The sequence below is a fragment of the Leucopleurus acutus genome, assembly GCF_964270905.1.
Source record: "Leucopleurus acutus genome assembly, chromosome: 10".
NCBI lineage: Eukaryota > Metazoa > Chordata > Mammalia > Artiodactyla > Delphinidae > Leucopleurus > Leucopleurus acutus.
In genome coordinates, this window is record NC_139153.1 from 99,973,951 (window position 1) to 100,229,413 (window position 255,463).

At 44.3% G+C, this 255,463-nt stretch overlaps 2 protein-coding genes across 4 annotated transcripts; both read right to left on the bottom strand.

Moving 5' to 3' along the window:
- Positions 1–12,820: 12,820 nt before the first annotated feature.
- On the bottom strand, positions 12,821–134,278 carry SNRNP48 (small nuclear ribonucleoprotein U11/U12 subunit 48). Its single transcript, XM_082848353.1, has 10 exons — positions 133,664–134,278; positions 130,780–130,893; positions 130,470–130,530; positions 129,035–129,109; positions 124,230–124,418; positions 123,649–123,770; positions 121,751–121,839; positions 121,276–121,440; positions 117,947–118,364; positions 12,821–12,995 (listed from the first exon to the last, which is right to left on the bottom strand). Exons 1-9 carry the CDS (start codon positions 133,817–133,819, stop codon positions 118,316–118,318), a joined length of 1,020 nt encoding a protein of 339 aa, XP_082704479.1. The 5' UTR covers positions 133,820–134,278; the 3' UTR covers positions 12,821–12,995; positions 117,947–118,315.
- A 3,251-nt stretch (positions 134,279–137,529) lies between these two features.
- DSP (desmoplakin) lies at positions 137,530–237,474 on the bottom strand. 3 transcript variants are annotated; one of them, XM_082848336.1, is made up of 24 exons: positions 237,385–237,474; positions 167,396–167,495; positions 165,896–166,044; positions 165,018–165,192; positions 161,896–162,024; positions 160,162–160,212; positions 159,104–159,265; positions 158,483–158,587; positions 156,525–156,620; positions 156,071–156,196; positions 155,377–155,529; positions 154,043–154,197; positions 153,113–153,239; positions 152,136–152,337; positions 151,656–151,882; positions 150,802–150,968; positions 149,980–150,118; positions 149,273–149,466; positions 148,032–148,194; positions 146,821–146,904; positions 146,153–146,260; positions 145,477–145,575; positions 142,415–144,709; positions 137,530–141,412 (listed from the first exon to the last, which is right to left on the bottom strand). In XM_082848336.1, the coding sequence occupies exons 2-24, from the start codon at positions 167,480–167,482 to the stop codon at positions 138,176–138,178; spliced, it is 8,430 nt and encodes a 2,809-aa protein (XP_082704462.1). In that variant the 5' UTR covers positions 167,483–167,495; positions 237,385–237,474; the 3' UTR covers positions 137,530–138,175. The 3 variants fall into 3 exon arrangements, with proteins under 3 accessions (XP_082704462.1, XP_082704463.1, XP_082704461.1); XM_082848337.1 differs by lacking the exon at positions 237,385–237,474 and adding an exon at positions 179,394–179,860 and having other exon boundaries at positions 144,212–144,709; XM_082848335.1 differs by lacking the exon at positions 237,385–237,474 and adding an exon at positions 179,394–179,860.
- Between the last annotated feature and the right edge of the window lie 17,989 nt (positions 237,475–255,463).

Consider the following 255,463-nt stretch of genomic DNA (forward strand, 5'->3'; position numbering starts at 1 on the left):
GTAAATTTTAAATACTGCTAAAATAAAAGGTTTATTTGAAAGAATGTTCCTATAGCTTTAATCTTAAAATATAATCATTAAAACTTGGCCACCTCCTCTGCTGTAGAAAGTAATACTATGAGCCTTTATTCCACATAGATGTATAATGGCATTGTTTCTAATCACTTTTATCCATCTCTTTCCTCTCTTTTTCAGATTGGGGGAACTCTGCTGGGTGTCCTGCTGCTCACCTATCCTTTGTTATCTCCACTCTACTAGAGCCCGTCTGGGGAGCTTTTTATCTCTGGGATTGTATTCTTTCCATTTGGTTCTTTTTCATATATGTATAACTTCTGTTTCTTTGCTGAGATGTTCTGCTTTTTCATGTGTTTCCAGGGAATTTGTAATTGACTGTTGAAGCGTTTTTAATGACAGCTGCTTTTACAACCTTGATTTGGGTGAGATGAGGTCATTGGACATCTGATTGGTCTTGGTAGTGGTGTCAGTGAACGGTCCTTTCTCATTTCAAGTTGGCATTTTCTTGATTCCTTGGAGGGTTTGGCGGGGGGTGTTGCTTTGCTTGTTTGTTTTGGTATGTTTTTACTTTGCTTTTGCATCTTGGGCATTCTATTATGTTATGAGTCTCTGGGTCCTACTTAAATCTTTTATCCGGCATCACCCTGCCTAGGTCTAGCTGGCAAGTCCTGGCCTCCTTTTGTTGGCCGTGGTTCCAATGGCAACTTAATTTTCAGGGGCTTTGTGGTATTATTATGGTCTGTGTGGTTTGTCCGGTACTGCTGGGGTTTCTGTCATCCCTGCTGGTGCTGCCTGAAGGGCCAGAGGGTCGTCCCCATATAGACCACCAGGTGTCTCTCCATGGGGCGGGGGAACTGCAGGGACGAGGAGGCTCTCTGGGAGTCAACTTTTAAGCACCCACATACTGACGATCTACAGCAAAATGCTGGTTCCAGGCCGGTTTCCACCAACGACTGCATAAGAGTCAGTTTTGTCGTTGTTGTTATGATATGGAGTCCATGATTTAACTGATTTTAACTTAAATTCCGTACAGTCACAAACACAAAGAGAGGTAACTTATTAAAATAGAGGTAATGGTTAAAGATAAAGAAGGAAACCAAATTATGAGGTTGAAACCAAATAACCATGAAGGTATCTAAAATCATAACAGAAATTAAGCATTGTATTTCGCTCTGAGGTTCCTAGGAGACAGACAAAAATGGAAATAGAGGGCTATACAGTGCTCATAGTTTAATAGAAAAAAACGCAATAGTATCTGGAGAAATTTTTCTTGCATTGAATCCTCAGAGGGTTTTTTTTTTAATATAGTTTCTTTTAGAAATAACTCCTTCTGCCTGTTGAGGACCACATGTTCACTTTTCCTTTGACTGAATAAGCAAGATCCACTCCGATAAGATTCATACAGTATATTCCGGAAGTAAGTAGATAGGGCCGTTTGGGATTTTATGTGGCATTATTTCTCCAAATCTCATGCAGAGTCTAGGGAATTTACCATATTGACAAGTGAACTAGGGTGGAGGGCAGAGCAAGTCATAACTAGCTAAGTCTTCAGTCATCCTCCAGATATGCAGTCTGTACACCTCACTTTTACCTGGCCAGAGATCGAGACTGCAAGCTCTTCTGTATTCCAGCCCTGGCCACAGTACCTGGCACATAGTAAGGTGCTAAATCAACATTTGTTTAATGATAGAATTTTATTGGTTAATGGCTTGGGTGGGAAGATAGAACAACGCACAGGACATTTTCCCATCACATACTTTCTCTACCATGAGAAGATCCCAAAACACAAAAAGTTATGTGCATTCATCAATAGTTAAACTAAATTGTAGCCCATGAAAATAAATAATAAATTGTTCACTAATAACCAAAGTGTCAGGGCTTTAAAACTACATTATTCTCTTCCTATACAGACATTAGCATGGGATCACCAAAACTAATTTGAGTAGTCACCTCTACTCCTTACATGTGTATAAATCACACTCATAAAAATGAGACTTTCATGCAGAAATAAAACTAAAATTTGCCAATACACCTCAGAGTAAAAATGTTATTTAAGGATTAGTAAAACATTTATTTTCCTAGCATGTGAATAGGACACTTCCTTCACGTCCCTCACCAGAACTGAATCTTCTGGCATCTGGAACAGAGTCTTTCAGATGCATACATACACCTGTTTCAAATTCAGACACCCCAGAATCAGTAAAAGAAAGCCCTTCCAGACATCAGTAGAGGAGGGCTCCTGTCAACAATGCACTTTGCTAAGGAAAGAAAGAGGTCTCTCCCTGCTAATAAGAAGGGAGCTGAAGGGAAATTTTGTAAATGTTGCTTATATGAAATTAATGAAATGATGTTAGTATCACTTACAGGTTTAGGGAAGTGTGTGCTTCATGGTAAGCCTTTTACCGTAATTACCTTAGTTCTAGGTCATTTGCCCTTACTTTTTTTTTTTTTTTTTTTCTCGATACGCGGGCCTCTCACTGTTGTGGCCTCTCCCGTTGCGGAGCACAGGCTCCGGACGCGCAGGCTCAGCGGCCATGGCTCACGGGCCCAGCCGCTCCGCGGCATGTGGGACCTTCCCGGACCGGGGCACGAACCCGTGTCCCCTGCATCGGCAGGCGGACTCTCAACCACTGAGCCACCAGGGAAGCCCTGCCCTTCCTTTTTATCAGAGGAACTCAAAGCACATTCTTTTCAAGACAGATGTGTTCTAGTTATGCAAGAATCAGTGTTAGAGAACCTGTGTACAACAGGGTGCCTCTGGTCAACCATACCCTACTGTGCACTTAAAAAGTCGTGAGGGCTTCCCTGGTGGCGCAGTGGTTGGGAGTCTGCCTGCCGATGCAGGGGACACGGGTTCGTGCCCCTGTCCGGGAAGATCCCACATGCCGCGGAGCGGCTGGGCCCGTGAGCCATGGCCGCTGAGCCTGCGCATCCGGAGCCTGTGCTCCGCAACGGGAGAGGCCACAACAGTGAGAGGCCCGCGTACCGCAAAAAAAGTTGTTGAGGGGACATCTCATGTTACGTGTTCTTACCCCCCAAAAAGGAGGAAGGACATATGGAAACTTTTGGAGGAGATGGAAATGTCTTTGACCTGGATTGTGGCGATGATTCCATAGGTGTCTGCGTATGTCCAAACTCATCAAATTGCTTACATTAAATATGTGCCGCCTGTTGGTGGGAATGTAAATTGATACAGCCACTATGGAGAACAGTATGGAGGTTCCTTAAAAAGCTAAAAATAGAACCACCATATGACCCAGCAATCCCACTGCTGGGTATGTACCCTGAGAAAACCATAATTCAAAAAGAGACATGGACATAGAGCTGTTCATTGCAGCTCTATTTACAATAGCCAGGACATGGAAGCAACCCAAGTGTCCATCGGCAGATGAATGGATAAAGAAGATGTGGCATATATATACAATGGAATGTTTCTCAGCCATAAAAAGAAACGAAATTGAGTTGTTATTTGTAATGAGGTGGATGGACCTAGAGTCTGTCATACAGAGTGAAGTAAGTCAGAAAGAGAAAAACAAATACTGTATGCTAACGCATATATATAGAATCTAAAAAAAAAAAAGGTTCTGAAGAACCTAGGGGCAGGACAGGAATAAAGACACAGACGTAGAGAGTGGACTTGAGGACAACAGGGAGGGGGAAGGGGAAGCTGGGATGAAGTGAGAGAGTAGCATTGACATATATACACTACCACACGTAAAATAGATAGCTAGTGGGAAGCAGCCGCATAGCACAGGGAGATCAGCTCTGTGCTTTGTGTCCACCTAGAGGGGTGGGATAGGGAGGATGCGAGGGAGATGCAAGAGGGAGGGGATATGGGGATATATGTATACGTACAGCTGATTCACTATGTTATACAGCAGAAACTAACACACCACTGTAAAGCAATTATACTCCAGTAAAGATGTTAAAAAAAATGTGCTGTTTTCTGTATATCAATTATACTTCAATAAAGCTGATTTTTAAAAGGTGATCTGAGGTGGAAAAGATAAGCAAGAGACATATCAGACAGGATCTTGAGAAGTTTAGACTTTCAAAGGATAAAGAGACAGCACCAAAGGGTTTTAATCAAGGGAAACACAGTCTGATAAAGTATTTTAAACCATTTAATGGGCTGCTTTGCAGAGCATAAAAGCAGGAAGGCCGGGAGGGGAACAATGTAGTAAGCGAGGGGACAGAAGATGGTGGCTTAGATTACGGTGGAGATAGTGGATGGCTTGGACATATATTTGAAGGTAGGAAAATTCTAGGACTTGGTGATAGATGGGAATGGAGGACTAGTGAAGAAGAGGAGTCAAGGATTTATACTTGAGCAAACAAAGTGGCTGATGGCTGCACTACTGAGATGGGGATTCTGGAAAAAAATGTGTTAGGGAGAAAGAAGTTGGAAAAAGAGAAGTTCTATTACAGAGGCTGTGTTTGAGACCCCACTGAGATTTCCAAATGGGGGTACCAAGTAAGCAGTTAGAGAAACCGCTGTATCATTCAGAGAAACCACTTGCTGAATAAATTAATTTCAGGTTCATCCGGATATAAGTGATATTTAAAACCCTGGGAATGGGGGAGGTTACTTATGGAAGGAGGGAGAGAAGGAAGACAGAAGTGAGCCTGGGGAATGTTTAGAGCACAAATAGGAGAAAAGCCAACAAGGAGAGTAGAGTGACTAGAGAAAACACGTCCCTGTGAACCATGGTGTCATGGAAATCAGGAAAGGAGGCGGGACTGGTCCACCGTGTTGAAGGTGGTCAGGGATAGAGGATGTCTCTTGGATGTTACAACATGGACATCACTGTTGACATTCACAAAAATAATTTCAATGGAGTGAGAGGGGCAGAGGCCTGATGGATTAGAGCCAATGAGTGAATGGGAACTGAGGTGTGGAGGGACCACAGAAACGCAACTTGTTCAAAAGTTTTTTGTAAAAGGGAGCAGAGTATCGAAGTGACAGCTGGCAGAGGACAAGAAGCCTAGCGGCCATTTTATTTGTGACAAGGGAGGGCAGGAAGAAGGGCAATTTGTCAGGGATAACAAGAGGAAAGAAGGGGAAAATGGCTGAAGATGAAGAAGGTGTGAGACGTAACTGACGGAAGATAAAAGACAACGTATCATCTGGTTCCTTAAAGAAGAGGAGGCCATTTCTTCAGGTGAGCGTGGGAGCTACAGTGGGCAGATGCTGCAGTGTGAGGATAAATGAGTTTGTAGAGGCCCCATACATGGCCCTCAGTGATCCTTGCCTTGTGGTCTTTGTGAACTTGTGGGATCTCCACCCCTTGAGTGGGGGCAGGACTCACTAACCTCTGACAAACTGAAAATGGCAGAAGTGTTGGGATGTCCCTTCTGAGATGAGGTATACAGGACTGTGGTTCCCTCTTGGACACTCACTCTGAAGGAAGCCAGGCGCCATGTTTCGAGCTGCACTGTGGGGAGGCCCACCTTCCAAGGAACGGAAGGCGGCTTCTGTCCAACAGCCAGGATGGACCGAGGCCCTCAGTCCAACAGCCGTGAGGATCTGAGTCCTGCCAACAGCCACATGCGTGAGCTTGCAAGGGGTCCTCCTTCAGTCAGTCCTCCGGAGGAGATGGCAGCCCCAACCAGCCCCAAACTCAGGAGAGTCTGAGACCCCCAGGCAAGCTGCACCCAAATTCCTGACCCACAGAAACTGTGAGAAAATCAATGTTGGTTGTTTTCAGTCGCTAAATTTTGAGGTGATCTGTAGCAACGGAAAACTGATATAGAGAAGAAAACAAGGAACTAAAATCTTGAACAAAAGAAAGAAAGTTAGAGAACTATGGTTAGGATTGACAGCGTCAAGTGACCAATTTATTAAGAAGCCTCAAACTCAACGGGGTCAAAATGTAAAACATCTTACATTTCTCCAGTCTAACGCATTCAGCTGTGCTCTCTCAAATCCCCATTGGCCCTTCCTTAAGGCAGATGGGGAAGATTTCATCATTTGTCACTCACTTTCAGTTGAAAAGCCCATACAGTGTAACACTTCAATGTCTTTACTAAAATGTTAGACTAAAATTTTCAAGGAGCATCCCCAGCCCATTGTTTCATCCACAGTTTGGATAACTGGTCCTCAGAACCTTATAATAATGTTTCACCAAATTTATGGTTACCAAAGGGGAAACGTGGGGGGAGGGATAAATTAGGAGGTTGGGATTAACATATACACACTACTATATATAAAATAGATAAACAACAAGGTCCTACTGTACAGCACAGGGAAATCTACTCAGTACTCTGTAATACACTGTATGGGAAAAGAATCTGAAAGAGAGTAGATATTGTATAACTAAATCACTTTGTTGTACACCTAAAACTAAGACCACATTGTAAATCAGCTATACTTCAATGTAAAATAAAAAAATTTTTAAAAAGTCATAGCAGGGACTTCCCTGGTGGTCCAGTGGCTAAGACTCCACGCTCCCATTGCAGGGGGTCTGGGTTCGATCCCTGGTCAGGGAACTAGATCCCACATGCCGCAACTAAGACCCAGTGCAGCCAAATAAATAAATAAATAAAATATTTTTTAAAAAGCCGTAGCAAAAAAAAGGTGTTTCACAAAGGGTATCCCACAGAAATGATAGCTTCTGAGCATATTCTTTAGAATCTGCCAAAACAAAATAAAATCTATACTGTTTTTATTTTCCCTAGAATTCATTTTAAGTATAACTGTAAGAAAAGTGTTTAACTGTATTATAAAAATCGTGCATTTCCTCATTCTTGATACTCTGCCTCTTAAAATGTCCCCCATTGGAAAATGGGCAGACGTTCACTGTGATTGCCCCATGCCTGAACAAACAGCTTCAATCTGCTTACTGATGGATATGAATGTCTTAATTTATTATTGGTTTGATGTTGTCTTGATTTGATGATCATTGATTTATATTCAGTATCTTATTTCAAGTGTCAACTTCTTTGATATCTTGTTCTTTTTCCTTTGACATCTCTAATGTTTAAATGGATATTAGTATGTTTGGAATGATTTCTTATAGGAGTTAATTCACCAGTGAGACAATAGTCCACAACGCTAGCCCAAGTTGCAAAATATCTTGGGTGCCCCAGCTGCTCTTGTGTCAATTTATAATTTAAATGTGTTCAGTATTTAAGAAAGCCTGAGATGGGCTGACCTATAGAAACTCTCAAGCACTGGAAGTGCTGTTTTTATTTCCAAAAGTATTTTCTTGACTTCTAAAACTCTGTGTGTGTGTGTGTTTGCGCGCGCGCACACACACACGCGCGCACGATTTAAAGCTGTTCTTCTCCCTCAATATCCTCCTTTATCAGTACCTCGAAGGGTGCGGTCAGGCTCTGACACAACTCTTCCCCCTCTCTTTCTGGGGCCTCGCTCCTCCAGGGATAAGGACTCGAAGAAACAAACAAGAAAGCAGAGGTTTTCCTAAACAATTGATGTCCACCTGGTGGTGGTAATGGGGAGCATCTTTGATCCACTCTGGTTCATCTGATGTTGCTGCCCTCTGCTGATATGGTGGCTTCTATACACCCAGTACATGTGTTTTGGGGGAGGGGTTGGTGTTCAGGTTTATCCCTGCCTTTGCCATCACTGACGATGTATCTTTTTGGCACCGACAGTGGTCCATGCCCTCAATCACCTCCCCACGTTGGGCATCCCCCTCGCTGGCCCAGATGCCTCCTGGAGGGCCCTCCTTCCTGCCTCTCATCTAACTTCCATGCTCCTTATTTTTCAGCCACGGAAGCCACTGAAGGCCTTTGCCATGTCCCCTGAAGGCCAAAGAGAACTACAGTGAGGCCCCCAACATCCATCTGCTTCACTCAGAGCATGTTAAGCCATGGTCCTTACTCACCCTACTGGCAAGAGTTAGACAGCCTCTCACATTAGAAATTTCAGGCAGAGGCGGCACCGGTTTCTATGGATACGTAGGCTCCTAACCTCCAGGGACACTTGTCAAGCTCCCCCACGAATCCCTTCACCACGCTCCCCTCTGCTCCTGTGCGACAACAGAGCAAAATAACAGGTTTCCAGCTTCCCGAGCACGAAGCCAAGGAGTGAGACCCAGCCTTCTCCTCTTGTGGTTCAGTTATCTCTACAATGATCCTCTCGATGCGCCCCAGGTACACTTGGCTTTGTCAGAAACAGCCCCGTCTCCCTGGTGAGGAAGTGAAAAAGCCACATGCTCCCCAACCAAGCCATTGGCTCCTGACTCCAGCGATTCCCCCTCTCTGCTCTCCTCGGGAGCATGAGGAGAAAGACAGGAGTCATGGCTGAAGGTTTCAGGGAACCTTCTGCAGCCTCTTTAATAATCCTTGATGGCGTGTCTGCCGCTAAATGTGGGCAGTTGCTAGAACTTATTGCTTCTCTGTCCTCCATTTTGGACCCCAGTTACTGAGCCAGGAAAACAGTAAATGTCTCACTTGGTGTGACAAACAATCATTGGAGGTTATCCCAGGGAAAGGGAAGAGCATAGACAAAGGCCAAGGAGCAAGAAAGATCACAGTTCCTGATGAGTAAATCCATATGTTTGATTTGCAAGGGCTCTAAAACCTGAGTCAAAAGCTGGGGCTAAAGGCGCAAAACGAGACCTAATTGTTAAGAGACCTGTATGCCCTTCTATAGAGTAAAAGTATGTACTATAGGTGATACAGAGTCATGGAAGAGCCTTTCGCAAAGGAGTGACAAGACTCAGTTTGCACATTAGAAGGGTGACTCTGCTGGCAATGTGACAGTTAGATTACGTTGATGTGTCCAGAAACAAGAGGAAAGGAAGGAAGGATGTTGCCATGACTCAGGCGAGAGAGGAGAAGGGCTTGAACTAGAGCAATGGCAGCTGTGACGGGGGAAGTGAACAGAGGTGAAAGCATTTAGGATACAGACAAGATCAGTCTTTGTGATTAACCAGAAGTACAGGAAGAAGGTGAAGGAGACATTTACAATGACCCATTGGTTCCTGACTTGAGGAACTTGGTGGATAGCAATGATATTTGCAAAGACAGGGTTCCTCAGAAGAAGAAGATGGGCTCCACTTTGGATGTATTTGGTCTGAGGCCCTCACAGGACATCCACATGGAGCTGCCTAGTTGGACATACAGGAATATTCCTCAGTATCACCTGCCTGGAGACATCAATTTGGAAGATGGAGCCATGAGTGTGAGTGGCATAAGTATAGAATGATAAGAGGACTCAGGACAGAGTTCTAGGGACCACTGACATTTTAGTAGTGCCACGAGGAAGAGGAAACCACCAAAGACACTAGGAATTTACCACTGAGGTAGGTGGGAAACTAGGAGAGAAGAGTGCCATATTATTCAATACGGAGGAGATTCCATGGTGAAAACGCTACAGGAGGTGTCAAGTAAGATGGCATTTGAAGTGTTTCCACTGGACGTAACCAACAGAACATCCTTTGAGAGCCTAGAGAGTGAACTGCAGAGGGATGGAAGCTGGTGTATAAGGCAAGTCAATGGAAAGTGAAGAAGAAGAGAAGACAGAAGGAGAAGGTCTCCGGGGAAGGAAAGACGAGACAACAAAGGCTGGAGGGGGATGCAGGGTCAAGAAAGGATGTGTGTGTGGGCAAGGGGGTATGCTGGTGGGTCTACTTAAGTTCAGAGAAGGGAGAGGAGAATGACCTTGAAGGCTTACTGCAGTTCTGCCCACTGAGATGACCGTGAAGTCTAGAGATGCATTCTTCTAAACTAATCATGGGGCTTACTAAACTTTATGTACCAGCCTCACGAAGTATGTAATACTCTAGTAGAGTTTAGTAGCCAGAAACTAAATTTCCAACATTTAATTCTTTGCCTAAATCTCTGCTTTTAATCCCAAGGAAAGAAATACAGAAGCCAGGAATACCACATCAGTGATGCTGAACACCTGTGAATTCAATCAGTCACTATGGCAGCATCATATTTACATCCAGCATTTTGATAAAAACTATAAGCACCTTTGAAAGCACACCTAACTGCAAATTATTAATCATCTGAATCAAACAATAACTCTTCCAGTATCCTCCCAAACCTAGATTAGCCCCAAACACTGCTGGAGAGAAATACCCAGTGTGGAGATTGTCATCAAGGTCATACTCATCAGTTTCCAAAGGACACTGCTAGTAGAGCTTTCTCTCCATCTCCACACAATGCCAAGTTCATACCTCTTCCACCTCCGGCTCCAACTCCCTTTTGCCCTTTGCTATGACCTTGCTTCCTGCCTCATAAAGGATGGGGGTGGGAAACCTATTGCAAAGAAATATCTTCATCTTCCTACCAAATCTACAAACCCTCTTCTCCTCCTCTCCCTTTTGTCACAACAAAGGAGGTGTCTCTCCTCCTATCCCAGAATCAGTGCAAAACGCTTCTCATGCACCCTGGTCATAGCCCCTTGTGACTCCCCAGGGACTTTGCTCCCTTGATTAGCCAACAGCGTGTGTCTATCTCACACACTCAGCAACATCACCACCAATCTCCCTCTCGATGACAGATGACTTTCCTTGCGCCCAAATACTTTAGAGTGTTCCACTCTCAAGACCTTCCCTTCGATCCCTGCCCAGCACACACCCTCTCCAGCTTCCTTCCCATCTTTCCCCTTCCTTAGACGGCTATGAAGCCGTCACTTCAACCCACCCCAGTTGGCTTCCACCCCCACCATGCAGGGTTACGACTGGCCTCCATATTGTCAAATCCAGACGTAACCTTGGAAGCTTCTCACAGACATTAATTGGACCTCTATCTTGTTCTTAGCTCACTTTCAGCTCTCGGCTTTTATGAAACCTTCCTCTCTTGGCTTTGTCCTTTCCCTCCGTCCAATCCATTCTCCTTGCAGGAACCATGTTGGTTTTACATGTAAACTGTACCCCAGCTCAAATCTTTCAATGGGCCCCCCAAATCCTGCTGACCTCTCCAGCCTCAAAACCTTGCCACTGCCTTCGACACTCACTGCCCCCTGCATCCTTCCATTTCCTGGGAGGTGCCTGTATCTCCCACCTCAGGGACTTGGCAAATTTTGTTCCCTCTATCAGGAATACTCTTCTCTTCCCTAACCCCGACACTTCCCCTGGCTAAATCCTACTTTAATGCTTAAACGTCACGTTCTCCCACTCTACACGTAGTCCCCCTGTAATCATCTCTCATAGTGCTCTCTAGGTTTTCTTTATAATATTTATCGTAGTTTTAACTATTTATCTATCTGTGCATAATTATTTAATCTAGAGTGTCTTTCTGACAACTCCGTCACCTCCTAGAAAGCAGAGCCCATGTGTGTTTTCCTCCCAGAAGCCAGCATCGTTGTAGATCCCAAGAGGTGTTAAACGAATACCTGATGAATAAAATGAATTATTATCTTGAAATAACTTTGTCCAACTTTAAAATAATCATATTCTCAGTATATTAGTTATATCATATCATATGCAAAGAAATTGTTTTTAGAAAAAATTTCTTCCCTTTCTTGTTACAAGATGGTGCAGTGCAGTGAAAAGAATGTAACACAGCTGAGGACACAGAGAGACAGCCCTGGCACTGCCTCTGAGTCACACTTTTCTCATTTGTAAAATAAGAATAAGAATCATACTTAACTGGTATTAACAGAAATTGTTGTGAGGACTGAAGAAGGGAAAAACTAGGAAAAGTGCTTTGTAAACTGTAAAGTGCTAAATAAAGTTATTAATATGATGCTACAGCTAGGTTGAATTCTTTAGAGAAGGCCTATTTCCTTATTAGTTTTCCTTACAAAGAAATAGGCCAGTTAATTGTTTTTTGTTTTGGGGTTTTGTTTTTGGCCACGACACGCAGCTTGTGCGATCTTAGTTCCCCGACCGGGGACTGAACCCATGTCCTCGGCAGCGAAAGCTCGGAGTCCTAACCACTGGACTACCAGGGAATTGCCAAGGGAGTTAATTGTTTAAGTATTGCAAAAATATATAGCTGTTGCCTTGTTCTAGATCACATCTATTTTTTCAATTCACCTAGAAATACACACCGCACATTCTGTTGAGAAGAATTCACGGAAAGTCTCTATTTTTTAAAAGGTGCATTTTTGGGGCCTTCTCTGGTGGCACAGTGGTTAAGAATCTGCCTGCCAGTGCAGGGGACATGGGTTCCATCCCTGGTCCGGGGAGATCCCACATGACTCAGAGCAATCCCACATGCCCATGTGCCACAACTACTGAGCCTGCGCTCTAGAGCCTGCGCGCCACAACTACCGAAGGCCGCGCGCATAGAGCCCGTGCTCCGTCACAAAAGAAGCCACCGCAATGAGAAGCCCGCGCAATGCAACGAAGAGTAGCCCCCCACTCACGACAATTAGAGAAAGCCCGCGCACAGCAATGAAGACCAAATGCAGCCAAAAAAAAAAGTGCATTTTTGGATTTATAAGTTGTATTAGCTTATTGCGATCAGCACGTTGGAATTCACCTACAATTTAACTTATGTTGAAAAAAGCAAGAAATAGGGCCATTAAAAGTCGAATGAGGGGCTTCCCTGGTGGCGCAGTGGTTGAGGGTCCGCCTGGTGATGCAGGGGACACGGGTTCGTGCCCTGGTCCGGGAAGATCCCACATGCTGCGGAGTGGCTGGGCCCGTGAGCCGTGACCGCTGAGCCTGTGCGTCCACAACGGGAGAGGCCACAACAGTGAGAGGCCCACGTACCGCAAAAAAAAAAAAAAAAAGTCGAATGAACAAAAATCTTAACTAAGAGGATTCCTTTGTATGGCTAAGCTAACAGAACATCTAGCTCCAAAGTGCAGTGTATTGGGGGAAAGAGGTAGGGCCTGTGTCCTTGCAGAAGTCTTGAGATTCTGTTCTTCTTCAATTTTTTTTTTTTTTCACGGTACGCGGGCCTCTCACCGTTGTGGCCTCTCCCGTTGTGGAGCACAGGCTCCGGATGCGCAGGCTCAGCGACCATGGCTCACGGGCCCAGCCGCTCCGCGGCATGTGGGATCTTCCCGGACCAGGGCACGAACCCGTGTCCCCTGCATCGGCAAGCGGACTCTCAACCACTGCGCCACCAGGGAAGCCCTCTTCTTAAATTTTGAAAGATGGCTACATAAATACGCATCAGCCTCTCTTGTAGAGGAGCTTATATATCAAAATGGTAAAAAGCCTAAATAAGTGAATTTTGTAGTTCAGTCACTGATAATCTCAAGAAAATTTCACGTGAGGAAGTCCTCTTACCCACCATTTCTGCTTTCTTTCTTTTAAATGGCTCACAGGACAACCAAAGGGTGTGGCAGTAGGGGAAGGGCGTGGGGAGGTAGGGGTATTTGGAAGTTAGACCATGATTTCTATTCTCATGTCAACTTTAAAGGGCATCAACTGTTTCTTTTAAAAATTACCTTCTGGGGCTTCCCTGGTGGCGCAGTGGTAGAGAGTCTGCCTGCCGATGCAGGGGACACGGGTTTGTGCCCCGGTCCGCGAAGATTCCCCATGCCGCGGAGCGGCTGGGCCCGTGAGTCATGGCCGCTGAACCTGCGCGTCAGGAGCCTGTGCTCCGCAACGGGAGAGGCCACAGTGGTGAGAGGCCCGCGTACCGCAAAAAAAAAAAAAATTACGTTCTGTATACATTAATACTAATATATTCTTTCCTAAAAAGGGTATTTACCTAAATCTGACTTTTCAAAATGAAAACTAATTTACTAATTTAGAAAGATTATTCTTCTCCACTATATATTTAGTCAGTTATGCTCAAAGTGCTTTCATAAAGCTGACAAATTAATTCAATAGACCAGCAGAATGGCTTATTCTTTTATTTTTTATAAATTTATAATAAATAAATTTATTTATTTATAATTTATTTTTGGCTGCGTTGGATCTTCGTTGCTGCGCGCGGGCTTCTTCTAGTTGACGTGAGCGGGGGCTACTCTTCGTTGAGATGCGCGGGCTTCTCACTGCGGTGGCTTCTCTTGTTGCGGAGCACGGGCTCTAGGCGCGTGAGCTTCAGTAGTTGTGGCTTGCGGGCTCTAGAGCGCAGGCTCAGTAGTTGTGGCGCACAGGCTTAGTTGCTCTGCGGCATCTTCCTGGACCAGGGCTCGAACCCGTGTCCCCTGAGTTGGCAGGCGGATGCTTAACCGCTGCGCCACCAGGGAAGTCCCATAATGGTTTATTTTTGCTGAATTCTTTTTTTCAGTTTTACAAGACTGTAGATATATAAGCCCTACCAACATCTGCATCTATCATCCTCATGTCTGAAGCGTGCTTTGTAACTGCGAAATATGTGATAAAACTGTCAAAAGTCTATGGAAGCAGCTGCATAAATTTTGAAACCAAAGTCAAAGTTCTATTTATTCTGCGACAGTGTAAGAGTTGCACATTTTACAGCATTTTGGAAAGTAAAACCCTCACCCTACCTTCTGTTGCTTTTTTTTTTTTTTTTACTTATGCTACAGGAATTTCTTTCATGGGCTGAGCATTTACTAAATTGTTCTGTTCCTAAGATGAAATGTTATATATATTTCTTTACTTTTTGTTGAAGTATAATCTACATTCAGAAAAGTGCATATGTCTTGATGCAAATTTGATGAGTTTTCACAGGCTGAGCCCACGTGTGTAACCAGCACCCAGTTCAAGAAACAACATGACCAGCCTTTAGACCCCCTTCCAGCAGCTACTCCTCCCAAAGATAACCACAGTCCTGCCTTCTAACAGTCTAAGTAGGTTTGCCTGGTTTTGGACTTCATATAAATGGAATCATGCAGGATGCTGACTTGTGTCTGGCCTGTTTTGCTCAACACTGTGGTTTAAACACCTTATTAATGTGTCTATAGTTGCAGGCTAACCTCCACAGCACTGTAGTTCTTATTCAACCATTCAACAAATATTTGTTGAGCTCCTCATGTGTGCCAGGAACAAATGAATCTTCGTTTCTATAGATAACATTTCAGTGCTCATTTGTTGATAGAAAGTCAGTAAAGAAAACTTTAGTTTCCTAACACGTCTTTCAAAGTGAATTGCTTTGCCAAACTGAATTTCAGCAACTTCCAAAATAATCTCAAAATCATGATACACATAAGGATACAGGCAATACTCTGTTTTTTTTCAATAGGCACAGTGTCCATTTGTATTAATATTCACCATGTTCACTTAATATTCTCAGTGTTTTCTCTTACGACATTTTGTGATCAAAATAATTTTTTTAAGATTTGTGAATCTGAATTCTTGGGAACAGTCAGTTCTCTGGACCAATTTGTTCTAAAGCAGGTGGTGTGATTCAAGGACATTCTGAACTTAGCTGCGAGTCCCAGTTTTACCACCAGTTAGCTGTGTAACTTTAGGCAAGTTCCTTAACCTCTTTGTGCTACTTTCTGCATCTGTAAATAAAATGATCAACCTACAGGATTTCTGCAGAATCTCCTAGTTCCATTTTCTGTAGGGTAAATACTTGAAGACAGTGTATAAAAAGGATTTATACATGTACCACATCCAAGGAATGTCACTGAAATATAATTTCTTTTAAGCTAACACCCTTGCTACTGGAAGAAAAGCTCCACAGTTATATTTCCACCTTTTAGACTGACATTCAAGTACATTCAAATGCAGAGCTGAGTCTGGTCTCAGTGACAGCGTGCCTAGCGTAGCATAGCTTTTGCCGTGGAGCATTTTCTAAGTGGCAGACCTGAGTGATGACAACAACAGAACAAAAAATCTGGGTCTATTTCCCAAAGAGAAAATAGATCAAATGTGTTGCCTTTTCCCTTGGTTCTGTAAAACATTCGATTAACGATCTCGCTCACAAATAACAACAACAAAAATAGCACCTTAACATGTTAGTCCTTAGAATGCTTAAGTTTAACCACAAAGCTCAAATTGCAGTAATTTCATAGATAAGGGACAAGTTCCGTCACTTCTTCTGCGTCCCCTTTCCTATGCATCCCCAAAGGGGAAAACCGGCGATGTTCTTCAGGTTTAAGTGGTGATCAATAAAACAAAGCCACACTTCTAAAGGATGTTGATAAACAGACTCATAAATTGTCTACTGGAGCCCATGCCTGTTTTGCTCTAAGTTCCTGGCCTCATGTAATTAACATACATGGAGGAAACAGCAAAACCCCAAACAGAACCAACTGATATGGGCTTTCTGTCACCTCCAGACGGGAAATTACCAACATTTAAATCAAACTCCTATCCTATTTTGGGTTTATTTGAGGGAGAAATATATCAACAAGGATTTTTTTTTTTACCTCTGAAAAAGTAAGTCATTACTTACGTAAAACAAACACCCCAGAAAGGAACGCTCCATCATCCTTCACCTGCAGTGGGATTTGGGGAAGTGCGCTGACGCAGCTCGGGATTTCATGTGCCAGACAACAGCTCAGCTCCTCTGTATGCAGTTGGTAAATGTGAAAGGTAAACTACGAGAAATGTGGCATAATGACACCGTAAGGGAAAAAAAGTCATTTCTGAGTCCGCTGTTCTTTAAACTCTTTGAATTCTTGCTTCAGCGGCTCTGTTGAGTCACAGCTGTGATCCGTGTTGGCACGAACCAAAAATAACACCACTGGCTGCAAAGGTTACAGGGTTTGGGCCAGCTTTTTATGGCCACACAGCAGTACCTTTCTGTTGAGTGGAAATGTAACATTTAGCTTGTAAGGGAAATCTTTCTCAAGCAGTTGTCTCAGGTCTGCCCGGAGTGCTGTTTCTGCTCTGCTGAAAGCAGACGGCTAACTTATAAAACGCACAGAATTAGAAGGACACACTTATCTTCAAGGGACTTCCTCTGAACCTCCAATGCCGGACAAGACCACTGATGGAGAAAGTGAAGTGTGTTCCTTAAGCGACACAAAATCAGTTCTACATCTGACTTTGATTAGAAAACATAAACCCTTTTCAGAATCTTTCCCCTTTCTTCCCCTCCTCCCCCCAAAATGGCACTGCCTCACTTTTTCCAATCATACAGTGATATTTGGAAAGTTCCCTGTGCTTCCATTAAGAAAAATACAGAGAAGGAAAAAAATACATAATAGCCATCTATCATTTTGTATGTGAGGCTTAGTTATAGGATTCTCAAAAAAAAAAAAAAAAAAAAACACAAACCCAACTGTGCGTTCTTTGAATAATTTAGGTCTGAGAGTGATAAGCCTATTTTGCTCTAAGAAATGATTTGTATATTCAAGGGAATGATTTGTTTTGTAATGTCTTTTTCTTAATTTATTTATTTTTATTTTTGGCTGTGTTGGGTCTTCGTTGCTGCACATGGGCTTTCTCTAGTTGTGGCGAGCGGGGGGCTGCTCTTCGTTGCGGTGCGCGGGCTCCTCGCTGCGGTGGCTTCTCTTGTTGCAGAGCACGGGCTCTATGCGTGCGGGCTTCAGTAGTTGTGGCTCATGGGCTCTAGAGCGCAGGCTCAGTAGTTGTGGCGCACGGGCTTAGCTGCTCCGTGGCATGTGGGATCTTCCTGGAACAGGGCTGGAACCCGTGTGCCCTGCACTGGCAGGCGGATTCTTAACCACTGCGCCACCAGGGAAGCCCTGTTTTGTAATCTCTTAACAAGGGTTTGTTTTGCCCTGATCTTCCTTTTATCCCTTTTATCATTTATTCAATACATATTTCTTAAACACCTATCATATTCTAGGCGTCCAGATACAGAGGTGAGTGATGTCAGCCCTTGTGACAGGGAATCTAGTAGGAAAGAGGGATGTGAATCAAAGAATCACAGAATAAGTTTGGCAAAACCATTGTGATCAGGGCTCTACAGGAGAACATCCTATTCTAGAGCATAACGTCAAGAGAGTTGAACCTAAGGAAGGAGGTCAAGAAAGGCATCACTAAGGAATAGTGGAGCAGAGATAGGAAGAGTGGAGTGGAGAAGGAGCAAAGAGCAGTCCAGGTGGAGGACCACTGTTCCCTGGACCATCTGAAGAACTAGAAGCAGGGCTGGGTGGAGCCCCAGAGGGAGTGGGCATCGAGGGATGGGGCTGGAGAGCCGGATAGGAAAGAGACCACAAAGGGACTAGTGGCCACTGGTAAACATTATAGTCATCCTCCTAAGACCAGCAGGAAGCCACTGAGGTAGAGTTGTGAGTAAGCAGTGCGTGACGTAAGCAGATTTCAGTTTTGTATTTGTCATACAAACTCGTGGTTGAGTAAAAAAATCAAACTCCAGGAGACGCAAAAATGAATCATTGCCTTAATTATTGCTCAGAATATCCCTAGCAACACAAGTTTAAGGATAAACTTGGCACATGCCAATTTCCTAGCAGCGACAGGCGACAATTCTTCTTTTCATGGTCATGAAAAGTTGACCCAAACCCTGGTAACCTGTGTCATGAGTCATATCAGTTTTGGCCAATCCCAACTCACCTACTTCCAAAACACTGGGGAGATGCTCTGGCAAGACAGGTCCAGTGCCCTCAACAGGCCAGTCTATCCAAGTAGCCTCAGTCCTTGGGCATCTCCAGATGGACCATCTGGAGGAAAATGCAAAGGCCAGGGGCAAATCCCAGGAGCTCAGAGTAGTGACTGCTTATCAGGATGGTAGAGCCTTAACTAGAGCTATCCTTCCAGAAGGGGTTTTTGTGTTTGGGTTTGTTTTGTGTGAAAGAGCCTCCAGACTTTCTGAAACTAGAAAGCAGTCCTGCTGCGGTGACCCTCCACGTTCTACCTTCCTAAGTGGCAACGCGCGGAAACCTACATGATCAACCCACTGCAGGTCCCATGACCCAGAGAAATCCACACCTTGGAAATCGGCTTCCCATGCCTGTCGCTCTCTTCCTTGCCCACCTCCTACTAGCTAAGCCTCCCCAGATTCACAACCACACACACACACACACACACACACACATCAGCAAAGTTCTTACAAGGAAAAATGTGCTTTTTAAGATTTTTCAAAATGTTTTCAAGAACGAGGAGGATGGGCTTCCCTGGTGGCGCGGTGGTTGAGAGTCCGCCTGCCGATGCAGGAGACACGGGTTCGTGCCCCGGTCCGGGAAGATCCCACATGCCGCGGAGTGGCTGGGCCCGTGAGCCATGGCCGCTGAGCCTGCGCGTCTGGAGCCTGTGCTCCGCAACGGGAGAGGCCACGACAGTGAGAGGCCCGCGTACCGCAAAAAAAAAAAAAAAGAACGAGGAGGATGAGATGATGATGAAGCATAGGCAAGGCCTTGCGCTCTCTCCAACCTCCTTGCACAAGTCAGTCCCTGAAGAATAGTCCAAGGCAGCTGTGAAAGTGATACGGACACATGAAGCTGAGCAGACCTGCAATAGCAATGACTAGAACGCCCTTAGCAGCCTTGGACTTGGATTGAAGGAGCCCACGTCACATGTCAGTAGTGGAACAGGGTTGAAGACTCCGGAAAGGGCTTCTCTTCACAGTAAATTCATATAATCAGGACACGTTATGACTCTCGTGGGCCTTAGGTATTTTTGCCTTCCTGGCCCCTTGGTATAAAGACACATATATTGATATTACATATTGGGCTTCCTTGTTGACGCAGTGGTTGAGAGTCCGCCTGCCGATGCAGGGGACACGGGTTCGTGCCCCGGTCTGGGAAGATCCCACATGCCGCGGAGCGGCTGGGCCCGTGAGCCATGGCCGCTGAGCCTGCGCGTCCGGCGCCTGTGCTCCGCAAAGGGAGAGGCCACAACAGTGAGAGGCCCGCGTACCGCAAAAACAAATAATAAAAAAACAAAATAAAACAAAAAATATATATATTAAGACAGATTTTTCAATCTAAAAGTTAATTTGTTTCTTCTGCCTTTAGAAGAAATAAGAACATTTTCATGGACCCCACTTTTCAGCCCTCACTGTGATCACTGTGCCCCACGGAGGTGCACTGACACTCACTGATGCTTCTGGGGCTCCATGTTCAGGTGACCCTGGCATGCAGGACACCCCTCCGTGCTCCTCTGTCCCAGTGTGATGGTGGCTCTCACGCGTGAGTCCCTGAGCTCTTTGAGGGCAGACGCGTATTTTGGGCAGGTCTTCCTCCGCACTGATCAAGGGCCCAGCATTTCACAGGGACTTGATGAACATTTAGTGAGTGAGTAAATGCACTGAGCTGCGGTTAGCGCTTGGCTGAGAGAGTAAACACAGCCACGCCTGCTGTGATAGGAAGAAGCGTGAGCCTGGCCTCAGGGCCTTGCAAGGACCCCCTGGCAGGTGGCTGAAAACACAGGCTCCAGGTTAGACCTCTGGTGGAGGCTCAGGCTGAACTTTACAGTGGAGCAGCTTTGGACACATTTCTTAGCATCCCCAAGACTCGGTTTCTCCACAATTAAAGTGGAGGATCGTGGGATTATGGTAAGAATCCAAGGAGATAATGGTGTGGGGAACTTAGAACAGAGCTGGACCTGTGTAAGGAACCAGTACAAGAGGGTGTGAAGGAAAAGGAACCCTCCTACATTGTTGATGGGAATGTAAATTGGTGTAGCCACTGTGGAGAACAGTATGGAGGTTCCTTAAAAAAACTAAAAATAGAATTACCATGTGACCCAGCAGTATATCCGAAGAAAACTCTAATTCGAAAAGATACATGCTCCCCAAAGTTCATAGCAGCACTATTCACAACAACTAAGACATGCAAGCAACCTAAGTGTCCATCAACAGATGAATGGATAAAGAAGATGTGGTACGTATATACAATGGAATATTAGCCATAAAAAAGAATGAAATAATGCCATTTGCAGCAACATGGATAGACCGAGAGGTTGTCATACTAAATGAAGAAAGTCAGAGAAAGACAAATATCATATGATATCACTTATATATGGAACCTAAAAAAATGACACAAATGAACTTATTTACAAAATAGAAATAAACTCACAGATATAGAAAACAAATTTATGGTTACCAAAGGGAATAGTGGGGGGGGGAGGGATAAATTAGGAGTTTGGGATTAACATATACACATTACTATATATAAAATAGGTAAACAGGACTTCCCTGGTGGTGCAGTGATTAAGAATCCACCTGCCAATGCAGGAGACATGGGTTTGAGCCCTGGCCTGGGAAGATCCCACATGCCATGGAGCAACTAAGCCCATGTGCCACAACTACTGAGCTTGTGTTCTAGAGCCCGTGAGCCACAACCACTGAGCCCGTGTGCCACAACTACTGAAGCCCGTGTGCCACAACTACTGAAGCCCGTGTGCCTAGAACCCGTGCTCCGCAACAAGAGAAGCCACCGCAATGAGAAGCCCGCGCACCACAACGAAGACCCAATGCAGCCAAAAATAAATAAATAATTTTTTTTAAAGGTAAACAACAAGGACCCATTGTATAGCACAGGGAACTATACTCAATATCTTGTGATAACCTATAATGGAAAAGAAGCTGAAAAAGAATATGTATGTGTGTATATATATGTATATGTATGTATATATATATATACCTATATATTTAACTGAATCACTGCTGTATACCTGAAACTAACACAACATTGTAAATTAACTATAGTTCAATTAAAAAGAAAACAAACAGTACATGTTAAATATTATTGTCATTTAGCCTGAATCTCTTCATCAGCATAATAGAAATGAATATATCTGTTATGGGGTCATTGTGAAAATAGAGTGCGATAACAAAGGCTGAAGAGCTTTCTAATTGCACTGTAGTGAGAAAGTATTCAGACAGTGGAATGCATTCAAGATCTGAATCTGCATCCCAGCTCCAAAACTTACGAGATAAAAGGCTTTCAGCAAAGTATTTACCTTACCGAGTCTCACTCTGTTCACCCTCATAATGGGGGTAATGCCCACCTCAGAATGTGGCTTTAGAGATGAAACTATATCACGAATGTGAGAAAAAAAAAAGAGCTTTGTAAAGTCCACGGTGCTATAAAAATACTTACTGCCCGGCTCTCCTGATTAGTAACAAGTATCCAAACCAATAAATCCACAGTTTAGGCTTAACAATGGCCGTCATTGATCTCAGCCGTTTTCCTCCTAATTCTTTCCGGTCCCCCTTCTTTTCCCCTCCTCTGCTTTCAGATTCCTTTGGGTTTTAGCGTTGCTTCCTTAATGAGATCTGCCTTGGAGTTTACTCATGTTCTTAACCCCTTAAACTTTGGCTAAAACCCATTGCCACCTTAAGGTCCGGCCAAGGATCTCTGAAATTTCTCACTTCTCAAGGGGAGCAACCGCAGTCTGTATTAAATGAGATAACAAGAGGCACCGTCTTCTATTCAATTCCTTTTCCCTGCAATAGACACAGATGGATCTCCTGCCCGTTTGTAAGGCTATTGTTCTAGGTTTAGGAGGAAGTTGTAAAACAATAAAACAGGAGAAAAAAGAAAAAAGCTCTCGGATAGGTTTATCCTCAAAGGTAAGGTCCAAACAGTCCCTCCCTGTAATAGTCAGATCTCAGCCCCAGAAGAGTCATGTCTGACTTTGCTCTCAGGCCTCAGACCTGCCACCCCAGCCGCTGACTCACGCTCCCAGAGGAAAGGGCAGGGCTGCCAAGAGCAAACAGAGAGCAGGATACCTACGTCTGAGGACCTTGGGATCATAGCATCTCGGGAAGGCGGCTGCCCAGCCTCCGCAGGGATTGTCAGGATGGAGAGGTGGTCTTGACGGAGATCCCTGAGGACCAGCTTGCATTAATGTTGCCAGTTTTTTGCTTCAAACACTAGAAGTTTGCCTGTGAGTCAGCAAAATACCTCCTTTCGGTTTTATGGTGAAAAGTAGAATTTCCTCAAATTTCTGAATTTATTTAGAAGAAAGGATTCTCCTTTCTTACCGGTGCCACTGCTTCTCCCCCCATCCCACACACACACCTCTACCTCCACGCTCCAGACCTGAGAATCCCGGGGGAGCGGAAGCAGGTTAACTGGGAGATGTCCCCCTCGTACGGGCATTTCCCCATCGACTGTATCCGCTACCAGGAGTGCCCTGGGGAACAAACATCATTCAGAGCTTAAAATCCCCCTTCTACTGGGGACTTCGGGGTGGCCCTCTTAGCCTGGCATCTCTAAGGACCATCGGCCCTGCCAGGCACCCCATCGCCCCTCACCCCACACAGGTGGGTCCAGGGGTCTTACCTGGACCAGTGCATCCTGCTTACCTCAGAACACATGCCTGACCCGAGCTTGCCAACATAGATCCTCCTAGGAATGAGGAACTGGAGATCAGAGGCTGCAAGTCGGTTTCTGTTTATGTGAGAAGATGGAGAAATATGAATACACCAGAGTTGAGAGAGAGCCATCTTCTGCCATCTGCACTGACGCACGGGACCTGACGGTCTATAAACAATAAAGCCCCGTGAGAAGATGAGCCTAAGAGAGGGTGGGAGAGAGAGAGAGACGAGAAGAGAAGAGAGGAAGTGACAGTTGTGGTGACTGATGGCTCCTGGTGCCTGACTCCCGTCCCCTCTGTCTCCACACCCCTCTGCTTCCCTGTCCCCAGGTTCCATGAGACACTCCTGTACCCATTAATTAACTCCCACCCTTTATTCAAGCTAGCTCGGGTTGACTTCTGCCGTTTGCAACTCCAATAGACCTCAGCGTTGCCTCCTTACACGCATTTTCATCTTCTTGGCAACTACGTCGGTTTGCTTTCTGTCACCTACATTTCCTCAGTGCCACATACATGCTTTTTTTTTTTTTTCCACATACATGCTTTAAGGGGCTGTGATCTCAGAACAATACATATGACACAGGCTTAAGTTAACCGACAGCTGCAGGTTTAGGAGTGAACCCAACAGCCATTGAGGCCAAGGAGAGGTGAGGGGTGGTCTTCTGGGGGCTTCCAGAATGACCCCCTCACTCACTTCTGTGGTTCTGACGAAGAAGTGGGCAGACCAGGGAGAGGCTGACAGCCGTGTTATAGCCACACAGAGGACACCACAGACGACTAAATGGAAAGATGGAAAAGAAGCCTTGTTTTAGACGACGTCACCGAGCTGCCAGTTCAGACCATTCCCAGCGTCTACCCTCTCTCAGACTATCTATTGACATGGTCCCATAAATCCCTTTAACTAAACATCTTAACTAGAATTCCCAAGAGTCTACTCAAATGTACATTCTTCCACTGCAATAATCCCAAACTCCCTCAGTATATTTTGGGAGAATAAAAAGGAAAACAGGAAAAGAGGGCTTGGCTGGAAAGTCAGAGTCTTCCAAGATACCAGCCGTCCTCTGCCCCCAATTACCAATGGAACCTTAGGCAACTGTGTACCTTCTTTGAGCCCAGGAACTCATCTGCAGAGTGAAAAGGATTAGACTTCCAACACTAAAATTCTATGATTTTAATTGTAGACCCTAAGCTCCAACTCACTGAGTCCTATGGGGTTAGTTTATAATTACAGATGTGAATCGCTCCACACTCTCAAATTCAGCAACTGACAACAACAACAGAACGTTTTATTTGCATTAAAACTCTCAGTGTGAAGCAAGAAACCCAGCGTTAGAATCCTACCATGGAGAGGTAGAAAGAGGAAATGAGGGAATACAATTGAAAAATCAGCTGGCTGAGCCCTGTTCACAAATGTCAACCCTTGGAGTAACCATAACCAAGGAAGCCATGGTGTGGTGGCCCTGCAGGTCACACCCAGCGGGGGGACATCCTTCACTTGAGCTGTGTGGTGTGGGTAACCTGCAACAATGGAAAGAGTGACTAGTCCATCAGGCTTTGTATGAAGGATCTAAGGGTGTAATATTTAATTTAGGCTTTGAATTAGTTGGAGAACACATTGAACTCTTAAAAGTTAGTATTTGTTAGTGATGTTATTTTTCAAGACCTTTTTTTTTTTTTTTTTTTTTTTTTTTTGGTCAGAGGTTGTTTTGTTTCTCCCTTTTGTGGCGTGGTTGCTGCTAAGAAAATAAAACCTGTCCCAACCCAGAAACTCAGAACTGATTCTCCAGGTTCTCTCACTGGAAAGAATAACAAAAACAAAACCAGTATAATTGACTTCCACCACCAAGGGCACATGCAAGATTGTGCGTGCATACACATACACTCACACAAATTGATAGAGAATCTTGGACCCAGTCGTGCAGGAATCAAGCTGGAACCAGACCTACCATATGGATTTACTTTTACTGGAGGTTTCCAAATATTCAATTTTAGAGCAGACCTCGGTACCATAGTTTTCAAGAAATCTCTTCTCCCCACAACTTTAAATATAGCTGTGCCAAAGTCAAGCATGATCTCAAAAGAACAAAGCAAGAAAAGTTCATAGATCATCTTTTGGTAAAGTACCAAGGAGGTATCATATGACAGGATCAGTATATCAGGCCAATTTTAAGACTGATGTCTACCCATACTAGGGAAAATAATACTGGAGAAAAATATAATTCTAGAGATCGTAAGAAACAATATGGTGTGCACTTCCCAAATGCCTTTAGATTCGCTTTTTAAAAAAAAAAAAAAAAGATGGTTAGTTTGTTTGGCCAAAAATGTATTTCAAACAAAAAAATATTTCACAATTTTCTCAACTCACAGACTCCAAATCTGAGAACTATAAGAAATCATAGTAATTTCCCAATCCAGTCTCCTCATTGTCAACTGGCCTATCTACACTTAGTTATGTTAAAAACTCATTTGGAATAAGAATAAGCCTATTAAGAGTGCAATATTCAATACAGCACAATTTTGTTTACGTGAAGTTCAAAAACAGGCAAAACTAATCTGTAGTGTTAGAAGTCAGAATATTGGTTCCTTCTGGGAAAGAGGAAGCGGGTAGAGGAGGGCCCTCTGGAGATGCTCTTTCCCTTGATCTGGGTGGTGGTTAGTTAAGTGCATGAGAGTTATGACATGTATAATCAAGCTGTATGTTTATAATTTGTGCATTTTTAGATGTATGTTATACATCAACCTAGAAGTTTATTTCCAATAAAAGATCCCGGGTAACCAAATCTAAGTCAAAAAACAAACAAAAAGATGTCATTTGCTTGTTGATGCAACAGTTAATTTAGAATTACCTTAGCTTTCTACTCACCTTTCTAATTGACGTACAAATTCCCTGTTTTTGGTGCACACTTCTATGAGTGGAACAAACGCATGAAGTCAGACCCCAATTTCAAGATACAGAACGGTTCTCTCACTCCCAAAGGACTCCCCAAGCTGCCCCTTTGTAGTCACCCCTCCCCACACGTTCAACTCCCAGCAGCCACTGATCTGTTCCTATAACTTCTGCATTTTCCAGCATGTCATATAATTAGAACCACACAAAATGTAGTCTTCTGAGTCTGGTTTCTTTCACTTAGCAAAAGGCGTTTGACATTCATCCACACTGTTACGTGAACCAGTAATTTGCTCCCTATTATTCCATTCTGAGTAATATTCCAGTACTTGGATGTACATGGTTTGTTTATCCATTCACCAGTCAAAAGACATTTGGGTTGTTTCCCGTCTTGGGCATTCATGGACAAGTTTTCATGTGAACAAAAGTTTCCAGTTCTCTTGGGTCAATACCTAGGAGTGGGATTGCTGGATTATATGGTAAGTATATGTTTAACTTTATAAAAAACTGTCAAATTGTTTTTCCCCAAAGTGCGAATGCAAGCAATTAATATTGTCTTTTTTAAGAAGCCATTCTAATTGGTGAAAAGGTCATCATCACAGAAAATACTTGCCCAAGATTCTGCTAATAGTACACACAGTAAGTGTAAAATTTAGGAAGAGATAGTATACATTAAAATAATTCTGCAGGCCAATTGAAAGTATTCTATGTTCTTAAAAATCATGATCTTTTCTATCTGAATTTCTTTAATATTTGATATTGAGGATCTTATATTCATTGGCCATTTATATTTCTTTCACGGGAATGGCCTGTTTAGGCAATTTGCTCATTTTTATGTTAGTATTTTAAAAGCTAATTTGAAAGAACGCTTTGTGTTTTATGGAAATCAGACTGTCAATTTTGTTGTAAATAAGTTTGTGCTTTCACTTTGTTTATGACGTTTGCTGCTACAAAAAGATTTTCTTAAGTTTAGAGTGAGACTTATAGAAAGCTCTTTTCCACTCAAAGATTATTTTTAAATCTTCACCAATGTTTTCTATGATTTGTTTCCTTCATTTTCTTCCGTGTAAAATCTGTCTAGAATTAATTTGGGGGTGGCAAGGATCTCAACCTACTGAGATTAAATTAAGTAAAAGAAATTAAAATCTGCCAGTAAAAGGTGGAAAAAAATTTCTTAAGATTAATAAACTTCTTTCCAGAAGTCATTTTTTTAAATTTAGGTTTCTTAGTCACTTTGGTTTGATGTCCCACTCCAGCTTTATAACCTTTTGAGATTTTTACTTTTTCAGCTTCCATTAAAACTGAATGTGGGGCTTCCCTGGTGGCGCAGTGGTTGAGAGTCCGCCTGCCGATGCAGGGGACACGGGTTCGTGCCCCGGTCTGGGAAGATCCCACGTGCCGTGGAGCGGCTGGGCCCGTGAGCCATGCCCGCTGAACCTGCGCGTCCGGAGCCTGTGCTCCGCAACGGGAGAGGCCACAACAGTGAGAGGCCCGCGTACCGCAAGAAAAAAAAAACAAAAAAACTGAATGTGATAGAGACTTCTTGGGGAAATGGGCTATCAAAATCTGCTCTTAACTTAAATATCTGGAATGTAAATGTAAATTTAAATGACATAACTTGATCTTGAATGGCTAAACAGGACAGTGGCCACCAGTTTTTTTAAAAACTTCATGGGAAAAATGTAAATTCAAATGGCAAGAGTTTGATCCCAGTAAATGTAAATTCAAATGCATCATGTTATCCTAAATAAGTAAGAATATTCCCATCACTATCTGTTAAGCAATGCCTATATCCCCTCCACTGACTTGAGATACCTCTTTTATTATATAATAAATTCTCATTTGTTCTTGGATTTATTTCTAGATTTCCCCATGATTTTTCCTAAGTCAGTCTATGAAATGAACACTTTTACAGTTTCATCATATTGTCTTTAAACATGAAAGAGACTAAACTTCAAAAATTTTTGTATTTTACTGTGAAAAGTAACAGATACAGAAAAGTACATAAAATAGGTAAAAACATTTAAACAAATAGTTATAAAGAGAACACCTGGGTAAACTCCACCCAGGTCAAGAAATAGAACTAAAATTTATTATTTTCACAGGGCTTCCCTGGTGGCACAGTTGTTAAGAATCTGCCTGCCAATGCAGGGGACACGGGTTTGAGCCCTGGTCCGGGAAGATCCCACATGCCGCGGAGCAACTAGGCCCGTGCGCCACAGCTACTGAGCCTGTGCTCTTGAGCCCGCGAGACACAACTACTGAGCCCGTGTGCCACAACTCCTAAAGCCCGTGCACCTAGAGCCCATGCTCCGCAAGAATCCACCACAATGAGAAGCCCGCGCACCACAACGAAGAGTAGCTCCCACTTGCCACAACTAGAGAAAGCCCGCGCACAGCAACGAAGACCCAATGCAGCCGAAAAGAAATAAATAAATAAAAATTTTTAAAATTTATTATTTTCAGTTGTCTCCCGCAAACTACGTATTTAAAATAAGAATTATCAGCTAGTTCTGATGGTTTGACAATCATATTTTCAAACATTTAGTAAATATTTGGATGTAAATTGATAGTGGAACTACCAAAGCCCCAGGAAATAAGAAATACTTGGTTAATTTTGTTATGTTTATAAGTAAATGGGGTTTAAACCTCCTTAAAATTTCATATTGTACAACACAATATTTTTTCCTTATTATATACAAAGATTTTTCTGAGTATATCAATTTTGTAAAAAAGAACATTTAAACTTAAGAAGGACCCCTTTTCTGACGTTCGGAAGCATTTGATAATTTATAAACAATTGGCCTGCATTGTCCAACATGGCAGCTACCAGCCACAGAGCTACTTAAACTTAAGTTGCTTAAGGTTAAATAAAATTAAAAACTCAGTGTTTCAGTCTCACCAGCTGCATTTCAAATGCTCAAGAGCCACATGTGGCTAGTGGGTACCCCAAGGGTTCAGCACAGATACAGAACATTTTCATCATCAGAGAATATTCTATTGGATGGCTCTGGTCTAGACCCTTCTTGGCTTCCACAAATGATCTGGGGGGTCTAAAACTCTAATTTGAATTATCTTTAAAACATACAAGATATACAGTCAAAATAAACATAGGAAACAGAGATCAGAAATTACAGAGAGAGAAAAAGAAATGTACTAGGAATGGGTGATATACAATGGAGCACTAAATCTTGTTCTAACTTTGTTTAGCCAAAGCTGAACAAATAAACAAAACATTCAATGAATTATATAGTTCTCATTCAGCAGAAGGAAGCATGTGCTTTTATTTGGCAAGACATACTGTTTCCTGGCGATAATATCTGGCGAGAAAATATTATGGGGAAACTTCCATCAGTGTAACCCACGGGTGGCTGGACTGTTTAGGTGGCTGGACTGTTCAGGTGGCCTCTGCCTACCCCACACACCTTGAAGTTGACTCATCACATCAAAAAAGTAGCAAAAATAATCAGTAGCAAAAATCATCCGTAAGTGGTGTCGATATTCCTGAAGATTTCACGAGCAGATGAAGGAAAGGATTATGTCACCTAGCACATGGCAAAGTCTCATCCAACTTTGTGCTAGCTCTCTCTGCCCTTGTCTGTCCCAAGGCCTCTTCTCTGGCCACCCTTCGGCTAAGTTTTCTTTTCCTCCCCTCCCTCCATTCCCCTACTCCTCACCCACAGCCTCTAAAAAATCATCTTTATTGGTCCCGGCAATTCAGCTCATGCCTTTCTGCGTATACCTTGCTCAGCAAAGCAAAAGCTCAGCGAGGACCCAAATGGTGACCCACAGTAACCCCTCCAAGCCCACTTCACAGGAGCTCTCCCTTTACCTTACCACACAGGAAATGCCAAGCCACCTTTTTAAATACCTTTAACAGCAATTTTGAAGGGGGAAAAAAAAAAGATCTGAGGCTGTGGCATTAAATTATAATTTAGTCAAAGCAGTTCTTTAGAGAATTAAATTAATTTGGTCCAGGTATTTTGGTTTCTGCTAAACTTTGTAGACTTCAAGGCAAAACAGAAAAACAAATAAACAGACATACATACAAGAAATACCATGTTTTCCTGGGGCAGAGGGAAGCGTACGAGTTCTTATTGGGAGGACATTCTCTCATTCTCTTTTCTAGTTCTACAGCTGGTGACAACGGGGACTCAGGGAAAATGACTTTTCCAATCACAGAGATCATTAAGAAAAAAATCTGAGATTCTAGCAGATGTCTGTCTAAACAATCCCATTACAGCGCCATGTCTCCCTCATGAACCACAACATGGGGTAGAGTAAGGGAAGCAAAAGGTCATCATGGTAGCCCCCAAATCTGGCCCTGTCTTAGGATCCAGTTAGCCAACGTTGGTCGCCATAATGAATTCCCCCAGAGTGGCAGCCCTCTGTTGACAACACACACTTCAGAAGAAGGAGTGTAAAAGATATGGTCCCTCTGCTTCCCACCCTTCTTTGCAGACAGAAATTAATCAGAAGTCTATTTAAACATTGAAATCATAGAATCATAGACCTGGGAAAGATTCCAGAGCAAGTCCTGTACACTTACTGCTCCATTATAGATGAGGTCACAGGGGTCCAGAGAAGTTAGGTGTTTTGTTTAAGATCACTAGCAAGTTAGGGGCAGAACCAGAAGAACACAAGGTTGCCTGTAGCTCCAATTATTTAAATCAGAGGCCACAAATCATTGGCCCATACTGTGCTCTTAATGTTTTGATTGTTTGCTAAAATTTTAAAGTTGGGAAATCGTTATCCTGTAAGTCTGCATTTCTGACTTGAAAAAAACATCAGATTTGCTAACACAGAATTATGGCTGCCTTCTTTAGGTGAGCTATGAGCCCCTCAGTTCACAACTGGCACATTCCCGCCGACCCCAAGCAGGCAGTAAGCTTCCCAGCTTCCAGATCCATGTCGGATGTATTTTTGTAACCCCAGTAAAAGGGTTCAGACTATGACTGGTACTTAAGTCACATTAACTTTTGAATGAGTGACGCATGGATGCTGGGTTGCCATTTCGGTATAGAGGGTCATGAGAAGAGGCACAGTCTTCTGGTTCACGGTTCTGCTCTCCATCCTGAGCTGCTAGCTTGCTGGGTGACATTGACACCCATGGAGACCACCTGGTAGCCTGCTCACCTCATGGGTCCCTGCCCACCTGAGCTCCAGCAATCTTCCACTCTACTTCCACACTCCCCATGGTCACATGCAGAACCTTGGAATTCCTTTGAAGCATGAAATAGCCAACGTCTCCTTTCTCTGACCAAACCTCCCATCTTGTTAGCTCTGTCACCCCCTTGCTTCCACCAAAACAGGGACACAGCCTCAGCTCTCTGTCGCTTTCTTGTCACCCAGCCTCCATGCTCCGTGCCACAGAATCTCAAAATGTTTTTCAGACTCAAAAGGAATATTGTGGTCTAATAATTTCAGAGCACTTTTCACAAACATTTTTAGGGCCCAAAATGTGTAATTCAGCAACTTTAAACAAATGCCCTACTTTGAGGAGGTTTTTGGTCTGCCTTTTATCTTTGTTTGGGTTTTTTTTTCCCTCCCTTGTGCATCGTAATTTCTTCTTTGTTGAGCATAAGGTCTGCATTGTGGTGTGTGTGCGTGTGTGTTTTAGTTGTCCACCAGATAAAGCAGTGTGTTAACTCTACTGAAAATGTTGGGTTTATCATTCCTAGGGCAACTGTTTAGCAGAATGTAACTACCAGAAACTGAGCTTTTTCCCTCCCACTGTAGGAGCATCACATTCAAACATACAGAAAAGTTAGAAAGTTGGCCTTAGAGGCAAAGATACCAACCACAGGGGGATAACATAGAATTCTGCCATATAGTGAATATGATATTTCCAAATGAGTAAAAGGCCACAAGTGGGAAAGAGAGCCAAAAAAAATCCAAATTTCATTAAAATAACGGTTGCCGACAAAGCTGAATTACCTTTGACAGTCACACTTGCAGGAAAACATCTGTTTTGACATGTGTGTCAGGAGATCCAAACATCTAAAACTGGAGAATGAATGAGCCATTGTTTAGTCTGCAAAAGGGCAGGATTGTGTAAATGAAGATACAATTGGGAAAAAATAAGGTACAGAAAAGAAAGTTTCCAATAGAAACCTTCTAATAAAAACACAAACACATGCACAGAAACTTCGCCAAAGACGAATGAGAGAGCAAAAATCTTGAGGAAGAAAGCAGTAAAATGAGAAAAGGCCTTTCAGTGGCTGAATGGTCTAAAACAAAATTGGAAGGAGGAGGGGGTCAGTTACACAGATACAGTTGGGAGGGAGGGGTCTTTGCAGGAGTGATCAGAGGTCGGCAGCCTCCAGATCCCCCCACTCAGTGTCCCAGCAGAGGCCACTCCCAGAGAGATGTCCAGTGAGACACAATGCAAGTCCTCAGCCCCTTTATCCAGGGTTGTTGCCCTCCGCCCTCGCGGTGTGAAATTTCCGGGGCTGCCACTTCAAGGAGGCATAGCAAACGCTAGGAGTTGCTTAAACAAACAATCCAAAAAGATGAGCAGGCAGGTTGAATAGAAGGAAAGAAAACAAGAGACGGGATGCCTCAGAGCGTCATCTTCCTGATGTAATAACAATGATCACTTAATCAGCGTGATTAAGATGAAGAGCTAAAAATAAAGATTTCCGCCTCATTTGTTTTGCCATCTCAGCCAGCCAAAAAACTTTAAAAGCAGTTAAGTCAACCATCGAAGCCAGAGGGACTCTGGTCCTGCCGTTTCCGACGCCGCCTTATGATGTGATGTATCCTTATGGGGAAAAGAAAGAACCAGCCACAGCCACTCCCTTCAGAGCTATTTCATCCAGACATGAACCAAACCACTGCGGAACAGCCTAAAAATATAGCAACAGGAGATCAGCCAGGAGGAAAGCCAAATTCCCCCACCGTGGGCCGCATCAAGTGCAGGCTGGGAAAGCTACGTTCAGGGGAGACCCTAGCAAAACAGGCAAGCGGCTTCAGAAGCACCAAGTCTGGGTACCAAAGACTGCCCACACCCACACTGATTCACCAGGGGCCATTCTTCACGACGCGTTCCGGTAGCTGCGGGTGACGGTGAGATGGCTCTGCTACCGCCAGCCATCCCCAAGGCCTCACCTCCTGAGCGGCTGCTGCCTCCACCCCTCCTCTCTGTTTTCTGATTTATCTGCCCCGTAACATCCTCTCGCGTCCTTGCTCAGAAATGTTTACAGTCAATTCAGCTCTGCATTCACGGCGCTCTGCAAATGGCCTACGCTTACCGTTTCTAGCTGACCTTGCTGTTTTTCTGTACATAACCCTGCAATTCCGCTCAAGAGACACGTGCTCTTTCCCGACCACTCTCTGAGTCTCCCTCCTCCGCGAAGCTCTCCCCCATCTCTGGTCATAATGTGAATTCACTACCCTTTGAGCCTCCATCCCTCTTTCCTTCTTTCAACACACCACGGCTTCCCTAGTTCTAAAACGTCCCCATCCCAAGAAGGAGGGCTTCCCTCAAGAGTTCTGGAACTTTCCAGTATTTACTTCCACCCTTTCTGCGGGTCTGTTCCTGACGTCAAGGGCAGGCTTTCATAGTCTCAGACTCATAGACCTCCAGCACCTAGTGTGGTGACTCACACATAGTGTGTACTTAATAAATATTTATTTGCATATTTATGGTTCAACTGGATGGAATTGTAAAATAAGGTTTATGTAGTTCAAGCTTTGGGTACCCAGAAGCTAGTTTCGTAGAATCAGAACTTTAATGCCAGAAAGAATCGAAAGACCATCTAGTCGACCCTACGGATGAGGAAACTGAGACCTGGGGAGATTTTGTAATTGCCCAAGGACACACAATCAAAAACAAAAACCTGAGACTGAGAACAAGCCCCCAGGACTTAATTCTGACAATCGCATGGGATAGTAAGTCACAATATTGGTTTAATTTTAGAACATTTCTTGAGGAAATCATCTGATCTCCCAGCCGCCTATCGAGAGCCTGTGCTAAAGCCCAAGCGCTGTGCTAAATATGCAGGGGAGGGGACCGTTGCCTTATAAGTATGTAAATGAAAATAGTTATTATTGTCTTTAGAAAGGCGGAAAGTAGACTGTCATTCAGCCGAGATCCCACACAGCAAGGCTACGTGGAACCAGAGAGACTCTGACTCCCTGTGTGTTTTAACTTATCATAGTTCCTCTGTACATGCAAATTTCGCTTCTGTTTCCCCATCTGTTCTCATCTGTGCCTTCCCAAAGACAAGCCTTCGTTTTAAGTCCACGCCGGTACTGCAGTCCCCTTTCCCTTTTATCTACTCGAGTATCACTCCTGGCTGCAGCTGCATTCACTGTAGCCTGTGTCTTTAATGCGGATGTTACATAAGGCTCAAATTTCTGACATTACGAGGTTTCTGATGGGTCATTTTAATCTAGGAGATACACACCACTTCCCAAGATTCCAAAGGAAGGAAAGAAAAAGAGGGTACGTACAATGATTTGAACGAGTTTAAGTCCTAATTTGGTCCTTCTTCTCCGCCGCCCCCCCCTGGGCATTTTAATCTTCCCTTTCCTTTTTAATCTTTTCAAACTCACTGTCTTCTAACGTAACACAGAAAAGCATGGCTGCTTCCTAAGATGTATCCTAGATAAGACATGGAAATTAGCCTCTGTTACATGCATTTCTTTACGGCTTCTCACTTCTGTTTCATTTTAATTCCTTCGACAGACATGAATGCTTTTAGACATGTCACCAGGTCTGCTCCCTAAGCAGCCTTACTTCTTTACAGGACCTCTTTCCTTCTGTTTTCCTTCTGTTTAGGAGCTAATACCTCACGCTATACAAATCACCTTCATAAAGCTGACATTTTATTCTTTGCATGAGCCTTCTGGTTCAAATACCCAACAATTCTGCAAGCACGGAACATCACACAGAGCGTCAGAACTCCAGCCAAGCCTGGGCGGAGAGGGGTAGGTCAGAGGAGTCTCCGTCATATTTTAAATTTTCATTTCTTCCATTGGCTTGTGTCCTAAATGCTATTTAACAGTAGTTAGTGCCAATTTCCTTTGTTTCCGGGAATGTATCTCATGTGTACCTAACATGAATGTAATTCCTTATCAGAGTTGAAAGAAGAGTTTGCACGAAGTATGAGCAATCCTCCACGCAGATTTAAGGGTGAACCGTCTTGGTTTCATCACTGGATTATGGGTTCTCCTGACTAAGAGTGTTTTGGCCGCTCTGCCCTCAAGCAGAGGATGCAGATGTGGGACCTGCTGTAAAGGATTTACAGAAAATAGGAGAAGTCTGAGGATGGCCACAGATAAATCAACAAGAAACATCAGATTCCTTCATCAACTGGGTTAGTGTCTCTCAAAGAACATTCTGTGGGTGTATAATCCCAAATATTTTAGATGCAAATTAGTAAATACTGTCTGTTTTCCTTTGCTCAGAAAATATATCTCTATTAGTCAGCGTTCTCCAGAGAAACAGAACCCATGGGGTATGTACACACACACACACACACACACACGCACACACGCACAGAGATTTATTTTAAGGAATTGGCTCATGCAACTCTGGGGGCTGGTAAGTCTGATATTTGCAGGGTAGGTCAGCAGGCTGGAGACCCAGGGAAGAGCTTGTTGGGGCAGCTTGAGTCTGATGGTCTCTGGAGGCATAATTCCTTTTTCCTCAGGGGACCACAGTCCTTTTCTTCTAAGGCCTTCAACTGATTGGATGAGGCCCACCCACATGATGGCGGGCATCTGCTTTATTCAGAGTCTACTGATTTAAATGGTGAACTCATCTGAAAAATACCTTCACCACAACATCTGGACTGGTGTTTGACCAAACATCTGGGTACCATGGCCTAGCCAAGTTGACACATAAAATTAACCATTGCACTGTCACATGTTCAGTCTGAGGTTTTCTACAAGAAAATTAAAACATTATGATACTTTGTGCAGTATCTTCTAGTTTTCCAAGTACTTTATCATTTTGGTCTTAAAGACATTATGCCATGAAAATTTTACAATTGGGACCACTTAAATATTAGAAAGAATAGGCCCTTTTTCAAAAGTGTAAGTCCTTTGTCTGGAATTTGTAATACAGCAATTGCAACAATTAATGTAAAAATGGTTTGATTTCACCTACTTAATCCATCATATGCCTGTAAAGTATACAACTGGTGGTTCTCTTTGGGGTACACCTCATCACCATTTGTAACACTGTGTCTATAGGAAAATACTTTCAAAACTGTAAATCAAAATACCAGTGATATCCTCCCTCCGGTGATGAACAGAAATGGGAAGAGTGATTATGTTCTTGGATCCCAATTACTTATTTTTTCTCCACATTTACATAATCATCAAAAACTATCACTCTACTTTTTTTTTTTTTAGTTATTTTTGGCTGTGTTGGGTCTTCGTTGCTGCGCGTGGGCTTTCTCTAGTTGCGTCGAGCGGAGGCTACTCTTCGCTGCGGTGTGTGGGCTTCTCATTGCAGTGGCTTCTCTTGTTGTGGAGCACCGGCTGTAGGTGCGCGGGCTCAGTAGTTGTGGCTCGCGGGCTCTAGAGCGCAGGCTCAGTAGTTGTGGCGCACGGGCTTAGTTGCTCCGCGGCATGTGGGATCTTCCCCGACCAGGGCTCGAACCCGTGCGCTCTGCATTGGCAGGCGGATTCTTAACCACTGCGCCACCAGGGAAGCCCCACTCTACATTTTTCTTAGCTGATATTCTCTAACCCAAACAATCCCTGGTACCCAGGTGATCATTCCAGAGAACAAAGAAAACGTGTTCGAGAGAGAGTCCCTTCTATACCTGGTCCCACACAAAGGTTGTTTATTAAGAGACGGCCAGCTCATCTAGATAAAAGTAGAAGTGTCGTTTTAAGGGCTCAGATAACAGCATTCAGTTGTGATGTGAAAATCAGAGTTAACTTTTTTTGTCTGTGAATATACAAAAGCACGGAAATAAGAGTAGAAAATCTGAACCGTGCAATGGGAAGAAAAAGCTCACGCATCCCACCTATGTGCTAACACAGTTACTGTGTTACTGAGATGCAGCCATAAATAAAAGCGCTCCCAAGCTGATAAGGGCAGCAGACACAATGCCATGCACTTACCAGATCTTGTTTTATTTTCCTCCTCCTGGCCCACGTCTCCCAGCCTCCTAGCAGTTGGGTGAGCTGTCGGAAGTTCGTGCCCGGTGATGACCCACCTGCCCTCACCCCCCAGCAGGACTGGCCACCATCTTGTCCCCTCTTCCGGCAGTCTCACAGACTCCACATTTCAGATTGCAGTGTCACAAGATCAAAGGATCCTGGAACCCTGAGACGGCTTGATAAGGAGCCACCCAAGGAAGCCATCTGACCAGCATGATGTGAGCAATAAAAAGCCTTGGTGATGTAAAGCCACTGACATCCGCGGTTTACTTATTAGACATCATGACCTACCCTAGCCCCATAGAATACGTTACCTAAGTCTTGCGCTCTGACAATGGAAAACAGCATTTCTTAAAGCAAGTAGCATATGCTAAAGAAGATTTGTCCTGTGGAACGCTATTCAGAGAACAAGAAATAGCGTAATGGATTATGTAAACTGCTCCAAGCCTGTTTTCTGCACGTGTAAACATTCAGCTGTTTCCTGTATTGGCCAAACTTCCTGCGTGGCATTCGAGTCCCTCCCATGGCCTGGCCATTTCCTCCTTTTCGAGTCTCATCTTCTGCTTGTTTTTCATCTTATTTCTGGAAATAACCAAGCCACCTGTGCTCCTTGCACAGCCTCTGCCGTTTCACGACGCTGCTCCTTCTTTTCCTCCTGCCGGGACCATTTTCCCAGACATCTTTAACTACCTACCTGTCAAGTTTCCACAGGAGAAACCACGGGAGTGACATAGAACGGGGGTTAGTCCCACAAACAACTGGCGGGAGCCTGTTACATGGTGTCCTCACGGCTGTTTCTGCATTCGGTGCTGAGGTTGAAGTCCGCAGGGCGGGCAGGTGGGAAGGAAAGGTGGGGTGCAGCGTGGCTTCCGTGGGAGCCCAGAAAACTGGGGGGGGGGCCAGGCCGGCCTCTCACGTCGATGGCACGGTGATGCCCTCGGGGAGGCTGGTGCCCTTCTTCACGGAGCTGAACACAGCCCCAGTCCAGGGGCCAGAGGGGCTGAAGGAGGCAGGCCAGTGGAACGGAAGTCCCTGCGAGCCTGGCTGCTGCCTCATCCCCGCAAGGTAAGTCCACAGACCTGCGACCGCAGGTGAGCTCCAGCTGGCCCTGCGTCGACGTCTGGACACAAACATGGCTGCGGCTCCTCTCCCACCTTCCAGACCCCCCGCAAGGGTCTCCTGTGGTCGGTCATAACCCAGGACCCTGCAGGAAAGGGGATTCTGGGGAGAGCAGTTCCAGCTTAGCCAAGTGGACCGGTGCGAGGTCACCACATGGGCTAAGTTCTACTCATTTTTTAAAAACTGAAGTATAGTTGATTTACAATATTACGTTAGTTTCAGGTGTACAGCAGAGTGATCCAGTTACACACACATATGTGTGTGTGTACATATATATATATACACACACACACACACATATATATATACACCTATCTATTCTTTTTCAGATTCTTTTCCATTATAGGTTATTACCAGATATTGGCTATAATTCCCTGTGCTCTACAGTAGGTCCTTGGTGTTTACCTGTTTTATATATAGTAGTGTGTATCTCTAATCCCAAACTCCAAATTTCTCCCTCCCCCTCCTTTCCCCTTTGGTAACCATAAATTTGTTTTCTTTGCCTGTGACTCTGTTTCTGTTTTGTAAAGAAGTGCATTTGTACCATGTTTTTTTAGATTCCACATGTAAGCGATATCATATGATATTTGTCTCTGTCTGACTTACTTCACTTAGTATGATAATCTCTAGGTCCATCCATGTTGCTGCAGGTGGCATTAATTCATCCTTTCTCAGGGCTGAGTAGTGTTCTGTTGTGTATATATATATTTATACCACATCTTCTTTATCCAGTCATCTGTTGATAAACACTTAGGTTGCTTTCATGTCTTGGCTATTGTAAACAGTGCTGCTATAAACACTGGGGTGCGTGTTTAACTTCTACTCCATTTTTTTTTTTTTTTTTTTTTTTTTTTTTTGCGGTACGCGGGCCTCTCACCGTTGTGGCCTCTCCCGTTGCGGAGCACAGGCTCCGGTCGCGCAGGCTCAGCGGCCATGGCTCACGAGCCCAGCCGCTCTGCGGCATGTGGGATCTTCCCGGACCGGGACACGAACCCGTGTCCCCTGCATCGGCAGGCGGACTCTCTACCACTGCACCACCAGGGAAGCCCCTACTCCATTTTTAAGACTCAACTGAGGCAGCAGCTTCCTGGGGAAGTCATCCTCGGCCCCCAGCTTTTGCTCGGTGTCCTGCCCTTCAGAGCATTCGGTGCCTCCCACTACCACAGCACCTCGCATATGTGGGTACTTAACTTACTATCTAATGTGCCTTTCTCTTCGGATGGGTTGTAAGGTCCCTAAGGGCAGGGGCCGTGCGTGCCATTGCTCTGTCCCGAGTGCGGTTTCTGGCACAGAGTTGGTCCTCCGTGACTGCGCTCCAGACCATTGCCGTTCCTGCTGCCAATAATTTATTACCACCCGTCCTCAAACTAGGATCCCAGTCAGAAACACAGGAGAAGGGCAGGAAAACTCCCTCCTGCCCAGGGCTCCGGTCTCAAGGCAGGTGTGCCCCAGCTCAGGCTGACCCAGGAGGGTCACACAAGGGGCAGCCCCCTAACTGGGGGCCGGGGCACGGGTGAGTCTAGAACAGGCAATAACAGTCCTCAGACATTTTTCAGGTGGCAGACATGACTCTAAACGCCTCACACGCTTGGACCCATTTTGATTTGAGTTCTGTAAGGTGGGCATGGTTACCCTCAAGGAGGATGCAGAGCTGGTAAGTGATCTGCCCACAGCTGGTCCAAATCACAGCTGGATTCGCCCAACTCCAAATGCAGCTTATTCCACTGCCCACACTGCGTTTCCTCCCCACCCCAGCTTGGGGACTGCAGGTGGCTGGAATGGCCCCACGTGACTCAGAGGGGCCTTAAACTAGAGGAGAAGGAAGTGGCACCATCGGCTGGTGCTGTAAAAGGGCCTGAGATGCCTATAAACGGTCCTCCCTGAACTGGTCTCACCCTCCTCCCCCTGCAGAGGCCCAAGGGCGGGCCGGGGCTGGAGTTCAACACCACCTCCCTGCCCCCACACGCCACCCCCCACACCCCGGGGCTGCTCCGGCCCCAGCCTTCCACCCGCTCCCCTTCAGCTTCTTCCTTCTGCCCACATCTTTTCCTGGCTCTGGCGATCTTGGTGGCCCTGCCGCTGAGGGCTGCCCAGGATAATTTTGTTTGAAATAGAGCCCTCCAGGGAGTAGGTCACAGGCTGGGGTTTACCCGAGATCCCCACCACCCCTCGGCTGGCCTGATTCTACTCCCAAGCTCTCCAACTGTGACCACACGGTGTTTCACATTACTTGGCTTTGGGAACAAAGCATGACCCCTTTGGGAGCATCACGGAGGGCAGCACGGTGAAGTGGCCTTTGGACTCAGACCAGCCTGAGTGCAAGTTCTGGTCATGTCCCTTTCTACATGATCTCAGGCAAGCTGCTTAGCCGGTCTGGGCCGCCCTTTCCTCATCTCCAAAGTGAAGACGGTGCCCACTCTTGGGTGGTTGGGATGGTCAATGCGTAGGAGGCCTGGGACCCACTCAGCACAGAGCCGGGCACACAGCAGTTGCAGTCATGGGGACTGTCCTATCGGGAGGCGTGGAAGGAAGCGGCCACACTTAGAGCGAGTTCATGGTTCTTTTCTTAATGTTTTTTTTAGTTGAAGTGTAGTTGATTTACAATGTTGTGCTAATTTCTGCTGTACAGCAAAGTGACTCAGCTATACACATACAGACATTATTATTATTTTTTAGTTTGGGGTTAGTAGATGCAAACTATTACATTTAGAATGGATAAACAACAATGTCTACTGTACAGCACAGGGAACTATATCCAATCTCCGGGGATAAACCATAATGGAAAAGAATATATATTAAAAACAAAGTTCATGGTTCTTGTAGCCCTCAACTGCTCAGCCCGCAGAGGACTCAGAACAATACAGCTCAGATAAAACCATTCCCATCTCTCCATGAAAAAAGCAAACACTGCTTCTCTCCTGGATCATTCCCTGGAATACCTACCGTGTGCCCACCCCCTGTGTCCCGAGCTGGATGTGAGGAGACATCGAAAAGACATCGAAGATGTATTTCCTGGCTTCAAGGAGCTTTCAATCTAAGTATTTCGTAAAAGGAAAACATTTGGATCATGTGAGTAAGGGGTTAATGGCGGCTCTCTCTGCCTTTATGCTGTTGCTACTCCGCAGCAGTAAATTCTCATCTGAACTGCACTTGACCCTGTGCACACAATCGTGTTATTCATATTCTTATAAACAGAGGGTACAGTATGTATAATTTCCTAGATTTCTGGGAGGAGATGTATCATAACTAAACTCCAACTTTTCCTTTGGAGAACCAGTCCCATTTGTTTCTGGTTAGCTTCAAAGCAGAAACTAATTTTCTCCTTTTATGTGTCAGTAACTTGAGTGAAATTTGTCACTTGTTTTTATGAAAAATTCTTTGCCCTTGCCTTCCTTGCTTTAAAAAAGCAAAACAAAACAAAACAAAACCACCCACAACAACTCACACTTCCTCCACGATACAAGGCACTTGAAACGCAGTGACAGAAGGCTGATGTCATTTCTAGTCATGGAAACTAACAGGAGTCCCACGGAATGGCCTGACCCCGTCTGTCCGACGAGAGTCTATTTTCAAGTGTCTACTGTGGAAGCAAGACCACTGGTGACATCTTGTTCTAATTTAAGCAAGGTTGAGCTGTGGGCCAGCGCCTTCAAATCATAACCAGCCCAGAAATTACCTCCTACCAAAAAACCACAAGGGTTAGACTCTGTAAGAATCAGTCCCGGAAAAGTTGGAACTCTCCAATCCGAGCATATTTCTGAAGCCATCTAGTCAAGAACAGGGTTTTCCTTTTCTTTAGTTGGGAGATGTCTTGTTTGTCCTGGGATGAATTACCAACGTGGCTGGGGGTGATGAAGAGTAGCTTTATTCTGCCTTAAAACAAACTGACTACTCTTTCACCACTTTGCTGTGAGCCAGAGCTATTTACAAGATGCTCAACCTATTTTTACCTTTCTATAGACCTATTTAATAGAGATACCATGTCATTAGCAAATTCTCAAAAAACATGAGCTGACACACCGTCTCAGAAATGACTCAAAGTCAACAGGATGTCTCTCTAGGAGCACAGCTCTCCCAGGGGAAAACTTCCGCTGGCCTGCATTTTCCATCCCAGGCATGCCTCAGTTCACCCAGAGGACCACAAACACTGTGACATTTTAGGTAGGTTCCCTGTCTGCATCCCCAACCCCAAACATTATTATACACACTGTAGCTTTGAACTCTCGGTTTATTTAATGCCTTTAAGTTCAAGTGACCAACGAGCAAGGGAAGAAATAGGAGTGGCCCTGAGATGATTCAAATAGGCGGGTGCGCCCAGGATAAATGAGCAGTCAGTTCAAATCTAGGATCCAGGGGCATAACACATGTGTCACCATGGAGATGATGAAAGGGACTGAGGAAGGAGAGAGAGCGCTGAGGGCGGGGGTCAGCAGTGGCCACCTGGACCGTTCTTGCAACGGAGATGGGCGATATTGGTTACAGGGAACCATCTGGCTGTACAGCCCAGTTGAGATGGTCACTGGGGTTACGACCTGAATTGTGTCCTGCTCCCACCCAAAGAACTTCATATGTTGAAGTTCTAACCCCCAGTACTTATGAATGAGACTGTGTTTGGAGGTAGGACCTTTAAAGATGTATTTAAGTTAAAATGAGGTCATGGACAGGTGTCCTTCTAAAAAGAGATTAGGACATAGACACAGGCACAGAGGGGAGACCAGGTGAGGACACACGCAGAAGATGGCCATCTACAAGCCAAGGAGAGAGGCCTGGAATCAATTTTTCCCTCACAGCCTCAGAAAGAACCAGCCCTGCCCGGAACAGCAGCCCTAGCAAACAAATACGACTATCGACTAGGATCTGTAAAATCAAATTATTCTGGTATTTCTGCCAAACTTCATATATTTTCAAATTTTTCTCAAATTAAGCAAATTCAGAAAAGCCTTTCTTTGGGATTTTAAAATTAGGAAAAGTAATAGCCTTTGAGAAGGGTTCATGACCACAGACTCGAATCTATTCCTCTTTTCCTCACTCTTTCCTTGTCAAATGCTGGGTGTCTCCCACCTCTCTCTCCCCAGGTCCTTTTACATCCCTGGTCACCTGGCTTCAACCCCCCATCACCAATAGCATGTCTAAGCCACTTAGTTTTTTTAAAGTGTTGACAGGATGTAGAACGATGGGAATTACATCCATTATTTTTTTTATTGAAGTAAAGTTGACTTCCAATACGGTGTTAGTTTCAGGCATACAGCACAGTGATTCAGTTATACATACATAGATATATTCTTTTTCAGATAGATAGGGGAATCACTGTGCTGTACGCCTGAAACTAACACCATACTGGAAATCAACTATACTTAAATTTATTTAATTAATTAATTTATCTATTATTTATTTATTTTGGCTGCGTTGGGTCTTCGTTGCTGTGCACGGGCTTTCTCTAGTTGCGGTGAGCGGAGGCTACTCTTCGTTGCGGTGCATAGGCTTCGCATTGCGGTGGCTTCTCTTGTTGCGGAGCACGGGCTCTAGGCACGCGGGCTCAGCAGTCGTGGCTCGCGGGCTCTAGGCATGCGAGCTCAGTAGTTATGACGCACGGGCTTAGTTGCTCCGCGACATGTGGGATCTTCCCGGACCAGGGATCAAACCCGTGTCCCTTCCAAGGGCAGGTGGATTCTTAACCACTGCGTCACCGGGGAAGTCCCTATTGTCACATTTCTAAAGGCTAGAAGTCCCAGATCAAGAGGGCAGCAGAGTTGCTTTCTTTTGAGGTCTCTTTTCTTGTATTATAACCTAAATTGCTTCCCCCCCCCCACCCCGCCCCGCAAAATTCATAGGTTGAAGCCTTAACTCCCAATGTGACTGTATTTGGAGATGGGACCTTTAGGGAGGTAATTAGGGTTTAGATGAAATTATAAGGGTGGGGCTCTAATCTGATAGGATTAGTGTCTTTGTAAGAAAAGGAAGAGACATCAGTGTCCCTCCCACCCCCCCACCCTCCCCCATCATGTGAAGGAAAGGCCATGTGAGGACACAGAGAGAAGGCAGACATCTGCAAACCAGGAAGAGAGCTCTCACCAGATACCAACACTGCTGGCACCCTAATCATGGATTTCTAGTCTCCAGAACTGTGAAAAAATAAATGTCTGTTGTTTAAGCCTCCTAGTCTGTGGTATTTTATTATGGCAGCCCAAGCAGACGAATACACTTTTGCTTGTAGATGGCCATCCTCTCTGTGGGTCTCAACGTGGTCTATCCTCTGTACAGACACAAATCTATGTGCTAGTCCCTCCTCTTATAAGGACACCAACACCAGTTAGATTAGATTAGGGCCCACCCCAATGACCTCACTTTAACTTAATTACATCTTTAAAGACCTTATGTCCAAATACAGTCCCATTCTGAGGTCCTGGGGGTTAATACTTCATTATATGAATTTAGGGGGACACAATTCAGCCCATCACAGGCAACATCTAAGAACCCACGGGAACTACCATGAGACAAGGTATACATCTGCTCCATGGAACTCTTTGCCGCTGAGGGTCCAGGCCATTCCCAACCATGGTCTCACATCCTTTAGATATTTTTAGGCATGAATCACACATCAGTCTACCAGGTCCCTTAAGCTCCAGGAGTTAAATATCTTCCTCCTTGAGGGGTCCCATTAAAGCCTCTCTTCCTTGGGCTGGAAGTGAAGGAAAGTGGGAAAGGCACCCCCATCACTTCCTCATGGGATGAGAGTAGAAATCACAGAACACTAACCACTCTCTCCAAAAACCTGTGATCTCAAACCTCCTGGATCCTTGCTTTTTATACTCTTGGATATATGAGGGACCAAAAGTTGCAAAACTGCTTTCTTGACAACTCTTTTTCAAGTCCTACACAAGTGATTTTTACTGTGGCTTGTGGGAGTAGCTGGCATCGATCACCATGGTGCATTAGGTGAATATGAAACAGAGCTCAACTTTAACATCCTTGTGTACCTGTTGTTGTAGATGATAAGGGACTGAGTTTTTCACATATAAAGTGCCCAAGTAGGGCAGCTCTAGGCCCATCAGGATGTCAGCCCAGTTCTCTGCAATTCTCTTAGCTCTGCCCTCTTCCGTGTGTTGGCTTCATGCTCAGACGGATAGGTAGCAAGGTGACTATAGCAAGCACAGACATCACCTACAGACAGGACAGAGGCTACGAATCTTTTTACACCAATGGCCCCTGGGAACATCTTGTCAAGTCCATGGACCAGAATCGGGATACATGTCCTCACTGAGACCAGTCAGCAGAAAGGGGAGTGTGTTTGCTATGAACATCTGAGTCTGCTCAGGATTTGTACCTCCTGAGTGTGTCCAGAGTGCAAAAGGGAGCACCTCTACCCGCGCCCATCACCGCCACCTGGATCCAAACCCAAGGAGAGTCCATGGCAGCCCACAGCAGCGCTAACCGAGTGAGATGCTTCCTGGCCTTATATCTTCTCACTCCCCCACTTCAAACCCTGAAGCAGCCAAAAGGGGGGGGGGAACACCAGCCAGTATTATTTTTAAGATATATAAATGGGAGTCTGGTAACAAAACAAATTGAGTTGGGAATTTGGAGTTGGATCACCTGCTGTCCAGCTGCCAATGGGGACCACATCATGGACAGGGCTGGAGCCCAGATCGCCCGAGGTAGGAGGTAGCAGGTAAATTACTGCAACTTGCATCTGAGGCGAACTTGGATGGTGTACCAGTGAAATCGAACACATCAGTGGGTGTGATATATCAGGTTTGTACTCAGCCTGCATATATGTATGTACATTTTTAACAGATGCTTTTCCTAGGAAAGTATAAATCGCAAAACCAACCCCAGAAGAGGGGGGGAAAGGGTAACAGTCTAATTACCATAGAAAGAATTAAGACATCTGTCAAGGAGCTAACGACGGCCCCCGAACACACACACACACACACACACACACACTCACCCTGAGAAAGCTCACATGGTCCCGCAGAGGCCTAAGCCTATAAGGGCTAAATGACCCCCAAATCTATTTAAACTCTTCTAGATCATAGACAAATAAGAAAACATCCCAATTCTTTTTTATGAAGCTGCCATACCTTCATACAAAAACCTGTCAAAGATAATAACAGAAGAAAACTCCAGCTCAATCACCCTTAGGAATAGTAAAGAAAAGACTGACATCGGGAAATCAATTAATATAAGCCACACAGGATATCACTACAAAACATAAGCAAATCAACTGAAAAGTATTGTACAAGAAAATGCAGTATAATGTGACTAGATACATATAAACAGTAGCCAGTCAGAAAAAGATGAAAAAAATTATATTTATAAAAGTACCATGAAATAGAGAAGAAATCCATTGCCTAACTCAAGTCCACAAGGATTTACTCTTTTCTTCTAAGAGATTTATAGTTTTAGCTCTGAGTTAGAGATGTAAAAGATCTTTATAAAATTTTTTTTACAAAGTAGGAGTTGAATAAATGATAAAATATATGCTGTTTTTAGATGGGAATCCTCAATTTTATTAAACAGCAATTCTCCCCAAATTAATCTATATATTTACCATAATCTGGGGGGGAAAATCAATAAGATTTCTTAAAAAAACAAGAAAAATTGAATTCTACATGATCTCCAGTTGGTTGTAATGCATTCGCTTTAATGTGCTGCTGGGTTCCTTTTGGTAATACTTTAGAATTTTCGCATTGATACTGATCAAGAAATATAGAGGAAATAGTGACTATGAGGACAAGGAAATTGGATGATTATTACCAAGTTTAACTGATATCGGGGGAAAAAAATAAAAAGCTGAGAATAATTAAAACTGGCCAATAAAAGTTAAGGGTGACCAGGACAATTAAACGGGGGAATGAACAGCTTTTTCAGGAACACTCTTACACTGTTGGTGGGAATGTAAACTGGTGCAGCCAGTATGGAGAGTAGTATGGAGGTTCCTTAAAAAACTAAAAATAGAGTCACCGTATGATCCAGCAATCCCACCCCTGGGTATATATTCAGAAAAGATGAAAACTCTAATTAGAAAAGATACATGCACCCCAATGTTCATAATACCACCATTTACAATAGCTAAGACATGGATGCAACCTAAGTGTCATTGACAGGTGAATGGATAAAGGAGATGTGGTGTATATACACAATGGACTATTACTCAGCCATAAAAAATAATGAAATGATGCCATTTGGAGCAACATGGATGGACCTAGAGATGATCAGACTAGGTGAAGTAAGTCAGAGAAAGATAAATATCATGTGATATCACTTATATGCGGAATCTAAAAAATAATACAGATGAACTTATTTACAAAACAGAAACAGACTCACAGACATAGAAAACAAACTTACGGTTACCAAAAGGAAAGGGGGGGAGGGATAAATTAGGAGTATGGGATTAACAGATACACACTACTGCATATAAAATAGATAAACAACAAGGACCTACTGTATAGCACAAGAAACTATATTCAGTATCTTGTAATAACCTATAATGGAAATGGATCTGAAAAAAATACATATATATATATATATAACTGAATCACTTTTCTGTACACCTGAAACTAACACAATATTGTAAATCAATTATACTTTCAATTAAAAAAATACATGCAGAAAAATAAAGTTGAACTCTGACTCCACACTATACACAAAAATTAACTCAGAATGGAACACAGACTTAAACATAAGACCTAAAACTAGGTGAACTTGACCTGTGATAAGACAGACCTGCCTCTTCATTTTCTCTTATATGTAACACTCATTATCCCTGCCCCCCACATGTCTTCTCTCAAGAAACTACAGGAAAGTGTGCTCCCCCTACACATGGGAGCAAATCCAGGAAGCAAGGGATCTAGCAAAGGAAAGAGATGAAAGGAAGCTCCACGGGACATTGCAAAGTGGGCCTGCAGAGTGACCAGTTCATTCTGGAGCTGGAGGATAGAGGTATCCAAGAGAGACATCTCCAGGAAAGAAAAAAAATATGGAATCAAACACCTGACATGTTTGAGTATCTTTAGAAAGTACTGGACTTTCACAACTGCAATAGGGGGTCGGAGCCACAGGTCCCCAGGAAACTAAGCCAATGAATAGATGACCAGATGAGACAATTAATAGCATCTGAGAAACCGAAACATTTCATAAGAAAGAAAATAGACTCTGAGTTCGCTCTTTGGCTGGGCTGTGAACAATATTTACCTGGTTCTCATGGTGCAAACACGGAATATTGATTTAACAAAAAAACCAAAGGTGTTGGGAAAATAGGGAAAGACACAAGTCTGGGTGTGGGGAGGGCGATGTAAGAGAGCTAACTCCTCACTTTCTTCAGTAGGAGGCCAAAGGGTGACATCTAAAATTGGAAAGTCAAAGAGAGAAATAGGATAAACAGATTATTTTGACATATGGAAATAAACACCATGCGAAAGAACTGAAAGTTAGAAGTCACACCCCTCTGGCAAGAGGAAAGCCAAGTAGGGAAGAGCAAAGAGCCACTGGTTCTTTCTGGTTGCAAATTGTGTAGAACTGTTTGACTTCTTAAAACTACGTGCATGTGTTACTTTAAAATAATAAATATTATTTTTTTCAAAGTAAGGGAACCCCATAAATCCTTGATTGATTGATTGATTGACAGATTGGTCCAACATAAGCCAATGGATTATTTGATTTTCAATAAAGAGTGCCAGGAATAAGGAGTGGATTCGAGCTATTAAATAAACTCAAAGCTTGTCTCATCCTGAGTTAACCACAATCTCCACTCCCCCTCACCCAGCTGAGATGCAGAAATAAGCCAAATTCAGGGCCATGTGTCATTGCTGAGACCCCGAAAGCTGCTGCACCCGAGCACGGGCACTTCGTTTATTTATTTAGAGAAGTCTCGAGTTCACCCCAATTCAGAAAAATGTTCTCTCTTTTTTTTTTTCAACTTTCATTTTATTCAAACATGCACAGGAGTGGAAAGCACTCCTATCTACCCATCTGCCACCTTCAACAATTACCAACATTCTATCTATTTATTTTATTTGCCCCACTCCCGCCCTGCCCCATTTATTTTGTCTGGAATATTTTAAAGCAAACCCCAGACTTTATGGTATTTTACTCGTAAACAATCCCGTATGCATCTCCAACTGACAGGACCTTTTTATTTCTTTTTCACATAGTCACCATGCTATTATCACACCTAATAAAATTAACAGTAATTCCTTGATATCATCTAGTAGGCTGACTATAATTAAAGTTTGCTGATTGCCTAAAGGGTGTGATTTTGCGGTGGTTTTGTTTGAATCAGGGTTCAAATAAGGTCCACACATTGCATTTGACTGCTATGCCTCTTAATGCTGTTTTATCCTCTAACAGCTCCTCTCTGTTTGTTTTTTGTTTTTTCTGTCTGTCTTGGTCACTGTTTTTTAGTTTTTTTTAATTTTTATTAGAGTATAGTTGATTTACAATGTTGCATTAGTTTCTGCTGTACAGCAAAATGTATCAGTCATACATACACATATACACACTCTTCTTTAGATTCTTTTCCCATATAGGTCATTACAGAGTACTGAGAAGAGTTCCCTGTGCTATACAGTAGGTCCTTAGTAGTTATCCACTTTATACATAGTAGTGTGTATTTGTCAATCCCAGTCTCCCAATTTATGCCCCTCCTCTGCTTTCCCCCCAGTAACCATATTTGTTTTCTACATCTGTGACTCTATTTCTGTTTTGTAAATAAGTTCATTTGTACCATTTTTTTAGATTCTACATATAAGCAATATCATATGATATTTGTCTTATGACAGTCTCTAGGCCCACCCATGCCGTTGCAAATGGCATTATTTCGTTCTTTTTTATGGCTGAGTAATATTCCATTGTATATGTGTGCCACAACTTCTTTATCCATTCCTCTGTCGGTGGACATTTAGGTTTTTCCATCTCTGTTTATTTTATTTATTTTTATTTATTTTTTTTAGAAGATGTTGGGGATAGGAGTTTATTAATTAATTAATTTATTTTTGCAGTGTTGGGTCTTCGTTTCTGTGCGAGGGCTTTCTCTAGTTGTGGCAAGCGGGGGCCACTCTTCATCGCGCTGCGCAGGCCTCTCACTATCGTGGCCTCTCTTGTTGCGGAGCACAGGCTCCAGACGCGCAGGCTCAGTAGTTGTGGCTCACGGGCCTAGATGCTCCGCAGCATGTGGGATCCTTCCAGACCAGGGCTCGAACCCGTGTTCCCTGCATTAGCAGGCAGATTCTCAACCACTGCGCCACCAGGGAAGCCCCATCTCTGTTTATTTTTAATGTCTTTGATTTGATGAGGAAACAAGGTCATTTATCCTGTAGAATGTCGTGCATTCTAGATCCGGCTAATTGCTTCTTTGTGCCGTTTAACTTGTTCCTCTAGCTGTCGTGTTTCCTGTAAGTTAGTTGTCTGATCTAAATGTTTGAAGAGATTCAGGATCAATTTTTGGACAGAAATATTTGCTGAGTGATGCCGTGTCACAAGGTTCAGAATTCTGGTTGCCCCACTTTGAGAACTGCCCAGACTGGTTATTAGATTCACAGAGTGTCAGCCCGAACTCTCCAGCATGAAGTTCTTCACCAACTTTTCAGCTAAAGACTTTAGTATCTGTAATATATTGTCTCCAAAGATCACCACCAGTAATTCCTCCCACCTCTGGCCCCAGAATTGTGGGAACAGGTATGTGTCTGTCCGGGTTCAGAATTGCTGTGGAAGAGTGACTGCCATGTGGTTCCCATTCTTCCTTCTTTCAACCAGGGGTGCCCACTGCCGACTTGCCATTGCATGTTGGGCGTATGGAGTGGAGATAACTTATCTCCTTAGTTCATAGTTCCCAGGTCAGTAGGAGTTGCACTTGAAGACCTGGTTTAGATCACAAAATCCTAGACTTTGAGATGATGACAAAATGGAGACATTCGGGGGAGACTGAGTGTATTTTGCACGTGGAAGGGATGCAAACTATTGTGGCTAAGAGGCAGACAGTGTTAAACTGTTCCCAAGGCTGGCCATGCCTCTCGTCAGCACTGGAGTCTGTTTCCTCTCCCTCTGCACCTGGAATGACTTTGTTTTTTGCTTCAACCAATAGAAGGCAGCAGAGGTGACACTGTGTCCCTTGTGGGTTTAGTCCTTAAGAGACCCACCAGCTTTGACAGCTTCTGCCCCCACCCTCGTGGAAACCAACCACCACGTGAAGAAGCTTGGGACAGTCTGTGAATGATGAGAACCCCCTGGAGGATACTCAAGGCTCCCTGGTGACAGCCCCCAATGTCAGTGGGGCCATCTTGGACATTCCAGCCCTGGCTGAGTTCCCAGAAGAATGTAGCTACGTTAGTGACCCCAGCTGCCCAACAGGATGGTGGTTAGTCATGCATCAGCAGATAGTTGAGATCGATGACGATAGATAGATAGATAGATAGATAGGGACATCAATCCATTGATGACCTATTGCCTGGACTCATCAGGGGTTGCAAAATGGGATTTTCTAATTTCTTCTTCATTGAGTAACTGGAAATCTGCTGAGAAAGGAGACGTTTTCCCCAACAAAAATTTTTTTTCCCTGAGAGGATAAATATAAGAAAGGAAGGACAAACACTTGATGCTTTCCTTTCCTTTTGAATTTTCATTGTGCCCTGTAATTCCAATTGACCGTTGAAGTTTGTGGGCTTTTTGCTTTTACTGTTTTCATTTTTTTTAGTATCATTATGAGCCCTTGGATGTTTATAAGTTTAACCTATTTCAATCCTTTGCAGTTATTAGCCTTACTGATACGCAAATTTTCCCTTCTTTGGCCCATGGCAGCCTCCTCCAGTTGGATCTGTGTCCTTGTGACCTGACCCCATTTGTCTTGATAGCTTCCTTTCCTTCTGGCATAACAAGATGCCCCAGGTTCACCACATACATTTCCTGCCCCAGACCTGGAGTCAGCCATTTCTCCAAGGAGTTCTAGTTCCTTTAGTGGGAAGTGGAAACTATTTATTCTTCATTTACATTCCATCCCAAGAAACTCAGAAATTAGATTTCCCAGCCCCAGATGCTTAGAAATATCACATTAGAAATGGGCTGCTAAATCTTGTATTCAACATCGAAAATTTATGTGATCAGGAGAAACATACTTAACCCTCTATGGCTGTTCTTCTCATTTGTAAAATTAGGGTAACGATAGTACCTATCTCAGTTTTGTGAGCTAATACTTTAAAAATTCTTGGAAATAATACCTGGGAAGTACTGATAAGTACTGGTTGCTATTATTATTGTTGTTGTTGCTATTAATTTATCCTATTTAAGGAGAGCTCATCACTCAGGATTTTCACAGGTATTTGAACATTCTGTGCATTTAACATGTTCTTTTAATTAACTGCCACTTTATTTGCATATGCCTTTATTTGCATATAGATATTGGTGGACCGTATGTACAGTTCCTCTGTGTGTGGTCTTACATACGTTTTGTTATACCTTCTGTTTTGCTTACGTTTTCAATTCGTCATGTTTCTGAGATTTATTATACATACATAAGTGGACCTAGTTCATTTCTTTCTGAGTTCCAGAAAGATTTACAGGCATGTACCTTCTTTTTTATGTTCTCCCTTTGATGTCCATTTAGGTTGATTTAGCCTTTTGCCTTTCCCAACAAAGCTATGACGAACAACTTTACATTCCTTTGTGTACCTATGTGAAGGTTTCTTGGAGATGTGTACATAGAAATAGGATGACTTACTTGGAGGATATATGTGGTCTCAATTTCATTTAACCCTGCCAGATTGAATATCTCTTGGAATGCTCTTTTGCTAGTCTAGGTTAAACTGATAAATTTCTGGTCTTAACAATTTGCCTGTTTTTCCTTTTGGGATGTCTGCCTCCTGCAGATGGTAGGAATTCCTTGTTTATTCTCAATAGGAATCCTCTGTCAGTTATGTACATTAAGAAGCACTGACGTATGCCATCATTAGCACAGTGTTAAGGCAGACTGCCGTGGCGCAAACACTTGGCTCCCCCAAGGTCACTAGTTTTGTGACTTTGCTTAAATTCCTTAACCCTTCTGAGGTTCAGTTTCCTCATCTATAAATTGGGATGGTAACAGTGACCTCCCTCATGGAAAACTATGAGGACTAAATGAGTCAAAGCATGCAAACTACTTAGAATGGAATCTGCACAAAGAAAGAACTCAGTTGTCTCTCGGAAATTTTAATATGCCTACAAACATTTCAGACATACACAGACATTTTCACTAATTTTTTTTTAACTCTGTTCTAATCGTTTGATCCTACGCTTATACTCACTCAACTCCGCTCATGCTCCCTGATGGAATTCTGTGTTCTTTGGGTCAAGAACCATGTCTTGGTAGATTTTTGTTTCCAAGTGCTTAATAAACAGCCTATCCCATAAAAAAGAAAGAAAGAAAGAAAGAAATGGGCTGCTAGAGACAAACACTCATGGCTGTGAGAGGGAAAGCTAATAGCCTATTAATAGGAGAGAAAACTGGAGAAAAAATTATGAAAGGCAGACATAAGAACTCAAAAATTTCAGCCATCTGGCCCAGCTCCAAACTTGCATTCTCCAAAAAGAGATCTTTGGTGTTCCCATTTGAAGCTAATCTCGTCTTACAGCCTTTCCTTACATTTTATTTATATCTCTATTATAATATTTATCAAGTTGTTCTTGTCTAGGTCTGTTTGTCTAGATTAGTATCCCAGACGCCCATTCAAATCATCTAAGGAGCTGTTTATTTTTAAAAATATTCTAATTGAGATATCATTGACATATAACATTGTATTAGCTTTAGGTGCTCACCATGGTAATTTGATGTATGTATATATTGCAAAAGGATTACCAGAATAAGTCTAGTTAACATCCATCACCACACATAGTTATAATGTTTTTTCTTGTAAGGAGAACTTTGAAGATCTATTCTCTTAGCAACTTTCAAATATGCAGGGCAGGATTATTAACTGTAGTCACCACGTTACATCCCCAGCACTTAGTTATCTCATATCTGGAAGTTTGTACCTTTTGACCCCTTCTCCCATTTCATGCAGCCCCACACCTTCTGCCTCTGGCAATTGCCAATCTATTCTCTGTGACTATCAGTTGGGTTTTTTTTTTTTTTTTAGGTTCCACATATAGGTGAGCTCATACAGTTAAAAAAGAATAAAATAAAATAAAAAAATGTTATCTGGGTCCCATTCCCAGAGAGTCATATTTAACTGGTCTGGGATGGGGTCATCTATATATTCTTTTTTATTTTAAATATATTTATTTATTTATCTTTGGCTACGTTGGGTCTTCATTGCCACGCACGGGCTTTCTCTAGTTGCGGCGAGCCGGGGCTACTCTTCGTTGCGGTGTGCGTGCTTCTCATTGTGGTGGCTTCTCGTTGGGGAGCACAGGCTCTAGGCACGCTGGCTGCAGTAGTTGTGGCACGAGGGCTCAGTAGTTGTGGTGCATGGGCTTAGTTGCTCCTCGGCATGTGGGATCTTCCTGGACCAGGGCTTGAACCCGTGTCCCCTGCATTGGCAGGCAGTTTCTTAACCACTGCACCATCAGGGAAGTCCCCTCTACATATTCTTAAAACTTGCCAGATGATTCTGATAGACAGCCGGGGAGGGCTGAGAGTCACTGGTCTAGCCCGTAACCCTGGAAGGGTGGAGACCTGCCAAGTCATCCTGTATCTCCCAGTGCCACATTACCCAGAACTGCCATTCAATAAATGCTTGTTGTGAGTAGGAATCTTGAATCAAAAATGGTTAATCAGGGAATTCCCTGGTGGCCCAGTGGTTAGGACTCTGTCTTCCACTGCCAAGGGCCTGGGTTCAGTCCCTGGTTGGGGAACTAAGAATCCTGCAAGCCGCATGGCGCGGCCAAAACAAAACAAACAAATGGTCAATCATTTACAAGGTAACAAATCGGAGAATGTGTCCCGTCCCATCCCCTCAAAGGACTGGACCCAGAGCCATCTGAGAAATTTGGCTCTTCAGAGCAATGTGTTCAGATGTGTTCGGATAGCTCAGTAATTTTTACTTAGGAAAAAGTTACTATACTGTATCGCTGAAGCCTTTATCCCGAAACATTAAATCTCCAGTTAGAAGGGTAGTTTAGAAAGACTCCCACAGGTGCAGTGTTGGGATCCACATGTAGACAGCATAAAGTGGGAGGCATGATAATGTGGCTTGAGGATGAAGCTACCGCGATGTGACTGATGACCAACAGTAGGTTTTCTGAGCCATGGTGATTGTCATGGTGGCACGTAATCCCAGCTGCCCCTGAATGTGGCTCATTGGAACTCCTGGTGGGAAGGGAATAAATGTAACTTGTGCAACACACATTTCTGTATTCCCTCAGCACCTAGCAGTGTGTTAGACGTAGGACATAATAAGTAAGTGTTAAATCTTTTAGAAAGGAACTGCTCGTGTGCCTTCTTGTATGAGGACCGTATCTAACCTCAGTGAGGGCCACATATTTTGACTGTTCTCATTAACATGATACAGCTACAAAGGCATTGAAAATATGATCCTTTCTATTTTAGGCATAACAAAGAACTACAATTTTCTCTAAAAATAACCTAGATTGGAATTTTCTTCCACCCATGAGAGCGCTATGTTTATGAACACACAGTCCCAAGACCTGTGTCAACAACATTCTAAAACAATGCTTCACTTTGATAATCACATATAATAAGCATTTGGTTCCTTAAGCTTTCGTTAGTTTGGGAAATTGTTTTTTATCCTAACAAAGCGAGGATCTTTTTTTTCCCCATAAAACACAACCCATCTGATCAACAACAGTCCAATCCTGGGTGCCTACAGAGGGACAAAATGTAAATTATGGAGAATAGCACCCCATGCCCTGAAACTGGCCCAGGCCAAGAGGGTCCAAGACTCCAGCATAAGCTCCATACATACCAGACCTGGTCCTGAAAACAGCCCTATTTTCAACGCATATATATATATATATATATATATATATATATATATATATATTTCCAATCCCTAGACGCAGAATAGCTTATGATAAACTCTAGAGCTAAAGTAAAGCCTTGAAATGAAATTGAGCAGCTGTGGCCTTTTAGAAGAATTTTCTGGAGCTATTCTGTGTGTGGATCAAGAACATGACCTGGAGATGAAACTTGGTGCAGTCGCTGTGGAGAACAGTATGGAGGGTCCTCAAAAAACTACAAATAGAGTGGCCATGTAGCAATCCCACTCCTGGGCATATATCCAGACAAAACTATAATTCAAAAAGATTCATGCACCCCTATGTTCATAGCAGCAGTATTTACAATAGCCAAGACCAGAAACAACTTAAATGTCCATCAACAAATGAATGGATAAAGAGATGTGGTGCATATATACAAGGGAGTACTACTCAGCCATAAAAAAGAATGAAATAATGCCATTTGCAGCAACATGGACGCAACTAGGATTATCATACTAAGTGAAGTCAGAAAAAGAAAGGCAAACATTATATGATATCACTTATATGTGGAATCTAAAATATGACACAAATGACTTATCTGTGAAACAGAAACAGACTCACAGACATAGAGAACAGACTTGTGGTTGCCAAGGGGGAGGGAGGGTGGGGGAAGGAGGTATTGAGAGTTTTGGATTAGCAGATGCAAACTATTATATATAGAATTGTCCTACTGTATAGCACAGGGAACTGTATTCAATATCCTGTGATAAACCATAATGGAAAAGAATATGAAAAAGAATATATATATATCTGAGTCACTTTGTTGTACAGTAGAAATTAACACAACATTGTAAGTCAACTACATGTCAATAAAATAAATTAAAAAACAAAAGAACTTGACCAATCTAAAGTCCAAGTCACATGATGCAGAATGAGCTACTTCTAAGTGGAGAACGAGAGCTTTATTTATCAGTTATCTATCCTTCAGGAATCCTCAGGAAGGTGAGCATAGATTTGCCATGTGACTCCCAGACACTCTCTTAAAAGCAAGTCCTTATTCCTTTAGTGCCCTTCAACCAGGTGAGGTGTTTGACAGGTGTAGGAGCCGTCACGTTACCTGGTAGGGTGGGGCTCAGGATGCTATACATCCTGCAGTGTATAGGACGATCCCTCACACCAAAGAACTGTCTAACTGACTTACTGGTAGCACCTCCTCTGAGCTTAATAATTAAGTTGCTTAATTACTGAGTTGGAAATTAAGACATTAAGACCCCCACTGCTTATTTGCCTCTTCTGCTGTATTTAGTACATTATTGAACAGACAGCCAAGCCCACCTGGAAAAAGGAGGGAACAATATATTTATCCCCCAAGGAGAGGACCATCCATTGGTGGGACATACTCATCAGGATCTCTCTTTAGCTGAGGCCACAGTTTAGCATTTAGAGACATTTAGGGGATATAACACTTAATTCCACCTTCTACTCAGCCCGTAGTCTGAATTTGAGGATGGCGATAAGAAAATCTAGAAATTAGCTTCAGCAAAACTATGCCAACAAAAACAAAGTCAAACCAAAAGCAAGTCCAGCACTAGGCAAATGTAATGGAGACAGTCTGGAAAATTATCAGATGAATTAAATGACTGAATGCAACGACTATTTACATGAAAAATACTTTTGGTAATGAAGGAAATTGGTCTAAATTCTCTTCTATGGTTGATAGTTACTAAATTGTTCTGCTTATGAGGCAGAAGCTGTTGGTTTTTTGGTACTTTCAGTTTGTACCTAAAAATAAAAGTGAGTGCCTATAAAATAAAATGGAATTGCTGTCAGGAAGATACAACCCAAAGTGAAAGTCTTGAGATGCAGCGCTTTTGAGAAACTTGCCTCTGTTGGAATCCTACATTGTTTTCACCTGGTTCAGGCACAGATGAGGAGGAATGTCCCCAGGGCGGCCTTTAGGTGGGAAACACATCCAGAATCCCAGCTAAATTCTGGCTTTTAAGGCAGTGCCCCAAATGTAAAGAGGTGAGGTGCATTTTGACTAAAGTACTAGAAGTCTAAGAATGTTATAAAAGTCTGCCCAAAATATGTAAACAAACACATCTTCATGTATTCATCGCATATTTGTTGAGCCCTCCTGCATACCTATGCTAGGATGCCAATAGAACTAGAGGCTTTTTCCCAGCATGCATACTGATTCCATCGAGCTGAACAAAAGGATAAGGAATGGAGGATGGGTGGCGACGGAGCAGACTGGCAGAAAACAGGAGAGAACGGACCAAGCAGGATGCAGGTGGATTGACTGCTTCCATAATACAAATCGCCCTTGGAAACAGTCTTCCAGTTCTCAGCAAAGGCAGGTGGTTTAGGTATGTCCATAGGAAAGCCAGCAACATCTCCTGTTTTCTGGCACCTATGCTTTGAACAGCTTCTTGGTGCCCTAAATGGTGTCCTTCAGCTCTTCTTGGTTGGCCTACGAGATTCTGTGTTACAGAGAATCTCTTCCTGATTCTGTGTCTATCATAAATACAGCTGTTGAAATACTCCTCCAGGATATATTTGAGGACATGGTGGAATTGGGATAATACTTTCCAGGACCAGGATATAAACTGCAGGTCATAATAAGATGGCTGGGATGCTCTATGAGGCAGAATCTATTATCTGTGTACAAGAGGCTGTGACTGAAATGAATGGAGACCCAGCACAGGGCACTTCCATCTTTGGAAGTGTCTGACGTTACTAAATACTCTGTGGTCCAGGAAGCAGCATGGAGTCCATGTGCATGTTTCCCTACAGAGTTCAGGAATCAGGAATGAAGCTGACTCTCTGTGTCTTCCACTGTCCTGGGTAAAAATGTCACAGTTATTGCAACAAAGGGCATCATCCTAGACACAGAGCTTCCAGAAATCTCTGCAGGCCACAAGCACTATTTTGCAGAGTAGGGTCATAGCGGAAATGCAACTCAGAAGTTTGGGCTCTCCTTTTTCTGGATATGTTAACTAGTTATTTTGGCAGAACAAGGCCTTCCTAAATGCTGAATCCTTTGGGGGAAATAGAAGAATATTCTCAGGACTTGAAATAGTTTGGTTAAATGCCTAAAATTGGTGATGGGGGTTAAGGCTGTCTTGGATTAAAGGGGCCTCTGCCCCTTCCTACTCCCTCTTTAGAAGGGACAGAGAAAGACGGAAAGGGAGTGATTTAATGGTACAGGAGATACCATATACTTCTACTTCATGATGAGGTTTTTTTGGTTTTTGTTTTTTTTTTCACTAAAGACAAAACATCTCTCATGGCAGGATGTAGTTGCTTTCACTCTTACTGAGGCCATTTAAAAGCAAAAATATTCAAACAATTAAGCAAAGATAGAGCCAAGGGGCGGTGTCTACTACTTCAGCAGTGGCATCTGGGGAGGTTTGGCTAGCAGTGAGAGGTCATCTGGGTAGGAGGTAGCCCAGTAGGTCTGCACAAGGGAAGATCTCGCTTTAACACACACACACACACACACACACACACACACACACACACTCACTCACATACTCACTCACTCTCTCTCTCTCTCTCTCTCTCTCTCTCTCTCTCAGTCTATTTCCTGTCTGCTGTCCCACTGGCCATTTACCCAAGGCAGTCTCTACACCGTAAAATTAAGTTATCACAGACTTGTAGTTCAGATGCCTCAAGACCCAAAACAATTGGAGGAATGATCCCATCAGTTAACAGATTTCACATCCACTCCCCTCCCACACTTATCTCAAGAAAAAGACAGCAACAGATATATCTGGTTGGCCAGCCAACTGTCAGCCAAGTTAGCCTCCAAAAATTTTTTTTAATTTACTGGTTAATGATTCTACACATAGGCATACACAATTATGATACCCATTACATGATACCCAAAAAAGAGATACCCATTACATGATTGTTTTCCCGGAGGAAGGAGCCTAAGGAAGAAGTCCTCAGGTTATGTCCCTACATTCTGATGTGGCCCCTTTTGACCTGGCTTCCAGCCTATATTAGCACAGATTCGCCTTGGAATTCAAATAGGTCAAGGATTAGACTGACCTCATCCACTGTAAGTGTTAGCTGTCCTGGCTTGTCTCAGGTTCTTGAGAAGAGGGTAGTCAGGTTCCATGTCCACTGAGTTCTGGATCCATCCAAGTTTGCATCTTGGCTGCTTAAACTTCTTTGATATTTAGAAAGGTCTCACATCCCACTGGCAAGTTCACCTTGGTCAAACCAAAGGTAGGTGTAGGAGCAGAGAGAAATTGTTCCGGAGTCCTCTTATGAAGAGCTGCTGCACCACTGTGGTATTGGAGGCATCAATTCGCTGATTTGGAAGAGTGACATTGGAAGAGGCTAATCGCAAGGTAGGGGTAAGCGGGTTCTTCTCTTCCTCCTGCTGATTTAAAGAGGTCTGTTATCGGAGGAACTTGAAAGGAAAAAATGGGAAGTGGGTCATGTAGCTGACACTCGCGGCACACCACACCACATCCTTTGTCCACCTAGCTTTGGCACGTCTGTGATGAACGGGTCTGTGCATACAATTTCTCAGAGCCCCTCTACTTTGCTGGTTTTGAGCTTTCTCTTAAACTATGGAAATCTGCTCCAAAATCGTTTCAACTATTCACAATCCACATGTATGCTGGAGTTAAGACTCCTAGGGTCAGCCTTCAAATAACTGGGAACCGCGGCCAGCGTATAAATGGCAGACTCCCCAACTCCTGGTGGGACAATTTTGAGTTGCATTTCACACAGTTCGTCAGAGGTCCCCAGTGGGATTGACCCTTCCTGTCTCACTTTCCCCACTCCCTCATTTCTGCTTCCAGGAATCACCTCCCAAATCAACTACGTGCACCCGAGCGTCCTTGGCCCTGACTCTCCTTCAGGGCATCACCGTCAGGGCATCTCCAGGAGTGTGGCGTTTGTTCAGGGTATCAGCTGAGACTCCTCCAGTTGAAATTGGCAGGGAATCCAACAAAATGTATATATATATATATATATTTTTTTTTTTTTTTTTTAATAAATTTATTTTTGGCTGCGTTGGGTCTTTGTTGCTGCGCAAGGGCTTTCTCTAATTGCAACGAGCGGGGGCTACTCTTCGTTGCAGTGAGTAAGCTTCTCATTGCGGTGGCTTCTCTTGTTGCAGAGCATGGGCTCTAGGCACGCAGGCTTCAGTAGTTGTGGCACATGGGCTCGTAGTTGTGGCTTGAGGGCTCTAGAGCGCAGGCTCAGTAGTTGTGGCGCACGGGCTTAGTTGCTCCGCAGCATGTGAGATCTTCCCGGACCAGGGCTCGAACCCGTGTCTCCTGCATTGGCAGGAGGATTCTTAACCACTGCCCCACCAGGGAAGTCCCCAAAATGTATATTTTGATAGATTGGAATGTATTGGCTCATTTACCTGAAAAATCTAAGGCTAGAGTTGATTTCAGGTACTGTGATGTAGAGATTTAAAATATGACATCAAGATACAGAATCGCTATCTTTTTGCTGTGTTCTGCTGTCCTCCGTATGTTGGCTTTATCCTCAAATAAACTCTCCCTCTGTGGTCAGAAGGGGGCTATAGCAGTTCCAGGCTTTCTCTTATTTAAGCTTCAATTCCAGCTAGAAACAGCAGGAATATCTTTCCCAGAGATTCCAGAAGTCTCACTGTGTTTCTTTGGCTTCGCCTGGGTCATGTGCAGATGGGGACTTGGATGCCCCAACTCTACATGTGGATATGTAATCAAGGGAATGGGGAAGGGATGACCTCCCAGAGGGAAGTCACACATGGCTGTCAGAATAAAGGTAAATGGTTGCTGAGTGGCAAAAAAACAACTGAAATCCATTACCGTCCACTCCTCTGGGCTGACCAGAATGCGCGCGTGTGCACAGCCCCACACACGCACGTGCGCGCGCGCGCACACACACACACACACACACACCCTTCCTCCCATACTTTGTAAAGTCGCCACGTCTACTTAAAATACATTCACCACTTCTGCAAAAGAAGATCATCTAAATCTAATCTAGCACCAAGCCTAGAATCTCTGGAAGGTATGCAGTCTTATCAGTCAAGGCAAATTGTCATGCCTCGTAACCTGATAGTCTACAGCTAAATGATCATTTTAGCAACCCCTGACACACTCAATACTATACAAAGGTGGGGAGAGAACAAGATAACTGCTGTGAAACCACCTTTTGAGAAAGGCAAGAATTGGAAATAACTCAGTGTTCACCAATCTAAAGCACGTGTCCTGTCCAGCTGGACAGGGGTAGCAAGGCTCCCTTCCTGGCACTGGACTTTGATCATCGGTTAGTCAATCTGGATAGCCCTGGGAGACCCTTCTTCACCTATTTTCTTCCATGGCCCATGCTTTCTCCCTCTTTTTCTTTTATGGAAGTATAGTTAATTTACAATGTTGTGTTAGTGTCAAGTGTATATCAAAGTGATTCAGTTATACATATATATATATTCTTTTTCAGATGCTTTTCCATTATAGGTTAGTACAAGATATTGAGTATACTTCCCTGTGCTCTACAGTAGGTCCTTGCTGTTTACCTATTTTATGTATAGTAGTGTGTGTATGTCAATCCTGAGCTCCTAATTTCTCTCCCCCCACCCCCCTTTCCCCTTGGTAACCATAAGTTTGTTTTTTATGTCTGTGAGTCTATTTCTGTTTTGTAAATAAGTTCATTTGTATCATTTTTTTAGATTTCACAAGTAAGTGATATCATATGGTATTTGTCTTTCTCTGTCTGACTTCACTTCATATGATAACCTCTAGGTCTGTCCATGTTGCTGCAAATGGCATTATTTCATTGTTTTTTATGGCTGAGTAATGTTCCATTGTGTATATGTACCACACCTTCTTTATCCATTCCTCTGTTGATGGACACTTAGGTTGCTCCCATGTCTTGGCTACTGTGAGTAGTGCTGCTGTGAACACTGGGGTGCATGTATCTTTTTGAGCTTTGTCTCTCTTGGAAGATCTCCCTGCCTGTTACTGTCCATAGGCACATCTGAGAAGGTCTTAAGAGGTAAAGCCTGACTCAAAGGCTATACCCTATCAACTCATTTCTTAGTGACATGAATTTAGGTCTGGGGAGTATCTTCAAAAGTAAGCAATCACCAATTGTACATGGACTAAGCTTGTACTTTTATTGTAAGCCCTCGCGGTAGACCACAAAAAGGAACCAGTACACTCTGACACCTGAAACTGTTCCTACCAAATCTCCTGGTGTTACCCTTAGTTGTCCGTGGTGTGAGGGTCAGCACACAGCAGGCAAAAATGTGATCAGCACTCACTACCACTTAACAAGTACTGACACCTTTACAACCTGGGAAAGAGGATTCCTTATGACTTCCACTCAACATTAACTCAGCCAATTCCCTGTTCAAGAACCTGCTACTTGCTAATTCTTACTCCTGGTACTAATTTATCTATCGCTCATTTAGTCAACAAATATTTCTTGAGTACCTATTATGTGCCAACCATTTGTTGTTAGTTCTATGGACACAGTGGTAAATCAGGTAGACAAGATGCCTGCTTACATGGAATATATAGTTAGAATTCAATCAGTTCCAAAAGGCCAACTATCCAACCCAAATAGGCGTATGCAAAAAAAAAAAAGTAATTTATTAGCTAAGATAACTGAAAAGTTCAGGGGTAGTACTGGCCTCAAGCGTAGCTGGATGTAAATGCCAGACAGTGTTGCCAGGACCCAGTTTCTCTTCATCACACAGTTACTGGACGTAGCCTATTCTGTGTTTTGGCCTTATTTTCAGACAGTCTCTCTCTTCCTGATCACAAGATGTCTACAGAAGATCTAGACTGTATATCTTCCAGGCTTTCAGCCCAATAGGATTTCATTTTATTTACTTTGATTGAGTCATATTGGGTCCCTGGCCAGGGAACTGAGACACCCTGATTGGCCAGACTTGAGTCATATGTTCTGTACCTCAAAGGAGCCAAAACCACCAAAAGTAGATGGAATGAAAGTGGATTACGGGTGGTTCCCCAGAGCAGTACTGGGGTGTGGTTATCAGAGAAGAGTGAATGGATACTGAACGGCAAAACCCATCCACCAGATCCAAAGGAGTGTGGATGTCCTGACTCATGTACACATCCGACCCAGGGTCTCCAGGAGCTGATCAGGAGTTGGTGGTACTCCGTCCAGCTGAGAAATATCTGAATCAGTGATTCCTAAGAGGCCAGGAAGTACATGAAGTTCAAGTCCCAATTCTGGAAGCTGTTGAAAGAAGGTATGGGCATTGCATATGCCAAAGAGCCTGCCAGCTGCCCTGAGCTTGTCTGCAGAGCCCTCTCCACTCATCACTCCCTGAGATCTGGGTGAGGTTATGTGTCCCTAAGATTCAGTTTTACAAAGGCTTGGGCTCTCAAAATTGCTCCAGAAGATTGGAGATTGGAGGGGAGGGGAGAAGAAAGGCTGTAATTCCATATTACCCGACTTCTCAAACTTACTGCCAAGACTTACTCAAAGCTAGAGAATAACAGGATAACAAGATATGGATATAACACATCTTTTCATAAAATATATTTTGCTCAATAAAAAATAATTTAAAACATGACTTATATAATAAACAGATGTATAATGGAATAGAATGCAAAATTTACATTCATTTTTAGATCAACCATAACACTTCAAAGACATTTTCAAGCTTGCTATGAATACTCAAAGGAAAATAACTTGCATAATGGAGAGAGAGTAAAAAACAAAACAAAACAAAAAAACCTCTTTTCCCCAGACAGAGATTAGGAAGCATGATCCTTATCTAAGAAGTTAATCCAGTCTCTCTAAGTAGAAAATTCAGCATACTGGCAAGGTCTTTTTAGTAGCCAAGGGAGCAGCCCCTGAGTACGGCTGAGTAATGGCCCTGTTTATTATCCCCAGCAGACTCCCTGGGAAACAATTTGAAATCCAAAGTGAACTTATTCCTTTGTGAATAAGTAGGCCTTGCAATTACAGAACCATGAGGAAAGTATTAATCTCTTTCTGCTAGGCAATCAGGAAAATAAATATGCACTTTCACAACTCACACCGGTGGCAGGGCACAAAGGAGAGCAGCCTTGGAGAGTCCTCCAGGACTGTCTCATGAAGACTCTGACACAGGATACTGTGAAGCCATGGTATCAAAGTCTATTGCCTGGGCAAGTCTGGAGGCTTGGAGTAGCAAAGACCCAGAGCCCCTAGGATGCTATTTCTAGACTGATTTACTAAGGCTTTGGGAAAGTACTGCTGGGAGGAGAAAGGTGTATTCTGGGGCATAACAGTCCCTGTGATTGGGTTTCCCAAATAGCAGGCAGAGAGTCGAGGTGGAGCTTGGAGGAAGGAGGCGTAGGGCACAGAGGGCTGGGGGCCTGAGGGCAGAAACTGGGTGCCTCAGAACAGAGCCCCCTGCCGGATGCTGACTACCTTGCATGCTTGTCCTTAGACCATGGGCAACGTCAGCACATGGTTTGCAAGTCTTTTCACTATATGTTGCCATTCCCTTTCGTTTTCCCCAGTCCTGCAATAAAAGTTGATCTGCCCAGATAGCAACGCGTGAAAGGCTGTAAAGAGAAGCTCCACAGAGCTACAAAGAGGGGTGTGAGGCCTGTCTTACTAGAGTAGAAACAGATGGAGAAATGAGGTGGCCGCCCAGCTCCCAATTCCCATGTGATCATGTTGGCCCTCCTTTCTTCTTTGGGAATGTTGCTTTGCTCTAACAGGTGGTCCACATGTGAGATGCAGGGGGCCACCCCCATGTCACATGAGTCCAAGGGGAGCTCTGGCCCAGGGTGCAAGCCAGGTCAATCAGAAATCTCACCCAGTTTTGATCAGCAGAAGCTAGAAGAAGCCCTTCCCTCTCAGAGGGAAAAGAGGGGAAGATGTGTGTGAGAGCGGCAGCCATGATTCAAACCCTAAGGAGAAGAATAATTTAGGAGAATGAAGGGATGCAGGAAGAAGGAGGGGAAAGAGGGAGCCCTCGTTCTGGGCATCCCTGCTCTTTCTACCGTTTGCTTATATGATTCAATGTATTCCACCTTTTCCTAGGCTGGTTGGTATTGGATAATTATCTCTTAAAAGCAAAGATCCTGTTCAATCAGTGTCCTTTACACAACATGCACACATGCATGCTTACATACACACACACTCATACACACTGCAGATAATGGGTGTCTGAGACCAATGGTGAAGTAATTAGAGCCTAAAGTAGAAAAGATGGCAATATAGCTTTAAGAAGTCAGATGAACACCTTGGGAACAGATAGGAGACATCCATCCCTCTTTCCCAAATATTATGAAGGGAAGAGATTTTTTAAAGATGGGAAAATTGACAGTTTAGGTCTGCAAGTTCCAGAGCCGGAACTAGAACACAAGCTTTGGGACATCTAGACTAGAACTCTTTCTACAACATCAAGTGGATTCCACAAGTTAAAAGGAATTTTGAATGGTAATAAAAATGTGTGTTTATAGTAATAATTTCTCCAAAAAATGATAATAATCATTAAAATATACCTCAGGCTAACTTTTACGTCTAAGGCTTCAGAGTAGATTTGGAGTTTTACAACATGGAATCATCATCCAAGTAAACTCTGACATTCCTGAGAAGTTGCTTAGAAGAACCACCTTTCAAATATTAAAACCAAGATATCGATCTCTTCCTGAATGTTTCCCAGGAAATCAGAGCTCAGATTCTATTACAGAAGAAAGGTAACTAAGGGAGGCTACTATGGATTGATTTATGCCCCTCCCCAAATTTGTATGTTGAAACCCCAACCCCCAACATGATGGTATCTGGAAACGGGCCTTTGGGAGGTCATTATGGTTAGAGGAGGTTATGAGGGTGGAGCCCTCATGATGGGATTAGTGCCCTTGTAAGAAGAGGAAGAGATCTCTGTCTCCCCCTCTCTCTCTCTCTCCCTCTTTCTGCAGTCTAAGGACAACCCAACAAGACAGCCGTCTACAAGCCAAGAAGAGAGTTCTCGTCAGGAACTGAACTGGCTGGCACTTTGATTTTGGACTTCCAGCCTCCAGAACTGCAAGATATAAATGTCTGTTGTTTAAGCCACCAGTCTGTGGGACTTTGTTCTGGCAGCCAAGCTGACAAACACAGAGGCCAAGATCACAGATATTGCAACCCCATGTCCCAGGTTTCCTAACTTCCAGTCTGGATTTCCAGGAGGCTATCACATTGTCAGGTAAGGCTCCAGTCTACATGCCCTCTCTTCTTTGTTTCAGAAAGGAAACAGATAGAAATGGATTGTCCCTGAGGGTCCGGATGTGGTAACCTAGGAAGGTCCTTACAGAACCCTGAGACACACCTGGTATAGAACCTTGAGTCCTCAGTGGCCTTCTTCCTAATAATTCTTTACGTAGCTAATAACTTGAGCAGGTAGATTTTTTTTAAATATGAGACATTGCTATAGACAAGATCCATTCTCATGGGAAAGGAAAAATCTATAAAATTAGAGCCGCAACCTCCCAGTGCAGAGTTCCTGGTCACCAGCCTTTTCAGAACCTGTCAGAATACTACCTTATATACCAAAAGGATGCTTTTTATTCTATTGTGGAGAAGTGGGAGGTTGATTTTTTTTAAAAAAAAGGATTAAGTACTAAACCATGAACAAATCACTTTAGTCAAAAATCTTTTTTTTAAAGAGATGAAATAATTAGAATGGGATGGGTAGCCTGCTCTGCTAGCTTAAAGCTTGAGTCACTCTCCTGACCTTGAGTGCTCGTTTGGAAGTGCAAAAATTATTTCTGAAAATTGACTGCAAACACAAGCAACAGAGGGGTAATGAACCATGAAAGTAATTCATTCAAAGAGTTCCCACTTAGTTGCACGTTTCCTATAGTAAAACACTTCTGGAAAATTGCTCACATTATAGACTCAGATGCACTATTCGTTAAATCTTAATTTTAAAAAATTACAGGGCTTCCCTGGTGGCGCAGTGGTTGAGAGTCCGCCTGCCGATGCAGGGGACGCGGGTTCGTGCCCCGGTCCGGGAAGATCCCACACGCCGCGAAGCGGCTGGGCCCGTGAGCCATGGCCGCTGAGCCTGCGCGTCCGGAGCCTGTGCTCCGCAACGGGATAGGCCACAACAGTGAGAGGCCCGGGTACAGCAAAAAAAAAAAAAAAAAAAAAAAAAAAAAATTACAACCATGTACAGTTACCCTAAGATGCTGGCATCAGTGCAGTGTCCCATCCCCATCCATGAGAGCTAGTTTTCTGAGAGCCTAGGGCGTGGTTTAATTTGGAGAAATGTTAAGGCAAAAATAAGATGGGAAGGGAGAAACTGCAAGTAAATATATGAATGCCATTATAATAAGATTTTATACTCACAAAATGTAAGCATAACAACAACATAGGGAGTAAATAAATTACCAGTGATATTTTTTTATTGTGACAAAAACACATACCATGAGATCTACCCTCTCAACCAATTTTTAAGTGTACAGTACAGTACTGTTTGGGTTTTTTTTAAGTCTTTATAGAATTTGTTACAATATTGCTTCTGTTTTATGCTTTGGTTTTTTTGGCTACGAGGCATGTGGGATCTTCACTCCCCAGCCAGGGATCAAGCCTGTACCCCGCAACCCCCTGCCCACATTGGAAGGCAAAGTCTTAGCCACTGGACCGCCAGGGAAGTCCCAGTACAGTATTGTTTACTACAGGCATAATGGTAGTCCAGCAGATCTGTAGAACATTTTGTTTTGCAAATCTGAAACTCTGTACCCATTGAACAGCAACTTCCCATTTTCCTCTCCCCACAGGCCCTGGAAACCACCATTCTACTTTCTGTCTCTGAATTGTATTACTTTAGGAATTCATATAAGTGGAATCACACACTATTTATCCTTTTGTAACTGGCTTATTTCACTTAGCACAATGTTCTCAAGGTTCATGCATGTTGTAGCATGTGTCAGAATTTCCTTCCTTTTTAAGGCTGAATAATATTCCAATGTGGGTGTACAGCAGAATTTTTTTTATCCGTTCATCTGCAGATGGACATTTATGTTGTTTCCACCTCTTGGCTATTGTGAATAATACTGCAATAAACATGGGAATGAACTATGTTTCCCAGATCCTGATTTCAATTCTTTTGGAGAAATAACCAGAAGTGGGATCACTGGATCCTATGGTGGTTCTGTCTGTAACTTACCAATGATACTGTATACATACGAAATCTTCATTTATGGTCTTCTGCTCTTAAGTTTCATTTATCGTGCTCTTAATCTTTTACAATCTCCCTTCTTCTGGTTTTAGTAAGATATTTGTTTTCTTTATTATGGATAATGAGCATGCAAAGTTTTTTGCCTTTTTTGTAACTAACGTTACAACATGGAATTTTTCATTCTTGCTCTGATTCTACAGACACGGAGTTACTTGGATGTTTGAGAAGCTTTGCATAGCCCTTATTCCCCCCGCAGCATGGGTGAGTGGGTGTTTCTTCATATCCTGTCCCGCTGCCTGGAGTTACACAATTTGACCTGCCCAGCAGCCTTTCAAGGCAAATCAGGAGCTGTCAGCAGCTCTGATTAATACCGCAGCTCCCCCTTCCCAAAGAGAGCAGAATTTGTTTCCAGTTCCAATTACATGTTCCTCATCTTCCTTTCTTTCTCCCGAGTTTTAGTGGAAACTTCCTGATCTTTCGTTCACTTTATCTTCCTTTTCTACTCCCAACTTCCCAATTTTGTCCTTTTCTAACTCATAAACGTGAAGAACAAAGTTCTTGCAGTTGAAAAAATGGTCCGCAGTAGTAAACCCCTGTGTGATGCAATAGTGGTGACGAAGGAATTACTCCTCTCCTCTGAAACCATATTTTAAAGAGGTCGATTGAAATGTGGAAGCAGCGGCGGCTAGGGGGCTCCACAAGCACCCGTATAGGCTACTTATTAGGGGTTAACTCCATGGCAAAGATCTCGAGAACCCATTGATAACAGAGGTGCAGAAATTGTGCAGATTATATTTATCAAAGATGGCCACAACGGTATCTCGCATCCCACACCATTTACTTGCAACTGACTTTGACATTCCTCCCACAGAGAGGTGGCGGTCCATGTTTCCAACCCGTAACATGGGCAGGTTCGTCACTCTAGTGAAAGGGGTGTTGTGTGGCTTCAGAGACTAGGTCATAAGAGGTGGTAAAGACTCCCCCTGGTTCCCTTGGGACACTTGCTTCCGGAGGTCTGAGTGACCATGTCAACCGTCTATCGGCTCTGAGCCCACCATGCTAGAAGGAAGCCCACATTAGCCCATGCAGAGCTACCAGAGGGAGCATCTCTGAGAGTGAACAAAGAGAGATGTCTGGCCAGCCCCAGCTGTTCCAGCTTCAGCCCCTGCCTGACCCCAGCCACCTGCGAGCCTGGAGTCAGAACCACCCAGCCATCCCTTCCTGAATTCCTGACCCACAGAACCCACAAAAGATAAGCCACTGAATTTGGGGATGACTTATCACACTGCAATAGGTAACTGATACAGAATTATTTATCTTTTCTCCTTTTAAAATATTCTTTCACCTAGTCTTTTTCAAAATTGAGTATTGAATGGACTTCATGTTCACTCAAGTAATTTTTATTAGAAAGATATTTAGGGGCTTCCCTGGTGGCACAGTGGTTAAGAATCTGCCTGCCAGTGCAGGGGACACGTGTTCGAGCCCTGGGCCCGGAAGATCCCACATGCCGTGGAGCAACTGGGCCTGCGTGCACCACAACTACTTAGCCTGCGCTCTAGAGCCCGCGAGCCACAACTACTGAGCCCGTGTGCCACAACTACTGAGCCTGTGTGCCACAACTACTGAAGCTCGCACGCCTAGAGCCTGTGCTCCACAACAAGAGAAGCCACCGCAGTGAGAAGCCCATGCACCGCAACGAAGAGTAGCCCCCACTCACCACAGCTAGAGAAAGCCCACGTGCAGCAAAGAAGACCCAACGCAGCCAAAAATAAATAAATAATTTTATTTTTTTTAAAAAAAGGTACTTAGATATGTATTGTAAGGGTTAAAACAGCTGACCCTGGAGACAGTTCTGCTGGACTAGAAATCTAGGTGCCACTAATTAACCACAGGACCTTGGGCAACTTACTAAACAGGGTGACAATTGTGATTACTTCTGCCCCCATCTCCATGTCAGCAGGCGTCCATCGTGTATCGACCACGGAGTTTGTGCGGAACTACACCTCCCCCAGCTCCATGGGTAGGTTTTGGTGGCTCTATGGAGCCAATTGTGATAATTGCATCCCCTGGCACGTAACTACCTCAAGCCTAAACCAATCAGTGCAGGATTCGCCTGGCCACAGAGATTAGTTGGAAGCCACCCAATCACAGCAAAGCCAGCAGCAGTGGTGAAAGTGATTCTTTCTCCCCAAATGCAAATGAGGAAACATGTGGCCCTGGCAGAAGAAGGCAGCCCTCTTGTGATCCTGACAGAAGCCAACCAGCAGATGAAGCTGACACACAGAAAGGGTTGAGCCAAAGTAATTACAGAGACACTGAGCCAGAGTCCTAACCAAACCATACCTGAAGCTCACGCTACCTCTGGACTTTTCAATCATGTGAGTTGACAAATCTCTATTGTTATTTAAGAAATTTTGAGTTGCGTCTCCTGTGCTTTAGCTTTACCCTTCTGTGCCTCAGTTTCCTCACATACAATATGGAGACAACAGTAGTAACTTCTTCACTGATTTGTGGGGAGCAAAGGCAATAATTCATGCAGTTTTTGGATTAGTGCTTGGCACAAAGAAACGTGCTTAATAAAGTAATATATATGTAAACATAAAGCTAGGACTAAAGTGATGCAATTTTATAGTGATGCAAGTTTATAATTTATAGTTCTTATGCAATTATAAATTAAAAACAAGACTATAAATTAAATTTGAACAAGCAGAGGCACTGAAATTATGTGGCAGTGCTTGATCTAGGATATGCTAATACTGTCTTATAATGTCATAGAAATTAAAATAGAAAATCTTCATCGAGAACTCATGAGTCTCCTAGAATACACACATGACTCTAACAGAAACCCAAATGTCAATTCAGTACACATCCAGGACATTCCTACTGAATGAAGGAGCATAACAAATGTGATTTGAAATCGTTTCTAGGGAAATTAAACCAGTTGAGTTTTTAAAATTCTATCCAGAAATCCCCTAAATCAAAATGTCACCATTCAGAACAGAAAAAGCCTCAGAAAATGAACTTCAAAAACCTGATTGAAAAAAAAAAAAAACTGATTGATAGAAAATCCAGTTTCATGCTACATCTACCAGCGGAAAAGGAGTTGTTATAATCCTTAAGTAGAGTTTGTTATATTAATCAATTTAACACCATTTTCCTTAGTGAGAGAGGAAATAATACTGGCCCTTTCGATTTTTTCACAGTTTCGTAATAAGTCATTACATTCAGAGGATCACCTGGCAATCCAGCTAAAGGCAGCTGAAATTCTATGTTATGCCCATGGCTCTAGAGCCAGGAGTTAGTCATGCTGACTCAATAATGTTGATTTTGTTTATTTTACTGTCTGTGTGCTATATACTAAGGCTTCGGCAGCTGGTAACTTGTGTAACTTAAGCTATTTTTTATCCTATTTACAAAGCTGCATTCTACTGTGTTCTTTTCTTTCCCCCAACTATAGCTGTACTTGTTATGAGAATTCTCATGGTGAAAACTCCCAGTTAAAGGCAATTGTGGGGCTTTTCTGGTGGCGCAGTGGTTGAGAGTCCGCCTGCCGATGCAGGGGACACGGGTTCGTGCCCCCGTCCGGGAAGATCCCACATGCCGCGGAGCGGCTGGGCCCGTGAGCCATGGCCGCTGAGCCTGCGCGTCCGGAGCCTGTGCTCCGCAACAGGAGAGGCCGCAGCAGTGAGAGGCCCGCGTACCGCAAAAAAAAAAAGACAATTGTGATATGGATTAGGGTTACATTTGATGGGAGACCAACCTCACCCGTCACTCTTTTGGCAACACTGTAATGGAGAAGGAGTTATGTGATTGATCGGGAACACTGGACGGAAAGAGATGGGGCCTGGGGAACTGGGGTACAAGTAAGTTACCGTTTTGGCAGCAGGTCCTGGCTTGAGCCAAGGCTGCATGACCAGGGAGATTCAGACGTGCACAGTTAATGGACTGGTAGCGCCTGTCCCTTGAAAATTTATTTGCAGGAGGTCTGAGACTTAGCAGAAAGCACAGAGACTTAGGCAGACAGGTAACCTGGCACTAGTCAAATCTGGGCCTCTCGGAGGTGTCTGTGACTCCCTTCTGGAGAGAGGAGAAATGTTTACAGGAATCCTTCTTTCTGGGTTTTTCTTCCAGTGCAGTCCACAGGAATGGATTTCATCCAGATGCATCAGAACAATGCCTGAATTCTCTGCCTGTTTCCTGGGTGTCAGCCATGCCTGTCCCAGCTGTTCGTTGCCATATAAATAAACTATCCAAAATGTAGTGGCTCAAAACCTCAATTATCACTCGCAGTTCTGTGAGTCAGGCATCTGGGCAGAGGATCCAGCTGGGCAGTTCTTCTGCTGCTTGTGCTGTTGCCTGGGGTCACTAGCGGCTGTTCAGCTGGTGGCTGGTCTGGAGAATCTAAGAAGGCTTCTCTCATATGCCTGGTGTCTTGACAGAAAAATCTGGAAGCCTGGGCTCAGCTGGATCCCTCTCCCTCTCCGTGGAGTCCCAGGGCCTTTCCATGGGGTCCTTCCTGCAGGCTGGAGGGACTTCTTCCCTGGCAGCTCAGCCCTCTAAGAGACTGGAGTGGAAGCTGCAATACTCCCAAAGCCTAGACCTGGGAGTTGCCGTGGTTCCCTATCGTACTCAGTTGTGGGAGCAGCCGCAGGGCAGCCCAGGTTCACGGAGAGGGGAAGGAGATTGTGCCTCTCAACAGAGGTCCCAAAGAAATGGCAGCCGTCACAGTACTCTCCCTCCGCTGAACAAGACTTGGAGCTGGATGAAGACAGGCACCAAGCACATGTTAGCTCAAGGTCACCCACGAGGGATGAAAATTGAGGTGGATCTCACTCCTGAGAAGCCAGGGGGGTTGGCCTCGGCCAGAGCCCACATCTGTGGATCTCACTGGGATAGTCTAAACGATCAAAACTACAGTGAGGTACCACCTCGCGCCCGTCAGAATGGCCATCATCGAAAAGTCTACAGATAGTAAATGGAGAGGGTGTGGAGGAAAGGGAACCCTCCTACACTGTTGGTGGGAATGTAAGTTGGTGCCGCCACTGTGGAGAAGAGTATGGAAGTTCCTTAAAAAACTAAAAATAGAACTACCATAAGACACAGCAATGCCACTCCTAAACATATATCTGGAAAAGATGAAAATTTTAATTGAAAAAGATACATGCACCCCAATGTTCACTGCGGCACTATTTACAATAGCCAAGACATGGAAGCAGCCTAAGTGTCCATCTACAGATAAATGGATAAAGAAGACGTGAGATATATATATATATATAGCATACACACACACACACACACACACACACACACACACTCACAATGGAATAATACTCGGCCATAAAAAAGAATGAAATATGCCATTTGCAGCAACATGGATGGATCTAGAGATTATCATACAAAGTGAAGTAAGTTAGACAGAGAAAGATAAGTATCATATGATATCACTTATATGTGGAATCTAAAAAAATGATACACATGAACTTACTTACAAAACAGAAATAGACTCACACAGAAAACAAAATTACAATTACCAAAGGGAAAAGCGGGGGAGGGATAAATTAGGAATTTTGAATTAACAGATACATACTACTATATATAAAATAGATAAACGACAAAGACCTACTGTATAGCATAAGGAAGTATACTCAATATCTTGTAATAACCTATAATGGAAAAGAATCTATCTATCTGAATCACTTTGCTGTACACCTGAATCATTGTAAATCAACTATACTTTAAAAATTAAAAATAATAAAAAGTAAATGGTCAGCCAGGTCTTACCCTTATGCTGCATCTGTCATTTTCCACTGCTCATTCAAATTTTCTCTGAGTTAAATCATGGCTCTCTCCTGCAGTCTTTCATCCTTTAGAGGCTTAACCGGTGGAACAAGTCTCTAGTGTCTTCTAAAAAGCTTCACAAATACTCAAAAAAGATTTAATGAGGTCTCATTAGAAAGGCAGATTTTTTTGACCACAAAAAAAAAAAAAAGAGAAGAAGGAACTTCATGTTTGAAAAATATTTAAATATTGGGCCAGCTTCTGCAGAGAGCTTCAAAGAAAGAATGTTATGCCTAAGTCAGAATCTGAACATAAAAGTTCGAAAGATAACATGATAGTGTTCACTTGGCAACCCCATCTTCCTGACGGAAACGCAAACAGCAAAGGCAGAGACTCTTTTCAAGATGGATTGTAAACACTAGGCCCTACCGCCATGCTAATTTGAAGATTATTTTATTACTGTGTACTTTTCAAGGCTAAATTGGAAACATGTGTCTTCCTGACAACTAGAAGGAAAAAGATTACAACTGAGGGCGAGACGGCACAGTCCATTTTAATTGCCTCATGCTGAAGATGGGAGCATCTCCTGGGTGCAGGAAGCGTCTCCTTTCATGCACCCCAGTATTTCACGAACTGTAACTAAGAACCTACCACAAGTACATAATGCGCTCCTATTTATGAAACGTAAGTTAATTCTCTAAGTTGCTTTTGAAAAGAAAACATTTTCCCGAAAGCATCTGGAACCAGATGACCACAGGCCTTCCTGACTTGCATGTTCGAGTCAATCATGTTCTATTCCCTCCACATCTAGATGCTCTGATTCTGACTTGCTTCCTCATTTCTTTTTTTTTTTTTTCATTTTTTGTTTTTGTTTTTGGCGGTACGCGGGCCTCTCACCGCTGTGGCCTCTCCGGCTGCGGAGCACAGGCTCCGGACGCGCAGGCTCAGCGGCCATGGCTCACGGGCCCAGCCGCTCCGCGGCACGTGGGATCTTCCCGGACCGGGGCACGAACCCGCGTCCCCTGCATCGGCAGGCGGACTCTCAACCACTGCGCCACCAGGGAAGCCCCTTCCTCATTTCTTGAATCACAGGAAGGTGTGTCTTTTCCCAGGATCACCTTCTCCAATAGTCCTCAAGGGCCTCATGAGAATCATGCACGTAACCAGATTGTCCCCTAGGCTTTCTCTCTGGGCTCCAAGTGAGCTCACCTATAGTCAGGGCCACTGCTTGCTCTCTCTAGACCCTCCCATCCAGGGTCCTGCCCTGTCCATCCTTCTGCCCCACCACTGGGGCGTTCCCCCACTGCGATGTCTCTGCCTCCCCAGCCCCCAGTGCCACTGATCTTGGAAGCCCTCACCTCCTACTTCGCAGAAGCCTTCCACACCTCCGACCTCTGAGGATGTCCTTCTCAGATCTCGGGGAAATGCTTTCTGATCCTCAAGGCCAGTCCACCCTCTGACACACTTCCCACGCCAGAACTGCTGGGCTCCTAAATTAGATACAGTTGTTTTCTTTATATTAGAGCCCGTTTCTTCCCGGCATGCACAGGCACCAGAAGTTGGGGTGAGGACTGCTGGAGGGGGAACCACTAGGTGGAGAACTGGTCAAGCACAGTCTCACCCTATAGCTGGAACCACTGTACCCTGGTCAGTCGAACTGTGCCACTCAACCTGTCAACTCTTCCAGCCTTCCTTCTCACCCATTGTTGATCTTTTTTTCTCAGGAACCAAGATATCCTTCCTAGAAATATGACGTCCTTTAGGGACTCCCCAGTCAAGAATGGCCATCAGACTCCTGGAAGAAGACCCCTGGCTTGAGCCCCATGTTTTAGGGGTTCTGCTTTAGCTTTTAGGTGTGTTCCATCTCATAGGGCGAAGAGTCCACAGGCCCAAGGGAACATCCTCACCCGGAGACCATGGTCTTCCATGCTCCAGGCACCCAGGATCCTGGAATCCCTGCCCAAATGGCACCAAGATCACTTCTAGAGTCTGCACACCCTCTTGTCTGGGGTCTGTTCTCCCAGGGGCAGGCTGCACTTCCAGGACATGAAGCCTAGATCTGGGAGGTGGCCCAGGGGCAACTGTTTGGGGGATTCTGAGGAAGAGCTTAGGAATGAGGCCTAGAGTGTCCACACACATAAACTTGAATCTTCTTTTGCTCCATCACAGATGGAGCTGATGTGCAGAGAGAAGACAGGCAGATCTCAGGCCGGGGACTTTTCCCCTCACTTCATTTCCCTCACTGTAAGCCTAGGGAAAAGGGCTTTAGTGGAACCACTTAGAAAACATCATGTGTGTCCCCTGCTTGCGGTACCCAGAGGACCAATGTCTGACTCATGCCTGATAAGCCTAAACAGGGCAGGATTGGGTGGTTCCTGAACTGTGGGCAGAGGCGGGGACAGGCTGCTGCTGGGTTTGGTCTTAGCAACCTCGCAAAGGATGTATAATGGCCAAAGGATGGGCCATGAGATCAAGCTGGGGAGGGACTGGCTTAGATCCTGCCCTGAAAGGGCTTCCCTAGAGGAGCAAGGGGACCCTAACAGAAAGAGACCAGAATATTACAATTAGAAACAGACCGTGCATAAATGGTGGTGTGTATGTGACAGGTGAAAAATAACCCTATTTTCTCTCTCATCCCCATGACCTGCGCTGGGAGAATCCAGTGAAGGCGGAGCTGCCAGCCCACAGCTCTCACTCACCGGGCCTCTCCCCCAACCCCTGAGGCTTCCCTGCCTGCAGGTCGCCCTTCACCCCCTGCTAAAACTGGCCAACGATCACTGGGTCTCAGACTCAGCTACTCACACACCAGGTCAGAAGTACCTGCAAGTCCTCAGTGTCTTGTTTCTACATTTAAAAATTATCCAAGTCACAAATATATTCTCCTACAAAATCAACAATTCAAAGATTTATAGAGTAGAAATGAAAAGTCTCCCTACACCTGCACCCCAGTCACATGTCCCTTAGCAGATGCGACCTCTAAGAAGGGTCTGTGCATTTCTTCCAGTTTGTCCTCATCCATGCATTTACATACACACAACATAAACACACACACACTACACACACACACACCACACACACACACACCCCACACATACACAACACAACAACACACACACAGTTTGTATATTTCATAAATGGGATTACACTGCCACCTATTCATTTCATCTTACAATCCGTCTTGGCGTTCCTTATAAGGATGTCCTGTGGTTTACTGATTTAATCAGTCCTATTCTGAATGCAGGTTGTAGAGCAAGTGGTATAGAGCACAATCTCGCCAGCCCACCGGGAGTCAGATCACGTCACAATTCCGCCTCCTGGTAGCTGTGGGACCTCAAATAAACTGCTTCACCCTGTGTGTCTCGGGCCCTTCATCTGTATAATGGGGATAATAAAAGTACGTACAGGGGTGTCACAGAACGTTAAGTGAGTTCATTTATGTAAAGTGCCTAGAAAAGTACCAGCCCACAGAAGGTCTTGTATAAGTATTAGCCATTATTCACAGTAATAGCTATATTTCCAATTTTGCAATGATAATATTTTAGCAAACAACTTGTAAACGTGTGAGTATTTCTATGGGGCAGATTTCTCTTCCTAGAAGTGGAATTGCTATATTAAAAAGCATACACATATTAATTTTGCTCAACCCTACTAAACTGTGTCTCCAAAAGGGAGAAAATATGTGTGATAGTGTGTATTTATTAGCACCTGCACCAGTACTTGGTGTCATCTCTGAGACATGGCAACCCATGGGTTGAAGTGGCGTTGTGACGATTTATTTGCACTTTGCTGGTTACCATTAAGGGTGAGAATCCTTTCACAGATTTGTTTCACACATTCGTCCCACCCCATCCCGTTTTTCTTCTTCTGTGAATCCACGAGCCATGGTTTTTGCCTGTTTTGTCACTGCATTACTTTTCTTTTTCTTATTTATTTGTAGTTGCTTTCTCTATATCATGGCTATGAGCCATTTGTGATTATATATGTTACAAAGATTTTTCACCCAGTAAGTCATCTGCCTATTATTAGTTTGTCATGCAAAAGTATCAAATTTTTGGCAGTCAATTCTGAAAATCTTTTCCTTTGGCATTTTGTGTCTTGCTTAGAAAGGTTTTTTCCCACCCTAACATCATGGAAAACAGTCCTCATTGCTGGAGGATAATTCGTACCAAGGAAATAATGAAAAAAGGTTTGGGTTGAGATTTTATCTGGAAAAAAAATGAAATTAAATAATTGCTTTTATAGTATATCTAGCAACATTTCCATTACAAGTTCAACTTCAGCTGTTTTCAAAATGAACTAGAAATAAATCAAGCTTTTACAGAGGAGAATAATTTTTCAGATAAAATTCTATTATTGTGCAACATAGTCTCCAGTTTTTACAGAACGGTCATTTTTACAAAAATATTTGCAGGTGTCATCAACTCTTCCAAAGGTTTCTCTGCATCCTTTCATGTCTAAATCATCCCATTTTGAAGAATCTATCCTGATTATCTTGTAAATTTCCCCGTCTTCTTTCCTTAACTGGTTCCATGCTTCCAGAGTCTTGTTTGCTGACAGCTTTGCACGAGATCTGAGCAGTGAGCTGCCAACATGTTCACCAACTTCGTGGAAAATTCTACCTCTTTGGCCAGATTTGCATTGTCATCATGCAGTCTGTTTATTTCGCTCGAAAGTTTTGAGTGTCTCTAACACCAGACTCTAATCAGAGATCTTTGGTATCTGGGACAGATGTTTGAGCAGAGGAAGATTTTACTGTGGCCAATTCATTACTTACGATTTTCAGCATGTGTATAGTTTTGCTTTCTGGGGAACTCTATCACTTCAGGAACTCAGATCATGAGTCCTGGGACAATAAGGACTCCTTTGCTGCCATGCCATTTAATTCACCCAATACTGAGGGTGTGTGTTGGGCACTATTTTAGACACAGTGAATAAGGTACTGTGTTAGGGTTGTCCAAAGAAACTGAACCAATAAGATACATATAATATTTATATTAAATATAAGTATATTTATTATGAGAAGTTGGTTCATGTGGTTAGGGAAGCTGAGAAGTCCCCTGATCTGCTCTACGTAAATTGGAGGCCCAGGAAAGCCAGCGGTGGATTTCCAGTCTGGGTCTGAAGGGTGCGAACCCCAGTCAGAGGGAAAGAGAAGACACACGTCCCAGCCCTGCTGTCGGGCAGAAAGAGTGAATTCTCCCTTCTTCCGCCTAAGTGTTCTACTCAGGCCCTCACAGGTTGGCTGAGGCCCACTCACGTCGGGCGGACCATCCGCTTTACTCAGTCCCCTGATTCCAGTGCTAACCTCTCCTGGAAATGCCTTCACAGGTACACCCAGACATGATGCTTAACCAGCTATCTGGGCATCCCACAGCCCAGTCAGGTTGACACAGAAAATTACCCATCGCAACATCTTTGGCAGTTGTGTTTCCTATAGCGGCAGCATGTATCCCCTTTTCTACTGAAGAACTGGACACACTGAACAACTACACCCTTAACCTCCCCCCTCCATCCCCTTCACACACACACATACACCAACACCACCTGGCCCACTTCCTCCTAATCGTTCCCATGAGAACCTCAAAAGGTTGTTTCCAGAAACATCAGGGACAAACCAAAATGAACACCTGTGAGAAAGTTAAACCCTGGTCTGAGCGAGAGGAAAGTTCAGAAGTGAATGAGGTAAGGAACACATGGCCTCATCCTCTCACCTGACAAATGGTGGATGGCATCAGGCTGGGAAGAAGACGGACCCCACTGCCTTCCAGCTCTAGAACTCCATCACTCAGCATCGGGCTGTCTTGAGCCAGGACTGACTCGTGTTAGCCCAAGCTCCCCAATATATTATGTGAAACAACTGTGTCAGAGCCTCTGACAGTACCAGACACGATGGTGAGGGAAGAAGATGAAAAGACCATGGTCCATGCTCTCAATGATATTCCAATACAGCTGGAGAAGAGGTAACATTACAGCAAAGGCCGTGAGGGTCGCTCCTGAGTGTGTGAGGGTGGGGTGGTGGATTCACACTGGGTTCCGTGGGGTCCCAGAGGCTCCAGGAAGGTTTCCACGAGGCCACCACAAGAAGAGCCGGGCTCTGGGCTGCCCCCACCTACCCAGACTTTGATGGGGGTAACGACTTTCATCAGGTTTACATTTGGGGTGTGATTAAAGATGTTATTTAAAGAAAAGATTGCTTTTAAAGATTCAAAACCTGTGATCTAGAGCAAGGGTCAGCCTGGGGACCAAGTCTGGCCCATCCTCTATTTTTGTAAATAAAATGAAATCGGAACCCAGCCGTGTTCATGCATCCATCGCCCATGACTGCTTTGTGCTCCAAGAGCTGAGGGGAGTCGTTGAGACAGAAACCGTATGGCCCACAAAGCCTAAAATATTTCCCCTCTGGCCTTTGACAGAAAAAGGTTGCCAATCCCCGATTTAGAGGAAAGACATCTGGAGTCGGACCAGCTCAGATAACTGTTCATCCATGGAGGCAGTGAGTCATGAGGCAGAGGCAGGACAAAGCCCCAGTGGCCAGAGCTCCCTCCCACGATCACCCAACATCACCATTAAGGTTTCATTCCCTCAGCCACCAACTGCAGTGCAAATCCGTCTGCCCTCCCCAGGGACGCTGGGCAAATGGCCTCTGTGCCCTCCTGTCCCACCCGCGCTGTCCTCGAGGTGATTCACTGCGTGGAAATGAAGCATGGCTTCAGGGCCTATTCTGCAGCCTGGTGCCAGGTTTTGCATTTTTTTCTTTTTTTTTGGTTGTTTTTGTTTTTGCGGTATGCGGGCCTCTCACTGTTGTGGCCTCTCCCGTTGTGGAGCACAGGCTCCGGACGCGCAGGCCCAGCGGCCATGGCTCACGGGCCCAGCCGTCCCGCGGCACATGGGATCTTCCCGGACCGGGGCATGAACCCGTGTCCCCTGCATCGGCAGGCGGACTCTCAACCACTGCGCCACCAGGGAAGCCCTGCATTTTTTTCTTGAAGAGGGCTCCAAAAACATGGAATCTGCCGCCAGTTCTCTTTAATACATTCCAGGTAGTACCTGCCCTGTCCAGCAGAGCCTTTGCCTCTCACCCCTTTAGACCCGTGGAGTTCAAAGGACAGTGAGCTCTCCACCCCCTCTCCCCCGTAGGGCAGGCCCCTCCCTGCCAACTAGACCCCTTACTGGGGAAGGGGGATTGTTCCCCCACTGATGACTGAGGCTAGGTGGGCGTGATGATTCATCTTGTGTGTCAGCTTGGCTGGGCTGTGGTACCCAGACATTTGGTCAGACATTATTCTGGATGTTTCTGTGAGGGTGCTTTGTGGGTCAGTTTAACATTTAAATTCATAGAGCTCGAGGAAAGCAGATTGCCCTTCCTAGTGTGGACGGCCCTCATCTCATTAAAGGCCCACATAGAACAAATGCCTTCCTCGCCTGAGCAAGAAGGAATTCTGCCAGCAGACGCCCTTGGACTTGAACGGCAACCTCATCTCCTCCCTGGGGGTCCTGCCTGCCAGCCCGTCCTGCAGATTCTGGACTTGCCAGCCTCCATGATGGTGTGAGTCAGTGCCTTAAAATACAATACGTCTCTCTACATAGATATCTCGATGTGTATCTCTCTACACACATCCTATTGGCTCCGTTTCTCTGGAGAACCCTGACTGATACCATAGGTAAACCAGGCCTGGCCTTCCTGTCCATCCACACAGGTTCAATTCGGGGCAGGAAGTGGGAGGTCCAGAACATTCTCTGACCTTGTATTTCAGGGCCAGGCACTTTGAGGGTCACTGGGTACTTGCTTTGTTACCATTAATAAAATCAACGCTTAGACCCCTTTTGGACCCCTTAAGTCTGTTCTCTGTCAAATAGAGAGGGGAACGGGACCAGCAGTTAGCACCCTTAACCTTCAACATTTATCACAGTCAGTTTAAAAGGGATCTGAAATTCATCCAGTCAAAGGCGTAAATGGGGCTTCCCTGGTGGCGCAGAGGTTGACAGTCCGCCTGCCGATGCAGGGGACACGGGTTGGAGCCCTGGTCCGGGAAGATCCCACATGCCGCAGAGCAACTAAGCCCGTGTGCCACAAATACTGAGCTGGCGCTCTAGAGCCTGCGAGCCACAACTACTGAGCCCGTGCGCCACAACTACTGAAGCCCGTGCACCTAGAGCCCGTGCTCCACAATGAGAAGCCACCACAATGAGAAGCCCAGGCACTGCAACGAAGAGTAGCCTCTGCTTGCCGCAACTAGAGAAAGCCCACGTGTAGCAATGAAGACCCAACGCAGCCAAAAATAAATACATAAAATAAATAAATATAAACTTACTGAGTTTCACTGCTTCCTGTCCCCCAAATCATTGTCATTTTCTACTTGCGTTTGATATTGAGGTGACCTGCATTGTAAACTCAAGCTGGAGTTCAACCCCCCTGTTTTTGCAGATTCATTTATTCATGTGCTGATTCACTCAACACATTTTCACTCAGCACCTATGTGTCCAGGCACCGTAACAGGTGCTGGGCCTCTGGAGTCAACTGGCCTGAGTTCACATCCCAGGTCTGCCCCTAATTAGCTGTGCGACCTCAGCCAAGTTACTTCATCGTAAAACAAGACAAACACTGGATGAAACGGGTCAGCAAGTGAAGGGGTTAAGGCAGCCTGAGTGGCTATAAGCTCTCAGTACCAATCAGCTGTTACTATTTCGGATGCTGATAAGGGAACAACTTTGGTGGCAGGAGTTTCTGTCGGCTGGTTTCTGCTTTCAGAGTGAAAGGAGCAATGGTCAGGCGGTCATTTTGAGGGAAGCAAAGAGGATGTGAAGAAAGAGGGAAGTGAACGGGATGGATGGTAGTGATTGGGGTCCATACACCCCTAGCAGCACTGGGCTGGGGTCTTGTGATGTCCTCCAGGGCACAGCGTAGGGGCAGAAGGAAGACCTGGATTAGTCCCAGCCGGGTTTCACCTGGGTGTCATGGAAGGTTGTAGGATCCAGGGACATGGGTGATAACATGGCCATGTGACAGAAGAAGCATACACAGGAGTGCGGTGCCCAGCCTGATGCCATAGAGGACACCAGGCTGTTACATAACTAGAAGGGGCCTCCCCATGGCTCAGGGCACAAGGAGGGCAGCATCACTTGTATTTTTCAAATTGAACCCGCCTCAGGCTCTAACACACCAGATTAGTAGAAAGTTAAATATCCCCGGCTTGCGGTTTCCCACCAACCTCCTATCATTGTCCAAAAGCGCATGGGCTTATTAGTGTCTCCAAGGCCAGTCCCATCCAGTCATGAAGCAAAAGCCAGACAAATGCCCTTGGGGCTGAAGGAAACCACAGTCACCCCCAGAACGCAGCTGTTCCAGAATTAGCTGCCCGGCCAGGCAGCGGGGATCACAAGAGCTACAAGCAAATAACTCATCTTGTCTGATTCAAAGAAATCATTGATGCTACTGTGGGTTTCAAGATGGAGCGATTCTTCAAGCAGAATCCCACTTTCCAAGGATAACTCTACTCCCCAAACCAGCCCAGATCCCCAAGGTCCCACTGCAAACACACACCCTGTAGCTGGCAGTGAGGTGTCCCCACCCAGCACTACTTCAGGACCATCTTCTCCCCATGACACCCTAGATCATCCCACTGAGTCCAGGTCCCCTTCTCCTCGTGGCTGGGGGCTGAGGAAGGCCTTGGAGGGATCTCTCCGTTGACCTGACTCAGGAACCTTCTCAATCGGTAAAGATCCAAATTACATTCAACCTCAAAAGAGAAAAGACTAGAGTTTCCGTTGCTTTCCGCAAGGGAAGTTCTTTATCTTCCTCTAGTTTGCTGAAGAGAGGGATGGGTGGCCTCAACCAAGTCACCACAAAGGCCTGCCCCACCTCCACAGGGCAGAAAGATAACTGGCAATGGCAGCTTCTCTCCACGGGGAAAAAAAAAAAAACCACTAAACTAAAAATTGATTAAAACTCCACAATAATAAACACCACAACTAAAAGATGGGCCAAAGACCTGAACAGACACCTCACCAGAGAAGATATACAGATGGCAAATAAGCACGTGAAGAGACACTCCACATTACACTGTTTACTTTGCAGGGAAATGCAAATTAAAACAACAGTGAGATACCACTGCATACCTTTTAGAACAGCCAAAATCCAGAACACTGACAACACCAAATGCTGCTGAGGTTGTGGAGCAACAGGAACGCTCATTCATCGCTGGTGGGAACGCAAAAGAGTACAGCCGCTTTATAAGTCACTTGGGTAATTTCTTACAAACTCACATAGTCTTAATATACAATCCGGCAATCATGCTCCTTGGTAGTTACCTAAAGGACTTGAAAAACCTGCATATGATGTTTATAGCAGCTTTATTCATATTTGCCAAAACCTGGAAGCATCCAAGATGTCCTTCCATAGGTGAATGGATTAAAAAAACTATGGTACATCCAGATAATGGAATATCATTCAGGACTAAAAAGAATCGAGCTATCAAGCTGTGAAAAGAATGGAAGAATCTTAAATGCCTATTCCTAAGTGAAAGAAGCCAATCTGAAATGACCACGTATTATATAATTCCAATTATATAACATATCAGAAAAGGCAAAACTATGGAGACAGTGAAAGGATCAGTGGTTGTTAAAGGTTAGAGGGGAGGGATGATTAGGTAGAGCACAGAGGATTTTTAGGGATGTCAAAGTACTGTATATGATAATGATGGATACGTGTCATCATACAGACGGTCCCTGACTTACGATGGTTCGACACGGTTTTTCAACTTTACGATGGCGCAAAAGCAAATACACATTCAGTAGAAACCATACTTCGGATTTTGAATTTTGACTTTTTCTGGGCTAGGGATATGCAGTGCGATCCTCCCTCATGCTGTCAGGCAGCAGCAGCTCCCCATCGTCCATGCGATCACGAGGGTAAACGACCAAACCGGTACATTTAGACCATTCTGAAGCCACCCATTCTGTTTTTCACTTTCAGTACAGCACCCAATACATGACATGAGAAATTCAATGCTTTGTTATAGTAGAGGCTTTGTGGTAGATTATTTTGCCCAACTGTAGGCTGATGTAAGTGTTCTGAGCGCATTTAAGGTAGGCGAGCCTAAGCTGTGGTGTTCAGTAGGTTAGGGGTATTAAGTGCATTTTCAACTTACAATGGACTTATTGGGACATAACCCCACTGTAAGTCAAGGAACATCTTCTGTCCATTTGTCCAAGGCCTTAGAATGTACAACACCAAGAGGGAACCCTAATGTGACCAATGGCCTTTGGGTGATGATGACGTATCAACAAAGGCTCCTCAGTGTAGGAGAGTTACCACTCTGGTGGGCTATGGGGAGACGGTGCATGTGTGGGGAAGGGGGTCTAGGGGAAATCTCTGCACCTTCTCAATTTTGCTGTGAACCTAAGATAGCTCTAAAAAAAATAAAATCTTGAAATGTTTTAAATAAATAAATGATTGATCAGTAAAGATACCGTTGCCATTGCTTTATTCAAGCAGAAGTAGATGAGTTAGAGAGAGTATATTTCTTCTTTCAGAATTAGATTTACCTTGGACAATGGTCCTCATTCATTCAACCCACAAGTAATTATTGCACGCCTACTATGTGGCAGGCACTGCTCTAAGCACTGGGGGTGCAGCAGGGAGCAAATAAACCAAGACCACCGCGCTTGTGAAACTTACAATCTCATTAGCTATGTGAGGTCATGAAGCGCAACAGAGGAAAATATCGAGTCGGGGAGGGAGCGAACAGCCCAGTGGTCCATAGGGTGGTCTGGGAAGGGCTCTCTCCTAAGATGACTTTTGAGTAGAGACCTGGAGGATAGAAGGAATGCTTTTCAGGTGGAAGGAGCAGGGAGGGCCGAGGGCAGGACCCCACAGAATGTGCTTAAGGAGGCTGGAGCAGGGTGACGGAGGGCCACAGTGACGGGAGGTGAGATCAGAAGCTTGGGGTGAGCACAGAACGTGCAGGGCCTTGATGTGAGAACTTTGTATTTTACTCTGTGTCATATGGGGAGACACTAGATGGTTTGAGCAGGGAAATGATATGGTCTTGCTTCCATTTTAAAAGGACCATGCTGGCCCCTGGCTCCAACACGGAGAAATAAGCCTTAAGGGGGCAAGTTAGAAATATGGAGACCTTAGTGGGAAGTTTTTTCCAATAGTCTGAGGGTGATGTTGGCTTGGACGAGGCTGATGGTAGTGGTGGTAGTGAGAATTGGTAAAACGCTAGATAAAGTCATTAGGATTTGCCAGTGGGTTGGATGTGAGTACGAGAAAAAGAGTGAAGGATGAGCCTTTGGAAAGATGATGTGGCAATTTACCGAGACGAGGAAAACCAGAGAAGGGCTGGTTGGGATGGGGAGTCGGGAAGAAACCAAAAGTTTGATTTTAACTGTGCTTGATTTGAGATCCCTATTAGACATGCAGGGGTGATGTCGAGTCTGGAATTCAGGGGAAACGGCTGGGGTGGTTTGGAGTGGTCAGCATATGGATGGTACTGAACATGGAGGGACTGATGAGATGGCCTAGGGAGTGGATATAGACGGGGAAGAGTGAGCCATGGGCATCCTAGTGCTTAGAGCTCAGAGACAAAAGGAAGAACGGGCAGTGTACACTCGGAAGGGGTGGCCTGTGACATAGAAGGGAGAACCAGTGGAGAGCAGGGTCTTGGAAGTGGGGAACATGTTTCAAGAATGGACTCAGCAACGATGTCAACCACACTTGGTCAAGATGAGGACTGAGACTTGGTCATTGGATTTGGAGAGTGAAAGTCACTTGTGGCCCCGACCCAGCAGTTTAGATGCAGTGTTAGAGGCAAAAACCTGATTGGGAAGAGACCCAAGAGAGAACAAGAAAAGAGGAGTGAGGACAGCAAGTATAGAAAGCTTTTTTTTTTTACATCTTTATTGGAGTATAATTGCTTTACAATGGTGTGTTAGTTTCTGCTGTATAACAAAGTGAATCAGCTATACATATGTTCCCATATCTCTTCCCTCTTGCATCTCCTTCCCTCCCACCTTCCCTACCCCACCCCTCTAGGTGGTCACAGAGCACCGAGTTGATCTCCCTGTGCTATGCGGCTGCTTCCCACTAGATATCTACCTTACGTCTGGTAGTGTATATATGTCCATGCCTCTCTCTCGCTTTGTCACAGCTTACCCTTCCCCCTCCCCTTATCCTCAAGCCCATTCTCTAGTAGGTCTGTGTCTTTATTCCTGTCTTACCCCTAGGTTCTTCATGACATTTTTTTTCTTAGATTCCATATATATGTGTTAGCATACGGTATTTGTTTTTCTCTTTCTGACTTACTTCACTCTGTATGACAGACTCTAGGTCCATCCACCTCACTATAAATAACTCAATTTCGTTTCTTTTTATGGCTGAGTAATATTCCATTGTATATATGTACCACATCTTCTTTATCCATTCATCTGATGATAGACACTTAGGTTGTTTCCATCTCCGGGCTACTGTAAATAGAGCTGCAATGAATATTTTGGTACATGACTCTTTTTGAATTATGGTTTTCTCAGGGTATATGCCCAATAGTGGGATTGCTGGGTCATATGGTAGTTCTATTTGTAGTTTTTTAAGGAACCTCCATACTGTTCTCAACAGTGGCTGTACCAATTCACATTCCCACCAGCAGTGCAAGAGTATTCCCTTTTCTCTACACCCTCTCCAGCATTTATTGTTTCTAAATTTTTTGATGATGGCCATTCTGACTGGTGTGAGATGATATCTCATTGTAGTTTTGATTTGCATTTCTCTAATGATTAATGATGTTGAGCATTCTTTCATGTGTTTGTTGGCAGTCTGTATATCTTCTTTGGAGAAATGTCTATTAAGGTCTTCTGCCCATTTTTGGATTGGGTTGTTTGTTTTTTTGTTATTAAGCTGCATGAGCTGCTTATAAATTTTGGAGATTAATCCTTTGTCAGTTGCTTCATTTGCAAATATTTTCTCCCATTCTGAGGGTTGTCTTTTGGTCTTGTTTATGGTTTCCTTTGCTGTGCAAAAGCTTTTAAGTTTCATTAGGTCCCATTTGTTTATTTTTGTTTTTATTTCCATTTCTCTAGGAGGTGGGTCAAAAAGGATCTTGCTGTGATTTATGTCACAGAGTGTTCTGCCTATGTTTTCCTCTAAGAGTTTGACAGTTTCTGGCCTTAATCCATTTTGAGCTTATTTTTGTGTATGGTGTTAGGGAGTGTTCTAATCTCATACTTTTACATGTACCTGTCCAGTTTTCCCAGCACCACTTATTGAAGAGGCTGTCCTTTCTCCACTGTACATTCCTGCCTCCTTTATCAAAGATAAGGTGACCATACGTGCGTGGGTTTATCTCTGGGCTTTCTATTCTGTTCTATTGATCTATATTTCTGTTTTTGTGCCAGTACCATACTGTCTTGATTACTGTAGCTTTGTAGTATAGTCTGAAGTCAGGGAGCCTGATTCCTCCAGATCCGTTTTTCGATCTCAAGATTGATTTGGCTATTCGGGGTCTTTTGTGTTTCCATACAAATTGTGAAATTTTTTGTTCTAGTTCTGCGAAAAATGCCAGTGGTAGTTTGATAGGGATTGCATTGAATCTGTAGATAGCTTTGGGTAGTAGAGTCATTTTCACAATGTTAATTCTTCCAATCCAAGAACATGGTATATCTCTCCATCTATTTGTATCATCTTTAATTTGTTTCATCAGTGTCTTATAATTTTCTGCATACAGGTGTTTTGTCTCCTTAGGTAGGTTTATTCCTAGGTATTTTATTCTTTTTGTTGCAATGGTAAATGGGAGTGTTTTCTTGATTTCATTTTCAGATTTTTCATCATTAGTGTATAGGAATGCCAGAGATTTCTGTGCATTAATTTTGTATCCTGCTACCTTACCAAATTCATTGATTAGCTCTAGTAGTTTTCTGGTAGCATCTTTAGGATTCTCTATGTATAGTATCATGTCATCCACAAACAGTGACAGCTTTACTTCTTCTTTTCCAATTTGGATTCCTTTTATTTCCTTTTCTTCTCTGATTGCTGTGGCTAAAACTTCCAAAACTATGTTGAATAAGAGTGGTGAGAGTGGGCAGCCTTGTCTTGTTCCTGATATTAGTAGAAATGCTTTCAGTTTTTCACCACTGAGTACGATGTTGGCTGTGGGTTTGTCATATATGGCCTTTATTATGTTCAGGAAAGTTCCCTCTCTGCCTACTTTCTGCAGGGTTTTTATCATAAATGGGTGTTGAATTTTGTCAAAAGCTTTGTCTGCATCTATTGAGATGACCATATGGTTTTTCTCCTTCAATTTGTTAATATGGTGTATCACATTGATTTGCGTATATTGAAGAATCCTTGCATTCCTGGAATAAACCCCACTTGATCATGGTGTATGATCCTCTTAATGTGCTACTGGATTCTGTTTGCTAGTATTTTGTTGAGGATTTTTGCATCTATGTTCATCAGTGATATTGGCCTGTAGTTTTCTTTCTTTGTGACATCCTTGTCTGGCTTTGGTATCAGGGTGATGGTGGCCTCGTAGAATAAGTTTGGGAGTGTTCCTCCCTCTGCTATATTTTGGAAGAGTTTGAGAAGGATAGGTGTTAGCTCTTCTCAAAATGTTTGATAGAATTCGCCTGTGAAGCCAATTGGTCCTGGGCTTTTGTTTTTTGGAAGGTTTTTAATCACAGTTTCAATTTCAGTGCTTGTGATTGGTCTGTTCATATTTTCCATTTCTTCCTGATTCAGTCTTGGCAGGTTGTGCATTTCTAAGAATTTGTGCATTTCTTCCAGGTTGTCCATTGGACCTATTGGCATAGAGTTGCTTGTAGTAATCTCTCATGATCTTTTGTATTTCTGCAGTGTCAGTTGTTACTTCTCCTTTTTCATTTCTAATTTTATTGATTTGAGTTTTCTCCCTGTTTTTCTTGATGAGTCTGGCTAATGGTTTATCAATTTTGTTTATCTTCTCAAATGACAAGCTTTTAGTTGTATTGATCTTTGCTATCGTTTGCTTCATTTCTTTTTCATTTATTTCTGATCTGATCTTTATGATTTCTTTCCTTCTGCTAACTTTGGGGTTTTTTTGTTCTTCTTTCTCTAATTACTTTAGGTGCAAGGTTAGGTTGTTTATTCGAGATGTTTCCTGTTTCTTAAGGTAGGATTGTATTGCTATAAACTTCCCCCTTAGAACTGCTTTTGCTGCATCCCATAGGTTTTGGGTCGTCGTGTCTCCATTGTCATTTGTTTCTAGGTATTTTTTGATTTCCTCTTTGATTTCTTCAGTGATCACTTCGTTATTAAGTAGTGTATTGTGTAGCCCCCATGTGTTTGTATTTTTTACAGATCTTTTCCTGTAATTGATATCTAGTCTCATAGCGTTGTGGTCGGAAAAGATACTTGATACAATTTCAAGTTTCTTAAATTTACCAAGGCTTGATTTGTGACCCAAGATATGATCTATCCTGGAGAATGTTCCATGAGCACTTGAGAAAAATGTGTATTCTGTTATTTTTGGATGGAATGTCCTATAAATATCAATTAAGTCCATCTTGTTTAATGTATCATTTAAAGCTTGTGTTTCCTTATTTATTTTCATTTTGGATGATCTGTCCCTTGGTGAAAGTGGGGTGTTAAAGTCCCCTACTATGAATGTGTTACTGTCGATTTCCCCTTTTATGGCTGTTAGTATTTGCCTTACGTATTGAGGTGCTCCTATGTTGGGTGCATAAATATTTACAATTGTTATATCTTCTTCTTGGATCAATCCCTTGATCATTCTGTAGTGTCCTTCTTTATAACTTCTAATAGTCTTTATTTTAAGGTCTATTTTGTCTGATATGAGAATTGCTACTCCAGCTTTCTTTGGGTTTCCATTTGCATGGAATATCTTTTTCCATCCCTTCACTTTCAGTCGTATGTGTCTCTAGGTCTGAAGTGGGTCTCTTGTAGACAGCATATATATGGGTCTTGTTTTTGTATCCATTCAGCCAGTCTGTGTCTTTTGGTGGGAGCATTTAATCCATTTACATTTAAGGTAATTATCGATATGTATGTTCCTATTCCCATTTTCTTAATTGTTTTGGGTTTGTTATTGTAGGTCTTTTCCTTCTCTTGTGTTTCTTGCCTAGAGAAGATCCTTTAGCGTTTGTTGTAAAGCTGGTTTGGTGGTGCTGAACTCTCTCAGCTTTTGCTTGTCTGTAAAGGTTTTAATTTCTCCATCAAATCTGAATGAGATCCTTGCTGGTTAGAGTAATCTTGGTTGCAGGTTTTTCTCCTTCATCACTTTAAATATGTCCTGCCACTCCCTTCTGGCTTGCAGAGCTTCTGCTGAAAGTTCAGCTGTTAACCTTATGGGGATTCCCTTGTGTGTTATTTGTTGTTTTTCCTTTACTGCTTTTAATATGTTTTCTTTGTATTTAATTTTTGACAGTTTGATTAATCTGTGTCTTGGCGTGTTTCTCCTTGGATTTATCCTGTATGGGACTCTCTGTGCTTCCTGGACTTGATTAACTATTTCCTTTCCCATATTAGGGAAGTTTTCACCTATAATCTCTTCAAATATATTCTCAGTCCCTTTCTTTTTCTCTTCTTCTTCTGGAACCCCTATAATTCGAATGTTGGTGCATTTAATGTTGTCCCAGAGGTCTCGGAGACTGTCCTCAGTTCTTTTCATTCTTTTTTCTTTATTCTGCTCTGCAGTAGTTATTTCCACTATTTTATCTTCCAGGTGACTTATCCATTCTTCTGCCTCAGTTATTCTGCTATTGATCCCATCTAGAGTATTTTTCATTTCATTTATTGTGTTGTTCATCATTGTTTGTTTCATCTTTAGTTCTTCTAGGTCCTTGTTAAATGTTTCTTGCATTTTGTCTATTCTATTTCCAAGATTTTGGATCATCTTTACTATCATTATTCTGAATTCTTTTTCAGGTAGACTGCCTATCTCCTCTTCATTTGTTAGGTCTGGTGGGTTTTTATTTTGCTCCTTCGTCTGCTGTGTGTTTTTCTGTCTTCTCATTTTGCTTATCTTACTGTGTTTCGAGTATCCTTTTTGCAGGCTGCAGGTTCGTAGTTCCCGTTGTTTTTGGTGTCTGTCCCCAGTGGCTAAGGTTGGTTCAGTGGGTTGTGTAGGCTTCCTGGTGTAGGGGACTAGTGCCTGTGTTCTGGTGGATGAGGCTGGATCTTGTCTTTCTGGTGGGCAGGTCCACGTCTGGTGGTGTGTTTTGGGGTGTCTGTGGACTTATTATGATTTTAGGCAGCCTCTCTGCTAATGTGTGGGGTTGTGTTCCTGTCTTGCTAGTTGTTTGGCATAGGGTGTCCAGCACTGTAGCTTGCTGGTCTTTGAGTGAAGCTGGGTGCTGGTATTGAGATGGAGATCTCTGGGAGATTTTCGCCATTTGATATTACGTGGAGCTGGGAGGTCTCTTGTGGACCAGTGTCCTGAAGTTGGCTCTCCCACCTCAGAGGCACAGCACTGACTCCTGGCTGCAGCACCAAGAGCCTTTCATCCACACGGCTCAGAATAAAAGGGAGAAAAAGAAGAAAGAAAGAAAGAAAGAAAGAAAGGAAGAAAGAAAGAAAGAAAGAAAGAAAGAAAGAAAGAAAGAAAGAAAGAAAGAAAGGAAGGAAGAAAGAAAGAAAGAAAGAAAGAAAGAAAGAAAGGGAGATAAAAGAAAAGAAAAGAAAGATAAAATATAAAGTTATTAAAATAAAAAATAATTAAGAAAAAAAAATTTTTAAGTAAAAAAAAAACAGCAAAAAAAACCGGACAGACAGAACCTTAGGACAAATGGTGAAAGCAAAGCTATACAGACAAAATCTCACACAGAAGCATACACATACACACTCACAAAAAGAGGAAAAGGGGAAAATATCATAAATCTTGCTCTCAAAGTCCACCTCCTTAATTTGGGATGACTCGTTGTCTATTCATGTATTCCACAGATGCAGGTACATCAAGGTGCTTGTGGAGCTTTAATCCGCTGCCCCTGAGGCTGCTGGGAGAGATTTCTCTTTCTCTTCTTTGTTCGCACAGCTCCCGGGGCTCAGCTTTGGATTGGGCCCCGCCTCTGCCTGTAGGTCGCCGGAGGGCGTCTGTTTTTTGCTCAGACAGGACGGGGTTAAAGGAGAAGCTGACTCGGGGGCTCTGGCTCACTCAGGCCGGGGTGGGGGGGGCGAGGGAGGGGCACTGCGTGCGGGGCGGGCCTGCGGCGGCAGAGGCCGACATGACGTTGCACCAGCTTGAGGCGCGCCGTGCGTTCTCCCGGGGAAGTTGTCCCTGGATCCCGGGACCCTGGCGGTGGCGGGCTGCACAGGCTCCCGGGAGGGGGGTGTGGAGAGTGACCTGTGCTCGCACACAGGCTTCTTGGTGGCGGCAGCAGCCTTAGCGTCTCCTGCCCGTCTCTGGGGTCCGCGCTTTTAGCCGTGGCTCGCGCCCGTCTCTGGAGCTCCTTTAAGCGGCGCGCTTAATCCCCTCTCCTCGCCACCAGGAAACAAAGAGGGAAGAAAAAGTCTCTTGCCTCTTCGGCAGGTGCAGACTTTTCCCCGGACTCCCTCCCGGCCAGCCGTGGCGCATTAACCTAGAAAACTCTTTTGAAGAGCTTCACCACCAAGGAGCGCCAAGAAATGGGGTGGTAACTAGAGAGAGGTCTAGGATTAATGTAAGGTATTTGGTTTTTCCTTGGTTTTGTTTTGTTTTAAGATGGATGATAAATGACTTAATAGAGAGAGAAGAAATGACAATGCCAGGCAGAGGGAACTATTCCCAACACTGTCTCTGGGTGAGTGAGAGAGGAGAGTTTCAGCGCATAGCAAGAGGTAGTGTTCTTATTTTGAGCACAGAATAATTCCTCTCCTGCAACAGGGGAGATGCCTGGGAGTTTCTTTTCAACTTTTTGCCATAAGGTGGCAGTAGACAGCTTCGTATAAACCCAACGAGCCCTAGAGAACACCTCTGGGAAAATGGCAAAAGCTGAAGCCAATTTTCTAAAAATGTAAGACTCGCTCTGAAGGAGCACACTGCCCCTCCAGCCTTCCAGCTTCTTCTTGAATAGCATCTTCTCGGTCAGTCCTTCCCTGTCCAGTCTCGCCCTAAGTAGGTCCGCAAGGCTTTCTGGAGGAGGTGATACCCAATCAGACTCAAAGGATGCGTGGTGCTCTCCGGGGAAGAGCATGGGGGAGGGTAAGTGCCAGGCGGTTACTCAGGCAACTACAACTGGGACTGATCTAAGAAGCAGGCTGAGGGCAGAAAGAGTAGGATGGTGGCAGGAATCTAGCCAAGAGATGCTTGCCCACCCTCCCCCCCACCCCTGGGACTAGAGCAGGGTGGTAAATATAGAAAGGACAGGAGGGCTTAAAACATACTTAGGAGGTAAGAGGAAAGGGACACCTGGAGACTGGCTCTCAGGTCTCTATTGTGGGTGAACAGGAGGACGCTGGCGTGAAAAGGATGCAGACGACCAGAACAGGGGAGGCAGAGCCAATTTAGAGGAAAGGTGACAAGCATGGTTTGGGACAGTGGGGTCTGAAATATGTGGAGAGTATTCAGGGAAGATGTGCAATTTTACACATAAACATGGTGCCTGGAAGAGAGGGCTAGGCGGAACTCAGTAATTATGGTGAACATAGTTAAAATACAAGAGAACTGGTTACTGTCAACATAGTTAAAACCTAAGAATAAGTGACATCTGTTTGGCAGAGCCTATGTAATAAGAAGGAACGTCAACACTGAGAACAATCAATATTTAAGGATGAGCAGAGGACAAAAATCTCTCCAGGAGGAGAGTGTGGAGTGGGGATCCAGGCCGTAGTGAGTTTCAAAAAGGGAGGCTGTATTCGTCTGCTAGGGCTACCATAACAAAGTACCACACACTGGGTGGCTGAAACAGTAGAAATTTATTTTCTCATGTTTCTAGAAGCTAGAAGTCCAAAATCAAGTGGGTGGCAGAGTTGGTTTCATCTGAGACCTCCTTGGCTTGCAGACAGCTGCCTTCTCCCTATGTCTTTACGTGGTCTTCCCTCTGTGTCGGCATCCTAATTTCCTTTTCTTATAAAGACACCAGTCATCTTGGGTTAGGGCTCACCTTCATGACCCCCTTTTTTTAATTTTTAAAAAATTTCCATTGGAGTATAGTTGATTTACAAGGTTGTGTTCTTTTCTGGTGTAAAGTGAATCAGTTATACATGCACATATATCCACTTTTTTAAGTGCCTCTTAAAAGTTCTTGTCTCTAAATAAATAAGTCACCATCTGAAGCACTAAGGGTTAGTACTTCAGTGTATGAATTTGGGGGGACACAATTCAGACCATCACGGTGGGTCTGATAGAGTCAAACACGGCACAGGGACCCAGTAATTTAAAGATGCGCAGTGCCCTTTGGCTTTGGTGATGCAGAAATCATGGTTGACCTCAGTGGTGCTTGCTAAAACCAGATGACAGTGGGTTATGGGAAGTTCTTCAATGGAAACCAATACTTTCTGGAGAAAAGTGGATAAAGGCATATCCCTAGAGAGTTTGGAAGAGGAACTATTAATCTCTCTGCCCACTTCTTTCATTTGGGAAGCAAGGTATTGATATAAGGATATTGGGTACCAAATAATTGAAATATTATGAATACTATGACCTCTAGAGTAGAATAATTTCATTTATTGAGCACTTATTATGTGCTAGAAAAATTCATTTTAATCCTCACAACAAATCTATGAGGTTGTGTTTGTTACCTTCATTAACATGTTGAGGAACTGAGGTTTTGGGAGTTTAAGCAATTTGCCCATGAGGACACCACTTCAGATGGCCTAGCTGGGTCTCAAAGCTGTTTGAAAGCTCCAAAACCCTCGTCCTTACCCACTTCGTTATATTGACTGTATTTAAAATAGACGGCAAATTTGAGACAGGTTATTTACTAAAAGTTTGTAAGTCATTTGCTTAGATCGTAGAATACATTTTCCCATGGAAATGTGATTGGTAGTGACTGGGTTCCCACCAGCCCACAAATGTATGTTTAAAGTATAACGTATGAAAAGATGTTTTTTATAAACTACCAACAAAAGAAACATCTATGGCGTTCTGCCATACTAATGATTAAATAAAACAGCAAAACAAGAATATCACTGAGTAAGAAGTTTTTAAAAGTTATCTTAAGTGGTAGGACTTGAAAATGTCAATTAGGAAGTAAGTAGGAGAAGATTCTGGAGCGTTTTGTTTTTGAACATTTGGATTTGAAACCCAATTTATCTTTATCGTGTCCAATTTACTTCAAACATGGTTTCCCTCCACTTTCCTGAATTCAAGTCATTCATTCGCCACGATTGGGGAGTTTCTTAACGAATAAATGTAATTTTAAGATGGTTAGAAATTTTTCTTGAAAATTAGTTAATATTTGTAAAATTTAGAATAGTGCCTGGCATAAAGTAATTAGGTTATAAGTGCCGAGTACTCTTCTAGGTTCTTTGAATGTACTATATTAACTCATTTAAACCTTATTAACAATGCTACTGTTGCCCCTGGCTTATATTGGGGGAAATGGGGCCCCAGAGAGACAAGGAACTTTCCCAAGGTAACACAGGTAGCAAATGGCAGAGCTAGAGTCCAAACCCAGATTTTTAATGCCTTTAAATGGTAGGAAAGAGGCTAATGAAGATGTGTGTATCCATTTGTGAAGGTTAGTTTTACGTGTCAACTTGGCTAGGCTAAGGTATCCATTTGTTTGGGCAAACACCAGCTGAGATGTTGCCATAAAGGGTTTTTTTTTTTTTTAGATGTGACTTACATTTAAATTAGTAGACTTTGGGGAATTCCCTGGCAGTCCAGTGGTTAGGACTCACGCTTTTACTGCAGTGGCCCAGGTTCAATCCCTGGTCAGGGAACTAAAATCCCACAAGCCATGTGGCACAGCCAAAAAAAAAATTTACATCAGTAGACTTAGGATAAAGCAGATTACCCTCCATAATGTGGGTGGGCCTCTTCTAACCAGTTGAAGGCCTTGAGAGCAAAGACTGAGGTTCCCTAGAAGCTGCCTCTAGACTGCAACAGAGGAATTCTACCTGAGTTTCCAGCCTTCAGACTCAAGACTGCATCCACTCTTGTGCATTTCCAGCCAGCCTGCCCAGCAGCTTTCAGACTTGCTAGCACCAAAAACCTGTAGAAGCCAATTCCTTAAAATAAATAAATCTCTCTCTCTCACACATTATACCTCCCTCCTAGTGGTCTGTTTCTCTGTTATCTGGCCTGAGCACCCTGATAGCACACAGTCATAAATATTGCCCAAGGTCAGCAATAAAGCTGTGAGAGTGAGAGGCAGACACGAAAGGGAAAGCTCAGCATGTGCGGCTCCCCTGCCTCAGGGGAGGACTCACGGGGAAGGGCTCCCATTGGCTCATGTTGGACTTGGACCCAGACAGCCTGGCTTCCGCAATGATGGCTTCTCTTGTTGCGGAGCACAGGCTTCAGTAGTGGCATGTGGGCTCAGTAGTTGCAGCACACGGGCTCTAGAGAGCATGCTCGGTAGTTGTGGCACGTGGGCTCAGTAGTTGTGGCTCGCGGGCTCTAAAACACAGGCTCAGTAGTTGTGGTGCACGGGCTTAGCTGCTCTGCAGCATGTGAGATCTTCCCGGACCAGGGCTCGAACCCGTGTCCTCTGAATTGGCATGCGGATTCTTAACCACTGCGCCACGAGGGAAGCCCCTACTTTCATCTTTATTCCTTCCTCCCTCATGATTTTTGTCAGCTTCTTTGAGATATAATTTCTATACAATAAAATTCATCAATTTTAAGTATCCAGTGTGATGAGGTTTGACAATTGTACAATCATGGTACCAATCACCATGCTCATGCCACAGCACGTTTCCAGCTCTCCCCAAAGCTCCCTCGTGCCCCTCTGCAGTCAATCCCCACCACACTCCTGGCAAGCACTCTGCTTTCTGTTACTGTAGTTTTGCTTTGTAGAGAATTTCATATAGTGGAATCGTACAGTACGTACTCCTTTCCACCTAAGCTGCTTTCACTTAGCGTTATACGTTTGAGCTTCATCCATATGGTCGCTTGTGTCAATACTCCCTTCAGTTTTCTGAGTGCTCTTCCAGTGTCTATAGATGTACTAAATTTGGGTGCCATTTACCAGTGGCACGTTTGGATTGACTCCAAGTTTTGTCTATTGTGTAAAGTTACTATGAGCGGTCAAGTACAGGCCTTTGTCTGGACATACGTTTTCAGTCTTCTGGGTCAATACCCTAGAAGTGGGATTGCTGGATCATGTGGTAAGTGTATATTTAACTTTGTAAGAAACCGCCAGACTGTTTCCAAAGTGGCTGTATATGATTTTTAACTTACAAGAGGAAGGGGGAAAAGAAGAGATATATCTTGCTATTGTTTAGGAAAGATCAAGCCCCCATTAAAGGAGGAAAAGCAGTTTGGGATTAACAGTGGGGTCTTCTATGTGCTATTCCTTCCCAGGGATCACAAAATCCAGAGCTGACTGTACCTTGATTTCTGCAAATTAACATAACGCGAGATGGAATGACTACGCTCAGACCTCAAATTCAAGTACACCAGAGAAAACGGATTCCGAAGTCTTTCTTTAGATCAAATTCATTTTGACTTGGTGCCCACATTCCCTGGGCTGGAGGGGAACTTGACCTCTACCCCTAGTAGGGCGCTCTTCCCATCTACAGGGAAGTGAAAAGGAGGCAGGTCTTCGCTGGAGCAAGGCAATGGGATGGGTCCTGCAGTGCTTGGTCACCAGCACCTCTGGGACAGCGAGTGACCAGTCCTCAGGTCACCTGACTGCACTGGAGAGTCACTAGGCCATTTTTGCTAATCTTAGAGGACTGATGACAGGAAGCCCCTGTTGGTCTAAGCAGATTCCAGATGTCAAGCGCCCTAATGCGCCTACGAAATTCTTGGGGCACGGGGACATTTGACAAGGCTGGGGATACTGTAGCCTGTTCCCCTCTGAGACGTTGCCGCCCCTGAGAGCAGGACACAGTTCCCAAAGAGGTTTGTAAATGAAAAGCAGAAAGAAAATTTCTGGGCGATCAGGTCTCCTTTCCACCCAAGTAACCTCTAGCTACTTGGAGAGGAGAAAGAAAGCCACAAGGAAGGGAAACAAATACTACAAAACATCCTGCCAGAGTATCGTTTGTTAACATGGTTCATAGTAATTCCTGTTTTTAAAAGATGACAAAATGAACACACAAAACTACTAGAAACACTGTTGCCAAATGAAAAAGGATTAACCTTTTTCTCACATTCTGCCTTCGAGACGAAGACACGTTTTAGGAGACGCCCTGCCCCGCCGAGTGGCCTTCAAAGCGCTCCCCCAGAATCAGCCAGCTTCCTCAACCAGGCCTGGTGGAAGCCGAGGGGGGAGGCGAAGGCAGGCAGCCCCTCCTCAGAGCAGGGTGGGGTCATGTCCACGGCCACAGCAGACCGGGTGGGGCTACGGGGCTTCTCTCAATAGACTCGTCCTTTTAATCTCAGATGTTCAGCTTTTTCATGCAACAGAGAGTAGAAGCCAGACTCAGATGGAGACGGTGAGGAAACTACAGGTACCAGGATGGTGAGGCTGCGTCGTGCGATGCAGGAGGCTAATCCGACTCCACGCTCACGGTGATGACTGGGACTCATGCTGGTGAGACTATCTCAATGGACAGTCGCTACGTATCTCTGCCAACCATTGTGGATGGACGGCAGTGGGACCTCCCCTGGCCAAAGCGCCGGGTGTCGTTCGCTGGAGCATCTGACTCCACTCAACCTGCTCGTGGTGAGGGAACCATCACCTCCATTTTGCCACAACCAGTGACAGTGCCCAGAGCTCAACCCCAGAATCACCCAGGGACTCACCAGCTCATCCCAGCAGATGCGTCCTTCCTCCTGGCACACCCTCTTCTCCTGGCTTCGTGATATGACCTGGTTTTCTGCCTTGTCTCTGGCCACTCTTCTCCCTTGCTGGCTCCCACCCCTACCAGACCTCTCAGTGGCGGCGTCTGTCCAGCTCAGCCCTCCCCCTCCACTGTCCTGACAGCCTCGTGTGTAGGTCACCTGCTGGGGGCACCGTCTCCTCCTGAGCGGCCTCTCTTCTGCCGCTCTACAGTTTGGATATCACCTGTATGATCTGTCCGGGTCTCACGTGCTCATTCCTCCCAGATACTGTTTCTGGGAGGGCGGAGTTAGGCGTTGCTGGGCAATAGGACAGAGCTGCTCAGCTGTGTCTTGGATACTCATTTCTTACCTCGATTAACAATCAGCTCTTTCCTTTGTTTATTGCAGCTGGGGATTTTTGCAGACTCTTATTATCCTTTGGTTGTTCACACTACTAGGTTTTAGAGGAAGGTTTTAAGATTGATTGAAATCGACAGAGGGAAGTCCGAAGGTCAGAAATCCAATGAACGTTTTGTTTTGTTTTGTTTTAAAATCTCATTAGAAGAAGTATACGTTTCTGTTGTATCACAACAAGCCTATCTATAATTTTCCTTTCCAGCCCTTATCACAGCTTATATTTATTATATGTATGTATTTGGGAAGTTATGTTTTAATTTCTTCTCCATCAGAAACTCCATCAAGGACCTACTGTATAGCACAGGAAACTATACTCAGTATTTTGTAATAGCCTATAAGGGAAAAGAATCTGAAAAAGAATATATATGTATATAACTGAATCGCTGTGCTGTACACCGGGAATTAACACGACATTGTATATCAACTATACGTCAATTAAAAGAAAAAACAAAAACTCCGTGAAGGCAAGTACTATATCTGCCTTGTGGCCTCAGTCATTATCAAACTGCCTGACATATGACGGGAGCGCATAAAGTATCTGCTGGGTGAATGAATTATTTAATCAGCCAATCAATCAAGCAATCAATCTACGACTTGGGCCAGGTTATCCCTTCTCACTCACTCACTCACAGTAACAGTCAGTCACGCCCCCTACTCTGACTCTGGGGAGTCTGTGTCAAGTTAGCCTTGATGGGCCTATTTGAATAATAAGTACTTATGGTAGGCTGGATACTCTGCCACAGGCCAAGGTGAATGGATTTAAAGTTTGAATCCTTCATGTCTTTCTGTCCCCATGCAGCTTATAAACTAAGCGACAGCAGCTAATAAGTGCTCGATTAAAAATATAGGCCGAAATATACTGTAGTACCCACAGAGAATGGGCTACGATTTGGCCTTAGAAAGGAAAGGAATTCCAACAGATGCCACAACACAGACGAACCTTGAGGACGTTACGCTAAATGAGCCAGACCCAAGGGATAAACACTGTATGTTTCCACTTAAACTGGGGACCCAGAGTAGTCAAATTCAAAGACAGAAAGTAGAATGGTGGTTGTCAGAGGGTGAGGGGAGGGGGGCATGGGGAGTTATTTTTAATGGGTATAGAGTTGCAGTCTTGCAAGATGAAAACAGTGCTGAAGATGGATGGTGGTATGGTTGCCCAGCGATGTGAATACACTTACGCCACCGCACGGTACACTTAAAACTGGTTAAAACAGTAACATTCATATTTTACCACAATTAATAAAAAGCATAGCCCAAATGCTGTGGGAGCTCAGAGGAAAGGCTTCCGTGCCTCCCAAGAGGCTTCTGATGCCAGGTGCTAAGCCTAGTAGAGTCTTAACTAAGATCACGTGGGGGAGGGGGGCTTATGAGATTAATGAAAGATGGCGTAAAACGAGAAGGAAAATGTCTTCAAGTGTTTTCCGTGTGAAAGGACGTTTGGAAGCTCTCCCTAAGCAGGCTTCCAGTTTCTGCACGGCAGTCTTGAATCTGCTCTTGTGTCTGGGCCACCACCTCCATTTCAACGGGGATCCCAGGACCCCTCAGTTGTCAAGGGGTTCACCAGGCAGGACAGAGCTGCTCAATTACATCAGCTGCTTCCAAATCATGGGGTGTGGATTTTCCCCCCCATTTTTAAAAAGCAAATTTCATATTACTGCCAATTCCAATCAGCACTTAACCACACAATGATCTCAAATATCCCAACTGTTCCAAAAGGATGGAAACATTGACCCTGTACGTAGTTACGCGGCTCTGAGGCAAATGGGAAACACCGAATAAGGGATGCGTCAAGGGGAGTGATGGAGGCCTTGTGGGTCCCTTTATGAGAGCCAGGCTGTGGTGGGAAGCGTTATTTAAAGTCATCTCCGCGGAGCCTGATAAACGCCGCTCTTACCTATCATCTCTTTTTGGCTTCCTCTCTCCCCCACCCGGCATGGGCCGTGGTTAGTTCCACCAAGATGGTCCTGGGTTTCCACAGCCGCAGGAGTTGGAGTGCCCTGGTTAAAGGGGCTGCCCCACTGGCGTGAACCACCAACACAGCTCGGTCACTCTGGACGCTTCTCACAGCGAGGGACCCGAAAGCCATCAGCGCCGATGGTTGCGTCTGATTCCACAGCGCTCCAGTGACGGGATTCCCTTTTAGCTCGTTTTTAGCGTTCAATGCCTGAAAAATACAATAAAAATTTCCTTCTAAGGCGCTCAGTCCTATTAAGAAGCACAAAAGAAGCCACAGATTTACAACCTGATCAATTTCTTTAGCTATAAAATCAACGTTATCATCTTTACTGAACTGGAAGTCTCTTTTTTCTCCGTTTTTAATACATCTAGGATAAAATCTGAGCACTTACCACTTTTCGTAACGGAGCAAAGGCTCCCTGTCTGCCTTGCATAAAAGCCAACACTAGGGCACTGGCTCTTGAGAAAAGAGCTTTCTTGTAAGCTTGGCCGACAAAGCGCTTAAATCTGTCTCCGCGACCCAGCGCTTGGGGCGAAATTCAAGGAGATAGGGGAATTTCAACCTTGGAAGCTGATTGGTTATTTTCCAGTCATTCCATATAAGGTCCTCATGCTGTTGGAAGCCAGGTTTTCCTTATTGAAGGACCGCTTGCTTTGTAAAGGGCTCCAGTGGCAACGCTTCTTTCCTTTGAGTTCCAGGGACTGAAGGTTCTTGGTTCCTGAGTTCCCGTCTTGCACATGTGCAGTGCTGTCTCTAAAATAACTCGAGGTTTGATTAATCAACCTATTTAAGGAGCCAAGAACCGTTTAAGCTGGGCAATGTTTTACATGTTGTTTCACTTTTACATGGGAAAAAGCTTTTTTAGAAAAAATTTATTTTATTGAAGTATAGTTGATTTACAGTGTTGTGTTCATTTCTACTATAAAGCAACGTGATTCAGTGATACAAATATATTCATCTTTTATCAAATGAAAAAAAGCTGGAAGGTTTGTTTCCCTCCTGTCTTTCCTTTGCCATTTGTGGCGCAGCAGTCTTGGAGGTGCTGGGATCAGGGAGATAAGAAGGCAGCAGGCAGAGAAGAACCAAGCCTTCTAAGACTCTGCTGGTGATGGGCCTGTTTTTAAATAATTAGGAGACAGAGTACTCTTCCCACAAACCGATCTCAGTATTGCCGAAAATAGCCAACCATTACCGTTCTTGATTAATGACTATCTCATCCGCCAAATACGGTACAGCACTCTAAGTGGGCGAGCAGCCCGCCATGGTTCATTGAAAATATGTTTTTAAAATAGGTGATCCCTGTTTCATTTGATGCTGGATCCGTGGATGAGGAATTGAAGTACCACGAGTTACCACACAGCCAAGGGGTACCCCAGAAGTTCGCACAACCTGAGCTGCCCCAAAGACTGTTGTGTTCTACAGCTCCCCAGCCAGCCTGGCAGGATGTCTGGGCATTGGAAGAAATGAGTGTACATTAATTTGTCCAAATCCCATTGTTTTTAACAAATGCTTTTATTTGTGCTTATGGGAATTCCGTTGTTCTAATAACCCAGGAACTTCTGAAAGAATACCTGGGTCAGGTGACTGAGCAACTCCAACTCTTGTGAGTTTCAGCTGCTCCTTGGAGATCTTTTCCTTCAAGTATCAATGCCTCCACCACTAGTGTCTGCTGCTCCTAGATCACCCAGATCCTTGCTTACTCTTAGCATAGCTGAGACGGGATGGTAAGAAATTTTTAAAAGATTATAATACAACATAGGGTCAAACAAAAGGGAACGTATAATTAGCAGAAAAACAGTTCAGCTTCAGGTAGAAAAACAGAGAGTGGAGTGAAGGTTACCAAGGGCGAGGGGGTGGGGGAAATGGGGGGATATTGGTCAAAGGGTACAAGCTTCCAGTTACAAGATTAACAGGTTCTGGGGATCTAATGTGCAGCCTCGTGATTATAGCTAATAACACTGAAATACACTTGAAATTTGCTAAAAGAGTAAATCTTAAATGTTCTCACTACAGAAACGAAATGGTAATTATTTGAGGGGATGGAGGTATGAGCCAGCGCTACGGTGGTATCCTTTTGCAATACATAAATGTATCAAATCAACACACTGTACACCTTAAACTTACACAACGTTATATGTCAATTATACCTCAATAGAGCTGGTAAAATATTTTTTTAATTTTTAAATTAAAAAAATGTTAAATGTTGGGTTAACCAAAAAGTTCATTCGGGGGCTTCCCTGGTGGCGCAGCGTTGAGAGTCCGCCTGCCGATGCAGGGGACGCGGGTTCGTGCCCCGGTCCGGGAAGATCCCACGTGCCGCGGAGCGGCTGGGCCCGTGAGCCATGGCCGCTGAGCCTGCGCGTCCGGAGCCTGTGCTCCGCAACAGGAGAGGCCACAACAGTCAGAGACCCGCGTACAGCAAAAAAAAAAAAAAAAAAAGTTCATTCGGGTTTTTCCGGAACATCTTATAGAGGTGAGGACATTTTATCTCACGTATTAAGAAGTCCAGGTGTGGGGCTCTCCCAGGGTTAGTTTATTCAGTCTCAACAACGTCACCAGGAACCAAAGTTCTCCCCACCCTGCAGTCTTCAGCCTGTTGGTTCCTCTTCTTCTGTTGATTCCACTCATGATCAGAAATGGTTACCAGAGCCAAGCATCACACTTCACACAGCCATGTGTTGAGGTAAAAAGTGGATTTTTTTCCCCCCAAGATATCTCTTTTTAGAAGCAAGGAAAGCCTTTCCCAGGAAGCCCCCAGGGAACTGACTCTCATGTACCGTTGGCCAGAACCTGTGTCACATTTTCAGTCCTAAACCAATCACTGGACAGAGGGATGAGATCACATGACTAGCTTAGACCAATGAGGATTTACCTCTGAGCTCAGGGAGGCCCTATCCCTGAGCACATGGGCTCTGTAAGCAAGAGAGAAAGGGTAAGGGATGGATTTAGATATGCAACAAATGGTGTCTACTAAGTGACCTTAATGATCTCTAAGGGTCTTTGCAGCTCCAACACCCAGTCACTATGTGAAAAAGCAACATGAAATCCTGGCTAAGGAGTGCTCCTTATTTCTAATGTAAGATATCAGAGGATTTCTCTCTTTACACAAGGCTCAGATCTTCCACCAAGAATTTCAAAGTCATCAGATTCATTCAGGAGCCCAGCCCAGGACTGGTACTTAGCTCTATACTAAAAAAGGACGCAGAGTCACTAAATAGGGTAACCGAGGATGGGCTGTGGTAACAAATTAATCCTGAACTATCAGTAACTTAACATGATGAAAATTTAGTTCTTCCTCACAGGGCACATCCAATGTGGTTCAGTAGAAGGCTCTGCAGTCACTCAGGAACCCAGGCTGACGGAGGCTGTACCATCTTGTGATGCCACCATATTAACATAGCTTCAGCGTTTAATGGGACATGGAATATTCACACCTGCTCATAAGTGCCTCTGATTGGAAGTGACACTTGTTCCCTCTGCTTACAGCCCATTGGCCAGAACTGGTGATATGGCGCTAGCAAAACTGTGAGCTATCGGGGAAGTCTTCCCACATGCCCAGGAAGTAGAGGAAAATCCTGTATGATGAGCACAGCCATCATACACACTTTCTATCGTATACACTTTCCTTCTCTAATCATCAGAATCTGGACACTTTACCTGAGCATTTCTAGGTTCTAGTTCTACACTGACAACTGAATTGCCTTTTAGCTTTTTTTTGCCAATCAGCCTTTCAGCTAAGATCAAATGTCTACATTGAGATCTGCCATTTGAATTATCAATGATTTTGTATTTATACCTGATGACTTAATTTTTAAAGCAAAAAAAGGAAACAAGAAAGAATGAAGGAATGAAAGAACTCCTTCAGTTTCATTTGCATGTTGTTTTTTCAAGTCACGAACATACCATGTGAGTAGATGACCAAAATCAATGAGCAGCAAGAAAACTGTGAAGCTGCAGTATCCATGAACAGAGTCTAGGACTGTAGTCAAATAATTGTATATTAAATGAGTCTAAGTTGACATATTCAAATACAATTAGTATTCGGCGCCATAGTAATAAGGCATAAAGGGTGGGCAGTCCATATAACTCATATTAATTCTAGGCAAACAGGGTTCTGAAACCAAGTCTGACACCATCTGGGTGTCCTGCAGCACAGTTCTGACGCTGACTACCTGGGGTGAGCATCGTCCTCCACAGGCGTCAGGGCTGAGTCCACAATACAACCCTCACTTCAGACTCCAGCCACAAGTGGGGTCCCCAGGCCACCTGCACATCTGATCAACCAGCTATATGCATTTCGGGGGTTCCCACAACCCCCTCAGTCTCAATAATTTGCTAGAATGACTCACAGAGGTCATTTAAAACTTTACTTGTGATTACAGTATATTATAATATAAAGGATAAAATTCAGAAAGAGCCTAATGAAGAGATGCACAGGGCAGGGTCTGTGGGGTCTGGGGGAAAGCAGAGCTTCCATGGCGCCTCCTCGTGGAATCTGGTCATACCACCCTCCCGGCCACATGAGTGTGTTCACCAACCAGGAAGCGCCACCAAAACCGGTCTCCAAAGCTTTGATTGGAGCCTCATTACTATGCATGATTGATTAAGTCAATGGCCACAGGACTGAACTCCATCTCTACCCCATCCCCACTCCCTGGAGGTCAGGCTGGCCCAAAGTTCCAACCTTCTAACCATGTGGTCTTTCTGGCGACCAGTCGCCATCCTGAAGCTTTCTAGGGGCTCACCTTGAGTCACCTCATTAGCATAACAAAGACACTCTTGTCTCAGGAAATTCCAAGCATTTTTGAGGCTTGGCCAGAAACTGAGGACAGAAACCAGGTATATGCTGTATTACAGCACACAAACAAAACTATATCTTCAATTTTTCTCTTCATGCTCTGTTCATTTTACAGTATTTCTAATCAGTGGTGACAATGACTGTTTTCCTAAGAGGATCAGAGACCCAAGACATATTATTGGGAAGGATCTTAGAAAGTCCCTTTTTTTTAACAGATAAGGAAACTAAGACTCAGAAGTTACATTACTTGCCTAAAGCCACAGCTGGTTGGTGAAAGAGTTGCGATTAAATCTTGAGTCTTCTTTTTTGAAATGTGGACTTCACAGTCGACCATAACATCGCTCTCTTTTTTTTGGCCGAGCCACGCGGCTTGTGGGACCTTAGTTCGCCCGACCTGCAATCAAACCAGGGCCCACGGCAGTGAAAGGGCCAAGCCCTAACCACTGGACCACCAGGGAAGTCCCAACCATAATATCTCTTAATGCCATGTAGCGAACGCACATTTTTTGAGGGGTTCAACTCCTCCAATCCAGAGTTCCCTAGAAACCTACCAATGTTAGACCTTCGCGGTCTCCTAGGAGTTTCGACTCGCCCAGGAAACAACAAGAGTCGGAAGTCGATGCAAAACGCAAGAGGTTTATTGAAGGCCGGTGCACCGGGGTTCCTTGGTCCTCACGCAGGAGGTCGAAGAAGGAACCCCTTTTGGGCGTGAATATGTCAGTTTTATAGGTTCCCACTTCCCCGTATGTAAATTATAGATTTGGTTGTGTTTTCCTGCTGATTGGTCCCGGCTTAGGCTCGGACCAGAGAGGGAACTTGTCCCCAGCTGCCTGATTGGTCTTTGACAGACACCTTTTTTACATTTTGTTTATCTCCCTCCTTCTCGGAAGGGGGCCGGACATCCTGGAAATTCACCCATTGTCTAAGAAGCCCCTATTGTCTGGAGAGTTCTTAATCATTAGCTGGAACAATGTCCCTGGAGTCCCACACTCCAGAGCCCAAAGTTTAGCTTCTCTTGGTCACATTTGGTACCAGCCCTCCATCCTCCAGCCCTAACTGGCCTGCAAGCCAAGTAAGGCACTCTCCCCACCCCCAGGCACAGGGTGGGGAAAAGATCCAGGCTCAGCTTCAGGGAGGATAGAAGGTGGGATTCACAGCGGTTTCCTAAAGCTGCGGAATCATGGTGGAGGGAGGGGACCTCCGTGCTCAGGTAGGGCAAGTACCAGGTCCCAGCTGGCTCTGAGAAGAGCTCTTTACTTCCTGATGTTCCAGCCCCCAACTTCCATCCCCGTCTTTTCATGGAGGCAGAGAGATGACTGAGAGATGAAACCTCAGTCCCTGCTCCAGCCCTAGAATGACAAAGCAGGCTCAGAGCCAGACTAAACAAGGGTAGTATGATTACTGGGATATCAGAAAATCCCCCTCAAAAAAAATAAAAAATAAAACCTTCCCCATCATCTGCATTCTGAGACTTTCAATTCCTTTAAGGTAAACAAATCCTTTCATTCTATGAGAGATACGTTTCAAAATTTCAAAACCCAGCAGAGGGAATATATTTATGCAAACTCTCATTAGAGTGACTGACTGCTATCTGATTTGGGGTTTTGTCTGCATTTCATTTTAAAGTCAGAGAGCATTAACAACCACAAGGACACTGAGTACATTCAGTGCATCCCCAAATTATACATTGAGCAGATCACAGCAACACTGCATGTGCTTGTATTTCATTGCTAATCCCTTGCTCCTACTTATGGAGGAGATGTTTAGGAGAGTGAAACGGGCTCTGGGGAGAGAGGCAGGAAATGTATATCAACTGTAAATTGACTAATAAGGTCTTGAATTGCCTAATAATCAAGAATAACCAAGAATCCTCATATATCATTGCCTTCTTCCCTGCAAGACCAATGAATAAAGGAAGATATGAACTTCTAACATAAGAGTAAAACTCAATATCAAAATTATTCAGAAATGAACTCATCTAAACATGTTTTTAAAAGCAGAAACCTACCATTTTATTCACGTAGGTCTTTCATCAAAAGAAATCCTTTCCGCTCATTATATACCCCTTCCCCTCTAAGAAATAAATGAAATAAAATTTCTTCTAGACAATTCCAGCCTCATGTTCCCCAAACCACTGATCAAACAATTGCCTCAAAGATCAGAATTTCTTAAGACCCTTGAAGGAGGATGAAATGTATTCGACCCTGACTGCGTTAGGCCAATGGATCGGGCGGGAGTTCTCCGCGGCTATGAACTAGGACCAGGCCGGCTTCATCAGAATCACCTGGGGGCTCCGTGACAATGAGACTGGGGGGGCCTAGTATCTACATGTATAAATGTGCTGTGCTCCTGTTTGGGGCACTCCATTTGATCTGTAATATAACAAAATTGTTATATATTAAAATTGTAATATATCAAAATTGTTATTGTATCTGTAATATATCAAAACTGTAATATATCAAAATTGTGCCCCTGTTTGGGGCACTCCATTTGATCTGTAATATATCAAAATTGTAATATATCAAAATTGTTATTAAAAAACAATTGCCCTTCAAGGGATACATAGTTTGTCTCAGCAAAACTGACTTTTTAAAAACTTTATGCATTTTTTCCTCAGAATAGTACATTCATCTAACACTTGGCCATCCTTAGATGGAAAGACCATAAAAAGAAACATTCACTAAGTATCTGTAATATGGCTAAACTGCACCAAACGGAAAATTCATAACTTTTGACCATGTTAGCCTTTAATTCCGGAACGAATGCCTTGTTTCCTTGCCAAATAGATATTAAAGAATGTTAGTACATCAAAAGAGTGATTATCTTAAAATGCTGATACTGGGAGTGAAAATAAAAGAGCAAAGACAAGTGCCACCTATCTCCCTTTTTATGTGCTAACAACACTCTCTAATGCAGACAAATAGATCCGTATAGTTATTCAATAAAACCGCCAGGCTATGGGTCAGAAGAGCAGAGCAGCTACATAATTCACAGGGTCCTGAACAAAATAAAAATGCAGGGCCCCTTATTCAAAACGCAGGAAAACAAAAAAGGCTTTTCCTTTCTTCCATGATCTCTCCTGACCTGTCATGGTGGGTTTTATTTGTTTTTAATGTCACGCTCCGACAGGCATGAGGACGGTCACAGATGGAGTGTCGGACACCCACCGGACACCCCCTCCCCTGGGGTAAATGTGCCCAAGCTCCCCCCGCCGAGCAGGGACGAGGAGTGGGGACTTACGACCGTCCCTGGGAGGTGGGAGGGGGGAGGGGGAGACGCTTCGCCCCGTCACGTGCTCCATTATCCCATCTGACTGCACTCCCAAGACACAAATTCAAAGATAAATCATTAAGAATTCCAAGACAGCAAAAGCAGAGCATTGGATCCCAAGCCCAGGCTCCCTTCTGAGCACAGACCTGAGTGGGACATGTGAGAAGCGCCCCATAAGAGCCCCCAGGTTATAGGACTATGCTGCATGGTACTAGGACATCCAAAAATTTGTCAAGATAAAAGCTGCAGGATGCTGTCACTCACCTTAAAATACACACACGATTTATCATTCTTTTAGAAAAGAGAACAAAACCGAGGCTTTCTGATCAGGGTGGGCAAATTATTTTACATAAAGTGGCAGACAGTACACATTTTAGGCTTTGGAGACCACAGCATCTCAGCCGCAACTACTCAGCTCTGCCCTTGTAGCTCCAACCCGGTCACAGACAATATGTAAACAAATGGGCATGACTGTGCTCTAAGAAACATTTTTTATAAGTGCTGAAACTTGGATTTGATATGATTTTCATGTGTCATGAAATAGTATTCTTCTTTTGACTTTTTTTTTTTTTTTTTTTTGCCCAACCATTTAAAAATGTAAAAACCATTCTTAACTCAGCAGCTGAGCAAAAACAGGTGGCCAGCTGGACTTGACCTGTTGACCGTAGCTTGCCAACCCCTGATTTAGAGTATAGTAGATTCAGTATGGAAAACTAAAGAAGCCTCTAATACTCCCTCAAATCTGTAAGTGTGTCATTTCAATAGCAGGGTCAAGAGAAGCAATATTTATGAGTATTCAGAAAAGGGATTGGGAAGAAGAGTTAGGAAGCTTGGATTCTAGACCAGGTTCTGCTATGCACCAGCTAGTGCTATGGATTGAATTGTGTCCTCTCCAAATGCATATGTTGAAACCCTAGCCCCCAGTGTGACTGTATTTGGAGATAAGGCCTATAAGGACGTAATTAAGGATAAATGAGGTCATAAGGGTGGGGCTCTGATCTGATAGGATTAGTGTCCTTATAAGAAGAGGCATACATAGAGGTGGTGTTTTAAGGTTTCCATAAAAAGTGAGAGCTGGATTAACCAGGGAAGATTTCCAGGTGGGACTGAAAGGATGAACATGATTTCCTTTAAAGGAAAGAAGAAATTTAAGTCAGGAGGAAATGAATTGAATGTATTGGTGAAAAAGTCAAGAGGCCGGGGCTTCCCTGGTGGCGCAGTGGTTGAGAATCTGCCTGCCAATGCAGGGAACACGGGTTCGATCCCTGGTCTGGGAAGAACCCACATGCCGTGGAGCAACTAAGCCCGTGTGCCACAACTACTGAACCTGCGCTCTAGAGCCCACGAGCCACAGCTACTGAGCCCGTGTGCCACAACTACTGAAGCCCGCGCGCCACAACTACTGAAGCTCGCGCGCCTAGAGCCCGTGCTCTGCAACGAGAAGCCACCGCAGTGAGAAGCCCGCGCACCGCAACGAAGAGTAGCCCCCGCTCGCCACAACTAGAGAGAAAGCCCACGTGCAGCAACCAAGACCCAACACAGCCAAAAATAAAAAATAAATTTTTAAAAAAACAAAAAAACCCCACACAGGTGCTTTAAACTGCCTTACAGAGTCAAAGAAGAACCCAGAGTCCTTCCAGATGGAAAAAAGTGAGACAGGAAAGCCTGCCATGACTTGTTAATAGGAAAGCCTCAGTGTTAAGTTCCTTCCCTGAAGGAAACTGGAATTGCTGTTAATTTTCTTAACAGTGTCTTTTGAGGAGCAAAAGTTTAATTTGATAAAATCCAACCGAGGGATTTTCTCTTTTATGGTTTATGCTTTCTGTGTCCTATTTAAGAAATCTTTGCCTAACCCAAGGTCACAGAGAATTTCTGCTATGCTCTCTCTCAGAAATTTTATACTTTAGCTCTTACATGTAAGTTTAGGGTTCACTTCACGCTGTTTGTATATTGCTGAAGGTAGAATCCAAGGCTCACTGTGCTCCATGAGGATGTCCTGTTGTCCCATCACCGTTTGCTGGTAGAACTACCCTTTCCTCGTTCAATTACCTCAGTGGCTTGTCGAAAACCAACTGATCACATATCTGTGTATCTGTTTCTAGATTTTTTTTTTCTGTTCTATTCATCGACATGGCTACCCTGGTGCCAGTACCACTCGGTCTTAGTTACTGTAACTTTGTAATAAATCTTGAAATCAAGTAGTATAAGTGTTCCAACTTTATTCTTTTTCCTCCCTAAACTGTTCTCTTTCAGATCCACTGCATGTCCATATAAATTTTTAAGTCAATTTCTATCAAAAAAAAAAATCCTGCTGGCATACTACAACATTGGGTGAACTTTGAGGTGAAGTGCGCCAGCTAAAGATTGGCACTTGCCGTCCACCTATACAAGGATTAGGTCAGAAGCAACTGCAGCCACTGACCTTCAACACGCCCTGAAAGGAGTTCAGGGTGGAGATCAGGAATGAGGCCCTCTGTGCTCCGAGAAAAACTGGCAGAACAGGCCTTCAGATAGTTAGATATTTTCAGGAGAAGATTTTATGAGCCCACTTCTTGCATTTCCTCATATTTGGAAAAGCACTGAAGTCATTCATGGTGACATCTGCTCCTCGTGACCAGCAGCCAGCATCTGCCAACATGTGTGACTGCACAGAGTCCCCTTCACTGAAATCACATATAACGCTGACCTGTCCCCCTACCTCTTTGGAGCAGTTTCTCAGAGCTATCTGAGATGCTCTCAGGCTATAGTCTTCATTTTGCCCCCAATAAAACTTAACGCACAACTCTCATGAGATTTTTTGTCGACAAATAAGCCAAACACAAAAGGACAAACATTGCATGGTTCCACTTATGTGAGGTCCCTGGAATAGTCAGATTCATAGCGAGGGAAAGGAGAATGATAGTTGCCGGGGGCTGGGGTGGGGAGGGATCGGGAGGGATGGGGAGTGTTTAATGGAGACAGAGTCTCAGTTTGGGAAGCTGGAAAAGTTCTAGTGATGGACGGAGGTGACGGTTGCACAACAATGTGAATGTACTTACTGTCACTGAACTGTGCACTTAACACTGTTTAAAATGATGTATTTTATGTTATGTATATTTTATCAGTTTTTAAAATGCATTATGCTTTCAAGAAAGAAAAAAAAAAAAGCCTGCTGGGAATGTACCGCAATTGCATTGAAACTTGTTCAATCTAGAGAGAACGGGTACCTTAAACATGTTATCTTCTCATCTGTGAGCACGGTGCTCTTACCAAACCAGGTTTGTTTGCCCGACACGCAGCCAGCCAAACGCTGAGATGCTGAGGTCTGCAGTGGAGAAGAGGTTTATTCACGAGGGGCCGGGAGAACAATTCAAATCCACCTCCCCGAAGGCCAGGGCTTGGGATACTTACAGGATAAAGCTGAGGCATGGGGAGCGTGGGAATGGTGACTGGCAAGAAGAAAAAGGTGAGGTCATCGTGGTTACGCGCAGGCGCCTCTAAGCTACAGGCTTCTCCATGGGACTCACACTCAGAAAACTGCAGCATCTACACGCTCCGAGGGTGGAGTTTTCAGCTCTTTGACGTCAGAAGGTCACCGATTGGACATTCACCCAAGTCCAGCTGGAGGGTCTCAAAGGTCCCAACCCATCTTAACCAGCTCGAACTTGAATTGGACGCAGCTGACACCAAGTTCCTGAAAACCAACTCGGGCAGACATCTTACTGTCCAGGCTACTTGATGCTTGGAAGGCAGGGAGTTTTTCTTAAAGTTAAAGCCAGCTTGATCAGTGAAGGCAGTTACAGTTCATTATTTATTAAGCAAGCTACAGTTTAATGGGTCTAACTGATGACTACCCTCAGTTTCAGCACCTCTTCATTTATGTCTTTAATTTCTCTCAGGAAGATTTGTGGTTTCCAGCATGCAGGTCTCACACATACTTTATTAAATTTCTTCCTATGGATTTTATGCTTATTGATGCTATTTCCAATTTTCATTACTAGCATATAAAAGTTATAATAGATTTTTATGAATTGACCTTGCTAAATTTATGAGTTCCAGTAGGGTTTTTTTTGGGTAAATCTCTACATAGGTGATTATGTCATCTGTGAATTTAGACAATTATTACTTCATCCTTTCCAATCTATACACATTTTCTTTCTTTCTATTGCATTATTGTACCAGTTAGGACCTCAGTACAATGTTGAATAGAAGTGGCAAGAGCAGACATCTTTGCCTTGCACCCAGTCACAGGAAAAAATTATTCAATCCTTCACTTTAAAACATCTACAATGTTTTGTAGATGTCCCTTTGCAAGGTGAGGTAGTTCCCTTCCATTTCTAGTTTGCCGAGTGTTTTGTGTTTTTTAAGCCCTAAACAGGTATTGAACTTTATCATGTTTTCTCTGCATCTATGGAGGGTCATAGGGTTTCTCTTTAGCAGGTCAATATGCTAAATTACATTGACCGAGGTATGTTTCTTCTTGAGTAAACTTAGGGAATTTGTGTATTTCAAGGAATTTACCCATTTCATCTAAATTGTTGAATTTACTGGCATAATATTCCCTTTCTATCATTTTAAAGTCTGTAGAATCTTTAGCAACACCTCCACATTCATTCTTGATACTAATTATTTTTTTCCTCCTGGCTAGAGTCATCTGCCCAGATGCTTATCACGTTTATTCACCTTTCTGAAAAACTAGTTTTTGGTTTCTTTCACTCTATTGCTTTCCAGTTTCCTATTTCACTGATTTATGTTCTTTATTGTTTTCTTCCTTCTGCTTAATGTGGGCTTAATTCAATCTCTTTTTCTATCTAAGTTTACTCAAGAAGAAACAGATACCTTGAAATAGATTCAGTATATTAAATTCATAGATAAAAACCTTCCCACAAAGAACACTCCAGTCCCAGATGGCTTCACTGGTAAATTCTACCAAATACCTTTTAAAAAGGAATAGTATCAATTATTCACAATTCCAGATAAAAAAAGAGGAAGGAAACTTTCCCAGCCATCATTATCTTGATACCAAAACCCAGACAGACATTACAAGTAAACTACCGACCGATATACCTCATGAACGGAGACACCTTAACAAAAATTTGGCAAATTTTTGCAAACAAGTGAATCTAGCAAGACATTAAAGAAACACTATCCTATTTTTCCCCCATCCCACCACCCTATTCCTTTCCCCTTCTCTCTCTCCTACTAAAAGCCCAAGTCCATCTTCTAGTTAGTAAAGTCATTGAAATCATAATGAAAAACAATATTATAAATTAAGTTATACTATATGAAACGGCTGATCATTCAAATGGATTTGACCTTCAAAGGCAGCAATGTCACACGGCTCAACATTATGGTAACTCCGAAGTCCTTGTTTTTAAGACTTTTCAGTCTGAATTTTATATACTTAGAAATTAAGTACAACGGCACTAAATAGGGCTTCATACTGGCAAGCAACCCGCTGATTCTCACCTTATAAATTGGAGAGCTGCTTCCACACCTGAACCTAGCAGCCAATCTGATCTAAAACCAGTCAAGCTTTCTGGCATTGTCAGTTACTTACTCACGTAATCAAGGTTTCCTTTCTATTTGGAACCCACCTTGGAATCCTTAACCTGGGTTTCGCAGATACTGCTCTTCAGACATGAGATGTTTAACATTTAATGCCACAGTTTCAACTGAACAATCTGGCATACAATAGACTATACTATACTACTAGCAACGAGAAGGAACAGACTACTGACACACACAACATGGATCAGTCTGTGAAGAGGCAAGTACTATGTTATAGCATTCCACTTACATGAATTCTAGAAAAGATGTATCTAATCAACAGTAACAAAAAGAAGATCTGTGGTTGTTTAGGGCTGGTGGTAGAGAAACTGATTGGGAAAAGGGGTATAAGGGAACTTCTGAGGGAGAAGGAAATGTTCTCTGTCTTGACTGAGATGAAGGATACATGGTGGGGGGGGGGTATCAGTTTGTCAAAACTCAATGAAATGTACACTTAAAATGAATGTATTTTACTGTATGTAAACAGTACCTCAATCAACTTTATTTACAAAAAACAAAATGACAGTATATTTTTAATTAATAAGTGAAACACAAATACTACCTTATTTTTTAAAAATTAATGCATAATGAAGAAAGCTAAAGTTCCCTTTGACCACCCTCCCAATCCTGGTTTCCATCCTTTCTCTCTCCCATTTATACCTCCTCCCTCAAATAATCACTGTTGGGAGTTTGGGATGAGTTCTTCTGAACCTTTAGAAATATATTTACATACATATACAGCCAGAGAAGATGTACAGTATTGTTTTGTACATAGATATAACTTGTACATATGTTTCTGAAACTTGTTTATTTTCATTTAGCATGTCTCTGAGATCTATTCATGATAATACAGTTTATTTCTTTAAATCCAATATAGTAATCTATCATGTGACTACACCACATTTTATTTAGCCAGGCCTTTCCCCTTTTGATGAATATTTGGGTTGTTTTTCCCTTTTACAGTTCACCCGTGGTTACCCCCTGGGGTGGCCACAGGGATCACAGGTGGTGCTCCAAGCATTCTTTAGCCGTTGCGGAGCACGGGCTCCAGACGCGCAGGCTCAGCGGCCATGGCTCACGGGCCCAGCCGCTCCGCGGCATGTGGGATCCTCCCACACCGGGGCACGAACCCGTGTCCCCTGCATCGGCAGGCGGACTCTCAACCACTGCGCCACCAGGGAAGCCCAAGGTTTAATTTTTTACAGTAAGAATGCATTTATGTATTAGTTATGTAGTTTAAATATTCACTTTAATTAAAGAATTTTCTGATACATAAATTATCAAAAAAGAATGAAACAAAATCAGTAATAGGAGGCAATCATCCATTAAAATATAAGGAAAACAAATTTCTAGGGCATAATTAATGTACTCATGGTTTGAGATATAAGTATTGGTTGAAAAATAATGATCTGAGCACTGAACAGTTCATATAAGCACATTCTCCTACTCAAAGCAATTATGATAAAAACATCAGCATACTGGTTTCCATGGCATAAGCATAATTAATACACGCACAAATACTTCGTTTATATTTTTTGCTTTCTTCTTTTATGACTATGATGTCTTTCCCCATCCCTGAAATGAAAGGGGTGAAAAAAAATTATAAATGACAGGCACTTTAATATCAAAGCTTTAAAATAATAATTCACAGTAATATACTGACATCAGATATAAACCAGAACAAGTTAAAACATGCCCTTAAAACTGATCAGTGACTTTTTTTAGGAGTAGATATAAAAAATGCATCATTAAAACTACAGGACAAAATTGAGATGGGGATAAGGAAAACGGATTCTTTACCTGCGCTTTGGAGTTACACTTTAAAATTAACTCTGACTATATGTACCCGGTCGATGACCTGAGAGTTCATTGCAAACAGGATGCTGGAGTCATAGGAGGAGTTCAGATGTCTGATCTACTCACCCTGGCCCCCATCTCAGCTCCCACAATTCATTCCCTCTCAAGGGTGGCCCTCAAAGACTATCCTAGTGAGAAGTGTTTCCTGCTAATACTCAGTTTATCCTCTCTAAAGGAAGATTACTCATGTTTAGATTTTGAGGTTATCTAACATATGTAAGTCAATAGGGACTGACTGGACATGTCAAAAATTACTTAAGTGGAAGAAGCACTGACAACCAGAAGAAGTGAGACAGCACAATTTCTGATAGCTAATCAAGAGTTAACGTGTGCAGGGGCTTCCCTGGTGGCACAGTGGTCAAGAATCCGCCAGCCAATGCAGGGCACATGGGTTCGAGCCCTGGTCCGGGAAGATCCCACATGCCGCGGAGCAGCTACACCTGTGCGCCACAAGTACTGAACCTGTGCTCTAGAGCCCGCGAGCCACAACTACTGAGCCCGCACAACTACTAAAGCCCGTGCGCCTGGAATCCGTGTTCTGCAATAGGCCACCGCAGTGAGAAGCCTGCGCGCTGCAACGAAGAGTAGCCCCCGCTCGCCGCAACTAGAGAAAGCCTGCTCACAGCAACAAAGACGCAATGCAGCCAAAAATAAATAAATAAAATAAATATATTTAAAAAAAAGTTAATGTGTGCATAATTATCACAGATTATCATGCATTAAATGAATCAAAAGGGTTTACTAAGCAAATATTTCATTTTTATAAGAGCACTAAATCATAGCTAGCTTTAACTCCATGAACTGAATGATAATAAGATGAGCAAAATTATTAAACCAGTAAGTCTTACTAATATCCTGATCACCACTGGCCCTGGAGAGGTGTCACTTAAAAGTCTACTGCTAGGGCTTCCCTGGTGGCGCAGTGGTTGAGAGTCCGCCTGTCGATGCAGGGGACACGGGTTCGTGCCCCGGTCCGGGAGGATCCCACATGCCGCGGAGCGGCTGGGCCCGTGAGCCATGGCCACTGAGCCTGTGAGTCCAGAGCCTGTGCTCCGCAACGGGAGAGGCCACAGCAGTGAGAGGCCCGCGTACCGCAAAAAAAAAAAAAAAAAAAAAAAAAGCCAATTGCTAGACAAGCACTGTGCAAATAATACTAAATAAGACATGGACCTGCTTTCAACGAGCTCAGTCTAGTAGAGAGAGAAATAACTTATGTTCAATAAAAAGTAGGTGCTGGGTAGAGTGGTAACAAAATGGGAAAGATCAGCTCTGTCTGAATGAGTGAAAAAGGCTTCATGGACATGACTAAGCTGGGTCTTAAAGGATGAGTTTACCGAAGGCTTAAAGGACTCCCCAGTGGCGCAGTGGGTAAGACTCCGCACTCCCAATGCAGGGGGGCCTGGGTTCGGTCCCTGGTCAGGGAACTAGATCCCATGTGCATGCCGCCACTAAGAGTTCGAATGGCAGCGAGCTGCAGCTAAGGAGCCCACATGCCGAAACTAAGACTCGGTGCTACCAAACAAAGACATAAATAAATATTCAACAACAACAACCACCAGGCAGCGGAACACGAGGTGGAAAGGCACGGACGAGGCCCAGTGCGGGTGGGGAGTTGTGAGGAATGCGGGCTGGCCAGAGCAGAAGTTGTGTAGCTCACGGGGCAGGGGCAAATACAAGGTAGGTAGGCAGGCGCCCTGCTCCGGGAGGGCTCGAGAGCTGTTCCGAAGAACGTGAACTCTACCACTGAGGAGTTTTAAGAGGTGCAAGTCCACTCTGGCAGCAGGGCGGGATGGATCCACGTGGGACAAGCCTACAGAGAGAACAGTGAGGAGCACAGCCATCGTTTTCCAGATGACAGCCTTAAGGACAGAGAGAGGAGGCGCATGTGAGGCATCTTCACACAAAACTGACGACTAGGACCAGATGGTAAGGAGTAAAAGGGAGCTTCTAGCACGAGTCCTCGACTGCTGGCTTAGGTGAACAGATGGTGGCCGTCCATTAACCAGGACAGGCGTACTGGCGGAAGAGGAGCAGACCAAGAAAAAGTCAAGTTCAGGCGTAGACCTGGCAAATTTGAGGTCCACGTAGATGCCCAGTAAGCAGCTGGACACAGGAACAGACCTCGGTCGATCGGAACTCACTATTTCAGTAGTACTTTATATCTCCGCAGCTTTCAGAATTATATCAGGAATACCAACAAGGGAAAAACTGACTGCCATTAAAGCTTAGACCTCCTCTCTGACTTTATAACATCCTTTATCTGATGAATTAGCAAGAGAAAGAAAGGATGAGAAAGAGAAACAAGAAAGGGAGGGAGGGACACAGAAAGGACTGAAGAAAGATCTAGGCAAACACCTTTTTAACATGGTTAACTTTCTACCTAGACATTACTTTCCCATCTCCTGGTGAGGAAACAAGTAATAAAAAAGGGAAACCGTACCAATCAGGCAGGTAGAGCTGTGGATATTTGAACTGAAACAGGATGAATGTTAAGAATCTTCATCAATTGTTTACTCTCCTCACCTTAATTTACTTACAAGCCATGTCCTCAGCGTGGCCTGTGACAGAAGGGCCTTTTGCTTCTCAAGCATCAACAATTCGACAGCGAATGACGCAGTGCCGGGCTTACCTCTCTTTCCTTCTTCTTGAGTCCCAGTGTTTGTCCTTCTCTTTGTTTCTTTTGCGTTTGTGCGGGCTCCTACTCCGATCCCTTCTATGTCGTGAACACTCCGCATCCGGATAGCTTCCCCCAGACTGCCGTGAGTCTACCGAAGCCGACCGCCTTTCTTCATTCCTGAAACAGAAAGAACATTAAACAGTTTTAACTACGGTCTCCAGTACAGACCAAAGCTCAATATTCTGTATCAGACCAGTGCCAGACAGAGACTAAATACGTATAACCCTGCACTCCAGATAAGAGGGCGGGCGAAGAAACGTAGCTCTTAATGGCACGTTTCACAACTGTGGTAAAATCAAGCACAGTAAGCGTCCTGATGAACGGCAGCATGCTACTAATGGTCTCGGAGGTGCTGAAGTTCAGTTGAACGATTACAGGTGACAGAATAAAAACAGAACTATTTTCGCCGACTGACGCACTGACGTACTTCTCCGCATCATCCTCTGCATTCTCCTGCTCCTCCTGCCACTGGCTGCCGAGTTCCTCCATGTGCACGTTGATCACATCCCGAATCACCTACAGAGAGTTAAGTACCGAATTTCAGATAACAGAGCTACTCAGGGACTTCCCTGGTGGCGCGGTGGTTAAGAATCCGCCTGCCAATGCAGGGGAAACGGGTTCGAGCCCTGGTCCGGGAAAGTCCCACATGCCGCGGAGCAACTAAGCCCGTGCACCACAACTACTGAGCCTGCGCTCTAGAGCTCGCGAGCCACAACTATTGAGCCCACGTGCCACAGTTACTGAAGCCCATGCACCTAGAGCCCATGCTCTGCAACAAGAGAAGCCACCGCAGTGAGAAGCCCTGTGCACCGCAACGAAGAGTAGCCCCTGCTCGCCGCAACCAGAGAAAGCCCGTGCGTAGCTACGAAGACCCAACACAGCCAAAAGTTAAATAAATAAATTTATTTAAAAAAAAAGAGTTAACCATAAAATTGTAAAGAGCACTTAGCAACGACACTGATACTTGAGTTCAAGGTTATGAGACCAGAGAAGGAACAAGTGTTGAACCACCAAGGATTTGAGGGACTGTAAGACTCACTAGGGCGATGCCCGAGTAAGGGAAGTCTAAAACATGTACTTTAATTGTAAAAAGCACAGCATAAAACCAAGTGCTAAGCTGTCGGTACAGAGCATGAGTGCAGTAAGCCAGCAGATGGCTCAGAGCCATCAACACCTCATGGAAACAGTGAGTGGGCATCAAGTTTCTAAACAGCAAAACAAAAGGCACCACAGATGAGACTACGTGTATTAGGATACTGAGGTAAGAATAAATACGTGTGGTCAGACACACTTTAACAGACATGCTTGACTAAAACAAAAGAAAACGCTTGGTAAAATGAGGCCAGATTACGGAAGGTCTCTGAAATCATAAAAGGAAGGAAGAAATAACATGGGAACAATTAGAGATTCAACGAGGAAATTATTTACAGTGTTTAGGCAAGGTGATTCGTGTACCAAAAATTCATCAACTCTACCCACTAAATGACATCTGAAAATAAGTCTAGATATACATCAAGAGGTTAATGTACTTAAATTTTATAATATACATAAAATTATTTTATACCAAGACATTTCTTAAGCCCAAATGTTTAGTAAAGTACATAAACGCACACTAAAATTTCTGCCAAAAAAGATATTCACTGAACAATTTCTTTGTCCATAAGCATTATTTCAATTACTTCTCACAATAACCCTGCAGTCTGTATTACTATAAAATGAAAAAATCTGAATCTTGAAAAGCTCAAATAATTTGCCCAAGTCAAAGAGCCAATGATAAATTGCAGAATCAAAACTCAAGCCCAGGTCTGTCTAAAGCCAAAATCTATGTCCTCATCGTGATGTAATACCACTTTCTCAAAAGCAGTGTTTTTGTAAGACTGCACAACCTTTTCTTTTATTTTTATTTTTTTTTGGTACACGGGCCTCCTACTGTTGTGGCCTCTCTCGTTGCAGAGCACAGGCTCCGGACGCGCAGGCTCAGCGCCCATGGTTCACGGGCCCAGCCGCTCTGTGGCATGTGGGATCCTCCCGGACTGGGACACGAACCCTTGTCCCCTGCATCGGCAGGCGGACTCTCAACCACTGTGCCACCAGGGAAGCCCTGCACAACCTCTTTATAGAAGGGCTTTGTACCCTGAAAAGCCTTTGTCTGGTAAAGCGTGGGTCTGAGAGTGATGGAGCAAATACAAAGCAGGTGTGGCCACCATGGAGCCACTTCCGCTCAGAAAACCTCTAAGGAACTGTGGAAATCCACGGGACAGAGGATAAGTATCGAAGGGAAATCTCTGTGTTCGACAAAGCTCCATAAAACTATGCCAAACATACCTCAGTATATGACTTCTTGGTTATGTGAACATTCTTAGCTCTATAGGACTGGCGTCTTCTTTTATAATCTCTCACTTCTGCCAGGATTTCAAGGTAAGATTTTGGACTTTTTCGACTATTATCTAATAAAAGAACAAAATAAAATGATTACATCCTCAGAAGCTATAAATTCTTATGAATCAGTGGGAAGGCACACCATGATCATCCGATATTTCAACATGCTTTAATGTACTGTAATAATATAGCACTCAAAAATATTCTGAAAATTCTGTTATATAAGTGGACTAAGTTTTATATCACTCCTTTTCTCTAACCATTAATTGAACATAACAGTGCTTAGGTACAGAGATTAAAGTAACAGCCCAGCTCAAGGAACATTCTTACAGAAGTAAGGTATGCTTAATGTAACAATCAGAGAGCAAAATTTCAAGTACTAAGTAAACATCTTAATATATATGTGAATGACAGATGACACAAAACCATCCTATTCCAACTCAAAGTGGCCTGACAAGTCATCTTAATAACACTCAAAGGACGGAGTGACAATTAAGAAATAGAAAACTATGATATTCGTCTCAAACCTTGATTGACTTTGGCAGCCAAGTCTACAAAGAGATCGCTGTCATTTTCAATAATTTGAGAATCTGACCGTTTTTTCTTTGTCTCCTCGATTACAAAATCATAGAGGGCAAGACGATCGGCTTGGGTTAGATCACAAACAAACCGTTTGTGATTCAGAGGAACTTCAACAGGCAATGAAGAATACATCCCTAGAGTAAAAATAAAATCACAAGGATAAACAATACATGAAGCTTTGTGGATTTATGATCTACTGTACTTATCTTTAAACATGCGCTGTAATAATGCAACATTAAATTAACACAAGCAATCTGTTTTCATAGTAATCCCTAAACATACAAAACATCAATCTGTGTGATAACGGTCAACATTGACTCTATCCTGAATGCTACATCCACAGAATGTTTGCTGTTGTGGACGTTTGCTATTCTTTCCAACAATGTTAAGACAGATCCCATGAAGGCAGGCAGTAATAACCATGAGACAATTTGCTAAGAAAAAAAACTTTCAAAAGGCTACCCATACTGTAAAGGTAGATATTAACTTTCTTTCTGTCTATATGCTTTTCCCCATAAAAGCTGGGAAAAAAATGTTTTTAATAGGTAATACACATTACAGTCCCTTTGAAGATAAATTATAGAAATATGAAAAATGTGTAAAAAATATCATTTTTTATGAGAGACATCAAGCTAGATGTTCCATAGTCAAAATACATCCCATTTGTGCAATGACTTAGAGCTAGGGACCAAGAAACAGTTAAGTAGCAGAAATCCCAAGAAAGACCAGAGAAAGACAGACTGAGACTAACCCTGATTTAATTTTCGGAAGCAGCAGCATATTGACTTCACCAAATTAAGTGAAAAACGTTAACGATACCCCCCCACCAAAGTCATAGAACTTTCTAAAATCTGCTCATTAATGAAAAAAAGTAAATACAATACCTTGATATGATGTATTAAACATTGAAGAAAATTTGTTTTGAGATTCAAATTTTCTCAAAGAAACAAAAAAATTACTGTAACTGTAAATAAAGCAATTTAAAATGATTCTTTCTAGACTTCATTATTCACAAATGCAAACAAAGAACATGAGCTACTAAAGGAATCCTTTTAATGTTTGCTAGTTACCCTAAAGTAATAACTCAGGTTCACAGAACAATGTAAAATCAGTAGCTCTTCTCAAATACTTATATTTGATAAAGTTTAATCTCACTGACTTCCTAGGTAAAGAGGCAAAACAAAAATTCAAATGAGAGCACCCTATGAACTAAGCATGACAACACAAGAAAAGAGATGACTTTACATTTGTCTACAAATTAAGACGAGAGCTACACTGAATCTCAGTCCGTGGTGTAACAGCTACAGGTAAGCATCTGTACTAGCAGAAGGCTTCTGAATTAGTGCGGAAGGAGGGTTCCCTCCTTTTCAATCAATCTTACTCTAATTCTGGTAGACGCTAGGGAAAGCCAGATGTTAAAACATTTAATTTTATAATATAAAAATGAGATGGCTTTGATAAACCAAATTTATCTGAATATAGGTTATATATTCTAGGAGAAAAATACAAAAGATTAGAAAACACTGATGTATTATAAACAAGCTCCACATAAACCTCTCTCTGCTCTTTTTAAACAAAGAAGTATAATTTCCTCCTTAAAATATTTTGGAGTTTTCTTTATTCATCTTAAATTCCTGTATGGTCAAGACTGATAGTTAAATTCTTTGAAATTCAACTAAAATTCCAAATCAAGACTATAATATTGTGACAGTGATTAAGATAAAGTTTAGAAATTTGAGTGATACTTTTAAAAGGATATCATCTGCAAAAAGGATACTGCATATCTTTAAATAAGGAGTACATTCAGGTTCCTAATTCCTCTTTATACTCACCCCAATTACTGAAAAAGAAAAAGTACAGGAAAAGTTAAACAAGCTGCATTCAAATCATTCAGAACATAGATATTTCCGACACAAAAAAAAATAAACACACTTAAATAAGCTTACATTTCCACAAAATGTAAAAGTTCAAACGCAAGTTTCTATACAATTCAGAGGTATATCTGAATGAGCTGTAATCATACTAATTCTGTGACCCTCTATCTACCTTTTTGTATAGTAGTTTTTAAAAACTGTGGTAAAATATACACATGAAATTTACCATTTTAACCATTTTCAGGTGTACAGTTCAGTGGCATTTAGTACGTTCATCCTGTTGTGCAACCATCATGTCTATCCATCTCCAGAACTTTGTCATCATCCCAAACTGAAACTCTAATCTACTTTGTCAATAACTTGAACTCTCATTCTTCTGTGTTAGTCCTTTCTGCCAACACAGGGCATCTCAAACGTGTGAGATACAATATTAAATATTAATATTAAATAATAATATATTTAACAATATTAAACATTAACTCGTGTTAAAGGTACAAACTCAGAATTTTGCGAAGAATTCATACAGAGTCAATTTCCTAACGCTGGAGATGAAGAAATGAGGTCCTTGGAAGTAAAACGATTTGCCAACATCTCACAAGTGGTAGGAACAGATCAGGTCTAGAACCATAATCTCCTGTCTCTTTGGGGTTCTTTATCATAGTACACTGATGTTCAAATCACGGCCACCACCCAAACAGATGCCATGAAACTGAAGTACAGAAACTTGAATTTTTAATATTGAAGGAAAAAGATAAACCACCAACTATATAAAATGACTGTTTATGACTGAAATTAGTATCTGGGTTATAAAATTCACCAAAGTAACTATATCCGAAAATAAATAAGTAGATCTAATGGCTGTTCAAGCTTTGACAAAGATTAACGAATTGAGAACTCTATACCTTGAGTTTAGACCTGATGTGACTGATGAAATGAAAACATAAAAAACTGACAATTTAGTATATAACAAACAAAACATTAATGAAATGGAAAATGTAAAACTATTAATGTTAGTTATTCTTCCTTCAAAGTAAACATCAATAAGAAAGTATTAAAGCAATTTTTGTCCTGGGGTAAAAAATTTTAGATGTGTAAGACATAAGTGCGCCACAAAAATTAATCTCTATTGAGAAATTGCAGAACTCTACACAGATGAAAAAAGTTTTAAAAAGAGGGTTACAGATCATATAACATGTTATTCTTAACAATGAAGTCTTAATTTAAGATAATACAAAAATTCAAAATCAAATAGAAGTTTCTCTTAACTATTTATTGAAAGAACTATTCATTCAAAGTAATCATTTGCTTTTGTAAAGAATTAAACTCAATGTGCAAATCTGCAAAATTCAGAACTTGGCTCTCAATCCAGCTTTCCTATATTATAGCAAAGGGGTGTTAATTCACTTCTGTGTGCCTCTATTTCGTCATCTAATATGAAAGAGCAAATACTTGTTCAACCTATCACAAGTTTGTTGTCAAAGGGAAATGAAATGAATAAGAGAGCTTTGAAAAATAAAAAAACTCTCTTCTAAAATATAAAAGCACTGAGAACCTTTAGAAGAAGCACCCCAGAACTTTATCATCTCTATCAGACAGGATTTGTTTCCTGATCTGTAAAAAGCAGAAGCTGGATTAGATTATCTCCAAGTTCTCTTTCAACTCTAAAATAAATTCAGTAAATCTATCTAACTAGCTAAGGTCAAAAAAAGTCCTTTAACTAATAACCCCTCCACAAAAAAAAAAAAAAACCAAAATCCTTTACTTTTTTAATTGGTTCACTAACTGAACAGGGGTCAAAAAAGGCTTGACTGACTATAGCTCAGTAATCTCTTCAAATAAGATGAGAGTCAAATGTCTCCCTCAAAGAATAAAACCTGCAATTTAGCACAAAAAGTACTAAATGGGATCTTCAAAACAGGAAATACAAGCAATAGGCTTCTGGCTGTTCCGAGGAACCAATCTAATGCAGACTAAGAAGACTTCTTCCTTCTGCAGCCACAGGGCAACTGAGGGAGAAATGAAGCCCAGATACTGGCTTAGAACAATGGGATTAAGACCCTGAACATCAACACAGGAGAAAAGAAATCCTAACTATGGGCTAGTGAGTATCATTCAGCTAAAAAGAAGAGTGAGGGAGAAAAAGGTAAGATGTCCAGAGAAAGCTACCTTCAGGAGGCTTAAGGAAGTCAACTGAGAATTCTTATCAGAGCCAGTCAGCTTTGGCTGGATGGTCTACCTAGAGTCAGAAATCTGTTAACTGCATTTACTTGTTTTCTTCTATGATTTTGAAGGATTAAAGTTTCTTTCAATTTCCTAGAAGCTCAAACTTAAAAATTCTAACCTAGTCTTTGCTGAAGTTAAGTCCCAGGCAGAAACTCTTAAGCCAGCCTGGGCATGCAGGGATCCACAAACCCTCTGAAATTGTATATAAAACCGTTGTTTGTGCTTCTCCAAGGAGTAGCTGTGGGGACAGATTAGCCCGAGCCTTTCCTCTTACGTTGCATTTCGACATTCCTACATTTAACACTGGGTTAATTCTCAAGAGAGAGGGGAAATGTCAGGGTGAGACAGTCTACTCAGTGGGATTTATTTACTAAATAATCATAATTAAAAAAAAATTATCTACGAGGCAATCTCACCTATTAGGTAATTCCAAAGCATGAATCCCTAGCTAAAACAGTGTTCTGGTGAGATTGGTGTATCTCAGTGGAATATATCTAACAAATGAAGCTGACACCAAGCACTGAGTCTAATGTCAAATATAAAACTTAGCCTTTCTCATAACTGTTCTCGTAAGATTTCTCTTGAAAATTAGTAACATGTGCTATGGAAGAAAAACAGTTTTATTAATTAGTTCAAACTTTGATGCCACTTACTTTGATTATAATAATCACCATCGTTTCCAACTGCATCTCTAGCTTGTTTAATTATCTGGAATTGTGAGTCCTTATCTGTCAAAAAAATCCATAAATACAATATGAATCGTCAGTGTCCACAATGAAATTAACTGGGTTCCAATCCAAGCTCCTTGGGCACATTGAGAAACCTTCCAGAATCTTAACACCCACAGTGCTGCCAAGGTACTCTGAATGCAGAATTCTTTCAGATCTACCTAGAATCCAGTAAGTAACCAGACTTCAAGCAATTCAGAAAACACTATAATCAAGCATGCAGCAGTAGCTGCTACAAATTTTATCAACCAATATAATATCTAACATTTCTTGAATCCCAGCTAAGTGTCAGGCAGTATTCTAACCATATTACATATATCATTACATCATTTAATCCTCACAAGGGTGTTATTATCATCATCTGCATTTTATAAAGAAATTTAGGCAACTAACAGGTTAATTACCGTACTGAAAGTCACACAACTATTAGTGACAAAATTACTTGACTCAGGGCATTCTGATTCCAAAGTCCAAGATTTTAACCTCTAGGTATGCTGTGAACACTTGGAACACATTTCCATCCTCAGTTCTATCGTCAAATTATGTGTGTGGCCAGATTTTTGTTATAATCAAGAAGGAAGGCATCTGTCCTATTGTACAAAGCTTTGGAGGATTTTCATTGCCTATTATAAGCCTGGTCTCTAAATTTCAGATTGAGCAAACTAGTGTCACTATAGGAAATATCCTTCTTGGGACTTTCCTGGCAGTCCAGTGGTTAAGACTTTGCCTTCCAATACAGGGGGTGCGGGTTCCATCCCTGGTTGGGGAGCTAAGATTCCACATGCCTCGCAGCCAAAAAACCAAAAGAACATAAAACAGAAGCAATATTGTAACAAGTTCAATAAAGATTTTAAAAAACGTTCCACATCAAAAAAAAAAACTTAAAAAAAAAAAAGAAAACCCTTCTTAATCAACCATAAGTATACTTATAAAGTCCACTCTTTTGATAATTCAAAAATGAAACAGTAGAACTTCCCTGGTGGCACAGCGTTTAAGAATCCGCATGTCAATGCAGGGCACACGGGTTCGGTCCCTAGACTGGGAAGATCCCACATGACAAGGAGCAACTAAGCCCGTACGCCACAACTACAGAGCGCTCTAGAGCCCACGAGCCGCAACTACTGAAGCCCACGCGCGTAGAGCCCGTGCTCCACAACTAGATAAGCCACTGCGACGAGAAGCCCGTGCACCACAATGAAGAGCAGCCCCCGCTTGCCACAACTAGAGAAGGCCCGCACACAGCAACGAAGACCCAATGCAGCCAAAAATAAATAAAAATAAATAAATTAAAAAAAAGAAATATCAATACCTATACAGGTACAGCTACACTAAGATATTTTTAAATTATATTAATACTTACTCAAGGTAACTGAAGGTATCTTCGCATTCTCATAGAAAAAGTCAGAATTATACATTTTACCCTAAACAATAAAAAAAACAAAATCTTAGTGTTTTTCAGTATCAAATGACTATTTTAAGATTTGAGATAAACCAACAATAGATTAATATCATTTAAACATTTCTTGCAATAATTTGAAAAATGAGGCAAGTACCATTGCACCCCTCAAATGACTATTATTTTGTCAGAAAACATCACACTGCACCTTCCAAATACTGTGAATTTATTAAGGCATGAATTACACAACATACACATAATAGATATATGGTACCTCTTCTTCTTTGGTATAGCCCAGTTTCCTCAATCTACAAGATACCATGTGCTTTGCTAGAGACGACTTAGGCATGCGATGATTGGAATCATAAGGGCATATGGCAACTTCATCCTATAAAGATCAAACAGAAGCAAAGAAAAAAGGTACATAATTTTTAAGGAAATAATTATACCATTAAATGTTTTTATATCCTCTTCCGTAGGCCTCTCCCAACGCCCTTGTGTGAGTGTATGTACACAGAAGAAAAAAAAAACCCTCCCTCATTCTCTCTCCCCCTTACAGTCTCTGCCCCTCTTCAACCCATCAAAGCCCAACTCTTGAAAGATGTGTTTACACTCACTGCCTGGACAACCTCACCTACCAATCAGCTAGTCTTTTTTCCTCCTAACGAACTCTGAAATCCTTCCACATAATCCATGCCCACTGCCATGTCCCCATGCAGGAGATCATCACCTCCCTCCTGGGTTACAAGGGCCACTGCCTAACTGCTCTCTCCACTTCCGGTCTGGCTGTTCTCCATTCTCCACACTGCAGCTAGCTTGAATCCCAGGCCTGCCACTTACTGACTGTATGAACTTAGTCAAGGTACTGAACCTTACTTTGCCTCAGTTTCCTCATCTATAAAAGGGGTATAACAGCAGGACCTCTCTCACAGAGCTATGAGTTTATACACATAAAGCAATTTGGACTGGACCTGGTAAATAGTAAGCATTCAATAAATATAAGCAATTACTATTTTATTAAAAGGCAAGTATAATCATGATATGCCTTGGCTTAAAATACTTCCATGCGCGGCTTCCCTGGTGGCGCAGTGGTTAAGAATCCTCCTGCCAATGCAGGAGACGCGGGTTCGAGCCCTGGTCTGGGAAGATCCCACATGCCGCGGAGCAACTAGGCCTGTGAGCCACAACTACTGAGCCTGCGCTCTAGAGCCCACGTGCAGCAACTACTGAGCCCACGAGCCACAACTACTGAAGCCCACACGCCTAGAGCCTGTGCTCCGCAACAAGAGAAGCCACCGCAATGAGAAGCCCGCGCACAGCAACGAAGAGTAGCCCCTGCACGCCGCAACTAGAGAAAGCCCATGTGGAGCAACAGAGACCCGACGCAATAAAAAATAAATAAATTAAAGAAAAAAACAAAAACTTTCATGCCTCCCCCACTGTTCTCATTAAGAAAAAAAAAAAAAATCCAGATTCTTTAACATGGCTGACACAAGGATCTTTAAGGTCTGGCCCCTACTGACCATCATTCCCCTCCTTCCCCATAGCCTAAGCTCTTAGCTATCCTTAACTACCGGAGGTTTCCTGATCTGCTCACCACACCCTTGTCTCTGGATTTCTACACATGCTGTTGATGCTTTCTCTGTGCTTCACTAGCTAATTCAGCTCACTTTCATTTATCAGCTTAGAATTCACTTTACCCAGGAAGTCCTGGCCATCCCCTCACAGCCTACAATAACCGGCACTACAGCAATTCCAACCCAGCCTTCACAGACTTTATCACATTACAATGTAGCGGCTGATCTCTCTGTATTCCCCCTCATCACCACCAGCAGCCGCTGAGCTCTGTGAGGATGGGAACTGTGACGCTGTTCACTCAACTTCAGTACGAAAACACTCCAGCAGAAAAGTGAAGATTCACTGCCTATCTGGACTGCACCTGGTCTAGGAAGTATGAATGTCACTTACCAGGATGTTTAAGCCAGTTCCTCTCCTGAATATCAGACACTGGTTTTGCAAAGGTCAGATACACACCCACAGCCGATTGCCCGAATTTTGGAATTTCAGAGAGGAGTTTTAGAGCGGCAGCATACCAATTAGGCACAGGGACTCTCAGAGCAAAATGCCTGGGGGTTCAAATCCTAACTGCCACCTCTCAGCAATGTGTCCTGGGACAAAGTATCACCTCTTCTGGTTTGTTTCCTCATCTGTAAAAAGTGGCTAACGGTACCTACCTCATAGGGTAACTATGAATATTAAAGGAGGTAATTATAGTAAGTGGCATATACAAAGCTCTATTTAACTGTTAATAAAAGAAATCTAAATTTACTAAATCGCTGGGTAAACAGTGGTGTGGAAAGGCTTGGCAGGCCCCACTCAATGGAATTCGCAGCTTCAAATATACCTCTAAACAAATAATAAAAGTGTTGCTGCTGTTTTCTCCTCTGGCCGGGCAGCACGCCGGATCTTAGTTCCCAGGCCTGGGGTTGAATTGAACCCGGGCCCCCTGCAGCGGAAGCGCGGAATCCTAACCACTGGACCGCCTGGGAATTCTCAAAAGTGTTTTTTCAAAATGGTAAACCCAGAAAGAATAGTCGACCGCATGAATAATGATGCCACACTGGAGCACTTCCCTTCCTCCCATCCCATTAAAAAGAAAAAAAAAAGAATCAGGATTGTTCACCCCAATACTCTTGCCTACATCTCTTCCTAACGTCCAGGAGAGCTGCTAGTACCGACTCTAGGTTGACATCCTTTAATAATCGTGGAATCGGTGCACAGTCTGGAGGCTGAGAAAGATGACCTGCACTCCCAAGCCCTCCCGACACCGAGTCTGGTGCAAGTGCGGAATCCACGCGACAGATGACAGGGCAAGCCGCCGCCGCCTCCGGGAGCAGCACCCCGAGACCCGCCCGCTTATCTCCCAGTCACACCCCAGCCCGGCTATCCGCTCCGCTCTGCACCCGCCGCGATCCCTCGGCTCCTTAGGGCGAGGTTCCGCAGGGGTGCGCAGCCCGGGGGTGGGTGCGAGCATCCCGGGGGCGTCGGGCGCTGCAGGCTGGATCCCGCGCCGCCCACAGCCCTGCAGACGAGGGGCCGCGCCCGCCGCCCGGGGCTCCGCAGGCTGAGGGCCCCCGGGAGGACCCCGCGCCCCTCACCTCGGCCGCCTCCTCCTCCCCGGGGTCCAGCCGGTCCAGGCTCCAGCCCAGCGACGCCGTCACCTCCTCCAGCGTCCGGCAGCAGCTCTCCACGAACTCGCTCAGCTCCTCCCGCAGCCGCCGCCGCTCCTCCACCGGCGGAGGATCGCCATCCATGGCCGCGGCACGACCACTCACCCGCCTGCCGGCCCGGAAGGAGCGGCCCAACTGCCGGCGGCGCGCGCGGGCCTCTGGGAGCTGTGGGCGTGGCCACGCAGCCACGTGACTGGATCCGCCAACAGGGAAGGGCCCCGGGAAGGGCGGAAGCTGTTCTGAGAAGTCTCTTCCGTCCCTTCCCGACGTCGCTACCTTCGTAAGGCTCGTGGATGCCTTTGCCCTTGGCCTTCCCTGAACGGCGTTCCCCGCCCCAATTTAAAAAACAAAAAACGCTTATATCTACAGAAAAGTTTAAAGAGTAGTACAATGAGCATTCGCATAGCCGTCCTCCAGTTCATTAACTGCTTAACATTTGGCCTCTCTCCCACCGTCTCCATACACACAGCCCCGCACACTGATTTTCGACGAATTATTTGAAAGTTGCGGATACTTCACCCCCACAGACGTCTGTATGCATCTCCCAAGAATAAGGACATAGCCCGACATAAGCATAATATATGATCAAACCTAGAAAATTAATGATTTCATAGTATCATCTAACATAATTCGTATTCAAATTTCCTGAGCTGCCCCCGAAATTCCTTTGATAGCCGTTTTTATTTTTTTCAACCCATGAGCTATAATCGGCTCTTTTAATGCAGAACAGTCTCCTCCACTCTCCTCTGTAACTTGTCATGGAATTTTGTCCCGACTCCCCGCCAGTTGTCTGGTAGAATGTTCCTCCTTCTGGACTTGTTAGATCTTCCCCTTACGACTAGATTCAGTGTAAGCATTTTTTGCAAGACGTGTGTACCTCTTTATCACACCTCATAGAGGACACATATCTTAGATTCTCCTGCTGTCAGTAATGCTAAATTTGATCACTCGGTAAAGACAGTGACTGCATGGCTCCATCGTAACTGTACATTTTCCTCTTGGTATTTGGTAAGTAATCTGAGGGATGCTACTTTGAGGCCATGTGAACGTCCCGTTCCCAGCAAACTCACACAATCCTTCACTGAATCTGTGATTACATTACAGATTACGTACCCGATGATTCTGTAACTCTGTCATGCTCCCACGTTTATTAGCTGCCATTCTTACCACGCCTTCATTTTTTCTATTGTTTCACTATGGAATCACGGTTTGGTTTTTTAAAAATCATTATTAAAGGTTTTAAAATTCGTTATTACATACTCCATTACCATCATAATTCTTGTTTTATAAGCAGAAAATGTGTTTGCAGAAATTATAAAGTGAATACAAAATACTGATATTTTTGAGAAAATTGAATTGGATCAAATCAATAATAAAAATTTTTCCATGGTTCCATGGACTTCTTCTGAATAGTAAGATCACTGGTATTTGACATAGCCTAAATGATGCTGTCAACACAAAGTGAACAATGCAAGAGGCATTTACTAAAGACTATGAGTATTTGTTATATGGATTCAGCCCATTAATAATCAATGTCCATTTCCATCCTGTATCGTATCTTGGACTTAATTTTTTTTTTTAACCATCATAATTCTTGTTGATGCTCAAATGGTCCCAAGTTTGACCAGTGGAAACCACTATAACCACCTGTGTCTCTTTGACACATCCCTGTTAGTCCTCAAGTACTTCCCTGCTTTGATTAACCCGTTTACTCTGTACATTTCCTACCCAAGACCTGGAACCAGCCCTTTTGGTTTCCCCAAATGGTTTTAACTACCAGAATCTAATCCCTCTTACGTTTTTTTTTTTCCAAGCCTGATGCCAAATCTTTGCTTTCCTTTGCACTTGCTTCCATCAGGCAGTATACAATGGAGTATACTTTTGTGAACAACTATTCTCAAAGGCAAATAGCACAGTTCTCACACACACACAAATAAAGGTGATAATATGGAAACAGGCCAGTAGCTACAAGTGGATGTGTGGCGAGAAGCAGTCTATTCATACTCTGCCCACAGCATCCTTACTTTTTGTTTGCCATTACGTAGTTTGCCAAGCCTCCTGGAAAATGTGAGTCTATTTTTGGGTGTGATGACTGTTGTTGAAAATTTACATATACAGTTCCCTTTTCTGTGGATGTACAGTATACGTGAACCAGATCAAAACTCAGCCCAGGTCAAGTATGCCCTCTCTCCAGGATCCAGCTCTCTCATTTCACAGCTTAATGACAACTCCGGCAGCAGCTTGGAGGGGGTGTACCATATCAACCTGAAGAACTCCTTTCCATTGATTCATGTTAACCTGTCCAATCACCATTTTCCTAAAGAGGTCTCCTGACCCCCGTTCTAGGTTAGGCCTAGGTTGGGCTGAATTCTGTCCCCTCCAAAATTCAAAGTCCAAACCCCCAATGTGACTGTATTTGGAGAGGTAATTAAGGTTAAATGAGGTCATACGGGTGGGGCCCTCATGTGACAGAACTAGTGTCCTTCTAAGTTGAGGAAGAGATGCCAGAGCTCCTTCACTGCCTGTTAGCCTGGAAGAGAGCTCTCACCAGAAACCAACCCTGGTGGCATCTACCTTGACCTTGGACTTCTGACCTCCAGAGCTATAAGAAAATCAATGTTTGTTTAAGCCACCGGGTCTGTGCTATCTCGTCACAGCAGCCCGAGCTAATGCAGCCCCCCAGCTCTGGCCTAAGGATCCTCCTTCATTTCCTTCAACATAGCATTTCCCAGGCACTTTCCTTCCTTTTAAACTACAAGGGCTATTTTTGTACCAGGTACTTCTCCCATTAGAGCCACAGCTTCTGGACCATGTGTGGCACACAGAACTCAATATTCAGTGAGTGAAATTAATAACAAATCCTCCAAATTGGGAGGGGGCCAAGAGGAAGAAAAAGAGAGGCGAGGTAAGGAAGAAACGAGTGCTGTTTTCACCCTAAGTACCAAAAGCTCCCCCCTACCAATAAGTTAAGGATTATCTAGAGTATGATCGTTTTTGTTCTACACAATTAGCATTTCATTTGTCTTCCTAGTTTCTACCGTACCATCAAATGTGTCTGATTGTATTAATATATGCTTCTGATATATGAAAGTTGTCCCACTCATTGTTTTACATGTGTCTTCTGTACCCATCCAGACTGTACGTGCCTTGAAGTCAGGGTCTTATAAACTCTACTGAATTCTCATTATACCCAGCCCAATACTGGACATACCAGGCATTGAGTAAAGTATTATTAATTTAATAACAAATGTCCGAATTTCAAAAGTTTTCTTTGATCCAAAGAATAGGCTTATATTTCGTTGTCCTTCAACAGAGAACCAAGAACTCTTCAGGAATCAGTTTCATAGATTCAAGGTCAATTCCCTTCTCTTTGGGGACAAAAATGCAACCATGTAGTTTAAGGCTACCCAAAATGGAATCTTAGCCACTTCATGTTTTTTAAAGGGTGTGACAGTGACTTCTCCCCATGCTATTCACTGTCCAGAATAAGCCAGAAGTGGGTATTGACCTCTTGCCTGGCCTCCTTACACAGGCTTCTTTCAAGGACTCTACCTGGTACATACATGTTGAAAAAACTACCTTCAGAAGACCAACTTCTAACAAGAACTCAGAACTAGAACAGTTTTTTAACGGTCTTCCTTAATAGATGTTTAGTAAACAGTTTCAGACACATTTTACAACAAAAAGCTTCTGCTAAATGCCCTTGTGTGTAGGAACATATTATTAAATCAAAACACAAAAACTTCAAACGTCTAAAACTTTATTGCCAGAATAGCAAACTTCATAAAGACACCTTTGAAAGTACATAGAAAATGACAAGCAAAATGAACAGAAAACTTTGACTAAAGGACAGCAAAGATTGCTACTATCATGCACATACAGTCAAATTAATACCAAACCAAACAGGTACACTTAAGAGTATATGGGTCATGCAATCCGAGGAGACGCATTCCAAAATGCTGGGGTTTGAGGGGGATTCTTTTTGTGGGGGGGAGCGGGGGGATAGGGTAATTTTCTCCTCATACAGAAAATGGAAATATTTAGATGAGACGCAGACTGATGACTACAAGGTCAATTTCATTTTTTATCTCCAAGAACAGAAATCTGGGTTATAGGCCATAAGAAGTTCAAGAAGCATCACTCAAAAATCTAAAGACAGAAGAGAAGAAACAAGACTCTAGATTCAATTTGTGTTTTCCTTACAACTGATTACTACTTCCTATACGCTACATCCAGTGTATGACATCGGTTCAGGTAAGCTAAGAAGATAAAAAGCCAGAACAGCCTTTACCATTTGATTCCCCCCATGGCTACGTTTTCTTAAGCCTAGAAAGTTCTATCACTATCCTACAAGCACAAGGTTTTCTTTCTCTATTATTTAGTAAAGTGAAAATTCATATAAATGAAAGCCAAGGTCTAGCAACCATTTCCAACCGATTACTAGTGCCCAATAGAGCTGTTGCTAATGGAGTAGGAGTAGGTGTGGGAAGAATTCCCCGTCGCATCGAAGCTTCCTCTCCGGGACCCACTGCGGGAACCGGACCGGGAGCCAGAGCGGGAGCCAGAGCGGGAGCCGGAGCGGGAGCCTGGGGCAGAAGACATGTTATAAGGGCTGGGCAGGCCCTTGGAGGAGACCGAGGCGGCCTCCAGAAGGCGCAGGCCGGTGATGTCTTCCACCATGGAGCGATTCATGGCATCCTTATAGGATATCTTCAACTTGGTTTTGGGGCAGGTCAGGATCTTGCCGTAGTTGCTGGGGTCTTGCAGCCTCTGCGCTGCCCGGCCGTCGATGTACCCCTTTCTGATGGCTTCTTCCATGCTCATCCTCCCTTGCACCTCGGGGTCAACCAGGCCCCCCGTGAGGTACTGGAACTCCAGGAAGCGCTGGCCGGCCTCATAGGGGAGCCACTTTTCTTTCACTGCCTCTGCTGCCGACATCTTCTTCTTTCCCTTCACTCCTTCAAAGCCGAGGAAGGCTTTCTGAGCAGGCTTCAGCCTGGTGGCCATATCCTGGTCGAGCAGGCCCTGGGAGACGGCGTCCTGGAGGGGCAGCTTCTGCCCCGTGGTGGGGTGGATGATGCCGCCCGTGCAGGCCTGAGCCTCCAGAAGCCTCTGCCCGGTGATGCTGTCAACGATACCCCGCTCTATCCCTTCCGTGATGGAGATCTTCTCCAGGTTTTCCGTGTCGAAGATGGCTGCAATGGGGCTCGATTCTTCCAGGGTTTCGGACAGAGACCTGCTCTTTATGGTTAAATTCCTGACGCTGGAGACGGTGGAAATCTTGCTTAAGGACTCATGTCGCGAGCTGCTGAAGACATCATCGCTGACGCCACTCCCGGTGCCACCGCTGTTGCCGACACCATTCTTCAAGGAGATCATATCAGCAAACTGAGTGAGGCTGAGGCTGCCGGACTTGTACTGGTCAAAGAACTTCCTGTCAACGAGGCCCCTGTCAATCGCATCTTGAACATCATACTGACTGCCCGTCTTCCTGTCTACCAGGAGCACCCGGGTGGAGCCGTCTGATCCAGTGATGGTTATTTCTTCCCACTCGCACTCCTGCTCACACAGTTCTTTGAAGGTTTCGTAATCTATGAGGCCCTTCTTGTAGGCCTCCTGGACAGACATCTCCTTGTTGGTTTCCGGGTCAACTATGACCACTCTGCGCTTCCTGAGGGTATTCTTTTGGGATGTCTGCACCTGTTTCTTCTTTTCTTTCAGGGGCAGAAGACACAGCCCCGTTTCCTCATCCTTAATGCACCTTTCTTTCAGCTGCAGATACGTAAGGTTTTCTTCAGTGTTTGGGTCAAAGAATCCTTTTGTATCGTCACTTGGATCCGAGAGAATCTCACTGAGCTCCTGATTGAAGTAGCCCCTCTTGTACGCTATGTCAACGGGCAGGCGGTGGCTCTCCTTCGGGTCGATGATCCCACCGGTTGCAATCTGTGCTTCCAACAAGCGAATGCCATGGCCCTTTTCGATGAGTTCCTTGTTCATGGCTTGGAACAAGGAGATGGTGTTTCCTGTTTCAGGGTCATTGTAGCCAGTGACAGCTCGTTCCGCAGACAGGAGCTTCTCCTTGAACTCGATGCCCACCAGACCTCTTTTGTAGGCTTCCTCCACCGGTAACCTCAAGTTGCTAACAGGATCCACGATGAAGCCAGTAGCTGCTTGCGCTTCCAGGAGCTCCAGGGCAGTACCAGGTCGGACCAAGCCAATTTTCATGGCCTCGTAAATGCCAAGCTTCTGTTTTGTGGTCTCACTGTAGATGCCTGCGATGCAGCTTGAACCCTGAAGGAAATCCTTAATTCTCTCACCAACCTCATCATAAGAAATCTGACCTGATTCCAGTTCATTGACAGTGGATGGTCTCAATATACCGGAATCAACCAGCTCGGAGATGGGCACGGGTTGTCTGATTCCCTGGAAGGACATACTTCTCTTCTGTACTGACAGCAGCAGCAGACCGGTGTGCGGTTCGATTCTGCACCTTTCCCTCAGCTGCATGTAACTGACCTTCTTTTTGGTGACCGGATCCATGAACTTCTTCTGACTATCTCGGGGATCGTTCAGGGACCGATACAGATCTCTGTCAATCAGCCCACGAGCCAAGGCTGTATCTTTCGGCAAAAAGACGCTGTTCACAGGGTCCACCACACCCCCTGAAGCAATCTGGGCTTCCAGCAGACGCATTCCGATTTCCCGATCAATCAAATTTTTCTTGATGGCTTCGGACACAGATACCGTCTTGCCTGAAAATGGGTCATCAAACCCAGTGACGGCTTTCTCTGCTGTGTATATCTGCTGGCGGTCATCGAAGTCGATGAGGTCCCGAGCTATGGCGCTGTCAACAGTCAGCTTCTCGTTCCTGTGGGGATCAATTATACCACCAGTGGCTGCCTGGGCCTCCAGAAGCATGACTGTGGATTCTGGGGTGATCAATTTCTTTCTCTTGGCCTCTACCAAAGAGTATTTCTCCTTAGGGGAAGTGGAAACTCCAGCGATAGCGCCTGCTCCCCGAAGGAAAGGCTGGATCTCAGAAGCAACTTCTTCCACTGACTTTTTCCCCTGCAGCAGTTTGTCCAGGGTTGTTTTGTCGATCAGCTGGCACTCGTACAGCTGCAGCGCCGTCACCTTCTTCCTCAGTCCGTCAAACACCAGCTTCGAGGAGTCAACGGACCACTCGTACTCAGTCTGGGTCTCGCGGTGGGACCCATACGGGCGCTGCCTGAGTTTGTCGATTTCCCTCTGAAGCCGGGAGCGCTCTGTCTCCAGCTGGGACTGGGTCTCCCTGCTGGAATCCTCCAGCTTCCGCTGGCACCTGTCCTCGATCCTCTTGATCTCCACCTGGAGTCTTTCAATCTCACTCCTAAGGCTGTTCTTCTCTCTCTCGCTCTTTTCTCTTTCGGACTCTATCTTCCTAACAGTCTCCTCTTTGCGGGAACACTGTGTTTTCCACTGGTTCAGGTCGTTCTGGATCTGCTGTTTCTCACACTCCAGGCGCTGTTTCACCCTGCTCTCTGCCTCGAGGGCCACTTTGGCCTGATTCAGCTCATCCTCCAGCCTCTGCAGCCTGGCCTTGTCTTGCTCCAGAACTTTGATTTTCACCAGGAGGCTCTCTCTCTCCTGCACCACCTGAGAGTACTGATTATTGGATTCCTGAATCCTATTAGATGCCTAGAATGCAAAAAAAAAGAAAGAAATGGGAAAAAAATAATGATGTGATCATATCACAGGGCCATTATCATTTAACTTCTTTTCCTATATTTTTAAAAAAAGTATATTTACTTATCGGCCCTTTTCTTTTCCTTGAGCACACTGTTAATTTTGTTATCTTACAAGTTCCTGAAAAAAATTCTGTAGATACATGTTGCCACTTTGACAAATGGCTTCTGTACTTTCTATATTTTTCCACAGAAGGAAAAAGGAGCAGCTGTAGACCTGGCTTACTCTTAATAGTAATTATGGTTTGAACAGATATGGGGAGTTTTATTCCAGGTTATCCCACCTGCTGTACCTACACTTCACCTGTTACAGCTATACTCACATGTTTAATAAAGCAATACAAATCTACAGACATACGCACACCCCTCACCCAGCCCCACACAAATATTGTCTACAGAAGTCAAACGTATTAGAAGTTCAAGAGGTTGAGTGTTTTAATTAGGGGTTAAAAGAAGAAAAGTCAAACAAAAAGGAACATATTAGGGCCACGATGGAAAGAGCAGAGAATAACGCATGCAGAAAAATCACAGAAGCAAGCAAGAAAGTGATTTTCAAACTGCACAGAAAACCCATTTAATGTGGCTTTTATTTAGGAAAACTTCAGTTACAAACGTTACGTCACAGCTCACAAAGAGCCACCTTCTAGAAAACAGAGTGGAACACTGAGAGGAAGTGAGTTCAGATGTCACACCCCAGCCAAAGTTGGAAGAGCAGAGCCAAGTGCGGGTTACACAGGGACGGGCACTCGCTGTGGGAGTAGAAGAGAAGGGCAAATGGCACTGAAATGACCCTGAAGTAGCGTCTGGATTAGGACAGACAGCAGCACAGCATCAAAAAGAAAAGCGAGACGTATGCAAGCATCCAGCCCAGCAGCAAGAGCACAGCCCAGCTGGGAGGACCGTGGAGGGAGTTAGTTGAGAGGAAGTGAAGCGGCGATCAAATATTTGTGAATACCTCTAATGCCTGCTTTTGGAATTTCTCAATTTCCTGTCTCAAATTTCCCCTCTCTCTCTGTAAATCATTAATCAGGCCCTGCAGCTCCAGGGTCCGGGTGTTGCTGATCTGCAGCTGGCTCCGGAGCTCCAAGATGGTGGCGTTTTTGTCATGCTCAGCCTCGCTGCGGCCCTGCTGGAGGTCATCGTACTCCAGCCGGAGGTTCCGCAGTTCCCCCTCAAGCAGCAGGTGCTCCTTGGTGAGGTTCTCAGTCAGCGACTGCAGCCTCTCGATTTCAAGCCTGCTCTCGTTCAGGCTCCTGCTCTTGTCCTCAACAGCCTTCTGGAGATGCTCGCTCCGCACCTGCGCCTGCCTGGCGTTCTCCCGCTCCTGCAGCAGCTGCTGCTGCAGGGCCTCGACCTGGGAGGCCAGCCTGCGCAGCTCATCCTGGGTCCTCTGCTTCTCCCGCAGGTGGCCGTCCAGCACGTCCCGCTGCTGCTGCAGCTCGTCCTCGCTCCTCTGTTTGACGATGGACACCTGCTCCAGCTGCTGGGTCAGGCTGGTGACCTGGATCACCTGCTCCTTCAGGGACGCCCGCAGGGTCTCCAGCTCCTCCTCTAGCTTCTTCCTCCTGCAGGAGTCCTCGGAGGCCGCCCGCTTCAGCCACACCAGCTCCTCCTCTGCCTTCTGCTTCTGCAGCTGCAGCTCCTTCAGGGAGCTCTGGCAGCGGGCGATGTCCTGGTCCCTGACGGCCCTCTCCTGGGACACCCGCTCGTAGTCCGTCCTCAGGCATATCAGCTCCTGTTCCTGCACCTTCAGTTTGCTGACTGTCTCCGTGGCACTGCTGTAGGCCTTCTGCAGCTCACACTGTGCCCTCTGCCACTTGGCCTTCTCATCCTCCAGACACTTCCGCTGCTTTGCTTCCGTCTCTGTCAGCTGCTTTAGCCTCTCTATCTCCTTGTTTTTATCCTGGATCGTCTTGGCGGCATCATCCAGAGACTGCCGGTACCGTGTGCTCTCTTCCATCCGCACCTGCGTGACCTGCTTCAGCTCCACCTCCAGCTGCTGTTTCCGCTGCGACATCTCCAAGCCCGCGGCCTTTTGCTGCTGGACGTTCTCTTCGACCCTCCTGAGGTTCTCCGTGGTCTGGGCTAGAGCGTTCTTCAGCTTTGTTACTTCTTCCGAGAGGCTCCGGTTTTCCCTGGTGAGGTTGTCTATCTGGGCTCGGTAGCCGCTGGTGTCCTCCTCCTTCTTCAGGGTGAGCTGGTGGATGGTCGTCTTGGTGATGTTGATCTCCGTCTCGAACTGGTTCTTTAAGCTGATGATTTCCTCATCGTAATTGCTCCTTACCTTAGCCAGTTCATTCTCATATTCCCGACGGTGCTTGGCCTCCTGCTGAAACTCAGCTTTGAGTCTTTCGATCTCCTTGTTTTTGTCCTGGATGGTCTTGGCAGCCTCCTCCAGGGACTGCTTGTGCCTGGCGCTGTCCTCGGAGCGCTGCTGGATGACCTGCTTCAGCTCCATCTCCAGATGCTGCTTCTTCTGCAGCATCTCGGAGCCACAGGCCTTCTGCTGCAGGGCATCCTCTTCTGCCCGCCTCCGCTGCTCCGTGGTCTGCAGGATGCTGTCGGTGAGCCGGACAATCTCAGCCTTCAGATCTCGATTCTCCTTCATGCATCTATCGAGCTTGTTTTGGAAATTTTTGGAGTCATCCTCTTTTTGCATGGACGTCTCCTTGATGGCAGTCTTTGTGATGTTAATCTCTGTTTCGTACTTGTTTCTTAAATTACTCATCTCCTCATTATAGTGGTTTCTTACCTTTGCCAGCTCATTTTCATATTCTCTCTTCCGGGTACCCTCCTCCTGCAGAAGAACCCTCAACCTCTCTATCTCGAACTCCTTCTCCTTGATGGCTTTCTCAGACTCTATCTTCTGCCAGCCGAGGCTCTCCTTCTCACTCTGCCTCGCTTTCTGCAGCTGGTCATATTCGTTCTTCTGTTGATCAAACCTGTCTTCCACGGTTTTCCTGCTTCGCTTTTCATGCTCGATCTCGTAAGTCAGCCGGGTGATCTTCTCATTGAGCTCTTTGATTTGGCTGTAGCACTTGTCTAGATTTTGCTTGGCTGACTTGCCATCCAGCTCAGCCTGTCTCTTCAGCTCCTCCAGGCTCACGAGCTTTGCTTTGAACTGGGAACACTCCGCCTGGTATTTCTGCAGGTTCTGATCCAGGAATTTGTTCTTACTGCAGTTTTCAGAGTTGGCGTCTCGGGCCAGCCTGAGCTCCTCTTCCAAAACTTCGATCTTGGTATTTTTCAGCTGTGGAAGGGAAATCAGAAAGCGTGTTGAAAGAAAGATGCCTCACATCATAAGAAAGAAGTGGTACTTCCTCCCCCCAAGACCAACGTGCTTTCTCATTTCCTGTTACACACCTGCACACACACAGACAAGCACGCACACACGAGCACACATGCAGACACTGATACAAGGCAAAAGCTACTAGACAAAAAATTCCAGACATCTGTATTCTTGTCATAATTCTTCCGTCAACTGCTTGTGTGATCTTAGTAAGGGATCTACCCTCTCTGAGTTTCAGCTTCCTCATCTGTGAATGGGGGAATTTCTTCCAAGACCAAAAGCTTATGATCTCCTAAATTATGTTTCCTTTATTTCCAGGTATCAAGTAAGTTTCCATATAAACTCAATTCGAATATTAGAAATGAGGAGTAAATTAAACAGCCATTCGACATGGAAAATCCAAGTCCAGCTAGTCCTGGATGTTCTTCTTAATTTAACACAAAGAGAGAAAGAAAGCAAATTCCTTGACCAAACATTAAATGAAATTACTGGGGGTTATGGCAAGGTAAAATAGCTATAATTTTGAAAATACTACCTGAGTGCATTCCGAGCAGTGTACTGGAGAATAGGACTGACACCTGATTTATGAATAAACTATATCATTAGCTGTTTAGAGGAAATGCACTTTTGCCAATGAGTATGTCCAAATTCATGTTATAACGAGGCAGTAATAATTAAGTTCCATTCTATTTTCTTTTTTGATCCTCCAAGGAAATAAAGTAAATTACCTTCAGATCTTCCAAACTCTTCAGCATCTCACTTAAGAATCTGTAGTAGTCTGCAGACCTTGTAAGAAGTTCTATGTACCGAGCATGCATCTCTGCCGCCTTGGAGAAAAGAAGTGCAAGGAAAAATCAAAGGCACTGCGTTCAAAAGAAGTCCTACGCGAGCTGCCCCACTGTTTTCTAAAACAATCCAATAGTGAAATTATATTTTAAGGAGTGAATTCCCTTCTTTCACCTGTGCTAATTCCAAAACCCAATAAAAGAATAAAGTACAATAAAACAAAGGGCCAAAAACCTTACACTTCCTCCTCATCACTCCAGGGTGTTCCCCCTAAACCATCTGATGGGTGATGTTCTCTGACACCTTCGAGAAGAAGTTGTCTTTTAGAAATCGACTGGATGTTTTCCACTCTTTAAATGTCCCCCTCACTAAACCCAGAATTTAAGCCCAGTTTCTGCAAAGATTCTAATGTATGAGCAATAGACCCAGACTTCTCACTGATCATTCCCTAAAATGCATCATGCCGATGACTTACACGAGAGAGAGGATAACCTATTAAACCTTTTTGAATGGATACCCTATGGCAAGAGATGAATTCAGGGAGGGTAGGAAAGACAGGGAAAAGAGAAGATGCAGAGGGAGGGGCGAGCTCTAAGAGATGGGTAATGACATATCTACCTCTTGCAGAATCATCCCAGAAGGAGACTGAACGATGGTTCTCTTGATAGGTATGTTCAGTAGAGTTTCCAGTCCTGAGGTGTATGACGCCAGCTGCAGTTCATAATCCTGCAGAATAATAATGTTTCAGAAAAACATACTTAATTGACTTAAAAGGAGTCACTGATGGCTACAGTTCCCAAGCTTTAAATCACCAAGCTGTACTTCTAATGTCCAACCCCAAAGGCCATCACGTGCTGCTAGTGTCCAAGCATCATACGACATTATTAAACCAAGCAGCACCACTTTATATGCAAAATGGAGATCTCTGCACACACCACCAGTCTAAAGGATGAAGACCGGCCCATTCCCGTAGATATGGCCAATGTATAATCAATTCAAGCTAACGGATAACAGCATTTACAGTTTGTTCACGAGAGATTATATAAAAACCATAACCGCTGTCCTCAAGAAGTCTGTAATCTTTAAAGTGAATCAGAAAATAATGTAGTTGATAACATTCTTTTATTAAAAAAAGTATGGAACACTTCATGAATTTGCATGTCATCCCTGCACAAGGGCAGGCTAATAATCTCTGTATCATTCGTTTTAATATATGTGCTGCCGAAGCAAACATGGTTAATAATATTCTTGATGAAACACCAACATTCTTTGTGAAACGTACATACCTTAATTGAATTTGCACAAAGTTCGGCAAGTTTTTGTACTTCTTCTGATTTGTCTCGTTTGCTACTTATATCACTGTGCAAGTTCTATACAGAAAAGGAAATATTTATAAATGTTAAAGTGTAGACATATTTAAAATAAATGTTTTTTTCATTCTTTAACCACTGTTACTTGTTTTTTTTTTCCCTCAGTTTATGACTACATGTTCAGACCCCATAGTCTCACAGTTAAACCTTAGGAGATGAGCATGTTTTCTATTCAGAAAATAGAAGAAAGATCTTCAAGTTCTTATGATCTAAGAGGTTACTATCTGGCTGGCACTCTCTTCTGGTCCTACCACCTCAATTTATAAAGATACTTTACTATGACGGTCGTTACATTATTTCCATGTTCACAACTGCATTTCTTTGTAAATTTCTCAATTGCTTTTCCTCTGGACACTATTTAAGCATTCATAAAATGGACTAGTAATAGTAATTATTTATCATTTCAGTAATAGTAATTATTTATCATTTATCATTTATCATTTCATCAAAAGATACATGCATCCCCATGTTCACAGTGGCAGTATTTACAATAGCCAAGAAATGGAAACCACCTAAATGTCCATTGACAGATGAATGGATAAAGAAGATGTGGTATATAGACACAGCTGGAATACTACTCAGCCATAAAAAAGAGTGAAATAATGCCATTCGCAGCAACATAGATGGACCTAGAGAATATCATACTAGGGGCAGTAAGTCAGAAAGACAAAGACAAATACCATATAATATCACTTATCTGTGGAATCTAAAATATGACACAAACGAACTTATTTATGAAGCAGAAACAGACTCACAGACAGCAAGAACAGACTTGTGGTAGCCAAGGGTGGCAGGGGGAAAGGATGGACTGGAGGTTTGGGGTTAGCAGACGGAAACTATTATACACAGAATGGACATACAACAAGGTCCTAGTGTGTAGCACAGGGAACTATATTCAATATCCTGTGATAAACCATAATGGAAAAGAATATGAGAAAGAATGTATATATATGTATAACTGAATCACTGTGCTGTACACCTGAAACTAACACAACACTGTAAATCAACTATACTTCAATAAAGTTTTTAAAAAATTTATCATTTTAAACCTAAGTACTGCTACGAAAACCAGAGGAAAACACAGGTTACACCCAGTGACATCTATGCAATGACAAATTGCCTTATACCTTCTGCTCATTCAAAAATCGCATGACCATGCTGGAATCTCCAAACTTCATGGATTCTAAGTTATCCTGGCAGCGTTTGGCATCACAGAGCCATTTGCAGAAAGTCTGATAGTTATCACGGTAATTCCTCAGTTGCTTGATTTGTTTCTCCAGGTTCCATAATCTGGGGCAAACAGAGATAATAAAATTATTAAATATCGCTATTGCTCTGCCAAAGTATTTAACACAGAGTTACCCCATGACCCGGCAATTCCACCTGGCACATACTCAAGAGAACTGAAAACATACATCCACACAAAAAATTACACGTGAATGTTTGTAGCAACACTTTTCACGATAGCCAAAAACTGGGAGCAGCCCAAATGTCCATCAGTTGATGAAAGAATAAACACAATGTGGTACAGCCATACAATGGAATATTATACAGTCATGAAAAGAAATGAAGTACTGACACGTGCTACACCATGGATAAACCTGGAAAACATTATGTTCAGTGAAAAAAAAACATTCACAAAGGACCACATATTGTATCTTTCTATTCATAGGAAATGTCCAGAATAATTCGCAAATCTATAGAGACAGCAAGTAGAATGGTGGCGGTTTGGGGCTGGAGGGTTGGGAGGAAATGGGGAGGGACTGCCAGTGGATATGGGGGGTTTTTTTTAGGGTGATGAAAATGTTCTAACTTAGATCGTGGGGATGGTTACACATTCTGAATATACTAAAAACCAGTGACTTGGACACTTTTGGTGGGTGGGTTATACGGCATGTGAATTATATATCAATAGAGATGTTTTTAAGAAGCACTGCTTGTAAAATAAACGATAAGCAAGATTCAGGAGATGTTTTTAAACCCTCATTTGCAGTAAGGCATTTCTTTTGTGTAAGATTTAATTTTCACAAACTTTTGGAAAATGCTCCCTCAAAGGAGCTCCTCCTTCCAACAGTCATAATAGGAGTTTACAGGGCACAAAAGAACTTGATCAATGGCTTCCATTATTTCCCTAAGAACCTGAAGGGCCTCTGACACAGGTTGGTTCAAGCTCGGCCCCTGGATGTACTCTCTTCCTGTTGTCAACAAAGCTGCCCACAGCCAGTGCGTGAAGAGAGCTCCCAGGATGCTGAACTTACACACAAAACAAAACCACTGTTTTTTACAGTGATGACTTCAAGTGACATTATCTTGGGAACAACCAAATGTAAGAAAGTAGGAAAGAAAGTATGGAAGGAGGTTGGCACACCTGTAGTCTATCTGTTTATCGATTCTTTGCCAGCGATCTGTCAGCTGTGTGACTTTTTCACTGAACTTGCCCAGGTCCAGGTCGTACATTGGATACTGCTGTGAAGTCTGGCAGTAGATCTGCTGGGCTTTCTGCAGTTCTGTCTTCATGGTGGCCAACAAGGACTGCTTCAAGTTCAAGTCGTTTTTAATTTTCTGTCACAGGAGGAAAAAAAAGTACAAATTAACCGCATTCCCGCTTGATGCTACACCACAAGGAAAATATATCTACTGATTGCATCTCCTATATTTGTGCCAGTGACCTAGTTCCTTGTGCCAACTCGGTTAAAAAAAAAAAAAAAAAGGATTCGATGTGTAAATTAGTTTGAGAAATGCTACATATCACACTCCATTCCGTTCCTGAAAAATTATAAAATCTATTAACCTATTAAAGGTTCTGAGAAGTACTACAGTACCAGCTTAACTGTGGTTAACTCGCATTCCCCAGACTAATCTCACCACAAACGGACTTTCTCACGTAGGTCCTGCCAACACGCTCTGGACAACAGTGCTCTAGAGATAACGGCTGATGTCACCCACGTGTGGCCAACGAAATCCAGTAATCCTCCAAACCCATGAAGACTTAGTGAGGCTCTACCACCGGGAACTGAGTAGTCCTGTATGCTTTCCCATAAGCCGGGCCGCTCGCTGTTCAACCCTTCTCCTTACCTTCAGTCCGCAGCGGTAAGCTTCCACTTTATCCAGATCTAGGCAAACAGTCTCCTCTTCAGTAAGCTTGGCTTCGTAAACCTTCAGCATGTCTTCCGTCTGGAGGATGGCCTGCAGGAGTGCTCTCACCACGCACAAGCTGTCGAGTGCCAAAGAGGCAAAAATAAAATTGCCGGCGACATAATTAGACTTGGAAACTCTCTCGGGCTCTCGCCACTCTTCGTAAAAGGGAACAATATGAAAGCAGATAAAAATTTACCCTGCTTATTTTATAAGTTACGGAGCAATACATTTTTTTCCCTCTTTTTTTTTTTCTTCCTTTTTTTTTTTTTTTTTTTTTTGCGGTACGCGGGCCTCTCACTGTTGTGGCCTCTCCCATTGCAGAGCACAGGCTCCGGACGCACAGGCCACGGCTCACGGGCCCAGCCGCTCCACGGCACACGGGATCCTCCCGGACCGGGGCACGACCCCGCGTCCCCTGCATCGGCAGGCGGACTCTCAACCACTGCGCCACCAGGGAAGCCCTCATTTTTTCCCTCTTTCATGACTCAGAACACCATCTTGCATCAATGGAAGAATTCTAAGTTCTGGCCTTTAGAGGATGCCTTGGCTGGAAGAGACAGTGGAGTTCAGAACAGTGGGATTGGCACCCTAGGCTGGAGGACCCTCTCTCAAAAGCACAGAAGAATGTGAGTGAGGCTCCAATGAAAAGAGAACCCATCATGCAAGAGCTCCAGCAACCAGCACATAAAGCAAATGAAGTCTCAGAAAACGAAGCTTGAGAAAAGCCAAATATCTGAGGTCAGTGTCAGTCGCGTTTACCTATTTAAGTAGCCGTCTGTGACACCATTGATATTTTCCAGTTTCTGAAACAATCCGAATACCTCATTCTGCAAATAGCAATATTTTTCCGAACCTCTGAAGTTAGCCAGCATGTCCTTCAGCTGGTTGAGAACTTGAGCGATTGCTTGAGAATCATTCTGTAAGCCCTGTCCGAAAAGAAGGGAAGCGCTTCTGATTTAGCTGTATATGCTTCTCACCGTCATTCATGTCCTCAAAAGGCCCACGAAACGTGAACGACTCAAGTGAGAGTTGACCTTTCACGTCCCTCATCAGGGAGGCCTTACCAGCACTGGGTGAATGTGACCCTCTTCCTTAGAATATATACCTCGTAGATTCCAGCGCAGTGCCCGGGCCTGGCTGAGCGGAAGAGATCACTGAGCTTGACACTGAAACACCTGGGCTGCAGTCCCAGCTCGGCCGATGCCTTGCAGCTCTTACCCCACCCCCTACTGTCTACAAGTAAGATCATTCTACCCGTCTAGCCCACATCATAGGTTGTTTCAGGCAGAAGCCAAATGAATGTTTGTGAAAACTTTCGAAATCTACAAAGCACTACATTGCAGAAAAGGAAAAACACTGCAGCCGGACTGAGTGGCCCACAAACTAACAGCAAAGGTGGTTGAATCCCCAGCCTGGTGTCTTTCCACAGATTCGGCAGCATGGCAAAGAAAAAAGGAAATTGTGCCAGAAGCCTCTTTTCTTGAAAATGAAGGTTTCTTGCCTATAAATATTTAAACCAGGAGGTCTTTTTTTTTACTACTTCACAGTTAAATATAAATTTATATTTAAATCAAGCAAATCAAGAATCAAGCAAAACATTAATGGATACCTACCTTTAGCTCGTTTATTTTCACTGTGATGTGGTGCGAAGACCCTTGATCTGCCAGAAGGATGTTTTTAAGGGTCATTTTGCTCTCACAGAGCTCCATCTGCCTGCGAATCTTCTGGAGCTCCATCAGCAAGCACGTTTCCTGCTTGTCATTTTCTCTGTTGGTTTCAGTTACTTTATTATGGTTGACAGCTTGGCAGGAACCAAGATGAGTGATTTCAGTTGTGGTTACTGTAAAAATGTTAGGACCACAAAAATCAGAGACTTCTTGGCTAGAAGGGCGCAAGGCCTCAAGAAAACATCCATGCTGCATGAAAGTGTCGCTACTTCCTTTGATTTGGTTCTGAAAACCTAGCATCTCAATGACTTTTGATATACGATCTTTCAAAGGAGTGATTCTGCAACTAGTTTTTGGCAAACTACGTACTTTCTTTTGAAAACGGCATGTATGGTGGCTACAAAGAAGGACTGGCTCTAAACCAACCTGTCTGTTGCTGCGGGTAGCCGGGGAGCTGTATGACCAGGGTCTGGTAGTGTTTCTGGGCATCCGTGAACTGGGTCTGTATTTTCCTCTTGTCATCATCTCCAAACATCTCTGAGCCTTGGCTGTCTCTGATGAAGTCTTGGTAGCGTAACTCAAGGTCAGATATTGTCTTCAGGTAATCTTCCTGCCGCATCGTTTTCAGCTGGAAATAAACCAGGCGGGGAGTGTTTCTTGGCCCCAGAGCGTGGCCAAGAAAGCTTCCTGGGAAATGCACTACTCTGGTGGCGCTTGAGGCAACGCCCCTCAAAGACCCATTAAGGCAGAAAAGGTCTTTGATGATTTAGAGCTTGCGCCTAAGAACCAAAGCAGTGGGTTGTCAATTTTCTTCTTCCTATGGAATTTTCTTCCTCAAAGGAAATAGAACTCAGAAGCCCCAAATGTCAAGCAGATCACAGCAAAGCTGCTCTGACTGAAAAGAGTTAAGGGGGTAAAGGGAAGCCCCCAACTTACCCATTCCCTGCCCCTCTCCTCCCTGCTGTCCCTGTCATCCCAAAGGACTCCCTCACCTGGATTCTTGGGCCACTACCTGAAAACCACTGATCTAGGGTAACTAATGCTTCCAAGAATTCAACCCCACCTTTTACTTCTGTGCTATCCAGTCAATACCTATGCCCTCACTTTCCATTACATCTAAGGAGAGTGGGACCCTGAGTACCACGGGACCTCGTGCCTTTCCCACAGGGACTTCTGGCTTGTCCGGTAACTTTAATTAGTACTTCTGTTTGTCTCTTAACCGGCCGGGTGTGAATCCCTCCCATCCTGTGTTGGACGGACTAGACCCTCTAAGGAAGGCTCAGCCGGCTCTCGTGTTGACACACAAAAGCATCAGCTGCACAGCTAGGTTTGCCTGGTAGAAACCGCACGCCAGGGAGCAGCTGGGGGGCCCCTCCAGGCAGCGGGTGGTCCTGAGGACGTACCTTGGCGATGGTCATGGTCTTGATCTTCTCGATGTCGATCATGCAGTAGTGCCAGGACACCAGGCTCTTCATGTTGATGTAGAGCTGGTTCCACAGGGCCAGGATGGCTTCGTAGTACTGCTCGATCCTAGGAGGTGCAGAGGGAAAAAGCACGCTAGCCCGGCTCTCCAAGTTCATCCCAAACGGGAAACCTGGCCACGCTCCCCCAATGGCACAGAAAACTCAAAGGAGAACTAACAGAGCAATGGGTGAGTGGAGCATTTGCAAAACATTCAACATTTCAATGGATTTAGACTAATACCCAAAAGTACATTCTCCATGACCGACATGGGTTTCGATACATTGGAATCATTTCGGTCAAAACAGGCAGTACAATTTGTGGTTGTTGGGTTGTTTGTCAACAACTTTTTAATTGACGGAGGTCTGGCGCCGTGCAGGCAACAGTGAGAAATGGGTCTCGGGTCACAGAACGCCTGCTGGAGCTTGGACGCGGGCTCACTGGGCTACTCTCATCCCACCCTGAGCGGGCTGAAGACTTCCATCATAAAAGGTTTGGAAGAATGTGCCCTAGACAGTCTGTCAAATGAATGCGCCACCTACTGATGGCCAAATATTGATGCCAAGTGCATTTTCTATTTGTGGCTACAGGCCAAACTACTGATGGTCTAAAAGGCAGAAGAATTTCAAAACACCGTCTTTAAAGTGCATGGCCAGAATGAGCTCCTCTGCTGTCAGACATTCTTTTTCATCTTCCCATGATAACCACAGTATCTGCAACAGAAAACCTCAAGACAAGGCAAAGGGACCTTCACCGGGTCCCCCTCTGGGGGGAGGTGACAGCAGTAAGAAGCGGTATGTCTCGTATCAGCGTCTGCCCTATTTCTCCCCACCCGCGTTCATGTCACGGCCAGAAGGAAGTTCAAGACGTACTTGCTTGAGAGGTCCACGGCCAGGGTGTTGGGCGGAGGAATGATGAGGCCCACGGAGGGCACGAGCATGTCCACGCCGCCCGGGCCAGTCACGTGCCACTTGCTCCGTTCGTTATTGTCCTTCAGGATACACTCGTCCCCTTTGTGGACGATTTTCTGCAAGGCAAGCAGCACTGTGTTTTGGCTTTATCCACGAGCCCACGTTTTTATCTTTTTGCTCAAGAACAGAAGCAGCAGCAGTGATAATGTGCTGTTTCAGCTTTGCTCTTAGTATTTTTTGCCTCAATTGAAGCTGATCTGGACACAACCCAACACGACTGATGCTTTAAATAAGACAGGTGAGCCTACAAGGTGTGTCTGAAGGGAATTAGGTAGAGTGACTTTCCAGGGGACAGCCAGGGGAGTCCCCCAGTGAAGTGAGCCATCCTTCTGGAAAGCAAAAACTCACCCCCTGGCTTTTCTATTTTTGTGAGTTTGTGTTTTATATCGTAGAGTTCAGTGCGTGGGAGTCACTTGTCTCATTCATTTGCTCTTAAAATTGTTAAATAAAAACAAAAAAATTTTGGTATCAGGTCCCCAGAAAAATAACTTCCTAAATTAACTCCAGCATCTAAATAGCTTCTTTTCTAAATTAACTCTATATAGCTTCTTAAAATGGGTATTTAAAATATGCCAACTATCTTAACTACTAAAATGTAACAAGTTCGACATGGAGGTATCTCAATCTCCCTTTAGATTTCTTACTTCTCTCCACCCAAGTTCTAAAACCATTTCTGCATGGTAGAATAAACTGCATTGTTTTATAATGTCCATCTCACCAACTCATCACATTTTTATTTCTTAAGTCCTCCATAATTTTTATAAGAAAATAGAGGGAATTACATAGATAATGACTAAAACCAAGTCATCTTTCTATATAAATGTTTGTATTTACCACTGAGCCTACAGAACTGATGTGGCTCATTTAATGCATAAAATCCGCAATGACATTCCCTTTACATGCAGCATAATGACCACGTGTCTCTTTTTTTTTTATATTTCAGAAATTTAAAGAGGGATCACAGATGCTAATTGCATATTGGAAGAAGAGAAGGCTTAAGCCTTAAAACAGAATTAGAATAGTTTAAAAATAACTATTGTCCTACTTATTTGCAACTATCATACAACTCAGAACAAAAATCACTGCATTTTTGCAACAGCTTGCCACTTTGTATACAAAAGAAAGACATTTACTAGGGTGCTCACTGAAACCTAAATTAAATTCTGCCCTGGACAAAAATGCATCGGTAAAGAAAGGGAAAACTCTGGCAGCATTCTGACTAGCCGAGTACACACCTGGTCCTGTTTGTAGTCACAGAGAGCCCTGACAATAATGGGCTTATTGCTTTTGTAGTCCGGGTTCCGAGGTTTCAGCTGCACAATCCTCTTGGACTTGTTTACCAAGTTCTGCACCTGGCGCTTGTTCTCAAGGATTTTCTCCCATTCTTGCTGCAATTGCAAATAAAATCATACTCGAACACAGATAATCTCTGAAAGTGAGATAAGACCTTCAAATGGCATTACTATAGCTATCATGACATTACAAATTAGATACCGCTGTAGCTGCATTGGCTGTAAAAAACCACCCATTCATCTGTCTGCAGGGACCACAGGTACCTTTCAAAAGAAGCCACTACAGAGGCAACACAGCCATGAATTAGGTGGGCGGGAAAGAACATCACTTTGCAAAAAGGCTATGCTGACAACACGTGAAGTACGCTTTTCCGAAGGGATTTTCATGTTAAGTCATCAGTGCTCTCTCCGGTTTTGTTCTGAGCACCCATAACTACTGAAGCAGAAGTAACGTGCCACAGCAGCTCATCGTGCAAAGAAATGTATTTTGAGAAAAACCACTGAAAATGAAGACAACGCTTGCCTGAGCTTTGGGCACTCGTGGCTCTATAGAGCAATACAAATGCAGATAATCTGAATTGAGTCGGTGGGCGCATTTGTTTTATTCCCGGGGAAGGGTCTGGGTCTGAGACAGTACCTCTAGCACCTTGATCTGCTCCAGCAGACGCTGCAGGGGCATGTTCTTGTCACACAGGTACTTCTTCCTGACGGAGTCTTGAAGGCCCTTCAGGTAGGCTTCCGTCGACTGGGCCTCTTCAAAAAACTGTTAAGGATGCGGGTGACCCCGTGTCAATTAAAAGCAACTCAATACGCAGCATCACCTACTATTTCAACTTCAAGGATTATCTTCCCTACGAGCCTATCTGATAGGTGGTTAAAGGAAAGAATTTGAGCAGAAAGTATATTAACTTATCTGAGAGCAAGAGGCTACTTGAATGATTGGTGACCAATCTATGCTCCTCTAAACTAAAAACCAATAAATAGTTTTCACGCCATAGTGTGAAGACTGTTTTCAGTGCTTTTTCAAACACATTCGGAAGAGAAGCTGTGAAGACCCAAGAGACAATTAAATGATTACTAGGTATAAAAACCTGAAAGTAGGCAGCATTTTCTTTGAGATGAACATCAATGCATTTGGTGATCTGAAGAATCCAGCTCCACTGTGTCTGGAGAGTATCCATATATGCCTGAAACAAGAAAACAGCAGCTGTCTCTCCACCGTTCAGCCATAGAGAGGCATCCGTTATTTCATAGATAGGTGAGCCTGAATGAAAACCATGAAGCATTTCTTATCTAATTCCAAATCAAGCAAACTTTTTCTAAAACTTGAAACCAGAATTTCCCAACAGGGCACTCTTGGTATGGTAGAAATTAAATTTTAAAACCAATTTTGGGAATTCCCTGGTGGTCCAGTGGTTAGGACTCAGCACTTTCACTGCCGTGGCCCCAGGTTCAATCCCTGGTCGGGGAACCAAGATCCTGCAAGCTGGGTGGCCAAAAAACCAGAAAAAACCCCAAAAAACAGCTTTAACACATGGATATAATTAGGAGTATTAGTCAAAATATTCATCCAAATGGCATGGCTACTGACCAATCAAAACAGACCAGTCAGAACAGGGATAGCACTGGGGCAGCAAGCCCTGTTCCTGTACCGCTGCTAGATCATGCGGAGGTCCAAGGTGAAACACAGCAGGACACAATGGTCCTTGCCCCCCATGTCCTCAACCTGCCTTCTGTCTGTGAAAAAACTTTAGCCGAAGAATAAGTTTAATCAGAGAAGTGAGAAAATGCAGAAACAAAGGAACAGTCCAACAAGACTAAATAACAATAGTTTGTTCTTTAAGCTTAGGCAAGGACCTTTAGTTCCTCCTCAAGGGCTATAGATAATATTCTGAACAATATCCTGTGAGCTGTCTAATAGATACTGAAACCCACACCAGGTGGAAGAAGTGAACTACATGATGACCAGACTGTAGCCATGACATAAGCTGCCACAGTTCTAAGAACTGGCCTCAAAGAAATGGGGACAAACCGATCCTGGAACTAAAGACTAACTGCACTTAAAACAATCAAGATGACGCTGATCAGACCACGGCATGACAAATTTTAAGATGACTGTCAGAGCTGACTGTGCTGTTTCGACAGGTAGCCCCCTACCCGCATCGATAAAAGCTCTTGGCCCCTGATTGTTAAGTGGGGGGAGGTGGCCTTTGGACAGGTTGCCAGCGTCCAAAATAAAGGACACTTTCCTTTCCACCAACCTTGCCTCTTTCTTAGCTTTTTTTTTTTTTTTTTTTGCGGTACGCGGGCCTCTCACTGTTGTGGCCTCTCCCGTTGTGGAGCACAGGCTCTGGACGCGCAGGCTCAGCGGCCATGGCTCACGGGCCCAGCCGCTCCGTGGCATGGGGGATCTTCCCGGACCGGGGCACGAACCCGTGTCCCCTGCATCGGCAGGCAGACTCTCAACCACTGCGCCACCAGGGAAGCCCCTTTGTTAGCTTTTGAGCAGCAAATAGCTGGACCGCCCCTACTTTCAGTTACAAAGGTACCTGCCATGAAGAGGGCCTGTGGGGGACGAAGGCAGTGATGCTTACCAACGGATACGGAAATATCTGGATTTTTTAAAACAATCAAAATGGTCATACCAGTGCTACCAGCTAATGTCAGCCTTGAGCACAGCCCAGAGATGGCAGTCTAGGGCAGAGGTCAGCAAACTACAGCCCAAGGGCCACATCCGGGCCACCACCTGCATTTATAGATAAAGTTTCACTGGCGCACAGCCACAACCGTTCATCTACATGTTGCTATGGCTGCTTTCACACTACAATGGCAGAGTTAATTTCAACAGAGACCAAATGGCCTGCCAGTCTAAAATATTTATTATTTGGTCCTTTCCAGAAAAAGCTTGCCAACCCCCGGTCTAGGGTATTGATAAAATCAACTTGTCACGGCTTTATGCTGGGTCAGAACCACTCATCTGTACAGTCTTATTTTTTGAAAAGGGTCCCCTATTTTCCCCTGATAAGAATATAAATCTCACGAAGCCCACCTCAATTTTGTCTGAAGCTGGATGCTGACTGAGGACAAGTTGGTCACTTTCTTGTTTAAGCTTATTGAGCTCTTTTTCCTTAACTTCCAGCTGACTCATGCGTATCTGCGAATAAAAGAAAAACAAGTCCTGTAGAACAAGTCACCGGCAGCCTTCCATCCCTCCCGCCATTGTTAAAGGAAGTCAAACACAAAACTGCATTTTGGAAATGAACAATGTCAAAGAACTGCATTGCGTGTTCCTCAAGAATCTTAGCATTTTTAAGACCAGAAAGGATGTCTGAGATCATCCAGTAAGCAGCTGAGGCCGGACTGGTGACACGGCTTGTCTGAATTCACCCAGGTGAAGGGACAGAGCTACAACACATAGTGAGATTTTCTAATTCTCGGCTCTAAGCCACCACACTCTGCGGTACACACACTCGAGGATGTCTGACCGAACCAACCTCACCCCGTCTGCTGTCTTCTGAGATGCTAAGCCCTGCACTGCCTCTCTTAGGTCACGGAAAAGCCTTCAGAAAGGAATGGATTTTCACGACCACCCCACTGAGGCTGCACCACAGGTGGCCGATTCAACGATCACAAGTGCTTTCGTCAGCACCGCACGACCCCCGGGGCTTACAGAGAAGGCCTCTTGCTTCTGAGCGATGTCGGTGTTCCTGTCGCTCCAGTCGTACAGCAGTTCCTCCTCTTCACAATCATTGATCCACATGATCTCTTGGGACGTGGCCTGAATGATGTTCTGCAGCTGTCGCAGGTGGTCCATCCTCTCAAAGGATATTTTCTGCACAGGAAGGTCAAAGCAGCGTTAGGACAACAATATGCAAATGAACGATGCTCCCTGCAGATTTCACAGATAAACCCTCGGTGATCCCTTTTACCAACAAAAATCCCAAGAATCGGTCAAATGTTCATCTTTTGCATTCACTGATCAGCTGGTAGGTGAAAAGGACCACTCAAACTTAGGATGAGTAAGGGGTCAATTTTAGATTCAAAGAAATAGCCTAATCCAGAAGGGTCTTGACTCAGACACTGGTGTTTGGCTTCAATAATTAGTTTTAGATTATATAGAGAAAATAGATTATTAAAAAAGATAAATCAAGCTTTTTCTGCCCTCTCCCACATCCCCAAAAGTCAAGGGGCCATCACCTTGGAAAATAGTTGTGTCACCACTGGCCATGTTATTTAAATAGTATCACTGCCAACAAGGAAATACTGGAAAAGGGAAGACAGGGTGACACAAATAGGCAGAAGAATGGACATATCTCTCCTTATGAGTCAAGTAATTGATTCAGTTTGTCATAAAATGGTGATGATGGTCTGATAAACCTCTCTCTAAGGAAACCAAGTCTTACTTTTGCTTATACTTCCTAAAAAGGCTACAGTTCACAAGTGGAAAAGCTTTATGGCTTTAACTGCAAGTATTTAACAAGTGCTAATTATGTGACACTTAAACTTGCAAAAACTAAGTACTGTCTTCAGAAAAAAATTCTTTTCAAATTTCCTTCTAAAGGGAACAGAGCAGTAGAAATAAAATCAGCATCTATAAGCCCCTTGGTATACTTCCAGGCACTTCCTGGGTCCTTAGGGATAACGCCGAGCAGGTGCTTTATCCCCAGGTCCACATTTATACAACCGAATTGCACTGGACACAGAGCCTTCAGAAATAAGTCGTCTTACCAGCAGGTTTTCATACTCCTCCTCCAACTGGTAGATTGCAGATTTTTCACGCTAGAAGAAGACCAACAGTGAGTAATTATTTAATTCCCCTTGAGGGTTTATATAGAGAGAACAGCCCTTCTAAATCTCCTTCTGTCAAATACATACTAACTTCAGATTCCCTGGTGGAAAGAAGAATTTGCTCTATGAAATCTTTCACCCACAGGGACCTTTCTCAGTTGATCTGGAGGCAAACCTCACCGGCCTGGTGGTGGCATCTCTAAAAGGAAAGGGCTCATCACTGTCGCTTAAAGAATCACTGTTAAACAAACTTTTAAAAGTTTGAAAATATCATTTAGGACTCCTCAGATCTTAGAGAAAAGAGGGAGCGATCTGATCAGATACTCAGGTAGACAAAAGTAGGCAAAAAAAAAAAAGGTGGAAAAAGTGGGGATGAGCATCTCCGGGCCACGTACAAAACAGGCTCCGGACGCGCAGGCTCAGCGGCCATGGCTCACGGGCCCAGCCGCTCCGCGGCATGTGGGATCCTCCCGGACCGGGGCACGAACCCATGTCCCCTGCATCGGCAGGCGGGCTCTCAACCACTGCGCCACCAGGGAAGCCCCAAAAGTCAGTGATTTAAATGGCACAAATGAACTTACCAACGCAACTGAAACAGACCCACAGACATAGAGAACAGATTTGTGGTTGCCAAGAGGGAGAGGGGTGGGAGAGGGCTGGAGGGGGAGTTTGGGATTAGCAGATGCAAACTAGTATATACAGCATGGATAAACAAGGTCCTACTATAGAGCACAGGGAACTATATTCAACATCTTGTGATAAACCGTAATGGAAAAGAATATGGAAAAGAATGTATATATATATGTGTGTAACTGAGTCACTTTGCTGTACAGCAGAAATTAACCCAACATTGTAAATCAACTATACTTCAATTCTTAAAAAGTCAGTGATTTAAAGTGTAGAGATCGGGTGGCCAGGTACTTAAAATCAGGTGAATATTTTAGGCTGTAATCTTGGACCCAGCTTCAAGTCAGTCCTTTCAGCAAAGGAAAAATGTCAGGATGAGACACGATTTCCTTATTAGAAATACAGTTTAATTACCACATAGGAAAGGCTTCACCAAGGACTGCACCGAGGATTCACCAAAATAAAACTAGAGGATTGTCGCATTTTCTCTATTTGAAGAGACGGTCTGCTTTGTGCAGAAGAAAACTACCACCCCTCAGAACATGCATTTACCAGTGGCATAAACGAGTGTGTGTGTGTGTTTAGTCCTGGAGGGTTAGCATGATCCCTAGTCGGTCTTTCTGATTCCACATCCCCATTTATGAAATGGGATTTTTAAAAATTTCTAGGGAAGGATAAATTAGCAGTTTGGGATTAACAGATACACATTACTAGATATAAAATAGATAACCAACAAGGACCCACTGTATAGCACAGGGAACTATGCTGAATATTTTGTAACCTATAAGGGAAAAGAATCTGAAAAAGAACAGATATCTATGTATGTATAACTGAATCATTTTGCTGTACACCTGAAACTAAGACAACACTGTAAATCAACTATACTTCAATTTAAAAAAAAAATGCCAAGATTAAAAAAAAAATGTTCCAGTCTGTTGGGGAAGAAATCCCAGACTCATGTTTCAGCCCAAACTGCCTGGGATCAACTAACTACAGCATCCTTCAGTACACTCCCGGAAGACTCTATAATGAAATGTTCCGAAGTACCAGGTCGGCTTTAATCTTGTCCAGCTGCCAGCGGTAGTCCCCGATGGCGTTGTGGATGGTCCTGTGGCTGCTGATGTGCTGTTCCACTGAGGCCAGGTCCACGCCCCAGGTTATCATGTCCATCTCCGCCTGCCAAGGGAGAGAGAGTGGGCCCTTCAATGTCTGACCCCCCTCACCTACAGCATCATCAGGGGTCGGGTACATACACAGGGACATACAGAGCTTCCACTGAGATACAACTGAAGCTGTAAACAGTCTATATTTTTGAAATGAAAAAAAATTGTAAAGGCTTGGAATTCCCAAAAAGCTAGGGAGGGCTGCCCAACACAGTAATAAGTTGGGGGTCCCCTCAACTTGTGTCCCTAGCTCAAGATGGGCTGAGGAGAGATGATTCCAAAATGAGATCCTTAAAACCTAGATCGTGTCCTCTAAGGAAAAAGATCTACCTGTGCACATGCAAGTGGCCTGGGTGTATATACAGCTGTGGGTGCGCACCTACGTATGATACAATGTTATAAGATACTGATAGACGTTTCAATATTCAGTTATTTTTAAATGTGCATTAATAATAGTTCATTAAGCTCAGTCAGGTACTACTTCCCAAGCTAAACAGCTGACCCAAGAGAAGTTTTCATTGTTTATTTCTTTAAATTGTGTTGAGCAATGTGATTTTTGACTCTTTAAATCCAGAATTTAGCATTGCCTTTCGGGATGCAAAACTCCCTATGACCCATTTCAAAGAGAAGTTACAATATATACCCAATGCCTTCATTTCAATGAATGTTGGCAATATGAAGATGGTGGAGTTATGTTAGCTCTTTAAAAATTAAATCTAACTTTCTAATTTGAGTCTCCACTACTTCAATTTAAGAATGCCACACAGTAAGAATCAAACATATTATTTCACAAGATTCGTATTGTGGCGAGTCTATTGTCTTCCTTTTGTGTGAGCTCATGTAAATTTCCAAATCACCTGTGTCATCTCTCGGACATGCTGAGGGCAAACATTGCAGACTGGTATTGCGGCAAGAACATTACACACATTGTTCTAAGCCACATCCATGTTCTCATGTACTTGGCGAGCCTTCAGAAAGGGCAGCCACCAGACAACTGCAAGTTACCCTGGACTCTGACCTTTCTCTCCCTTGGCTCATTTCGACTTTAAAGCAGAAACAAGCGAGTACACTGGGAAATTAATGAGATGACCAGGCTCCCGATCCCACCTCTCATTACCAGCCAGGTGTACAGTATCTGCCCCATCCATCAGCAGAAACACAAATCAGGGAAACACAACCCTGGCCCAGGAGCTGTGTGACTGCGTACGGACTGTGCCTCTGGGGACACCTCTCCCTTATCAGCTGGCCCTACAGCTCAGTCCCCTGGGAGTGAGAGGAAGAATGCAGGCTATGCTTAGGGGAAGAAGGGATAAGAGGAACGCCAGAGCAAACAAGCAGCAAGTGATAAAACTGCTTCTAATCCCTTTGAAACCCTGGGGGCTACCTGATCTGAAAAGCAGCGGCTCATCAGTTGCATCTGTAAGAGGGGTGCACCCCACCCCCTCTCCCCACCACCCGCCATGACAGAAAACTGAGTCCACGTGATAATGCCGTTTTCCAAAATTTTAAAATGCTGAGCTACAAAAGATTCTTACAAAGCTACACCCAACATGAGTACAGAAAATGACAAATTATGAGCTGTCATGTTCTAGAACTTTCAGAGTGACTAAGAAGAAATGAGGGAATTTGCCATTTCATAAGTAATCTGGTTCAAAGGCTGTTTCACCTAACGTCTGTCACTGGTCACTGACCCTCCCCATGCAGTCCAAGCCCCATGAGCCTGGCCCAGCCTTCTCTGCTGGCTCCGTTCCGCAGGGACGGGAGTGCCAGCCCTCCCCCACTCCCATCTGAGCAGAGTTTTAGCACAGCTCATGCAGAAAAAGTTGGCATTTGGCTGTATGTATCTTGTTTTCTTCAATAATATTCCTTTTCAGGGCTATGGGACATAAGCTTTGAACCTCATTTTCTGGCATGGTGCCAAAACATAGTAAACACCCCAGAAATGTGTGTTCAAAGATTAGAATGGGCTTGGGAAACATGCAAATAGGTTAGTATTTAGGTTTCTGGGATTACAACTGACTCTCCTCCTCTATAAACCCCACCTTCTTGTAAGTGCTATAAAGTCTTTATAATACGTGGGAGAAAAGGTTAACTGAATGAATGAATGCACACATGCATGTTTAGCTGCATAAGCCTTCACACGTGCCAAAGAACACCTACAAAAATCTTTAAGTGGCTGAGAAACTTCAGAACCACTGCTAAGTTGGTCCAACAACAAGTAATGAAACCACTCTCTCCAACAACGACAACTGCATCTCTGCACAACTGATCATTCTAACACGCCCACCTCCTCACGAGAAGGACAGCTCATCAGGATCGAGTTTTCATTACAAAATTCCCATCTACATTCATTACGGCACATAATTACTACATAAAACAACAAAACAATAATTAGCACTGAAACATCCTTTGTAGAAACTCCAGTGCTAGGGAAAGGCTCAGCACCTCTGGTGCCAGTATTTCACTTCTCTCCCACAGAAGTGATGTCATGATTGCACAAGACAGCTGACACTTCAAAAATATAATAAGGTTAGGCAACCAACGAGACCAAACCAGAAGGTCCAGTTTTACTGCGTGTCCAGCTCCTCCAATTTGTTAATATTTTAAATGAACCTCCACAATGTTCGCTTTTTTTCTCTTAAGCACCTCTCAGTAACACCTGAAGAGCTCAGCGATGAAGTTTTTTGGCGCATGAACTACCATAACAGATCTTCCAGCTGTGAACGGTGAGAACTAGATTTTCACCATCTAGCAATTCAGTGATACGTGTTAAATATTACCTACGTGATAAAGTACGACTATAAAGCAATGAGGCTGGTTCCCTAAGCCACACGGGGAAGAAAAAAATCCCTGAATTTTCACTTATTTCAAAGTAAAAGAATATGAGGAAATGCCGAAAACAGCACGTGGTTGCTGCCAGCTGACGTCCCGACCCCCATCCCGCCAGGTCTGCACACCTGGCCAGGATCTCTGAGAACCAACCTCCTCCCACCGGAAGCTGCTTACCCTCTGCTGCCGCATCCACCCCAGACATTCGCTGGTGAGGCGCTTGGTGACTTCATCCCACCCGGAGCCACTCTGGCAGGTGTACCCTCCACCTCCCTTGGAGCTGGCCCTTCGCCCTCGAGGGACACTGATGGCTTTGTAAAGGGCTCGCATTTGCTCCTGGAGCTGCAGCAGTCTGAAAGGAAAGGAAAACAATCACACCACTGCCGGAAAACAGCCCATGAAACATGTCCTGGCCAAACGGCCCCCTCAGTGTCAGTATAGAGATCACAGATGTTTTACTCATAGATTTTTTTTTCTTGATCACATGCAAAGCCTTAAATATTCTGACGCTCCAAGCCTGAAGCACCACAGCAAGTGTAACTGCCTTTGCCCAACCCGGCAGCATCCTGTACCTTCTCACAAGTTCCACCCTGGGAATTTCCTAGGACCATGCGCCCTGGGTAGTGTGATCTCAAAATCAGACTACACACCTCTGCTTTAAATGGCATTTTCAACTCTGTGAGTCTCATTTCTGTATGCATTAAACTGAGCTGGACTTAATTTTAGACTCTTCAAAGTCAATCGCTGTGCCAAAGGTCTTTGCTGCCCCCTAAGTGGAAGCACAGTGAACGTCTCAGAGCAAACTCAACTCTTCAAAAGAAGCACGCCCTCTTGGGCAGGTCTGTTTAGTTCTTCGCATGGCAGCTTTGTGATTCCACGACAGATGAAGGTAGTGGGTTTAGTCAATTTGTATTAGAGACACATTAAGCTCTAATACCAAGCAAGGGAGCCCTTTCTGGGGAATATCTGTGCTTTCTTCAGGGAAGACCTGGGTCAGGGGATTGAGTGCAACTCCACGAGGCCTGCGGGCACCATGCTCGCTCTGTGGGCAATACCTTTTCTGATAAACGTCACAGGGCTGGCCCATCTGCCGCATCTCTCTAATCAAGCTATCGGTAATTTCCATCTGATCGTTGGCCTGGGCAAAACACTCGTCCAGTTCTCTGCTCTGCGCCAGCTGTATCCCATCTCCGTACTTCAGTTCCTACAAGAAAGAAGTCACATGAAGGAAACACATAATACTGGAGAGAAAAGCTTCACGCGTATTACTAGAAGCAAAAGCTTCCGCTATAAACTTAAATATTATAAGTCCCCTGCCCCGTTCCACGGAAGTGCAAAAAGTCTCTAACTGAAAGTTGTCTTATTAATTTGAAATAGGGAGGTAAATTAGGGAGATTCATGAAGCAAAATGTGTAGCCTATATTTTAAATTTTCAGACGCCTTTAAAAGCATATTCACAGAGTGCTGACCTTTCTCTTACTTCAGTGTTAAATGCCTATCTTTCTTATTTTCACAGGACACTCATCTAACTGTAATTTCACTGTGATAAGAACACTGTACCAGATGAGGTCTTTTTTTTTTTTTTCTGGTACGCGGGCCTCTCACCGCTGTGGCCTCTCCCGCTGCGGAGCACAGGCTCTGGAAGCGCAGGCCCTGGAAGCGCAGGCCCAGCGGCCATGGCTCACGGACCCAGCCGCTCTGCAGCATGTGGGATCCTCCCCGATTGGGGCACGAACCCGCGTCCCCCGCATCGGCAGGCAGACCCTCCACCTCTGCGCCACCAGGGAAGCCCCCAGATGAGGTCTTTTTTACACACAAACTGAGCTCTTCCTGCAACTTGTGGGAGATAACTTTTTGGTTCTTAAAAAGAAAGCTGTCTAGTTAATTGTATTGAGCCAATCGATTTCCTGGTTTTGATGATGGGTGATACTTAGTGAGATGGCCACCTTTGTGGGGAGCTGGATGATGGATACTCGGAAAATATCATGGGTCTCGTGCCTTCTAAGCCTGTTTCAATAAGATCCTAAGTTATCTCTGTAACATCAAGAAATACTGTGAGCTTTCACGAATGTTACCATTTCCCCTCAATTTTCAGTTGCTTATTTATCCATATTTTGTAATGTTTCTCATGTAGAATTGTTCTCACAAGATGGTAAATTTTCCTGAAAAAAGACATTAAATTGATGGTGTACATCACAACCCATGACAATCCAGTGACATAAACATGTCAGGTTGCACCTCTAGGAAAAGAAAGCATTACAAAATCAGAGAAATGACAACAGGTTGTTGCAATTCCAAAAGGGTGTTAATCCGTAGTGTAAATATTTGTTGGAAAAAAACTATGTGAAAACTGGTTCCCATTGTTAAGCCAACATTGCAAGTAAGTTAGGAAGATAGACATCCCGCTCTTGTCTGTTTTGAGAAAAAGCATCTCTAAACACTAGGAGGGCGGGGAGAGAATGCACAGGTCAGGGCTATGAGTCTAAGTTAACCAGGAGCAAAACCAGGTACAAAACCAGGTGTGGACAGTACTTTAGGAGAAAAAGAAAGCTTACCGGCTGCACGATCAGCTCGGCCCGCATCAAACAATCCGAGCAGTTCTGCAGAAGCTCCTGGATGGTGTTCTGGTTCTGCCTGGACATCGTTCCGGTTTGACTGATGAGCAAACACAAAGAAAGAAAATAGGAAAATTTTTTTTCAATTTTGAACTCATTTTAAACTTTCAAAACAGCTGCAAAAACAAGACAAAAACACTTCAGTAGGCCCTTCACCCAGACTGCCCAATTGTTCACATTGGCCATGTCTCTTTGTTCCCCTCCCCCCTGTATGTGTGTATATCTATTTATAGTATATATACATTTTTCTGAGCCATTTGAGATCACGCTTCTTTATCCCAAAATATTCCAGCATGTATTTCCTAAGAACAAAGCCATTCCATTATATAACCACAGTACAATTACCAAAAGCAAGACATTTAAAAAATGATGGAATACTATTTTCTAATCTACAGAACATTTTCAAATTGTACTAACCTTCACACCAAGTTTTTTTTGTTTTTTTTTTTTTTTCCTGGTGTAAAATCTAATCCCGAAATACCCTTTTGAGTTGTGAAAACACATTTCCAGCATCTTCTCTGTCACCCCTCTCCCTTCATCCCACATCAATGCCATCACCAGTCCTGGGAAAGGTGGCATCAGACCCAGAGCTGCAGGGTTTCATTGACCAGTCTGGCTGAGGACCATTGTAGGAGATGAAAGAAAAGCTTATTCTGCAAAAAATTTTCTGCAACCAGAAAAAGCTGATAATGGTAAAGGAAGGATGGGGTAAAGAAAGTGATGGGAAATTTAAATATCTTTAATGCAAAAAGAAGCCACTTCTCCTTTCAGGATGACCCCAGAATATTATCCTGTACAATGATGCTCACCCACATGTGTATGTCAAATGTAGCACTATTCTGGAAGACAGGTAGCAGAAACCTTAAAACGACCGTGGTATTTAAGAAGAATGTTGTAGATATTCTACATTTTAAAGAAAGAGATTATAGAAATTCAGTTTGCTCCAGATACACGTAAAAAGAGTAATCTACCATAAAACAAGTCTTACTTTTTAAATTGCCAGGATACATTATGCTACAGCACAGCCCACTACGGCTTAGTTTAAGAGAGATTTAAAGCACATTAAATTATTAACGTTCAGGAAAGGTCTTATGAATGTCCTACAAGAAAGCTGAGTTCCTCCAGGGCTTCTGAGCTACCAGCCAGGCCGGCTCGAGCTTTCGGATAAAACAGACGCCTGTTCAATGTACTGAACTTTCTTTTATGTGTGTCTGTGTCGGGAAGGGTGTCTGTGTGCGTTTATAAAGAAAGAATTTCCGGACTTCCCTGGTGGCGCAGTGGTTAAGAATCCGCCTGCCAATGCAGGAGACACGGGTCCTGGGGGCCTTCGAGCCCTGGTCCAGGAAGATCCCACATGCGGCGGAGCAACTAAACCCGTGCACCACAACTACCGAGCCTGTGCTCTAGGGCCCGCGAGCCGCAACTACCGAGCCCGTGCTCCGCAACTAGAGAAAGCCCATGCGCAGCAACGAAGACCCAAAGCAGCCACAAATAAATAAATTAATAAATAAAATTTTTTTTTCTAATTTTTATTTTATTTATTTATTTGCGCCAGGTCTTAGTTGCGGCATGCTTGTGGGATCTAGTTCCCTGACCAGGGATCGAACCCAGGCCCCCTGCATTGGGAGCTCAGAGTCTTAAGCCCTGTGCCACCAGGGAAGTCCCAATAAATAAATCTTTTAAATAAATAAATAATGAAGAAAGAATTTCACTGTTTAAAAAACACGTTTGAAAAGCACAGGCTGTACTAGGCAGAGATAGGGTGAAGTCACAAGAATGTGGGGAACTTCTCCCACCGCCCCTTGACTCTGCCTCATTTCACATCGGACAGGCGCTTTCTCTCTCTGCCCGCCAGGCTTCCCTGCAAGCCGGCCCTGGCTGAAAGCATGTGGGTGAGAAACCAGCTCTCCTGGGAACCAGTGCCAGGTGAGGCCGCAGCTCCTCCAGGCAGGCCCTGGCACTGCCCACCCATCAACACCAGGGCACCGCACACACAACCCCCCCCCCCCCGCATGAATGCTGCCCTTCTCTGCCTGCCACTCAGAATCAGACAGGAAACCTGGCACACTTCTCGGATTGCTGAGATGTTAACAGGACTCCATCCGTTGTCAAAACTTGTGCAAAATTCCACTTGACTTAGAACACTTTCCAAAATGCACCCATTATAACAGGGAGGAAAGAAATTCAAGAGACAAACGGAAAAAAAGAAAAAAGAGAGACAAAGGGAGAAATACAGAAACATCACTGAGAAGTCTAGGATGGGTAAGTAATTAGGGAGGTCCTGTGTAATTAGATTTGTTTTCTTTAAGGAAGGGGCATGAGAGGCCCTTTCTTCTGAAACATTTAATAATTCTGGTCAGCAGTTGGGTTCAGAGGGTGATTCCCACAGAGAATGCCAGTCCCTTGCATACAAAGGAAAGGGCTCTCTCTTAGCACAGTGGAAAGTCAAGAGTTTCTGAAATGATTTAATAACGTGTGCTACCATAAAAACTAACACAGTGAGTGCTAAGACAGAGGGAGATGGGGAAACTGGGTGAGGTGTAGGAGAACTCCCTCTATCTCTGCAGCTTTTCTATAATCCTAAAATTATTCCAGGATAAAAATGTACAAAAAATAAAAAAGAAGCAGAGAGTCCAAACTCACTTGTGAATGAAAGTTCCAAAGTGTATATACAAGTCTTTTAAAAATGAATTTATGACACTAAATTCATTTGCCAACAAAATATGAAACTCTTCAGCTCTTTTTACCCAACTACTAGAGTAGTTAGTTACATGACACTTAGAAATGAACTAAGGAAAAAGAGGTGAGGCAATTAAACGCTGGCTTAAAATATTGGTGGACTTGCACTTAAAAAACAAAAAGGTAAAAAAAAACAAAAACAAAAAAACACCAAAACGGTAACTTCATATGCTGTTAATGATACTGAAAAGAATTATTCATGCTTCAGCAACAGGCCTGCCTATGTTCACCATACATACCCTTGATAGCCACTAAAACCCTATGTGTTTGCCTTGGCATTTTAGGAATAGATTAACAACCGTCTGCACAAAAATCTAATCTTTCTAAAAGTAAAAAGAAAGAAAAGCTAAAGTGTTAGAACAATGTAATGAAGAATCTTTGGTATTGTGATTTTTCTGTAGGAAAGTATGATCTAATTAACCAAATTTCCTTAGGCACAACTTTTCAAGACTGTGTCTGGTCCTTAAAGTAAGATCTACATGTCCCGTTTGTCATCTGTAAGCATCTCACTTCAGTCTGAACATCCTTGGGAAACAGACCATCAAATCGAGCAGGTGGAAGGACAACTCAGGCCCCTGAGGTTTATTGATGAGAAAAGAGAATCCACCTTCACATTTCAGCTTGCTTGTCCCCGCCCAGTGAAGGATCCACACAGAAATGACTGTACTTAAATCAAGAAGGAAGTGTCCGTGGAGAGGATTTCGACTCACTAGACACTCACTCAGATGCTGTGCAGGGCTGGACCCTTCAGCAGGAGAGCCAGGAGAGCATGCCTCAGGGAACACGGGCGTGTTGTGTGTCATTCAGAACTTTTTAAGTCAAAAATCATATTTTTTCACATAATTTTAGGTCTTTTGTCATTTACCTCAGAAATATTCTAGATCTCAGTTTTCTCATCTTTTGGGCTAGGTGCTATCTAAGATTTCCTTAGCTCCTTTGATCTGTAACTTTATTTTATGAGACCACCAAACTCACTCCTCCTACTGAAAATAATCTAAAAGTCTATGTTCTGTGTAAAGGTAATGAAGTTTCCTCTTCATACAGTGCAATTTGGGAAAATGCAAAATTCCATCATATAGGAAGAAATCATTTTAAAATAAATACTTATTTAACAAGCATATAAGGACTTTAAAAATCCCTAGCCTCAAAGAAATTTTCAACACTGGTACGTATTGGTATTAGGGGTGCAGAGATTTTAAACCATGTTAGGAATTGAACTAACGAGGTCAGAGTTCAATTTTTAAGTCCCATTTCCGTGTCATGGAAGATGAAAGAAGTTATGCAAAAAAAAAAAAAAAAAAAGAAAGAAAAGAAAGTTCATTTGGGTCAAATCAATCAAAAAATATTGACTTCTAAACTAAAATTAATAGCTGGCCTTGAAAATATAACATTTGTCCTTAAAAGTCTTTAAGCTTTCTGAAATCTTCTCTTATTTTCAAACTTACAAAGACAAATTATTCGTACAACAAAGAACCTGCCTACACTTCTTTTGAAAATTCATTCTAAAACTTGTTTAAACAAGTAAGGGTTCCAACAGTTTACATAAAGATCCCTTCATCAGAGGCTAAAAGGAAAACATGGTCTGGGCCACATGAACGTGTGAACAGTATTAAAGAGCTTTCGATGTTTTATTTTACTACCTCCAAATAACAGTCTTTTCTTAAAAAAATAAGACCCCAAAATTAACTGTGAAGCCACTAGTTTCACACTTTTCCCAAGAATATTATAGACAAAAATACAAGACAAATACTTTGAAGAGAGTCTTGAAGCATTACAAGATATTTATTAATAGTTACTCTCCTTGCTTTATGAAAGTCATTTTACAATCATCTATTCTGTTCATTAGACACTTGGCCTGTGCCACGTAACTCTGGATTTATTTTTGTATATACACTGGGTTGGCCAAAAAGTTCGTAAGAGTCTACGGAAAAACCAGAAGGAACTTTTTGGCCAACCCAATACTTTCTCTCCCATTGGGTTCCTTCTTTCCTTCCTTCCTCTTTCCTTTGCCCCTTCTCTCTCTCTCTCCCCCACTCTCTCTTCTTTTGGTTCATTCTATCAACATAAGGTCCTCGATGTGTGCCGGAAATTATGTCTCACGTGTATTCGGATTCATGGAATAATGACCTTGGAAAAAGTCAATGAAGACTTGATGGAAATGATGATAATTATGTAATGCATTAATACTGATCTTAAAACTTATTTGCATTCATATTGATCTAAAACCTATCTGCTGAGCTCCTTACAATGTTTAAAACATGTTCCATATGTTATTTTGAGTTTCTTTAAAAGATCTTAAGTAAAAAGAAAAACATCCATGGAGTTTGTAAAAAAAAAAAATTTACGTCTTCATTTAAGGACAATACCCTACACCTCCAAGACTCACTAAACACATCAGTGGAAATGTCACGTATCAGAAGTTACACACCAAGTGCTTCCGCCTCCACAGAGTTTTCCTGGCACATCTCTGCCCTCCTTCTGAACGAATTATTTACACACCTGTCTGCCCACACCTGGAGAGCAAAGTCTCACACCTTAGTCACTTTCGGCTCCTACGTGCACCTAACAGCACAGAGTTCCTCACCCAGAAGGTCCTTAACGTATGTTTGTTTGGTTTAGGAAAGTAGAAGAAAAACAAAGGCAAATCGAAGACTGATATGAAGATATTACTACTCATTACCCTGATTTCCAAAGCTCAATCAGGTAGCGCATCTACTGCACCCCAATTCCCCACCAATAGTGGGGAAAAAAAGGGGGGGCTTCCCTGGTGGCGCAGTGGTTGAGAGTCCCCCTGCCGATGCGCGTCCGGAGCCTGTGCTCCGCAACGGGAGAGGCCACGGCAGTGAGAGGCCCGCGTACCGCCAAAAAAAAAAAAAGTTTTCTCTATCAATTTTAGGAAGAAGGCCTCCTCTGTACCTTCATCTTGTCCTCACCCAGGAGCTTTGGAAGCGGTACTCTAATAAAAGTTCCACTGCCTTTCCATGTTTGCTATTTTCACAGTTTTTGGTGGCTTGGGTGGGGGCCGGGGAGGGCAACCTAATCACAGATCATTAACTTCATAAAGAGTTTGGGGTCCACCCCGTTCTCAGCCACTTCTGGCTGGACAGCCTGTGACTCGGAGCAAGTTAGTAGACTCGCGGGGCCTAGGGTTTCTGCAGGAACACAGTCACCTCTCGGGGCTGGCCTGCTGTTGAGAGAAGCAGCCAGTGAGGTCTGTAAAGCCCGGCAGAAACTAAATCCTCGCTGCGAGATCGTTCGTACAGGGGGAGCTGCTGTTGTGATACGATTCTTAGATTTTGCTTTTATTTTTCATTTTGTGTTTTTCGCCCCAGTTCATGATTTTGCAGTTCACCCAGTTCACAATTTTAAGGATATCCTGCAAGCACACTGGAGGTGGAGTGAGAAGTGAAAAAAAGGAAAGAAGAAGAAATGATGATTGGGTATTAAGTGTGAGGCATTTGAGACTTTCTCAGGTAATTTTTAATTCCTAAAATTATCTACGAGACCTAAAAAAAAGTTTGAGACAATTCAAAGACAGAGATACATTTTAACTGCGTGAAAGACATCTTTTTGAAGGGATTAGAAAATTCAGAAAAAGATGCTTTCCTTTCCTTTATTAAATGGGGATGAATATTTGACCCTTACAAATTCAAGGCCAAAACAGGGATTTCTGTTTTGAATTCCTTCCCTATGTGAAAACTTACATTCATTCTGATTTAGGCATCTGGTTATCCACCAAGAGGCCAACTCCTTTTTAATTTTTTTCAGGTACCTTACGAAGCAAGGGATATTACGTTTGCATGTCACACATTTGAATTCCAGGCAAAAAACTCAGACCTATGGCCTGCAGCCTCTCACTCTGGTGTCCTCATTTTCATGAAATGTAGACTTCACATTCCTGAGGTCTCTGAAGGTCCTGGACCCTCCCAGCCCAAGGTGCTGGTGGTAAGGTGCACGTGATGGGGCTGCCCTGGCATTTTATGGCATGCTGAGGCTTGGGGTCCGTGGGGCAGTGGCTTCAACATCAGAACCACCCCTGCCCATTTTCCCAGGAGGGCCAGAGGGAGCCGGAGAAAAAGCAAAGGGCGGGGCGGCAGGGCCCCAGGCACCAAGGCCTGGGGACTGAGGCGCTTCTTCCAGAACCTTTGAAAAGTCTGGAAAGACTGGCTGGCTGAGGGCTGAGTTAACACTCCCCGAGACACACCCAAGCCCTCCTCAGCTCCACCCGAAGATGTCAGCGTGGAGGCATCAGCACTTTTTTGTCTTTCCCAAGACATTTCAGGCGCCCGGACAACAATGAAATTACGCCCATGTTTACAGAAAAGATTAACTACTTGCTGGAAGCTGCTCTGTAGATGTGCCTGACATTCAGCGGGCTTAACGCAGCATCCCACTGTCCTTCATTCCTCAGCAGATGGAAACTCTACAGAAGTGTGAATGCAAGAACACAATGGCTATGAAGTATTTCCCAGGAATGCAACAATTTAAAAAAAAAGTAAAAACTCCTATTGGATAGAAGAGTTTACAAGAAGAGGTGAATTCTAATAACTAAAGTTAGGTCTTTTCTTGCACCATCGTGGTATACTGGATTCAAATGCAGCTCAATTACTAACTTAGCTGCTTGACCTAAGCCAAGTCATCTAACTCTTTTAACCTCAGTTTCCCACCTGTGAAATGGGAAGTTTGTCGTGAGGCTTGAGATAACAATATACTTGGCACATGGTGGGTGTTGGCCAGGCAATGGTAACTATTATTAACCACTGATCCGATGTTTGTATAAAATATATAACCTACTCAAACTTAGTCACTATGTAAGTGTTACTACTGCCATATATTAAGCTACACTGAATCTTACTTTGCCATCGTTTCCCAGAAAAATATTTAGAATAACCATTCTGAGTCAGCCAACTCTAAGCCTGTTTTCTCACTCTCCCTTGCCTCTCTGATCCAGTTCTGAGCTGAAGCTGTCATTCCATCACATCTACCTCCTGTCCCACTGCCACCAACCTCGACCAGACTTTCACCTCCCTCCTTCACTGGTATAACTGCTTCCTTAAGGCAACCCCTCCCACACACTGCTGGCCACAGCAACAATCCTATGGCTTCCTGCCTCGGTCTTATCTCTCTGCTCCTTCAAAGGAGACCTTCACTGGCTCGGATGAGACCTGCAAGGGTTCCCCTGTGCCTAACCCTAACCCACCACCGTGGATTCGAGATCTCCCAGGTTCTGGCCCCAGCCCGTCCTTCCTCCTTCCGTCTCACTGTTTCCCCACTTAAGCGAATGCTCCAAAAGGAGACCACTCCCTAGGTCTTGAAGTTGCACCTGCTTTTCCACTTCTCACACTTTTCTCATGCTCTTCTCTCCTCCAGGTGCACTCTCTGCCCACTCTCTTTACCAACTGAAATTCTCCAAAGTCCAAGTCAACACCACTTCCTTTATAATAAAATCTTACTAATGCCGCCACTACAGATGTTACCTTGTCCCCTTACGAAGCCTCTGAGTCATGGGTACCGCTCCTGTGCATTATCCGTTTGTATTATAGTACTCATGTACTTATCTTCCTCTAAACAGCATCTGCTCCCTTCCAGAAGTCTTTGTATTTTCACCTTTGAATCTCCCCGACATCTAACACACAGCAGATGCTCAGGAAATATTGGCTGAATGAATGAATGAATACATGGACTTGAGGTACTTTCATCCTGTAAGTACAGGGCTGTCCAGTCTCATACACAAGTACATGGTCTAAACGCACAGGATGCCAGAGGGCAGAGGGAGGAGCCCCTGATTCTCATGCCAGCTCGGCCATGGTGGACTCCGGGATTTGGGGCAAGTCTTAATTTGTCTCTAAAGTGGAAAAGTGAGGTTTCTGTCCTCCTCAGGACCCCCTTCCACTCTAAAATTAAATGTAAATGCGCCTGTTTAACTTCATGCTGAGAAACAGGCTTCTTTTAAAAGGTAGTTTAAAGCAAACTTTAAAATAGGTATCAGATAGTGATCACACATATTTCGCTTTGGAAATCAAGTTCTGGAGAAATGTAAGCATTAGCATTTTATGCACATATTTCTGAAGCTTAGTGACTGTGTCTGGCTTGTAAGCCTCCTACAAATTCCACACCTTGATCAGCGGAAGATCTAACTGGGGGACTTTGTCACTTGGCCACCAAATTTCACTACAGATTTGTAATTTCTTTTAACTACAGGAATAAGACCAGTGTAATTCTGCCATCATTGAAAACAATATAGCATCTCATACGAGAAAAATCCAAAGTTTAAATTTTCAAAAATAAACATCTTAAATTATCAAGCATGAAACATGTACCAAACTTTAAAATATCATGAAAAGCAGTGGAAGAAGGTAAATAAAGTCGTTGCAGATCCCATGCAGGGTAAAACAAAGACACAAAAGACAGGTGGGGGAACGAGGGATAATCAGAGTGAGAAATATCCGGTCCTAAACAGTGACAAGTGTTACTAAATAAAGGACAGACAAAGGCAAGAGGCTGTAAAGTCACTTTCAAAGGAAAAATAAGATTTGGGCTCTGTACACACTCAAATTAGCTTATTTAGGGAAGGGCTAAATGCACACATTGATCATTAAAAAAATCACCAATCTGATCCAGCCAATAAAGTGGGGGTTTTAGAAATAAAGGAGTTTAGATGCAACCAGTCGTTTTCATACTGGTTTTTTAGGGGGTTTTTTTTTTTTTTTTTTGGTTTCGTCGCTTTAAAAACAAAACACCTCTATTTAGAAAAACTTTCGGTCAGAAAAGTGCTTTTAAAATCCTTCATCATCATTCACTTAGCAGAGGGCAGTCGAGTCAGAGCTGCCATCCTGCTTCTGCCAAGTGCGTGCCAGGGCCAAACAAATCCTTCCGCACAAGACGCTAAAAACCCTAGGAAAACAGGTGCGGTGCGGACCCCGACCCTCTCCAGTCAGTCGTCCTTATTTTAAAATGCAGACCTCAGCGTTTGCGGGCTACTGTGTATTGTGACAACGCTTCGTTTCTAAGGGCAAGTAGCACAAGCGCAGGCCGGGACAGGCCCGGGGAAACTCCAGTACCTGGATCCAGAAAGAACGCCGGCCACATGCTGACTCAAGCCCCCAGCCTGCCGCCCCGCGGCCCTTGGCAGCTCGACAGCAACGCGCAGAAAAACAACCTCCCTCCAAGTTAGGTCACTTTTCGCTAGAGTCTCTTTCCCCTTCCCAGGGAGATGTTAAAACTTGACAGGTTTATCAACAGCCTTTAGGTTGGAAAAACCCAACACAAGAAATGATGCTATACTAGGAGAAAACATCAAGCCTCGCCCAAAGTTAACGTTCGGTGAAGCATCCTTATAAACCGGGTATCTTTATGCAGGTCATTAACCCAGATATTAATTACAAATTTACTTCTACAAGAAGCCAAGGGAGTGAAATATTCCATTAACAGCCATGTTTATTGTCAACTTAAAACATAGGGACGCTAAGATAACAGAAGCATATTCAAAAAAAAAAAGGAACAAAAAAACCAAAAAACCACCTGGTTCATAAATGCAGGAAAGAAGCAACCTTGCAAATTCTGACTTGGATTTAAATGTGTGGATTCAAAAGCATGTGCTTTCCAAATACTGCAAGACTGGGAGGGAAAAGTAAAGTTTCAGATTTAAATGGTTGGCCAACTTTTCAAACAAACTTAAAAACCAAAGTGTAAACGAGCAAAAATTTCTCCCCAGTCTCCCTAATGGTTTGGCGTATTTTTTCCTGGAAACCCCCAGGTGCATTTTGTTCATTAAAGAAAGAGCTCCAAGATTGAGACAATTCTTTGCTAGCTCAAAAAGAGAAAATAAATTTTCAAGGTGCTCCGGCAAGATAAAGAAATGAATAAATCGAAGCAGAAAGCAGGTTGCAAGTCGAGTAGTCCGTCCCGGCCCCCAAAACTGCTGGCAAAACAAAAACCCCCTGGAGTGTATTCAGTTTGCTCCTCCCCAGCCTAAGGCCACAAGGCTAGGTCGACAAAGTTCTGGAACTCAGGCCTCTTCCCCCGAAGCCCTACAAGGGAAGGACTTGCAGGGGGCGGGAAAGGGGGGTGAGAGCCGCAAAATTCTCACGGCTCACGTGGGAGAGTCCGGCTCCGGGGACCGGGTAAATGTACGTTCATTATCTTTCTCCACCCGCACCCGATTGACCTCCCTCTCCCCAACCTGGGTTTCCCGGATGATTCGGAGAGGCAGACCCCGCCCTCTTCCCAGGGCGCCCCCAGCATCGCGGGCCGGCCGGGATGGTACGCGGAGCCTCCCCGCCACGGGCCCCTGCCCGCGCTATCCCGCTCAGAGCGCAAGACCCTGCGCCCGCGCTCTGCCACCGAGACACTGAGGCTGTCCCTCGGATGCTTTTTAAAAACCGGGAAACAAAGGGCGCAGGCGCGGGGCCACAGGTGTGCTCGCTGGCGGGGGCTGCCGCGCGGCTGATCCGGGCGGGAGGGACAGGCAGCCGCTCCCGCCGGGAAACTTGGTTTGGGTAGCAGGCGAGGCCGAGGCGGGGCCTTCTCGACCCGCGACCCCGAGCTGCCGGGACACGCAGCCTCTGCACAAAAGCCCCCGGGTGGCCGGGCAGCCCAGGCGCCGCTGCGGACGTGGTCTCGGGGTGACCACGAGCTTGCAATGAGCCACTAGCCAAAGCCGAGAGCCACGTCCACCCTGGCCACCCGACAGGCCGGAGGCCCCGCTCCCCTCGCTGTTTTACTTTTGGTTACAGTTCGAGAGGTTGGGTTTAGTGGTCGCAGCCACGCCCGCCTGACCTCCCACCTGCGGCCCGGGACAAAGGCGAGGCCTCGCTGGGGACAGTCCCGGATACAGCCGGGACCCCCGCCGTCCGCCGCGCCCTGCCTGCACCCTCGCTGGCTGGCCTTGGGCCCCGGCACGCAGGAAGCGAGAAGGGGGGCCCGAGTCCCCGCCGGTAGCGAAGGAGACGCTCCTCTGCGGGTTGGCGAACATGCCCACCCGGTCTGCGCGGTGCGCCGGGACACTCGGTCTTGCCCCAGCGCGAACAGGAAATGCGTGCATGACCTCGGACAAAGAGACTGTCCCCTTTCTGGACCTGAGCTTCCTCGTCGGTCAGAGGTCGACGGTCCGTCCCGGTCCCAGGGTGCTAGGGGAGTGTAGAGACCCCGGCCCACCGGCCCACGCACACCGCGCGCCCCGGGTCGGCCCGGTACCCACCAGTAGCCGTCCGAGTTCTGGTCGGTGACCGTGCAGCGCCGGGAGTAGTACATCCTGCTGGTGCCCCCACCACCGCTGCTGCCGCCCCCGCCCCCGCCGCCGGTCATCTCGTAGCGCAGGTCGGGGCCGGACTCGGCGCGGGTCATGTGGCCCAGCGTGTTGATCCGCGGGCTGGAGCCTCCGTTGCAGCTCATGTTGGCTGGCACTCGGAGCGCCGCTCAGCGCCGAGGCGGACGCGAGGGCGGGCCGGCTCGGAGAGAGCGAGGGGCTCCCAGGAGAGGCCCAAACCGGGGACTGGGCTGGGGGCGCAGAAGGATCGCGAGGACGCGCCTCTCCACCGCGGCCGTTCTGGACACTGCGAGCGCGGCACGGCGGGCGGGCGTCGGGCGCCGGGGACAGCGACGGGCCGGGAGTGGAAGCGGGAGCGAGGGCTGCGGCTCTCAGGGCGGCGAGGACGCAGAGGAGCAGGGCCGTGGCGGGGTGGTGGTGTTGGTCGTCTGGGGCTCGAGTCTCCTCCCCGCTGGCACCCGACGCTGCCGAAGCCACACCTGGCCGGTTTCTTCCCAGGGCGGGGTGCGGCCGCCGCGCCTCCCCGCCCCATCGGGTGTCACCGACTTGCACCGGCCGCCCCTCCCCACCTGCGCCACCGGCCCGCGGCTCCGCCCTCCGCGCCGGGGCCTGAGTAACATGCAAGGGGCGGAGGCCCGGCACCCGCGCGCTCCCAGCGCGCGGCCGGCCGAGGGGTGGACATGCGCTGGCCGGGGCGTGCGCTCCGCGCGTCGCCGCCGTAGCCAGGAAAGCAGGGCCCCAGCTTTTGAGGATTTCTACGGCCCCCGGGTGGAAATAGGCTAAAAAATAAGTCATTCGATTGGACAGTTACTTATTAAACTTTTACTTCTGCTTATCCCTGAAAACGGTGCCAGCCAAGCTTTGGCTACAAACAGTTGAGGAGAGAATGCTTAGATGATGAGGTTTTGTTCGGAGACTCTTTTTGAATTTTCTTTTATTCCAGTAATTCAGAAGATTGCCTCAGAAGCATGTTTTCCGACGTGTAAAACGATTTTTACCCAGAACCACCGCTTTCTGGAGAAGTCTTCACCGTAAATAACTAATTTCTTTAGCATGAAGATAAAGAGGAATCCACTACAGTCAGTTCCCATAGGGTACCATGAAACTATAAATTGCAGTGTCTTTTATTCTGCCTGGTGATGGTCAGTCATTTTAAACGAGAAATGGCAAAGACTTCCACCCCAGACCGCTTCCAAATTTTATTAAAAATCCTTGGGGGCTTCCCTGGTGGCGCAGTGGTTGGGAGTCCGGCTGCCGATGCGGGGGACGCGGGTTCGTGCCCCGGTCCGGGAGGATCCCGCGTGTCGCGGAGCGGCTGGGCCCGTGGGCCATGGCCGCTGGGCCTGCGCGTCTGGAGCCTGTGCTCCGCGGCGGCAGGGGCCGCGGCGGTGAGAGGCCCGCGTACCAAAAAAACAAAAACAACAAAAAAACCTTGGGACCACTCCTCCCTTGCGTGCCCCGAGCACCTTCTCCCCCGACCCATCCCTTTTGAAAGAGCTTTTCCCACAAGTCAGTGGTGGTGGCCTTCCTGGGACTTCAGTCTACCTGAGAGCAGCAGAGAACCCTGAACAGAGATCATCCACTGGGTACAGTTGAGTAACTCAGAGCCAGAACATTCCAGCCACCTGATCTAGGGCCCCTCCCAGTTAGTGGCTGCCTGCGAACAATGCCGCAGTCTCTGTGACTCGGGTTTAGATCCAGACCCAGTCACAACATCCATAAAAAGCTGTTTTTATAATCTGGAAAAACTGTTCAATTACTCTTGAATAAACACCATTTAAAGATCTTTATAATAAACATTTGTCATCTCCCTAAACAATGACAGTTAACTCACTTTCTTATACAGTATATTTCTGAAATGTTTATAAACTGAAAAGAACAAAAATCAAACTATATTTGCATGTTGTAAGGGGAGTGGAGGGAGTTCTCTAAAAGGTCCCAGATTATAGCACCCCAAGTTACACCTCCAATTTTAGGCAGAAATCTTTAACAAAATGTCTTTTTCTCTACAATGGTCCACAGAGTTGACCAGCCTAAATCCAAGGAGTCAAAGATACCATGAGATGAAAGTTTACCACTGTTAGCACTCAATAATTCCCATCATTTTCTCAGTTTCCTCTTCTGGTAAAGGCTAATGTGATAAAGTGTTCAAATGATTTCACAAACACTGATGTATAGACAAGAATGGTGTTTCTTCTGAAATTGAATCAATGGCTGGAAGTCAGCATCTGCACAAATGGCCCAGATAGTCACGGGTCGGTGGAGGGGAAGCCTTTTGGGGTGTCAGTCCATAATATACAAAATACTTCTATGCACCTCCTTTGTTCAGCAAGTAGTTATAACCTCCTATACAGAAGGACCAATGCTAGACTTTGGAATATACACAGAATGTCCTTGAAAACATTATAGTAAAACTTCAATTTTAAAAATTCAGGGATTCCTTCAGTCCAATAATGTGTAAATAGAAGGTCATACAATTGCACAGTAGAATTCTCCTTAAACACAGCACACACCTATGAGCCACCTCCCAGTGGTGGCGAAAGCTGTGCTCAGCAAAGGGGTCCCTCTGAGAGCTCACACTGGGTAGTCAGGAGCCCAGGCACTCACAGACCTAAACATCACCCAGACCCGCAGAGCTGTTTACAAAACAGGGGTAGAGGTGAAGAGCACAGCCCACCGATTACACATTTCTGGCTGCCCGTTGCTTCCTGGCCTACCTTACTGCTTCCTGTTCTTAAGATGTTCCCAAGAAGGCGACCGACTTCCAGCTAGCCAAACATGCCGGGTCTGGGAAGACAACGACTTTCATTTACCTTTCTTTAAGGAAGACAGGAGGATGAAATAAAAGATCGACATGACAGATGGGATTCAGACATACATGCATTCGTTGTCTAAATTGACTGTCTCACAAGCGGCCCCCAGTGAAGGCTGGGGATCAGAAGACCATCCTCTGATATGAGTGCTGCAGTTTACTTGGGAAGAGCTCCATCTCCTCAGGCGCTAGATGGAAATAATACTTGTCCTGCCAACTTTGCAGACCTACAGTGAGGATCAAGTGAGATAAAATATGTGAATATTCCTGGAAGCATATAAAGCAATGGCGCCACTCATTACACCGAAAGCTCTTTGCTGGGTGTGAAATGTTTAGCTCTAGTGCTTCTGTCTTTACCCCACCTGTGACTCGGTATAACTCCCCCTTGGAGACATTTAACATTCATTCAAGCAGTTATTAAGCATCTACTGTGTCACACAGCAGGCTCACTGCCGGTCACTCTCTGTAGGATATCTGTGGGAAAACAAATAATTGCAATATAATGTTAGGTCTGCTGTTATAAAGGTAGGTCTTCAGAGTCGTGGGGCACAGCAGAGGGGTTGAAAAGTAGCTTTTTTCTTACAACGAGGTTTATACAGTTTAGAGTCCAAGGTCTGGCAAAGCCCTCGCTAGCTGCCCGAAGGTCAGCTATTTTTTCCCTACCACTTGTAGATACCTACCCTTGTACTTTTAGAGACACATCACTGACAAGTCACTTTCTCTCTGGCTGAACTTAAAAATGACCTTGCAGTGAGGAAAGAGGCATCAGTTGTATCCTGAACATAGTTTTTAAATGAAACAGAGCACCTTGATTTCAGTGAGATTAAGAAGAATCATTTACTTGCTCAGAATCCTATGGGAAATCTCTCCTCTTTGTTGGTAAATGATAATACTTTACCATAGAAAAGATTTACAGCCCGTGAGCTAAAATACCTGTTCTGCTGGCCAGGGAAGCAGTATTTTTTTTTCTTTTACCTTTTTATCTTTGGCTTCACCGTGCAGCTTGCGGGATCTTAGTTCCCCAACTAAGGGATCGAACACAGGCCCCAGCAGTGAAAGCGCCAAGTTCTAACCACTGGACTGCCAGGGAATTTCCAGAGAAGTAGTATTTTAACAAATTAGAACTACAGACACTAGCATGGGAATTGTAAAAATAAATAAATAAATATATTTTTTACTTCCTTATTTTTCCATTTGTATGAATAAATTAGAATCTTCCAGAAATCATAAAATCTGTGTTCTCAATATGATAAAAATACGATTGATCTCTCCTAAAGTTGTTGAAACTATTCAAAGCTTTGAATGAAGAAAGCAGTTTCATAAACCACAGAAATTCCATTTCAGAAATGGGAAAGTGTTTGTGAAATATATACATTAGCCCAGAACTCTCTTTATTTTCCTTGGTTCAAGTGTCCTTCAGGGACAGAAGAATTTCTGTTTGTAGTAGTTTTTCGTTTTTGCCAGAGAAGGGTGATTAACTTTTCAGAAATTGAATAGCTGAAAGAAACATCTCAAATACATTTTCTGTTTCTGTACTGATGAGTTGTCCCATTGTTTTGGCACAGATAATATCCAATAAATCATGCTATCCTTTGTGGGGTTTTTAAAAATTTTTTTAAATCTGGGGTGGTTAGTTGTTTGGGTTTTTTTTTCTTTTTTTAAATATATTTATTTATTAATTTTTGGCTGTGTTGGGTCTTCGCTGCTGTGCACGGGCTTTCTCTAGTTGCGGCGAGCGGGGGCTACTCTTCGTTGCAGTGCGCAGTCTTCTCATTGCGGTGGCTTCTCATTGCAGAGCACGCGTGGGCTCTAGGTGCGCGGGCTTCAGTAGTTGCGGCACGTGGGCTCAGTAGTTGTGGCTCGCGGGCTCTAGAGCACAGGCTCAGCAGTTGTGGCGCACGGGCTTAGTTGCTCCGCGGCATGTGGGATCTTCCCGGACCAGGGCTCGAACCCGTGTCCCCTGCATTGGCAGGTGGATTCTCAACCACTGCGCCACCAGGGAAGCCCTGTGGTGTTTTGTTTTTTTTAGTAGACTTTAAAAATTTTTTTAAATTTATTTTTGTCTGCGTTGGGTCTTCGTTGCTGCGTGCAGGCTTTCTCTAGTTGCCGCGAGCAGGGACTGCCGTTGGTTGAGGTGCGCTGGCTTCTCATTGTGGTGGCTTCTCTTTGTTGCAGAGCACGGGCTGTAGACCGTGGGCTTCAGTAGCTGCAGTGCGTGGGCTCAGTAGTTGTGGCGCACGGGCTTAGTTGCTCCATGGCATGTGGGACCTTCCTGGACCAGGGCTCGAACATGTGCACTGGCAGGCAGATTCTTAACCACTGCACTACCAGGGAAGTCCATCCTTTGTGTTTTGAGTATGTTTTTTTGACTACATTTAATTGGATAGCATAGATATTGGAGATTCATCTATACTTTCCTGCCAGATCTTCTTTTACATTAAGAGCCCAAGTTTGCAAGATAGGGAGGCTGGAAGTTAAGGGCGTGGATCATGGCATGCACAGGTATGGGCTACACAGGAGACACCTACACCCTTACCCAAGTGACTTCTAACCCACCAAGCTAAACAATAACCCACCTTAATTGTGTTGGGCAAGCACACAGTCACTGAATAGCCAAATAAGCTAGCCTTTAAAATATACTCTCAAAGGAATTTTTCAAGCTTATGCTTGTGAGGGACTGTCATTGTGAGTAGATTGTCCTTCTACCACGTTGGGACTGGAACACGTACTCAGGGTTTACATTACTGCTGGTAAACCCTGTTACCAGCCAATACCACATGGATGTGTATTGTGCTAAGAGCTCCATGAAGAAAATTATGAACTGCTATTCAGCCTTTACCAAAAGAATTAAAAATTTATATTCCATAAAGAATTTCAGAAACGAAAGCTGCCTTCAAGAACTTTTATACGAATTGTTTTCAAAACATTAAGAGTCTTGGAACTCCTTCTACCAATGAAACCCAGTAGCTAAAACAGATCATGGTGGGGGGCAGGGGGCAGACTGGTTGTACCCTGCTGGGAGCCCAGGACCCACCCACTGCACCTGGGCTCTGGAGCATTTCCCTGACGGAAGAGCCGTATAAACCAAAAGCCACATTTTAATAAGAGAAAATAGCGAGTCCCAGAAAGGTTAAGAAACTTCCCTGAGTTAATGATTGGTATTAATTTGAAACCAAGAAACTATCTGATCAATTGTTATTTTCCTACACTAGACACAAAGGATGTCTGGAAACACAGTGACTATAAAGTAATCAGCATGCTTTGCAGAAGGTACATCAAAAAAAACTACGCTTATTATTATTTGTTTGTTTGTTGTTTGTTTTGCAGTACGCGGGCCTCTCACTGTTGTGGCCTCTCCCGTTGCGGAGCACAGGCTCCGGACACGCAGGCTCAGCGGCCATGGCTCACGGGCGCAGCCGCTCCGCGGCATGTGGGATCTTCCCGGACCAGGGCACGAACCCGTGTCCCCTGCATCGGCAGGCGAACTCTCAACCACTGCGCCACCAGGGAAGCCCTGTTTGTTTTTTTAAAAAGGCTTTTTGAAAGTAGCAAGGGGCAGATGCTGGAGGTTTCCATACAAGCGATCCACCCCTCTTCTAGAATTTTCACATTAATGGCAAACAGCAGCCCCTGTGGATGGGTAACAAGTGGGCGAGGGCGAGGCAGGGCTGGAGCGGGGAGCAACCCTTCATGGAAGGCAGCTACAACCATCACCAAACGGTGTTTAGGAAAACAGTCCTGCCCCAAAGCGTGCAGGCAAGTCCTTGTAGGGTCTTCCCAGCGATCCTTCCTTAGCCCTAGCTTCCCTTTAGCAAGAGCTGGGTTCAAGAAAAAGTCATGCAAAATCAAGAGGAGAGTATAGAGGATTGTTTCTTCTGCTGTAAATCAATGCCCTTGACAACAAATCTAACTTGATTTGATATGTGTGTGTGTGTGTGTGTGTTTTTAATGATTTGTAGTATTTAAACTGAAACATTTAAACCTTGCTGACATCAGCCAGAAACGTTTCACATTCAGGAAAAAGTTATAGCACAGTTCCGAAGCAGTTTCAGCAAAACTTGAAGCCGTTCTGTCATGCAGAGGTGGGTGTGGAGAGCTACACTTTATTCTCTATTCTCGTTAAACCTGCCTGACAGCCCCTGGGAGTTGTGACTGCTTAGCAGTTTGGCTCCAGGCAGAATCTAGGAAAGCATCTGTAGTCTTTTCCCACCCAGGCACTCAGAAGAGATGTCAGCTATCATCTCTAAACAAGCTTTTATTTTTCTTTACTGAATAAGGGAAAAAAAAATTTAAGGATTTAAAACTGGAATTACTGTGTTCTTAAAACAAAAATCAGTATTCCTATTAAATGTATCCCTGAGAAAAAATGTAATACACAAAAGGAGTGTTTTTAAACCTCTTTTTTAACTACAGAGGGACTTGGCTTATAAGAGGGACTTAATATTAAATACACATTACCATAAAAGGGGAAATGGACAGTAACACAATAATAGTAGGGGACCTTAACACCCCACTTTCACCAGTGGACAGATCCAAAATGAAAATAAATAAGGAAACACAAGCTTTAAATGACACATGAAACAAGATGGACTTAATTGCTATTTATAGGACACTCCATCCAAAAACAACAGAATACACATTTTTCTCAAGTGCTCATGGAACATTCTCCAGGATAGATCATACCTTGGGTCACAAATCAAGCCTTGGTAAACTTAAGAAAATTGAAATTGTATTGAGTACATTTTCCAACCACAATGCTATGAGACTAGGTATCAATTACAGGAAAAAAACTGTAAAAAATACAAACGCATGGAGGCTAAACAATACACTACTAAATAACCAAGAGATCACTGAAGAAGTCAAAGAGGAAACCTAGAAACAAATGACAATGAAAACACGACGACCCAAAACCTACGGGATGCAGCAAAAGCAGTTCTAAGAAGGAAGTTTATAGCAATACAATCCTACCTCAAGAAACAAGAAACATCTCAAATAAACAATCTAAACTTACACCTAAAGCAATTAGAGAAAGAAGAACAAAAAAACCCAAAGTTAGCAGAAGGAAAGAAATCATAAAGATCAGATCAGAAATAAATGAAAAAGAAATGAAGGAAACAATAGCAAAGATCAATAAAACTAAAAGCTGGTTCTTTGAGAAGATAAACAAAATCGATAAACCACTAGCCAGACTCATCAAGAAAAAAAGGGAAAAGACTAAAATCAAATAGAATTAGAAATGAAAAAGGAGAAGTAACAACTGACACTACAGAAATACAAAGGATCATGAGAGATTACTATAAGCAACTATATGCCAATAAAATGGACAACCTGAAAGAAATGGACAAATTCTTAGAAAAGCACAACCTTCTGAGACTGAACCAGGAAGAAATAGAAAATATAAACAGACCAATCACAAGCACTGACATTGAAACTGTGATTAAAAATCTTCCAACAGGGCTTCCCTGGTGGCACAGTGGTTGAGAGTCCGTCTGCCGATGCAGGGGACACGGGTTCGTGCCCCGGTCCAGGAAGATCCCACATGCCGCAGAGCGGCTGGGCCCGTGAGCCATGGCCGCTGGGCCTGCGCGTCCGGAGCCTGTGCTCTGCAACAGGAGAGGCCACAGCAGTGAGAGGCCCGTGTACCGCAAAAAAAAAAAAAAAAAAAACTTCCAACAAACAAAAGCCCAGGACCACATGGCTTCACAGGCGAATTCTATCAAACATTTCGAGAAGAGCTAACACCTATCCTTCTTAAACTCTTCCAAAATATAGCAGAGGGAGGAACACTCCCAAACACATTCTACAAGGCCACCATCACCATGATACCAAAACCAGAAAAGGATGTCACAAAGAAAGAAAACTACAGGCCAATATCACTGATGAACATAGATGCAAAAATCCTCAACAAAATACTAGCACACAGAATCCAGCAGCACATTAAAAGGATTATACACCATGACCAAGTGGGGTGTAACCCAGGAATGCAAGGATGCTTCGATATATGCAAATCAGGCTTCCCTGGTGGCGCAGTGGTTGAGAGTCCACCTGCCGATGCAGGGGACACGGGTTCGTGCCCCGGTCCGGGAAGATCCCACATGCCGTGGAGCGGCTAGGCCTGTGAGCCATGGCTGCTGAGCCTGCGCATCCAGAGCCTGTGCTCCGCCATGGGAGAGGCCCGTGTACCGTAAAAAAAAATATATATATATATATATATGCAAATCGATCAATGTGATAAACCATATTAGCAAACTGAAGGATAAAAACCATATGATCATCTCAATAGATGCAGAAAAAGCTTTTGACAAAATTCAATACCCATTTACGATAAAAAAATACTCTCCAGAAGGTAGGCATAGAGGGAACTTACCTCAACATAATAAAGGCCATATATGACAAACCCACAGCCAACATCGTTCTCAATGGTGAAAAACTGAGACCATTTCCTCTAAGATCAGGAACAAGAGAAGGTTTCTTACTCTCACCACTATTATTCAACATAGTTTTGGCAGTTTTAGCCACAGCAATCAGAGAAGAAAAATAAATTAAAGGAATCCAAATCAGAAAAGAAGAAGTAAAACTGTCACTGTTTGCAGATGACATGATACTATACATAGAGAATCCTAAAGATGCTACCAGAAAACTACTAGAGCTAATCAATGAATTTGGTAAAGTAGCAGTGTACAAAATTAATGCACAGAAATCTCTTGCATTCCTATACACTAATGATGAAAAATCTGAAAGATAAATTAAGGAAACACTCGCATTTACCATTGCAACAAAAAGAATAAAATAGGGCTTCCCTGGTGGCACAGTGGTTGAGAGTCCGCCTGCCGTTGCAGGGGACCCGGGTTCGTACCCTGGTCCGGGAAGATCCCACATGCCGCGGAGCGGCTGGGTCCGTGAGCCATGGCCGCTGAGCCTGCACGTGCGGAGCCTGTGCTCTGCAACGGGAGAGGCCACAGCAGTGAGAGGCCCGCGTACGCAGAAAAAAAAAAAAGAATAAAATACCTAGGAATAAACCTACCTAAGGAGACAAAAGACCTGTATGCAGAAAATTATAAGACGCTGATGAAAGAAATTAAAGATGATACAAACAGATGGAGAGATATACCATGTTCTTGGATTGGAAGAATCAACATTGTGAAAATGACTCTACTACCCAAAGCAATCTACAGATTCAATGCAATTCCTGTCAAACTACCAATGGAATTTTTCGCAGAACTAAAACAAAAAATTTCACAATTTGTATGGAAACACAAAAGACCCCAAATAGCCAAAGCAATCTTAAGAAAGAAAAACAGAGCTGGAGGAATCAGGCTCCCTGACTTTAGACCATACTACAAAGCTACAGTAATCAAGACAGTGTGGTAGTGGCACAAAAACAGACATATAGATCAATGGAACAGGATAGAAAGCCCAGAGATAAACCCACACACATATGGTCACCTTATCTTTGATAAAGGAGGGAAGAATATACAATGGAGAAAAGACAGCCTCTTCAATAAGTGGTGCTGGGAAAACTGGACAGCTACATGTAAAAGAATGAAATTAGAACACTCCCTAACACCATACACAAAAATAAACTCAAAATGGATTAAAGACCTAAATGTAAGGCCAGACACTATCAAATTCTTAGAGGAAAACATAGGCAGAACACTCTATGACATAAATCACAGCAAGATCCTTTTTGACCCACCTCCTAGAGAAATGGAAATAAAAACAAAAATAAGCAAATGGACCTAATGAAACTTAAAAGCTTTTGCACAGCCAAGGAAACCATAAACAAGACGAAAAGACAACCCTCAGAATGGGAGAAAATATTTGCAAATGAAGCAACTGACAAAGGATTAATCTCCAAAATATACAAGCAACTCTTGCAGCTCAATATCAAAAAAACAAACAACCCAATCCAAAAATGGGCAGAAGCCCTAAACAGACATTTCTCCAAAGAAGATATACAAATTGCCAACAAACACATGAAAGGATGCTCAACATCATTAATCATTAGAGAAATGCAAATCAAAACTACAATGAGGGGCTTCCCTGGTGGCGCAGTAGTTGAGAGTCTGCCTGCCGATGCAGGGGACACGGGTTCATTCCCTGGTCCGGGAAGATCCCACATGCTGCGGAGCGGCTGGGCCCATGAGCCATGGCCGCTGAGCCTGTGCGTCAGGAGCCTGTGTTCTGCAACGGGAGAGGCCACAACAGTGAGAGGCCCACGTACCGCAAAAAAAAAAAAAGAAAAAGAAAAACAAAGTACAATGAGGTATCACCTCACACCAGTCAGAATGGCCATCATCAAAAAATCTACAAACAGTAAATGCTGGAGAGGGTGTGAAGAAAAGGGAACCCTCTTGCACTGTTGGTGGGAATGCAAATTGATACAGCCACTATGGAGAACAGTACGGAGGTTCCTTAAAAAACTACAAATAGAACAACGTATGACCCAGCAATGCCACTACTGGGTGTACACCCTGAGAAAACCATAATTCAAAAAGAGTCATGTACCCCAATGTTCATTGCAGCACTATTTACAATAGCCAGGACATGGAAGCAACCTAAGTGTCCATCATCGGATGAATGGATAAAGAAGATGTGGCACATATATACAGTGGAATATTACTCAGCCATAAAAAGAAGCAAAATTGACTTATTTGTACTGAGGTGGATGGACCTAGAGTCTGTCATACAGAGTGAAGTAAGTCGGAAAGAGGAAAACAAATACCGTATGCTAACACATATGTATGGAATCTAAAAAAAAAAATAAAAGGTTCTGAAGAATCTAGGGGCAGGACACAGACATAGAGAATGAACTTGAGGACACGGGGAGGGGGAAGTGTAACCTGGGATGAAGTGAGAGCATAGCATGGACATATGTACACTACCAAATGTAAAATAGATAGCTAGTTGGAAGCAGCCGCATAGCACAGGGAGATCAGCTCCGTGCTTTGTGACCACCTAGAGGGGTGGGATAGGGAAGGTGGGAGGGAGACGCAAGAGGGAGGGGATATGGGGATATATGTATATGTATAGCTGATTCACTTTGTTATACAGCAGAAACTAACATCACTGTAAAGCAGTTATACTCCAATAAAGATGTTTAAATAAATAAAAAAATAAGACAAAAAATACATTTTGATCTCAGAGTTATCATTAAAGATAAATGTTGGGGCTTCCCTGGTGGCGCAGTGGTTATAGTCCGCCTGCCGATGCAGGGGACACAGGTTCGTGCCCCGGTCCGGGAAGATCCCACGTGCCGCGGAGCGGCTGGGCCCGTGAGCCATGGCCGCTAAGCCTGCGCGTCCGGAGCCTGTGCTCCGCAACGGGAGAGGCCACAACAGTGAGAGGCCCGCGTACCGCAAAAAAAAAAAAAAAAAAAAAGATAAATGTTAAAAACATGGGTGTGTAAATCTAAAATTTTTAGACATTTAAAGAAAATTGGTGTTTATATAGACAGAAGGCAAAATGTAAAGTTAAAAAAGGCAATTTTTAAGCCATATATATATATATAAATATATATATATATATAGTACGGTCAGTTGTTTTATATTAAAAGTTATGTGTTATAAGAGACATACTATCTAAGGCATAGATGTTATCAGTGAAGACCTATTTTTTAGTATATACATTTCTAATAATAGTTCTTTTAAATAGAGCTATGCAATTCTTAAAGAAAAGGATAGCTTTTGTACCTAGTTTTGAAAATGAGATCCCTAACACCTGAATGTTAAAAATCTGATATTTATCAGTATGAGAAAGATAATTATAATCCAATTCATTTGTACAGGAACTGACAAGGTTTTTCTTTTTAATTGTGAAAAAATACACATAACATAAAATTGACTCTTTAAAACTGTTTTTAAGTGTACAGTTCAGTGGCATTAAGTACATTCACAAAGTTGTGCAACTATCGCCACCACCCATCTCCAGAACTTTTCCATCATCTCAAACAGAGACTGTACCCATTAAAGACTAACAAATCTCTCCCCCTACCCACGCTCAGCCCCTGGGAACTTCTACTATCTGTCTCTATAAATGTGACTATTCTAGGTACCATATATAAGTGGAATCACACAGTATTTGTTATTTTGTATTTGGCTTGTTTCACTGAGCATAATGTCTTTAAGGTTCATCCATGTTGTAGCATGTGACAGAATTTCATTCTTTTTTTAAGGCTGAATAATATTCCACAGTATATCCACTGCCCATTTTGTTTATCCACTCATCAGTTGATGATGGACATTTGGGTTGCTTCCACCTTTTGGACATGGTGAATAATGCTGCTGTGTTGTTTTTTTTAAGTAGTAAAATTATTATAGACTTTTCCTTTAGAACTTCCGCTCCCCACAGAGTTAATAACTGTCTTTGTTTTTTTTTTTTGCTTTTGCTTAGTTGTTGGTAATTATCATTAATTTATTCCCAAACTCTTCCTGAGTTGAGTAAATCTCTTCAAAACACAAACATTCGTTATCAGGTATTCTATAAGTTTCATCTGCTTGAAGAAATCACTCCCGGTCGGGGGATGAGGGTGGGTGAAATGGGTGAAGGGGGTTACAAGATATAATCTTCTAGTTATAAAATAAATACGTCATGGTGGTGGAATGCACAGCTTGGTGACTATAGTTAGTAATCCTGTATTGTATATTTGAATGTTGCTAACAAAAACAGACATAATAGATCAATGGAACAGAATAGAGAGCCCAGAAGTAAACCCACACATTTACAGTCAACTAATCTTCGACAAAGCAGGCAAGAATATATGATGGAGAAAAGACAGTCTCTTCAGCAAGTGGTATTAGAAAAGCTGGACAGCCTTCTGTAAATCAGTGAAGTTAGAACACACCCTCACACCATGCACAAAAATAAACTCAAAGTGGTTTAAAGACTTAAATATAAGACATGACACCATAAAACTCCTAGAAGAGTTTCTAGGAGGCAAAACATTCTCTGTCATAAATCATAGCAATATTTTCTTAGAGCAGTCTCCCAACGCAAAAGAAATAAAAGCAAAAATAAACAAATGGGACCCAATCAAACTTCAAAGCTTTTGCACAGCAAAGGAAACCACAAACAGAACAAAAAGACAACCTACAGAATGGGAGAAAATATTTCCAAATGATGTGACTGATAAGGGGTTAATCTCCAAAGTATACAAACAGCTTATACAACTCAATATCAAAAAACCCAAGCAACCTATTCAAAAAATGGGCAGAAGACATACATATGGCCAACAGGCACATTAAAAGATGCTAAGCATCACTAGTTATTAGAGAAATGCAAATCAAAACTACAGTGAGGTATCACCTCATACCAGTCAGAACGGCCAAAAATTTACAAACAATAAATGTTGCTGGAGAGGGTGTGGAGAAAAGGAAGCCCTCCTGCACTGTTGGTGGGGATGTAAATTGGTGCAACCACTATGGAAAGCAGTATGGCGGTTCCTTAAAAAACTAAAAATAGAGTTATCTCATTATCCAGCAATCCCACTCCTGGGCATATATCCAGAAAAGAAAAACATATAATTCGAAAAGAGACATGCATGAGCCCCAGAGTTTAGCAGCGCTATTTAAAATAGCCAAGACATGGAAGCAAACTAAATGTCCATCAACAGATGAGTGGATAAAGAAGATGTGGTACATACATACAATGGAATATTGTTCAGCCATAAAAAAGAATGAAATACTGCCATCTGCAGCAACTTGGATGGACCTAGAGATTATCATACTGATTAAAGTAAGTCAGAGAAAGATAAATATCATATGATATCACTTATATGTGGAATCTAAAAAATAATACATGGACTTCCCTGGTGGCGCAGTGGTTAAGAATCCGCCTGCCAATGCAGGGGACATGAGTTTGAACCCTAGTCCAGGGAGATCCCACATGTCGCAGAGCAATTAAGCCCGTGCGCCACAACTACTGAGTCCGTGCTCTAGAGCCTGCAAGCCACAACTACTTAGCCCATGCACTTAGAGCCTGTGCTCCTCAACAAGAGAAGCCATTGTAATGAGAAGCCTGTGCACCGCAACAAAGAGTAGCCCCCGCTCGCCGCAACTAGAGAAAGCCTGCGGGTAGGAAAGAAAACCCAGCGCAGCCAAAAATAAATAAATAAATGAATTAATTAATTAAAAAGAGAGAACTACAAAAAAAATTTTTTTTAAATACAAATGAATTTATTTACAAAACTGAAACAGACTCACAGACATAGAAAAAAACTTATGGTTACCAAAGGGGAAGGAGGGGAATAAATTAGGAGTATGGGATTAACAGATACACACTACTATATACAAAATAAACAACAGGATTTACTATATAGCACAGGGAGCTATATTCATTATCTTATAATAACCTATAATCAAAAAGAATCTGAAAAACACACACATATATATAAAACTGAATCATATTGCTCTACACCTGAAACTAACACAGTATTGTAAATCAGCTATACTTCAATTAGAAAAAAAGGTGCTAAAAGTAAATCAAAATTCTTCATCACAAGAAGAAAAATTTTTTTTTTTTTTTTTTTTTGCGGTACGCGGGCCTCTCACTGTTGTGGCCTCTCCCGTTGTGGAGCGCAGGCTCAGCGGCCATGGCTCACGGGCCCAGCCGCTCCGCGGCATGTGGGATCTTCCCGGACCGGGGCACGAACCCGTGTCCCCTGCATCAGCAGGCGGACTCTCAACCGCTGCGCCACCAGGGAAGCCCAAGAAGAAAAATTTTTAACTAGGCACAACAACCTATTGTGATCATTTCACAGTATATACAAATATCGAATCATTATGTTGTATGCCTGAAAATAAAATAATGTTATATGTCAATTTTACCTCAAAAATATATTAATTTTTTTAAGAAAGATATTGCAGCCTCAAAAAGAGAGAAAGAAAGAAAGAAAGAAGGAGAAAGAGAGAGAGAGGGAGGGAGGGAGGAAGGAAGGAAAAAAGGGGGAAAGGGAGAGAGAAATCCTCCCTAGAATCTTCTGACTTGCTCTCATCTGAGCCCGTTGCTCTCCAGACCTGCTTCTCCACTGTTGATGTGGAAGTTTCCTCCATCTTCCCACTAAGGGTTCCCGTTGCCTGTTGAGTGTTGGTTGGACATTGTCTTCTGTTTGTGGAGTTGCCATTGAGAGGTCAAAAGTCACTCTGGTTCTTTGTACATTTTATGAAACCTTCAGTAATCAGGATGTTCTATCATTTCTAGAACATAAAACTTGTGGGGGAGAGGGTTCAACCTAAACACCCTTCTTGCTTGGTCCCCAGTGCAGGAGAAAACAAGTATATTAGGGGTGGCAGAGAGTTCCTGTGGTAGATCAGCAGTCAGTAAACATGGCTGTTATGGGAAGAAAAGGAAAGTGGGTTTTTTTTTTTAATTTAATAAATATGGTAAATGAATGAATGAATTGCCCTTAAGAATAGGAGAAAGGAAGCCCCCTTTCTTCCCTCCCTCCCTCCTTCCTTCCTTCCTTCCTTCCTTCCTTTCTCTCTCTCTCTCCCTCTCCCTCTCTCTCTCCCTCCCTCTCTCTCCCTCTCCCTCTCTCTCTCTCCCTCCCTCTCTCTCTCTCTCTCTCTCTCTCATCTGTAGCCCTTTCCACAAATGGTTCCTTCATCTGGAAGAATAATTTCCCCCACAGACAGTCAGACCTCTTTCCTGAAAATGAAACACACGCAGGCAGCCTGCTCTGGCGGCACCTCCCAGGCTCCACCTGCTTCCTCCTAGTCAAGTGAAAGCGGAGTGACAAGGGGAGGTCCACCAGGCCAGCCCAGGTGACAGAGGAGGAGCGGCCACATCTGGCTCCATCCCACCAGGCTTCAACTGTGCTCTCCACCGCTGGGGGAACCGTCCAGCTCCTTCCTCCATCTCTCTCAGTCTGTCGGCCCTGTGTCCCACCCGCAATGGGCTCCCACGGCACCTCATCCAATTCACCTTTCTCCTTGCAACTTCAGCAATTTAGCTGCTCAGTTCAGTTTCACATTTCTTGGATTAATCCATTTCTGCTACCCACCCTAATCTAACCACTATTTATCTTGCCAAGTCGCCAAGAGAAAAAAACCCAGCCTAGACCTCAAATCACCTTTACTCCTTGTCTCCATTGATGCCACATGCTCCACACTCCTTGGGGATCCAACCCTCCGATTTCAGCATGTCTCCTCTCCAGCTAAACATTCACCTGCCATGATTTTTTTAAAAATTAATTAATTAATTAAGTTTTGGCTGCGTTGGGTCCTCGTTGCTGCGCGCGGGCTTTCTCTAGTTGCGGCGAGCCGGGGCTACTCTTCATTGGGGTGCACGGGCTTCTCATTGCAGTGGCTTCTCTTGTTATGGAGCACAGGCTCAGTAGTCGTGGCACGTGGGCTCAGGAGTTGTGGCACACAGGTGTAGCTGCTCCGTGGCATGTGGGATCTTCCCGGAGCAGGGTTCGAACCCGTGTCTCCTTCATTGGCAGGTGGATTCTTAACCACTGCGCCACCAGGGAAGTCCATGCCATGACTTTTAAAGTGTCATCTTGTATATTTCAAAATCGTCAGTATGCGTGGTGGTAAATGGTTTAAATGACCACATTAAGAATTCATAGAGAATAGAGAAGACACTGTGACAGCTATGCCCTCCTTAATCATTCCTTTATCTCTCTTTATTTCCTTGGTTGTTATACTGGTCAGGGACTTGACCATGTCCTGCTTAGAATGAATTGTCCCGTCCCTTTCTCAGCTCCACACCACACGCCAGCACCAGACTAACCTTTGGAAAGCTTCTCTCCTCATATCATTCACCATCTCAAAATCTCACTGACTCCCCACTGGCAGCTCCCCAGCCTGGCATCCAAAGCCCTCCACAACTGTGTCCCAATCTACCCTCTACTCACACTAGGCTTTCCTGCCTCTGTACTTTTGATCCATGCCCCTCCCCCCACTGCAACACTCTCCCACCTTCTCCGTATATCTGCTAGATTCACCTTAAGCCTTGCTTCTCCATGAGACCCTCCCAGGTCACCAAAGCCCATGGTTCATTTCTTAAATTCATCCAACCATCTATCCATCCTTCCTTCCATCTTTTCATTCAGCAAACATTTTTTTTTTAGTACCTATTATGAGTCAGGCATTGCGCTGAGTTCTGGGGAAGCATAAATAAATGTCATGCTTTCCGTGCTGATGGGATTGACAGTCCACCATTTAGTTTGCACACACCTTGTACCAGATGTAGTACAAGGCATTTAAAACACGTTGTTATAAATTATCTTCACAGTAACACTGTGAGGGAGGCATTAAATTACTGATTTTATTGACAGTAGAACAGAAGCTCAGTGGGGTCAGGTTATCTGTCCATGGTTACTCCGACGGTAATTAGCAGAGTCTGTAACAGCCTGCCCTGATGCCCGGGCTCCTGGGTGACACTCCTTCTCACCTCTTCCCCTACCTCTTTCTCTTTCCCCTCTTCCCACTCTTTCCTCTGAGTTCAAAGCATTTGGTAATTGATCAAACACTGTACGTTTTCTCTTTGCATTTTCTTAACTTTAATTTTTTGTGTGCCTGTATTTCCCCAATTAGATTTGTAAATGTCGAGAGACAGAGTAAGTTGGAAAAGGATGCTGTTAAGAATATTGCGACTTTTACAGAAAAGGATTCATATATTCCAGTTGTAACAGCTTTGTAATGTCAACACCTCAATATTTTATGCAGCTAGAAGGAAGTCATTCATGAGTTAAACATAGATCACTAACACTTTCAAACAGTGACCTCCAAACTTTTAACTTATGAGGACCACTTTATTATTAAAAATTGCAAATCTGCTCATAAACAGTTATGTTTCTTTTAGCAACCGATGGAGGAAAGAACGTAGTGACAAACACTGCCGTGCATTTAACGATACTTTGAAACAGATTTGTACTTTATGAACCACAAGCACATATTCCTACTTTTGAAAAATAGTAGATGTAGGTGTAAAACATGATGTATGTGGTTATAGATGATGCAAAACCATGACGAAACTCTTCACCTCCTCAGGCATGCACATCCCAGAGACTAGAAACCACTGATCTACGAGTTTGCTGACCCTGAGCTGAGACTGGGCAGGATGGGTGGCACTCGTCCCTTCTGAGTCCGGAATTCTCTTTGGGGCAGAATGTTAATGTAGGGCAGAGCTCTGACATTACTCTCTCTTCCACACTCAACAAGAATACAAAGTGGGGGCTTGCGGGGTTGGGGGCCAGTGTCTCACCTCACAGATTACACAATATAATTACTACAGGTGTTAATGGCATTTACAGTAGTGGGTTCAGTGGGATGAATTTAAATACAATTGAGTGAGTTCATTTTGCCTGCCTCTTTCCTCTCTGCAGTCCAAGCCTCAGAGGAATCTGAGCTGACAGATACGAGTTCAGTCAAAGTTGGAAGTGAGCCAACGGTCAAGGTCAACCGCTAAGAGGATGTTTGCCACAGGAAGAAGAGAATCACCCTCCACCCCTGTGCCCTTGGGCGAATCTTATATTGTCACTCTTCTTTGTGACATGGCCATGAGCTTGCAGGAAATCATTTGAAGCAAAAAACTGACAACTTATTGCACAGCTCGAAAAGGCTATTCATTGTAAAGCAATTACACTCCAATAAAGATGTAAAAAAAAAAAAAAAAAGAAAGAAAAGGCTATTCAATATGTTTTTCATACATCTACCAAATAGTTCCTTGAAGAAGCCTAGAGATCCTTCTGACATGAGACTTTAAACCTCACAGCAATGCACAGACGTTGGTGGTGACTCTCACTCTTGCAGTAGAGCTAAAAGGACAGGGGCAGCCTAAATGTCAGTCAGCTGTTACTCCCAGGAAGAGAAGCCCCCCACCATGAAGGACTGCAATGCATTGTTGTTAACTAACTGGCAAAGAGATTGGGTTTAGTTTAAAAAGTGATAATGATTTGGATTCATGACAATCTAACCAATCCAGAGTTTGTCGTGATTTATTCTAGAGAAACATGCACAATACTATTATCTTTATCCCCAAATGCATTTAGAGTTCTTATTATGTACACGGCATAATTAAAAGCAGTAATATTTTATTTTAGGAAATTAGGTGTTTCTTGAACTCTGAAGGTGAAATCTATAAATACTCTATTTGGGCTCCCAAGTCTCCCCGGGTGTGAAGAACAGACCTCCCCCTTGGAAAATTCAGCCTCTAACACAATGCCTGGCACATAAAAGGGCTCAGGAAATAAAATAATGAATGAGTTAATAAACAAGACGCCTGTGGCTTCAGCAAACAAATGTATAAACACAGACACCCTCATTCAAGGAAAACTCAGGCTCGACCCTCAGGCTGATCATCAAAAAGCCACACAGGCTAATAGCTGGTTTTACTATCGTTTTCCCCTTCCAGGTCTGGATTCCTTAGTCTTTACATCAAAAGCACAAGTAGAAAAGGAATCCTCCAAGGTTGTACATCCCTTTTGTGTGATAAATAGTAAAATCAATTCAGGACTTCTCTGGTGGCGCAGTGGTTGAGAATCCGCCTGCCAATGCAGGGGACACAGGTTCAATCCCTGGTCGGGGAAGATCCCACATGCCACGGAGCAACTCAGCCCGTGCACCACAACTACTGAGCCTGCGCTCTAGAGCCTGCGAGCCACAACTACTGAGCCTACAAGCCACAACTACTGAAGCCCGTGCACCTAGAGCCCATGCTCCGCAACAAGAGAAGCCACCACAATGAGAAGCCCGTGCACCGCAACAAACTAGAGAAAGCCCAGGCAGGCACAGCAACAAAGACCCAACGCAGCCAAAAATAAATAAATAAATAAATAAATTTATTTTTAAAAACTGGGGCTACGCTTACTGCAGAGCCCAAACCAATCAGCCAGATAAAAAAAAAAGTCTAGGCTCTGCAGGTCATACGGTCATCTAGCCTGTATTTTCCTAAATGTTTTCTTCTCTGGTATCATTAAAGACCTTATTCACCTGCTGGTAAACAATGAATACAGATTAGTGGTCATTAATCAAGGTCTTGGGTCACTTAATAGGATGGCTCAGTGGGTGTTTTCTATTGCGCTGAGCATCTGATGGGTCATCAGGGTGACCAGGTAGAGCACAGCTGCATTCTAACCACGTTCTGTCTCAGAAGGATATGCCCCTCTCATTCTCTACCCGCACTTATGGCTGAAGAAAGCAAAACACGTGGGAACACAGGGGCCATATCCGTGCCTATTAGGCCTTCAGATTTGCCTGCTGCCCTCCCCCGCTCCATGAGGCCTGCCATCCAGCACCCCTCTTTCACTGGCATCGGTGTCAGGACTGTAAGAGCCATTAGCTCCCAAAGCCTTCACTGCCAGCATCCACCCTTTACCTTGTTTTCCCCAATCCCGAGAATTGGCGGAAGAGACAAGTAATTCCCATTTACGGAAAAAAAAACCTCTAAGAGGCTTTTTATTATTTTTCATACTCCCAAGTAAAAGTCTTTGCAGCACTGCATGAAAAAGCAGTGAGATTTTCAAGTTAAATGTATCTGCATTCCACAAGACCACCCCCAGCTCACAGAGACAGTCCCACCTCTATCCCTAATAAGTGTCGGATTCTGCACAAGATTTCATGAATAAAAAGGAGTTCTGGTGCTTTTACAAGTGTGACAACAGGAGTCCCAGCAGCTCGGGAGTGGCAAGAGTGGCAATGTCCAGCCACTCAGCTCTGCGAAGGCTCTCGCTGTGCTGTCCCCACAAACACCCAGGTGCACTCCACCCCAGCCTCTGCCAAGATGCCCAGGAGAGACAGCAGTTCAGCTCAAACTGGCCCTCTGTATCCATGGTTCCACATCTGCAGATTCAACCAACCGCAGATCAAAAATAAAATTATTCTTTTAATTCAAGAAAGTTCCCCAGAACAAAACTTGAATTTGCCATCCAACAACTATTTACAAAACATTTGCTTTGTATTTACAGCTATTTACATAACATTTACATTGTATTAGGTATTAAAAGTCATCTAGTAGTTAAAAAAAAAGTCATCTAGAAATGATTTAAAGTACACGGGGGCATATGCGTAGGTTATATGCAAATACTACACCACTTTACATAAGGGACTTGAGCATCTGTGGGTTTTGGCATCTCCAGCGGTCCAGGAATGAATCTCCCTGATACCGAGCCCAAGGAGAGACCCACCAAATGTCATCCAAATCTGATCCTGCAAACGGTGATGTGAAAAAAAAAAAAAAAATTGCAGACAAAAGGAAAAGGGGATGCGAAAGGAAAACGAGCCGAAGTGACCAACCAAGAAATGAAAGAAGACGCACCTGCATAAATACAGCCGCTAAGGAAAGGCCAGCCTCTGGGGAGCAGGGGAGAAAGAAGCCGAATCTGACCAATGTAAAGGGAGTCTCACCAGTTGTCCTGGTGCCCCCCTTCTTGTACAGTCCAGAGGAATTGTTCTATCAACTATTTTGTAAATGCAAGATTTTAATTGTTCTAGAAATACACTGTTAAGAAGCAGGATACCCACTCTATGCCTTAAAATTTTTTTATAAGTATAAATACATTTTTTAAGAAGTGAGTTCATCGGCTGGTTGGTTGTTTTCAGTACCACCAAAGATGAATGAAATATCAATTTAAAGGAGGCTTTGATCATAGGCTGGGGCTGGGGGGAGAGTGTGCTGGCAGTTTTTAATGTAACAAGAAGCATAGCCAGATGGCAACTGGAAGTCATAATCATGCATTTAAGTTGTAAACATTTCCTATGACTTACTTTATCTCCTTGTTGTCTTTTGGTAGAATTATGTATAAAATTGTTCCCTGACCCTTGCTCTTCCTAACAGAACTGGGCGCTCTCTGTGACAACTTTGTTCTCAGCCCAGCTTTTCCTAATAATGCTGTTAAAGTGCTGTGAAAAATTGGAAAATTTTGAGCATGTAGTGTATATGATATTAAATGATGACCTAGTAGAATTTTAGTTAACAAGTTATCAATGTTTTAAAATCATGGTCTATATTTTTCCAGCTGTATTGAGATATAACTGAGAATAACACTGTGTGAGTTTAAGGTGTACAATGTGGTGATTTGATACATGCATATGTATCAAAATGATTATCACACTAGGGTTAGTTAACACCTCTATCACCTCGTATAATTGTGTGTGTGTGTGTGTGTGTGTGTGTGGTAAGAATATTAAAGATCTAGTCTCTTAATAACTTTCAAGTATATAATACAGTACTGTTAACTATAGTCACTATGCTGTACATTACATCCCCAGAACTTATTCATCTTATAACTGGAGTTTGTACTCTTTGACTAACATCTCCCCATTACCCCCACTCCTTAGCTACTGGTAATCACCTCTCTGCTCTGTTTCTATGTCTGTTTTTTTAAGATTCCACAGATAAGTGAGATGATGCAATATTTGTCTGTCTGACTTACTGCACTTAGCAGAATGCCCTCAAAGTCCTTGCAGAACCTCTTTTTAAGAACAATTTGTCTCCAAATTTTAAGCTGGAAAGTCAATAGAATAACTGGAAAAAAATTATATAGCTTTTAAATTTTTCAATGCTTGCATTAAGAACTATATAGAAATTGATCATCATGCGTATATACTGATCACCAAATGAAAACCAGTAAAACATCAATTAAAGAGGAAGAAAGCCTGAAAACTCAAGGCCTGGTAGAAATCATAGGTAGAGAGACAGGGGCTCCCGACCCAGAGAGGTTCTGTAACTTGTCTGACATCACAGAGCAAGACATGAGTCATGCCTTCAGGGTCCGACCCGCCCAGCCCAGGGTTGTGCCCATTACCCCACGTGGCTTCCTTGAGGCAACTCATCATCGTACAGTCATGCATGGCTCGCAAAGCCAAAGAGCCAAAAATGGGTTCAAATCTAGATTTTCTCATTTGCTAGGTTGCCGGTGGCAGTGATTCCCAACCCACACTGTGTATCAGGTCATCTGAAGGAGCTAGGAAAAAAATACAGTCTCTCGGACTCCTTTTCCAGAGAGTCCGACTCATTCGTTCTCGGGTGGGGCCCAGGCATTTTAATTTTTAGAGAAACATCCTCAGGTGCAGCTGATTAGATGGAAATCAGTGCTCCATGGCTCTGGTTCTCCCCCCGGGCACCCACTGGAGTCACTCGGGGGAGCTTTGAAAGCTACATGCCTGAGTCCCAGCTTCAGAGAGGCTGATTCACCTAGTCTGAGGCTCAGCCTCAGCACAAAGGCAGGTGACTCCATCGTGTAGCCAGGGACGAGAACCAGTGCTCATGGGCTCCTCGAACCAGGAAGCTCTAGTCTAAGTTATCTCCCAAGGAAGTTGCAGGGACCTGATTATTGCCATTCCTAAAATTCCAGAGCTGTCAAAGCGCATTAAAGGCTTGCTGATAGACTTGTCTAAGGAGGCTCGATGTTAATGGACAGGTGAGAAGGAAAGGGCAAGCTTAAGAAATAACGAGCGTTTAGTATGAAAAGGTCCCGAGGGTAGATTATGCAGTCAGTCAAGCAAACATTACAACGTTATTTTACAAACGCACAGGTGGCACTTTTGGGGGCAGTAGAGGCTACTCTCCAAAGCCTGGCATCTCCTTATTTCCGAGGATATTTCGAGAGTGGAAATGAGCAAATTCTACCCACCTTAACTAATTCCTATCACAGGCAGAATCACTCTTGACCGAGTCTAATGGCAATCCTGCCACAAGGCTCTGGAGAACAGGATAATTCATTTACCAGATGCTGTGCCCCGTAGGTGAGCAACAAAGGATGCTACAATGAAGGCTATGACCCACCAATGGGAATTCATACCATAGAAGAGCTATTTTCCTGAATGACTAAGAAAACTGATTTCCCCATTAAACGTTATTTAGCAAGAATGGTAAGTGAACAAGTAGGCTAGCAAAGCTGTCTAGGCTGCATAGGCCACATCTGGAATAAACATGGTGGGGAAGACATTTATCAGCCTATTAACAGGGCCTATTTTGGCATGGAGGGACTATGGTGATTTTTATTGTCTCCTTTATATTTTTCTATCTTTCCTAAATGTTTTATCAAGTATTACTCTTTTTAAAAAATTATTTATTTTTGGCTGCATCAGGTCTTAGTTGCAGCACGCGCGATCTTCGCTGCAGCATGCGCGATCTTTCGTTGTGGCATGCGGGCTTCTCTCTAGTTGTGGCACAGTGGCTCTCTAGTTGTGGCGCATGGGCTTAGTTGCCCCATGGCATGTGGGATCCTAGTTGCCTGACCAGGGATTGAACCCGCGTCCCCTGTGTTGGAAGGCGGATTCTCAACCACTGCACCACCAGGGAAGTCCCCTAGAGTAGGTTCTTATACATTTGTTGAACAAGTGAACTTCCTCTCAAAGAAGAATGGTAGCACTTTATAACGATAACATATGTTTATTTACGTGGAGCCATTTTCAAAGCATGTGAGACTTGCAGCTCCAAATGGGATCCCCAGAACGGCAGAACTGACAGCTCCTGGGAATTTCTTAGAAATTCAGTATCTTAGCCTCCTGCTTCCTCCCTCTGTTCCCTCCCCCTACACACACCCCACTGAATCAGTTTTAATAAAATCCCCAGGCAACTCTCATGCCATTCAACTTTGAGAAGAATTGGTCTAGAGCATCGTCCCTCAACCTTGGCTGCACTTTAGGAATCAATGGGGACTCCAACATACAGATGCCTGGGTTCCAGCCCCCAAGAGTCTGATTTAATCAGTCTGAGAACCAGAATTCTTAAAAACGCCCCCAGTGTGCAGCCAGGGATAAGAACCATTTGCTCAGCATCCTAGCTTGAGAGCTTCAAAACTCCTGCAGTATTTTGTAAGCCAGTGTCTCACCTTCACAGTGATTTCTCTCCTCTTTACTACTCAACCTTCCCTTATCGTATTACTTTTCCTCTTCCAAAAAATACCTCCTAGTTTCCTTTGTCAAAAAATTTTACAGTTAACAGAGGACAAAACCTCACGCTGGTCAAGTAATTTGACCACGCTCATAGTTCCGGCAAACCATGAAACAGGGATTCAGACCCATAGGTCTGTCCCCAAGGTGTGTGTGTGTGTGAATAGATTATGGTAAAACACAGATATCATAAAATTGTCCACTTTCACCATTCTTAAGTGTCCAGTTCAGTGGCATTAAGTACATTCACATTGTTGTACAGCCAGCACCACCATCCATCTCCAGAACGTTTTCATCTTCCCAAACTGAAGCTCTGTCCCCATTAAACACTACCTCCCCCTCTCCCAGCCCTTCTTCTTTCTGTCTCTGTGAATCTGACCACTCTGGGCACTTCATACAAATGCAATCACGCAGTATTTATCTTTTTGTGGCTGGCTTACTTCACTTAGAAGAATGTTGTCAAGGCCCATCTATGTTGTGCCATGTGTTAGAATCTCCTTCCTTCTTAAGGCCAAATAATATTCCATAGTACATATAGACCACATTTCGTTTATCCATTCACCTAGTGATGGCCACTTGGGATACATCCACCTTTTGGCTATTGTGAATAATGCTGCTGTGAGCATGGGAGTACAAATATCTCTTTGAGATCCTGCTTTCTTTGGGGTATATATCCAGCAATGGGATTGTTGGCTCATACGGTAATTCCATGTTTAATTTTTTGAGGAACCGCCATCCTGTTTTCCACAGGGGTTGAACCATTTTACACTCCCACTAACAGGGCGCCGGGATTCCAATTATCCACATGTCTGCCAATACTTGTTTTGGGGTTTGGGATTTTTTTGATAGTAGCCCTCCTGATGGATGTAAGATGTGTCCCTGAAACCCATACCAAGTCTTTCCCTTCTAGAATTTTTCTTCTTAACTCAGTAGCAGTAGCACACACACAACGGAAAGACCTTGATCACAGTGCAGGAATGCGTGAGGATCACGCCCATTCCATCCCTCTGCCCTCAGCTTGGTTGCTTTAGGTTGGCAGCATGGAATCAGACAAAGCCTCCGCCTCGCTCTAGCCCCCGACCTCCTTGATGTCAAAGTATGCTTCCCCCTCTTTTCTCTTTTCTACACTCTCAGGATTCTCTGTAAACACTCCGGAAACATTTAGAAAAGAAAACAAATCATGTTTCAGGAGAGATCAGCCTATTTTAACTCCATTCATTTTAATGGGCATGCTCTTTCAGGAAACCTGCTCGGACTTGATCACGGGAGCTTGGTGTAGGCAAATTCTCTGCCCGCCCTTCAGAACCTGGGCAGAGGGTGTGGCTCCCAGGCGGGCGGGAGGGTGACTCACAGCGGCTCACCTCTCAGCGGCGGGGGCTCCACCCTGGGCGTGCCGTGCTGTCTTCCTCCCTGTCTTCCCTCCGTGAGCTTCAGCCTCCCAGGCCTTCCTTGCTTCCAGGCTCCCTGGGAAGCCGGGGCTGGAAAAACATGGTGATGAATCACAGCCCCTCTGACCACTCCAGGGAAGGCAGCAGCAGCTCCAGAATGACTCGTGGAGAATCAGGACCCAAGCTCCCAGCTCAGAAGCCGTGACAGTTTCAGAGCAAATTATTGTTCAAAGGTCTCCTGACCAGAGCTGCTCGCTCCAGAGGGAGGACCACTGCCAACCTGGACCAGAGCAAGCCAGCGGTAATCAGGACGCCGATGGACTTCATGTGCTCACAAGTGCAGTCAATTAGGCTTGGGTGCATGCCGACAAGCTAAAAAGCACCCACAGTTGGTTGTTGGGAACGAAATTGGTGCAGCCGCTGTGGAGAACAGCATGCAGCTTCCTTAAAAAACTAAAAATAGAGTTACCATATGTTCCAGCAATCCTACCCCGGGCATATATCTGGACAAAATTCAAATTTGAAAAGATACATGCACCCCTATGTTCACAGCAGCACTATTTACAATAGCCAAGACATGGAAGCAACCTAAAAGTCCATCGACAGATGAATGGATAAAGAAGATGTGGCACATATATACAATGGAATATTACTCAGCCATAAAAAGGATGAAATAATGCCATTTGAAGCAACATGGATGGACCTAGAGATTATCATACTAAATGAAGTAACTCAAAAACAAATATCATATATCACTTATATGTCAAATCTAAAAAAGTGATACAAATGAACTTATTTACAAAACAGAAACAGATGCACAGACATAGAAAACAGATTTATGGTTACCGAAGGGGAAAGGCGGAGGGGGGGATAAATTAGGAGTTTGGGATTAACAGATACACACCACTATATAAAATAGGTAAACATTGGGGCTTCCCTGGTGGCGCAGTGGTTGAGAGTCTGCCTGCCAATGCAGGGGACGGGCTCGTGCCCTGGTCCGAGAGGATCCCACATGCCGCGGAGCGGCTGGGCCCGTGAGCCATGGCCGCTGAGCCCGCGCGTCCGGAGCCTGTGCTCCGCAACGGGAGAGGCCACAACAGTGAGAGGCCCGCGTACCGCAAAAAAAAAAAAAAAAAAAAAAAAAAGATAAACAAGAACTTACTGTGTAGTACAGTATCTTGTAGTAACCTATAATGGAAAAGAATCTGAAAAGAATATATATATGTAAAACTAAATCACTTTGCTGGACACCTGAAACTAACACAACATTGTAAATCAATTACTTCAATAGAAAAAATAAAAAAATAAAAAATAATCACCCAGTGTTGGAATCATAGACTTGTAGCATTTTAGGGCTGAAGGGGATTTTTCAATCTATAACATCAAGGAATTTCAGGATAAAAATAATGTGCAGTAGTGATCTTACCCAGAGTCGTGAAGGAACTGGCTTACACTGTCTCGTCAGAACCAACTGTTAAATTTTCAGGAAATGTGTGAACCAGTTAATTTCAAGTTGGTAGCTTGAAACGGGCCTTTGGTGGGATCCTCACACCACAGAAATTGACAAACACTCCAAATCAGGGCTTCCCTCTCTCCCCCTCCTCCACCAAGAACTGGGTGTTTAGAAATTTACTAGAACATCATTGATCTTACACAAGCCTTTTATTTATAGATAAGAAAACTGAGCCCCAGAGAGGGGAAATGACTCATCTAGGGTCACACTATAAATTAGTGTCAGAATTCAGAATCCAAATCCTTTCTGTCCTGGTCCAGTGAATGGCTACCTAAAGCACAGCCCTGTTACCCACAGCCCAGAGTCCTGCCAAAAAATAAAGCCATGTTAGAGGGTGTAATTGCAGTAAAAACAGGGAGTGAGAGGTGAATAGCTATCTTGAAAACAGGTTCTCAGGGGAAGAGATTGCTCACTATGAGGCCCACCCTGGAATTTGCTCTAATAGTTTAAGCTGAGGGATGCGCACTGTTTTTGTCATATTTGTGTGGAATGCAACAGGAAGACTTGGACACAACGGTGTATTTGTGATACCGTCAACAAGAAGAGGCTTGGTTGCCCTTGAAAAAAAAAGAGGAGGGAATTCCCTGGCGGTCCAGTGGTTAGGACTCTGTGCTTTCACTGCCGAGGGCCTGGGTTCAATCCCACGTCAGGATACTAAGATCCCGCAAGCTGCTCAGTGTGGCCAAAAAAAAAAAAATTAAGTTAAATTTTAAAAAAAGAAAAAGAAAAAATGGTGGCATGTTTGGAAAACTTGGGATAAACAGATTGACCACAAGTAAGAAGAAACTAAGATTTGTAGCCTGAAAATCCATCATTTTGGCTGCATTACCAGACTTGCTCTACTGTTTCCTGTGATGCACGTGGCTCCCAAACAAAAGCAAACGGACTTTGATGCTCACAACTTTATCCACAGTATGACTTTCCTGTCCTTTCACAGCTGAACTCAGAGCCCTGGTTTAGGACTTTTATGGGCAAAAGGAGAGAACACATGCCATAAGCCAGAAGAGCAGGCAGGGGAAGGACAGACGCAGGAGGTGTAAACCCAGACTGGGGGGAATATTCCAATTGGGTCTCAAGAGCTGGGCTCAGAAAGGTGCTCAGAAAGGCCCAGCACCCCCCGCTGCAGAGGGCAGGGAGCCTGGGAGAAACAGAGAGGCCTCTGCTTTTTCCTGGTTTAATCACCCACCAGTGACAGCAGAGCAGGGACTGGGCAGCCCCACTGCACAGGATGAAGAAAAGAGGAAACAGTATACTTCCAAAGCAGGAGGAAGAGGCGAACATCTCTAAGGGGCTGTGGATTCCTTTCCCTCCACGCTCCCTCTGTAACCCCTTGTGGTTGCTCTGGTCAACCCAGCCTCACTACTGATATGCTCTTCCAAAAATCACTGCCGCTGCCTCATCATTTTCCAGAGGCTCCTCCATCCTGGCTCCCGGGGCCACCGTCGTGCTCATTCCCTCTGACTCTGAGAGCAATGCCCTCCGCCCTCACACCCGCCCCCCACCCCACCCTTCATCGCTCTGCCTATGTGAGGCTGCACAGCTGTCACCTCTTTAGCCTATGATTGTCCTCTCAGCCCTGAGGATAGCCACGGTCTCACCTGAAGAGTGACGTGACTCCTGGTGTCACTGGTGGCAGGACAAGAGGTCCCTCACAATGGGCAAAGGAAAAGAGAACTCAGGTCCTGGGTGGGCAGCCCTCCTGCCCAGACTCCAGATGCCGGCTGTAGAGTCAGGGATGCCTGTGTGAGGGGTGCAGACGGGAGCCAGTCACGTGGAAATATCCAGTCCTTGGAAGGAGGATGCCCGGCAAGGGCCCCCTTTGAGGCTGGGGTGTAGAGAACCCTGCTCTCCTTTGGGATGAAACCCAGGAAGCTGGCTGTGCTGCATTAGAACCATATACCTTGCAAATCTGATATTCACTGTATCATTTCTGTTCTCTGTTTAGTACTCGGAAAAGTCTTTCTTTAATTTAAGTTTCAGTATGTCACAGCAGTAGTAAGAAGAAAAAGGGAAAGGGTTGTATCTACTCTTTGGCCAAAATATGATAGAAGTGGCAGCATGCTACATCATCGAGGCTCTGGGTGTTGAAGCAATTTTTTATTTCTGTCACCTCCTCTTTGAAATGCCTCTTCCAGACTTCCGAGCCTCTCACTTGCCCTAATTCTCCTGCACCTGCCTTTGGGGTCACCTTTCCCCCTTCTCCTCCTCCCCTAAGGGGGCTCTTTCCCAAAGGGATGCTCTGTGCCCTTCTGCCTGCCTCTTCACTCTGCCCTCACAAGGTCATCTGCTGTCAAGACTTCAGCTGAGACCTCCATGAGGATGATCCCAAACGTTTATCTCTAGTCTTGACCTTTCTCCAGACCAATTTCAACCTTCTCCTGGGCCACACTGCCTGGACAGGTGCTTGCTGTCATAAACCAACATTTCCAAAACGGAATTTCTTTCTTTCAACCCAAGCCCCCAAATTTCAGAATGACCTTGGACAACCTCTCCATTCTTCAGCCTCACATCTAGTTACCAAAGCCTATCGACTCCATGTCCACTGATCTCTCTACCACGCCCGCCCTCTTCTTTCCAGCACCCGTGTCCCCACCCAACCCAGGCTGCATCACCTCTTCCCTGCACTGCTGCAAAGCCCCCTGACCTGGACTCCCCACTTCCAGGCTCTATAACCACTTGAAATCAACCAGGTCAACCTTGACAGTTTTCCCTTCATCAAGCCCAGGCGAGGATGTCTTCTCCTCTGCCTGAAACACCTTGCTCTGCTTGCGTTCAAGGACACAGATGGTGCCCCTTCCCCAAAGTCTACCACTGCCTCTCCCCAAACACTACCTGCAGGCCCGTTTCTTCTCCCTAGAAAGCTTTTCCTTGCAATGTCACCTGCCCAAAGCTCTTTTCTCCTAATCCAAAATCTGCTTCAAATGACACGGCCCGCTTGGATTCTTCTGATACCCTCACCCAGATTGCCTCACTGTCTTGCCCCAGAGTGTGGCAGGGCTCCACATGGTACCCACCGCTTTTCCCTGTATCACAGCATCGCCTGTGCTCCCTCTTCCTTTCCCTACCTTAGCGATGCCTCCATCTCTCACTGTCCAAGCCAGAAACTTGGAAATGACTCCACATTCCTTCTTCTCCTTCATTCAACACTCAAGTCCTCTCAAATTTGCGTCTGAAATCTCTCTCAACCTTCCTCACAGGTGGTAGCTCAGGCCATCCTCATCCCAGGAGCAGGGGCGGGGCTTCCCAAGCAGCAGTGTGATAGGCAGCCCCAATCTCCACCCTGCTCGCTACCTGTGTGACCTCGGGGAGGTTACTCAGCTTTCAGCTTTTCTGAGCCTCAGTTTCCTCATCTGCAAAAGGGGTTCAAAAAAAAAAAACTCTCCAAAATTTTATACCCAAACACACACCGAGAGAAACTAGCAAAAGCCAGACACAAAAGGCCACATGTTGTGTGATTTCATTTACACGAAATATTAATTACAATCAGAACTCTACCCAGTCAATGCGGGTCCTCGGTTTTCTCATCTATAAGATGAGGTTAGATCAACTGACCTCTAAAGTCATATTGAGTTCTGTTTTTTGATTCCTTATTTATAAAAATGACTGTTAGATAGGCTGATGGAAGAGAACCCATATAGCAATCCCCGGGGAGGGTGTGGTGGTCCCTCCATTTCAGTGGCACTGAGATAGAGTGGGGATGACCCTGGAGGTTTAGATTCTTCTGCTGGTTTGAGCATTTACCTTGGGAATGATTTTAGGGGTCATTAAATCCTCCAGGCCTTTGTTTTTATTTATTTATTTACTTATTTATTTGGTTGCACCAGGTCTTCTTAGTTGCAGTAGGTCAGCTCCTTAGTTGCAGCTCACGGGCTCTTTTAGTTGTGCCTTACCAGCTCCTTAGTTGCAGCACGTGGGCTCCTTAGTTGCGGCAGGTGGACTCCTTAGTTGCGGCTCACCAACAACTTAGTTGTGGCATGCGATCTCTTAGTTGCAGCATGCATGTGGGACCTAGTTCCCTGACCAGGGATCAAACCCAGGCCCCCTGCATTGGGAGCGTGGAGTCTTATCCACTGCACCACTAGGGAAGTCCCCAGGCCTTTGTTTTTGCATCTCTAAAATCTGGGAGTTCCAGGAGGTGGCTTCTGTGGTCCTTCCCATAGAAAGTGTGAGTTCCAACCCATCTTCACTTTCTGAAGGCAACCTATATTCACTCACATTATAGATTCTAGGAGTTTTAATAAAATTAATGTCATTAATGTTTTTCTGTTAAAAAGACTGAGGGAAGGGCTTCCCTGGTGGTGCAGTGGTTGAGAGTCTGCCTGCTGATGCAGGGGACACGGGTTCATGCCCCGGTCCGGGAAGATCCCACATGCCGTGGAGTGGCTGGGCCCGTGAGCCATGGCCCAGAGCCTGCGCATCCGGAGCCTGTGCTTCGCAACGGGAGAGGCCACAACAGTGAGAGGCCCGCGTACCGCCAAAAAAAAAAAAAAAAAAAAAAAAAAAAGACTGAGGGAAGTACATGGAATAATAATACACTGTATATCTTAAAAAGAATGCAGTAGATTTATACATACTGATGTGGAAGATGTCCCATGAGTATTGCTAAGTTAAATAAACTGAGTTTCAAAACCATTTGTATGGTACAATATCATTTTTTACAAGAAAACAATGTGTGCGCATGCCTATACACACCCAGATCTTCTCTCTCAGTCTTTCCCATCTCACTGTGCACCACAATCCCCTCAGCTGCTCAAGGCAAAAAACACAAGGATCAGTCATCCTGGTTCCTTCTTTTCCTTCACACCTTACCTCCCTCTCTTCACAGGACACAGGGGAGAAGCCACATGGATATCGCCTTGAAAAGTCTTATGGGGCTTCCCTGGTGGCGCAGTGGTTAAGAATCTGCCTGCCAATGCAGGGAACACGGGTTCAAGCCCTAATGGGGGAGGATCCCACATGCCGTGGAGCAACTAGGCCCGTGTGCCACAACTACTGAGCCTGTGCTCTAGAGCCCGCGAGCCACAACTACTGAGTCCGTGAGCCACAACTACTGAAGCCCATGTGCCTAGAGCCCGTGCTCTGCAACAAGAGAAGCCACTGCAATGAGAAGCCCGCACACTGCAACGAAGAGTAGCCCCCGCTCACCACAACTAGAGAAAGACCGTGTGCAGCAAAGAAGACCCAAAGCAGCCAAAGATACATAAATAAAATAAATAAATTTATTTTTAAAAAAAGTCTTATGATCTGGGGAAACAAGACAACGCACAGAAGCAGATTACTGAATAATTGGCCTAGACGTCATAATTGGAAGAGAGAGAATCCTGGGCTGGATGGTCAGAGAAGAGGCACAAAAGGCTGAGTGGGTCAGGCTGGAGGAGCAGACGCATGAGGGAATCGGGGGGAGTGAGCATGTGAGGGGAGGTGGCTGCCATTGACCAAGGCCTGGCACAGGTGCCTGTGTTAGTCTACGGGGGCTGCCGTAACAAAGTACCTCAGACTTGGTGGCTTTAACAATAGGAAAGTATTTTCTCACAGTTCCGGGGGCTGGAAGTCCAAGATCAAGGTGTGGGCAGGGCTGGTTTCCCCTGAGGCCTCTTCCCTGTGTGTGTGTCTGTGTCCTGACCTCACTTCCTCTTCTTCTACAGACACCAGTCTTATTGGATTAGAGTCTCTCCTACTGACCTCGTTTTAACTTACTTACCTCTCTAAAGACCCTAATTCCAAATACAGTCACATTCTGAGGTCCTGGGGGTTAAGACTTTACTATATGAATTTTGAAGGGATACAGTTCAGCCCACCACGCTGCCTACACCTGAAACGTAATAAATGGTGAGAAAATGGTTGAAAAACTGAATGAGTGAAGCAAATTGTGTTTGCTTTGTTTGTAGAAACGGTGGGAAGTTAGTGGGACACTTACAGTAGGAAAGATCATGGAGGGCCTTGAGCACTGGAGAGAGAAGTCCAGCTCAAGCTCTAAGACACTGGAGCAAAGGAATGCCTGGTGGTTGATACTGTTGCAGGCACATTAGAAGGCGCTGGTTTGCCTTGTGGGCTGGAGCAGAGGTGAGGCTGGAGGCAGGGAGGTCAGATGAGAGGCTAATTCAGTCATTCCAGGTGTGGGGTCACAAGGGCCCTGACCAAGGTGGTGGCCACAGAATAAAAGCTGGAGACGGATGGGTGTGCCTGGTGGTTGTTCCAAGCACCTGCACCAGCTGATGCAACTGTGAGGACCACATTCCACCTTCACCTTGAGAACAATGAGTCCTCTAGAAACTGGAAGGACAGCGGTTACCAAAGCCATGTAAGGTGAGCTCATAAGTCTGGAGACACCAATGATTCCAGATAATTCCTTTTGATTCAAGGCCCACTCAATTTGTTTGGCCCCACCCTGGCTCTGCAGCTGGGTGCTCTCTCCTCTACAGGATGGTTGGGTTACACTAGAACAGATTCTTCTTGATTCACAGAGGCATTAAACTCACTTCCACTGTGTCTTGGATTTTGTTGTCATCTCCCTGCATCACATCACTTACACCTACCAGGCTGTCCTCTCTCCTCTTCCCTATTTCTGAAAATCCTCTCCATCTTTGAAGTCCCAGTTTATACACAGCCTTGTCCACACAGCCCTTCATGATTATTACTGTTCAGGTGGCACTCTCCCTTGGCTGAATCCTAATCACACATACTTATACCATAAAATCCACCAGGATATTAAATAATGTATTATGACAATGCTCAAGATGTTTGGAATATTCATGCAAACTCCCCCAGGAGATTCTAAACTCCTTGAGGTTATAAATTTGGGACTTCTTACGTATTTATTACCTGCCAGATCCAGTACATACTAGGTGCTCAAGAAATTAATGCTGAGACAGTAGCCAGCACCCCAGAAGTCCATGGAGGTTTTTCCCTTGGCCCAGGAAGTGGGGTTAGTAACAAAAGTAGTAGAGATAAAATTTAAGCATATTATTTCAATCCATAGAAATAGCCTTTAAGTCACAACTGCACCAGCTCTCCCCTTACTTCCTTAATACAGCTCAAAAAAGCATCAGCCCCAAGGCAGAGGAGTCCTTATACCTCCAAAAGGAGTTTCGTGGGTCGAAACACAAAGCTGACTTATCCTCACGTGCATAATGTTGATAAAAGGGTTGAGCGACTGACTCTTGGCAGTCTGCATCCAAGGAGATGATTAACCTGTCCTTGGAGGCAGGTAGGACCAACGCCTGTGATAAGGATCATACAGAGGGCCTGAGGGGAGCTGGTGCCAGGGCAAACTTTGGGGTGGAACACTGCTGTTTGAATACCACTTATAAGAAGAGGACAAAGGGGAGTTGGCAGGTATTTTTGCAGAAAGGTAAAAGCCGATCCTCAAATGCATATGGAATTGGAAGGGGCCCCAAATACCCAAAAGAATCTTGAGAAAGAAGAACAAAGTTGGAAGACTCATAATTCCCAATTTCAAAACTTACCACAAAGCTACAGTAATCAAAACAGTGTGGTACTGGCATAAAAATAGACATATAGCCCAATGGGATAGGATAAGAGACTTGAGATAAATTCATGTGCCTGTGGTCAAATAATTTTCAACAAGGGTGCCAAGTCCATTCAATGGGTGAAGTCTTTTTAACAAATGATGCTGGGAAAACTGGATATCCACATGCAAAAGAGTGAAGTCAGTCCCCTATTTTACACCATATATAAAAATCAAGTCAAATGGATCAATGACCTAAATATCAAATCTAAAACCATAAAACCCTTAGAAGAAAACACAGCGGTAAGTCTTCATGACCTTGGATTTGGCAATGAATTCTTAGATATGACACCAAAAGCACAAGCAACAAAAGAAAAAAAAAGATAAATCAGACTTCAAAATTAAAAACTTTCATGCACCAAAAGACATTATCAAGAAAGTGAAAAGATAACCTGTAGAATGGAAGAAAATATTTGCAGGTCAAATACCTGATAAAGGTTTAATATCCAAAATATATAAAGAACTTCTAACGCCCAACAGCAAGAAGACAAATGACAAAACTTAAGAAATGGCCAAAGGATTTAAATAGACATTTCTCCAAAGAAGATATACAAAGAGCCATCAAGCATATTAAAAAATGTATAATATCATTAGTAATTAAGGAAATGCAAGTCAAAAGCACATTGAGATACCATTTCACATTGATTAGGTGGGCCATTATCAAAAACAAACAAACAAAACCCAGAAAATAATGTGTTGACAAAGATGTGGAGAAACTGGAATGCTAATACATTGCTGGTGAAAATGTAAAATGGTGCAGCCACTTTGGAAAACAGTTTGCTATTTCCTCAAAAAGCTAAACATAGAATAACCATATCATTCAGCAATTCCACTCCTAGGTATATCCCAAAAGAATTAAAAACAGGTGTTCAAACAGATACTTGTCCACCAACGTTTATTGCAGCATTATTTGCAATAGCCAAAAGGTAGAAACAACCCGTGTCCATCAGCAGATGAATGGATAAACAAAATGTGTTATATATATACTATGAAATATTATTCACCCATAAAAAAGGAATGAAGTTCTGATACAACACGGGTGAACCTTGAAAACATTATGCTAAATGAAATAAGCCAGACACAAAGAGCCGAATATTGTATGATTCCACTTTTATGAAACATCTAAAATAGGCAAATCCATAGACACAGGAAGTGTAATAGACGTTACTAGGAGCTGGAGGAGGGGTCAATGGAGAGTTGGTTTTTTTTTTGTTTTTTGTTTTTGCGGTACGCGGGCCTCTCACTGTTGTGGCCTCTCCCGTTGCGGAGCACAGGCTCCGGACGCGCAGGCTCAGTGGCCATGGCTCACGGGCCCAGCCGCTCCACGGCATGTGGGATCTTCCCAGACCGGGGCACGAACCCGTGTCCCCTGCATAGGCAGACGGACTCGCAACCACTAAGCCACCAGGGAAGCCCAAGAGAGTTATTTCTTAATGCTTACAAAGTTTCTGTTTGGGGTGGTGAAAAAGTCTTGAAAATAGATAGTGATCCTTGTACAACATTGTGAATGTACTTTATGTCACTGACCTGTACACTTAAAATGGTTAAAATGGCAAATTTTCTGTTAAATATATTTTACCGCAATAAATTTTTTTTTATAAAATAAAAGAAGAGTTGGCAGATGTGAGGAGCAGAAGCAAGGTGCAATGTGTACCTGGCACTCTCTGGAATGGGTAGATATTGGGAGAGTATGTGGTAATGGCCAGGCTTTTATTTCAAAGACATTTTGTGTTAGATGCCAAAATATGCCTAAATACACAAAAATCATAGGCAGAGAAGATTTGTTCCAACAAATTGGGAGAAGCAAGATTCACCCTTGGAGTCAGCAGACTGATCCACAGGCTTTTGGGGCCACCCCAAGATGCTGAGAAAATGATCTCTTAAGTTCACTTTCTATGCCCAAGCTTTATTATTCTGGCGGCACTTACTTCCTTTGCCATGTTAAATTAAAAAAAAAACAAACTCAGATGACAGATGCTCGAAAGCTTGCTTAGCTAGAAAATGTTTAATCTTCCAGCATCTCTTATGTCAAAAAAAAAATAGGCACTATGGCTTCCATAGCCTTTTAATTTACTTTTCAGGATAAGATATGTCAGTTTCCTATTCAGCAGAATGTTGAATTCTGTTACCTTAAGAGAAAGCCACTTAGAGTCACGTTCCGTCCTCCCCTGACCCTGCAGGACACTGGCTCTGGGGTACTGCAGTGTTCTGATCCATCTCTAGAAAAACATGAGCATTGAGATAATGTGCGTGGCAGTGCTTGGCACACAGAAGATGCTCAAAATACGTTTGTGATATATAGAGAATCCCAGCTCCCTATAAGATGGAGAAAGAAGTACAAGAGGTGATTGTTAGGAGAAAAGAAAAGGACGTCCCTGGGATACTAAAGAAGTTTAAGTTCAGCTTTTAAAGAGGGACATGTTTAAAAGAGAGCACATAGGGTCCTTATGTACTTCAAGCCTCTTTGAATATCTCTGCAACTTCATGTGGATGATTCTAAACCTTCAGTTGGATCAGGAAACTGATTTTCTGGGCTCTCCACTTTTGAATTTAAGAGTGAGCTGCCTGCAAATCAGACATGTCCTCAAATATTTAAACCTCCTGAATGAAAAGGTCCTCCTGAAAAGCACAGGTAAAGAAGTGTGACTGTAACAACATTTCTGCTTAAAAATGAAAACTGAGCCTTTAAAATAGATACATACTTCTGTATAAGTGACATTTGGTTAGATCTGATATGATGGCTAGTTTGCTCGATTTCCCTTTATTTTGGTTTCTCTGTTCTGCTCAAATTATACTATGCAGATACACCACACAGCTGCCCTAAAGACTAATTGCTAAGAGACAGCTCTTTCAGGGAAGTAGATTCAATTATCATCAAATCTTTAATTACACAGTATATTACATACTTCACATGTATAATTATTTATTTTATGGCATCATGCCATCCTGTAGATAAACAAAGACTGAGAACATCTACTAGCTTTTCTGGGAGTGTCCCTAAAAGGGTGTAATTTTCATTCTAACCAATAACTAAGATGGGAATAACCCCAGAAGTAGATTGTTAACCTGCTGGTGTAAAATAAGTTCAGGAATTCCCCTCATGAATATTTTGTCTTTAATGTAAAATTGCAGAAGTGTTTATCACACCCACATGAATATATTATTTATATTTGTGTTGGAAATACAAATATAAATAATATAGAGATTTTGTATTCAAGGAATTCACAGTATAGCATGGAAGACTGGCATATAAATAAATCATTAAAATAAAGTCTGATAAAGGCACAAAAAGAAGTGAGTAGGGGATGAAGGGTGGTGATGATCTTCATGGTGGTAGGTAAAAGTCGAAAGTGAATACTGGGGAGATCAGCTCGGTGCTTTGTGACCACCTAGAGGGGTGGGATAGGGAGGGTGGGAGGGAGATGCAAGAGGGGGGATATATGTATATGTATAGCTGATTCACTTTGTTATACAGCAGAAACTAACACACCATTGTAAAGCAATTACACTCCAATAAAGATGTTAAAAAAAAGTGAAGAATGAATAGGCATTTTCATGCTTACAAAAGTCAACAGAACACTCCAGCAAGAGGGAACAGCACATGCAAAGAAACACAACAAAGAGTGATGGGTTTAGGACAACTCTGTGTCGATCTATATTGCTACAAATACGGGGGTAAGCTGATAAGACGTGAGACTGAAAATACAGAGTAAGGCCAGGGGGTTCTACGTTTTACCATCCTCAATAAGTAGTAACAGGTAATTCATCTTCATCTTAACATACACAACATAAATGGTGTTACTGGATTGTAAAATACGATTGAGTTCGAATGAGTGGTCCTAAGAGCAACTGAACCAAGACTCTTAAAGCTCAACCATACTCTTCAGAGAACCAGTAGCAACTAAAGAAGAGTCTCTCTGGGCTTCCCTGGTGGCGCAGTGGTTGAGAGTCCGCCTGCCGATGCAGGCGACGCGGGTTCGTGCCCCGGTCCGGGAAGATCCCACATGCCGCAGAGCGGCTGGGCCCGTGAGCCATGGCCGCTGAGCCTGTGCGTCCGGAGCCTGTGCTCCGCAACGGAACAGGCCACGGCAGTGAGAGGGCCACGTACCAAAAAAAAAAAAAAGAGTCTCTCTTTCCATGCCCCCATCCCCAACTTCAAAACTGTCAGTTTATTACAAATAAGTCAAGCAGAACAGGGACAGTCGGAAGAGGATGCCATTGGGGCAATTCCCAGCAGGCTGAGTGACTCCGGGCCCTGCTGTTGGCTGCTTGGGTCCTGGGTCTGGGCTGAGAAGATGTGCAGGTTGAGGAAGGGGTGCACAGATAGGATGTGATCTCCTTGGAAAAGCAGTGTGGGGAATTGATAGCTTTTAGGCAATAGAGTCCAGGCTCCGCTGAGGGGAGGGTTCCGTGTCCTTAAGGATGGCTGCTGCTGGGAATTCTCATTCCACACCTGACCACCTGCCCTCCTTTGAATCTATTGATATTTCCTCTTCTGATGTCGTCCAGTATCACAATGTCTCGCTACTCGAGCCCTCACAGTGATGAGACCATACAGAGCTGTCTGTTGTTGATCATGGACAACAAGGGAGCTCTGCCTCCCACTCCCTGTTTCCCTCTGATCAAGACATGGCAAAGTTCATTTGCACATTCAACAAATTGTATTCTTTTCATAGCATAATTTTGTTAAGTTATCTTAGCATCTAATTGAGGAAGAGGGTAAAGAAGGAAGAGAATACAATCGTCCCTCGGCATCTGTGGGGCATTGCTTTCAGGACTCCCACGGACACCAAAATCCACAGGTACTCAAGTCCCTCATAGAAAATGCCCTGTACGTGCTCACTTCGGCAGCACATATACTAAAATTGGAATGATACAGAGAAGATTAGCATGGCCCCTGCACAAGGATGACATGCAAATTCGTGAAGCGTTCCATATTTTTTGATTCACTTTGTTATAAAGCAGAAACTAACACCATTGTAAAGCAACTATACTCCAATAAAGATGTTAAAAAAAAAAGAAAGAAAAGAAAAGAAAAAAGAAAGAAAAAAAAAAGAAAGTCGGCCCTCCATGTCCGCTGTTCTGCATCCGCAGATTCAACAAACCGTAGCTGGAAATCCATGGCTGGTTCATTCTGTGGATGTGCAATACTCAGATTGAGGGCTGACTGCATTTACAAACCCAGCACGTGCTCAACTCTGTGGTGGGTGCTCTAAATATATTATCTCATTTAATCCTTCAACATTCCTGTGAGGTAGGCATTGTTCACCTATTTTGCAGATGTGAATATAATCACAAAGTCCATGTTATTGGGAACTTAGCCGCCACCGTTACCCAGCCCAGTCTTGAGCACAATGGTCTAGGCAAGTATCTAGCACAGCAGATGACTGATATATGATAGATGGGCTTGGCTGGATCCTTGTCTCTGATCAAGTTGATAAAATTTTACCTAGTTTTTCCTGCCCTTCTGCCTTATTTCAGCACTCCAAACATATATTGGTGGAGAACCGGAAGTTCTGGGCACCATATTAGGCTCTCTAAAGGAAAAGTCAAAGTCTTATATGCATTTATTTATACCCTACTTTTTCCTTCCAGGGATTTAAAGTGATTTACTGGGACTTCCCTGGTAGCACCGTGGTTAACAATGCGCCTGCCAAAGCAGCGGACATGGGTTTGAGCCCTGGTCCGGGAAGATCCCACATGCCGCAGAGCAACTAAGCCCATGTGCCACAACTACTGAAGCCTGCATGACTAGAACCTGCACTCTGCAACAAAGAGAAGCCACTGCAATGAGAAGCCTGCGCACCACAATGAAGAGTAGAGAAACGCCGCAACTAGAGAAAGCCCGTGGGCAGCAATGAAGACCCAATGCAGCCAAAAAAATAAAAATAAAAATAAAATAAAGTGATTTACCACAAAGATACCTACAATAACATGACTAAGTACAAATAAGAATAAAACAATAGGATCATGGGTAACTTAAACATGACTAGCTAAAATAAAATAAAAGCTAATAACAGAAGAGGCAAAGTAAAATCACAAATATGTAGGCTGTAAGGAATTATAGAGTTGCCATAATTAAGTCTCAATTTTTACTTTTTGTTTACTACCAGCCAAACTGAAAAGGAAAATATGGTCAGTTACATAGCCCTTATTCTTAGGAAAAGAAACTTCCTCAAGGGAAGCTTAGCTCTTTGAAAAATTTGGTTCTAAATTATATACCTCATACACAATTTCATATTAGCTTCCACCTGCCCCACTCATGACAGAGTAGAAACTATATCATACATTCCTAGAGCAAAAGCAGTAAAGTAAAACTCTGTAGTAAAGGTTAATAAAGAGGTTCTCAAGCTGGGATATAGAGTTTGTATCAGTTATCTGTTGCTGTGTAACAAATCTTCCCAAAGCTTAAAACAGCCACCATTTTATTTGCTCATGATCCTGAGGGTCAGCAAACTGGGCTGAGCTCAGCTGGGCACTTCTACCAACACTCAGGCCTCACACTGCAGAGGCTCTGATAATGGGATGAGGCCCATTTATCAGCAGCAGATTGAAAAGCTCCTCAGGTGATTCTTACATATTGCCAAGCTTCAGAGTCACCAGCCTCATGCACAACACTAAACCACAACTGAGTGAAGGCTGTTCTTCCACGGTGAGGTAAAGTCAAAAAGGACTTGGAGAAGTCTGAGACCTAGATTAGCCAAAACAATACTGAAAAAGAACAAAGTTGGAGAACTCATACTTGCTGATTTCAAAATTTACTATAAAGTTACAGTAATCAAGACAGTGTGGCATGGCATAAAGAAGATGTATATATCAAGGGATCAGAATAGAGAGTCCAGGAATAAACCCTCACATCTATAATCAACTGATTTTCAACAAGGGTGCGAAGATCATTCAATGGGGAAAGAAGGGTCTTTTCAACAATATGCAAAGGAACGATTTTGGACCCCCTTTTTCCATCATCTAAAAGAAGTTACTCAAAATAGGTCATAGACCTAAATGTAAGAGCTAGAACTATGTAACTCTTAAAAAAAAAAAAAAAGGATAGGATTATACACCATGACCAAGTGGAATTTACCCTAGGAATGTAAGGTTGTTTTAAAACCCAAAATTCAATTAATGTAATTCACTATAGTAATAGAAAAAAAGGACAAACACCACATGGTCATCTCAATAGCTTCAGAAAAGTCATTTCTCAAAATCCAATTTACATTCATGATACAATTGCTCAATAAACTAAGGATAAAAGGAAGCTTCCACAATTTAACATCATACTTAACAGTAAAAGACTGAATGTGTGGGCTTCCCTGGTGGTGCAGTGGTTGCGAGTCTGCCTGCCGATGCAGGGGACACAGGTTCGTGCCCCGGTCTGGGAAGATCCCACGTGCCGCAGAGCCGCTGGGCCCGTGAGCCACGGCCGCTGAGCCTGCGCGTCCGGAGCCCGTGCTCCGCAACGGGAGAGGCCACAGCAGTGAGAGGCCCGCGTATCGCAAAAAAAAATGACTGACTGTGTGAAGGAATATGACTCAGGCTTAAAAAGGAAGGAGATTCTGACACAGGCTACACCATGCATGAACCTAGAAGTCATTATGCTAAGTGAAATAAGCCAGTTACAAAAAAGATAAATACTGTATGATTCCACTTATATAAAGTACCTAGAATAGTCTAATTCACAGGGACAGAAAGTAGAATGGTTGGTGCCGGAGTCTGAGAAGACAGAGGAACAGGGAGTTATTGTTTAAAGGTACAGAGTTTCAGTTTGGGACGATGAAAAGAGTTCCACGGATGATGGTGGTGATGGTTGCACAACAGTGCGAATGTACTAAATGACAATGAACTGTACCCTTAAAAATGGTAAAAATGGTAAATTTTACGTTATGTAATTTTATATTTCACCACAATTTTTTTTTTTTTGGCTGCGTTGGGTCTTTGTTGCTGCGTGCGGGCTCTCTCTAGTTGCGGCGAGCAGGGGCTAATCTTGATTGCAGTGTGCGGGCTTCTCATTGTCGTGGCTTCTCTTGTTGTGGAGCACGGTATCTAGGCTCACAGGCTTCAGCAGTTGTGGCAAACGGACTCAGCAGTTGTGGCTTGAGGGCTCTAGAGTGCAGGCTCAGTAGTTGTGGTGCATGGGCCTAGTTGCTCCACGGCACGTGGGATCTTCCCGGACCAGGGCTCGAACCCGTGTCCTCTGCATTGGCAAGCAGATTCTTAACCACTGCACCACCAGGGAAGTGCCTCACCACAACTTTTAAAATAAAAATAAGTAAATACAACAGTGAAAGAATGAATGCTTTCCTAAGACCTAGAACAAGGCAGGGATATCTGCTCTCATCACTTTTACTCAGCATTGTCCTGGAATCTCCAGCCAGTGAAATAATGCAAGAAAAACAAATAAAAGGTATATAAACTGGAAAGGAAGAAGTAGAAATGTCTCTATTCACAGAAAACATGATCCTGTACGTAGAAAATTCTAAGGAGTCTCCAAAAATGTACTAGAATGAATAAACCAGTTCAGCAAGGCCACAGGACACAAAACCAATACGAAGTTAATTATATTTTAATATGCTAACAATGAACAATCCAGAAATGAACTGTTTTTTGTTCATTTTTCAGAAATGAACAATTTCATTCACAATAGCACCAAAAAGAACAAAATACTTGGGAATCAATTTAACAAAAAAGTGCAAGAACTATGCACAAAACTCCTAAAACATTGCTGAGATATTTACCTGAACGTCTGATCAAATGGAGAGGCGTACCATGCACATCAATTAGAAGGCTCAATTATTGTTAAAGAGGCAGTCCTCCCTAAACTGATCTAGAGATTCCACATAATCCCCACGAAAATCTCAGGAGGGCTTTTTTGGTATAATAGAATTTGACAACCTGACCCTACAAGTTACATGGAAATGCAAAGAACATGGAACAGCCAAACAGTTTTGAAAAAGAACTAAGTTGGGACACTTACACTACCTGGTTTCAAAGCTTTCTATAAAGGTAGAGTAATCAGGACAATCTTTTTTGTTTGTTTGTTTGTTTGGCCGCAACGCACAGCTTGTGGGATCTTAGTTCTCCAACCAGGGATCGAACTTGCACCCTTGGCAATGAAAGCACGGAGTCCTAACCACTGGACTGCCAGGGAATTCCCTGGGACAACCTTGTATTGGCATAAACGTAGACATATGGGTCAATAAAACAGAATGGCACGTCCAGAAATAAGCCCTTATGGTCACAATCAATTGCTTTCCAACAAAGATGCCAAGGCAAAAAAAAAAAGTATACCTTTCCTCCCACCATACGTAAAAATTCATTCTTAGATCTAAATGTAGGCGCTAAATTATTATTATCTACACTAATTCCAAAAATCTACCCCCCAAAACCGCCAACTAACTAGCTCTTTGCTTTACTTCACTAGGGCAAATGACTAAGGTTAGAGATGGGCCAAATATTTTGAACGCCATTGTCTGTTATTTTTGATACCTTTACCAATATTTTCCTCTCTGTGACCAGATTTGTCAAGTTGAGTGCCTTGGAAGAAAACCCCACCACATTACCCTGACGGACGTCTGCGTTGGAAAGAAAGGTAATGGAATTTTTAAGTTGATCCCCAGGGTACTGAAAAATCCTAGACGGGTTCTGAACTCAGATTCTGTTCTAAAGAATAGTATTTTCCACCTAGAGAATTTGATTGACAGTTGCGCTAATAATTTCTCAAATTTAGCTGTGATCATTCACCTTAATTTAATTTGAAGATGTAACAAGGAAAGGAAGACCTCCCCAGGGGTGTTCGCCACTGAGTTCCTTCGGCCTTAAAAGGCTGAGAGGGTCTACAAAATTCTAGGTCAGCAGCTGTGATTTGGGGGATTTCACAGACGGAAGAGCCCCAGTTTGTGTCTATCCTGACGGCCTGGGATGCTGCTGGTCAGGACCAAGCCTGCTTCTATGAAATGCCTCCGAGGCAAGCAGTCCCTCATTAATCTTAAGACTCAGTAGACCTGAGAAATGAGCAGCTCTCTCTAGGGAGCAGCTGTAGGTTTGCCCATGTGTTCTGGATTCCTTCCAGCTTCTGGGTAGGTTTCTTTCTTGCAGTTCAGGAATGGGTGTGGGAAGCCGCAAGCTTCAGCTCTCCACCAGGGAAAGCGTATTCATTCACCTGCCAACACAAGCAGCAACTTGCGGGATCAACACTTCATTTCCTTTGTCTAGAGATTTGATACAAAGAAAATCAGGTCCCCTTCCCATGAGGCCCATGTAAAGCAGCTGTATTAAAAACAAGGATATACACCCAAAACACAATTTCTATCTCTCTCCCTACCTACCCACAGATACTCATGGAAGTTGAATTTCAGACTAGCCATGCATGTCTTTTTAGAAGATTAGCTTCCCTCCAACCAAACCAGCCAAACCTAAAACGTCTATTTCAGGTAGTAGTGACCTTCCTTTGTTTTAGAATGTGTCATGCTCCCATTAGAGACATTAAATCTTTCTCTTCTCATGAATTAAACTGTCACAATTAAGAATTGTAACTCAACATTTACCAGCCCTCATATGCCACTTCCTACCTGAGAATTTCATAACTTTCAAGATAAAATGACAGCTCACACAGTAGGAAAAAAAAAAAAGCTACTGGGTGAGTCTGAGCAAGTCATCGTCCTCTTCTTGAGGAAGTGTGTGCAGGGCTTAGCGTGCAATCAGTGTCTCTTTCAGGTCTACTCTTCCTCGATTTTACGACAGATTACAGAAAATGCTTAGGACCATCCTTAGTGTGTGACAAAGTTAAGCATGGCATGTGATCCTAGCTCTCCACTGTCATTTCTGAGTGTTTCTCCTGCTAGTATTCTATTTTACGTTATTTTTTTTCAATGAAATAATGTTCTCGTCATCCTGCCTCTTTTTGATATTTCCTTTTATGTTTTAAAAACAGCATCTTTTATCAGATTATAAAATTAGTACTGTTCATTACAAAATTCTAAAATATGAAGAGAGCCATAGATGAGTCCCACTGTAAAGCAAAGTCTCATTTTAAATAATGTCAGCAACCACACCTCCTCCCCCTAACTACTCTGAGAAGTTTAGATTACGTATACCGAATTTTCTAAAGCCAGGCACACCTGAGATATGTTTTGGTCAGGGACCTGCCCATTTGCAATCACTTCTTCCAGGAGATTCCGTGAGAGTCACTCATTTACAGACATTTCCTGCTTATGTCTAAAAACCACTTTGTGAGTCATGGCCATTTACTCACCTCCATCGCTGTGTGTTGTCAGGTGTGTGATGGCAAACCTGCTGCCTGACATTCTGTAACTGCCCCGCCCCAGGGAGCTGGGGCTCACGGGCAGTGGTCCCCCTCCCACCATGGAAGTGCAGGGAGAAACACCTGCTCCTCTCAACCTTGGGTCGGTGAATGATGTGGACCTGCCAATGACAAATGAGGCTTCTTCTGACTCATCCGTGCACAAAGCTGCTTTATCTCCCTCTTCTCACCCTTGTGCCCTGCCCAGCCTTTCCTTCAGACAAGCCAGGGACGGAAATGAAAGTGGGCACCCTGGGCCCAGAGAGCTAGGAGGCTGCTGAATCAGGAGCCCGCCAGCCCTGCAGCAATGGCCCCAGTAAACGCCTCATGCCTGGGCCACGCCTCTCATTGGGGACCGCAGAGTCCTTAAAGTGCTGGCTCATGAGTCCCAGGCAGGCCCTGGGAAATGACTGGGCTATTTTCAAAGTCTGGGAAGCTAAGGCACAGTGGGGTCACGGTCATGATGGACATCACACAAGAAGATGATTCAGCGAGAACTTGGGACTTCCATGTTATTTTTAACCCTTCCTCCCCCACCTTTTTTCCTGATATTTTCTGGAATCGAACTCGTATTTTCAATGGATGGGGAAAGGAAATAACAACTTTGGACAAAATATAATCTACAAACAGCAATCCAGTGCTTTAGGACAGCCCAGAGAATCTCTGTGTGGCTTTTAGAATAGCTTTGCTTCCTGAACTCTCCCGGGAGCGTCTCCCCTTTCTGAAAGCTTTATTTCTTACAATGCCAATGTCTTTTAGAAGGCAGTCACCTCAGGTTTTAAGATGGTTTCTCAGATTTTGATGTGCAGAAAAATCACCTGGAGATTGTATTAAAATGCGGAATCTGGGGCTTCCCTAGTGACGCAGTGGTTAAGAATCCGCCTGCCAACGCAGGGGACACGGGTTCGATCCCTGGTCCGGGAAGATCCCACATGCCACGGAGCAACTAAGCCCGTGCGCCACAACTACTGAGCCTGCACGCCACAACTACTGAGCCCACGTGCCTAGAGCTCCGCAACAAGAGAAGCCACGACAATGAGAAGCCCGCGCACCACAACGAAGAGTAGCCCCCGCTCACCACAGCTAGAGAAAGCCCATGCGCACAGCAACGAAGACCCAATGCAGCCAAAAATAAATAAATAAAATAAATTTAAAAAAGAAAAAAATGCAGAATCTGATCCGATAGACCTGGGTGGGGCCTGAGCCTCTGGATTTCTAATAAACTCTCAGCTGCTGCTGGCGGTCCAGTGATTACACTTTGAGTAGCAGGGGGCCAGCCAGAGAAAGCCACCTGTGGACACTGCCCTCTTGAAAAATAAGACTTAGAGCACATCCATGGCTTCCCTCAACACCAACTTTCTGGGAGCTTAATTGTCTGAGTCTTTAATTATTCTGAGTTTAATTATCTTGACTCTTAAGAGTCTGATTTGCAAACCATGCTCATGTTAGCCCATCACAGCACTGGATGGAGGTAAGGAAGTCATGGTTGTTTAAAGCCTGTACAAACTAGGGAGATGGTTTTATCTCTGATCGTACTTAACATAGTTAATAGACATGCTCCTTCGAAGAGTACTACCAGGTAAAATTGTTTGCTAAGCAACATTCCAATGCAATAGACTGAAAAAGAGATTAAATTAATAGGAGGTCATTTGAGAGTGAAGGGAAAAATTACCTTTCAAACCAGCCATCCAGTGCATCTCAAGAACATAGTCCAGGCACATAAGAGGTTTTACTACATACATTTAACAGTATCTGAAATGACCTTTCACCTCTGTCAAGTTATTCATGTGCCCAGTGGTTGTCATGGCAACGCTGATAACCAGCAGTGGCTTCTCAACACCTATGGAATGCCAGAGTCATCCGAGCAGTCTCATTTTCTAGTCTTCCAGTCTGCCACCCTATAAACTAAGAGACAGTTGAGGCCCTAGGGCACAATTTCTAAGTAATTAGGTGTACTGCAGAGTCAAGGACCTTCCCAGACCTGAAACTTCCACCCACAGCCTCCAGGACCAGGAGACAGTCACCCAGGGAGGAACCTTGCCTGTGCTCTTCTGGCCCAGACAGCAAGGACAGAGACAAACGTGCGTCTGCTAACATCTACTGCCCACCAGCACCTTGGCCCGCGCCTCGCTGAGGGGAGGAGGGTGGAGATGGTGACAGCAGCGTGCCCAGCATGCTCCACTCCCCGAGTCCCCCCCCGCTCCCCCTGCTCCAGCTTCCCCTAGACAGCAGACTTTCACTCTGTCCACAAATTCCTACAGCCTGACAACATAAAACTTGCACTCACCTTTTTCTTTAATATTGGGAGATATTTCAAATGTACTGAAAAGTACAGATGATTTTGCAAATATGGATATACTAGCTTTATCAATTATCGACATTAAATATTTTTGACAGAAACAAATGTCCAGGTAGAGTTGATATTCCCTGAGTACTTGTACCCAATCCTTTCTCTCCTTCTTCCCAGAGCTTTGCTATTTGTCATTCCCATGCATATTTTACATCAAGACTTCATATGTTAGTCATAATACAAATATGTTATGTTTTGCATGGCTTTATACAAATGGCATCCCACTATATGCAGCTTAAAACATTTTTTTTCACTGAAAATTATGTTTATGAGATGTATCCATGTTGACACATGTAACTCTAATTTATCCATTTTAATTTGCTGTATAGTATTCCACTGCATGAATAAAACCAATTATTTACCTACTCTCCTGTTCATGGGTACTGAAGTTGCTTGAAATTTTCTCTTACAGATAAAGTTGCCATGAACATACTTGTAAAGTCCCCTTGTGTGCGTGTCCTAGATTCATTACCTAGAAGTAGGGATGCTGGGACACAGAATAGCACAGCTTTCCTTTTACTAGATGCTTCCAATTTGCTTTCCAAAGTATACCAGCTTACAATTCCACCAGCAGTGGGGAGAGTTCCTATCTTTCCACATCTTCACCAACACACAGAATAATCAGACTTTTTAGTTTCTGCTCATCTAGCAGGAATAAAATGGTATATTCCTCCCTCTTTAAAAACAGCCTCTTGAGATATAATTCATAGACCATACAATTCATCCATTTAACGTGTACAATCTGATGGCTCTGAGTTTATTTACAGAGGTGAGCATCCACCACCACAATCAATTGTAAAATATTTTCATTGCCCCAGAAAGAAATCCAGTTCCTTTAGTTGTCACCCCCATACCTCCCTCCCCATCTCCCCAGGCCTAGGCAACCACTGACCTACTTTCTGTCCCTATAGATTTATCTGTTCTGGACCTTTCATATAAGAAGGAACGACATTTTCTTTCTTTTCACAAATTCCTACGACTTGACCACAAAACATTTTGCTTAGTGTTTTTCTGTAATTTGGGGAAAGATTCAATATGTGGTTGGTGCCCATTTTAATTTGTATTTCCCTAATTACTAGTAATTCTGACAATCTTCATATGCTTATTGGCCATTTGGGATTCTTCTTGAAAATGCCAATTTACATTCTTTTATCCATTTTTAAATAGGATCGCTTGCCTTCTCCTTGTTTAATTGTAGGACTTAGTTACATATTCTGTACAGGTGTCCTTTATCGGTTCAATATGTTGCAGATATTGTTGGAAGGCAATGCTCCCTGGATTTCTCAGTGTTCCCTGCACTGTCCAGACCTTTTGGAGCAGCAAATATTGACATGCTATAAACGTAGAAATGGTCTCCTTTCTCCCCAAACCCATTTTTCTCTTCATTTTCTAAAGGTGATAAACCCAGAGCCATTTGTTTACATTCCAAATGGTTGTAAAAACCCAGAGAACTTCCTCTCCTCTCCCCAGAGTGGAGTGGTTTAGGTTAGAGAGCAAAGGTCTCTCCCTCTACCTCCAGAGTGCAAGGGAGGGACAGATGTGCCGGCAGCAGCTATACCGGCTCTGAGAGCCATAATTCTCCAGCTCTTCCCTGTGCTATAAGCTCCTGGACCTGCAGGACACATCTGCCCTCACTGTGTTGCCTGCTGGGAATTGGCAGTAAGACTGATAATGTCAGCAAATCATTGGTCTCTTCTCTGATCCAGAAACCTCATGCCTCCAGTCAGGATACTAAATGAATAATAGATATAAAAACTTAACTGGTATCCTCTCCTGGTCTGAAGCTTATCTTTTCCCTTTGTTTATGCTGTCTTTTTTTTTTACATTGTAGTAAAATATACATACATAAAATTGACCACTTTAACCATTTTTTAGTGTAGGTTTCATTGGCATCAATAAAGTCACAATGTTATGCAACTCTCAACCCCATCTATTTCTAGAAATGTTTCATCTTCCAAAACTGAAACTCTGTACCCATTGAACACCAACTCCCTCCCCATCCCCCCTCCCCCAGCCCCCCTTCTACTTTCTGTCTCCATGAATTTGGCTACTCCGGGACCTCATATAAGTGGAATCACACAGTATCTGTCCTTCTGTGACTGGCTTAGTTCACTCAGCATAATGTCTTCAAGGTTCACCTATGTTGAGGCATATGTCAGAATCTCCTTCCTTTCTTTTTTGAAAATTCTGGTAAAATACACATAATAGGGAATTTACCATCTTAACCCTTTTTAAGTGTATAATTGAATGAAACTAAGTAGATTCACATTGTTGTATAACTATCACCACCATCCATCCCAGAACTCTTTTCATTTTGCAAAACTGAAACTCTGTATATCCATTAAACAATAACTCCTCATTCCTCCCTTTTTAAGGCTGAATAATATTATACCCATAGTATGTACACAACACATTTTGTTTATCCACGTATCTGTCAGTGGACACTGGGGTGTTTCCACATGTTCCCTATTGTGAATAATACTGCCATGAACATGTGTGTACAAGTATCTGAGTCCCTGCTTCGGTTACGCTTTTGATGAAAAAAAATTTTTTTAAGTTTTACTTTATTTTTTTTAAGGTTTTTTTGTTTGTTTTGATGTGGACCATTTTTAAAGCCTTTATTGAATTTGTTACAATACGGCTCCTGTTTTATGGCTACAAGGCATGTGGGATCTTAGCTCCCCAACCAGGGATCGAACCTACACCCTCAGCATTAGAAGGCAAAGTCTTAACCACTGGACCGCCAAGGAAGTCCCTTAAGTTTCAACTCATTCACTTTTTTCACCCTTTCCTTTATGGTCTGAGGGGTTTGTTTTGTTTTGTTTTTTATACCCCATGAAACATCATTTTTTGAGTATACTATGCTTGCTATAGCGGCCTGCCTGTTTCTGGTTCCTGTTGCCCTGAAATCAGAATGCTAAGGCTGTTCACCCCCAACCCAGGCTCTAGGCCAACGCTGCCCAAACCAAAGTAGACAGAGCCTGCTGGCTGGTTTCACACAAAACCGATTCCCTGGAGCCACTCATCGGACCCTTCTGTCTGCTCTCCTTAGGCCCAACCCCAGGCTCGGAGCTCCAGCCTACGTCTGGCTCCTCTTGGCCGAGTCCTGTCCACTCTCATTGGTTCTTCTAATGAATAATCATGTGCCTGAACTTAATCCCGGAGTCTGGGGCCTTGTTGTGTCCTGTGCCTGGTCCCCCAAACGCCCCCGAGGTCATCTGGTTGCCTGAGTTCCACTCAGCTGCTTGCTCCAGGGATCTTTCGTAACCCTCACCCCAGGCCAGGGAAGTCTTAGACGGCCAGGGTCTTGGGTCACTGCCTCTCCTCCATCGCTGTTTAGACTACAACCAGAGATACTTAACATTCTTCATGAAACCACACTGACCATTATTCATTCTGCCTTTTTTTAATGTGAAAATTAAATTAATAAAAGGAAAGCTAGGGCTTCCCTGGTGGCGCAGTGGTTGAGAGTCCGCCTGCCGATGCAGGGGACGCGGGTTCGTGCCCCGGTCCGGGAAGATCCCACATACCGCGGAGCGGCTGGGCCCGTGAGCCATGGCCGCTGAGCCTGCGCGTCCGGAGCCTGTGCTCCGCAACGGGAGAGGCCACAACAGTGAGAGGCCTGCGTACCGCCAAAAAAAAAAAAAAAAAAAAAAAAGGAAAGCTCACTAAAATGGAGTTGGGAGGCCAGAAAGGGGTGGTCTCACTACCGTACCACCCTGCATCATTACAGATCCCAACGGGAAGAAACTTCCCTTTTTTTTTTTTTTTTTTACCATGCTGCATGGCTTGCGGGCTCTTAGTTCCCCCACCAAGGATCAAGGCTCGAACCCGGGCCCCAGCAGTGAAAGTGCTGAGTCCTAACCACTGGACCTTGAGGAAATTCCCCGGAAGAGTCTTACCTTGCATCTCCGGCAGGAAGTCACACTTCTTTACTACCCAGCCGGAAGAAGAAAGATTTCTCCTCGCCTGGCAACAGCCCAGCCAATGAGAGACTGCCACAGCTCAGCCAATGGAAAGCCACTATACTTCGAACTCCCAGTTTCCTCCAGGACTGGAGGGCTCTTTATTACAGCGTCTAGCTCTGTTGTTTCCAGGGCCCTGATGCTCTGGTCCGGTCTAGGAGCCCCTTATCTCCACGTGGACCTCCTGGAATCTCTCCGTTGTATGCCTTGGCAGAGCTGCTGGGGCTATTCCCACTGTCAAGGACTCACTCAACAGAATTTTTTTTTTTTTTTTTTTTTGCGTTACGCGGGCCTCTCACTGCTGTGGGCTCTCCCGTTGCGGAGCACAGCTCTGGACGCGCAGGCTCAGCGGCCATGGCTCAAGGGCCCAGCCGCTCTGCGGCATGTGGGATCTTCCCGGACCGGGGCACGAACCCGCGTCCCCTGCATCGGCAGGCGGACTCTCAACCACTGCGCCACCAGGGAAGCCCAAGAAACATTTTTTTAGGTTTTTCTTTTTTTTTTTTTTGGTCCGGGCCATGCAGCTTATGGGATCTAAGTTCCCCAACCAGGGATCAAACCCATACCCGCTGCAGTGGAAGCGTGGAGCCCTAACCACTGAACCGCCAGGGAATTTCCTTCAACAAGATTTTAAACAAGTATTTATTGAGGCACTAACAGGTGGCCAGCCCTGAAGATGCAAAAGTAAATAAACAAAATAATTGAAATCAAGTTCTCAAAGGGTTCTTTGTACACCTGTGTTCACAGCAGCACTGTTCACAAAAGCCAAAAGGTGGAAGTAAGCCAAGTATCCATCAGTTGATGAATGGATAAACAAAATGTGGTCTATACACACAACGGGAAATCATTCGGCCTTAAAAAGGAAAATCTGGCATATTCTGCAAAATGGATGAACTGGAAGAAAGTATGCCAAGTGAAATATGCCAGTCACAAAAGGACAAATACTATATAATTCCGCTTAAATGAGGTGTCTCAAATTCATAGAGACAGAAGGTAGATGGTGGTTGTCAGGGATTGTGAAGAGGGAGGATGGAGGTTTAGTGTCATGGGGACAGGGGTTCGGTTTGGGGAGACAGATGGTGCTGATGGTTGTACAGCAACGTGAATGCACTTAATGCCACTGACCTGTGAGAACTGCAGAAACTCTCCACGTGAAAGACTCCATTCAAACCCCTCACTACGCGACCCGACCAAACTCTAGTAGGTCTTCTGGCAGCCTCTGCCCCCATCCCTGGGAAGCCCGCAGACCTCCCACGTCAGCGTTCTTCTCTGGAAAAACACAAAGCTGCCAAAAGAAATTTACCATTTGTTCCAGCCAACCCCTTACCGATAGGCCTCTGACCTCCCTTTCTTGGAGCATTTGCTGAAAAAAAAAAAACCCAAAACTTAACAATTGTAAATATTTCCTCTGTCCTTTTGAGATGTGTGTGTTTCTGCTACAACCCAGGACGATTTTTCTCAAAGACCTCAAAGCCATTCCTTTCTCTTTTTTTAAATTTAAATTTTATATTTTTATATATGCGGTTCAAAGCCATTCCTTTTAAGTGTCATCAAGAAGGACAGGGCCACTGGCTCCCATTCGCTGTAGGAGGGCAGAAGCCTCACTGAGAACTGCCGATTAGTGGACACAGCTGGCCTAATGGCGTTTACACTGACTAACTCTCTCACCAGCTTTTTTTTTTTCTTTTTTTTTGCGGTACGGGGGCCTCTCACTGTTGTGGCCTCTCCTGTTGCGGAGCACAGGCTCCGGACGCGCAGGCTCAGCGGCCATGGCTCACGGGCCCAGCCGCTCCGCGGCATGTGGGATCTTCCCGGACCGGGGCACGAACCCGCGTCCCCCGCATCGGCAGGCGGACTCGCAACCACTGCGCCACCGGGGAAGCCCTCACCAGCTTTTTGTAACGTTTCGCTGCCCTGACTCTACTCGAGCCCAGCCTGCCGCTCCCCTGCACTCCCGTTCTCCCTTGACAAGGCCCGGTCATCCCTGGCAGGTCGAGAGGCGCTCAGCTGTTTCCCCTTGATGTGGGAAAGCGTTTAACCAGATATGCTGTCTACTGAGAGAAGCCAGGTGCAGAGCTGCGGAATACCATCATTTGTTTAAAGGGGTGAGGGGAAAGTTTTATATACATATTTGCCTGTGTGCACAAAATCTGTGAAAGTCACGCAAGAAAGTACTATTGCTTTTTTTTTTTTTTTTTTTTTTTTTGCTGCCGTATGCGGGCCTCTCCCTGTTGTGGCCTCTTCCGTTGCGGAGCACAGGCTCCGGACGCGCAGGCTCAGCGGCCATGGCTCACGGGCCCAGCCGCTCCGCGGCATGTGGGATCTTCCCGGACGGGGGCACGAACCCGTGTCCCCTGCATCGGCAGGCGGACTCTCAACCACTGCGCCATCAGGGAAGTCCGGTACTATTGCTTTTAAAGTTTACATTTGGAGAGGGGAATTGAGTAGCTGGGGAGATGAAGGGGAGTGAGATATCCTTTCAGATCTTTTGAATCTTGAAACATGTGACTAATAATATTATTTCCAGGGGGAAAAAGTTTAAATAGAAACAAAACAGAATGAGTAGGGCCAAAATTGAGAAGGGAAGTCACAGAAATGCAAAATTCTTTTATCTTTTTAATTGAGATATAATTCACATATCTTGAAATTCACCATTTTAAAGTGTACAATTCAGTGATTTTTAGTATACACAGAAAGTTGCGCAACCATCACCACTGTCTAATTCTGGAACTTTTTCATCACTCCAGAGGGAAACCCCTTATCTGTTAGCAGTCACTCCCCATGTCCCCTCCCCCGAGTCCTTGGTAACCGTTAACCTGCTTTCTGTCTCTGGATCTGCCACCTATGGACATTTCAGGTAAATGAGATCATACGATATGTGGTTCTTTTCGACTGGCTTCTTTCACTCAGCAAAATGTCTTCAGGGTTCATCCATGTGGTAGCATGTGTCAGAATTTCATTCCTTTTTACTGCTGAAAAGTATTCCATGGTACGGACATACCTATTTTGTTTACCCACTGATGGACAGCTGGGTTGTTTCCACTTTTGGGCTATCATGAATAATGCTGCAGAAGTGCAAAATCTGATCTATACTAAAGTCCAAGATTTCCTAATACTCAATATAAAAGCTGGGCAGCGTGTCCAGCTACAAAGTGGATGTTTTCTGTACGCATTTTAATACACATTTACAATACATTCTGGCGCAACTGTGAAAAGGTCAAAATTTCATTTAAGTCAAATCTTCCCTTTCCCATCCCTTGCATTCTCACCCACCTGCCTTGTTTCTTCTGTCCTTTCCTTCCCTCCTCTGTCTGCTGCTACCCTCTCTCTCTCAGAATTCCCAGTCCCTCCCCCTTCTCCCTCCCGAATAACTAACCTTTCTTCCTTTACTGGGCATTTTTTCATTCCCCCTCTTTGCCAACATGTACAATCATCGTTTCCAACTTAATTCAACCTGGAAAAAAAATCTAAAAGCTGGCACCCGGGAGCTTTCTTTGAATAGTCACATTTGCCATTAGCGCTTTATCTGCAGGCCAAGAGGTTTGCTGAAACCCGTGCTGCTCCCGCAAGTGTGAACTGTGGTCTTTTTAAGCCCAGGTTTACTGAGCTCCAGAGACTCTCGTAACAGAGATTACGATCAGCAGCGGCTGGACAGTGTTTGGCTGCAGATAAGATCTGGAGAAGCAGGAGGGAGGTCTCACACACACACCCACACACACACCCTCAAGAGCAACCTCTGTGCCTGGAGTCTCTCCTGGGAGTCAGAGTAAACGCCAAAGATAAGGGCTCAGACTCTTCTGCTGCCATCTCTGTCCCTCCAGCCTCCAGAGAGAATTCCTAGGAAGATAGGCCTTGTTTACCAGAGAGGCGTCCTTGGGAGTCAAAGATCAGAGCTTCAGGTCAATCCTTGCTCAGAAGCTTAGGTCATCCTCGTAAAACCTGAATAAAACTTGTTTGGAGTTTTAAATTATGTCATTGTCCCCTCAGTGGCTAAAATGCTCTTTAGGGGAACACAGACACATCTCTCTTTAAACTGTATCCCTGCCTCTGTATTCGCCCTGTGGGAGCGGCCAGCATCCTACCCCCCGGACTCCTGTCACAGTGCTCACTGCTCTCTGCCCCCTCCCCTCGCCCTGTCCCCTCATCCCACACAGCGACCCAGGCTGACCTCTGCCCCACATCTCCCTGTCAGTCCCCCTACCCCTCTCTGCCCCCCCCCCCCCCGGCACCTGGTACGAGCAGGACAACATCTCGAGCCTCAGCCTGATGCACGGACACGTAGAACGTGGCCCAGTGGGGTTCGCATCTGCCCATCACTGTTCTCTCCCCCAACGCCCTCTACCCCAGCCAGGCAGGTTGACTCACTCTCTCCTCTGAGCACCCCAAGCGCTTTCCAGCCTCTGCTCAGACCACACTCTACTCTCTGTCCACAATGCTCTTTATTTCCTCATTCAACAAATATTTACAAAGTCCCCACGATGTGCCACGGTGGGACTTCACGGGGACGCAGCCAGTGAGGGCGGCAGGCAAGGATGCAGGCTGTTGCAAACGCAGTGTGAGCAGGGGTTTGCGGGGGGGACAGGGAAGAATGTCAGGCACACTTAACTTCGTGCTTTCAACAGCTGTTAGGGAGACAGAGTTACACCCATCCCAGAGCAGAGGAGGCCGAGGGCTAGCACACAGCAGAGGCCACTCTGCTGTATCTCGCTCCCAGGCCGTCTTCTCCACCAGCCTCCCCAGGCCAGACAGACCTAACAACAGAAGCTCCTACCTTCTGCTTTTCGTTTTGAGAACAATGGCCTGAGCCTCGTCTCGGCAGCGTTTTTAAACTTTGTGCGCGTGGCACCTCTCGTCTCCCCGGTTAGCTGTGTCCCTGTGGGCAGGGCAGAATTTCATATACACGATTTTGTGCAGGGTAGGCAGCCAATAAGTATCTGCTGAACGAATAAGTGAGTGAATGTACTCCTAGCACCTGATTATCTATCCCAAATCATCTGTCCAAAAAAATAGCTCCACAAAGCGGAGAGGATTGCTCTTCCCTGCTTTACGGGGCGTGCTGAATAGATTAATTCATTTGTGTCCCTCATGAGGCCTGAAATCTTCAGATCAAAAGTACTAAATCTTTAGCAGACTCACAGATATAGAACACAAACTAGTGATTACAAGTGGGGAGAAGGAAGGGGGGAGGGGCAAGATAGGGGTAGGAGTGTAAGAGGCACAAACTATTAGGTATAAAATAAGCTACAAGGTTATATTGTACAACATGGGGACTATAGCCAATAGTTTATAATAACTATAAATCCTTAAAACTGTGAAGCACTAAAAAAATCGTGAATCACTGTATTCTACCCCTGTAACTTATATACTATTGTACAGCAACTGTACTTCAATAAATAAATATATATATATATATGATTAAGAAACCCCCCACTAAATCTTGGTGGCTGAAAAAAAAGCTTAAAAAATAAAATATATTTTATCTCATAATAGGGGGCCTTGATTACCCTTCATTAATAACCATAAAGGCCCATTTAACTGAAAGCACAAAGAGCGGAGAGCATAGGATATGGGGGGAAAATGTATTTTTTTCCCTTTAAATGTCATTTCTCTTTTTTGCAGTGTCTAGAATGATTACTGAGCCCTGGGCGTATCCTGCCAAAATCAGAAGAAGTGTATACGGCAATGCACAGCTCAGAGCTGGCCTCTTCCCAGAGGCTGGAAAGCCCAGTTCCTTCAAAGCCAGGACACCAAAGCTTTGCAGGAGCTTCTCAGTCAGCAAAAGGCTGAGGGAGCTCCACCCAGACCCCAAGCATCTGCCAGCTTTTGTCTCTGGGAGAAAATGCTGCTGAGTCCTGACAGAATCTGCAAGGAGATTAAAAATAATTGAGGGAGATGCCCAGCTCTGCTCTCCTCCCTTCCCCTCTGGGCACGTGGCCACCCGCTCCCAGGGGGCCTTGGGGGAGAGCGGGGCTTGGATGAACACACCCTTCTTCTTCCAGGCTGTCCTCGTCTGTTTGGGGGACACTTAACCCTTCATATTCCTCCCGTCCCTCTGGTTGCTCCTGCTTGCCACGTTTCCTGTGTCCTCCACCTTCTTCCACCCCACATGCACTGTCCTGCCTGCCTTCAATGTTGAAAGCAATGTTCTCTTCCCGCGTCTACCCCTCACACTCTGTTGGGCAACTCACTTATTCCTATCATGTCAAACCCTCCTCTTTGCCCCTCCCCCAAGTGGCAACTCCCACATCGCCACATCGACTTACACACTTGCAAACTCATTATTCCCCCAAAGTATCTTGTTCCGTCTCCCCAAACCTGATCGTGTCCTGATTCTCCATCTTGGTGGCTTGTGCCGCTGTCTCCCCTGGCACCATCAGCGCTGGAAACCTGGGAGTCAGTGAGTTGCTCTCCTCCCATCCCTACGGCTGCATCTTCATGGGCTATCAAGTCGAATCCTCTCCATCCCTAGTACCACTGCCTCCGAAAGGCCCACTTTCTCGTTAGCCTCCAAAGTGGCTTTTCTGTCTCCAGTCTCTTGCCCGGTCCAACTTCCACATTGTGGCCAAAGGGACTGGCATTTCTAAAATGCCCATCTGTTATGTTCTCTTTCTATTTAACATTCCTTCAGTGGGACTGCACTGCCTAAAGCAGTGGTTTCTAAACCTGGTTAATAGACCTGAGAGCTTTTTTTAAAATGGAGACTCAGAGGACCCAAGAAAGGCCAAGTCAGGATCTCCAATGAGTGGTAAGAGGGTAGCCCTGCCATGGACCTGATTTTGAAATCAATTTAAATTCTTCTGAAGCACCTTGACACCAAAACTTACCCTACTCTTCAGCATCCTTAATGATTTCATTTCTCACCGGGACGCCCCTTCTCTGTCCCAGCTATTCTGCTATCTGGACACCCTCTCCAGCCGAAGGCTTCCTGTGCCCCCAGGCAAAATCAATACCATCCTTCTCTGGGCCTCCTATGGACTGTGTAGTTGGGAAAACCCCTACTATATCACGTTTCACATGGTACCTCTGGTGCATTTTTTAAGAAGACGTCTCTCTCTCCAGCTGGACTCCAGACGAACTCCCTGAGACGAGTCTTAAGTAGCTTTGCATCCCTCAAGTCCCAGCACAGGGCTGGCACACAACTGGTTCTCAATAAATATGTATTAAATGCATGACTAATTGAAGAAGAATACAAGGAAACACGTTCTTTCCACGTTCAGAATTTTATAGAGATGAAATAAGATGAAGAACCGCCAACAATTTTTAGTTCCTGAAGTTTTAAAATTTCTGAAAGCCCAGAAACTTGCCACTTTCTGCCTGAAGTCTCAAATCTCCACATCATCACTACAAGTCTCTTTTCCCAGGATCCTCAGCCAGAACCTCCAAGCAGTGGTTGTCCTAGGAGAGGGAGACATTATCGAGGGTACAGACAATAAGGGATGGGTTTGCCTGCAAGGATTTTAACGACAATAATAAGCCAATTAAAACTCCCTCTGCTTTTTATTACCACCATGTGCTGCCAATTCTAAGCAATGTGAGTGATAAAATTCTGCTGGTCCTTTGCCCACCAAGTAACCCTGTCCTCTTGTGATCCTTTTTTTCCATTGTCATAAGTGAAAATATGTATGATCTTTAAAGTTTTATCAATTAAAAAGAGAGAGAGAAAGAGACCTGAAATCTGTCCATGATGCATTAATACTACCTCTCCTTGACCTTCCTTGGCCTGCTTTGAAAAGAGTCTTAAGATAAAATAGAGATAAAAGAATTACGCATTCATCGAAATGTAATATTTTTATTTCCTTTTCTCGTAGGGGCTCACACCAACGAAATAAAAGATCTCCAGGCCATCTCTGCTGTTTGTATATCCTTCATTAAGCAAACAGTTCTGTTAGAATCTGAGATGCAGTTCAGGGTAAAGATACATGATGAGCACACACAACTCATTTCATTCCTCCTGAAGTGCTAAAAACCAAAGAAACAAAACCGGCCCATGGCCAGGGAGAATGAGAGAGGAGACAAAATAAAACTCTGGAAGCTGGAAAACAGATGGACAGTGGAAGGGACTTTGCCGACCTGAAAAGACTGAGTAACCAACGGGGGAAGCTGAGAACAGCTTGACTTACAGCCCAGAATCCTTAAAAGATGCGGGGAATGGCAGCACCAGGGGTCCCAGGAGCCAGCAGTAAAGGAGGTGTGACTTCCTTCCTCGGGAGGTCGAGGATGAAAGCTGTTTAAGAAGCAGTTAGAGCCACGGATCCCCTCCCCCACTCCACGACTGCTCCTCCCCCATGGCAACAGCGGGGAGATCTATTGCCAGGGGAAGGTGAAGGAGAGGCTCTCTGGACCGGGGGACACCAGGCACAGTTAGGGGTCAGGAGACTGTACTGAGGGCAGAGGATGGCTTGAACGTTCACACACTGAGGGATGAAGCAATCAAAGCTCCCCCGCTGCACGGGGCTTCCCGACGCTGGCAGCCAGCGTGTGTGTGTTTCATTCCATAAGAAAGCAGTAACATTAAGGGCAGTAGCTACAGTATAGATCTTGTCTATCTCTCAATAGCATATCATCAGTAGGTTTAGAATAATATTCAATTCAGAAAAAAAAAAGAGGGAGAGAGAGAATGAACTATATGGTTAGTGTTGATTTTCACTGACTTTCTATTTACTTGCAGGGAGATTCGTTCGATGGGGGCATGGATGTCAGAGAATCCAAGGTATGCAGATCTCTGTTTATTGTAAAAATTTACTGCCCTCTGTTGGGACCTCAGACTGGACTCTGTGTGGTCAAGGCCTCCCCAGGAATGGAGCTTGAAAGGTCATAAACCAGAGCAAGGAGGGCCCTGGATGGTGTTTCATTCAGCTGTTTACCTTTCCTACTTCAAAAACCCAACACCACACAACCCAGAACAGACTCACGGATGCCCCAGAGGCCTCTGAGCAGCTGCGTGGCCTGCGGAGGCCGGGAAGGAGCCCCAGAGCAGCCCAGACACTCACGTGGGAGGGACGGTCAAACTGCCGCAGCTGGACTGTCGTCCTCAGAGCCAGAGCAGGGCTGACCATCACATCTAGGACTTTCCTCCTTCCTCTGGTCTTCTTGGAATTGTGTGTGGCAGAGAGCATCTAAAACCCCTCCAAGAGGGCTTCCCTGGTGGTGCAGTGTTTGAGAGTCCGCCTGCCGATGCAGGGAACGCGGGTTTGTGCCCCGGTCCGGGAGGATCCCACATGCTGCGGAGCGGCTGGGCCCGTGAGCCATGGTCGCTGGGCCTGCGCGTCCGGAGCCTGTGCTCTGCAACGGGAGAGGCCACAGCAGGGAGAGGCCCGCGTACCGCAAAAAGTAAAATAAAATAAAAATAAAACCCCTCCAAGAAAGATCCTTACGGGCCATGGGAAAGTGGATCCTGTTTCTACATCTAGGGTACAGAGTCTACGACAGCCCCGCCTGGAGCTGGGGATGACAAAGTGGGCCTCGGCCCGGAGGTGCCTCAAAGCTCTTCCCACGGCCTGATCTCCCTCATCTTTCTTGCCTGCTTCAAGGAGCTGGTCTGAAGAAGGGGACCACCACCACTAAGAGCAGCCGGAGAGGACAGACAACCAAATCCCAGACTGCCTGATCCTCAACCACCTCCATCCACCTAGCGGGCAACCCCAGCTATGTCGGGCTGGACTCTGTCTGCAGGTTCTGCTACTGGGAACGTCCACAGACACTGGCCTCGCACCTTCCTAAAAGGCCAGATGGATCCTGCACCACCCCCGTGCACAGGCACTGGGTGCCCTTCTTCACTGTCCTCTATTTTCTGGGGACACATGGGTTTCCATCACGTGCAGGCGGTGCTCACGCTGCCTCAATGTGACGCAGCTCCGGCCAGCATCCAGCTCCAGCGGCCTCAGGCAGCCTCACCCACGCCCAGCCTCCAACAGCTGTATCCAAAGCACCCCTCATGTGTCTACTCGGATTCTTCTCCCCCTCGATCCTCACGGTCTGGAAAACAGACTCCTCTGCATGCTGGGATGCTGATACTGGCTGGCAACTTGCCCAGCATAAGGTGGTTGGACTAGGACAGCCCACTGAGGCTGGGTGGGGCCTCCCTTGGGCTTGAAGATAGAAGCAGCTGAAATTTCAAACCCCAAATACAACCATTCGGAGATCTTTTCTGTTACTTGCCTTCTTGTAGGGGCTTGCCCTTCCTTTGTTACAAAAATGTTTTCCCATTGTTAAGATCCTTGAAGGATTTTTTTCTTTTTTTCCTGGACTCCTAACAAGCCCATTCCAGTCAGAGAGCTAGATTTCCATCTCCGTGACACGGTGAGAAACTGCCTCATCCTGGAGAACTGTCCCCAGAGAACCTGCTCTCTGTTCCCTGAGCCCAGACTCCAGAGGCAGGAGGATTTCAGCTCGCTCTAGGCCATCCCAGGGCCACAGAACCATGCCCCAAGGTCAAAGGTATTTCAGAGAGATGCTGGGAGAGTGAATCCAGCTAATGGCCGAGACTGCTCACTGCTTTTCTGGCCACTTTCTTCCCTGGCGAGCACAGGCTAAAAGCAGCAAACAAAGCAGACTCGTTCATAAACTGGGGAAGAAGCAGCGAAGCTCCTGCAGGAGGGGACAGAGACATCCTAACCAGAGTGGGCTTCCCGGTGAAAGCAAGGGCCACCGGCTTTCCACTTTCCACTGAGCCGGGTAACTAGATGCTCCCTAGGCTGCCATGAACCTAAAACTAACCAAACCAAACAAAAAGCAGCCAAAAAGCAAAAGCAGAAAAACGACCATCCCCCAAATCAACCCACGGCTCTCCTGCAGAATCCTAATTACAACATGGCCGGCCTGCCCAGAGACACTCGGGTCCCGGGGGGCGGGGAGTCCAGCGCTCAGCTGATCTCACAGCCGCAGCCCCAGCCCTGCCCCTGGGGTGAGCACGCACCCCTTCACCTAGCTGGGAAGGCCGGCCTCTCCTGCTCAGGTGCTAGGGTGGGTGCCGAACCAGCGCCACCTGAGCCTCCAAGCATCACGCAGAGATCCCAGGCCCCAAAACAGGGAGTGGTGATGAGGCCGACTCCACCCACCCTTTTAAGCTAGGGCGGGGCTGGCACAAGTGAAACTGCCCAGGCTGGGAGTTTGGCTTTCGGACTCCTCCACCCTCCCCTTTCTACCCATCTCTGTGCTTCCCACCTCACCCCTCCGGCAGTCCCCTGCCCTCCGCCTCGTCGAGGTTCCTTCCACAGAAATCCACCATGTACATTTGGTCCTCATCTGCTCCTTTTCCACTAGTTTGCTTATAACTAGATTCCCCTCCCGCATCCCCCGCCCTCTGGCTGACCAGGGATGGAACCCGTTCCCCCTGCAGGGAGGGCGGAGTCCTAACCACTGGACCACCAGGGAATTCCCACCCCTCATCTGCTCCTAAAACCCTATTCCAGAAGCAACCTGTTGGTGGTGAAGGTCATTTTCTCCTCACTTCTCCAAGGGCTGTCCATGGACTTAGACCACTCGCTCTGGAATTCTCCGTTTTTAAGTTCCCAGTTACCCTGTTGGTAAAATAAAACGTATTCCTTCTGGAAGAGGGAAACGGAGCAAGAAAGTGACACTGCGAGGGAACTTGCCTTAGCATTTCCTCGAATTCTTAGGGGAAACCAATATTAATTGAGTACCATGCTCATTTCAGATGAAGGAGCGAGTTCAGAAAGTTTGATTTGCCCAAGTTTGTCCAACTAGCAAATAGTGGAGGTGGAATTTGAAACTAGGCTGACTTCAAATGCCAACCAGGTGGCATTTGAAGTCAGGCTGTCTGACTTGCAAGTTCAGTGCTTAGGCCTTAGCAATCACCCTCGTTAAGGAGATGAGACAAGGGCTTATGTCAAATGACTTTTCCAAGCCCAACACACGAGGAAATTCAGCCAGGCAACAAGTATATCAGCCTATAGATTGTTGCTGTATTCACTTCTCCCTTCCTCCAAACGGCTTTGTTCCCTTTATCGGTAGTATTGAATATGCTGTTTACTAAAGACCATTTAACAGTTCTTCAGAGACAGGGTATAAGTCATAAAAAAGAGGAGGGCTTCCCTGGTGGCGCAGTGGTTGAGAGTCCGCCTGCCGATGCAGGGGACGCGGGCTCGTGCCCCGGTCCGGGAGGATCTCACATGCCACGGAACGGCTGGGCCCGTGAGCCATGGCCGCTGAGCCTGCACATCCGGAGCCTGTGCTGCGCAACGGGAGAGGCCACAACGGTGAAAGGCCCGTGTACCGCAATAAATAAATAAATAAATAAATAATAAATAAAAAGGAGTAGCAGATCCTGGACTAAATTTCAGGGTTTCTTAATTCAAGTCTGAGACTTTTTCAGTTAGGAAACATGGGCTCCTACTAACACCTGCATAAATATGAACAAAACTGTAAATGAAACCGGTATCCCACTGGTATGGCAGTCCTGATACAATGTTGTAACTTGATGTGAGCCATCCCAGTGCAGTCAGCATCCTCTAAGAAAACGTCTTTAGCCTCTGTCCTTCATTTTATGTGGAACGGCACCTATTAGGAACCAAATGAGAATAATAGCCAATACTTATATTTTAGAAACATTTAGTGTGTGCTAAATGACTTGTCTGCATTAAATCTCATTTAACCCTTACTGCAATATAATGGACACGGTTATTCTGCAATTTACAAGCAATAATCCTGCTACACTATCCTCACTAGCAACTGACTTTAAAATAAAATATGATTATGACGGTCCTGGTGTGGACCAAGGAAACCTCGGGTTATACGTGAGGCACAACTTCCTGGAGTACCGATATTACTTGATGGTAATTTAAAACTTTTCCCCAAAGTTCTTAACAGAAATTTATTAAGAATGCAAAACTCACATGGATTTTGTCTTTTAAGCTAAAATCTCTTAAGCTTTAAGAGATTAAAAAAAAGAGGGCTGCCTGGAAGTGGAGTGGAAGGCATCCTGGGGCCATGTTCTTCTGTCTCGGTGAATCCCTTTTGGTAGGAAAGTTTGAGGAGCAAACCAACAAGCGCACAAAATACTGTGGGGAGAAAACAAGTATTTAACGTCTCCTTTTTAAAGTTAATTAATTAATTAAATTTTGGCTGCGTTGTGTCTTCGTTGCTGCTAACGGGCTTTCTCTACTTGTGGCGAGCGGGGGCTGCTCTTTGATGCGGTGCGCGGGCTTCTCACTGTGGTGGCTTCTCTTGCTGTGGAGCACGGGCTCTAGGTGCACGGGCTTCAGTAGTTGTGGCACGCGGGCTCAGTAGCTGTGGCTCGCAGCCTCTAGAGCTCAGGCTCCGTAGTTGTGGTGCACGGGCTTAGTTGCTCCGCGGCATGTGGGATCTTCCCGGACCAGGGCTCGAACCTGTGTCCCCTGCATTGGCAGGCGGATTCTTAACCACTGCGCCACCAGGGAAGTCCTAATGTCTCCTTTTACTTGTTTATTTTTAAAAAGCCCTATTGTCCCTCATACACCGTATATACGATCTGTATTTAAGCCAATTAGAATGGCAATTTTGCCCTCAGAAATAATATATTTTTGAATGTGAAATATTAAAACTCTCTTGTAGAAGATGGGTTGAGATAGATTCTGGGGAACATCTTGCTCATTCCTTCCTTTGTATGTTGCTGTGTCCTATACACCACATATTCACATATGTCATTTAAAATTTTCTACCCCACAAGAAAAGTAAACATAGGTGAAATTAATTCTAATTTATTTTACTTGACCCAATACATGCAGAATATTATTATTCCAACAAGTAATCACTATCAAAAAATTACAAAGTTACTTTATATATATATATATATTATTTTCATACTAAGTCTTCAAAATCCGGTGTGTATTTGACACTCTCAGTCCAGACTAGCACCATTGCAAAAACGTAACCGTCACATGTGGCCCGTGGATACCACGTGGAAAGTGCAGCTCAAGAACGATCACAGGCTTCATCTCCCCAATGTCATCGTTTCACAGATGAGGAAACTGAGGCCCAGAAAGATGAAGTGAGCGTCACAAGTTAATAACAGGTCAGATTTCCAGTCTAAGGCTCTTTAGGAGTCTTTTTGTGTGTGGTTGATATTCTTTGCTTCAAGTATGTGTCTAATTTTAAAGTAAAACGAACAACTCCTGATTAAATGAATTACAACTTCTAGGAAGTGCTATTGAGGAGCTCTTTCTTCAGGAGCTCTTGCAAAGGATTAATTTAAACATCAACCACCAAACATGCACCTGCTGTCATAAGGATCCATTCATTTAATCCTTTAAGGAGAAGGTAACATGAACTTGACTAGTCTTATGCCTCCTGTGCAATCAATAGTCCACGGGCCGTTCCTGCAGCTCGCAGGACATTAATGATAAGAACTTAGGCAAATATCTCCCTCCAGAGGAGCAAAAATTATTGCAGGACAAGGAACAGAATTCCCATCGTTAAATTCAAATGGCACATGGCAAAGAAAATAAAATTGCCTTATGAGACTATGATACGGGTAAAAAGCAAACCTGGCCTGTGGGATATAACTGGCACCTTAAACCCACTTACTGTATTTTAATAAACAAACTGTTTTGAGAGATGTAATTCTAACCTGGTCCTTCGGCTTCTGAAGGGCCTTTTCTAAATCACTGATATGCTACTTTTCTTTTCACTCTGTCAGTTGCTTTATTAATTTTATATAAAGCCAGAAATCATAATCAGAAATAGATAACACACAATGTGCAGTATCCATGAGAAAAATTTCTTTGAGCACGAAATTTGAGGCCTTTGGACATCCTGATAAAACCACAGCACTTTGTTTAGCGATACCCAGGACTCCGGTAAAACACAATTTTACTTTTTTTTTTTTTTAACAATCAATGGCTGTTATTTATTTGCCCTCACACGTGCTTTCTTTATTTTTCATTCTGTATTCCTCTTCAAGCCTTCATCTGAGACCCCTTTCCTTCTCTCTGAAAGTTTTTTTTCGTTTTTTCATGCCATGCCTCGCAGCTTGTGGGATGTTAGCTCACCGACCAGGGATTAAACCCGGGCCCTGGCAGAGAAAGCACTGAGTCCCAACCACTGGATGGCCAGGGAAGTCCCAAAAATACCTATTGGCAACTCCTTTCAATAAGAGTCATCTGTGCTACACGGTTTTTATTTTTTTATTTTTTTTTATTTTTTATACTTATTTTTGGCTGCATTGGGTCTTCGTTGCTGCACGCGGGCTTTTCTCTAGTTGTGGTGAGCGGGGGCTACTTTTCGTTGCGGTGCACAGGCTTCTCATTGCAGTGGCTTCTCCCATTGCGGAGCATGGGCTCCAGGCACGCGGGCTTCAGTAGTTGTGGTATACAGGCTCAGTAGTTGTGGCTCGTGGGCTCCAGAGCACAGGCTCAGCAGTTGGGCACACGGGCTTAGTTGCTCTGCAGCACGTGGGATCCTCCTGGACCAGGGCTCGAACCCATGTCTCCTGCATTGGCAGGCGGATTCTTAACCACTGAGCCACCAGGGAAGTCCATGCTACGCGTTTGAAAATAATAGAATTGTAAAGGAGAAATTTGATGGCTATCTGGTCCAATTCCCGCAATCCACAGACGAGAAATCTTCCCCCAACGGCAGGTGCCTTATCCATTCCTGCAGCTTGCCCCGGCTAGCCTTGACCACGCTCATGTGCCTGGCAGCAGGAGGGAGGCTCCCAACATCACCGCCAATATTGGTATCATTTACTGAAAAACCACGTTGGGCCAGACCAAGCACCTACTGACAATCCTGCCCACCCCTGGGGCTGGGGTCCTGTTTCATGCCCTGTTGATTGTGCTTCACTGTGGGAGTTGGTCAGCTTCTCAAGGAAGCAGAGGTCTAGTTCAAACTCAGAACCATCCCTTGAGGAGGAGGTCAAGATGGTGGAGTAGGAAGTGGAGCCCACCTCCCCCCACAAATACATCAAAAATACATCTGTTGGGGCTTCCCTGGTGGCGCAGTGGTTGAGAGTCCGCCTGCTGATGCAGGGGATGCGGGTTCGTGCCCCGGTCCAGGAAGATCCCACATGCCTCGGACCGGCTGGGCCCGTGAGCCATGGCCGCTGAGCCTGCGCGTCCGGATCCTGTGCTCCACAACGGGAGAGGCCACGACAGTGAGAGGCCCGCGTACCGCAAAAAAAAAAAAAAAAAAAATCTGTATCTGGAACAGTTCTCACAGACCACCACCAGAACCATCTCTTAAGATCAACTTGTTTTCAGAACTTTCAGTCCATATTTGGGAAGAGCTGGCAAAACGCGTGACTATGAGGCCAGGCTTCTATCAGGTCTCCCATTCTCCTGCGTTATGGTGATTTGGGGTTGAAGAACTCATCAGTCAATGCACTGTTGCCCAAGCACTTTGGATAACAAATGGTCTCACGTGGTCAAAGTCAAAACAACAATCCAGTTTAAAATGCACCCGTTCCATTGGCTGGAGAGCTGTGCTGATGCCGAGGGTCTGAGGACGGAAGGCTGTGAAGGGGCAGCGCTGTAGCCCCCAGGCATAGATCGGTCACCTTACAGTGGGCGCCCCCGGTCACTGAAGGGAGGGCTAGAGGGCACAAGTCAATGCACATCAACCCCTAGTCTTCATTTTTATCATCATGGGGGGGGTGGTGGTGGTGGTGTGTGTATCCAATTGATGTCACAGCTCCACCTTTAAGAAACACAACGTATTATTCTCTTGAATATTTATTGAGCATTTACGGTATTTTAGACACAATTCTAGGTGCTGGGATACAAGACTGAACAAAGATAAAAATCCCTGCCCCTGTGGAGCTTACATTCTAGGAAGAGGTTGGGAGGTGAGGGAAGACACACAATACGTATGAGAAAACTCAGCATGTAAGTACGGGCAGAGCTGGGACATACCGTGGGCTTGGCTACAGACCACCAAATAAAGCGAGTAGCGCAATAAAGCAAGTCACATGGATTTTTTGGTTTCCCAGTGCATAAAAAGTGATGTTTACACTAGACGTAGTCCATAAGTGTGCAATAGCATTGTGTCTAAAAAAAGTGATTAAACAATCCTTTATTGCTAAAAGAAGTTAACCATCATCTGAGTTGTCAGCGAGATGTAGTTTTTTTGCTGGTAGAGGGTTTCAAAGATTTTGAGAACTATCAAAATATGTAACACAGAGTCACAAAGTGAGCAAAGGCTGTTGGAAAAATGGCCCAGACAGACGTGATCAACAGAGGGTTGCCACAGACCTTCAATTTGTAAAAACCGCAATTACCTGTGAAGCGCAATAAAACGAGGTCTACCTGTAAGTTAGTTAGAGGAGCTTTAGAAAAACTATGCAAAGCAAAGGTAATAAGGTGTGTAGGGGCCTTAGGTAAGGGGGCAGACTGCAAATCCAGACAGAGTGGTTAGGACAGGTCACTGAGAAGGTGACGTATGTTAAAACAAGGGTCAGGCTTGGCAGCACTAAAACTTCTGTCAGCATTTGTTCAATATACAAGTTCTCGAACTGCCTTCACGTTCAAGTGACATTTCAAGTGACATTGCCGAGCTGGGCCAGTACCAGAAGCCATCACAGTTCTACCTAGACCTACTTCTTTGGCCCAGATGATTAAACCTTGATGCCTGGGCAAAAAAAGTTACTTAAGAATAATGGGCTTCCCTGGTGGCGCGGTGGTTGAGAGTCCGCCTGCTGATGCAGGGGGCGCGGGTTCGTGCCCCGGTCCGGGAGGATCCCACGTGCCGCGGAGCGGCTGGGCCCGTGAGCCATGGCCGCTGAGCCTGCGCGTCCGGAGCCTGTGCCCCGCAACGGGAGAGGCCGCAGGAGTGAGAGGCCCGCGTACCGCAAAAAAAAAAAAAAAGTTTAAAAGAATAACGAGTAAAATAAAAATATAGATTCTTGTGTAATACAGAACTACTATGTGACAAGCCCTGTTTTAAGTACTTAATATATTTACTTTGACTCAGTAAAAAAAAAAAAAACACCTTTTTCTCTTACAGAAATTGTTACAGAGAGAGGAGTATAATAAATCCCTACACAGCCATTCCTCTGCTTTAGCAACTGCTGACCTCCTGCTAGTTCTGCTTCATCCACCACTTTCCTTTAGGAGTCGGTCAAGGATGGAGAATTTTGAAACAGTCGCAGGCTTTCTACCCATCTCACCCATAAAGGCTTCAGTCCATACTCTGAGAGAACCACTTTTAAATACAACACCACTATCACATCCAGTAAAATGAACAATCCCTTACTACCATCTAACACCTCCTCCATTTTTAGTTTTCCCTATTTGTCTAAAAAGAAAGCCCCAAACAGTCCATCTTTTTACAGTTGGTTTGATCTAATCAGGGTCCAAGTGAAATCCGCAGCATTGGGAAATATGTCTCTTAGACCTCTTTATCATAGCTCTCCCTCTTCTTTTTTTTCCCCCTTATTCTGAATTCGGTTGACTATATCCTCCCAGCATCATTTATCCTGTTCCTGTGAGCTGTATACTTTGTAAACTGCTGATTACAGCTGGCGGCCACATGGGTTGAGGTTCAACGTTTCTGGGGGGAGGCAAGATACTTTCTAGGTTCTGTGAACCTCTTTTCACATCACTGCAGGAACACCAAGGGGTCGGACTGTTCCATCTTGAATGACGGAGTCCAGGTTCACCAGCCTGATCCAGCCCTTGCCAAGCTCCCCGTAGCTCTCCTGTGTCCTTCACAGTAACTCCACGAGGCAGGCACTACTCTTTATCTCCACGTGCTTCTGGCATCTGCCTACTTAACGGGGTCAGGTCCTCAGACCCAGAAGCAACCAACCCCACAACGGGGCTCTTCCTACTCTTCTCCATCCTGAAACACTCCCCCCAGTGCCGTCTGGAACCCACGTGGGGTCAGACACCAGCAAGAAGCCTCGCATCCTCAACGTCTTCTCGGAGGGTTCCCCTCTCCTTGCCCCATTTAAACCCTGGCTCTCCGGAGGGCACTGTCGTCGTCCGACACCACTCACCTCCCCACTACATTACAGGCGTCCGTGTCACCTCTCTCCCAGCCCACTGAAGATTCAGGCATGTCACTCACTGACACTCTAAAACTAGGCCCTGTCCTAACACAGATGGTCCTTCCAAAACCCTGGCCTCAGTTCCTTGACCTAAGCCTCTGATGCTCCCCTATGCAGCCACTCAAGCCCACGGCTGCAGTGCAGATGCTACCCTCAAGGGCAACCCCCATGCGTACTTTAAACAGCCCATCCTCTGCCTGCCCGCCTCTCCAGCTGCTGCACTGGGACCCCAAGGACCCACCACTTTTTCACTGACAAGCTTAGGACTCCAAGGCAGCTATGCAGAAAATGTGTAAAGGTTAAAATTTCACCCCGAGATGATTAAGTTGCTCGGCTTTAAAATTATTAAGGTGCGTTGATAAGAGGGGCAGAAAGCTCTCAGAGAGCTAGAAATAGCTGTGCTCACACACAGATGATGCCCTTGCCATTCTGGGAAAAAAGGAGAGAGAAAGGATTTTGTGGGTGTGTGGGTATTCCAGGCGGTACGAGGGCCACCTCCTCACGACCGCGGGCTGCCAGCAGTCAAAGCAGGATGTGGAGTGACACAGAAAATGAAGGAAAGCCAAAAAGCAAAAATTCCGTGAGTTCAAGTCTTCATTCTCTAAGTTCAAGCCCAGAGGTTCCCACAGCACCACCAACCGTGACTAAGATCTCTGGAGAACACAGACCCAAGAAAGATACCTTTTCCTTCGGAAACTAGCTTAAATGATTTCAGACACAACACTATAATTTCCCCTGGAGCACTAATAAAAGCCCTGATGTCCACGGTAACACAAACCCAAAGGATATGGAAGTTAAAAACTCCAACCAAGGGCTTCCCTGGTGGCGCAGTGGTTGAGAGTCCACCTGCCGATGCAGGGGACACGGGTTCGTGCCCCGGTCCGGGAAGATCCCACATGCCGCGGAGCGGCTGGGCCCGTGAGCCATGGCCGCTGAGCCTGCGCGTCCGGAGCCTGTGCTCCGCAACGGGAGAGGCCGCAACAGTGAGAGGCCCGTGTACTGCAAAACAAACAAACAAAACAAAACAGAACTCCAACCAAAATGGATTAGGAATGTAATAACCTAATCCAATTCAAGAGACAGAACATGGAGAGCTCTTGTTTTATGATCACCAAAGTTTGAAAATCTTAGCCATTTGATGTGGTCACAGGAAATCTTCACAGGAGACCATACATACCTTGACCATACCAGCAGACCATACCTGCTGATTCATGCGACCCTTTCATCATCAAAAAGTAAACCCCAGAAGTCACAGTCAAGCTCTGAATGAATGTTCCTGGTCTTTACTTATATGTGTATAAACAACTAAGAATTAGAAAATCTGTCAAGCTCTTGAAAACCAAAAGGATATTTAGAAATGTCAACATTCAGAGCCCATGATGTTTGCGATGTCCTTCAAGTGCATTTTTACCAGCTTCTAGAAGAACATCTTCATCTCTTCATTTTGAGCCAAAAGGTGAATGAAATCATAGCCACAAAACAGGATAGGCCTGCAACCAAGAAACAAGCTGCTTGCACAGAATTCAGCAGAAACCCATGAAAAGGAGAGCTCTTCTCAAACAAGTCTTAGTACCAAACTACAAAGTTCTTCAACCGATCGAGTCCATCTTCATCAAGGAGCAGAGAAAGCTAAAGAAAAAGTGATGTCAGCCCCAAACGTGGATTCGCATTTGATCAGACCTAGGCAGCCAGCTGCCACTGTGCCCACCTCTTCACTCCAAGGCCAGGCTCAAATGCTGGAGCTCCTGGGCCAGGGAATGTTCTGTTCCTAAACTGCTTCATCAAAGGAAGAATAAGTAGAGCCGCAGAGGAAATAGCTGTGATTTTGTGCTTCAACGAAAACAACCAGATTCCTCACAGTAAACTTTTAGAAACACCTGCATTTTTGAAGGGATTAGAAAATCAACAAAATAGGACAGAAAACCAGATACATCAACAACCGACAAAATGATGTCCCAGCCTTTGGATCAAGAGACCCCAAAGCTCATCTCTCCAAATGGAAAGTCACTGCACAACCAATAATCCAGGGACACTAAAACCTGTCAAGTGCTCAAAATTCTACTGCAGTTAAAGCCAGAAAGTGGCCCTGTTAAGTTTGCCTACAAAGAGGCTCCTTCCTCCAGACCTCCTGGCAAGAAACAAACAAGGGAAACGGTTTCAGACCAGTTTGGCAAGAATGCTACCAGTGCTTCCCACTCAGCCACAGCTACAGCCCAGAATCCAGACGGGGAAACAGCCACATGAGCAAGCTGCCAGAAAAAGGCTCCTCAAATCAGAATCCCCCACAGTCCCAAATCACTTCCTCCCGGCAGCAGGTAATGAGCGTCCGTCCTACCGACACCACTTTTGCCCAGAGAAACTGAATCCAAGCCTAGTGATTGCATTCGATTCACCAAAGATGGCACCGCGGAGCCCGACCACCTGATTCAAACACGCCTGGCTGGAGGTAAGACCCAACCCATGAGAGAACCGGGGGGTCCTGAAGATGAATCCCCCAGGGTGTACTGGATAGCTCAGCCTCCTTTTTCGTTTTCTCTTTGGTTGTGTTAACTGTAGAATATTTTACAGGACATACAATTGTGTTTCACTGAAATTATACTTCATATTTTGAACTTGTTTCAAGTCAGGAAGAGAGGCTATTATGAACGTAATAAATTTGACTTAAAACTTTAAAAGCTCAATTGACCCCGCCACCCCTTCAATAACCCACAGATTCTCAAGCAAGCAGGTGCAAGCTTCAGTTTAAGGGAAACTAGGTTTATCTATGGAAATTGCCTTTGATTCAAGGACTAAAATCGGCATTTCTCACGGCACATCCAGTTCACCGTGCCTGCTTTACCTAGAATCCAACCGCTTCTCTCCATGTCTACTGCTACCATCCTGGACCGAGCCTCCGTCACCTGCCGCGTGGGTTACCACGGTACACACCCAGCTGCCTGCCCACCCCCACCCATCTCCTAGTCCATTTTCCCTGGAAGCCACAGGGATCGCGACCCTTTCAAAACAGAAGTCAGATTACACCATTCCTCTGCTCAAAACCTTCCAGGCACATACCACCACCTGATCTAAGCTGCTACTTCCCCCTGTGGTTATGATGCTCTAGCTCCCTGTTTCTGGAACATTTCAGACACACTTCTGCCTCGGGGCCTTTGCACTTGCTGTTTGCTTTGCCTGGAATGCTCTTCTCTCCCGATATGCACATGACTCACATCCTTCAAGTATTTGCCCAAATATGGCCTCTCAGCATGGCCTGTTTTAAACCTGCACTCTCCCACCACCCCAGGCATTCTCTTCTCTACATTATTTCTTCCCCTCCCCCGGAATAT

Excerpts from the sequence above, each read along its gene's own strand:
- SNRNP48 (XM_082848353.1), bottom strand. The coding sequence starts at position 133,819 with ATGGATGGCGATCCTCCGCCGGTGGAGGAGCGGCGGCGGCTGCGGGAG. Across the intron at positions 130,531-130,779 it reads GCTATACCAAAGAAGAAGAG|GGTAAAATGTATAATTCTGA; the intron begins GTACCATATATC and ends TTTATTGTTTAG. Across the intron at positions 121,441-121,750 it reads GCAGAGGATGATGCGGAGAA|GAATGAAGAAAGGCGGTCGG; the intron begins GTACGTCAGTGC and ends TTTCTGTTTCAG.
- DSP (XM_082848335.1), bottom strand. The coding sequence starts at position 179,587 with ATGAGCTGCAACGGAGGCTCCAGCCCGCGGATCAACACGCTGGGCCAC. Across the intron at positions 156,621-158,482 it reads CAGCTTCAGACAAAATTGAG|GCATATATGGATACTCTCCA; the intron begins GTGGGCTTCGTG and ends TTCTTGTTTCAG. Across the intron at positions 150,969-151,655 it reads TGAAAATAAACGAGCTAAAG|GGCTTACAGAATGATTCTCA; the intron begins GTAGGTATCCAT and ends CTTTTCGGACAG.